Source organism: Helicoverpa armigera, chromosome 10 (genome assembly GCF_030705265.1).
Source record: "Helicoverpa armigera isolate CAAS_96S chromosome 10, ASM3070526v1, whole genome shotgun sequence".
Taxonomy (NCBI): Eukaryota; Metazoa; Arthropoda; class Insecta; order Lepidoptera; family Noctuidae; genus Helicoverpa; species Helicoverpa armigera.
The window spans coordinates 3944089-4185726 of record NC_087129.1 but is presented as its reverse complement, the minus strand read 5'-3'; the positions used below and the strand labels follow the sequence as shown (position 1 = coordinate 4185726).

The following is a 241638-nucleotide window of genomic DNA, read 5'->3' as shown; positions in this document are numbered from 1 at the left end:
TACATTCGACATCCATTTGTTAATCAATTTAGTACGATATGGGTTTTGCTATGTATATTTGAATAGGAGAACTAAACAAACACACCAGCCCCGACATTTTTCCGTAATTCACTATGTTTGACTGTTGGACTAATCTCTTCTTTCGAAAGCATCTCCGTCAAAACAGTATGCTAAATAAGTCATAGTAGATAAGAAATTAATGTTTGGCACTGTGGTGAATATTATACTATGTTTACAGGTAAGACCAAAAACTGAAACAAAAGATGTATCTCCCAAAAATCGCTATTTTGTTACGACCACCCCTAGCGTTACTGTATGTAGTCACTAGTTACTAGTAGGTACGGTACTTTGACTGATGGAATTTTGCATAGCTAATACGGATGGACGGACACATGAATTTCCTAAAACAGTGACTCGCGTGAACAAGTTAAATTGCTGCTGTTGGGTCATGAAATTGAAGATATTAAAATATCTACGATACCAAAAACAAAACATGACATTTTGCTTACTCCGCAATTTTGCAGATTCACTTTTGTAACATTGCTTATCAACTTGATAGACGAGAGTACTGTAAGTGAACGTAGGAACCATTTTTATAAAAATAACAAAGTTCTGAACGTAAACATCCAACTAACAATTTTACCAATACATATTTCAATTTCAAAGACGCTTATGAGCTGTCCGCTAACACATTTCCGCATGCATCTGTCACAAACACGCATATTGTAAATGGACTGAGCTTGACTTCAAAACGTACTGTTAGCCTGTACTTGACCCACTACATACTCTGGGGTTTAACTTTAGATTCTTGGTAAGGTGCTTGACCCGTATTACATCTATTTACAGTTCTAAACGACTCTTCAGCGTAAAATGCGTAAGCCCTTGAATGTCAATGCTCATTTCAAGTAGGTTCAGAAACGGCTTTTAAATGTGCAGGGTTGTCATGCCCTATAAACGTGAGATCTAAATATATAAAACTCAAAGGTGACTGACTGACTGACTGACTGACATAGTGATCTATCAACGCACAGCTGAAACCACTGGACGGATCGGGCTGAAATTTGGCATGCAGGTAGATGTTATGACGTAGGCATCCGCTAAGAAAGGATTTTGATCAATTCTACCCCCAAGGGGATAAAATAGGGGATGAAAGTTTGTATGAAACTTTCATCCCCTATTCAATTTTAAACCGATCGGACTGAGACTTTGCATGCATAAAGCTACTATGGCGTAGGCAACCCTTAAGAAAGGATTTTGATAAATTCCATCCCTAAGGGGATAAAATAGGGGATGAAAGTTTGTATACATCTTCTTAGATTTGTACACGCTAATCTTCCGAACTACTGAACGGATTTCAATGATTTTTTCTTTGTTGTATCAGTATTAAGCCTGGTCAACATATAGGCTATAATTGGACGTAGTTATGCAGAAACGTTCCAACCCACAAGTCACCCGAAATCGAGTTATTGTGATTGAACATTGCCTAAAATTTAGCATATGGTTATCTAAACTCAATATAATTCAACAATAAAACCTCTAGTACCTTTACTAGTTAGAATAAAAAAGAATACAACTGAAACGCGTAAATGCTTATATCTCAAATTCAACTTGAATTTGAGATATAAGCATTTACGCGTACAGTGGGTTGGAACGTTTCTGCATAACTACGTCCAATTTATCTTCGAAACTTGAAGACCTGATGCAGAACTCCTACAGACCAACAAAACTATTAGAGATACAAAAATTGTGCCATAGCAAAAATTGTTTCATGTGATGAGCATTTTCAGCTGAGATAATACATTTTAAGATCTGGAACACCTGATGTGGAACTCCAGGGGCCCAGCTAGACTATAGCATATAGAGGTATGACGTTTTAGCAAAAGTTGTTCAATCTGATAAGCACTCTCTGTTGACTTATAAAAATTGAACCACACCTACACCTGATGTGGAACTCCAGGAGCCCAGCTAGACTATAGCATATGAAGATATGACGTTTTAGCAAAAGTGGTTCAATCTGATGCACTCTCTATTGACGTATAAACATCGAAAATCTGGAACACCTGATGTGGAACTTCAGGAGCAATACTACACTTGAAATGAATAGAAATGAATGTTATGAAATAGGTATGGTGAATCAAAAAAGTAATTAGTCCGTCTTTTAGACACGTATTTTTCTTTTCTCTCTCTCACAAACAAATAATAACGAAGATACAACAACGCTTGAATTCACTGCTTAGTACAAATTTTACATACCTAGACGTGGCGTCACGAGCCCCCACTCTCTGACTTTGTTGCGTTATATCTCATTATTATATTGTATGTCTCTTCCAGACCTCGGGACTATAGAATGCCAAGAATGTTCAATGACAGCCGGAACCTACAGTTTAACATCCCCTCCAAATGACGGTCATTGGTATCCAAAATATACGTAGAAAGTACATATGAACTTAGAAAAGTTGCATTGGCAGGCACTTGCCAGACCTGGAATCAAAGACGCACGCTCATACTTGAGAGATTGGTTCTCTACCCACTAAACCACCACGACTTCCACTAAGTCACCACGACTTTGTCATCTATTTAATGTTTTTTTACGTTATAATACTTGTGTAATATTTTTGCCACACATAATTGCGGACTAATTAGAATCACTACTTTTATCCCTATGGTCACGTCTATTACGGTTCAGTTCTCAGCGTTTTGTTTAGTCTGCTGTGCTTTTGCTGTTAAAGTACAAAAATTAAGTATATAGAACGTTTCTCTTCGGTCCCTTAAAATTCAATATCAGACTATTTAGATCTTTGATTTTGCTGACCCCGTAGTCGCTGGCATAAGGGACAGGATCCGCGTACGAAGTCGCGGGCAACAGCTAGTTTTATATATATTTTTGTACTACGTAAATATCATATACATATATTGTAAAACATAAAAAGAAAATTGAACACGAATAGAAAAAAACTATTCTTGCTACTGTTAACCTTCTCCTTTCTTCTTTGGAATTAGTAAAAAAGCAACTTACAAAACTTCATGTCTTATAGACTTTGTCAAACAACCAAATCATCAAAACCACACAGTGGACCCTAACCAATTTTGCTATGTATTCAACAGTTTCGAGCAACGTAGTTATAAACAGAACGTAAACAACAATATACTTAGTTTAAAAAACAACATAACACACAACATGTATAACAATGAGGCAATAATGACCGACCCGACGCGACTGAGGCGCTCTGAATTTTAAATTACTCTTTGCACAGGCGAATTCGCTGAGCCAGCTCGTAAACAGCCTATGTCGATGACTGCGCAAGGAAACATACCCCGTTTTACTTATTGTCATGTTAAAACGTATTTCAAACTTATTAAATGAATATCTTACGTTCTAGTAGCGAAACACTATTATTCATACACAACGAACTTTTCATTTCAGTACCTCCCTCTGTGACAAAATTTTGAAATTCATTAATTAAAAACTGACTCCGCAATCGTCCCCCGAACTTAAAAACAACCTGAAAGTTGTTGGTTCAAGCTCTGTTAAATTTACATAACTACTGCTAAAGTAACGAGAAAGCTTTTCATATAGCGATTTATGTAGATTCTTCAAAAATGAGTAAAAAAATGTTGCTGCTAACTTTCCAGACGATTGCATTGTAGCTAGTCGAGTTTTGAACCCCGCCAACAAATAGTTGTAAGAACGAAATGAGTTTACAGTGGCCTCACAGTAGCTGCATATAACGTTTTACATTTGTGAAGTTAGCGAAATTGGGCCAGTTAAATCCAAACCAATTTGAAGGGGTTTTAATTATGGCACCCGACTCGAAATACCAACATTGAGGCGGGGAAACAAATTGAACGGGATCGGAAATCAGAATAAGTATGCAATACCCAGTTCGCATTCCATTTCCACTGAAATTGCTACACTATTGTATCCGCGTCAATATCGACAATGACAAAAAGTCCTATATATAGTATGTGTGTAACCTGTAGCTTGGGTTTTACATTAATATGATGGTAGACGAAATCAGTGAACTGGAACCTATAGGTTATAGAATAATTCATCAACGCTCTGCTATCTGATTCATTCAGGACGGGTCGATTCGAGAATATTGTTTAGCGGAAACGGGTGACAGGCATCGGATGTACGGCGAAGCCTACTTTCACGCCTGTCGCGCTGATGAGGCCAATGCCGAGGGCAGGCGCCATGGCCTTTATATTCCTTTAATGTTAGTATTTACTACTTACATATACGATTTAGTTCCTTTCTTAGTTTTCCTTCTGGTTAAACTAGAGTACACGTCTAGAGAATATAATTTCAATACTGAAAAAGGTTTTACAGATTTTTCAGTCTAGTTCTAGTTTTTATTTACATTCTGATTGTAGTAGGACCCATAGCTGCCATTGTACCATTTTTAATCTGAATCGTTATATTTTACTTAAAGCCGCATCTGTTAACATAAAAGCTGAACGCTACTACGCAAATGTCCATACTGTCCACATAATGCATAGTTTGGGCGTGATTGCACAATATTAAACATTGGGGCAGGGACATAGTGCCGCGGACACTCAAACCAATAAGCTCATACCGCACAAACTGCGATATATGTAGCGACATCATATAACATTGCCATGTTGATGCTAACGTGTTGGCTCGTATCGCGGTCTCGATTTATAACCTATTATAATATAGTAGAAATAAATTCATTTTGCCCTTCCCGCCGGAATTTTCCGATCAAACGCTGAGTGTTCGACATTTTAATTGAAATTCTGTTGATGTCGATCCCATCTTTGAAATTAAAAAGTTACGTTTTGGCAATTCTACAAAAAAAAACTCATTTGTATTATACCGCTATTATAATGCAAGATTTTTGGAATCACTTTGTATTTTATTTTAAAGATAGGTATATTATGTGGATCTACACATATAGTATGTTTGTTCAACAAAGCAATGGTAATTGCTACCTTTTCACAAAGCAACGACTCATTAGCTCACAAGCTCTTCGAGCGCTTAATTTGCAGTGTCATTATAACTACAACACAACAATACTCCACATGAAACTGCAAGAATAGACAGTTTTAATTATTTTGAGCTCCAGTTCATTACTTGGCACCGCACACACTTCCATTTTGTTTCCTTACAAAAACCAGGATGCACATATTTTCTTCTCAGTAATAAGTTTTGCTGTAATACGCGTGTAAGCTGCCTAGTCAATCACTGAAAGTATATGACACAACGCTTCCCCCAGCACGATGGAACAAGAAAATTCCGGAAATGTACATATAAATACGGTTGGTTGCGGTACCGTCAATTTTAAATAGGCCAAACAGACTCCTTGGAAATTCCATTCCAATCGTTAAGTTAGAACGATTTTATTATTGGTAAAGATAAGAGGCGTGAAACACGGGTCGCGAGTGTGAGGGAGTGGGAGGCTTGGAGAAATTCTAATTAGCGCTAATGGAACGCGCGTTCACCTGGAACTAGTCTGCGGCGAGTGCTTCGTACCTTGTGAAATTAATGTTAAATATTTTACAATGCACAGGGCCATAATCACACAAAATTATCCAAGTACGACATGCCACGTACCACGCCAAAGTCATAACGGAACAACAACAAACTCAACTAACCCAGTTCTTAAGGGCCGTTCCTAATTATACAACCTATTCCCACGAGGAATCTGGGGTAGAAATAACCAGTTTAATGAGTAGTCACAAATTTGAGAGTTAATCAAAATAATTTGGTTAATAAACGAGTTTTAACAAGAGATTACACAAACACTGAAAGCCACGAAATCTCACCAAGAACGCGAAAGATGATTTCCTTCACTGTTTGTTGATGATTTACTCAACGTGACCCAAGATAATCTAAAAAACACAAAAGACTTAAAGTTACATTAATTTCTTGTAAAAAAATCTCACAATACTTTCTTATATTCCTTTGCTGTGGTTCATTTAGAGCAGTTTTTTTTTTAATATTATTAAACTGAATCTTTATCTGCTTTTTTTCCAGTCCCCAAAACCCATACCCATGTATGTTGTTTCAGCTTAAAATTGGGGATAGTCGAATTTTAAACAAAACTATTTTGTGCCAAATATCCGAAGCGGAAAATGTTTTCATTGACAGCATTGTATAGCTTGCATATTTTTTCCTTTAATATAAAGTTCCAATGCCTTTGGGAAATGAATACATAAAAATAAAGTTTAACAGCGCAGTTTTCAGTTAATTTGATTCGCTAAATCTATGCTTTAGTTTTAGACATCATGAAAATGATTCACATCACATCCCCTTATTTGCTTACCTAACATAAAGGAAGACGAAATATTTTAACTAGCAGTAAACCATTAAAACATTCCCTTTGTGAATACAACATACGAGATTAAAATCTATTGTTATAGTAGCTTAATACGGGCGAGGCGAGATAAGCTACTATTGGTGTTCTGTTCCACAAAGTTATACAAGAACTATTCGAGGCTCTCCAACTGTTTTATAATATGGTATACTGTTAACAGGGCATGCAGCGTACAAGCGAGGTTAGTTACCCCGTATGAGGGAGCCAGGCGGCAATGAATGCCTAAGTGGTGCACACGGCTTATGAGATCCATTCATCCACGAGGTTCAATGCTGGTCAGTAAACAGGGCGCTTTCATCGCATACGTGTCACCTGGTAGCCCAGTGTGCATTTACCAATATCGAACTATTGGAATTATTTCAATGGGAATAGTAAACTCGTTAACATTTGACACTGTAATTCATATCAGAAACACAGGGCATTATTGGTTGGGCTATGCTATATTTAGATTTATCATTGAAAATACGCTGAAATAAAAACTTGATAAATACTTTGCAACTACTTAATCAAACGAAAAAAAAGATGCATTGAGAATTTTAGTAGCACAATACTTAAACGTACAACAAGGTAGCTCAGGAACAATACAACTGATTGTAATCACACCCGAATGGAGGGTTAATGTTAACCTGTGCGATCTGTCGCGATGTAACGAGGCCTGCGTCACGGCGTGTTCACTGAGCTGAAAGCCACTTGCTAGTCACAGACAGACAGCTGCCGACAAGCTGTGGCGACAAGGACGGGCCGTTGTTCGACGAGCGACACCACTCGTGCACATGATGATAAGGGATCGATGTCAATAATATTGTTTTGTTTATAAGGTGATGAGCTGAGATTGTAATAACAAAGAATCTGTGTTAGCTTAAATGTTGTATATAAAAATAAAAAAAAACAAATGTAAGTAAAATTCTGATTTATGTAAAAGAGTTCACAATATTAAACCTTAGCTTTTTCCATCACAATTGATGAAAAAACTTTTAATAGTTCGAGATACAATTTTACTCAATAAATATTGTTGCCATTCTAACTACTTACATATGCCAAAAAAAAAATGATTTTGTAAATGATTTAAAGAAGCCATCACCTTTTGCATTTGTGCTAAAAGGTGCTCTTCATTTTTGCAAATGATTCGAGCTAGCTTTTAAATATAATAAAAGCATACGCCGGCAAAATTTCATTAAAATTCACAATTAAATTAAAAGGAACAAAGCGCTTCAGAAATAGGGACCGACGGGCAATATTATACGCTGGTAATAGTCAAGGAAGCCTGCTAATTTAATTGTTCATTAGCAGGAAAATGTATAGGGAAATCAATTATAGTGCATATCGTACGATCCGCGTACATATCAAATCCGATTAATTGAATCGGGGTGGTTAACTTCAGCTCCAACTTCCACTCGAGAGGTGTCCCGGCGACAGGTAACCATTTAACCAAGTTAGCACGCGTAAGCGTCAGCATTTCGACTGTGCGCTGAATATTCAACGTTTTGCTATAACCATGCAAATTCTCCAAAGAGCTTTCAGTATCAAATGTTTGTTTAGGACAAGGATATTATTGGCCAACAAATAGTTCACTTAAATTTTATAAATTCGCTTTAGTGGCTTGTTAGTGGCGCCGACATTAGTTTAATGACGTGCCTGAAAATGTAAAGACAGAGGCGGGAGCGAAGTAGCCCGTACTACGTATATATGCTTGCCGTGAATGTATTCACGTCAGCGAGCAAACGTACCATGGGTGTGCAATTAGTTCCCTTCCGCACACAGCTACCAAAGGCTTTTATGACTGTCGGAGTTTTAAACGTAAGCGTAACTAAGACTTTCACGAGCACCTGATCTAAATTCAGATTCAGCAGAATTTTTAACAAACGTTTCAAGCTCTGATTTCAATACTCAAAAGGAAGCTATTTTCCTCGATCCTTAATGAATCCATACCGATTTGGACAAGCTGAAAACTGCAGAATGATTCCTTTTAATTGACAAGAATTCAAAATCATAATCCAGTGACTGTTGGTATAAAACCTATTCTAAAAGTTCAATCTTTTATATTCTATTCTACAACGCTTCTTACTGGGATTACTTTCATATTGCATTTTAGATTCAGAACTTGAGTCTCAAATGTGACATGAAACAGCCACTGCTCCGTAACGACGCTGCGGAGAAATTCAAAAGTAAACAAAGCTAAGGAAGTTAGTTCTTATCACTAGAACAAAGAAACAGTGCGGACTCACTAGAGCGACGGAGTTGTTGTTCTGTTGAAGCCACCGCAATATGGCACTGGCGGTAGTGAAGTCCGGCCGAGGGGGTGGCGGCACCGCGTGCTGCAGCGAGCTGGCCAGTTGCTGAGCCAGCTCCAAGGCGCGGGCGCGGGCTGCACGACCTGGCCCTGTGGTGGCCGTGCCTCCCGTACCCGTCCCGCCTGCTTCTGAAACACAAGCCAAAACAAAAATGATAAAATTTGATGCATAAAAGTTAGTGTAAAAGTTAATCAACAAAAGATTATTAAGATCTATAATGCAATATGCGACGAAGAAGAGGGCAACGACATGAGAACAACAGTAAATGCGCAATAAGCAAAAAAAACGATAACTTAACACTATATTCGAACTTGAATATTAGGCTCTTTCATACACTGTAATAGATCATCAAATGCAAATATAACAGCTAACATTACGTGTGCGTTAAACACAAGGAAAACTATGCAACTTAATTGCAGCTTACAGGCTTTCGTGGACGCTTAAGCAGCGCAACAGATGGCGCTGTTTCGTTAAACGCAAAACATGGACCTATGCGAGAAAGAATAAAAAATATTATAAAGGAATGACGCAGATGATAATAATCTTTTAAATGCAATAATTTGTAGAATCATGAGGACTATTGATAATAAAAAAACCGGTATTCTAGCTGCTCTGTGAACCGATCTAAGCTATATATTTCGAATAATATCCTAGATCGCGGTATTGAGATTTTCACAGTCCTTGATATGGAGTCGCGGAACGAAGTTTTATAAGCGGAAGTGTATGTCTTCTGTTGTGTCGGTACTTACTAGACATTGATCGCTGCTCAGTGCAGTCGCATCTGTTTAGTAAGGATACGGCACGCATTTCACGGTATAGTTTAACGATGTTAAACCGGCTGGCTTGTAGCGTGCGCCGACTCCCGTTCGCCCGGACGGCCGGCCGCGACGGTGAGGCTCGCGCACATTCCCTGACCGGCCTTTGCAATACGCTTTGTTAGTCTAGACACCGGGTTTAGAAGTCTTGAACACTTCCACGTGCAGGCACTGACCACGTCAGATGCCAGATTTTTGCATTTTAGTTTAAAATTAACGACACGTTGCTGTTTGCTGATCAGTAACACTATGCCAACTGAGCTACACCTTCGACACAGTTTCGATATCAAGTATTAAATTACGGAAAGGTATACTGTCATTCGATACATGGACTAACGTCAATGTGCATTATTATTATTGTAATTTTGCAGCCATATATGTACGACATCACCTTCAAGAACCTATTTATAAACTTGCTCCTGATAATAAACGCGACCTCCACCGTGTATGCCAAGTTTTGATGCAGAGTTAGTTAACAGTCCGGAGAGAATAACAAAACTTTTGCATTCACCGTAATGTGGAGCTAGAATTTGTTGATTTCGTTTTGTGCAGAATTTTTCATTAAAATTCTTTAAAACTGTAGCGAGATTAAAATGATTATTACGTTTTTAATTTTTTTGCAGCCGGAGCCATTTGGTACTTTGCCTGCTGCTTAGAGGTTTTTTCCCCGGAAGAGATGGCGAGGTGTGGAGACAAAAAGGGAAGGCCTTTGTCCAGCAGTAAACAATCATACAATCTAAGAAAAAAAAAGTATACAGGTAGTGTCTAAGCTTCTTTACCGAAAGAACTCATTAGCACAGCTTTTACGTACCACAACGGTGTAGTACGCGGCAAGCCCGGCCGTTTCACTATATCCCATGTGGTCGTTGCGTCTGTTTGAGTCCTGACCTGGATTAGCTCAGTAAAGTTAATGCTTTAGGAAATCCTCATTGGCTGGCAGCCCGTTGTTTGTAACTATGCCAGCTTTAACAGTCGCCTATTACTATTAGTGAAACCTAACATTTGAACGTTATGAGGATTATAAACGTTAACTGCGTTCACTTAGTGAGTTCTTTTTTTTAATTTTAATTAAAACTGTCATCACACCAGACTGGTAGATCGAGCCTTAACCCCTCTTCACAAGAAGTCTATTCTATCTATCAAGTAAAACGCAAAGTAAATATTCGAACTCATCAAATGTATTACAAAAGAAACTATTCACGTGCTTAAATCGAGCTAAGATTAGAAAATACAATTTTATACGTTCTTATAAATCTCTATTCATTAACCACCGTACAGCCAGCATAAGCGCCACGACACAAATCTCTTCGAAATTACTCCACTCGCGCAAATTGCGCGGGGACCGAGTGAATTGCATCCGCCTAGGAACAATGGCGCTTTTGCTTCGAGCAAAAAAAAATCTTCATCATTTTACCCTTCGTTATAATAGTAGGAACGTTGCGATATCTTCATACTACCACGCCACCACCGCATATAATATGCAGCTCTTTTATTTGCGGATTAAATAACCGGACACGTAATTAGCACATGCGACCCCGCATTCACGCTTGTTTAGAGTAATAATATTGTTGTGGTTTGGTGCAGAGAGCAAATACGTAATTCGCATTATAGAATAGGTATGTGAAATTAGCATACGTTGCGGTATCTGGGAATCCGTAGCATCTGCATCGCCAAACAACCGCTGTGTGCAGACGTCCAGCAGCCACCACCTGGTCACGTGTTCAGGTAAATGCCAACACCCCGGCATTGCAAACACGTCAACCACTCATTTTATTCACATCACTTTAAACCTTCAAAGTCACATACGCATTGTTTTACAGAGAGTTTTGAATTGAAGGAAAACTTATGTTGCCACAGGTGGGTTAATCGCGTCGGAAGCCTTTATAATAATTCCAATATCCCTATACTCAAGGTATCTAAAAGAGATCAGTTTTTGCAAAACATAATAATAACAGAAGGTTTCATTTGGCGTTTGGCGTCGAGGAGAAAATATTCCATAACGAACATATAAATTTCCCAGTGACCCGGTTCGACTCCGCTCGAAAGCAATTTTTACGTTTGACTCGTTTGCTGCACTTTTAGCATGTTTTCCTATTGGACTCGTAAGGGGCAGATTAATGGAATGTATTTTTGAAAAAAGAAATAGTTACTTATTAGTTGTATTTAAATCAAAGATGAAGAACATATATAATTCGAACATATATGTATATTCACAAAAACTCATTGTTGACGGCTACTATCTAGGAAAACAAAAGAATAATAGCAATTCAAGTAACATACATATAATGGAGGAACTTTTTTCCAAGAAGGCTTACTCCGAGATAAGCCGCATCCATTCGGACTTAGCGGACACTGTGAGACGAGAGGGATTTACGGACGCTGATGAAAATGTCGAGGTAAAAGAAAAACTGATAGTTTAACAGTAAAATGTCGGTATCTACAACGTAAATACAAATGAAAATGTTGTTCAAAGCTATAATCATATTATTAAGCTGAAGAGATTTTCTGATCTAATGTCAGGAACTAACGATTTGCATTTATTTTTTTCAATACGGAGGACGGCTATAGGCGACTTTTGTCAAACAAGTGCGCAGATTAGTCCTCACGTCACGCGGGCGAAAACACAAGAGGAAGCTAGTAACAAAATAAACAGTCCTACTGAAGGAACGAAATAAAGCACACCATTTGTTAAGGAGTAAATTGAACTAGACATGTGCTGCTGTATTGGGTAAAGCAGTGGGTGGTCACGGTCGTGTGGAGCGTGACTGGCTATGAAACGTAATGTAATTTAATTTAACCCCTGATAAATCTGTTAAGGGTCGATGAAAAATTACAATAGTTTTGTTATTAAAGGTCAAGTCGGAAGATCCCAATATTAAGAATGACAATGTGTAATACGGTTATTAAAGAAACTTCTAGGATGTCGAACTCGGAAGGGCCAGGGGCAGTGGAGACGAAATTGATAGACCTTTTGCCCAGCAATGGGGTAGTAGTCTACGAAAAAAAATGTGTAAGAGCATATAATTAGACCAATGTTAAATCTTTTCCCAGGAATGGGAAGTAAGTGGTTATTGGAACCAAAATATGATTTACGAGTTCAAAGGATTATCGCGTTCTATAGATTTCATTTTAATTCATAAATCCAAACTTGAAAAAAAAATGCAAACTGATATTAAATTGGTACACAATAGCTTCCTAACAAATATTTGTGAATGTGAAATGACGATGCCAGAGATAAGAAAAACGCCTAAAATTTTTATCTTGACGCTATCCCACTAAGATAAAATTCTCTTGTTGGTCATAGAGGGTCATTCAAGATTTCTTTACGTTAAATTTTTTCATACGTTTTTAAATTTTCTCTATGACGGATGGTTTTCCATCTTAGCATATTTAATTTAGCCGGCTAGAGTTATTATTCAGTGTCAATCACATTACAATGAAGACATCGACGAAGATGGCACAAATAAATCGGAGCCTGCCCTTCTGCTGGCGCCTTGTTTTATAAAAGCGTGAAGAACTACGACTCTCGATAAATAATAACGTATACAAAAATATTGCATTCCAATCAACCGGCTTGGGCTTAAAATTATAATTGGTTTGGTTTTGAAGTTACTGTTGGTAGTAATTATTTTAATGAAATATCTAAAATAAGTAATTAAAGGATTACTCGTTAACAATAGCGAGGGCAATTTGACGCGTGCAGATTAACCGCAAGGACGACGGAGCGTCCGCGGAGGCTGCGTGCGGGCGGCGGACTGGCGCCACGCCACCCTCTGTTCAACAGTTTGCACCCTCTCCCACGAAAACGTCACCCCTATTTCCTGTAAAGCCTACAATCCGCCTGTATACTCGAAGATCTCACAAAATTTACTTCTTACGTATTGTTTAACTAGGTTAGCAATATTCCAACTTGCCAATACAATACATTAGTAATTTTTCCATTAAAATTTTAATTGACAATAAAATTCGTCATATTAAGCAAAATTCGTCATATTGACGATAAGTCTTGGTTGTGATTCGTGATATACTAAAAAATATGTAAAGTGGTGTCATCCAGGATATAAATAGTCTGATAACTTTAAAATAAATTATTGCTCAATTAATAAAAATAATATTTATAAATAAACCGGCCAAGTGCGAGTCGGACTCGCGCACCGAGGGTTCCGTACAAATCCTGTATAGATAAAAAGTGAGTCTCGCGCCAACCGTTCAGTTTAGAACAATCATAGTTATGATTATTTTGTGAGACCAAAATAGTTAATATTTTTTATTTTATAATATAACTAAAATAGTAGGCCAGTACCTTGTAAAAGTTATTTTATTAAAGTTATTTATATACAACATTTTGTAGTCATCGGGACAATAGACCTAGGTATTTGGTATAAATTTCAATTTGATACCTTTATTCGTTTGTGAGAAATAAGGTAGTAAGTTTCATTTTATTAAAATATTTTTTTTTACATTATATAACTAAAAAAATGAGATTTTCGTAATTTTTCCTATATTTGCATTATATGACAATGCTTCATGCCAAATTTCAAGACTCTGAGTTTACGGGAAGTATCCTGTAGGTTTTGATTCCTTTGCGAGTGTCGAAAATTTGGTGAAAATATCGACATAATCGGCTGTATCTTTTGATTGGCTTGGCTTAGAAGTTTGATATTTTCACAGCTTAAAGGGACAATAGACCTGAGTATTTCATGTGAATTTCAGCTTGATACGTCCACGCGTTCTTGAGATAAAGGGTCTTGACAGACAGACAGACAGACAGACAGACGGACAACAAAGTGATCCTATAAGGGTTCCGTTTTTTCCTTTTGAGGTACGGAACCCTAAAAAGAACTAAATTGTTACAAAACTTTATTTTGACTTTGTTGAATCACCTACAGATGTGTCCGTAATTGCTTCAATGGGATCAGTTGAACCTCTTCTAATCTATTATTTTTTTAAAAAAAGTCTTCACAAAACAGGACAGCAAAAAGCATATGATTGATGAGGATGGCTTTTAGCTCATTGCTAAGAAACGAACAGTGAATATTTGGAAACCAGTTGATAAATACTGTAAAAATGCATAGCCCAATAGAGCGATTAAGATAAAAGTATTTGGCGATGGTCTGTATTATTTCTAAAAGTTTAAAATTATATCATCTTCTCATTGTTCAAAGTTTGAACAATTATATTTTTTTACAAAATACAGCTTTGTTTTTAAATTGAATAATCCGGACCAGCTCACAACCATTACTTTCATAGAATAGAATAGATTTATTAATTTATTACAAATTCATGTCATAAAAATTTCTTAATATGATACTTATTGGACTAAAATATTATATGGACACTGATGAATGTCAAGCAGAGCAAGCCAAGAAAGTGACGGTAGAAAGTTGTTACAATTTCAAGAAGTTTTTACTGATATTTATCTAATTATTAATTTCTTAACAAGAAAAAGTAAATTGTCCTGTGATATTTATTGTCAAGTCTAGTAGACTTGAATTTGAGCCTTTTATTTCTTCCAAAAACTATGACCATATGAATACAATGTAAAAGATTAACTTGATTCTTGATTTGCATGGAAGCAGGACTAAATCTAAAACACTTTTCAAACAGTTGTCGTTTACTATTTAGGTACACTAGTATTTTTAGTTGATGGCCAAATCCATAAAGTTATCAGAAGTAGGTAGGTAACTTTTTCTGAGGTTATTCAGTTGACAAGACAACATTCTTCAATATAATATGTACTGATACCATTTCATTCAGAATATAGGAGTTCTAAACTTATTTTAGCTGTGCCAGGTCACATGCACAAATAAGGACCTCAATAATCGTTGAACCGTAAAGTTATCTCAGTGACTAGATACCATTTCTTGTTACTGATACTTATCGAATGAGGCGCAAGGAAACTTTATAGACAGTTTCTTACACATAATTTAACTTCCGTATACTGTACTTACCGGCTATAATGCCATCCATCTGCTGCAAAGCAGCTTCTAGTAACTTTGAAGGATCAGATTCTGGCGAAGTCGGGTTATTATCGCCATCAACTTCTGTAGTTTTTCCCATTACACTTATGTTATTAGTTTTATGAACTTATAGAACTGTTACAATCGATTGAAAATACTTTTACAGATAGTTACTAAGAAGTTTATAAAATTATTGGAAAAGTTAACTTTTTGTCAACAAAACTTTGACTTGACATTTCTTTCTACTTCTGTTTGACATGTCACGACTAACCTTTTTTTTTGCAATGGCATCAGTATATACAGCCTAGTACGAATAAATGATGACGCAGCTACTGCGTGTCTATTAATTTATTTTATCATTTAATAAGTTTCAATTATTGCAGCTAAATCGTACTTTTCGTTTTATTTTAATCATGTTCAATAGAAAGTCACCCGAGGGACAACCCATGGTATACTGGCACTGCGGGCCACAAATTCTTCAAGATGAATAATCCCAAGATTTGTCGGCCAATTTCGTTGCCTTCGATGCAGAAGCCATTTAGCCAGGATGACGTGCTAAGCAAGCTACTTGGTTAAAGTACCTACTAAGTAGTGAGTAGCCTTAAAAAATATAACTTGAAAAACTGGATCTGTGAGGTCGATCTGCGTCTTGGGACCGAGTTGATTTAAACATTTATTTCGTTTTAATATTTCATTTCATATATATGCAAAGCGCATCATAACCGCAATGGCAGTGAAAATTGGCTCTACAAATGTCGGCGCGAGTTCCTGCAAATCTTTTGTATTTGTTCACATTCACAAGTACGGATGTCGCCAATATCAATTTTATTAGGATATTAAACAAAAAAGACACAAGTTAGGTAATGTAGTAAATAGGAGATGACTGACGGCAGATGCGAGAGACGTGACTGTTAGGGCCTGGTAAAGGACACAGGCTACTTATTATATGAGAGACGGATATTATTTTAAGTATTCCCGGGTCACGGTTGAAACCGCAGGGCACAACTGGCCTGTAGCAAAGGCTCTTTTCACTATCTTTGTGGGTACTAGGTAATCAGGTTTTCTATCACTAAAATAATACTCCGCTTGTATGTCATAGTTTATTAATATTTCATTAGACCCTTTACCAAATTATTATAAAGTAAATAAATAGAACTACATATTCGGTAGTAAGTACCATTTGTTTATAACCCTTAATCGTCACACAAAGACGACAAGAGCAATTTTTATCAACTGCAAATAAACTTTTCTAAGAAAACAAGCATAACAGCCACATTAGATGTATATAAATGTATTCTTCTATACATAAATAAATAACATTTGATTCGATTTCCCAGATTCTAATAGGTGTATATTTATAAATAAGTGTCAATGTTTAAAATGCACACTTCTAAATAAAGTCTGACAATATTTATATAATGATAATATTATAATCAATATTAAACTATTGATCTAAGGCACAATCTGCTACAATTTGATATAGTAACTATCACTCATGATTCCAAACTGGTTTCTCGTAAGTAGTAACCCTATTTTATATTATTAGTACAGTTTGATATTATTTCTCTTAATATTGATATCATAAAGTAACAGAAAAATATCAACGACAAAATTCAATCTGCTTACAGTTACTAATTGCTTTCAACCATGTTAATTTTTCTATCTTATATTACATACATAACAACTTAAAATAAAATTATAATGTTGGTAAGCTGTGTTTTGGTATTAAGGTGAGGATCGCTACACTAAATATTCTGCTTTTATTATTACATATTAAATGGTGTATATTATAGTGTTCGTTTAAGATACAACCAAATCTAGTCAAAGTCGTTATTCTAAGTCACGCTGCTCTAGTTTCAAAGTAGGAAACAATTTTTTTTTTCAATGAATGATAATGTTTCATTAGGAAAAAGTTCCCAAAATGTTACTTTTAAAAATACTGTTTGTATCTACACGATTGATGATATAATTTTAATTCAACAATATTCTAAAACAACTTCAAATACTTTTAAGTTTACAATTTGTATTACTACCACACAAAAAATAAAATATTTACTTCAAACCGCAACAATCAACAATGTTATTGCTGCATTGCAAATAAATCAATTAAGAACGCCACAACATGTAGTTGAATTCCTTGGGTTCTATTATGATTTTTTAGCAATGCAAAAATCCATGTAATAGATAGAAGTTAAATAAATACAACTACATCTTTAAACCTCTGCATTCTGAAAACATTTTATATTTAAGATCTGTTCTTAATTACACCTAGAATCTATAAAATATATTACTCTATTAAATATTAAAGGCAATATCTATCATTAGATATGGACGGATTAAGTAAAGGCGCCCAACGGGGGTTACCGATTAATAATATTAATAGCTCTTATAGACTAACCTACACTTGTATTAACACTAAATTGCGGCGCGACGGGACCAAAATATATATAATATAACACTCAAGTTCTACATAACCAACAATTGAAACAGCATAATATAAGAATCTCTATAAATAAATATGTGTTGCTCATTTCAGGTAACTCACTATGTCCATGCAACTCACGGACGGACTACCGCGTGCGCCGACTGCTAACCTAGTACCAATGCAATAACAAAACAAAATAAACTTCGTTGGTAAACATAATTTCAGTTCCATCTAAGTCAATTTAGTAAACTTATCAGGCAAGACCACAACCGATATTAAGTACTTAATCGCTAAAGGAATGTAAATCTCAGGTTAAAACAAAGAATGGAACGGATTCACCGATGTTATGAAATATGAATACGTTGTACAAGGTAAGTACCTAAAAATAAGATAATAACATCTACATTATATGAAACAAAATACGACGCCTATCTTCCTAATTGCGTTAGTGTGGATAGTCTAAAATATTGTATAGATTAAAATCGTTATCCTGATTACGAACAAGTATTTCAATAGGTAAAAGTTAAAAAGATAATTTTGTATTGATTGCTACAAAAAATGTTGATAAAATCGTTTACCACAAAGTTGAGCATTTTTCTTAAAATAAATTATTTACTTATTTTAATTAATCCATAAATAAGTAGCTTAAAACTCAACCACGATTAACCAATCTGCCTGCATGAAATTTGATATAATAATAAATAACGAATCTATATTAAACAGGCACCAATAAAAGCACTTGCAACTTTCTGTGGAGTATATCACCTATGTAATGTCTGTGAACTAATGTTATTATGCTTTTGTGCGAGTACAACACTCATCATGCTCCGTGCTTGAGCTTCATTGAGCAAGGTGTGCTAAGTATAGCCACTTGTTACATGCTATATTCAATTTACAACATTTTAAAATAACTTTCCTACTTACTTTTTTCCAAATAAAACTCGAAACAGAAAGTGCTTTTTGACTACAATACAGTAGATTGACTTTTTAAGTACATAAAGAAATTTATAATTCTAAGAATGTATAATATGTATTTTAGAAAAAATAAATAATAACAACAAAATAATTTAACTTGTACATTAAGTATTAGTCGTGGACTTGCATCACATGCATTTTATAAAAGGAAACATAAATAAAAACGGAATGTAGAATTTATAATTCCTGTCTGTACACAATCACAATAATTAAACCATCACGGATTATCATAGGCTTTGCCTTTCTATAACTTCTCAACAGCGAAATGTAAAAATATATATTAATTTGTACACTCTTCACCATAAGTTTTATTTTAATAAACATTTGTAAAATTCACTATCGCACCAAAATACTCTAAAATTGTTTTTAATCACGGTAATGTACAGTTAAGTACTTCAAGACAAAAATAAATATAAAATATTTAAAAGATAATTTGAGTAGGTAGTTACTATTCCCCACCAAAGAATGAATAATTTCCAACAATCTCACAAACTGGAATGTATACGTCATAATTTGGAATGTCAGTAATTACAAATTACCACTGAACTTATTTAATAAGTCTTATTATAAATCAAATTTATTAGACATGACCTCGTATTTATTTAATTTTTAAATAACCATCTCATATCCCTTTTATTTAAGTACTAAAATATCCATATAAATATCTTCGCACATTTAACTACTTTAACCACTAAATATACCTTGACATAATTTGCACTTTAAAAATAAAAAATAGCTTCGGGGGGACGTTCAGCATATAGCATATTCGAAGCACTTCAACATACAGTGCCTGCATGAATTAGGAATGTAGTAACGCACGAAATAAGGCGAGAGAAACAATCAATTGTATCTAAGAACCATAAAAGTAAATAAGGTGAAGTATCTTCGAAGTGCTTACGGACTATGCACACATAGCATACGAAAAGTGCATCATCAAACCAAAAGTCAGTGATCGAACGGCCCCCCTGCAAACAGTCATTGATGGCTCTTGCTCAGCAGGTGGGAGTTGAACTCGTAAACATTGCAGCACTGCTCGCCGCAAATGTTGCATTTCCACGGGTTGGAGTCGCAGTGGCAGCCCTTGTGAAGGAAGTACAGCGTGGAGTCCGGGAAGGTAATAGAGCAAAACGTACATACGAGTGACGAAGGCAGCATGGCAGCGTCGCCGTGAGTCGACGTGATCACTCCGCCTTCTGACGGCGAAGCACGGGAGGCCTGTAAAAGAAATGCCGAACTTGATGATCACGTAATTGTACATCATTGAGAGAACCACGACTACTCTCCAAGCGAAACTTAAAAGATCAGGTTTATTCTTTATTATTCAACTCGACATAAACGTACGCTAGAGCCCCGAGCGCGTCCACGAGCAGAGATGCGCCGGCGCAAATCTTCTCTTAATAAACTTTTTAGCGGTGACACCTTGATCAGAGATGACAGACTCGAGGAAACACCGCGTTTATCGCCCCCATTAGTCTCGCCTTCCCGCATTTCGTTATTGCCCGATTCCTCTTGAGTGTTGGGTTCCTGAAACAATTAATGACCACATCTTTATTACATCTTTCTTCACACCGTGTTTACAAATAATTGTAGTGACTTTTTTAACATAAAGTTCAAGCATCATTGGCCCATAGATTACTTATTACGGGAACTTACCTGTTTGATAGGTATCAGAGTGATGGACGGAGTAATATTGGTAGGTAGTCCAGCTGACAGGGAGCTGCTAGCGATGGCGCTGTCTCCAGATTGTGGTGAGCTGGGGCCTTCGCCGTTCATGCGGGACTCTATAAAACAGAATTTACCAGTCATTGACCCCTTTTTGATACAAAAGCCATGTATGTTGTCCATCTGGACCTACCGAGTTGCTATTGTTTATTACCAGATGCTGTAACAACTTATAACTTTCAAAAACAGCTGTTGCATCATCTGATACATAATATTGAAAATATTAAAGGAAGTCTTACATCTTTGATTTGATTTTAAAATTTTTAATGTCTAGCTCTATCCCACAAAACAATATACCTAAACTCGTAATACAATCATAAATCAAAACAGTAAGTTTTGAAATCAATATTTTTTCTTAATTACCTGAGTTGCCTAAATGGTTTTGACCAGGAGAAAAAGTTTCGTTATTGTCGGCCATTGAAATCTCAACATGTGGGGTCAAATAATGCATTGGTGGTGTAGCATTGTCGACGGAACGGGCGCCATTGCTATCGCCGCTGTCGGAGTAAGTAGCGGCCACGGACACAGACAGACTGGAACCTAGTGCACCAAGGGCATTGATGGCACTGGGGTCCATTGTACCATCAGAGTACGCGGCGTTGGCAATTCCCGCAGCAAGGAGCGATACTGAAGAGTTATTCCCTGGACCAGGGTTGTCCAAATCGATACCATGTCTGCAAATAAAACATCGGTTGTAAAGGACACCATCATTAGGTACTGACACTTAAGGCACAATATTCTGATAAGCTATCTAAACAAATGAATCAGTAGCAAAGAAAATAATATTAGTTAAACTAATCAGTAACGTCCCAGAACGATTCGCGATATGGAAACGTCACGCCTCTTCAAATAGTAAGTAAAGAAATGAAATTACCTGTTGAAGAAATGAACCCTGAGGCTTTTCATGGTGGGAGCGCGATAACTACACAAGGGGCAAGTTTTAACGAGGTCATGCTGTCCAACGTGTTCGTTTTGGAAATGCGCGCGCATGGCAATTTGGCGCTGGAATCCTCTGTTGCAGATTGGGCAATGATACGGCAAGCTCTTGGTGTGAGTTGTGAAATGTTCTGCTAAGTGATCTTTTCTGAAGAATCTCTTTTGACAAACGCGGCATTCGTACGGCTTTACTCCAGTATGCCGCATTTTATGTCGGCGCATGTTGGCGCCATTTGAAAACTTCATGTTACACACGTCGCATTCAAACAGCTTTCTGTGAGGTCGGGGATCGGCATTTTGTGCAGCTGCCACATTGTTGTTGTCAGGGGAACATTGGGCCATGTGGGTGGTTAATGCTCGACTACTTAATGTACTAAAGGTATTGCATGTGGTACATTTTAGCAATGTACCACCCCTTTTTGGAGTTTCTTTGCTATTCGTGGCCACCTGAAAACGTTAATAAAGAATATAGACTTTATAATAATCAAAGTAAATTTTAATACTTTCACATTTACATTTATGTTTTGGAAGTTGGGCTCAAGCGTTGCCTACAATAACTGCATCGTGTATTATATTATACCATAGGCTTCTTAGGAGTTCCCAGTTACCCAGGAGTCCTGAGAAAAACTGGTTTGACTTACTCAATATTACAGGAAATATTATTCTTATGTACTCGTAACAATTCTACTCTCATTACTTAAATCTTGAAACAATTACTTTTTGGTTTGAAAGCGTTTATTCCCTAAATAGTCCTATTGTCCTAGTCCCGGCTCTAATGATGGGAACTCTGAGAAATAGGAGCTTCGAAAATTGTAGACACACAACGAGCAATTCAGATATTTCAACTTATTGTCTGCCTAACATTCTTCCAGACTAACTTGTATTGTAAAATTAAAACAACATTTGATTGGAGTTAGCACTGGCATAGACAATAATACACTGAGATGAATGGTGTTAAGTCTAAAGATCACAATAGTTCACAGCTATAAGTACTTAGCTATGATTAGTTACATATTATTTTCCTCATTTATTTTACATCAGATCAGAAATCTAAAGATAAGCAGATATTCATGTAATATTTTTTTTATCTTCAGGTTTGCCAGTATGTAATAAAACCTTTTTCTTGCAACTTCTTTTTAAACTCGCTTATCAATAACATGCCAGGAACAAATTAAATAAAAAGATCCCAAAATATTGTTGCATTTAATACTTTAGTTTAAGACTTAACATTTGGTGAAAGTCAACGTGCAAACTTGAACAGGAAAAAGTGATAAATATTTAGGTCATCACATCAAAAGGTGCAAAAATGTCTATAAGTGAATCAGAAAGCACTTTTATCATTGACAGTTTCATAAAAATGACACTACTTTGAAACAAACAGTAAAGTTAGACTGCTGATAGTGTTTTGTTTTCAACATAAAATCCCATATTGGCAAACTTAATTCATGTTAAGCAAGATCTAACCTTTTTTTGGATGGCATTGGTGCAGGTGCGACACACTTTAATAATAAAGCAATATAAAAACATGAAAATAAATAATGTAAATAAGAAAGATAGTGTCCTAATACACCTGTTTCACTACCAACTGTCTTTAATCAAAATTAAGGACAATGGTCAACTATGGTTAACTTGTCCATAACCATCAATAATTTCTTTGGCAAAACTGTCAATATATTGTAGAGTACAATTTTAAAATATTTTTATAAGTTAATCAGCGTGAGGCAGAAATACCTAATGGGACTAATCAGAAAAAGCTATATGTTTTCATAACTTCATTACCTTGGAATTCAATACCTAATTAGTTAAAATGGGTTTATAATGCAATCCCATAATGATAATTAGCATAGCACTATGAGTAATGTCAATTGTTTTGAGAAATCCTACATGGGAAATAAATGTCCACTTGTTTTAAGTGAAGACAATAACATAAAATTGCTATGTGGACCCTTAACATTTAAGACCAATTCCCCATAAATATTTTTTAAAGAAATACTGTTACTCTGTCCTACATAAACAGTGTAAAGAAATATTTAGAATGTTTGAGATTTCATTGATACACTTTCCTAATTTTTGCTATTATTATGTAAAAATATCCATTAAAATAAATAATAAAACAGGTCTAAAACTATGTACCTGTTTTTCTCCAATGCTACTATAGATATTCCCGAAACTAGTGTATATTTTAGTACGACACACTTTTAATCAGCAAACTAGGTAAACCAGACTAGTCCACAACTAAATTACAGTTAACAAATGAGCTTACTAACCGGTTCATTTTTGACTGCAGATAAATTCGGTGACACGGTGCCGGAGTCGGCCTCTGTTTCCCCTTTTGATGACATCACATTACCATGTAGAGGGCTTTCTGATCATCACTCTCCCGCCTTCCAAGACTACGAAAACATAAGCACGTCAAAACAAAAACGAATGGATTGTAAATATACATCTCCTATCACGTTATACACTAAACAATGTCCTAAAATGCTTCAAAACACAGAACAAGTTGTTTCTCGTAAGAATGGCGAGGTGACCCATTTACGAAAACATACGAATTATCTACTCACGTTATATTACTTTTTAACCACTATCTGTCGTATTTAATGTTTAATTCCATATTCCACGTATTGTATAACTAGTAAAGTCGCTAAAACACACGGTAATAAATCACAAACTCACGTTAGCTTGATACGTCGACAACCAGAACAGCGGTATTTTAGGGAGAGATCGCTATGTGGCCTAATTCAATGCTTGAGTTCGATGCACAAAATACGTGTTACGCGTATAACTGTAAATGCATAAATAAGTGGATCCCCGTTGAACTTGCGTTATTTTAGCTTTAATATGCAATGTATGTATTTACTAAGCTCTAAGAAGGAATTTCTTAATGAAATTAAAAACTTTTAACCAAAACCATTTTGATAAAAAACCGAACACCTGTAAAGTGTTTTTTTTTCTTCACTTTGATTATTGAATGTGGCAACAATAAATACTTAATGACGTCATGAAATTTCCGATCTTTCCGATCATTTTTCATTTTTATATTCCTATCTAAAGAAATCCAAATAAAATAAATGAAAAAATTAGAAACTAATGAAATCATGATCATGAACCATCATTGAGTTTATAAAAAAAAAAAAACTGGGTGAGCTAAATAAAACCGTTTAATTACGGCCGACTATCCGCTAAATCTTGTAACTATTTTTAAAGATTTCCGTCCCACGGTTTTAAGTAATTGTTCTGCCATATTTAAATATTATTGGTGCAAAATGATTTATGTTCCGTAGATCTTAATAAGCGTTTGAGTATGTGGACCTCGTCAATCGCTTACTTTGATTTTGTCACAAACAATGGACTCACAAAACGTGAGTGCCAGTGCCAAAAAAAAATTGTGACATCTGAAATGTCAATGTCATTAATCATTGTCACCGTTGTCACCTGCGTCAACTGTCAGTTTGACTGACCTGACGAAACAGAAACAGACAGATCTCCAAACGAAACCCTTCTCCAATCCAATATTTTTTATCATTGTGAAATAGGTAGTGAAGTTATATTCTTCTTCTGCAATAAACAATTCCCTGTTAGAACAGTTTGGTGCCATTTGTAGGGTGATTATTTGGTATATCATAAACTAAGCAGTGAAGAAAGTATTATGTGTGGCACATAAGGGTAAACAATAATTACGTTTTTATAATGTGTTCTTCCACAATTTTATCATTTTTAAAACAATGGAGGCTTTGGATCAGGCCTTTCTTGATCGCACTTTATGTTGTATTAATTATTGTATTAGTACCAATACTCATAGCCCATTCAATAAACAATGGCTTTAAAAAGTCCGATCAAGGGGCTTTGGTAGGTGGAGGATTCGTTCTCCTCGCCGTGCCTATCTCCATATGGCAAATAACACAACATGTTGTTCATTATACAAAGCCAATACTACAAAAACATATTATAAGGTAAGTTATTTGATCTCCTTATCTCATGTATTTCAGAGACTGCTCATACAGCAAATTATCGAAATTATGCTAATGAACTTTACAATAACAATAATCTTGACAAAATAATTACATTACTAGAAATTTGCTTAATGATGATAGTGCATAAGCTGATAATTTAATTACTTGCAGCTTTGTTTGTCTTAATTTTCCTGTTGCCTAATAATTATTTCAGAATTTTGTGGATGGTACCAATATATGCTTTAAATGCCTGGATAGGCTTGGAGTTTCCAGAACAATCAATTTACGTTGATTCTCTAAGAGAATGCTATGAAGCTTATGTAATTTACAACTTTATGAAGTATTTGTTGAACTATCTTAATGAAGATCATGATTTGGAGGCACTACTGGAAACAAAGCCACAGGTTTATCACATATTCCCATTATGTTGCCTCACTCCTTGGGAAATGGGAAGGTAAGACAACTATTATTAGTCCACATTATCGATTAATGTTCATTGATAATTTGTTTATTCAAGTGCTTGTCTGCAACTGCAACTTAACAGTCTTAAAAACAGATTGTATAGGTATGTGTGCTGGTGGAATTACTTTCTATAGTAAACAGTTATGTACATTTAGTTATCCTAAGTCCTAGCATAAAAATGAGGCATAGTACTGCAGGTTTGATGCAATTTGATATAATCATATACTATTCTCAATAAAAATAATGGTATTTGATGCAATACAGTTTAAACATCACAAGTACTGTTCATTAAAGTCACCAACTTAAAAATGTGTAATTAATCACCATATAAGTTGTTGTTAGGTATTTTAGGCATTTAATGATATGACATCACATTGTCAAAGCGTTGCACAAATGATAAAAATAGTTGTTATGGATTAACAACAAAAGTGATAAAAATAATTCAGTGCATAAATACTTGATATTTAATGATGTAATCACAAAATTAATACATAATTTTTGTTTCAGTGAATTTGTTCATAACTGCAAACATGGAATTCTACAATATACAGTAGTGAGGCCCATCACAACAGTTATATCAATGATTTGTGAACTCTGTGGTGTTTATGGCGAGAGTGACTTTAGCCCAAAAGTTGCCTTCCCATACATGATCGCCATCAATAACTTGTCACAATTTGTTGCAATGTACTGCCTTGTCTTGTTCTATAGAGCAAACAAAACTGAATTGAAACCTATGAAACCTATAGGCAAATTTTTGTGCATAAAAGCTGTGGTCTTCTTTTCATTTTTGTAAGTTTTGTATTAAATTTTCTTTAATTTATTCTCATTCTATGAAAAAAGTTCTTAAATAATTAAAAAAAAAAACTTTATATTTTCAGCCAAGGAGTAATAATTAACATACTTGTCTACTGTGGCGTGATATCAACTATATTTGATATATCAGATTCTGATAAAATAAAGATTATGTCTTCAAAGTTGCAGGTAAGTTCCCACAACAATTTAAATATATTCAACATTTCACAGAAATTTTATGACCAGTTGTCCTTGAATTCTTTCTTGTACAGATATACATATTCATAATGTTCCTTCAACATATATAGTTATCAAGTTCCTTTTACTAGTCATAATTTATTTTTACCCAACTGCTTTAGAAAAAATTTTCATTTTTTTACAGGACTTTTTGATATGCATAGAAATGTTCTTAGCAGCCATAGCCCACCACTACAGCTTCTCCTATAAGCCTTATGTGTCTCCACAAAACCCCTCACCGTCGTGCCTCGGATCTTTCCTCGCAATGTGGGATGTGTCTGATGTCAAGAGAGATATATCGGAGCACCTTGGAGTTGTTGGTATGTTGCTACTAGATTCGTTAGTTAAAACCTCTTAAACGTAATATTGTTTCATCATCACACACGTTCCTATACTAATGAGATACAGTGTAGACACGCCGCCGCCGTATCTTTAAAAATATAGAACCTTGAACTTCTCTAATAGCAGGTTTCTGAGCACTGTTATCAGTGGTTTATCTATTAATTTCCCCTAAAAAATGAATAGCCCGATTAAGCTGCTCAGAAACCGGCCTTAAGTGTATTAGTTTAGTTATTTATCGTAATATTATATTTTCCTACAGGGAGCTCATTTAGTCGAAGACTTAGAGGTAAATCGATGTACCACATGGCGCGTGGATATGACGAAAGTACAAGATTGATGAGCGAGCAACCGATCCCGTCTAGTTCAGCGCCGAATCTTTCTGTAGACATGGAACCTCCATCTGTGGAAGTTCGGCCGTCTGCGTACGGGTCTATAGATAACACGGTCACGGCTGTGTCAATGAACTCTGAAACCGAACCTTTACTCGACCTCGATAATAAAACTAAAGACGACCCTAAAGTATAAAAATGTGATACAAATAACATGCATAATATCTCAGTAACAATGTTGACTTAACAATTAGCTTGCTTGCTGAAGACAGTAAGATTGTTGTTTGAATGATAAAGGCGTAATACATTCCCAATAAAAAAGTAATAGCTTTAATTTTGCAAAACAACAAAATGCATTGCTTTAAAATATGATTGACAATTATAGAATAAGGAACATTGAAAGCGATTCTCATTGTGAGTGTATTACGCAACTAAGATGTTGGTGTTAATGAGAAATTGAAGGTAGTAGCTTGGTGCTACTGGAATATTACTTTGTAATATGTAATTTGTTCGAATTCATCACAAATATATTCTTTGAAAAAATATAGGATGATATGACAATAGAGTAATAGGTTGTACATTCCTTGTTTTACAACCAAGTGTTTGTAAGAGCATCCTGAAACTGTTTTTTTTTTGTTGTTTATTTTATGATCTGCGAATATATCTTATAATAGAATTAACTACGAATAATAATATTAGTATAAATTGTGATATTTACGTTAATCTGTAATTGTAACTATACGTTAAGTTTTAGAAATAAAACCTTTGTTTAGTATAACGTGTTGTTCTTACTTTCATACAACAGTCTAATATGTACAGTGCATCAAGGTACTACAAACTGACAAAATTAATAGATGTTCAACTTTATGTCTTAAGTGTAGAGTTCAATGTTGATTGGGAAAATATTACAGACAGGAGTAGCTAGATGTGCTGGCGCCTTTTCTATGTTTTGAACTCTGTGCGACACTAAGCTATCTTCGGAGCACTTTTAATAAAATTGATGGATATTATTATTAGAAAAAAAATTGGGAGAAAGAAAAGGGACATTTTGAAATGATTAAAATATATTATTTTACTATTTTTATTGTATTTTAAAAACACAATAATAACAAATAGTCTTTATTATTATGAATAAATCAATGCATATTTGATATTGAATTTATGTGGACATGGAATGTAAGAATAAGTTAAATATTAATACAATCAGATACTATTCTGAGCAATAAGTGAAAATTTCAGAGATTATGTGAAATATACAGATAACGCTTAAAAGTATAAATTCATAAAGATAGCCTACTTTTAAAAGTAGACATACATTATACATTTAAAAGTAGAGATATTTAAAAATGTGGATATCTAGCTTTGCTATAAATGAAGCTATGAAAGTTAATACTTATTTAATCGTAACGTTCTAGTCTGCATATCTGAAATTTGCCATTTGCGAAGTCCGCGTAAATGCAGAATCACGTTCCAAAGTGTCATATAAAATAAGAAACTTTTTACTAAAACTCTGAGTTTTAAAAACAGAAAAGAAAAAAAGTGCGACGCTCTAGATGTAGCAGCTATGTTTATTTTGCCGGTGATTTCATTAAGTTACGGGCCAGCGAAAAATTTCCTGTCGCGATGGATAATTTTACTACCAAGATTCAGAGCGTCAGCTCAAGGTTGAGAGTAGCGTTCTAGATCTCTGTAAAGTTTCAAATGAAGTTAGATGCTACTAAACAAGCAAGAGCACTATCTGGTCATTCTGAGTGTTCCCTCACCTCTAAACTGAAACCAAGAGACGTGAACCTGAGGTGAAAACTGCAAGCAGTGGAATAAGGGCAGGAGGATGATGAGATTGGTAGAACGAACAAGTACAAAACAAAACGTCGATATACACTTGCTCTGAAGATGTGCAGAAAATTTGTACGTAGATAATGGTACCACGACTCATGTCTATAAAAGGAAAGGTCTTTGGACCGAACCATGCTGTTACTGTGTTTTGTTTATGAGACTGCAATTCCTGCAAAAGGGAAACGGTCTGTGATATTTCAAACCAATGTTTATGAAAAAAAATCTAAAATTAAGAGATTAACACTGAGTGAAGTCGAGATCTCGTCTTGTGGATTTACTCCTAAAGACTGGAATCCTTTTTCTAATCAATTAAGGAAAAGCACATAGCAATTAATTGATAGAAGAACAGAAAGTGTGAAGAAAAACTTGAATGAAATTATATTGAACTCTCTTGCAACCACTTCTGACTGCTGAAGAAGTTAATTCCACGATTAAATCATCTGCATCATGTCATACAATGAAATCTTCAATGCAGCCCTTGTCAAAATCATCGATTCCGTAATCGGTTTTTAACTAATCATTTAAACTTGAGCATACATCCATCCAACGTAAATGAGCGAGAGAGACAAAGAATCGCAACGCCGTACCACGCCTCAGTGCATGCGCTGTAGTTATTTTGTTTGAAATTTGAATGTTGCGCAGTTGTTGCTTTTGTGTTGCCTACCGAACTTCAGATTTGCAGACTAAATTAGTCAAAAATGTACTTCTTATAATTATTCAAATAAGCTAATATTCAAAAAGCCTCATAAAATTCTTAAAAATAATAATAATAGGTAGTGCCATTAATTTAAAATTCATTCCTTATATTGTTATATATCACACTTCGTTGATATGCAATCCGATTCCAGTAAGTACACTTATTTTTCAGTCTGTGCTTTTGATTCAATCCTTGTCCTGCAGAAATTTTCTAAAGCGCTCAGTCCAGCCTTGAGGCTGTTCATTTCCATTTTATTCCATAGAGATCCCATGATGAGGTAGTAGAAGCCAATGCCAGTGATAAATAATTTTAGAATGTCGTAAATAATATTGTTTGGCCAATAACCAACAGTACCAATTAGGAACATCAGTATTAGTCCACCACAAGTTAAGTACAGAGTTGTAGTTTTCGATATGTTGGCCATTGCCTCTTCACAAACTTTAATGGCTTGTGTTGCAGTCTCATCGAAACAGTCGTCAGTAGAGTTTTCTTTCTGCAATGATTTGTCGGCCGGTTTTACATGCAACTGTACAGAAACTGCATTGTGATCCGAATATGAAAAATCTTTGCCAGGCACTTTGTCTGGTAATGGATTGCCGTAATGGATTACTTCAGCCTGTAAATAAAAGTAAACATTAAAATAGCCCAATGTATGCTAGAGCACAGATATACGCGAGACACAAGTGATTTTCTATTGTTTATAATTAGTGGCGTATAAGCAGTTAAATAAGCTTTTGTTGTCAAGAAAAGTATACCATCTGAATAAAGAAGAACATACCTCCCAAGCAGGATTTAGTTTGTACAAAATATGATCAATCCGTTTTCCTTCAGGAGCAATCTTGGCTGTCTTAGGATCTGTGTAGCTGTTATTTGCAGTTTCACTGGTTCCCATAGTATTCGGGTTTGCCGGGTCCTTCAATAATGGATACTTGTCGTAAGGATCCACAAGTGGTGGAAGCTGGGTAATAATCCTGAAAAATCACAAATTATTAAATCTACAGACTGTAGTTCACTGCAGTTCAACGCATGTTTAATCAATTACTTAGTCATTTTTAAATTTTCGTTGATAAAAAAATTATTTATGTCTGTAGAAATATAACAGCCAAAAAAATTTTTACTTGAAGGATAAGTCTCCAGGTGCTGCATTTAGGTCTCCCGCAAGTATAGATATGTCCGCAGGTGCAGTTGTCAAGTTAACAAATCCAGCTGTTGTGTAGGATTGTAACACTCTGTGTGCCAAATATATATCATCCACATGATATTCTGCATGGAGCTGCAAAATTAAAATTACATAATATTTATTACAATTTTTCAATTGGTGTTTTTATTAGATGAGAAATATGGAGAAAGAAAAGAAAGTGAAGATGCCATAAGAAAGGTTGGTCAAGTAACATAATATGGTAGACATGATTGTATTAGCAAAGTGTTTGGGGTTCCTTGTCAAATCAAAACCAATCTGTCAAAGATTGATGATTTATTTTGAAAATAATATGCAAGTTCCATAGAAGGTGAGTAAGGAAGGAACTAGTAACATTCTTAGTCCCCTAACACGCTAACTATAACTTTCTTTGAAGATATTGGAATTTTGTTCTTCATGATTAATACTTTGGTAGACACACATTTCCCTCCCAGAAAGTCATTCACAATACAATATCTTATTTATGCTATATTTTATTACTTTTTACTCATGGCATACGACTATGTTGTTTACAGAAATAGTACATTAGTTACAGCAGCTAAGTGCAATAAAACCAAGTTATATGTAGTGAATCTAACCAGAAACATATTACAATGGAAAACTATGACTCTATCAGTGAAACCAATGATACAATACCCAGTTGAAACACAATTATTGATTTTGAGATAAGTATGTCAGATAACTTGCTCAACTCATCAATTTTATCTTACTCATCTATTTGTTTTTGTTGATAAGGTACTACAATATAAAAAAGTAAGCTGAATGTGATGTATGATACAGAAAAACACTAAATTGCTTTCAAGGAAACTAGAGAACTACTCACATGTGTGCAGTACACATTAATTAGTCTGTTACCATACTTTATACGGCAAAGACCAATGCCTTTACCTCCAAACCAGTCTCCATGGTGTATCTTATGAATGTAGCCGTTTAAGGGCCACTGGTGAAAGAAGACATCTTGGATCAACCATTTCGAGAATACACACAAACCTGACCCAAGTACACCACTGAAACAGAAACATCTAATTTAAACATTCAACTGCATTAAAAGAATTAGTTACCGTCATCAAATAACTAAAATACTCCATTCAAAGAAAATACACATTGTACCTATCAACAGAGAATATGTAATGCAAACTGTTTATTGAATTTAGCTCATAAAAATCGCAAGTGTGACTTGCTATCCATTGTTACCTGTAAAAGTAGTGTGAATATGGAAAATTGATTTTTAAGCTATCTTTCAAATACAAATAATCTTTTTCACTCCAAACTTCTTGCAAACACACTATATTGTGAGAGCTCTCCTGTAAATATTTAGCTATAGCTTCAAAACGTTCATGTCGATTTTTTGACACCACTGGTATTCCCCTGTAACAATATAAACAGAAATGATTAGGAAAGAAAAATATTAATTAACGTGTCTACATACGATAATAATTATTGAACAAATTTGCCCGCGACTACTGGGCACGGCTCAGATTCGATTCCCGGCTTAAGCTGAAATTGCATAGTGTTTCATTCAAGAAACTTTTACAAAGCAGCCCAGAGTCTGCCAGTTGGAGAGCACCTTAGAGGAAAGTAATATATCGGAGAGCACATAAATGCCGACATTAAAGTGCTGCGCCTGATCTCTCTCAGAATTATTCCAAAAAGTTAGTCTAAATAATATCAGCAAGTACTTACCAACAATTAAGAGTAAAAACGTTCAAAGTAAATTCCATATTAAGTATTTTATATTGTTACTTTCAAAAACACATTTATTACTTACTACTTAGATTATAACTTGATTTAATTTCAGTAGCACAATACAATAGTGTGTACTGTGTATCAAACTTATTATCAAATGATTTAGAAAACCGACTGGTCTTTTTGAGCAGCTGTCTGACGTTTTGTTTTGAACTTTTGACACATTGATGACAACAATGACGTCTTTTGACAGTGACACTTTATAAAAAGTTGCCTGAATCTGCTGCGGCCATAGATATAAAATACTAAACAAGATTGCGCACGCTCAAAATATATATTTACGAAAATGAACCAACGCAATAAGGTACTAAATTGGCTGCATAATACACAGAGGCAAATCCGAGCCGAGAGGGATAGTTAGAACGGAGGCCGTTTGTCTCTTTCTAACACCTTGCCAGCATAAAAAAATGTTGTGATCAAAAGTTTTGTCTTCCCAAAAAACAATTGAATCACTTATATTTTTATCTTATTTTAACAATTGTAAGTCAACAAATTAATAACAATCGCATTAATTTATTCGTATTTATTCTTAAAACATAAACAACATAAATTTTATTTTGCTTTTTTTATTTTCTAACGGTAACCCTGAACATTCTTGGCGCGTAATCGCATTTAACAATAACAATATAAACAGAAATGATTAGGAAAGAAAAATATTAATTAACGTGTCTACATACGATAATAATTATTGAACAAATTTGCCCGCGACTACTGGGCACGGCTCAGATTCGATTCCCGGCTTAAGCTGAAATTGCATAGTGTTTCATTCAAGAAACTTTTACAAAGCAGCCCAGAGTCTGCCAGTTGGAGAGCACCTTAGAGGAAAGTAATATATCGGAGAGCACATAAATGCCGACATTAAAGTGCTGCGCCTGATCTCTCTCAGAATTATTCCAAAAAGTTAGTCTAAATAATATCAGCAAGTACTTACCAACAATTAAGAGTAAAAACGTTCAAAGTAAATTCCATATTAAGTATTTTATATTGTTACTTTCAAAAACACATTTATTACTTACTACTTAGATTATAACTTGATTTAATTTCAGTAGCACAATACAATAGTGTGTACTGTGTATCAAACTTATTATCAAATGATTTAGAAAACCGACTGGTCTTTTTGAGCAGCTGTCTGACGTTTTGTTTTGAACTTTGACACATTGATGACAACAATGACGTCTTTTGACAGTGACACTTTATAAAAAGTTGCCTGAATCTGCTGCGGCCATAGATATAAAATACTAAACAAGATTGCGCACGCTCAAAATATATATTTACGAAAATGAACCAACGCAATAAGGTACTAAATTGGCTGCATAATACACAGAGGCAAATCCGAGCCGAGAGGGATAGTTAGAACGGAGGCCGTTTGTCTCTTTCTAACACCTTGCCAGCATAAAAAAATGTTGTGATCAAAAGTTTTGTCTTCCCAAAAAACAATTGAATCACTTATATTTTTATCTTATTTTAACAATTGTAAGTCAACAAATTAATAACAATCGCATTAATTTATTCGTATTTATTCTTAAAACATAAACAACATAAATTTTATTTTGCTTTTTTTATTTTCTAACGGTAACCCTGAACATTCTTGGCGCGTAATCGCATTTAAAATTTTGTTTATATTTTTTTGTATTAAATCAATTTAAACTATTAAAATAGTGAAAAAGTGTTGCGTTTATACTTGTAAAAGTGAATCCTATGGGGATTGCAGTATATCGTTCCACAGGTTAGCTAATATTAACATTTTCGTAAATCAAACAACTAGGGTGCCCATGAATTCTTGTAATGAGTCAAAATATGGGTGATGGATTTTAAAACTGTTGTACTATTGTTATAGTTTCCCAAAAAATGAAGGAAGGCGACATAAATGGCTGTGCAGTCTATATGTGAAGCAAAAATACAAACAAATCAGTCTTCACTTCGAATCTTCCTGCTTTTATACGGCTAATTCCCGCTAATTTTTAAAAGCCTATATAAGTATTTTAAGGTCACAAACTGCGTAAGTTAAAGCTTCAATACCAATCTGTGTTTAATAATCTTAGCAAATTCGGATTTGTCTCACATAGCTTAATCTCATAGTCACCCTATTAGAAAGGGACAAACAGCCTCGGTACTAACTGTTTCACTCGGCTTGTTTTTTGGGTATAGGTGCGCAGTCCTGTTTACTAGTATTATGTCTATGGCTGCGGCAGAAAAAGGGGATCAAAATGGAACTTAATAAGTTTCCCCGAGTATTTATTTAGCTCTCTAGAATCAGATTTGTGGAGGCGTGAGAGGACGTAAATATTGCTTTATCTCTAAGATGATTAACCTCCACATGACTCATATCTGGGTATTGATCAATCTAAAGGTACACCGATTTAAAAAAATGTGTTCCTACGATATGCGGCTGAAATCGATGACAGAAATAAAACTATTACTAACAGAAATATAACTATACGATAGCCGAATTGAGAACCTCCTCCTTTTTGGGAAGTCGGTTAAATAGAATATATGGAAATTCTAGTTCCTCAGTACCTTTAGATTGACTAATACCCACATAGAACAGTCACCGCCATTCCCACAGAGGCTGTGAAAGAGGCAGCCTATGCCCAGCAGTGGGACGAATGAAGACTGTATAACTAACTTTGATTGATTTGTCTTTTTTTTTGGGTGTTTATAAGCATGTGTGACAGAGTAATAAAATGAAAAGCGACGTTAATTGGACTGTACTTTTTATTTTCTAATATCTCACTGATAATATAAAATTGTTTCACACTATTTTTCAGCCCAAAATCACCATGCCAGCATGAATGATATAATATGATTTCTAAAATGTATTTGAAGTCAATTATGAGTTTGGAGATTCTGTCTAAGCCTCTGAATACCTGGTGAAAAAGTTAAAATCAATAATTAAAAATAGGCTTAACAAGGATTTTAACTGCTTACCTAACATAATTTTTGATTAGGTATTTGCTACTACAATGTTTTACAAAGTAAATAAATGTAATATGTTGTATACCTATAATACATGGTATTTTTAAAATATCTGAAGATCTAATATTGTACTTATAATAATAGGAAATGTTGAGTAACATTAAATCTACTTAAAAATAATATATATATGTCTAGTAGGTATATGCTAGTAAAATTGTCATTGTATACATATACATATTTAAATAAATGTTGTTCTATTTAGTTATGTGATCTCTCACTAAAATCATATTTACATGTAACAGGAAACCAGTTTGTATATCTCTGTTTTGTTTTTAACAAAAACAAAGTGATGTATGCCCCATTCAGTAACAAACTAGTTAAGCTTTGATACAAGTGCATATAAAAGTATAGTATAGTAGTAAACTGTATATTTTGTTCAATCTGCACTCATGAACATACTAATGTTGTTGCAATCATCATCAGCGACTTCGATTCTCCTACATTTTTCAATCAGTTTGTTCTTATATGCACACTAGTATCAATGTTAAACTAATCTTTTTATAAAGCACACTATTGGATGCACGTTTACTAGGACTTGTCATTTCAGCTAACTTAAAAAGTTCAAATAAGGACATCAACTTCTACTTCAATGTGTTCAGATTTTACTGACAAATTGATGGGTGATTCCGTAGACTCTGCGGCCGAGTCTGATTCCTCAGGAACATCGTTTAAGCCAGATAGTTTCAGAGCTGTTGAAAATTTGAAACTTCCTTCATCTTTTCTTGGTTTCCTCTCTTTGTTTTTCTCAGTTTTAGGTTTTGCTATTGGTGTTCCGCCTTCTCTGTAGTGTAATTGGACGTGATAATTCAATTTTGCCTGAAACAAACAAGCCATTAAGTTAGTTTGTGAAAAGTGGAAAAACTTCTAAAAATAAATTAATATATTGACTGTATAATACATAAATAAAGAAATATTTACCTTTGTTGACAGCTGTGCATGGCATATCATGCATTCATGAAGGATCTTCATGTGTTTTACTAAAATGTGTTGTTTTAAATTGCTTTTTCTTGAATAAAACCTGCAAAAGACACAAGTAAATTATTTTTTTTAAACAGTAATAATGGATACACAAAGGCTTTTTCATTTTGGTGACTGAATTTCAACAGAATATGGCATGCAATTATCCATATTTTTGATTTCAGAAAGATTTTTCAGCAAATTTTTATCGTGCTGTGTATAATTAGATCTTACCTTGAACAATCATCATAAGGGCATGGGAATGTTTTAGTAATTCTCTTTTGTCCATGTGTTTTGAGGTGCTTCACCATATGACCTTTTTCCTTAAAGGTCTTTTTGCATACATTACAGATAAACACTGAAAAAGAGAGGAAATAAATAAAATATATTAGATCACAACAATATTGTTTGACTACAGAATACAGATGCCAAAAAAATCCCAGTTTTCTTCCTAAAAGTAACATACCTACACTTACTTCTTCAATTTATATGAATTTATTTCATAGAAATCTATATTCAAGTTCATGACACAAAACTACCAAAAGCTCGGTGAATCAATCTTTACCTATACTCCAATTGTTTGTCTTTAGTTACCTACTCAAGTGGAGTATAAGTAACCTATTGTGATAACCAATTATTAATCCCTACTGTTGGTTTTATTACTATCTAAACATACTCTTACCTCCCCACTCAGAGACATTTAATAATTACTTAAGTCACTTGTTAGTGACGGAATGTCATACAAATCCTTCACTAAGGAATGGCTTAAGTAACCATTAAATGATTTTGAGTGGGGAGGTTAGTAAATAAATTAAAGTAAATAAATAATTAAATGATATTTTCACCTTCGGCGTCGTCTTCGGCCGAAGGTGACTGCATTAACCGCAATTCGGCTCCACCTGGGGCCCATAAACTAAATCTTGGTTGGATAACAGTGACATTGCTCTCAATTAACGATTTAAATGACTTTAGATGTCGAGGTGTTGAAGAGTCTAAAACAAAGGAATTAGGATGATTTTATAGTTCTATCAGTAATATTACAAATAGTATTACAAACTAAACTACCCTAGGAAACATATTTTTGTGTTATTTATTTGCTCACTTATTTCTCGACAGTTGATGTCATGTCCTCTTTTTACAAGTAATAACTCGGTCACATTTGTATGTATACTTACAACTTGAAACATGTTCAGTTTTCTTATGTTTCTGGTACTTTGACCAATGATTAAAAACTACATTGCATTCTTCACAAGTGTATGTTTTATGATATCTCATGTGTCTCTTCTTCAAGTATAGACTTATAAATGTATCTGAGCATAGATCACACCTGAAATTTAAATTATTATAAGAATTTTTTTCTTAACTTTGATACTTATTTACCTATTACACAATTAATTCTTCACTATGATATTTATACAAATTCTTACAGTAATGCTTAAATCTAGAAACAATTTATTTTTGGTGTTGTATGGCAGAGCACTGATAAATGCGAAAAATTATTGATTTTTTGTTTGCTTTATAATTATGCCAACATGCAAGCAGTTAATGGTAATAATAACAAATTACTAACTATAATGTTCTAGTGATAATGTTTGTATTTCTAATACATACTTGAAAGCTTTCAGGCCTGTGTGTTCATACATGTGAGCACTCAATTGATTTTTCTTCTTGAAGGCCAATTTGCAAATATCGCAAATAAACTCCACCAAGTGTACTGTGTTCATATGCCTTTTGAGATTCTGACGATTTGCAAATGATTTCAAACATTGTGGACAGCTAAAACATAAACAAAGTAGGTAAATTTTATTAATTTTTAATGTACATTATTTAAAAAATATATTGATTCTGTCAGTACCTGTAAACAACATCATTTTCATGGGGCAAATGTACTGAAGATATGTGTCGATCCAAATGACTTTTACTTGTGTATGCTTTGTTGCAATTAGGTGCCTTACACGGGAATGGTCTCTGCAAGTAATTTCAGACTTTTGTGTAGAGTTACTACCAATTATGAAGTTAACTTAAAAATTAAGACTACAATACTTACAATGTTATTGTGAGCTAGAAAATGTTGTGCCAGTCTATAAGGCCTATCGAAATAAGACGCGCAGCCTTCGTATGAACAATAATACAGTTTCTTTTGTTGTGGTTCTTCCATAGTGCTTAACTCACTTTCAAACTTAGTATCAACTTAAATAATACTTAATTGTAATATTGTCATATCCTGTCGCTTAAAATCTCTATAAAAGCCTTTGTAACTATACGCACAGTAGCCAAGAAGAAATAACTTCTCGAACAGTTTCTTCACTAGTCAACGAAGGTGGAATGGCAAACTCATTATATGAAATACATTAAACCTATTTAAACTACCCTTGCTAGGAACATTCTGCTTTGAAACAATCATTAATTTGAACAGCAGAAAAAAGCAGTGAGTGAAGCAAAGCCAAAGCAAAACATCAAATTCACAACTGTACTGTCATGTCAAAAAGCATAAATGTCACTGTCAAATCACTAATCTTTCAAAATTCGTGTTTAAGGCCAAAAGAAGTTTTTCAGCTATACCACCTAGTCTATCGGATAAAAACCGTAAACCTCAGAAAACCAATTTTTTTGCTGAGCTGAGTGAATATTGCATAAGTTTCAAGATTATAAAAATTGAGTGTAACAAAAATATTCGTTAAAAAAAAAGTGTAAATTCAATAAATAGTTATAGATTTCTTAAATTGACAGCCTCTCTCGTCCCTCTCTACGAGAATTTCGGTTATTCGATCGTTGCACTTGGTGCAACTCTAAATCATTCTATTTTGTCCCGTATTCAACAAATAATGCGACGTAATCCTCGTTTTATTAAAACAATAACTATGATTATCTCGTGAATTGTTCAGATTTCATGTGGCCGTAGTGTATCTTACTGTTGGTTAATATAAATTCAATCGTTTTACAGTGCATCAGTCAAGTCAGCTGACGTACGTAAACAAAGGGCATGTCAATATTTTGTGAAGTGGTGAAACACCTTCAAAGTGATTTGTGATAGAAAACCTGATTAAATTAATTCTAATAAAATGGATATTGACGGTTCTTCGGTAACTGGGGAGATTGACCAAAATTTATTATTACAATTCAGTTGTATGAACACAACAGACAGAGATGAACTTGTTAATCAAATGCAGAGACTCTTGGGTCCTAGTATGAACTATAATACTGCAAGCTTTTTCTTGGATATGAGCAATTGGTAAAATTTTGTACAAATTTATAAGTATTATATCAATCCCTATGTCAATGAGTATTCTAATCAACTATTGTTCATTACAGGAATTTACAAACAGCAATATGTTGTTACCTAGATTATACTTTACCACCAAAGCTACCTTCTATGTCTCTGAAAGCTGCTCAAAACCAGGAGGCTGCAGTGGGGCCAGGTGCTTGGTAAGTATTCATTAATAAACAACTTTGAAAACTGAAAAAACCATAACCAACAAAGAATGGGTCCAATACAAGTAATTATATTTAGATAATAATAAGAGTTTCCAATAATTGAGAATGAGTCATTCTAGAGTGGCACTGAAACTTATTGTGAAACTATATATGTATTATGTTTTCTAACATCTAATATGAACGATAATAAATTGCCATATAAAAAATATGTTACAAAATAAATAATAATGTAACTTTACAGCTTTGAACAAAGTTGGAGTATCGCCAACACAGGGGCTGAAGGTTGGCCGGGCTGCTGTAGATTGATACAAGCAGGTGGTGAGCCTCTCGGCGCCACTCCTGTCTATGTTCCACCATTACCTGCAGGACATTCCACTACAGTTACATTAAAGTTGGTAGCTCCCACTACACCAGGCACGCACAGAGGGTACTTTCATTTGGTGACTGAGAAGGGTGACCAAATAGGGGGTAAGAACTTTAGTTTATTATGTTATCAAAAACAACATATCAATACTTTTATCTATTATTTTTGCCCCTATGAGTCATAATCTCACATTCATTAAAATTCTGTAATAGATCAAAAAAGTATACTACAATATTGCTGCAGTAGTCATGCATTCAACCATTGATTAATGTCAATGTATTTGTAGATACATTATGGGTCGAAGTCACTGTTGAGTCAGAGATGACAATGGCTCTTGTTGAACAACTTGCCGCCTTACCCGTCCCAAGTAGTAATGGCCAGGTATGTTTAATTTTATTTCCTATTTCATAAAGGTAGTACTATTGTTTAAAAAGTTTAATAACTAATACCACTTTATTTTAGTTTCAGCCACCACAAGATGACCAGATGTGTTGATGAACAGCAGTCACAAAATATTTTGTAAAATTTTCATTAATCTAACACTGATTATGTTATTTCTTACTATACTTATGTAGGCAGATAGCTAAAGGACATTACATTGTCCATCTTGTTAAATATGAAATAGCCAAAGAATCACAACATCATTCAGTTCATTTACTATAGAATATCCTACTTATACTATAAATGCGCAAGTTTATGTTTGTTAGTTTTCACGCTAAAACTACTGTATGAATTTTGATGGAACTTGGTAGTAGTGTAGCTTAATATCAGGATAATGAATAGGCTATTTATTCTCACATGAGTGGTTTCTCTCTGGAAGCGGATGGATCCACAGGCGGAAGCTAGATTACCATGAAATAACATGTTTACTCTGCTTACCTATTTGTCATGCAACTTCACCAAACAACATTATTGCTCCAAGAAACTTATGCAAGGCTTTATTCAGAAAATTACTATTGCAAGTTCATCCTATTGATTTATTTTTTAATGTTGGGCATTTTATTACAATCTCTTTTTATCTGAAACATCTTATTTTTCTGACTACACCCTTGGCTAAGATTTCAATGCATGTTTACTCATCACAATACTATGCTATTCAAATCAAAGACTCATATTTGAAGGAAAATAATGTACAAACAAAATACATTATACACTTAAAATGTTGATTAGCTGTAAGACAACAAATTAAGAATTTGTTAGATATTGTTGAATTTTACAAAATGTAATAATGATTTTATTAGGATTAATTATTTTTAGATTGCATTGCCATGAATGTAATAATTATGGGGGATTAATTTTATAGTATAAATAAGCAAGTATAACTATGAAATAATATTGCAGTTTTTATTTTATTGGAATCATACCGATCCTTCACACAATAGGGGTTATAAATAAATACACATATTTTATATCAATACTGTATTTATTTTGAAATATACAATAAATTCTTATCATAAAAGGCACATTTAGTTATTCTATCCTATCAACATTTACTAACTAGCGAATACATAATTAAAAGTTGACATAAACTTTTAGTCTAGAAAACTAACTATTACCTAAATGGATTAATCCTAGTTACGGCTAAATTAAAAACCGGCCAAGTGCGAGTCGGTAGTGCACGAAGGGTTCCGTAAATTACAGTTAAATCAACCTATCTCAAAAACTATAAGAGATACTTTGATCAAACCAAAAATCGTTGAAAGAGTTAATTAGCATGCATCACCTCTATTTTTTTTAGAATTTTATACCCCGTAGTTATAAAAATAGAGGGGGGGGGACATACTTTTTACGACTTTGAGAGCTGATATCTCAAAAACCGTTCACTTTAAGAAAAATGTTTTTTAGAAAACTTTATATCATTTTAAAAGACCTTTCTATTGATACCCCACACGGGTATGTACATCGAAAAAAAAAATTTCATCCCTCAGTTACATGTATGGGGGGCCCCACCCCCAATTCTTTTTTTTACTATTTAGTGTCATATTTTTGTAGCGGTTCATACAACACATATTCCCATCAAATTTCATCACTGTAGTACTTATAGTTTCCGAGTAAATCGGCTGTGACAGACGGACAGACGGACATGACGAAACTATAAGGGTTCCGTTTTTGCCATTTTGGCTACGGAACCCTAAAAACACCCGCCGCCTAGCAAGCCATGTGCGCATTGTCAATGTCGGTGCTTCGGTCTCTGTTCGATTCTCATGGTGAGTTAAATGCCACAGCTCATTGAAGTGGCGGTACATTATTTGATGCACTTCTATTGCTGTAATTATAGGGCACTCATTCTCAGTGCTTCTCAATGATTCAGTAGGTGTGAAAACTAGTCAAGTGGACACTAGCGTGACTGCAGTGCCATAATTACTTTGAAAGTTTAAGAAACACTCAAAGCAGTCCAGAGCCTGGAAGTTGGTTGTGTTATACTCCCGTGCTTAGGAGGATTGTAAAGTGATTAAACGTGCGGCTTAACCTTTTGAACGCCAATGTCGGCTATAGCCGACATGAGCAAGCGTGCCCTGTGCGCCAACGACGGCTATACTCGACAAAAAACAGGTCGCAGAAAAATACAAAATAAACCTATTAAATCATTACTTTTATGTATTTTTTAGTAGATATTTAATTAAGATTTTCGGGCTTGGCGTACAGGGCATAGGAATACCGATATGGCGTGGCGGTGAAAAGGTTAATAAGAAGCAAAAAACGAAATGCAATAATAACACAAAATTAACATCACTGACCAGCCACCATTAAGTGTAACAATATGGTATCTATTTTAAATCAAATATATACAACATATTGTAAAGCATGATAATACTCTTTCAATCTTATAATAGTTTTATCACCTAAGTTCTAAACAGCCATTTCCATATCAATTTTGGGTTGAGGTTTATATCCCTTGATAATGAAGTCTTCATACTTGAAATCATCAATGGAAGTAATCTTTCGAGCAAATTCCAATGTGGGGAATGGAGTAGGTACTCTTTGCAGTTGTACCTTTAAGGGTTCTACATGGTTTAAATACACATGAGTGTCGCCTGTCGTGTGGATGAATTCCCCAGGCTGCAAGAAAGTAAAATTGGATTACAAAATTGCAAAAAATCATCCTTATTTACAGCACAAAGCTGATCAATAATTAATTATAACTGTTGATGATGATATTAAGAACCATTGTAATAGTTACCTCTAATCCTGTGATGTGGGCAATCATGTGAGTGAGGAATGAGTAGCTGGCAATGTTGAAAGGAACACCCAGCCCCATATCCGCACTCCTTTGGTAAAGCAGACAAGACAGCTTGCCACTTGATACATGGAACTGAGCTAAGCAATGACATGGCGGTAGAGCCATCTTGCTTAGATCTGATGGATTCCATGCACATATTAACATTCTTCTGTCAGCTGGCCGGTTCCTAGAAAGATGAAACATGAAATAATGCCCAAATATTTAGCATAAAATGCTGTCAATAAAAAAAAAAGCTAATTCTATTTTTAAAACTTACTTTATAGTTTCAATAACATTTTTTAGCTGATCTATTCCTTTTCCAGTGTAGTCAGTTTTTGCATCTACATACTCAGCTCCACTATGTCTCCACTGAAAGCCATAAACTGGTCCGAGATCTCCTGTTAAAGATAAATGATAATAAGAAGCAATTACATATGAAGAAATAAAATGTTATGATATAATAGATTATATTAATTACCTTCTTCCCTGTCAGTGAATCCTAAGTTGTCTAAAAAGCTTCGAGATCCATTGGCATCCCAAATGTGTACTCCTTTAGCATTAAGAGCCTTCGAATCAGTTGAGCCGGATATCATCCAGAGTAACTCTTCTATGACGCCTCTGGTAAATACGCGCTTAGTAGTAAGTAATGGAAGCGTGTTATTCTTGAGAGAATATCGTTGCATAGCACCAAATATGGATAAAGTGCCGACTCCAGTTCTGTCCACTCTTTTATCACCTGCATGGTAAATAAATTACGTTGTATTTAGTTGAATTCTTCGAGTCAAAAGTAGGTCACGTTATTGTTCATCATATAGCTTACCTGTTTCAATAATTTGTTGCACTAGTCTCAAATATTGGTACTCATCATGATAACCAATTACACCATTTCCATAACCCATCTTTAGGATGTTTTTCTGGAGTGGAGGACACACCAGGGGAAGAAACTTTGCTGCTAAAGTAATCTTAATTGTCACTGATATACACCGATAATGATAAAAAGGCGGGAAAATCTGGCGCGACAGTTGATTCTATTTATTTGACAGTTGACACCTGGTATGCCATGACAGCAACCCTTTTTTTGTTACGGCAACTAATGTTTAGGAATTCGATCTCTCCTCTATACATATAGATACAGCTTTAGCTTCTCTCTATCTATGATATCCGGCCTAACTAAGCTTCCAGTAAGCGGATTCAGCCTAGTCTAGTACCGTTGTTTTACATGATGCGACAGACTGCCTTCCTGAAATTATATATGCAATAAAGATGTTATATCTATAAAGGCTCTTTTATCATTCACCTCCTATGAGGCGCTCTCCAATGAGGTAATGCTGCCAGCGGCCAGCCTCTCGGGTATGCTCCCAGTCGGTTTTGTACTAGAATAGTTTTTATTTTAAAGGTAAATATTTCTATAGACTAAATAAAAACCTCCTTTGTATTATGACTTCTGAAACTGTTGTTGTTGGCAACCATCAAACAGATTACGAGAATATTTGTAGTTTACTATAAAAAATCATCTAATAATTATTGTTTACTTACGAAAAGTCCCTGCTTCTGTTATACTTTTATTTAGTTTTTATATGATCAAAACGATAACTCCGGAATTTAATAAAGGGCCCCACGATAAGTGGTTTCACACGGCTTATTGGGCAGGTAATCATTTTAAGTGGTTAATTTGTTTTAAGATTATCGTTACATTAGCAGGAAGGTATTCTATTTGATTGGCAGATTAATGGTTGCCTCAAAGACTTTACTTGTCCTTACCAGTCTTGGCCTTATGTACATGTACAATGTTGGTATGTCCACAATAATAACCACACAGTGACAATCAAACAAGTTGCACCTTATAAGAAGTTTATAAATAATACTACTTAAATTGCTTGGCACTTGAAAGAGACTTAAAAGTGCTAAGCAAATCTTCCAAAAATGCTATAAGTAAGTTCTCAGTGGCTAGTCAGAAATTTATATATTTTTTAGGTTTTTGAAAAATGCCTGCTTTCGAAGCTCCAAGTGTCGAACTGGGTAGTGCACCTCGGACACCGAGTATAGTCGCGTCACCCTCTCCTTCAGAAATCTCTAGTGCCAGTTCACCTGAACCACCTAATGTACGAGCCACTCCGTTGTTTAGGTGAGATATAATTCGATAACGTAGGTACATTTGAACTTACCCTAGCTATAAAACGGCGCTTTTAGCTTGAGAGAGATGCTCTCCCCCAACGTAAATTTGAACTTACCTATCTAGCTATAAAACGGCGCTTTCAGCTTGCATCTCTTTCCCCCTTCCTGACCAAATACTTCCTTATCACAAAATGAAGCCCCGCAAAATAACCAGTATGTGTCCAAGTTACTTTTATGATTTACTTTTATGAGTATTAGATATTTAAAAGAAATAATGATGAAAAGAAGTCATTTCCTCAGAGCTCTGGCTATGCCACCGCCTGAACCAGAACAACCGCCAGGACAAGATGAGCTGGAGCGCCGTCTTCCTGGCTACAGACGTATCGTCATACCCCGAGAACTAACTTTGATAGAGCTTCTGGTGAGTGGTAGATATTATGTGTAGGTACCTAGATTGTATGGAATTGTCTCCCTTGGCTTTCACTATTTTCTCAAAAGAACAATGAACTAAACAATGTTGATGCAGAAACAAAGCAGCGGGGTAACAACCGATGATGAGGTGCTGCGTATACGAGAAGCTAAGCTACGCGTGGTGGCTGATCGAGTAGGACTGAGACGACTGCACGTTCTCTCCCCACGACTGCGAAACCTGACGTTAGACGGCAGTGCGCTTTCTTCATTGCGTGATCTTGGAATCGGTTTAGTTCATCTCAAAGTAAGAACTAATCTTCTCATGTATTTTGTCCTTATTTCTATGCGTATGTTTCAATTTCTGAATGACAGACATACATCTCGTCTTCTACCATGAAACAGATTTTAAGTATCAATCGATGCGGCTTGTCTACCTTGGACGGCGTCTGGGGTCTTGGAGCTTTGAGGGAACTGTACGCTGCTGGAAACCGCCTTCACGACTTGCAGCCCTTAGCGGCGTTGCAAAAATTACACACATTAAACTTGGCTGAGTATGTTTTATTTATTTTTCGTCGTAAATGCCGTCTCAATTCTTGACTTACCTGTCATTCTTTGAACTGCTGGTATATGTAATTGAAGTCTAGATTGGCCAAATTATTATACACGCAAAATGTATGTTTACGCAAAATGTGTGTATGTTTTCCAGCAATCCTATATCAGATTCGGGTCGTCTGTGGACGTTAGGCGTATGTGGTGCTCTCCGAAAACTTACTCTCACTGGCACTCCGGCAGCTGATGACATCGACTACCGCTCTCGCGTTGCTGCTGCACTTCCAATGCTCCTATATTTGGATGATCGACCTCTACATACAGACATTGAATGTACGTAGTATAAAAATTGGTCCCAATTTTATACGGACCGCCAGAAACTAATGACACGTTCCACGCGGTTTAAAAACTGTCCATGTAACAGTACTTATTGCAAAATGTGATATACTACCGTACGATGTTTTGGATGCTTGCGTGCTCATAAGTGATTCCGTATTATGAATGGTTTTATTGTTAGAAACAGGCTCAATAAATTACGTCACCCGTATGTTGATTACCTCCTGCAATTGCTAGATTGAGTCCACAAATTACAACATTGTAACCGCATAGATAAATGATCATTATCCTCGCAGTAACAAAAAGTGTGTGCTAAGGTAACATCACAGTTTTGTTAATAAGATGCTAAACTTTAGTTTCTCGAGAAGCCTTTGATCTTACAGAGAGTCTTCTAATTACAGTAGGCTAGCTAATTTTTCCGAAACAATTTTACAGACGATTCTGAAGGTATATTTGGAGCCGCATCCTCTTCATCTGACAGTGAAGATGAAGACGTGCCTGACCTTTTGCCCAAAGAAACCGAGCCACCGCCAGCAGAGCCTGAACCGATGCCTTCCACATCCCAAGACGTGAGTTATAACTTATTCCAAAAGAGAAAGTAATAAAACTATAGGAGTAAAAGGTTCATAATTTTAGACATCGAGGTCATTGTCCATACGTCGTACTTAGCACTTAATGATAAATCTTCTTTAACTTATTTCTGAGGTCGTAGGTCCGTTAAATGATACCTATTTATCAATATGGATCTGAAAGGCAGTGAAAGCTGAGCTCGCTTAGTGTCATGATCCAGCTCGAATGCATGTACGTCCTATGTATCGTGTAAACGGAGGTAAAGTTCGAATCGGGCCAAGATGAATAATGATTTTGTGCAAATAATATGTTATAATTTCAGTGAGGTATCTAATTAGTCTAGCAGTACCTACTTACGTAAGATATGATATCAGTAATTAAATAGGTACAACGCATTATAAAATGGCCTCATATGTTACGAAATAAAATGATAATAAGGATGTCGCTAAAGTACCTAATAGGTAGCCCACAAATTATATTAGGCTTACATCCTAATATAATTTCTTTTGTTGCTTTTACATAAAAAATGTATAGGTACATTTAACTTCGTAGAACCGTCAGTCTTTCAAGCAAAAATGTATCATTACGCATGTGAAGCTTGATATTTAGAAATTAAAGTGAAAAAGAGAATTTTGGAATATAAAGTGATAAGCCTAAATGAATTTTCATTTACTACAGGATTTTACACCCCATGATCAAGTCGGTGACGGTAATTTTGGGAGTCCTGAATGCGATTTTTCACGGAGACGTCTGCGGCGTCGGCCAGCGACCACAGAGAATGCTGGTGTGAGACCAACGAGGCCGGACGTACCGCTTAGACCAAAAACAGCACAACACAGGCGCAGCACCACTGCAAATGAACCAAGCAGACTAGAGATACTGAATACTCTAATGGGTAAGGAACAACTTCTTAATTAATTTCCAAATCATTCAATATCATCATATCGTTTGATTGTAATAAAGCAGTTGAGCCTATTGCTCAACTGCTTTACTGTCATAAAGAAGTACCACACATACCTCAGATTTAATGCAATAGTCATAATAAATCTTTACAACATGTTCACCAAAGATGACGAATGGCTATGCAGTGGAAGCAAGTTGACATCTTTGGAGGCAGTCTGCGGAAACTTAGCGAGAGCTTTGCGTCGAACTACTAGCGCAAATCGTCGCTCTAAAGGTAAGTACTTCCATGTTTTTAATATTTTCAAATAGCGGCATTATGGGACCCTTTATTTGTGTTTATTAATTTTATAATTAATTGATTTTTAGCGCTCTCTGAGTGCCAACCACTTACCATAATGATTGCCATAATGAAATAATTGACAGATACTTGCCTACGTGTGAACTTTCACATCATGTTTTGCGCAACTGTGTAGGTAAGCAACGGTTAAAAGACCTCTTTGACAGCATATAGCACAGTGCTAACAAGGCTTTGATTAATTAGGGCTTAGAAAGTCTTTAGTTCTAACTTACGGAGAAGTGGAGAAGAAAGCTATGTACTTCTTAAAATTGATTAATGAATTACGGACTCAATTTTATCACTAGCGACAGAAACTGACAATGAGTCTATCTACTGAAGCATTAAGAGCCCAAACGCGTGGCCTCGACCTATGCGTGGCAGATCCACGAAAGCTGTGAAATTGTCCGAGTTCTTTGTTAACACAGTCAACAACGCATGCTTATGAGATAACAAAGACCTTGTCCCTTATGACAACATTGACATGCATTTTCTCTTTGCGTTTACGCTTAGTCTCTGTGTTTGAAAATAACTTCGCTAATATTTAGAAAGCCAGCCATGAGGATCCTACTTATTAGAGCGTGCTTTCTTGTTATTTTAAAGTAAAACATGACTACTGTTTCAGTTTTAATTACGTAAAACGTTAGATTGTTTATTTTTTCTAATTTTAATATTTCGAGTAGGAGTTTTCTCAATTAAATTAATGAGGAAAATATACTTACCTAAATGTTAGAACATCATCATAGGTAATGGCTTCTTTGGCATATTCAGCAAGTTTGATCATAAATTCATAAGTTTTCATCCTTAATTTGAGTCACGACTAGAAACAATAGCTATTTACATACAACCATACTTGCATACCTACATCAGGGAAATTCAGGTACCTACAATAGAAACCACTTACGATAATAGTGGAAAGTTAAATATCCATAATTTTGTGCATTACAACTTGCAGTAGATGCCGAGAAAGAGTTGGTCGAACAAACGATGGAAGACGCATCACGAGCGATAGCAGCTGAAATACCGCGTGCACCACGACTTGAAGATTGGGTCAAATTCAAAGAAGAAACTGGGTAATTACATTGTACAGTAACTTACTCTAATATTAAGACAAAGTGGACAAAAACCTACAACAATATTTACAAGTCATGTACCTCTTCAATCTTTCCACATATCAATTGTAGATTATTTACTTGTACATGTTTTCTTCTTCAACAGAATTGATATCAATATAGACTTTAATGACAGACCAAAAGACGCCGATCCAGCGAAGGTTCTCGAACGTCTCGAGCAAATAGAGAAAGAAACTCAGAAGAGGGTCAAAGAAGAAGCTTTAAGGGGCAACACCAGCAATACAGACAGAAGTTCGGCTAGCACATCATATTTGCCGAACAGTGCTTTCCATACCTTATCAATTATGAATGACTTTGAAATGTTTCAGAGTTTTCAGACGGATTTGGTTTCTAATGCTTCGAATTATGATCTCGATTCGTATTTTGACGACGTCAATGATTTGCGCTCCGTAAGCAGAGAAAGGGTTAGGTCTCCTCGAAACAATGACTCACTAACGGAGTAAGAACAACTTTCCCTTACGAGGCGGTATTGCATTACCTAGCAGATCTGTACTGGGATATGTTACGTTTACCACAAATGGCGCAATTGCATTTAAATATTCAATACGTAGGAACATAATTATGTTTAATTTACCAGACTACGGAATGATGTGAAACAAAGAATTAATTTGTCAGATCGTGTAAATACATTTAGATTAACCTCAAAAATAGCTGAATTGATCGGAGTGATGTCAGCAGAGAATAAAGGCAATTAGACCTTATTAATACTACTGGAAGTTTCACCATTAACCTAGTATTGGACTAATTAGATTGTGTCATGGAAGTTTTTCGATCAATTTTCCATCAACAGTCAACAACTTGTGTTTGTAATGCAATAAATTCTTAAGAAAGAAAATCCTTTCTTAGGCATAGTTTAGTGATAATTTCGTGACAATATCTGGCACGAGATCACGATGCGTCGAGGCGGTTGGAAGCAACAGAAAGTTGAAAACAACTCACAATGATACACATTGTATTTCTGAAATGTCTGCTACAAACATACATCCCAAAAACTTATTGATTTTTTCCCAAACTAACCTTCTTTTTATAATTTTTTGAAGAGACATTATGTCTGTTTTTAAATAACAACAGAACCTTTTTTTACTTATTTTGTATTGCAAATGTAAGCTACTTTGTTTTTGCTGTTGTGTAGGGATAGGTTCTTCTTTAGAAATGTTCAGCACTTTGAGATTGCTATGGGATGATTAATAGGTACCTGTATTTTTGTTGTCGCTTATCCAGGTTGTTTCTTTACCGTTGTTATTTTAATTCTTCTTACCGGAGAGGTTGTCTTATTATCAATTTGATTTATTGATTTATATAAAATGTTGAGCAATTCAATTTTATACTGTTCATTATGGTTTCTAAAAGTAGGCACAGTCAGCAACAAAATTCCATAAAAACAAAATTAACACAAACAAATTAAAACACTCACTAAAATGCAAAACCTGTGAGGGTAGTTTCCAGGGTCGAAATAATGAAATAATATTTAGTCCGCTTTTTAGATCAGCGGTTCCCGAATTCTTTTGGCTTCGGAACCCTTTTCGTTTCACCATTTTTCGACGGAACCTTAGCTTAAGTAAGAAGTAAACTAAAAACGTAAATACACTTAGGTACGGCTCTTGGCGCGTGGTAGCGCACCAAATGGTTATATATATGGTTAGAGACATATTCAGTATACTCAGGCGTAGCATGGCTATCGGCCACACGGGCCAGAAAACAATTTAGCCGTCCTTGACTTTGTGTAGGTATTATGTGAATAGTTTTCAGTTTGAAGACTGACAAAGTAAACGCAAAAAGAAATAGATTGGGTTTGTACAGGTGCGAACCGAGCACCCGCTAGCCTTGAAAGACAGACAGTGGTAGCCGGTATCGCGAGCGAAGCGAGCGCGATTTTTTTTTTAGTTTAAGTATCTACACAAAATAAACAAAACCACTGTAAATTAATAAGGTCTCAAGAAGTACAATATCCACACAAAAAAGCAAATGCAAATGAATAAGCAGCTAGCCAAGAAAGCGCTATTGCTTTTTCTGAACCAGAGGAATAAAAAATAAATACATATCAAAGGAAACCTCGACGGCAGAGCGCGAAATTTTTTCGGTGTTGGATACTTGAGCAATTAAATGAACATAAAAGTATCACAACATGGAGTCGCGAGCGAAGCGAGCGCGAAATTTTCGGATTCGCGGAGGTGCAAAAATTGGAAATAATGTCACACTTTGATTCATGGTAAAAATAGCCACTGGAAATACTCGTATGCCGTGTCATTTCACGTCTTGTCAAATGTATGAAAACGTATAATCCTGGCGATGAAATAAGCCCAAAAAATGCGGTGATTTTTGGCCGACTCGCTACCTACTTTTGCCGATTGCCGAAGATCTGGAGGTATTAAGTTAATCTACAATTTGTAAAAAACGGAATTATATTATCTGCTGCCGTGGCCTTCCCCCGCCACTTGTCGCGAAAGTACGAGACTTACACTCCCGATTGGTACCCACCTACATGGTGCCTAAATGGAATGGATGTTTTGGAATGCAATATTTAAAACAATTTAATTGAAAATGAATAATATTTAAATATTGTCAAAAGTGAAACGATTTACCATATGGAAATCTTGAATTTTCCACGGAACCCCTGAGGACCTGTCACGGAACACCAGGGTTCCGCGGAACCCCATTTGGGAACGGCTGTTTTAGATAATTAAAAAATATTGGATACGTATTTTTTCTTTTTTTAATTAAACATAAAATGACAAAGATAATACACTTCAAAAATTAGGAGTGGGGGCCTTTTACGTCACAGTGTCCTGAAAATTGTAGCAACTTGTGACGTCACACTCAACTTTAACACGCTATATCTTAACAAGTTCTGATCCAATTTAAAAAAGAAAAAATACGTATCGCTTAATTTTGGCCAATCTACAAGACGGACTAATTATAATTTTTTAGGAAACTAGCCCCGTGCCTACTTTATGGTTTTCCGAGTTTTCGTTAAGTAGGTTTTATTCTTATTGAATTGAGGAAGTTTCGCAATGGTTTTGTTATGTTCGTTATATTGTCTCTAATGAAACTCAGAGACGGGCAATATCTTTAATTACAAGAATCATGGTTACTGCGCGTATTCGTTTGTTTGGAATTTTATGAAATTATTTTATTGTAAGAGTTTCTTGTTATATCAAATAAAATTTATTTACTGTTCGAAAGGCTTTTATTTCTTTCTCTAATTTCGTATAAATGGATGCACAATGAAGGTGGTTACCTAGCAACCAGAAAGCTTTTATAATGAAAAATATTTGATTAGGTATTCGGATATTCTGAAATAGGAATCTTTGCAAACATTGACGAAACAGCAACTGATTGGAACCTAGGTAAGAAGGTACTTATAGTTAACAAACGTTGGAAAATAAAAGTGAAACATCCCAGGTACCAGCCATTTAAACAAAAAAGAATCGTACATTATCTAGATGTTTTCAATAAACAAATCTAGATTTCGGCTTTATTTTTTCGTTTAGTTGAAGAGCACGTAACAGCTTGGCTCATTATTCAATTTAGCCACCCACGATATGTTTGGGTAAAGCTGTGTCCAGATGCAAAATTTTCATAATAGGTAAGACTAAGACTAGTTGGAATTACTGCTTTGATGAAAAACATCTCCCTTCTCCCATAAGGCTCTTGGGCATCATTAGCTAACCTAATTATATAATCATCACCATAAAAACGTTATAAGAAGTCTGTTGAAAATCTGAAAGTACTTACCTACATAGTTTCTACTTTTAACTTCCAGATTAGGTACTTTTAGTAAATTGGCCAATTATTTACAAGATATTTTTTTACGCACCTAAAAGAAGTGATCTTAAAAAAGCGACGCTGATTAAAACACCATGTTTTCGCTGTGAACGAGTCTTTTCAGATAAACTGAAGAGTTTAGATTGCGGGCTCCGTTCCGTGCTGAGAGCTGCCAGTGATCTGTGAGGTGTGGACCGAAACACACGCATTCGACGCCGACCGACAGTAAAAACATACAAAATGAGTGCGTGCCACTACCTACAACGCGTTGTGGTGTCAAACCTATTAACAATATATTACAACATTCAGATGCTCATAATTTTCGCTATAGTTTATTTAAAAAATCCGTTCTCTAATCCCTGGGCTCAGAAACTAAAGTTGGAACCACCGGCACGTCTTACGGACCCTAAATATGGAGTGCACAAGTATATCAAAGTTAATGTAAGTATTCACTTTTATGAAAAATAATAATGATTTAGCTTGTCTATTGTTAATTCAATCTTTATGAACGCAGTTTATGGTTAGCAAGATTTTCCGAATAGCAGCTGCAATTTTCCCGCGTCTATTTAATCTAATATTTATGTAACGACCGGTGTTCAAGACATAAGTTTTCTCACATCAAATCATTGATGACTTTGGCCTTGAATAGTTTATTATGATTGATTGATATTGTTTCAAAAAGTGCAAGAAATAAGATAACGATATTTAATTAATTCGGGACAGAAGCATTGATTGCACAATGTGTAGCTACTCCAGTACAACCAGACTACTGAATCAAAGTGAACGAAAACATCGGCCTATTTTCCTGGTGTTTCAAACCTGCTACCACTGATAAGATAGAACAAGGCAAAATTAGAACTTACTTGTATTTAGGTATAGTTCCTACTGTACATAGGCACAGCGTAGCCTTATTTTATTGACGAGTAATTAAGTTTATAGTAGAGACCTCAGTCTCACCAAAGTCGTGGTGGCCTAGTGGGTAAAGGACCAACCTCTCAAGTATGAGGGCGCGGGTTCGATCCCAGGTCAGGCAAGTACCAATGCAACTTTTCTAAGTTTGTATGTACTTTCTTAGTAAATCTTAGACACCATTGACTGTGTTTCGGATGGCACGTTAAACTGTAGGTCCCGGCTGTCATTGAACATCCTTGACAGTCGTAACGGGTAGTCAGAAGCCAGTAAGTCTGACACCAGTCTAACCAAGGGGTATCGGGTTGCCCGGGTAACTTGGTTGAGGAGGTCAGATAGGCAGTCGCTTCTTGTAAAGCACTGGTACTCAGCTGAATCCGGTTAGACTGGAAGCCGACCCCAACATGATTGGGAAAAGGCTCGGAGGATGATGAGTAGGTAGAGACCTCAGAATTTCTTTGATCTGAGGTAGAAACAAAATGTCACCATGTTTCCGCCACTATAAGATTTTTGAAAGTAACTGAAGTAATTTCTGAAAAAGCCTTAATGGTACATACCTATTTGCAAAGCTTCGAAATTCGATCTCGCACTTTCATGAAAACCTACCGCAACAAAAAAATGAATAAAAATTTCAAATAAGCAACATAGGTTTTTTCTGTGTCCTACTTACCTACGTAAATACTTTTTAATGGATAAGGAACATTCTACGTTTTGTCATGGTGTGCTGTTGCAGTACTTCACTCGATTAACTTCCCTAACGCCTTATAGTACTAAGAAGCATTATAATAAATAAATGCACCGTAGTAGGTATGCCGTATGCGACACCTAGTAGGTATTTCCAAATTAGTCTACCTAGTGGCCGGCCAGACAGTAACAGACGGCCAAGGTCTGCCATGGAATTGATAAAATGTTATCATATAAATGTTACGCGTACAATTGAATGACACTGCTATTCTTCTACGATCTATAATCAAAAATAATTGATTCAATGACGTGCGCAGACGTCTCGGGGCAGAGCCACACCAATTGAATATAAATAAATCGAATACCAATTTAAACAGTTTCATGTTCTTAAAATATAAACGATTTTAAGAAGGAGTAACATAAACATCCATGTATCTGAACTTTCGCATATGTGATGTGGTTAACATTTTCCTCATTGCCAAAACTTGGAATAGCCACTTGGGTCACTCTTATGGTCATGCAACTCTCAAAAGTAGAAAAAATCAAGGCTGAATCACGATTCGTTCGAGGTCGTCGTTCTGGTAATGGGTTCAGGTGTCCCCTCCCATTTTTTTTCAGTACCTATTTTCTTTAGACAGATTTATCACTCTCGGGTTCTTGCAAAACTATATATCTAGGTGAAAAGCTTAACGAGCAGTTTTTCTATCGGTTTCGACAATATTTAATCACTGTCAGGTCATATAACAATAAAATGTCGTGTATCTTATTATGGGAAAAATAATTTTAAATTGACGGTCATAGTCCATAGTCTATTATTTTACTCACGACAACGATTAAATCATTTAGAGCAGTTATATCTTATCTCCATCAATTGCTCTAGTCTAGGTAAACATATATCATACCTTAAGGTAAAGTCTATAAGTATCCGGTATTTCATAATTTTAATCAACACAAATCTTTTTGATATGGGTCATTTAATCAACATACTATTGGCACGTGTACCGATTGATTTCTGGAAGCATACTTTTTTCTGCATATCATCCTGACAAGGTAGTTAAAATACCTCAGAATCATTGCTCTATCTTCTTATCATTTCGTCGTCAACCATCATTGCCCAGCGTGACCAAAATCTTTGGAACAAGGACAACATGGAATCTTAACGAAGTTATCGAAATACTAGCTGTGGCTTCTACAGCTTTTGTGCTGATACTGTTACGGCCAATGATCTCATGGGCTCGACCATGACAAACACCTGACGGCTCTAAGTAGTTGGGCAGTTTATGTAAGGGTCAAGGGCTTGATGAAGAAGGCGATGGATACGGTTCTGCTCCGAATAGATACTATCAGAGATTACATAGAAAGTCTACGTAGTTAGGTTCTGTTGAAACCATATGCTGTATCGAAGTAAATTCCTATAATTTGTTATCATTAGTAGGGGGAATGTGGTAAACAAATGGAAACCATACATATAGGTACTAGGTCCTACTTCATACGGATGAGATTAAAATTTTTTGCTAAGTTCAGAATGTTAAATGAACAGATGTTTAAGTAGGTAATTGATTATAATCAATCATAATTATCACCTGATTTACCATTCTAGGAAATGTAGAAAGCGTTTATATAGGTACGTGGTTGTTCTTAGTTTGCAACAAGCATCGTGGTCAACTCGATGAACATAATTTTATCACACAAATGTAAGTAATTGAGTCTGCAACCCAACTGATGTCTTAACTGGGGCGTGCAAACTCATAAAGTAATGCACGCATGTACAACATATGAATTCAATCGTGTGTGCAATAATACTAAAAGAGAATACACGAAAGCCGTTCCGCTTTCTGTGTTAGCACGTTCTTCCGGCGAGTTGTATAATATAAACCCAACCAACCTGTTTTCGCATGCCTCCTGACCAGCCGGTGGGACGTAGGTAGATCGCATTCTATACAAACCTTGTTCATCAGCTCATAATCCAAATAGGTACTGGTACCAGAGTTCGCGAACCTTTACGGAAACCTCAAACATTTTGGAATAACAACAACCCTCTTCATCGACTTGATCTTTCTTACAGTGATAATGGCAATGTCAAATGTTTCCGAGATGAGTCAGAATAAATAAATTAATAGCTACTACCACTATTTTACAAGAAATACAGAGCGTATAAAATAATGCTCCAAGACGTTACTTTGTTATAAGATAACTTCGCTTAAATGCTGCCCAAATTGTTGTGTATTATTTCAGCTTCCGTCTAAGTATACAATGCATCAATTATAGTCTTCTCGGAAAAAATGAATAATTCAATTCACACACGACTCGCGTTGTATTCAGAGACTGCACATGTCATATAATAGGCCTCTGTTATGTTCATAAAGACCTTAACTTAAGATTTACTTGTAGCTGAAAACGTTATCATGTTCTGATGAGAATCTTGGTCGTGAACTTTCAGAATAATTTCGAAATTACCTTTTACCTACCATGAAATATTTTTGCTAAGATCTCGCTTGAACAAATTCATTATTTGCTTCTGGTACATTTCTACAACAATTTTAGTTGGGACTAGCTTCTGCCAGCGACTTCGTCCGCGTTAGAGTCGGACTTCGTGCAAAGAGAGAAAGAAATAATAAACACCAGCCCCTCCAATTATCTAAATCTATACTACTTTAAGAAATAAAATGTAAACTATTAATAATTTGTAATTTGAACGAATATTTAAACACTACCAAAATAACTAATAGGTACCAACCTATTTTATAATAAACAACAAAAGAAAGTTAAAAATAAATTATTTAAAACCTAAAAGTCGCGCAATAAGGTTGAACACTCTGAACGCCTATTCGCATCAATCGCACCAAGAGCCAAATATTGTATGAAACTCGCGCAGCCACCGCGCCGCGAGCCACGTCGAGCGCGGCGACAGATGCACAAAAATGATCCTTATAGCGTGATTCAGTATTCACGCGCGATGGCTTATCCGTTTTTCGTGTATTACTTTGGTGTTTCTTCACCGATTTATATGAATCTTTTTTTAATGAATAGGTAATACTATTAACTATTTTTAATTCGTGTGAGTGAGAGTGTTATAAACGTAATAGTAGACAAATATAATCAGAAAACTCCGAACTGCTAAGCTACCGAGAGAGTTTTACGTGTTATTGTGAGTCAACCATAAAAGATAGATATATACTGTCATGGGATATTTTTTACATAACTTTATGAAGAACATTTCCGTCATACATGGTTTCTGTTTAGCTGTAACCATTAGGGTTGCAAACGCGACGGAATCTTAAAAAATGGAGTAACTTCTCCCGTTTTCCCAACATTTACCTTCACTGCTCTGCTCCTATTAATCGTAGCGTGATGCAAAGTATCCTATAACCTGCCCAGGAGTATGAAGAATCATTGTACCAAGTTTCATTGAAATCCGTCAAGTAGTTTTTGTTTCCATAACGAATATACAGACTGACAGACAGACAGACAGACAGACAGACAAAAATTTTTCTGATTGCATTTTTGGCATCAGTATCGATCACTAATCACCCCCTAATAGTTATTTTGGAAATATATTCAACTAGCTTTTGCCCGCAACTTCGTTCGCGTGGAATAGTGACTACCAGCAGATTTTTGATTTGACCAATAGATGGCGCTATATGTCCGGAATAATTTTATTTTTATTTTTTAATAAAAACTATCCTATGTCCTTTCTCAAGTTTCAAACTATGTCTGTACCAAATTTGACACAAATCGGTTCAGTAGTTTAGGCGTGAAGAAAAGACAGACAGACAGACAGAAAGACAGACAGACAGACAGAGTTACTTTCGCATTTATAATATTAGTTTGGATGTACAGAATTGACCTCTCTACAGATTTATTATAAGTATAGATATAATAACTATGACAAAAGGCAAGAAGGTGGTAATTAAATATTTGTTTGGCAGATTATTTGCAGTGCCATGTACGTCATCATGACCGTTAGGTACATAGGTACCTACTCCCAAAATGGCCAAACGGTACAAAGTCTTACGTAAGCAACATAAGCCTTTGTAACTTCATTTGGCGCTACGAATTCCACTTCGTCATGGTCCAAAAGGTCATACATTCTGGTACCAAGGCCCAAGATTTGTGACTTGTATTTATTATAGTTAAAAAGATTTAATGGATTCGAGACTAAACTATCTCGGCTCCGTATGAGATGGCAACCGGTATCAGTTTGATAAACAATCAACTAGGGTGCACTGATGATAAACTTTCTATTGTATCTAGTAGGTGTGTTATGGTAATTTTCTTATTTGCCCACAGGGAACAGTTTTACATTATGTTGAGAGTGGTGATCCTTCAAAGCCCCTGATGTTATTCCTCCACGGATTCCCTGAATTTTGGTATTCATGGCGTCATCAAATTGTGGAGTTCCAAAAAGATTATTGGTAAGTTACAATCTAGTACTTTGGTTCTTCAGACTTACTTATAGGATAAGCTTGAGCTATAATCATAGCACCATAGTTTTAAGAAATAATTATTGTTTTTATGATGAACCATTCAATACGCCCGGTGAATTACGTTGCAAAAACAACGCAAGTGTGCATAGTAACAAGTTGCGCACAGCTGGCTCTTAGAAGTAGCGCGCATTACCTACACAGTTAATTTTAGCTGTTTTTGTTTATTTTAACACTTACGTCAGTATCACTCTTTTAAACCAGAGGAAAGTTGTTTGGTCTAAAATATTTACAGGAGAAACGAATATGATGATGACAAGACTCAAATGAGAAAATTAGCGCTTGCAAGCAAATAATACATTCAGAAACCGTTATGACGATGTGGGGTCGTTTTGTGACCATAAACCACGAATGGAAAATAGCTTCGTGATCACGCATAATTCACTGCCTACCCGTGGAAGGAGAATGCATCCGTTTTCTTGTATGTGCCATCATGCCCCACTTACCTGGAACATTCCTTGCAGGTGCATAGCTGTTGACATGAGGGGCTATGGTGATTCAGAAAGGCCCGAAGGCGTGTCTTCATACATAATGGAACTTCTGATTGAGGATGTTCGGGATCTTATTCGGCAATTAGGTAAAGTACGCATCACATGTAATTTTATTATCGTTGGACGAGACTGGTCACGTATTTCAAATTGAGATAAAACCACAAGTTACGTTAGCCAAGTTGCTTTAAAGAGGTGCTTGCTAAAGACATTTAAGTTTGTGGTTGTGAATGCCATTTTATTATAAGTACCAATATCCATGAGGCTTATGAGTACGTTTATCTACCCTACATGGACTTCGTGGAGTTTACTTTCTCTGCATTACCGAATTATTGCTTAAACAGTAAGGTCTATAGATTTTAAATGTTGTCTTGTTTGTTTATTTAAAGAGCGATGGTAAATTCTTGATTGCATATCTCAACCACGATGCGTGGCTTAACCAGAATTTTAAGTAGATAACCTTATTTTTCTTGAATGTGTCTTGCACAAATATCGCATAAGGAGTCGTGCAGTTGTTTGTTGAAATAATGATATCATTGTATGCACTCTGTACTATATAATATATAAGTAATTACATATATGTAGAGGGCATACGTGCGCAAACTGCACGTAGGTTACGAGGTGCATAATGACCGTATAAAAATAGGTACCTAGGTATGCACAAGTAGGTACGAGTAGGTAGGCTACATAGGTAAATATCTATAAGGATTAATAACAATGACTGCTTTCTGAATGATTAAGAAAATAATCGGTATACAATTTAAATAGGTAAGTAGGTACCTACCTAGTAATGAAAATATTCCGGACTTTGTGTTTCAATCAGAGACAGATCTGTTATTTATCAGAGTCCAAAGTTTACCTGCTTGTAGACTTTTAAAATCCTAGCTTTTAGATAAAACCACGGAAAAACGTATTGCATAGTAATCTGTGGTATTGCATTAATTGCATATAGGTGAAATGATTACCTTATCAAGAGAAAACTGATGAATAAGTCTGGTCAGAAGTCTGAAAGTCCAAAGTTCCGAAGTCCACGATAAAGAAGTTGAGATAAAACTTGATTTACCACCATTAGTCATTTAATCTTCAATACATGTTTCACCGATCAAGGCTAAAATTGATTACAGGTAGAGAAAATACCATCTTGATCTCCCACGACTGGGGTGGTCTGATCGCCTGTGAGTTCAGAAACAAGTACCCTGAAGTGTTGAATGGCTTGGTCATGCTCTCAAGTACTTCTAGGACTTCCTGGGCGCGCGAGATTTGGAGCAACCCCGTCCAGAGGAAAGCATCTTGGTGAGTTTTAACTAGACTAAACACCAAATTTACACTGTCTTCTTCAAATAAATCCTGCAATTAAACCAGACGTGCTGGTTTCAAGTCAAGTGTGCTAAGACAGCCCATATGGGACAGCGGCCATCGACTTCTTAATTTAATTTTCTTCGCTTGTGAGATAGATAGCTGGAATGTGTGGAAGAAGGAGACATACTGCGTCGACCCTAAATAATAGTTAATGGGGAGTCCCTCCTTTCCTAGTTAATAACATAATCCTTTTTGGCAGTCAGGTAGGTAAACACTATATACAAAAGCTCTCCTGACAGAAAAGTGATATCTACTTAGCTGTCTCAACACACGTGTTTGGTTCTCTTCGGCTTCTGGCCTAACAAACCTCGGGTTACGGGTAGGTCAGACTCAAGTGGGCGTTGATCAGATTCTATTTAGACTTGATATAAACGTTCAATTGGCTATCATAAAGAAATGTGAATGACGAAGCATGGTAACACATGTAGGTATATCATTAATTTGTGTGATTTATACACATATAATATGCATGGTCACAGTACAAAGATCAAAAGAGAAATCATGACTGTATGAGTGACGTACTGATTTACAAACCGCTCTTTTTGGGGTTCCATAAATTTTGCCCTCTTGTGTTTGCCTCGTCCTTCCTATTGCAAAGTGAACTGGAATTTGCATAGATAGGACGAGGCCTGTCAGACGTTAATACCTACTTACTTCATTTTGATGAAGTCATCCAAAAACTATCAAAGCAGTAAGTAGATACATATTTATCAAACCTACAAGGAAAAACGTCGTAGTTCTACTAAATACGATTATACAAAAGTCTAGAATGCTCTACACTCTACAGAACCCTATCTTGCCCGTAGCTCGGGGTTTTTTTTATACAATTGAAGAACGCAGTAAAGTTATGTGCCTAGCGAAGTCCACATAAAATTATGTTACCTACATCATAATATAGGTAGTAGGTAGGTACTTGAAGTCTTATGTCGAGTCTTGGGTTCGCGTCTATTTGGAGTGGTTCAATAAATGACGCTACGAGGTAGAGGCAGACGAAGAATTTATCTTCCTAGTCGAAAAACCTTTCTTAGACTGAATAAATAATATTTCACCAGTAAGGCTTGCTTGGCTCCTAGGTACATAGTTAATATAACTTTTACTTACATATTTTTTTTAGGACAGGATAGGGTGTTCCCAACATTTTACAGAACGATATTCAACCACTTAGGTCGACTTGTGTACCCACAGTCTTGAGTCCAGTTGTTTCTGTATTTGACCTGGGTTTGCCTTATTTCTATTTTCAGGTATGTATTCTTGTATCGTGCGCCAATGATAGCCGAGAAGATGCTCTCTATGAACGACCTGGGCTTCTACGAAACGTTCATGCTGTTCCCTGAGAAGAAAGCCACTGACTCTGAAGATATCGAGTGTTACAAATACTGGTTCCGCAAGACTTGTAAGTTTATTACTTCATCATCATCATCATCATCAGCCTATCGCAGTCCACTGCTGGACATAGGCCTCTCCAAGTGCACGCCACTGAGATTTTACTTAGTCATGTTTTACCTATTTTAACATTTTCATAGAGCAAGATTAAAAACTATAGACATAAGCCAGATATATTTATGGTTTCATAAAAGATAATGAAGCAAGGCTGACGAAACTTTCATGAACTCGTTGTTCCATGTTCGTGTAATAGCTCGCATTTTTATTACAAAAAGCTTTTACATAAGTGGGGTACTTATAGTTACCTACATACATACATATGCATGACGTACAAAATATGTCTACAGATACACTCCTTACGAAGGAGAAAGAAGTAGGCCTACATGTTTACATAACCGACACGACACACCCGTGATCAATGTAATCACGTTTCTGTAAATTCTTGGGTAACTTCGATCGGAAAACTGACACTACTTATATAAATTTCTACTAAAACTACTAGGGCCAATTATACCTATTTACTTATCTTTTCTTACCTATGTAGGTCATACACCTGTGTCCGTAGGGTACATCAGATGGTTTGCCTCCCTAATACTCCCTATGCTTACATAAGCAGATGTCGGTACCTGTGACTGCTTTTTAAGTCTTGGTCTTCAAATTTAACACCTAGGTGTTAGGCCTTGAAAAAAGTTATAAATTATTTTCCTACTACATATTTTACCTCGTGCATCACCTGCAATACCTCATTGTGTTATAATCTCTTATTATTTTTCAGTTGCACTCACGCCACCTATAAACTACTACCGGGCTAACTTCAGTTACGGCTTGCCGGAGATCGTAGAACACAAGGAGAACGTACCAATGCTAGTAGCACATGCTGGCAACGACCCTTACATTTGTCACAGCTTGCTCGACACCATGAAGAAGGAATACTCTACTATAGAAACCACGATAATCGAAAATACCGGTCATTTTATGCAACAAGAAGATCCAGAGAAAGTTAACAAAGTTATCCGCGACTTTCTATCTAAGAATAATATTTGATTTTTTTGTCGTTTTTTTTCTTTGTCTTGTTGAATCCACCGCTTGTGTAATTTTGTCACTGACTGACTAACAAATCGATTTCTATCGATAGTGACAAGATAAACTTCATTTTCATTCGCAATCTACCAGCTTGGAGCTGCGAATTATTGCCTACCTACTTATGAATAAGTTAGAACCAGCATTCACTCATCTAATGCCCATATGTTTAGATTAATGTTTTGACTTACTAGACATCCTACATAGAATAATAGTTGCCGCAAATATTACGATAAAATAAATGTTATGTGCCTTCGTAGTCAGTGTTTATAAGTACCTATAATATGATTGTTGCTTAGTGTTACTGTTAATAATTTTGTACTCCCAATAAAAGTAAAGTACCAATCTAAGTGTTAATATTTATTTCCTGAATACCTAATTATAAGAAAGCCATGAAAACTATGAAATCACAAATAACAGCCGAATCCAAGCATTCTACTCGATCAGTACCGCTAGTTATTTGATAATGAACATTGAAACACTTTAATAATGGATAACTGAATTTTCCACGTCTCGTAGCACTGACCTAAATTGGCTGTCAAACTTTAGTTGGTCAATTAATCAATTAACAACCACATAGTGCTATGTTGCGGACAGTCGATCTAATCTGTACACTGTACAGTCTGTAGCTTACTAGTATGTAACTTTCCCGGACCGACTGAAGGTATGACTACCGTAGCAATGTATGGGTCACTCATATCAATATCATAAGATCAAAATATGTGGTACCTATTTAGAAATACGAAACCATGGAGGACTCTTTTCCTCTTGAGCATGTCGAGGGTTAAGAACTAGAGTAGCGTAAGGGCAAAAATACAAAAATTTTTTTTTTTCACCATTCGTTTATTTAATCCCCATATTTTTATGTGCCAAAAAACTGGAACGATGTAATGTGTTGATTGCTTAGTACAACAATAACGTATATAAAAAAAAGATATTTGTTTATTGCCAAAATGAAGTGTTTCTACTTACAATAATCTTGACATTATTTTTAAAAAAAATTACGAGCACAACGATCGTAACTCGATTTACAGAGCGAATAAGACACCAAAATATGCCATCAATGTAATCGCTTAAATAACGTATCTTGCCATACGTTTTATTAACGCAGAAAGTTTGATTATGTAGGCTTAGTTTGTTTCGTGCCAAATAAACGTAAAGTACCGCTACTGCTTATGGGTCCTTGTTTCGTAAGCTTCCGTAATTTTTCTTCCTGCCAAAAAAACGTAAGGGTGGGATACGCTACTATGGCACTAATTTATGTAACAGCCAAAATGACGTATGTCAACCAGTTTTTGAAAAAAATTTTTTATTAAAATGAAACCGTATTTTAATTGACCAAAAAGTTACATTATTCTGTAGTCGATAAATAAAGTTTTATTATCAGTAAAAATCAGATATCTAACTACTATAGATTTTGCCACAAAAAGGGCTATAAGATAACAATAGGTAAATTTGAGTTGTTTTCGGGCTCTCCTGAGAAGTTGCCATTTTGGCCTTACGCTACTCTAGTTCTTAACCCATTGTAGACCACAGACTTCGGAACTTTGCAGATATTTTTCACATCACATGTTAAAGACTTCACGAGAGAAATTCACGATTCAGATGTAATATTTTGTTAAATCGTTACTAATGGTTACTAATAATTAACAAGATTTTTTTGCAACACACTATTTAAACATAATATTTAGTTAGTGCAACATTGGGCCTTCTTCGATTCTCTGTGATCAAGGTCATGTCACAATATAGTCGTTCTAATTTGAGAACTGTTGTGAATATGTTCTTTCTCTTTTCTGTAACACGACATTTCCGCGAAACAACCTCAAACAAGTAGTGCTAGCTTGCTCTAGCCCATACCTTTGTATTCGGAAAGTTAATACTCCGCTTCAAATGAAATGAAAGCTAATGGCTGCTGTACTCTAATCACGAAACAGCTGATATGCGTCTTTTAGTTTTACTTAAAAATCGGTGTTTTGTTTAAATTTATCAGTTGAAATTACTTAGATGATACGTTATTCGTGTGACAACTTTGTGTGGATATCAGGGTTAGTGTAGTTCTGTTTTAAAATCGATTTTTGAAGTGGTATGTTGTGAGTTTTCTACAATGCTGGCTTTTTCAGATGTCACTGACCATACAGCAAATAATTTTGGATGCAAAACGACTTGCGGGACGTCTCAAAGAGCGTGAAACTGAAGCTGATGCTTTGCTGACTGAGACTCAGACCGCTTACAGACAAATACATACGATGAAACAGGTAGGTTGTTGCGATGTATGACGAGTACGTAACTGTGACGCTCACTCTCGTTCATTGTCTGAATACGAAATTTATGGGCACAGAACCTACTGAGAATTACGCCCAGATTAAATAAAACCACGTTTCCAATGAATTTAAGGCATATATTTTTATAAATACTTAATTGACCTTGTAGTTTGTTTCTCTCTTAATGTTGTGTAAACATTTGACTTTCTCAATATGATATTATCTAGCTCTTAATTACTAATTGATACCCAAATACCAGAAGGAATTATATTAATGATTGTTGTATACACATGAAAAATAATGTGAAGCCAACCATATTTACTTCAACTAATGGATATACCAAACACATACAAAAATATTATGATTTTATATACACAGGATACATTATTCATTATACTCATCAATGATAAACATAGAATATATTGTTACTGCCAATCTTAACATAACCTTTTTTTATTTTATCATTCTATGTAAGCAATCGAATTTAGAATAAGTGAAAGGAGAATCATAGTACTGCTATAAAAAAAGATGAGCTGGCAATTTGACAATGTGAAATAGTATGTCAGCATGCTGTTTCTTCTTACTGAGTGATACAAAACACACATAACTTACTAAAAATGTTGATGTCACTGCCAGCAAACATTTCTATAATTAATTGTGACCACTGGAATAAGTCAAATAATAATGTTTATGATTGCCAAAGAACGAGAATTATACTAGTTGGGCCATGTATTAGTACTGTAGCTTTTGCTAGTAGCTTCACACGTTCCGTGAGCTACTTGACATACCCCAATCAGTAAATAGAATCTATATAACAGTGAAATAGTACTACTAATTGGACCATGTGTTCCTAATATTAGCTTGAACAACAAGCAAACAAACTCTTCAGTGTTAAAATATTAGTTTACATTATGTTTTCCTAATCATCAGCTTGTGCAGTGAGTTGTAATACAATACAATAAAGAGAAATCTATTAATAGCAAACTGAAACCTTACTACAGCAGGAAATAATCAGATATAACAGCTTATTGATTGTTCTCTACTGCCGATAAATGGTCATAAGTTATTTCTGAACATAGTTTCTACAATAATGGTGTGTTTTTACAGCATTTTGTTTATACGTATACTAGAAAATATACTATTTATAATTATAACGAAGTACTATTACAAGTAAACTTTTTATATTACAGTATAAAGAGGAAGTTGATACTCTGAACGAGGCATCTCGTGAGCGTCCGCGAGGGACTCTTATAGCGAGCATCGAGCGAGAGTCGCGGTTGATGAGAGATGTACAGCGCGAGAACGGTGAGCTGAGGGCAGCCTTGGAAGATCACAGACGAGCACTGGAACTCATCATGTCCAAGTACCGACAGCATACTGAGAAGAGAATATGGGAGTCGAGGATAGACTTCTCAAACGCTATCAATGAAAAACAACAAGAGGTTTGTTAAATACATTTAAATGTCAATAATGTGTTAATCTAGTCAAAATTACAATTAAGACATTCCAAACTTAAATTAATAATATTATTTTATTTTTATATTGTTATTTTACAAAATTATAGTTGATCCAGCAACAAGCAGAGAGGATCAATGAGATGACAAGTATAATGTACAAAGCTGTCAACATGGATGAATTTGATACAAGGAAAGAAGAGGAACTCTACCAAAGGCTCATTACAGAAAATAAGGTATTATTTCTCCTTAAGCTTGTTTTAAGTTGTCTTCTAAATTGATCACCCTTCTAAGCTGATTTTTAGTTGTGTTTAATAAAACTTGGTTGAATTTCAAGATCCTGTCAATTTTGTTGTTTGACAAACTTGGACATAGAATTAAGTTTGTGATTGTAAAATTTCAGGGGTTGAGAGAAATGTTAGATCTGTCAAGGAGATACGGGTCGGATCGTCCTTGCGTGCCGCCCACAGAGGACAAAGACGTGCAGACGGACGGGCCGCCGCTGTCAGGCGCGTGACGGCCCGCAGTCGACCCCTGCCGTCTGTGAACGCGGCTCTCATAGGTAGACTACACACCTCCTGTCCGCACATTTGAAACCCTTAGGCTCAAACCACATCGAGATAGCAACAGCCTCCACAAATAATTCAAAACTTTATCTTCATTTCTAAAATATAATGCATAGTATCGCTTGAGAAACTTGAAAAAGTCGCGCGGCTGCACGCAGTGCCGAGAGTACTCTGGCTTCAAATTATACTTAAACGATACCATGTGTATTGAAATTGAAGATAAAGTTTAAAATTATATGACACTAAAGCTTTGGAGCCGGCCGCTGCCATTTAGGTGTGATTTGACCCTTACAGCACGGACTCTGTACTCAATAGTGTGTACATACTTAAGATAACTACGTAACTCATGTGTCCAAATCCTTCAAAAGTTAGATGCAGTACCAATGGAAATGAAGTGTAGATGTTGACTTTGATATTATATTGTCCAAAAATAAGGTTGCATCTGCTTGTATAGAAGATGGCAGAATGTATACATAGTAATGATAGTCTTTGATGGTATCCTTAATAACTATCGGACACCTTGTCCTAAATTGTATTACAGTTATGCTAATGATTGAACACTGTTTGGCTATGTGATCCAGTTGTGTATGCGACTGTGGCGCACTTGCTGTGATATGACTGGCAGGATATCATCCGCTTACGACTGGTACTTACTGTCCAAGATGTGGTGCATCTATGATTGCAAACGTGACGCTGGAACTATGTCAGATGTGCAGGCAGGGTTGTAATGATTTGCTAACAACAGTCACCGTTCCAGTATACAACTTGTATTTTATTGTTACTCACAGGTTTTGGATCTTAGGTCTTTTGACATTACGTACCTTTCAGATTCACATTTATTTTAAAAATGTGAGTGTTACAAATTAAATACAGCGAAAAACTACAATGTAGCTATTAAATACATATTTGGTTTCACCTTTGGTTGTATTTGATGTTAAATATTATAAATAGGATTATATTTAAACAGTGTTTCCAGTTAGAGCTCATGTTATATCTATTAATGAAATGTATCGTGTTCACATAATGTCTCTAGTAATAATGCCATTTTGTGAAACCAAATCACTTCATATGGCAGAAACTGTGATCTTTTAGTATTGCTCTGTTAATTTGTAGATCGTACCATTTGTTGTGCTTTAGGCTGGCCCTGTAGTGGGCGAGCGCGTTTCTCAACAGCGCGAACTCCGCGCGACCATTGTGGTTTCAGCTTTATGTCTGATGACTCAACAACTTGTTAGAATATTTGATGATAATAATCCTGCACTATTTCATTTGTCTTTGATTCATATAATATTAGAGAAATTACCTTCTTAATATAATTAATCCTATAATGCTTGCTGCATCATCATGTGTGTTTAAATATTGTTCATTTTGATAACAATTATTTTAAAGAGACAGTATTTATCCCAATACATATACTATCATTTAATTGTAATACTCGATGTGTACCTACCATAATTATTATGTTTTAAATTCTAGTAAGTAAATGTACTTTGTTTAGCATGATATTAGTGTTCTCGAATTACATTTAGAATTAAAGAAAGTGTGACTTTTAATTTGTCATTGCAGTACTGTTACAACCTCCCTGACTTCCTGCAGTAGGATACGATGGAAACGGTCGTAACGAGTATTATCATTACCTAATCCATGTTTACTAGTCAATTCACACAAGCAGGTCAAATACTGTATTTACACTGCATAAGATTTTATATTTTATTTCATGTTGTTAAATTGTAGATAAAATAGAAAATACATTGTAACACGCATCTCATCTGTTGATTGTTGTGCGAGCAGATTGCGATATTTTACCTGCATCAGTAAAGTATTTACTTAAATATGCAATATTTTTTCATGTAATTTAGCGGGATCAGCTTTGAATGTTAGCATAACGGTAGAAGTCGTAGGTGATTCTTTGTAGGTAAATTCTTAATAATGCCAGGGGCGTACACAAGCAATACACTATGAACTGTTATTACATTTAAGGAATATTTGTTGACGCGATTCACTTCATGATAATTATTTTAGTGTACAATAGGGTAGCTGTGTTAAAAATGCATTTCATAGAAAAAACACGAAATAATATTTATTGTGATTTACAGAGCAAGTACCTTCGATAAGATGAATAAAATTGGGGTGTGTCAATCTTCGTTTATGAGATTTGAAAATCTTAGTTATTAGTAACATTAATACCTTAATAAACCTTTGCAATGACTTTCCCTTTACCTGATTGTGTGATTAATATCACCAATGAAAATTTTAAATTTAGTGTTGCTTTAAGTTTGTTTTTTCTTTAGTAGTTAATAAGTACCCTTGTTAAGATAAATTTAAGAGTGCTTATTTGTGTTTGTAAAATGTGTTTTATGGTCATAATGGGCCAATACAATACAGTTGCACAAATAGCAAAGTTTAAATAAGCATCTTGTTTTTATTACATTGATTTATGAATTATACAGTAGCCCATTTAACCCAATAATAATGCCCCTACTTATAAAATTTTATGGTATCTATGAAAATATTGGAAGGAAATGGGAGATCTTTGTTGGAAAACTATTTTTACAGTTAATTAGATAATAATTATATTTTAAGGGTCCTCATAATGGTCCCAGAATATTGAAAAGTATAATAATTCATATACCTTATATTGTATGTTTCTTGAATGTACACGCTTGTATGAGGTCTTAAAGTAAAATCACATGTAGTTGAATAATAAAAGCATAGAGTAATATTTCTGCTTAGTTCATATGCATTTATATTATACCTCAATATTGGGAATTATACCTCCTGAGTATTTTGTTAATCCTAGATGGTTTCTTGTAGAACCTAAAATTAATGCTAAAATGTTTAGTTAGAATCAATTCCTACTGTTAAAATGTTTTAGTAATAAATCCAGTCCGCTAGAGACTTGTAATTGTTTTATATCTGGCGATGCTGATCAAATTGGCAAAAGTATTTGAGTAAATATAGATACCTCTATTACAAGCAAAAGTAGAGGTCACTAGTTTTTTCTGCTGTAGAACAACACTGTAGAGCAAAAATAATTAATGTATGTTTAATTAAAAATGTAATTGATAATTATATGATATAAAATCAAATATTTTTTTATTGATATATTCCTATCCTTATTGTGGGTCTTTGTGTCAGAGAAAAAAAAACACTATTAAAGACATAAGATTTTATTATCTAGTTTTCTTAAATAGTAATATAAAAATTGAAATTATGCCATAACACAAATTGAGCTAGGTTGTGATTTCCTGAAGACTTCAGACATTGAGAAGACACTTTACATGGGTCACCAAGAATGCTATCTATACATGTATATTTTTAGAGCCTACTGAAGTTATAGTATTATTATGGTACAATTCTACAGAGTTAACTTGTAATTCAATAAGATATGTAGTATGTACAATGTCAACAGAAAAATAAAACCAATTAATGTGACAAAGCAGTATATTTGACAATCTTAATGTAACACAACTCTATGGGCACCCCAGCTATGCAAAATGCAACATTCATAAGTAACTTATGGATCATACCCTCGTCTGAGTGTAATCTGTGGGGAACTTGAAGGAATGTTGGCCCAGAGCCTGGATGTTTGGCAACAAACCTGCGTTTGGTATGATGTTCCATGATAGAGTGAGAGTTACATTGCTGTGGCCTCTGTAAAAAATAAATAAAGCATCAATTTTGCATCCCAAAAAATATCTTGTTACCCATGGGTTAACATTATATTATGTCAGTTGATTATAGTTTTTGGATTAACCATCTTTATAGATTTAATTATAGGGCCAAATTAGATTAAGACTTTCAGCATTTTCATCAGTTCTTACAGTGTTGTTTTAAATAAAATAAATAACAGTACTCACTTTAAACCATTGCCATCATCCCAGAAATAGTATTTTGTGTTCATGTTTTTGAAATCCAAGAGAGCATTTTCACCTCTGAGGATAATCTTGTCCCAGAGTACAACCTGATTTAATTCATTGTTAGGTGTGATGTACTCGGCAGTCAGGTACAGGAACAGTTGCTTTACGTTCCAGTTGAATAGGTGAGAGAGATCCGTCTTCAGATCAAAAGTAAGGAAGCCAAGATCATTTCTTTCCCTTGATGCTCCATAATCTGGTACGTTTTTACTGTAAGCATACAAGGGATTTAACATTTACGAAACACGCGTAAAGGCACAAAATATGTTTTGTATACTTACACGACTACTTTTACTGTGTTCATTTGGGCAGCAGTTCTGTAATCCACTGTTAATGTGGACAAAAAACACAAAAAGGTTAGACATGCTAGTACGCTTAATGTGTACGTTAGGATCGCATTTCCTCTTGTCAACACGGAGTACATTTTAGGTTTAGGCTTTAGTTAACTTTTATATTAAAAACTATGCAGCGGTGGCACATAAAACCACTGCTGCAATAGGCGTTTTTAAAATGTTGTTTGACGTTGCTGACAGGCCGGACACGTCACTTCTAATGTCAGATGCAGTTTCGTTCATTCGTTCGGATACGCAATGTTTGTACTGAAATCAATATTTTTAAAAGTATGAACTTAATAATATATGGCAAGACTGGTTTAGAAAAAATTGTGTTTGTATTGATGTTCTTCCTAATTTCTCATGGGTATTGGCTATATAGATTAAGTGTGAATACCTATATTAAAAATGTTGTAGTAGGTATCTTCTCAACTGTACGACGTCTATTGTTATCCCAAGTCGAGTCACTCTGTTATCAATGGCGGATCTACCATAGCATAGTGGGCATGCCCTCAAACATGATTAAGTTTCTTATATCACACTTATTTCATTTATACTGTACAGTACTTTGTTATGTGCTCCCAATATAAACTCTCGAATATATATATACGGGGAGTATATATATATTTGAGAGTTTGCGTACTGCCCCTCCTACCTTATGTACTTCGTTATTAATTTTCCTATTTACTCCCTTTTGTACTCCCCTTATGAATTCCTTTTTTACCTCCTAATGTGATAACGGCCAATTGTTTACATGAAAACAAAAAAAAAACTGCAGGTTTTACGAGAGTTACAGATAAATGATCCATTTACGATGTAATTACTTCGTTTATTAAGCAACATTAGAATTAAATATCACAACAATAGCAAACAGAGTGACTAAAACAGTATTTATTTTTGATACAACAGCGTTATTGCAGGGGAATCCTCCTTCCACTGTTTGACAGAAGCAGGCTCTAGTGACGTAACTCCCATTTCTTTGTTCATGACATCCGCTGGTGATGGCCTGCCCATTGGAATCTATCGCTCTCGTGCACAAATATGTCGAATTGTCAACTGTAATGATAATGAAAAAACCCTGTTATCAGTTCCCAATCAACAGTATTAATAATGATAGCAGAAATCTTTTATTTTAGTATCCTGTCTAGAGTTAACTTCCGGTGAAGTCGGAATGATAGGCTAGGTATTTGTTTGTTAATTTGATTATGATAGAAAGGTAATTAAAGTTCGATTGACTATCTAAAGTCATCATTTGTCTGGGCTCTTCTCTTCTTATTGGTCGACTGTCCTTTTTTTAACCTCCTCGTCGCATTACCCATCGGTGAGGTTGAGTTTGACCCTTATTTTGATAAAAAAATGTAGTTAAGAAGGTTCTCACCATGTCCGTCGAAATAATACGTGTATTGGGCGCATACGTCGTTGTTAGCTAGGATGCAAGAAGCATTTCCTAAATGGTTTCTCCAAATATATTCCACGTCTGGCCATGACCCATCATCTGGAAAGAATGTATATGTTTGTATCATATGTATGTAGTATATTGGCAGGCTAATGGGTTCTGCTTTAGAAGGTCTAGAGTGGCCACTTTTTAGGTTTAATGCTCAAAATACCTACAGTCGATATTGCACGTTATTTGTGACCAGTTTTCCCGAAGTCACACGGTAAAAGGGTTTTCCTCAATATATTCGAGTTTGTCCGATTCTATTTTTAATTATTTTACTGGTAAATTAAAGTGCAGGTCTATGGATAATATAAGTTTCTAAGTTTGAACTGTTTCCTTGAATAAAATAATATTGTACCAGTAAGATCTTAATATTTATTAAACTTACACGAGACAACGAGCGGTTCGACGCAAGGCACCCCACTGGCTAGCCGCGTCGCGTCCTGGCACGTAGCGTTCAGGAACACACTGTTGTTATTCCATCTGGGACCCAGCCAAGTGAAATGGAAGCATCGTCGCACAAGCTCTGTGTCTCTGCTCTCGTCGTTTGTGGCTAAGGCCTCGTTGTCTGCAGCTATGTAAACTGCGTCTGAATTTACAGCAGAGTAATTGATTATTATTGAATGTTTCAATTTATTAGAACATAGTAGGTAAGTATATGCTAAATACCTTTGCCTACTTTGTGTACTTATGATCAGAGCTCCGCTCGTTCGCTCCAAAAAATAGAATATCTACGTTCCGACGTGTATGTACGGTAGGCTGCACATCAGTGGTAACTGTCATGCACCTTAACTCAATAGTAATAAGTACGATTTTCCTATAAAACTGTTACCACTGACCTGAAGTTGACTGTACAAGTATTTGCCTTGTAATCAATGAATTCTTCAAAATCATTACATTCTTCGAGTACACAGGTAATATCTATTTATATAGTCTAACTAAATAAATGCAATAAGTAAACTTACAGGAGACTGCAACGCAGACAGAAATAATGAAGTGATATCGAGACATTCTTCGAGATTTTGGTAAGTTCACCTATTAATTTGACAGTCCTTTTGGGCGCACTAGACACTATTTATCAAAATAATTTACTAGTAAAACAAACAATGTGCACTATATTGTCTTCACTATATCAGGTACTTACTGTTTATTGTTTATCGATGACGATCGCTGTACGTAGAATAATTTCTTATCATTATAATTGAATCTTTCTTTATTAATCATTGCCGGCAAAAAGGGGACTGATTTTATAAGATAAGATAATATCGATATATTTAAGTCGCATACTTCACATTATTTCAATAATAAGTGTAAGAAGTAGAATATTTATGCAAAACAGGATTTGTTTTTTACAGACATTGGTTTACAATTATGAATCCCGTTTCTATTTGGTATTCATTTTCTATGAAATTACTTTAATATTTTCCGACAAGCGTACAAAGGGAAAAGCCATGTATCATTTCTCCTGCTACATTTTTGTTAGCATTATGCAGGATAGAAGACTGCACATAGAGGCACATTGTCAATTTGCATGACAGTACGCGAAGCGAGCGCGTTCGCGGCTGGTGCATGCCCAAATGAAATTATTCCTCGGTCCCTCCTGCCATCGGTGGACGATAAGCCGATTTCATCTAACCTCGTTCAATCAGCGAGCAATGAAACCGTATCCACTCGCACAGATTTTCAGCCGGATAGATAGGGTACAATGGGACAACGAACAAGGTTTTTTTCGTGGTGCTCTTTTGCCGGTTATTAGAGTAGTATGATCTTTTGATTATATTAACATTGCCCATATCGACGACGGTATTAAGAAGTCTACATTTACGAGCAACTGGTTCGTATTTGTAAATGTAAACTTCATTTCAGTACTTACCTACAATCTTACGTAAGGTATTATTAGGTGAGACTGTTATTGAAAGACATTAGTCAGTACCTACTTACTAAATATATTAATGTGAATATCCCACATTCTAAACTACATAGTTAAATTGAAACAATAAAATCTTTACTTATCTTCTGTTCTACATTTACTAATTCTTATTTCATCGTGTGTATTTTGTGGTGTGTGTAAAGTCTGTCCGTGTTGGTCTGACACTGGGCGAGAGGTGCAAGCTTTATATTTCCCGCCAACAGCAAAGCACACATGGTCACCAGCGTCTAAAAGGATAAGAAAATATACCGCTAGACAATATTTGCTTTGAAGTTGCTTCAACGCATTTGTTCCTTGCAAAGTTTTTGTAGCTGCGAGTGAATTCAAAATGATGTTAGGGTATGTTTGCTTTTCTACAAAAGATACTCTCACAAATACCTACCTGTCTTCGTTGCTATCTTAATATTTGATTAACAAGCCAAATAAATAGTTTGCAGGCATCAAATACATTTTCAATAAACTTAATGAGGCATCATTAATCAGAAACAACAGACAAAGGTACCTACATACAGATTACTAACAAAGGTAGGTAGGTAGGTATTCGAAACCTGATAACATGACAAGCAGACAATAAGCTTTCATTGGCAGACCCTACATCATATAGTTCCAACCGTAGAATAGAATATTATGAATAGAATTCTGACATGTTTGTCTATAATAGCTATAATAAATGAAACACAAACATTTGAGCAATATTTTAGCATGAATCTCGGCTCTGTTTCATTTTTGATAACCTAGTTGTTTCGAGACTATTTTCGTAGCTTCCATAAAATCTTTTCCATGTGAGTATAATAAAATTGATTAAACGCTTTTGTTACGACTTGCATAACTATCAGTCTCTCGGAATTTATTGCTTGCTATTTGAGCATGGTATGTGAACGCGATTTTTACAGCGTGCTCTCTACATACATTATTATGTCAGAGTTAGATTTTATCCAGATTACACATAGTATCTTATTGAATGGTTTAGGATTCATATAATATTTGGCTATGAGAACTATTTCCACAATATAATTTACAGGGCCCTTTATGGCTTGAGTTTCGTAAAATTCCACCTTAGCTCATGTCCGACTACGACTAGCCTACGACTAGGTATTATGCGTTGATCTGTCATTCAGTTGGTCATTGGTCAGGACCAAGAATGTGGGAATTCTGTGGGGGTGTCAGGATAAAGGTTTTCATCACATAGACCTCAGCTTAAGTAGTTTGACATGGTACAATACGAGTACCTACTTACTTCATTTAGAATACTTACTTTTCTCATATGATTGTTCAAGTCTCCGGATACTTACGCCGCGCCGCGCACTCGTAAGCAATATTTTTATTTATTTTCCCATTCAAAATATGAGAGTTTTACAAATAAAGTGAACTAGCCTCGTCAGTACATGCACTCTACAAAATTAAATTAAATTACAAGAACTCTCTAATAATGAAAAAGTACAATTTCAAATTCTAGGGTTTCTTATTAAGTTAACAAAACAGCTTCCATTAATCTTATTTTCATAACTTAAAGGGTCTTTGTTTCATTCTGCGTAGTATGAAGCGGCCTTAATTAAGATATCATGGGAAATAAAATCTCAAGTCTGAGAAATATTAGGTGCTTGGATTGAAACTCACGTTGTGATGAAAATAGAACGGTATTTCGGATTATTTAGTCCGAAAATTGGTTCCTTGTTTCAGATAATTTTGACCCTTACAGTATCTTGTCTACTTAATTCATTATCTAAGTTATTAGTTATCTCATTATATGAAAGTAGAGGAAATAAGGCAACTAGGTACAGGTTTTAATTATTTAATTGTTTAAAAGTATAGAACCCACTTATTCTATGCAATACATGTACAAAATTTAAAAATACATTTATGAAAGCTATCTACAACTATAGCTATAGGTAGGTATACAGTTATGTACAGAAGTACTATTCATAAATAAAAATTATTTACAAAGCAATTACAGAATACAATGTAATTTGCGTTACATATTATGTCTATTACGTCGGTAAACATTACCTCCACGTAGGGTTACAGCGAACGCATCGTGTAGCGCTGAGCTCACAAAACTTTATAAGAAATACAACTCTAGAGTTTTCATGTTTCCACAAAGGCTATAAATCCCACCGTTCTGCTGCTTTTGCACTGTTTACTTTTCACCTACTCGCAATACAGTTTATCACGTGCACTACAACAACGCATTCACAGTTAAAAGTTTCGTTTCTCGTGCAAAAGTTACGTGTTATCATCACATACACTGCTGAACACAATTTTTAACTTATAGTCCGCACTTATCGATTTTACATAAAATATTTACTGGTCTACTTATCCTACGTATGGGAAAGGTGCGAATGGCGGTTGGTAGTACCCGGGGTACCCGGGGGGTGCGGCGGTCGGTTGTACGGGAATCGATGACGTCACGTACGACGTCAGCACCGTAGGCACAACTTGAGTGGTGAACAGCGTCGTGTAAACTGTCTTCGCACCAAACGTTAATTTTAAAACTTGACTATTAGTAGCTGTAACTTCTGTGTTCACGACTACTGGCGTCGATATGACAGAGAATTGTTGTGGGAACAGTGGGTTGATCGTTTGTAAAGGCAGTGCTGGAAGACTGCTGGTTCCAATCTCGTATTCCGTTTTGGTAATGGTGGCCACAGGTCTAGAAATAGTACTTTGAATAGTAGTTTTACCATCATACACGGGAATGACATGGGATTCATAAATAGTTTCGTACTTGAGAACAGGTTTAGACGTGGTAACAACGTCAGGAATTTGAGCTGCGGCTGCTGGGTTCAGTAGTCTCAATAGAGCTAATTGTTGAGCCTGTTCTGGTGTCAAAGCGGGAGTGGGTGGGTTCGGTGATTCGGTTACATGGTTTCCTTTGTTTTGACCGTGGGCTTTCTTTAATCTCAGGTGATTTTCGTGCATTCTGTATTTGTCAACTTCTGTAAGATCAAAGTCTGACCCGATATTGGCGAGGTCTAGGTCTGGTGGGAATACGCGTCTTGGAACGCCATCTTCATCTTCATTGCTGTCACCAAAGTCCAACTCCAGATGTAATTCGGAACCAGCCTCGTCCAGGCGGCTATTGAATTCCTTGAGAGTTTTGCTTGGTATGAATTGGAAGAAGTCCATGGGAGGCAACGTTTTAGTTGCTGTTACAAATCTGGTGACTTCATAAGTTTGGATGAAAGTTAAACTACTAGTCAAATTAACGTCTTTCACTACAGGTAGAATATGCGTTTTCAACATGTGCTGAGTTGTGCTAAATGTTTCGGTAACGGTTTCTAGGGGCGGAGTTTCCATGTCTGAAGATAATGTTATGGCAGGAAGGGTAGCAATACTTGAGTCTAAGAGGTTGTGATCCTTTTCATAAGGTGATGCTGTCGCTAATATGTTTTCTGTCAACGGTTCGTTGAGAGAACTTTGCGAGTTGATTGCCAACGTGGGTTCTATACGCTTTTCTATAGTAGATGTGACTGTGATTATACGAGTGTTTTTGACACGTCCAACCTGGAAAAATAAAAATTAAAGCATTATATGCAAAATTCTTTAAAAATAAATAAATAAAAATGTAAACCAAGATTACCTGGAATGTGTAAGGAGACTTGATCGTAGCAATTTCATAATAAACATCTCGGAAATCAGCGGGAGTAGATATTTCAACTTTCAAAGTTTCCACTGGCGGCGGTTTCTCAATAGAGTTGTCCTCGGTGTCATTTTCAAGAAGAGTACCAGGACCACTCTGTGAACCTGATAGTTCTAAATCATTATCAGACCTTGCTTGTGGCGAGATATCATTGCTTTGCGTATCATCAAGAAGCGGATTTGAATTAGGCGTTGTTTGTTGTTCGTCGTCAGCGTTAAGCTTGCGTATGGTCACTTTAGGCTTTGGGCTTGTTTTGTATTGCCAGCGGCCGGATCCCGGTGCGCGATTCAACTTAAATTTATACACACTGGTTGAAGCGGCTGGAGTCACTTGTTCAACAGGGGTGGGTTGAACCCGAGGTTTGAATCCGCGTTTGGACTGGCTGTCGTTGTTGCTCGACGGCGTTACGGTAGTCTTATGTCCTGAGTTACGGTTGCTTTTCCTTCTATTAGAAAAGGATGAGGTTGTTGTTTCACTGAAAACAGAGACGGTTGCCAGTTGAGGCGTATTCACGGGTCGACCAAACCGTGTACTGAAAATAAAATATTTACAATTGCCGATGATCACAATCATTTCCTTTTTATTTAATCAAAAAAATTATGGCGGTAAGCTAGAGTTTCATGCAGTGATAGTTTTTGTTTAGATATGATTGTCGGCAATAGTACGACGTTTGGTTTGGACATGGAAGTTTAGTTGACGCTATATGCTCTAACTACAGAATTAATACATGCTTCAAATGTTTTTCAACTGAGATATCTTTAAAGATTAGAAAGTCATGCACAGAAATAGCAAAAACATAGTTATGTTATGAATTATGTTTCACTGATATTATTAAGTTCCAAAAGATTAAAGTAAAATATTAATTCCTGTGTTACCTTTGCGAATTCCGTTGAGAATTATTGTTTCTGTTTTTGAACTTTTTGCTCTGAACCGGAGGTGGGCTGCTATGGCTTTCACTTTCAGCATTGTTTTGTTGTCTGTGGCGATTTTTAAATGAACCTCCACCATTGTTTTGTCTACGTGTTGTCTTGCTGAAGCTGCTGTCGTCGTCACTAATTGATGGAGTTGGTTCTAAGTGCTGTCTGTGGTTTTTAGATATGGACGGTCCAACAGTCTTTAATATTCTATGTGTTGGACTGGGAGAAATTTTTCCTCGATGACCGGATTGTGGGAGTACTTTTGAGTTGCTGTTCAGCACTTGAGCATATTTTCCAGATATAAACGTACCAATAACACTAGTTTCATGAACTGTTGTAAGACCATCTTTAACGATAGTGCCTCCGAGTGTTGTCACCAATCCAAGAGGATGATCGTCGTCATCTTCAGGTGGCGGAGTTGGCTGGTGCCTGTTTTTGTGCCCGTGTTTTGGTTTTTGGCCAGGCACCTTTGACGGACGGATGTTAATAACCTTGTAAGTTTCTTCAACAAACTCAGAAGGCTGACGTGATAGGAAGTCGTACTCAGGCTCGCCAATGTTATTGTTAGTAATTAAAATTGCAGGTTCCTCTATAACTTTGCTGGATTTAACTGAAACAACGCTACTGACTTTAGAACTGACTATCGATGGTGGAGGTCCTTGTTTTACTTCAACTTTGCTGCTCACGACACTAGTGATAGATTTTACTCCCTCATTTTTCTTGTTCTTTGCATTATTCGATTGTGAGTTTTGTTTGTTTGACTTTTGGCCAGATTGCTTAGGTGAGCTACTTTCAACTATTTTTGAAGGTCCTGCTACTACTTCAACTTTTGTTATGATCTGTTTTTGTTCTTTTACAGCAGATTTAGGCACGTTTGGAGATTTGCTTTCTTTTTTCGGTGGGGATGATACTACGTTAACGGCACTGGATACAACTACAGGAGCGGCGGGCTTGTTGGTTTTATCTTTATCGGAAATTTTGCTTGGTTTGATTGCTTCAGGCTTGACGCTCGTAACTGATGGTGGAGGTGGTTTAGTTTCGATTATGTTTTCTTGCACAGATTTTTCGGTTTTCGGTGGTTCTGAAAGTTAAAGAAAAAGTTTGTGAGTTCACTGTCATAAAATTTTCAAAAGTATTAAAAATTCTTATATTTAGCACTTTAACGTAAGTGTATTAACATAACAGAAAATACATGTATTAAGTAAGACAAAGAAACGACCTGGTGGTGGCGCAGATTGAGGCGAGAAGACCATGACAGTGTTGCCTATCGTAGTGGTGAAGTCCAAAAATCCATAAACAGTTTGTGTGAGGAAGTTGCCAGCAGGCGCGGGGTTGATCGGCTTTCCTTGTCCATCGTAGACGGGTCCATCGGCTAATACTACACTACCTGTAATTTAAATAAAAAATATTTGTAGTGGATAGCATTTGTTTGCAATTCAATTTGTCTCTTAAACGGGAGGGTTAAAAGACTTTTATGTATCTTCCTACAATATGGCAATATGGCAATGCATAAAAACAAACACCCTAAGTTGGTGTACTCCAGCATACGAAGATCACTTACAAGAGTTTTTATGTTGAAAACTCAGAGCAGAATGTATTGATAAAGGCTAAAAGTCAGTAACGGCGTTACTTCGGTGCCATTGGCTGGCAAATGATCTGTGATACTACCTTCATATGGCTTAAAAAAGAGCGAGTGTTTACAAACAAAGTCATTGTCGAGATACGGCCATAGTTAAGCTAATGATGTGTGAACGAAAAAAAGTTGTTCATATGAAAATAAATTCGCTTCATCTTGAATGGGGACCCTGTCTAATGACATGGGTGGGATTGGATTGTAGCTTTACCGTTTTTCTCTAAGTAAATAAACTTACTCTAGTCAAAGCTTAACATACCTATGGTATTGGAATATATGTGATGTGTCGTAGAAGGATTAGATTGATGGATTGGTAGAAAACAAAAGCAGTCATTTGTTTCAGCAAAACAAACACCACCAAAGACAGTTGTTACTTAACATAGATTCAACGCTACAAAAAGGGACTTCTAAAAGTCTAAACTATGTTCCGAACCCAAATCTGCCACAAATAATTAAATGAGTTCCGCGAACCCATTTGTCTGTGGCAGGTTAACCGTTTACCGAAAAGAGCGTGACCATGTATCTAAAATGTTTGAAATGCAAATAGTCTTTAACACTGTCGTTTCAACTTTTACAACGTGATGTAAAATAAAATATATGGGAATATGATAGTTTGAATGTTGGCACGCAATTTGAACTGAACGTACAAAACTGACTCCTATTCGTATGCTCGTAACAATATAAAATTTCAGTAGTGACTCTGGCATTGGAAAGTGAGTAACAAATTCAAGGATCGTGTCGCTATATCCTTGTTACTTCCGCGCCATTTGCTGGCAAGTGGGCTGAGATAGTCCACCTTAGATACGGATCGCGGCCCTCTCCCGCCCTCCACTATTCCAATCTATGTACTTTCAATTACTTTACCCGAAACCTTTCTGTATTTTTTGTCCTTCAAAAACACGTTCACACATATTCTCACGAGCTTTTAGTCGGTAATCCTTATTCATGAGTTTTCGCATTGACATGTTTACTCTATTTACGCATTCTGTAAGTTCCATTCAAACTTTTAGAAATATATTTACTAGAGTAATATGAATTTATTGGAATATTTTCGTCATCGAAAATATTTGTGGGGAAATATTTTCTAAACAAATTCTACAGAATTCACGCTTATGGTACCCTGCCAAAGGAATTTATGATATTAGTTTGGATATTGGAGTAGTTTTACCTATTTCCCTTTGAATACTACGAAACTGAATACACGAAATCTCCTTTCAAATCTTTTGCCTGCCAATATAATAATACAATATTCTTTATGACCTTATATTTACATTAATTTTGTGTTTTAACATAAGAAAGAACTTTTACGCTAATTCTAATTTAATTCTGTTCCATGGGTTTCGTGTTGGCAATATTACGATCAAGTTAAATGTTACTCTGATCCTCATTTAATTTTGTAGGTGATGTTTTCACAGTCGTTGGTCGTACCGATATTTTATTAAACCAAAGTTCCAATACTGAAGCTCACTTACATAAATGGGCGGTAACCGCCAAAACAGCAATTAGTCTTCGATCCATGGCGGCTGAGTCGATACTGTCCGCAAATTAGATGGATGCCTGCTAGAGTATTCTCATTTCGTAGGACAACCTCATTCTGTGTTGAAAGCTGAAACAATAGAAATACGCTGTTAAGAATTTATTTAAACAAAAATAAAATTCACTTTTATTTCCCTACAAAAATCTTACGCATATAATGTGCTACAACAGACGAGGAAAGGAAATTGCATATAAAAAGGTTTTTTATATCTAGTAATTCATAAAATCGACTTTAAAATGATATCTGTGATTTTAGTAGATTAACTGAGCTTCATTGCTCTATTCATTTAGCTAGGAGCAAAAACTAGATCTAATCGCTCTTCAAGTCAGGAGCATCCGCTCCCTAAAAAAGAATGGACTGGAAATACACATTCCCATTCATGTACACATAAGACAGTAGGTACATATGAAGTAGGGGTAGGTATTACATAGGGAAGTTAGTATGGGTAGTATTTGAGGGAGAATATAGGTGGAGTATATAACAGATGAAATTTAAATAAGTTATTGAAAATAATAGCCCTGTTTTCGATGTGTACTTATTGTTATGCCATAAAATTTGACTACCAAACAAATAACATGAATATTACACAGAGACAGCAATATGAAACTGTACACGTAGATTCTCATATTTATTATGTTAATGTTCATATGAATGAATACGAAATCAACCTGTGAACCGCAACGCATCGACGGACAAAATAATCAGTCGATATGCAAAACGTCGAGCCGCGGTCGCTCGTCTCATTTCGGCGGCCGACCGATTTCATTGCACAAAACCAATACAAATTTTAATATAAACATGTTTGGCCGATTGCTCATTGCCTCCGTAATTATTATGGCATCCCAACACATTAAAACATTGTTATTTTAATTCAATTCGGAAATATATTAACGGCATTCATTTATTCGGGCGATAAGTAATTTTACATTGATTTCGGTTGGAACGTATTGACTATTTAAGAATCGGAATCATATTCGGCTTGATGTTCCATAATCATTTTATTAAAACAACAGTTATTGTTTAAGGAATTCCTTCAGATTTAAATAAGGTAGCTACTTGAGGCATTATTTCATATTATCTTTATTAAGCAGTAGCTCCCTCCAGTCATAAAACGTTGTAGTACATTTCAGTGTCGGCTGTTTATAAAGCTGTATAATTTACGATGTTCCCAATGATTGCGGCTGGCAATTCACGATTGGCATCCTTTGTGGGGTTTTGGCATTTGAAGGCGCAGTTCGAGGGACTAATCTTAAGGCCGCTAACATTAGTGAGAGAATTCTCAGAAATATGGGCGTCCTCGGTTGAACTCTTGACTCTTTGTTCGAATAATTTGAAATGGAAATCCTATTAAATGTATGGTTTAATTGGTTTTTGACGTGTATACCATATCACGGATGGCACGAACTTCGAGTGAGGACTTGAGACCAGTACATGTAATTAAGTGCATACCACACCTCTCAACGTGACATCTCTAGGGACGAAGCTCTACGTGTATAGGTGGATGCGTCCAAGCCAAATTCCCGGGCAGATTGGCATCCATTGTGCCTACCACGAGCACAGACGGGCCTGCATAGCGGAACGTATTGAAACCATTTGAATGCTTAGTGAGTTCCGATTGTTGGCACCGAGTGCATTGCAATGGGTAAGAGAATTTATAGAGTAATATTATGTACCGACTTGCACTAAATGCCTTCACTGGTGCGATTGTATTCAATCAGTTGAACGTATTTGAACTATCGGGCTATCCAGATTATGATATTCAGGCTTTAGAGTTAAATTATAAAATAAATATTATATTCTCTATGAAAATAATTCTAGATACTTTATTAAAAGCTCTAACAATTTCAAGACCGGTCTATGCCCTAAAAATGACAGATTATCCGTCCATTATGTAAGTCGTCGCGTACTTTCAGTGGTGAATAAGCAGCTATTACGTACTCGATCATAAGACAGGAGTGCGCGTTGAAAGACCCTGTTCCTTTATGGTCGCGTGGAGGGTTTAGTGTGGGCGTGTATGTGTGCGTGCGTGAATGGCCGACGCCCGACGGTATGCAAGTGTTTGCTCGCGAGATGGCGCGGTGATGGAGCGGTGATGTTTGTGGCTCCCTCTCGTCTGGAACTATTCAGCCGATGCTCCTATACTGGGTACGGTCGGCATTTTCAGGTTTCAGTATGTAATATTTTCGGATTTAATGCCAAAATGTATGAGGCTTTGTAAGATGCCAGTTAAATAGAGTTTTCTTCTCGCCCAATTTGCATGAGTGCGTAGTGTCATAACCAGGTTAACCTGTTACATTTTTAGTAGGAATAAGATACACATCTACCTACATGGACACTTAACGTTGCCATAACTTAGTTTTTATGTCTTCCTCAGACTAAAATACGGAACTTGAACCTTGTCTCACAAAGTGCAACATGTCCACTTGTGCAGTCGTAACAAAAACCGGTGTAACTTGTGAGTGTTTAATTCTATTGTATTGTCACAACGTGAAGGATGAAACTAAACGCTTTCCGGAATTAGTGGTGAGCTAGCGTGGAGGTCGTTTTGTGTTACATCGTTTTTGAAGACAATCCTAAGCTATTAAGGTACTTAAATGTAAAGGTTACCAGAAGTAAATTATTTTGGTATGATATGTAGGCATTGATGCGACACTCTTTGTCTCGAAAAACTGAACGATGTTTTTGGGTGTATGGCACGGTCCCTTTAATGTCAGTTTACAAATTGGTATACCTTGCCTTGATGACACAGAATTATTATAGTTGAAAAAATCCATAAATTGTTTAGTCGTAACTACTGTTTTGCTGTAAGTAGTATATTTACAGTAATTTAAAGTTTTATTTTAAAATTCAGACAATTGAAGCTATTTTTGCTGGCAGTACAACCTGTATCTGACCAAGTAGGCAGCCGGTCGGTTCATCCCTCTATTCAAACAAAATTTAATGAGGCGTACAACCATACGCGAGTGTGCGCAACTCCTACACGACCCCGCATGATCCATGATAATTAATTATACGCACTATACACACCAAAACCGTAATGATAGCCAACATAAATAATACATTAGCCACTATATTATATTATCATATGCCAACACACAGAATATTATCACGCGATTTTCTGAACATTCATTGAAATTAAATTATACACAATAGTCATTGCTCACAGAAATATTTTTGTTTCAGAATGCCGATCGCAGCGACTGCATGTTTTATTAAAGATATTAATTAAATTGTACAATTATTTATGCGAGTTTCATTATTCGCAGCCTTAAAATTGCACAAAAGAGCGGAAGGCAACGTAATGGACGGGAGGTAACGAGTATGAATATTTTTGCAGACTTTCTCACAAAAGTTTACCTAACAAGCAATCGCTAATGAGGTTTAATTGAATCACGAGATATGCAGCTCTAAGCATCATTAACATTGCAAGGTTGCGTTTAAAATTAAGGTAAACACAAAAGTTTGTAATAAAAATATGATGAGGTATGATTGTGATCGTCAGAAATCACTTGTTATGGTTATAGCAAGTCATCTCCGCCAATTCCGAGTTGAAGAAATCATTAAGATTGGCGATCACCATTTCCCATTCTCATTCGGCATTAGGAAGATATGTGTGAATGTGCATTACGTTCCATAACAGTGATCCGAGATGGATCAGCTTTACGCAATATTTAGATGCTTCCCTTTCTTAAGAAAGAGATTCAAGTACAAAGGAATATTATGACGATCAATTGCATTTGCGTTATTATACGCACAACCAATAATATAAGTCGAGATAAAACGATCTTGAAAGACTAATGACATCATTACAGCATTAGCGGCGGTGGGTGGAATTTATAACCCTTAAGTGAGCCCTTAGAGTTTATAGCCCTGTTCTAGAATTTGCACAGCAATAGTCTAGTAAATAAATAAACTAGTAAAGTAGTCAAGTATTTCACTCAGGTGTGTGTAGTATTATGGGAACGTAAATCGGGATTTTCCAGAATGTTTTACGAGTTTCTATTCAGTACCGAAAGCGTAAGCCTCTTTTCAGATTTCCAGACGTCTTATAAAGGCTATAATCCTCGCCTTGGAAATGTACAGATGCGCGACAATGCATCATTTTCTTCACTTTGCTTATAAGGAAAAATATCTTCAATCCTATTACTCACTCTATGAATAAGTTTCTGTATAGACACCCCACCTAACAGCGCATTGTTATTTGTTCAGAAAACCGAATGGAGAAAGAATATTTCGTTACAAACTATCAGTATATTGTACCAGCAAGGTATGTAAATATTTGGCGATCGTTGTCGGTAAACTAGAGACGAATGTTGTCCGATAATTTATGTTGGCAACCGTGCCTATTGTCGGACAAACAACGCGCAGGCTCGGGGCCAAATTTATATTCCAAGTTTGGGCGAACAAGGGCTGCCCACAGAAATGCCCTCCCGACTGAAACCGATAAAGAACTTGCTAAGCAAAACTGATACAAATGACCGTAAATAATGCAAAAGCTCAATGTTTATTCTTTGTTTGGATAAAACTTGCGAAGGGAGGTGGGGAAAGTTCGCAATATAGTGTGGAGAGTCTGAATTAGATGCATTTGTAGCGAAGGTTTTTGATTCAATAAAACGCAAGGATACGAGTGAATTCGTAGTCTGCGCAGAATATTATGTTAAGTAAACAAGCTCTCGAGGACGGGCACTGACGCGCCGGGTTACCCACTCGGCACTTTCTTATTGGGGAAATTATTTTCAGCTACTGTTTTTAAGTTTGATAAGATAGTATTTTTGTAAGATACTGTTTTTAAAATAGTATTTTGCATAAGACGTGCTATAGATTTTTAATCTTCCTTATTGGTTACCACCTCATGTAGTAGACTAAACGTAAATTGACTAACGGTGCACAGAATCTTAACTACAAAATTAACAGTTGTGTCTCATTATTAGCATAGTAAACGATTTAGCAAAAAATGTCTAGCCCATTGGTATTCTCTTTGAACATGTCATTTAATTCGATGAAGGTAATTTCCATTGTTGTTTTTATTATTATAGAAGTGCAATGTTGCAGTGAGGAAGTTGGCAGGGCATAGATTACACTCTCATTCATTCTAAATCAGCAGTTAAGTTGATTTCCGTGTTATAATCTGCGCTGGATGCGAGGCTGCGGCAACTAGTTGGTAATAAATAACGGTTTAGTTGGGAAAGCACAATTTTCCAGATGAGAAGGGGCCGAGACTAGCGCGGAGCCGTTTTGGCTGCATCCCAGACACGTTTTGCATTTTATTCAAAACGTTGACGTGAAGGATAAAGTTTTATTATTTTACTACTTTGACGTGATCTGACTGTACCTGAGTGATGGCGTACCTGCTGATGTGATCATATTCAAATCGGAAACCTGTGAACATTTTGCGAATTCTTTGCGGTTCCGTTTTGCACTTAAATTGAAATTTCCTTTTCTTCAAATTGTGTGAGAATAGGTCTTGCTACTAGAAAATAGCTCGTTATGTGTGGGTCGGGTTAAATAACTGGAGGTGATTTGTCCTTGTACGATGTGATACTATCATTTTACTCAGGTACCAAAATAGATGCTAGGGACAGATTCGACTATTGAGCCGATTTTGTCCGTAGGCATCTCTTTTAAAAAATGTCCCATTTGAAAATATGCACGGCCATAATACTTTTATTTATGTCCTTTTGAGACAATATACCTAGGTATTTTAGTAGTAAAGAAATTAAAACCAGACCAAAATAATCTATTAATACAGATACTCAGACAAGCGCATAATTATCTCATTGTCTCGTTTACATTGCATGCAAATTACAAGCATGTGGAACGAAAGGTTCATACGAGAACATGCTTAACATACCTAATGACTAATAAATCGTGTTCGAATGCCGATGTCTAATAGCTGAAACTGATCATTATATTATGTATGTGCGGTATACCTCTGACCTTTAATTCCCTTCACCTTGGCCGTAGATTCGTTCTTGTCATTCACTTTGAAAGGATATAATGTTATGATTATTTATTTGAAAGCTTAAAAACCCTTTAAAAAAGTGACGGTTGGTAAGATCAAATAAAAATGTAAGAATTACGCAAAAATAAAATGTTTATTACAGTATTTTATAAACAATCATAAATGCGTGGAAAACAGCATTTAAAACATAAACAGAGTTAGGTTGGCAGCAATGATCCCGGTCACACATTAAACTATTTTTTTTCTTTTTGTTCATGACGTGACGATAAATAAGTTTCATTTTGTCAAATATTCTATCTTCTTTTAGTTAAAGGTTTTGCTAAGAACGGCAACCTTTAATTTGATCGGAAGCGGAGCCATTGACACGTACTTTATCTATGCTTAAGACATGATGTTCCAATTATGAAAACGAAAAATAATTCCTGTGGCTAAACCACAGAATGGATAAAAAATCGTTATAGAATACCTAAAAGTATATGTGATAGGATTTAATGTAATTAGGTATTACACACTTCATATACAAATTGAATTTATAATAAAATGTTATAGGAAAAATAACTTCAGAGAATAAAAAAACACCAAAGCCATTTACCATTTCGGAGAGATTAAAAATGCTTTCCCGGTTTTAAATGAAATACCTGTACGAAATTCATAATGGGAAATCAAATTGTTTGCTACGCGCGCTACGACTTTGCTACGCGGCAATACACAGCGGAAAAACAGGTCATGAATCGTAGCATAGTTACTCAAGGACTACGGGAGTTATGATTTTCCAATACAATCACACTATCAATAATTTCTGGTTACACGGTCCATAGTTCTACGATACTACGGCGCTACGTACATAGATATGGACTAACAACGCGAACCGTGAGTTGTGCAATAAATTTAACTTTACGAGCCCTAAAATTCACTTCTCGCCTATTTGCCACTAATGCCGTATTAACAGCAACCCGTCAGGCATTGTTGCACTAATGAGACGTAACTATGTTCGTAGTGTAACTATTCCTAATTATGCAACGTTCGCATGACGCATATTTCGCTTGACTCATCAATCTCCTAGATATTACCCAAATAGGTTGAGGTCGGTTTCAAATCATTTTCAGTTTGAACTGAGTTAACAAGTTTTTATACCATTATCTAGAGGTATATATATAGAACATATACATGATCTACAGCAGAGAAGGCTATTTGAGCTACACTCAAAAGTTCAAAATCTCAAGAAAAGTACACATCATCACAAAAAGTTAAGCAGTAAAATTTCTACACTGTCCTGACTAACTGATATGTCTGGGAATCCTACAAGCTTAAGTACAATAGTTCAAATGCTAAGCATGCATCAGTTAAATGTGATATTGCGAAACGAAACCGTGAGTAACTTCCTCAACAAGCGCAGATAATATGGTGTTCCTTGGAAGTTTCGTAAGTCGAGCCCACAGACCGAGGCACTTCGATCAGCATCGCCGTGAGTCACGGGCGCGAGGCACGAGGCACGAGGGCGCGCCAACACTGCTTACAAACAGTATAAAGAACAATAGCTTCTAACTACCGCCACTATTCGTTGTAACACCCGCCCACCACAAAAATTCATACTATTCAAAAAATACACTTGATGGACGTGACCTCACATAAGGTTAGCGGAGGTCAGATTAGTCACAATATTATAATACGTTGGGCGGGTGCGGTACCTAATACGTCTCAGTAGCAGCCAATTATACGGCTTAGCTGAGTACCTACACTACACGCCATTTCGGATTACAATGTGAAAATACAAAGCTATTATATAAAACTCATTTGTTTTCCCATTTATTTGAACTCCCAATATAAGCTTACATATATATTTAGAAACATGAGAGAAATACAACTTAATTTGTAGTAATAGCTTTTGTATTTACGCACCCGTCTAAAAGGACCAAACAATACGAAGCAAACAAATATTTTAGCCAAAATTAATTCAGTAGTTGTTTACGGGCGCCAGCATATTAGGACAAATAGGTAGCTATCCCGAACAATTGTAAGGCTGTTTACAGGTTTCCTAATAAAAGCGGTTGAATACGTCCTCCTTGTTTATGTATTGTGAGTTAGAAAACAGAAGCACCTAGAGCGAGGTCTGGGAGGTATTGTACCCTCTAACAATGCGATCGATGCCGTCCGCGGCCACACCAGACAAAGGACAGGGGAATATTGTTTGTCACAAAATTTATTATGGCGGTAGACAGAGTGGGACGCGGCGCGCCCAACATATCCAATATATCAGCGGCAACTGTAACGCGCCCCAACGCAAACATATTTACGTGCCGCGCTGCGCCCGATTGTCGCCTGCCTTACTCCGCGTGAGCATCACTATAATGCACAAATACCAACTATGTCAGCAATCAGCAGTATTTTCTACATTGCGTCATTTTAGTAAATCACAAATAATGGCGGTTGTTTGACTTATTATAGGCACCGTAGCATACCTATGTGCAATTACTGTGCACATTGTCTTGTAAGTTGGCTATAATGAAGTAAAGACCATGAACGGAGTGTGAATTATCCGCCGTGGGTAAGGGGCAGACTAGGCGGCGTCGCGGCCGCCACATTCCTTTCACACCTCACAGACATGGCGATAATGAGCAAGCTTAGGTGTTAAATATTACTGAAGTATTAACCGATAATAACACGTTAAACGATATTTATTAGCGTTCAGTCACGAGTAAGGATATTAAAAACAGGATGTATTTGAATTATACCTTCTGTTGTCTGATATTTGCAATTATTATTGACTCTAGATGTGATAATGAAATATAATGGCGTTTAATCATGAACTTATAATTTATATTGTACGTAGCTTAATCAACGTATTGATCATTGATTTTAAGTATGGTTGATTGATTGTTTTTTGTGATTATGTTAAACGTTTTGTACCTTATGTTTGGGTTAATTAATATAACGACTAGTGAATCTGAAAAGACATATTGAACGCATAAATTACAATTTTTTACACAAGATACTTATCAGACAAGTACCGTTGTGTTGTCTAAGCTATTCCAGTACAGCGCAATAGTACACGCAATTTAGTTTGTTTGAATGAATGCGTGTAAAACGATCGTTCACCCCTCGGACAAACATGGGGTCTTCGCTTCGTTTACTGTTCCCTTTATAAGTCAATTCCATCGGAATGGCGACTACGCGACTTGTTTACACCATGCTTCCATGTTTCTTTGCTATTCTCAATTGGCATGCGCATTGCTTTGTTCTTCTTTGTACTTAATGAATCCGCCCATTGGCCAAATCATTTTTTATTTGGCAACAATAACCATAAAATTAAATTCTTTTTTTTTATAGAATTGTGGGCTTCAACATTAACTTTTATTAATCCAACCTTGATGATAATTTGGAAGTGTTAATTTGTTTTCGTCAAATGGCTTTATTGTGCCTACTAAGATAATTCTTCAAATGATTTCTTAGAAATATCGTCTTTGTTGTAGATTCTATTTTTAAATACGCGTAGGTGCTTGCTTAATTCGAACAAGCTTATTGTCTTGGAGCTTAGTTTTTAACTATAAATATTACATGCTAAAACAGTAGAACATTCTTTAATTCGATTTTCCCGTGCATCGGAGAGCACGTAAATGTCGGTCCTGCGAATGATCGCTCTCCGGTCGTGTCGCATTGCCGTCCCATCCGGCTATGAGAGTGAAGGAATAGGGAGTGCACCTGTGTCTGCGCCAATGCTTGTGCACTATATTATGTCCTGCGCAGTTGGCTAATCTCCTTACATGAGAACAGCCGCTGTAGCCGATAATCGGCTAGGAGGACATCATCATCATCACATTCTCTAAACAAACCCAGATGCCGAAAAATGCGAAAAAAAAATCGCACGGGCTGAACTTTGTTTCACAATCGGTGAGAACCGCCATTAAGACAACGGAGAGGATGGGATGAATTGTCGTAAAAAATAATTAATTAAGTCCCCAAATCTGGGCTACGAGGAAGGCTGGCATTCTTTTCCACATTAACATTCTTTTAGTGAATTATTCATGTGCATTTAATTGAATAGCATTTAAATTCATTAGTCTTGCTCCACTCTTATCTAAGAAGAGTTTGGCCATTATCATTTAGGTGTTCATTTTTCACGAAAACGTGATACACAGTGTCTTGCTCTGAAAGATTGTAGCGACCTTCTTTCTTAAAATTCTCTAGGTACGGTAAAAATGCTAGACCTATAATTTCTTATTTACTTACGAACTTTTTCTGAACGTTGCCGATGCCGATAGCAAGACACTTATTGCAAATATCTTACAAAGCAAAATGTGGCTCACTCGTGGTATGCAGAATAACCTGAAGCGGCCATTATTCAGCTTTCATACAATTTACGAGAGCAGTAATAACCTGGTACCGTCTTCTCTTCATATACAAGGGATAAGTCGCTTTGCATCGTTAAAACTGCCCACGTGCCTCACTAGATGTCGCTACTCGTAAATATATCTCCTAATACCACGATATTATCCTAATAAACGTCAGGACCGAGCACTTATAACGTCACTTTACGATGACTGTACCTGAATTTTGACACCAACATACTCGTAAGGGAGATCTATCGCTTTATCATTTCAAATAAATTCGTCAAGTGTTTGCTGTCAGCTCTTAACGAGGATATTCCTTCCATTTATCTGTTTCAACAAAAATTTTGAATTTTAGATCAGCGAGTGGTACGTCGCGGCTTTTAATGGATGAATAATAGCATTGTCTCTAGCGGTATCCCGTAATGGATTCTCGAATATATTCCTGCATTATTTTGAAAGTGAGTGCTGAGCGACAGCTCTTCAAGGAAACTTAGATTTCAATGAAGCTTTCACAACAATAATCGAAGTTACCTGTGGGTAAATACTGACTAAAGTAATAAACTTTGCGATGAATAACAGCCAGGGTAGGTATGAAAACATTCAAGTTATATCGCCCATCATCGCAAGTTTGTAACTTAACAAACGAAAGTTGTCGGCGAACTGAGAACAGATGTAACAATTCTATTGATCTTCTAGACTGGCAAGGTTATCGAAATAGTTAGTTATTTGTTTTAATATCGCTTTGTAAGCGGCTTTCTGAAGGGTTGTTTGTATAAACTAGATGTTTAATTAATGGACCTTAGACGAATAATTTATCTTTAATAAATAACACTCGATTAAGAGATTCGTAGGTACCTGCGATGAATATCAAAACATGCCTGAGGAATGAATTTCACTATTCCATACATATTTAAAACGTAGGAACAGCAAAGGATGGCAATAACAAAAACAAAATAAGGCCTGACATACATTATGCTGTTAAGGCAGGTACTCAAATAAAACAATATACAAATGATACTTGTTTATTCAAAAAATGACCCTTTTATTTTCCCTTATCTATTACAAGTTGTTTGATCTCTTTATCAGATAAATTGTTTTGTTTTGTTGGCAGTACCTTTGTACGTACTTTTATATGTATATAGAAAATGGAAACTGGAATATTCACTATTACTGTAAATGAATAGTTATTCTGATTAACCGTTGCTATTTCATTTGCAAGGTAAACAAGCTTCCAAGTTCTTCTTTACTATAAGTATAGTTTATGAAGGAAAACTTGTATCATTTCTAAGTAAGAATCAATGCTCAATAGTAACATATAAGAAATGTTAATTTGTTTAATGAAGTCATGCCCGTTAATTGTCGGTTTCTGATGACCTTTATCAGAGCTTTATCTATTCATTTTCCCTTTAAAATGATTAACCAAAAATCAACTAAGTTAATGTAAATTAAACGTAATCTTCAATCATTTTTGTCTGATTTAAAGCTGTATAAATGTGATCCTCTAGTCAAACTTGGTAATAGACTTATTATTTTAGGGTCATTAGCTACTGATCGAGTCCCCTATAAAAGCTCCGAAGATATTCATAAATCTCAAACTATCTTCGTCACTTTAACGGTATTGAGATGTCAGAACTACTTCTATAATAAGTATCATACGATATAAACTCCAGTGACGTTTGCACTGACGTATGTCAGCCATGTAATGAGAACTTGACCTTTCAGAACAATAAAATTATAGACACGTCATGTCTATGGTCGTCCTTGACCCTCATTGAGGCTGCGGAAACAGTTACCAAAAAACCAGATAAGAAATGTTAAAGTCGTGATAAATCTGCCGTTTTCTTGTTTATTTGATCGACGAACTATTGTTTGTTTATCTAGACTCGAAGATCGCGTGAAATAGAGGGCAATGATGTTCAGTTTGAAGTCATCTTTCATTTAATTTTGTTCAAGGTGTGAGAAGATGTTATTTTATTGCGAGATTCCTTTTTTATTGTCATTGGTCAGTCACTACATCCAAGAGTTATTTTTCTGTCCTATCGAAATAATTACGTACTATGAAATTCACTAAGAAGTTCAAAATCACCGACAGTTACACCTCTTTGCTTTTTCCAGCAATTTAAAAAGAAAATTAGATTCTTTTTAACCCCCGACGCAAAAACGACGGGGTGTTATAAGTTTGACGTGTCTGTGTGTGTGTGTGTGTGTGTGTGTGTGTATGTGGCATCGTAGCTCCCAAACGGATGATCCGATTGTAATGCGGTTTTTTTTGTTTAAAAGGTATGTCAGTCGGGAGTGTTCTTAGCTATGTTTGGTGGAAATCGGTTCAGGTCTTCAAGGTCATCAGCTCGTTTGCTAGATGTGATAGGAATGTTACACGCTCAGTTTACTTGCAAGTATATGTGGGATCTGAAATTTGAAACACTAATGTCTTTTGGAACCACTGAGCTGGTCTGCTGTTAGGGCACGAAGGTAGGAGACGTAACCCTGAACTGCCTTTTAGTAAACCCATCGAGTTTGGGCTTGTTGAATTTGTCTTGACGAGTTCTCTTCATGTTTCTGATTGACGAGAACCTGATGCTGGAAATGGGATGTGGCGGATGAAACCCTGGAATGTCGGAATGAAACGGATAAACCGATTTATATTTTTGCTGAAAATCTAGAATGTCCAAAGGTTAATCTGTATTGTTTCTCAATCTGTGCAATTCTCCCAGAGCCAGTTTGTCATGAGGATTGTTAAACAGCTTCCTTTGGCCGAGATCGCATATAGCGACCCCATCTTAAGATAAAATAAATTAAATGAAAGAAGGAAAAATTAAGGAGCTCCTTTAAAAAGCATGAAATAAAATTAAATTATAAATTTAAAAACCCCGACCAAAAAAGTACGCAATAATTATGACAAAAGGTTAAAAACTAAACCCTATAAAAGCAAAAATAACTTTTAACACTACGTAAACTAAATTTTGACGTGTCGGGGGACCGCTTTTTACCTTCATAAATACTTACATAAATCAAATGATACCTACCTAATAACAAAATTCGTTTAAAAAAAAAACACGTAGGTATCTAAAGTCATGAATTAGAGCGGTCCCCCGACACGACAAAATTTAGTTTACGTAGTGTTAAAAGTTATTTTTTGCTTTTTATAGGGTTTAGCGTTTTTAACCTTTTGTCATAATTATTGCGTACTTTTTTTGGGTCGGGGGTTTTTTTAAATTTATAATTTAATTTTATTTTGAAAAAAAATATCGGTTCAGATACATTTACAAAGAGTGAATAATTGAAGAACACCTCTGTTGCGTTCATTGCAGTTTCAGGCCCTGGTTCGATTTTAACTTTCGTATTTATAGTTCAATGGATATTCACGGACTGATATTTCCACAGCCAAACAAGGATATGTGTTATTCACGTTGTACCCCGCCTGTATTTATGAAGAGATTGTACATATTCTATTTAGTCATTTTGTAACATACAACGTAACATTTCTAGATTATCCTAATGACATGTGAGATGATTAGGTTTTCTCATTTAAAAGATGTGGGAAACGGTAGCAATAGCTCTCGCTAATTTCCTGAGATGTGTATGCAAACATGCACAGGTAGGTACCTATTCGGGTCAAAGATTGCACCAATGCATCTTGCTTACCACTCGTGATGAGCATGGCAATCTATACAGCAGTAGATTCCATTAATTCGTGGGAAGATTACCAGCTGAATGGAAGGAAAACATTTTATGTTATTTTTTCATCCCTTGTTCGGATGAACGACCTTTGAAAACGTCTCCCCATTCGACGGTAAATTATAATTTGTTATCTTTGAAGGTTGTCTATTAATGTTTTTTAACTGTGTTGATTGTAGCTCCGTAGTATTTCGAAGTTTCTTGAGAAAGATGACTTAAATGTGGGCGTTAGGAAGCTTATTACAAAAATATTTACTTTATTGTTACCTGAATGTTAAAGTCATACACTTTTATTAATATTAAAACATGATAAGGTATATGGTTTTATCCCTAGGGATACGGATATCCCGAAAAGAACCTTTATCATCTTTCTTTTCGCTCTATGAACTATCTTTTTGCTAAATTATCTTGATGTAGGTAATATTTTACAAAAACAACTTGATATCTTAGTTTTTTTACTAAGCACCATTGACGTTTTCTGAGTAAGGATCATATATTAACTTAATTTTATTACGTCCTGTATAACTTATTTTTTTTAAATGAAAGAATCTCTCACATTCTAATTCCATAATAGAAATATTTGTATAAATCGGTTCCATTTAAATAACATAAATGCGTAAGTATGTTCAAATAATCGCGTCACGCTGATGAATCAAGCCAGCTCTAATATGACAATGACGAGATAAACGTTTCTATGACATTTAATTTAATTGTGATGGGCGCAATTAGTTTAGCTGATTAATTACGAATATATATTCGTTAATTTGAGTCAAGGCATAGACTTGACCTTCGTAAATAAATCCTTCGAGGTGTAATCATTTGACATTCACGACTTTTTATTGTCTTTGAAAACGACATGTGATTGTTTCGCGGGTTTTAAGTGTAGGCGGGATTAATTGTCTGTTTCCTCTGATAGTAATTAAACACTATTAGAAGCTTTTGATAGGAAGTTTGGATGACGGTTTTGGGTATCTAATCGTTACGAACCAAGTTTTCTGGTCACCAAGTCAATCTCTTAGAAACCATTGTGTTAAGTGCCTATCTCTATGCCTACTCAACGTGAATTTTGAAACTGTGTGAAGTATGCGTACTAGTTTGTACTGTTCAAATGCTGTGTGAGGACGCCAACAAATCTGTATGTCACATTCACATGTTTAATGCATGCGTGCACATTTAGCTAACATTAGCTCGGCCGAGATTACAATTGAACATGCTAATATGCATTAGCCCCAGACGCCGTGTAACATGATATGCTTTCAGCTGTAAATTGTGTAAACAATCCGTGTAATGATAACTGAATTTGATGAGTTGCGTGATGCGATTAAATTGTATGGATAATTGGAACTGTTGCTATACAGCTTGTTCCTATGGGTTTATACGTATTGAATCTCCAATTTTAGTAGCGATTGAAGTCAAAAGGAAACTTTGTGAAGTAATTTTCAACATTAATTTACGACTAAAATTGTTATTGTATTAGTCTAAACTCGAATCCCTTGTTACACTTAATTTACAATAAATCCTAGCCACTATATTACCCATCTCAGTCAGCTCTTTGCATCCAAAAATATTGCCTTCAATTATGGAAAGCGATAAATCCATACACGAGTGCAGTGGAATAGTAGGCACGTCTCCCTTTCATTTGCGGTAGATACGTATTGGCCTATTGGCTTCGCTCCCGGTCAGCCGTTCTCGTTACTCGCTCAGCGTTTTGCGGTCCGACCAGCACTCATTCAAATAAGCTAGCTTATCTGCATTGAGGGTGACCGTGAGTCTGTGGGACGTGTGCTTAAAGTAATGATACCCAATAGTTACCCCATCGTTACCTGATCGTTACCCGAGCATTCAATTCGATTGAGTTTCAAAGGCGCACAACTGTGACCACCCGTTGAAGTTTCAACGACTATCTTCTTGCAATTAAGGGCTGCTGCTAATGTTTAAAGTTATGACTTATGATACTTTAGACTTACTTGAGACGGTTGATCTTTATCATGTTTATCGAACTGTATTCAAGTAGTATTATTCAATTTACGAGTGCTTAGTTTGGGCTCAACTATACTAGACGGTGACATTAACATTGTCAGTGACCGGAATGTCTCGAGTAGTTTCATGATAATCTTATAAAGGTATCTTTGTGCTCTGTAGGTCAGAGGTTATTTATATATAAAATTAAATAATATAATATAAAATTAACTATCTTTTGATAATTTGGTCCAATTTTTATTAGAACATTTACGAGGCTTTGAAGCTTAAAGTATTTGGGACTGGTTGGGATCTTGGGCTTTCTGTCAATACCAGTCACAGATCTCTGTAGATAGATAGATCCGATAACGAAACCCCGGCCGCCTTCTTCCCCTTTTTTATGCAAGTCCACGATCCGCGGCTCCGATATGGTCACCCTACACTTTATCTACCTGTAGTGATTTGCTCCCATTTTATAGAGTGAAAATCAATATTAGGAATGGAGTAAGTTAATCTCATATTGCTGCGGATGTATAGCTCTTTGCTCGAAAAATCGTTTCTCCATAAAATAACGCCAGTTAAAAAAATGCAATTTCAGATCTGACTCCATTTTTACCCCCTAATCTGTGGCTACTTAGTCGTAATTGAAAAACGTGGCGGCAAGGAAATTCTTTTTGCTTATGTGAGCATAACGAAACGTTTCTAATTTGTATAATAATCACGCTTCCCCAAATAAAATGATGTTTTATTCTTATTCGCGAGGAGAGTAACAGTACCTCTGGCATTAATAACAAAAGCTATAGCTGGCCGTTAAGGAAATTTCGTTTAGATTATAATCAAATGGCGACGTAAACAAACTTTTGGTGCCACGTGACGAGCATCAGAACTGCTCGGGACGATTCTAATTTCACGGCGTGACGAAGAGGTCTACTCATTTTCCTGACGGTTGCGGATATTTTCAATTTTCCCGACGGTGGCTCCTTTTTATTAGTTGTTGTTTCGCCTTGAATACTAATCGCTGAAGAATTAACATTCACGTGACATCTCCTTTGCTTATCCGAGACGTTGTGGCCGAGCCGGGGTTCCTATCTATTCTAAACACTGCACCATTAATTTGTTGTTGTTCGTTGTTGTTTCTGACACTTTTCCTTTTGTATCTGGAATTATTTTTATTTTCCCCTTCTCTATCTATGTATATTTCAAGTATTTTTATTCAAATCACGTTCACAAATATCAAAGCCTCCGCAATCTATCCACATTTGATAAACATCATTCGAGTTAATCTAAAGACGGATGAGAAACCACTTCATTACGAGAGTATCAACATGACGTAAACTGCGGGTTTCGATATAATAGTTTATCCATCGACAAGCGTTTTAATTAAGCTGGAGGTTATTACGGGCGATGTCACTTGCCTTCACAGTTAACACGTATAGATATTCTGACGCTGCATCCAGTTATTAGCTTCCTTGCCAAGTTATTATGATATTCACTTTGCTCGCTTTAACTTCAGCCGAGCATGTAAAGCTAGGGGTTAATTACAGCGTATTTATGTCGCTACTTTATAAGATGTTCATAGGTTGATGATAGTTTTACTACTAAGTAGTAACTTCAATTAGGAGCTCGTAGTATTGCAAATATGTTTTAATGGATGTGTTACTTAAGCATTTCGATATGAAATAAAGCTCTGCATTTGATGAAGAAAAAAGTATTTTACATAGATAAGTCGCACATTCAGCTGTAAATTGAGTGTACCTAAGTGCGGAAATAAGGTGACGGTTAGTTCGTGCGGGGCGCTTCGTTAGACAGCACACTCGCCTAGCGCCACGCTAGTAAAGTAGCAAGTTCACTGGAATAGTGCTGGCGGCGTAATTAAAGCTGAACTTAATCTCCTGTCACCGTTTCACGAGCTGAAGCCCCGCGCCCACTGACTTAATTAGATTTTTGATGAATTGTTCCACCCGATGAAGCCCACGCGCGGACCGCAGCTAACAAACACGTCTGACTGTTTCGAATTAAAGGCAAAACCAAAATAAATCAAAACACAATTTACTTCTTATGACTTAAGAGGATAAAGTCCCTAATAAAGTGAACGCTGTTTTCTAAAAATCTAATGCTCGTGTAAAAGGAAAATATAGCTCTAAATCGAATCGTATTTGCACGATATAAACAAGCGCTCAACATCTGGATCCTTATTCAATGTTCAATCGACCATGACTCCGATGGTATTCGAAGCAACGATAAGTGGATCGAGTACTTTTGACGTCGGCAAGTAGGAGCCATCACAATGGCTGGGGATCTCTAGCGGCCCGGGGAGCTTCACAGATAACCTTTGCCCCAATATTTTGATTGAACCGATGTAATATACCAAGGTCGACGTCATTGTACCTCCATTGTGTATATCGAAGGCTCACTCGACGATCCTATTCAGAACAACCAATTATACAGACCGGATCATTTTGAAACCAATCCATCATTTCAATATAATAAATACTAGTAAACAAAGGGTCGCCATTGTGAAATCAATTTCAACTCGACATAATAGGTTTCGTGTACGTGAAAATAGAAAGGCCTAATTCTGTTTGCCATCAAACAATGCGAAAACCTTCTGTGTAAGTTAAGTTGAGGCGAAGTCCTTAATTTTATAACATTATTTACGAGTAAGTACTGGTGGGTAATATTTTTTGCAGAATGAAATACGTTAGGGTCACTTATCGGAGCTTGAGTTACGATGTCAAGGAAACAAAATAAATTATTTATGAGACGCTTTATTATAACGTACATTTAAGGTTAAAATGTAGTATATTAAATTAATGTGTATCAGGCTTGGTTGTCATGGATAAGTACCGCACACAGTGATTCAATCACGTTAATCTTTCATGATTGACTTATTGATTCATCGTGTGGGGTATTTTGTTCAGAAACATAAAATAAATCATTAAATTGATAGATATTGTGTTAAAAACCGATGACATTGATTTATGGTGATGTTTGACCTATGTCTTGATTACAGTAACATATTGATAACGATTAATGAATCGTTGAATGAACATCATGTTTTTATGATTGTAAATGCATTAACCATTGGTTCGTGTCAGTGACGTGTTCAGTAAGTGACATCTTTGATAAATGTTTGAGTTGGCAAAGCAATGAGTTAGACAGCTAATTGTAGCGTTTAATTATTGCTGGCAATCTGTAGTGTCAGCTCGCGTTATCGTGTGCATCAGTTAACGACAATGTGACCTTTTGTTTCACATTAAATTTCATGTCGTCTTCAGTTCAAATTAACTGAGAAGGACACGTCATGTAAAAGTAGTTACATTGTATTTTTTTTCAAATGTGTGAATGGCATGAATGAGTCATAAATAGCATATTATTTAGACGCATGTCTGCATGTTCCAGACACACAATCAATTGTTTAGTGAATCTACAAGCTTGTATCAAATAAATTATTGAATTTTCTAAAGGTGATATCATACAGAGTCTGACTGAACTGCCTTTACGGATTTCTTTATACAGATATAGTAAGTATTCAAAGGTTGCTTTTGTAAATAAATATCATTACCTACATATGCATACACTATGAAGAAATATATAACGCCCTTATCAATCAGTGAGCAGCAGCTTGCAGCATACTAATTGAATACGAAAAGCCACCTTCGTCCGGTCAACAATTGAATTCAGAATCTTTAGTCCACTAAGGTTGATATCGCATAGATGGTAAGCCAGTTACTATTAAAGGTTTTGAAAACCACAATCGGGGTCGTATGCACCAGCCTTCACTAAGATTCTATATCTATCTAAGATGAACATGCTTATCAATGAAACCCTCATTACGTATACTAATCTCTTCCTTAAATTCCTTTCAAAACAGTTGAATAATATAGTCATTATTGTATAACCTCGGCTTTAGTACCAAAAAGTCAAGGGCGATAGTACATTTTATTGTTTACTAAATGGTGTTCGTCGTTTTGTGTTCGAACATCATTTCAATAGCAGAGCAATCAATCATTTTAGTGTCAATAATTGGACGCCTCGTGTTGTTACTGGAAAGTCAATATTTTGTTTGTAGGCAATAATAAACTTGTCAGAATTTTAAATTGAACATTTTAGTAACATTATTGATAGTTCAAAAGGAAATGGAATTGAGTTAATATTTTTTGTAATCATAATACAATTTCAACAGGTCAATAGCACACGTGTTATTTAATTAAACGATTTATCGATTGAACTTTGCTCTTGACACGAATTCGATTATTTGATTATCGAGATAGCACTTTATATCATACCAAAGTCCTTAGACAAATAACAGTGACCTATTATCTCATGGAGGTTAAAACTGGTTTTATTTTTAATTCGTGACTAACACATGTGAATGCATAGGGCTTAAGTTCCGTCGATCACCCTGAATCGTGCACAACCTCGTACCTGAGATATGACACGTTAATCCATTCACGACTTTCAACCAATCAAACATTATTATTGATGCGAATAGATTGTCTGAATGGTTAATGCAATTATGTATTATCCAATTGTTGAGGACACCTAGCGATTATCCCAGATAGCTTCATTAGATTAATCGCTTTAAAAGATATGTGACTGAATACCAATTTCCTTTCCTTGATGGTGATTTCAGAATTAGGGTGGACACTGTCTAGACTTAATTGCTCAATTTAATATGGTAAGAGCCTAGACTAAACGAGGCGTGTGTTTATTATGGAAATTGTGTCGTTAATATTTAATATGCATATGCAGAGAATTTGATTTTCGAAACAATATTGCAGGCGATGTGGATGAACTTAATTTTACTGTCAGTTTATGACGAGGAAATTCAAAGACTATGCTGTACTATGATCCCAAATAATACCTTAATCATTGCATACAATGTAATGAACGTTTACTATTCTCTTACATCACAAAAGTAGCAGAATAATGTTCAAAATGGAATAAAATTTTCAATATTCACAGCGACATCTTGACTCATTAACACGATTTTTCTAACTTTACCCTTCTCTTACGTACTGTGGACTAAATTAAAAGTACATAGAGAAACTATTATTAGACTTTTAATTGCTCAATTCAGTGCTACGATAAAGGGGTCGTTTGGTGCTGCTTTGCATACTTTGTGAAATAAGCACGGAGCGAGAACCCGACTGTATTTTTCATCTTTCTTAGCTAATAGATTTTTTCATCCAACTTACGGCACCGAGAATAAATGGGGGAATTTTGAATTAAAATTTACATAAAGAAATTTCTATTAAGATGAGAGTTAACTTGAAACTTGGCTCCGGAGAATTAGTATTTAGCTTAACTGCATTTATGTGTAACTGTGCGTTATTAAACGCGACTTAATGAATTTTATATTCAGCCATTAACAGCACATGGTGTTCCAGAGTTTAATATATAATTTGTATAAAGTCAGTGTAGCATACAGCATGAAACGTAATGATAGGATAAAATGTAAAATTGTAGCAAAAAATTCATGCAGCGTAATTTTCTGAGCTCTAACTTGACATACATACTCTTGCTTTTAACTTAGTAACTGCCCAATGTAATAGATATTTTGAATGTTAGTCAAAAAGTTACTGCATCATCAAGTTTTAAAAATATTGACGTGTTAATATACTTTTTTTCCACCAACATAAACTCTAACTCTAAAAGAAAATAAAGAGCAAAACTAGACATACGTGTACCAAATAAGCTTCTTACATAAACATTATTTACATTTCCTTTTACGTAATTATATTTCCTGTACATAGAAGTACAAAGGTCTTCCGCCAAAGCTTTTCGCCTTTTCGTTATCTTGTATCCAAGTTAGTCCTACTGTACGAACGAAACCTATTCATAAGTTCATCCTTGTACCTTTACATATGTATAGTAAATAAAGGTTTGCATGTATGTGTATAACTTTGAGAGGGACTAACGAGGAACTCAGTTATCGACTTCAGTATATTTGCATACGCAGAGCCCCGGAATGTAAAACGGCATTACAAGTTTACAGAAAGAAAAGCCGATGCAAATGTTTGTAGTGGACTTTGACTTTGACTGGACTTGTTATTGGTGGGTTTGTTTATGGTTGACATAATAAGCTTAAGTTTTTATGTTGTTTTCTTTCTAAATTCAAATTCAAAACTGGGGAATGGACTGGAGTCAAATTGGGGATCCGAGTTCGGAGTCCGTAGAGGTCATAGTTTGGAAATCGCTTTATCATTTTTCATTATTGATTAATAATAAAAAAAGTACAGTAACTAAACTTATTACTCAGATGTCCATGAAAACACCACACTTATTTTACTACATAAACATAAACTCTAGTTAACAAAGAATGCTGCCTAGTTGGACGTTCTAGTAATTATTACGGCGGCACTTAAGGTCGAAAGTAAGGGCTCTATTAGTTTGTTCCACGTAATGCTAGCACATCATTACTCGAACGAGCGAGCCTTGCACGTGAACTAGGAAGAGTTACACGCGGTTTATTACCAGACACCCTATTGACGAAGAAATAGGACCAACATACCTTCGATGTTTTACACCTGCCAGATTCATTTGTTTTTCAGCTTGTTTTTCTTTTATTTCAGTGTTTGTGTATAGGTTACCAACGCAACGCAACTCTCTACGGGATAATGATGCTTCATATTTATTTTGATATCGTGATTTTCCGTACCATGAATTTATCTCTCAACTAAATATTGTAATATTTTATTTTTTTTCCATAAAAATAATGATGAGGTGTGTGTTTTTGTGTAAAGGCGGGGTACAAATGTACGATTTTACGACTGTAAAGTTGTGTTTTATTGAAAAGAACTCGTCTAAATTAAATTACGATAGTTGCGATGCAAGCTTCGTCGGTATTTGATATTGGAAAACATGCAAATGAAAGGATATACTCGGTTTGTAGCGCTCGGCCCCGGGGCAAGTACCTACTACAGCGCTAGAATAAAACAATATTTTAAGCTCTTCCCATTCATGCATGAATATACGTTAGGTAATAGAATGCTTTCAATGCAGGCACTTGAGCATCGTTCAAGCGGTGCGTGAAATACTTACTTGGAAATTATGAAATAGTACTTGAATCTTTAAGGACGTAGTCAGACAGTTCAGCAAAAATAATGAGCGTATTTTCAAACATAATATTATTAAGTATATTAATTATACAACAACTCAGAGTCTTTATAATTTATATACTGGAGTTATACAATAAGATTAAGGCACGTGTATCTGTGATCCAAATGAAACGGGCGCTTTGTTCTGAGAGCGATGTGCTGTTGAGAAATGACAGTGATATTTACAATTAATTAAAGGAAAAGTCTTTAATGAATTTGTTATTAGTTAGCAATATAAGCAAATGTATTTGGATATAGGGGTCGTGCATTAGGAGATAATGCTAGAACTGGGTTATGGAGCGGGCGGTAATCTAGGCGTTTATTCACCGTCACGCGTGACAGCAGTGTCGCATCATTATTCGTAGACATGCATGTTTCAAGAGAGCATGCTTTACATCATGTGGCTGTGTATACCCAGTGTGCCTGTCGGCTGCGCTAAGGGCCCTTAAGGCTTCGCAATTTACGTTCGCGACACGCATATGCAAGATTTGCGATGCTTTTATTAAGTGCACTCTGCATATTTTCTGACATACTTCCATAGCTGGATATCCCTATTTATGAGCGCAAGGTTCTAGAGCTAAGTAAACGTACAAACATTAAGTCATTGCATTCATTTGCACTGAATGAGTTATTGAACTATTGTAAGTATGCTAAGTTGCTGAATAAGTTTGTCTTGAGATGGTAACAAGACGTGTCTTCTAGTACATACGTGCCAGCTTGTCAAACTATTACGAAAGCTGACATGTGGCACTCCAAACGTGGTGAATCTTTTGTGATTGGTACGAGGGTCATCGTAATGTACACACAAAATGTTACGAGCATTTTAAAAGCTACGATTTTTCGATCGTTTGTGCGGCTGATGGCTGACAGAGTAATTCCAGGTTGGCGGCAACAACGCAGCCTGTCGCTCATACTTGATCCGCATCGATTATCCAGGTTCAATAGCGGCGAGCTATTCTAGCCCGACTGCCCTTTGTTGCATTCCATTGTTGGTCTGTGAAGCCACGCGGCCGTATAAGAGACACTCTAACTTGTATTGGAATCACAGTATATTGCGAGCGGTGAATGCGCTCCCTTTGTTCGGCGAACAATCGAGCCGCGATCGTCAACTCGTTTGATCTGAGATTAGGTGTTGTGATATGTCTTGACTTAACAAGGTTGAAACGAGATTGCAGATTTTGAACCATAATTTGTTTTGATTAGATTCAGGTTATTTTGGTTCGAATTACTGTCTAATTTATTATGAATCGACCGTTTTATGTCTGTCAATTTTCGATAATTTCGATTTCAAGTTATAGTTATTACAGAGTTACTAATTTGCATAATTCTACTAAAATCGTATTTAATTATGCAGCACGTAATGCCTATAATTAGTGATGGGGTTGGGATCAAAATTCGGTAGCATAATGTTTGATTCAGACAATACGGCATGCAGATGAAACAAGACGGCGCAATCAATCCAATAATTCACAGCGGGACTGCGCGGTGCAATCGCATCATAGTGTTGGGATTCGCATCAGTCCCCGGTTCATTTGGCGGTCATTATTCTGGGGCACGTCTCGGCGTCACGTCCGTCGACACCCATGTCACTCATTGCTCAGTTGTTCGCAGCCATTTGTAAAGCAGTCGCGTTAATTACTCGTGTGGAACGCGTCATTATTACTATTCCAATTTTGAATAGTAGTTTCATCCTGAATTACCAGCACTAAGCAATGTTTTAGAATTACGATTCCGTTTGTTTGTAAGTAAACATGATAAATATTATATTCGCGAAGGATTTCTCTTTTTATCTCTGATCATATCTACTTGATTATTTATTACTTCAGTATCTCTCTATGTGCTCGAGTTTTCGCATGATGTATTAAAAGTAATAAACATTTATTAGAAAAGATATTCCAAGATTCAATGTCTTGTTAACCGAAGCTCGAATGCCATTAGAAGGAGCGGTATTATAATTAATACTAAAATAATTAAGCCCAGATTAAATCAAATTACTATTCACAATACAAAGGCTTATTGGAAAATCTATTGTGGAGCCTTCACTAGTTGAAACTGTGATGAAACATTTGACATATATCACGTAGGCATACTTCGTTCGGGTAATTAATCAGTAGTCCATTCACGAATACGAATTCGCAATGTAGGTGCACTCATAATTCTGTTAGTGAGTATTTCAATACTGAATTTGTTCATACTTCGTTCGACTAGTTCGAAGTATCTTGTTTGCTTGAGTAAGCGCAAAATAAACGATGAACGAAATGCTGATGAGTTGATAAATACACAACTGTATGCCAGTTTAATTTGGCTCGTTTGTGGAAAAATCTAGAAAACGCTGGAAATTCTTCGTATGTTATATTTTCTTTTTTACAGTCAGGCGTACAGTTTCCAGAACTAAATAACAAACATTATGTGTTACATTACGTATGCAAAGGATGCAAATCATATTTCATAGAGCGGGATGTTGAATGCGTACCATCCCTTATTCCTATTTATGCGACGTTTGTCAGTCGCCATTGCGTGATACAACTATAAATTGGAAGTGTTATCGAATTGAGTTTTGATTGTGTTTCCGTAGCAGCCGTATCGAAATGTAGGTCGTAGTTACACATTCGCCACACGCCACCGGCGGCCCTTTACACTCGTCCGCACGTCAGAAATCATCCACTTACCCTTTATGCGGATTAGAATTCGGCGTGGAAAATATACCTCGTTTGTTATGAAACGAATATAAATATGTTTATTCCGATAGTCGTATTTCAAAATATGCGTTCTTCGCATCCAATCACATGTGAAATATGAATTATTGTGACGCCTCGAGTAATTCATCAGATTTCTATTTGAATTGCTTATGTTCCAGATTGAATTTTCTTCGCGTCGCCGTCGTCTGTTTGCAATCAGCAATTTGAAAGAGTAAAATAAATAAGGCATGTTTGCGACTAATCAATTGATCTCAAGTAAAATAATGTAGGTATAACATTTTGTTATTTTCTCATATTTGTTTTTGATTTGTTTCTTTATGGTCTCGTAGATAATGCCTACGCTCGAAGGTCTATAAAATAACCTTAGGGAATTATTGAGATTGCTAGTTATTATTTATATGACAATTATAAAATAGGTTTTAGGGTCGTGTAGAAAATAAATAGCACTCAGAAAAGTCTCAGATTATCTTACTTGGCAGATAATTTTCAAAGAGATCAACACCATAATATTTATCAAAACTCAATAACATAGTTACAGCGGACATCTTCACAATGATTTAATATGACAACATCCCAAATGTCCGCGCAATCCTTCAATAATAATCCCTATGATTACTGCGCGTCTGATTGCATATACTGGAGATAATTTGCACCTGCGAGTGTGATAGGCACTACACTTATGGAAATGAGCTTATAAGCTGAATGCAAACGTGCCATGATTTGCTTTCCATTTTGTATATAGGTCGCGATGATTGAACCGGACCGCGTCATTCTGAAACGCATCTAGCCGGCATTTCGGTGTCATTCGTTCGATGCCACTCAAACCAATACTAGATTTTTGTATTTTTTTCTCCTCTCAACTCTTATTTTTGTGATGCATAAAGCTGACTGTATGTTTGGAAGAGTATTTCAGTTAGAGTTTGTTATTTTGATTTGAAGATTCTGTGCTATTTGATGTGGGTATGTAAAATCCTTGCCAAATGAATTGGATCAAAACCTAAGCCAAAATTCTGATCGGGTTTGGGATTTCTTTAAGGGGAAATATTATAGTAAAACCATATTGCTATTTGTGGTGTACGTGCTAAATTCTACTATATTTTGTAAATCAATTTTGATATGCGCTTGTGGTTAGAGCATAAATCCACAAAATACATTACAGAAGCGCTTACACAGGAACAAGCAGTTGCATAAAATAATATAATAGTTATAGTTACAATCATTGCACATAAATAAAACAAAGTTGAAGTAGTGAATTCTTCTTCTAAGCATCATCGATAAACGATAAGTAAGTTAGCAGTAGGTAATCGAACTCAAAAGACGTATGAAGCAATTAAGATTTCAGCAACACGAAGCGCTCTGTTAACGTTATAATCTAGCACGATATCAGAGTAAGTACACTAAGCAGGTATTTAGACATAATCTATGGAGGTTTCCCACAATCATCGGACTCAGATCGGGGCGTGGCCAAATTTATAACCGCATAAAGTTCCAACGAAAAAGGCTAAAGCTTGCGTTATATTAAACTACTCGGCTTTAGTGCGCCGTAAATCTAACCGCGAAACGGTAAAAAACTTGCTACAGATGATATCATTGTAGAACCTTGCAATATACTGTTTCAGCAACTACTATAGTTTGGCTCGTGGCCCGTTGTTACAGGGCAACAAAAAACTAAATGTAAAGTGTTACCTATGACCTATATAACTGCAAGTTATTTTATAATGAATATGGTTGAGTAGAAGGTACCCTAGACATTCGAAAAAAAAGTGAACATGTGCCTAAGAATTGGTTGTATGGAGTCTAAAGACTTTCTAATATGACAAATTGCTGGGTATCAAAATACCTAATGTAAACAAACAATACATAACAAAAACGTTGCAAAGGAACGAGTAGCGTGAAAGAGCTTAAAGCGCCTAACTGAATTTAAAATGTTTCCTTGAAAGTCAATAGGCGAGTTAATAGATCGGGCTCGGAAGCCTACTAGCGTCATTACACCCACCGAGTGTCAGGTAAAGTTCGCTAATTAATTTCATTACAACCTTTCGTAATTGGATGCAAAGGGCAGAGGGGCTGTCACATTTTAAAAGGGCACGTCTGTCGATACAGTTCCAACAGTCATTACCTTTTACTATGCAATATTCCGTCAATACCAATCTATTTTCTGGCGACTTTGTTGTAAAAGACTGTATGTAAAATGCACCCTTACCTGAAACAAAAAAAAAACAAAATTAATCAAAGAGAACATCACTCTTCTTAATAAGTCTAATGAGCAATTCCCCTATTCATGAGATGCATAATAAACTTACACCTGAGTGCAATAAAACAAATTTTACGTAAGTAAGTTAAAACAAAAATAAATAAATTGCGGTGCCGGCCACACACAGACGGAACACTGGGAATAAAACTCAATTAGAGATTATAGCGTTTCGCAGTTTTACTCCATTTTAATGCACTCCAGTGTTTTTGTTACGAAATCGAGTTTTATTCCGAATTCAAATGTTTTTAAACAGTATCGGTTTATTTTATTGACTTTATGGCGTTGTTTGTTACTGTTGGTTTTAAGTTACATTACCGTTTAATACAATTGCATGGCCTGATGCGGTTTTAATTTAATCGTTAAATAAACTGGCTTATTCTATTCTAGAACTATGTACGTACATACATTGAGCTATTAAGGTCTTAACGGTGATTATTATTTGGGATGTTTTTGCTACTTGATGATTTTATTATACACGAATTTATGGAATTTGTATAAACTTTAGCAAAGCATACGTTGGGAAGATATAAAATTAGCTAGCGTAAAGTAAAGTTTATTCGCAAAAGTAATTAAACACAGCACCGTTTTCATGCTTTTTACTGCAGTCACAAATGTATCAGTACTAAACCGTCATCTGGATTATTTTGTGAGCTCGCTCGTTTGCACATTTGGGCTCTTAAAACTGAGAACATTATTGTTACTGAGGTTGTTAGTGTTAACTCTATGAGCTCGTTAAATTCTGCTCAATAAGCTTCACGGATGAACTCGGAGCGTCGAATGGAAGTCGGATTACGGACCACAGGTAATCTAATGTGTAAAAATGTACGGGATTTTAATGTTGTTTTAACTAACTGCCACTTTGGTTTAATTGCAGTATTGTTGCATTGCTTTGGTGCAGCATCCTATCAGTGCAGTATGACAAAAAAATTAAGTTCATAAAAACAACAGGTCCTACATATTTCTGAATTCATAATAGTTCTACTTCGAACAGAAGAGCGAAAATGGATGTTAGAATTTAGGATTTTTTAAATGAACCTTTTAAGTCGGTCCATAAACGAGTTAAATAGATAAAATAGAATGACAATGACCTGATTCCTCATTTCAGAGTGACATTATTCGATAAACTTTCCACCCCTGTTTTCGTAGTGATCACACAACGAAAATAGGGAAGGAAAGTCAAACCCGGTAGGAAACTACCATAATTTATCATGACCGAACAAAATTCCCTCCCATTTTTAGAAATTTTCGATTTTCAACCTTAATCGATGCTAGTGGTCGGTTTAAAAAAGAACACCCGGGTACACGTGCTCTGTTGACGTTGCCCGGTTAAAACCGGGTTTAATCGGATTACAGAATTCTTTCACGGGAACCGATCGTGATCCCCGGCTTAACTGTCAATAATCAACTGTAAAGCGAAAGTAGTAATTAGTGTCGAATCAGCAAGGCACAAAGGCCGGCTTCCATTCCGTATTTGTTCTGCGCGATTGATTTCATCTGCCTCTGTAGATTGCTTTACAAAGTGATGTAAAGAATTTTTACTACACGTAGCACGAATCGCAAACAGAATATTGATTTCATAGTAGTGTTTGTAATTCAAATGTTATGATTACCCTTTTCATTGCAAACCTCATAAATATGTTGATTAATTTTGAAGGAGAAACGTCTATTCACTATTTTAACAACGTATTAATTTAAGGCGAGTCACGTTTCGCGACTCATTATTTCACCATTGTTTCTGAAGGCGAGTTAAAGCTTTGGCAGTATGAAATGGCATCTTTATTGCCAATGCAATAGGTAATAGGGCGTCTATCAGAACCGTCGAAGCCAAAGAAATTACTTTGAACGTTAACACCGACTTGATTGCTTTCAAAGCGTAGTTTCCGGGATTCCCTTCAAAAGGACCCGGTGGTGCCGCTTGAAAACATTTCGCTGGATGTAGGCGACTAAACGTGACTACGTACACGGACTAAATTATTCAGATTCCCTCTAGTGAATTACGAGCAGTGGCTCAGCTCACTAGTTATCCGTCTTATTTTAGCAATTTACTGCTGCTTGTAGAATTTGTGTAAAAAGTTGCCGCTTTACTGAGCCTCACTGGGGGAAACAGAATAGTAGCCCAGTGACCCAGAATGTTAAGTGATAGTTTTATGGTATTGTTTGTGCCGACTTCACAGAATACCTACTTAAATAATATTTGGTATGCCAAAAGAAAAGCTTACATGATTAATTAATACTTATGAGAAATCCGGCGATTATTCAATTAAGCTACACGGAATGTAATTTAATACCGTAACTGCTGAAATAACGGAACGGAAAATGGAATGAAATTCAGGTTACCTTGTCATTGATTGAGTCGATGCTGCTGTTTTTAAAACCAACACAATTAAATCATTGAAGCTCATTTTCGCGTTAATTATTTTCGGATTACTGAATATTTATTGAGTAATCGCACACACCGCTGTAGTTGGTGTCTACATTGTTACCGCAAGCGGTGCGGTGCGGGCGCGGGAGAATTAACACAATTTATGCGAAAACAACGTTCATAGCATTCAAATGTGAAATTGAAAACTGGCGAGCTTCGCGCAATTCGTAGTGAGATTAACTTAACTAAATTATACAATCAAGTGTGCATTCACTCCGAGCCGAGCGCCGCCGCGAGGCAAAAAATATCGCCCGCAGTCTCCCAGGCCATTCAAATAAGCACACAACCATCCTTCTCGACTTAGATATTTCATATGAGAAAAATGCAGCTTTATCCCCCTTCTGCGAACCTTTACTGCACCCTGTGGACACGTTCGCCGATAAAATAAACACTAAAACAGCGTTAGTTTACAGATTCCTCTCATACAGTATCATATGCAGCCACATTATACAGCACATTTTCTAAACAAATTGTTTTATCTCTACTTCTTAAGTGGATACGCTCCGTCGCACACGTAATTCTTCTCAGTCCGCATACAAACAGGCCCTAAGGATGCGACAATCCTCACCGCAAACAATAAAAATATGAATAAAAATAAATTTGATAGTTCCAAACCGCGCCGTGGACCGTGAGCACTATGCAATGGCCGGGTTCTTAAAGATATTTCGTAAAGACGTCACTGTACTTGTGAACTTGTGTTTCGAGACGAATGCATCAATTCAGTTGTCAATAGTCTCATTCATGTGACGAATGGCGTCATCTTTGTGTCGTTCCGCGAAGATGAAAACGGGTTGTGCTGGAGAAATACGGGACGCATGTTGAAACGTCTCGCCTAGCAAATTGCATTGTGCCGCGACGCAGGCGCCGACACGAAATTGGATTGCACACTATCCAATAATTTCGATCGTGATTTTCGATGATGATGGTCGTGACAGCTATATTTGCAATCACGGCGACTAATAGCATAACTACATTTCTCCAATGCGGCACGTATTAGTAAATCCTATGATTATGTGTGGCGAATAGTGCTGCAGATTTGCTTATTATAGAAAAGTGTTTGAAATTATTATCAATAAGTTATTCAATATAGTCAGGTTAATTATATTTTAATTTATACTGAGAGTTTAGTAGGCTCTCAGGTATTAAATACACATACATATTTATAAAGGTAGATTATAAGTCGTCCTAAATGCATGGCACCTTCAGGCTTGAATAAGATTAGCATGCGCATAAGCAAGAACAATGAGTTATGATACTGCGCATACATCAGTCACTGATATTACAGATTACCATAACAAATTGAGTCATTCAACAACTGTCGTAAGTATAACAAGTCGATCAGTCTCCTGGGCGACAGGAGTGCGCGCTGACAAATTATGGTCAAATTATGAAACTTTAATCTGCATGATGAAGTTGTGAATTCGGAATTATCTCGTCGCACAGTGATATATCGTTTTTAAAATGGAGCGATTTATGTTTTTTCTTAATACAAGCGTGGCAAGGTGCAAATAGTTGGCTAACGACTAATTATTATCTCCCGCAGCACGTGGGAAGATCCCACGAGTTACATAGCTGTGTCTTTGATCGAGTTCACTTTTTAGCGATAAGGTACTCTGCTCGCGCATTCACTAAAGACAATGAGCGCTCGTATTGTTTCATTTACTTTGGCGTATGTATTCAACTTAGTTTTGATTAATGGGTTTACAAAGTGCAATGTACTGTGAATAGTAGAAGGGTTCGTAAGTTTCCAAATAATATTGCTACACTAGTTAGCAAACGCCCTGCCGCTGTGAAAAAATGGAAATCACTGTTCTCAAGGAGAATTAGCCTTTTCGTTACACCTCTGTGAGCACAGATTAATGTTAAGATTGCTGTTACAATTATACCGATTATCTGGTTAATTTCCTGTTTAACGTGATTAAGGATACGTTCGTCATGATTACGAGCGAGTCTGTGCTAGTGCAGTTTGCTAGATATCTTGAGCCTTAATGGTTTAATAGCTCTCAGATGTTTGTGTTGCTTCACCGAATTACAGTACTTTGTTGTGTTGTACTTGAAGATTGTTAGAGCGTGGCCTACTAACACTAATTTGCGATCAATCTGAGTTTCTTGTATACTAGGTAAATGCCTGTTGCGTATAGAGTAAGTAATCTCATAATGTCTGCATTCATTGTTGCAACAATTTATTGTTAATGCAGAGCACTTACGATTAACAGTATTTAGCATACAATAACGCATTAAGCGCAGGCACATACGCCGGTATATCGTTTATATTTGGCAACAGGTTATTACAAGCAGTTAGTAAACAATTAATATTGTTTAACGAGTCGCTTAATTGCGATATCGAGCCGAGCTTTGGCATTGACGTTTAAATTGTCATCATGTGAAACTGTGGCTTGTTTTCGAATTTTCTATGCATATCTACAATGTAACGCATATTGGAAATTTTAACAAGCACGATTCACGATCTAGACGTACATACTAATTGATTGATACAAACGAGATAACGTTAAGATATAAGCTAGTCTTGCAGTTCAAAGACGATGTAATAGAGTCATTTATCTGCATTAAAGCAAGATCTTAGTTGAAGACCTCATAAAGGCTCTCATTTATTTTATATAAACTCTTTGGCCTTTAACACTTTTATAAGTACCTACTCATCATTTTTATAAGATTAAAGTATCCTCTTTATCCAACGTTAGATCTTCACAGATGGCAATGACTAAAAGGCTTCAGAACATACATCTTCCTACTTCAAGTTTCCAAGTTTGATCAAGCAAACTAACCCTGAAACGGCATAGGAAGAGATTCGTATTTCGACAAATGTTTAGACTTACGAACAAGCCGAACAAATAGCGTCGCAACCCTAAAATCCTTTTGTTACGTCGTGTATTTGTTTACCAAGTTTTTGAGCCAAGGATGCGGTGCCGTGCGCCGAACATAAATCACTGTTGACAACTTGCCTATTTTCACAACGTCGTCCTCGGCACTCGGCAGTGTCTCGGCAAATGCCGAACATTCGGTATGCATCGCTATGCACAATAAACAATGGGACTGTTGCTAAACATCATTTGTTTACTTCGCATGCACGATCAGCTTATTTATGTCCGAAGGGACCAAGGACTCACGAATCCCGCAAACTAATCGCCTGTCGTCTTCATTAATTAATTACACAATGCACCGGTGGTTTTCTTATAGCTACGTCAGTTTGTAACTTCAAACAAAAGACGTGCTCTAGTGTTAAATACGCGATTGTTGTGCGAGCACATCGGATTAGATGCGTTATACAAGGTTAAAATTCAATTAATCTGAATTTATGCTGGTCGCACACTGGTTATTATAAAATTTTATTATCTATTTATCTAATTATATTCACATAATGCTTAGTAACTTGCATGACTGCACATAATTACTTATGTAGTAACTTGCTTAGAACATTGAGATGCTCTGTAAATAACACAAACTATCTTCTGTGGCGAGTGCATTCTGCTCAGGTATCGTGGTAAACCAGACAAAGATTTAAGTTATGCAGACCTTCTGAAACTCCAACTAGCATGTCAAGTCTGTAACTTCAATAAAGCCTTGAAATGTTGTGGACAGTTCAGGAGCCAGGGTCGTCTAATCAGGGGTCGGGCCCGCATACTACGCTAAGTCCGGGACAAAACACGACTGCAAACGGCAATGGAGTTACATCTATTATTCCAAGCGACATCTGTTTTTGAAGAAGAGTACACAATGGATTCAGAGGAAACTATTGTCGGAGCTACACGCTCGCTTGACTTATTTACACGTTTCACCGTACGAGCATTACTTTGCTTTGAGCCTAGGTGAACGTCTGCTAAGTTTGTTTACTTATTAAATTGTAGCTCCGTTTGTGTCTAGAGTTTGTGGCAACCACGGGGTGTTGTTCTAGCATTTGTTTATTAGAAGATTTACTTGCTTCTGCCATCTGTTAATTCTAGTTATTTCAACCAAAGATTTTTTTAAACGATGTTGAATAATGTGACAGCAGTATAATGAGAGCTGCCAATTATGTACATATTGTATGTATTACATAAATGCTCGAATAAATTGCTTGATGCACGTGATTCGGATCAGATGTCAGGTCAGATTATTATAATTTGACCTGGCTTCTTACTCGTTACGTTCACATGAATGGATTACACACAATTAATGGTGTAACGATGGTAGCTGATTTCCCTTGAAGATAAATACGTAGTGGGTTGTACGTATTGCGAATATTTTAATACATTATTATAATGGGTCATAAAGTGAAGGTAGACTATTATGTTAGTAGTCTAGTATGTTCGTATTCTAGAGGAATGCGAAAAAAGAAATTAACGAAATAAATCATTGTACGATTATCTAAATCTTGGTTTAGATAACAAACAAAGCTTTGAATTTGATGATTCCAATAGAACGGAAAGTTATCAACTATTGTATAACGCGTTCTTCCGGATTGTATAACTTTGTTATAACAAGTTTCGATTAAGATAACAAAATTGGGACGATACGACGCACAATTAAACTTCATACAAATCAATGCTTAGGTACAATAAAGATTAACATCTATAGAGACAAGGGCGATTCGAAAATTGTTCGATAGTATCGTAACAGGCCTTTTTGCTTGACATTTCTTGCACCAAAGAGTAAGTATAGGTACAGATTGCATCTGGCAACTAACACATTAATGTATTAAAGTCAGCGAAGATGAGGTAATATTTACTTTGAAGTACGTAATGCTTGCCATCGGACAATTTTGTTTGACTTCAGCAAATACTAGACTCTGCAGAACGTGCTAACTGACTAAAATGTTTCCTATTTTAAATAGGAAGGAGTTTCATGTACATTAAGATAATAATGTATTATTATAATTATGTTTGAGTAATGTATATTCAGCTAACCACTTTGTACTATGAATATTATCAATGGAATATACATATGAATGAATAAACTTACTCCATTATTCAATTTTCATGATTATCTAGTCATTGTTGTTCGCAGTATCTTACTAACAGAAATTATTGTATCCAGATAGCCTTTGATTATGTATTTTATATTATGTACGTATGTTTCTTTTTCATTACAAATAATGGCATGACACGTAAATTTTGATATAGGTATAGCAGTGTACATTAGTAACATTGCTGCTTATTCCGCAAGGAGGAAAAGGGATTATGACGACCCTCCGAGAAATACCAGATAATATGTTAATCTAAGATCCCCTTATTCAAAAGTAGGTATTATTATTTAGTACGTAGCATATCCACGGCCCTATCCCTTTCAGGATTAGCCAGCATTCATGTGTCTAATCTATTGAATGCGTATGTCTAGGAGCGCTACTAAATGCGGTCTTAATATTCCTACATTTAGATCTCGTTCCTAATTTATGGGTTTGCTAATAATGTTTGCTATTATCGTTTAACGGTGCTAATAAATCAATTTTGTGTGCGTGAGTGGCAGCTCTGGGAATCGTTGTGTGTTTGATGTCGCATGAATCAAGGTTTCGCGTGTAACTATCCGAAACATATAATTTAGTTACTAGAACTTATGTAATGTATTCTAAGTTGGTAACTACCTATATATTTACAGCAGGTGTGTGTGTATTAAAATAATCTACGTAATGAGTGATCTTCTTGTACTTAAAACTGTCTTTCTAAATACAAAACTAAAGATTTCGACTGAGACAATTTATTGCCAAATCTGCATCGTTTTTTCTCCAACTTTCCTTCAAGGTGAAGCCGCAGGCGTAACTCGGTAGGTAGATAAAAAGCACGTAAATTAAACTTTAATTTATCAAGCGTCTGTATCTTGACGAAAAATCCCATTTGCATTCTATTACGTGAGACTGACAGAGCGATTTACTTGATTTAGAAAAAAAAGCATTTATTATGCTGTCTAAGTTCAATTACGAATAACGTATGTTTTTTACGTACTTATATTTTATTTAGGCACTAGTTTAAAAATAGATGCCGTTACTGTGAATACGAATCGGACCGTTAATTTTATCGTGTTCAATAACAATATGCATTAAAGGATAGTACGGAAAATCGCGTTTAACGTTATAAACGAATGGAAATCGTAAGTACGCGGGCTCGCCGTGCTCTCCCCTGTTATTTGACTCGTTATGAAAATTGGACCCGTGATGCGACCGTATAATTTTATGTCACGTTATCCAATAATTCTGCTATTGCCGCATACGTGAATTATCTGTCGTGTTACCTATAAATGTGTTTCATAATTTGTTGAGGCGACTGCGCCATAATGGAACACAGTGTTATTGTTTCTGGAAATTGGATTAAAGTCTTGGTAATATTTTAATATTTCCACAACACAAAGTTTGGTTTGGCGGCATCTTCGACAGCCGTTGCGAGTATAATTAATGGGTTAGCTAATAATGGTTTTTAGAAGGGACGACGGCTTCACGATCTTATGTAATTGTTTGAGATTATTCAAGGGAATTCGGCAGAGTGCCAATGCCACTGGTAATGGTACTCAACGTCGATGGACTGACAATATGTCTATAACTGTTGCACTATATCAATCACAAATAATTACGGGTTATTTCTTCGCGCCGAACGTGCTTTTGTTGCTCAACGACCTTACGTTATTTATCAAAGACACATTGTTATTTTAATAAGAGGCCCAGTGAGCTTTTAATGTCATTCATAGTGCTACGTAGCTACCACCTCACGTCATTTCGAAGATGTACTATTTATCTGATCCATATATCATAAATCGGAAGCTTAAAATAATAATGAAGTCGTTGGGTATAAACGCTCTGGGTTCCCAGCATCGGCGGCAGACGGCACCGATCGTATGCGTGTCAACCGGAGGCTGAATAATGACATCGGTTGACATTTAATTTTGGATACAAAAGGCTCTTTATACAGTTTACCCTAATCCGTTTAGCCCCCTTCGCCCCTATATTGACAAGCAACCTTTTAACTCCTCCCGCTTAATTACACTGACGGGATTATCATTGGGACCTTATTCGTATCGATATGTTCGGGTATTAGTTGACGGTTTCATTGCGGCCAAACGTTTTTAATGGAAGGGACATCATGTCTCTATGTTTATGTTAATCTGTGACGCCCCTTCTGTGTTTGGGATTTTAAATTTATGCATATAGTGATTGCTTGATCCCGGATTGGTTTTATTAAACTTGATGGAATATTTCCGGGAACATATTTCCTTACGTAATTCAATATGGAAATAAGGATATACAATTTTCAATAACAGTTTATATGAAATGCTAAACTGTTTCAAATTAAAATGCCTTCTTACAATTTAATGACATAATTAAATTTCAGAAGTAAATAAGAGTATTGTTAATTATTAATTGGCACGACTCGGTGGAATTCTCTTGTAGAATTTGTACCATAGATTGAATGTTACATGAATTAAATTAATTACTGAGATCAAAAGCGTTGCTGATTTGAATTAATGCCGTGTCTTGGTTAAACTTTAATTAATAAATTATGAATTTTGCTATAAACATGTAAGGATTTGTGCACGTTCAAAATATCTAGCTGATTCTATGTAGGTATTACATTAGGTACTTAAATGTTATTTATAACGATTGAAATTACGTTTCGAGATAAGAAATAAAATTGTCTACAATCAATTTATCTTAATAAAGGCTTGTGAATAGGCGTACAAAACGGTTTGGTCTAGATAACTTCTTAACATTTTGATATTCATCGAAGCTAAAAGTTCTAAATCTATAAGCTTATCGAAACTTCAGTCGTGAGTTCAGTGAACTCGTGAATATAAAAAAAGAATTAGAAGTTGTTGTATGAAAACTGTAGATACGTATTTTCGATAACATTTTTGTAATCATACCTGCAAAATAATTCCCGCCGCTGGCTTCAGTAAATTGAAATCAGAAATCTGATCCCTGAAGATATTCACTCCACCCTATATTATTTAGATATTTTATAAATTCGCGAACATTGCTAAGGATATATAAGTAATATCGTTATTTAGAAATTAATTTAAACACTTACCTTTATGAAGTATACTTCAGTCAGGAACTTCTTCGTAGAAACTGAAAAAATAAAAAAAAATATTATGTTAATCGTTGGGTAAAATATACAAGAATATTTATTTGTCAGGTCGGAGTGGATCAAGGGAGTTTTTTTGCTCAATTAATATTCTGACTTCAGGCACCGTTTGGGTACACTCAGATTTTTATTTTTAGAGCGTACGGAAATTAATTTTCATACCCGTGGTTGGCTTGATTGGATTTTAAAGACGGATGCTATTCGTACCCACTTAAATTGGGTCTTCGTTTTCAGAGAAGACGTACTTGAGACATTTTGATACTTTTGTGGATTAAATGTTTTATTATATTGAAGCTGTGTTTTTGAGATTAAGTACTTATAACTAAAAACAATTACGAGCTTGAATAAATAAATGTATTTTATTAAAATTAATTTGTTTATTTCGCACCATTAAAAGGTTGTCAACCCTAAATATTTTACGTTTCAAAAAATTTGATACTTGGATTCATTCGATTCAATCAGATGAATCACGTGACGATAGAATAGGGGCGGGCTGCGAGTGTCACAATATCGAATAATTCATGAGCAAGGTGTGCTAGTGATGGGCAAGCTATTAGATGGTACCTAAGTATTTTTTTGCAATGAGTTTTAAGTTTCAGGCAAAATCAACAATTAATTTCATTTCAACTCTATAGCAAAATTGTTCGGAAGTTATAAAAAAATTGTTAGGCATTGTAGACTATGTGCCGAGGAAACCCAACAGTTGCCGCCTTAATTCCAGACATTACGGCAGGTTTGAAAACCAGAAACCTAGCCTAGAACTACACTTCTTATACCTGTTTGCTATTGAAAGTTGGAACTGGTTGTTACCGCATAACTCGACATAGGACATTCGATATGTCAGAAAACGGCGCGGTATTTAGGAGTATGATTAATCGATTTCCGATTTACGAATCTAGAGAGGTGTAACATCACTAGCGACGCGGTTAGGGTGGCGCTACCAAGGAGGTGTTTCTTTCGTTTTGTAACAACGTTTCGTACCACTCAAACCATTGTGCTATTATTATGCAAAACTGTGACGACTGCCGATCGCAACAAATGTTTCTAGCGAACACTGAACTACATTTCTTTGTGTTAAAAGGTTATTAGAATGTAGGTCTCGATGTAAACATTTTCAAGGTTATGTTGGTGTTTTCGAAAATTGATTGCTCATGTATTTTCTTGGCGGCCAGAATTACAATGTGAGACTAGTTAGATATACAACCTCTTCTGAATAATACATGTTTATTCACTTGGGGTTTTCGTCATATTAGAAGCTTGTTAATAGGAATAAGTTATTACTAATACCCGTCACTATTGTTAATAGCTGCCAGTTATCAATTTTAAACAACTAACCATAAATAAATGCGTATAATGTCAAAATTATGCAACCGACGCTTAACATTTACGGATGTGAAAAGACTTGCATTTTTTTTTGAAGCTCTGGACTGTTTTTCTTTGATGACGCAGTTGTAAGCAAGTGTGGCTTAGTTTTCAATTTGGGAGAAGCAGAGCTTGCATAGCACAGACTTACTGCAAGGCTTGTTGATGGCGTGTTCTTACAAAAGATGTCACGAAAACGGAGCGCCACACTCGAAAATGGGACGACGTTTTGTTTTACTTAGAAACGTGAGTTAACTATATAACTTTAGGTAGGTATTTAAAGTGTTATTTTGTGCATATAGTTCAGAAGGCATGCAAAAATAGACAGGACAACTGGGCTGTCTGTTACTGCGACAAGTCCCAACGTGCAAAATTTTGAAATACTTATGTATTTTTTTCTCTAAATTATAAAAATAAACATTTTACGAAAGTCCTAAAATGGTTTGTAAATAATACACGCTACACTGCAATAGTGCAAATAAAATATCGTAGAAAATTACATATAAATGTTGCGAGAAAACTGGCACGTTGCCTAAGAATGTCGAGCCATTTCTTTCAGTTGACAAGTGCAAAATGCGTGCATGCAAGCAAGCAGATTTGTCCTATGTTTCACATGAAAATGGAATTAAATTGCAATACAAGATTTTATTTTGTTGGATGCATTTGTTAGTTTTTTGCTTACATATCTGATCTTAAGAGACAAATGATTTTCATCATCATTAATTTAAGAGCCCAGCTCTTGTCGGTGCAGCTCCTTCCATTTACACCTACCTAGTGCCAACTCCTGAACTTTCTTATACACGTCACAACCTTCACCTTTTCTTTTTATATAAGTTAATTCATTAAAGTGTGCAAAATAGACAAAATCCATATTTTTGACAGAGGCTGTGGACAAAAAGCTATTGCATGTAAACATGAAATGAATACAGGTTAATCCTTCAATCGATCATTTCATTCATATTCGAATGATTGAAAATCAGACTCTGTCTCTTTTGGGTTCAATAAATCAATTCGTTCAAAGTCTTTGGTTAAAGTATAAGGGTATTAGTTCAATAGGTCTCAAGTCAAGAGCTGTGGTTGAAACTAATTCAACATAGTTTTGTCTTCAAAACGCATGCCTAATATTGAATATGTACTAAAAAGGGACTCCAATTTCATATCCAATATGAACTCGATCAAGCTTCCAATTACAATTGAGAGCAACTAATATTAGGCCAGTCATATGCGTATTTTATATATCTTTATATAATAATAATAATCTCATTCATTTTAATGGTTTTTCTCTTATTGTACTCATTAGTAAAGGCAAATTTTTAAAGATTATACATATTATATCTTTGTCTTTAGACTGATTCGAATTAGCTGTCCTTAAGTATAATACGAATTTTGTAATAGTAACTTAAAATTAGAATACTGGGGATTAATAAAGGACCTTTGGCTACAAGAATAGTGTAAAGTGCTATCTGATCGGCCTCCAGGCATACGAACATCGTGACTTTGTGTATAAGTGTAGGTATAATAACGACACCTAAGAGTAGCCGCATACTACAAACTTTTAGTCGGCCGACAGTTTGTTCATGCTCATAAATCGGTATGGAAATATATGACAGTACAGTACGCATATAACAACGATCAGATATTTAGTCAGTATCAGACCGACTGAAAAGTTTAATTGGTGTCAAGATTTTCTCTAAAAAAATTTGTTTGCCAATTGTCGGCCGATTGTTTAGTCTGCGTGTGTGGGTGCTCTAATAACGACACCTAAGTCTAGAGATTGTTATAGGGGAAGGGCATAAGAGTGGCAGTTTGTGTTGTCAGTTATGTAAGCGTTTACTGCATTCTTTGTGGTCAAAGGGTCATAAGTTACTGTGCTACATTTATGATGTGGCGTTTTGAAGTTATTTATAACTTTACGCGGTATAAGCGGTGTTGTGTATGAATATAAAGGATAGATACATCACTAAATAGTCGTGATAGCCAATATCAACGTCTTTAAAAAAATCATGCGTGTTTGATTCCTCTATTCGATGTACCTTATATTAAAATAACAAAAGATAAAGCAGCTCAAAATAATTGATTGCAGACAAGTTTGTGCAGTAAAACTATTCAAAAACAAACAGCAAAAAGATTAAATACTGATATACCAACTTTTTACTCAAACCACAATCCAAGATAATTAATTTGCCGTAAAAACGGTATCTAGCATCAAAATCCAACTGAAATTAATTTGTCTGATTACTCGGAATTGTAATTACATTGTCTTTGAACTAGCATTTCCAAACATTGTTTATATTTGATGTGAACCAACCGCGAGATTGATTACGTCACGCAGATTATGAATAACACAGTTAGTACGCGCTACGTTAGTTTCACTAGCTGAATTACAGTCTACGTAAATTGTAATTGTATTGTTAATTTATAATCCTAGTAACACATGTTAATATCTCATAAGTTTGTTGTCTGTGTTCGGTGCGCGGAATAGCGTTAATATTACTAATGAACTATGAATAAATTAGTTGCGTGACATTTGAAGGGAATGTCACCTACGTTTAGCCTTTGTTTGTTTTGTTAGCAAAATTGCGAATTGTCTTATTGCATTTGATAAACACATGTGTTAAATACGTAAAACACAAATATATTATCTGATTAGTTATATTTAGTACTACGAATAAAGTTAATTATGTCCAAGGTCCACAAAAACAGCGATAAATCCTTTTAGCGATCCGAGATTTCAGTTTAAAATCCAGCAAACCACCATTAACCCTCGTACATCACGGGTACAACCGAAGCTTGAAAAATGAATTGGTACGTAGAGATAATTAAATCAGCAGGCACACAGTTAAGCGTGCCGGGGCCAAATGCCCGGGGACGCGGGATCAGGCGTGCCAATCAAACAAACTGAGACAGATTGATGTCCGGGACTGCGCCGAAAATAACGGGACATGCATTAACCATGACTACGCATTTATTGCGCGAATTTGGAAAACTGGACGCCGAGGATCAAAGGACTAGGGATGCAAATATTGTGTTTAGGCACGGTGTGATATCGTCGTTCGAAAATCTTTGAACGTTGCAACTTTTTGATAGATATGTGTTTTTAACCTAGGATGTAGTTTTTGTAAGGTATCTAGTTAATTAAGCATTAAATAAGCTAATGCGGGCGCTTACATCAAAGTGGGTTTGGTTGGTAGTTTTTGTTAACCCTTCAAAAAAACTACACGATTCCCCATGCCTTTTTAATGATTATTATCCTTATTGCGTAATCGATTTTTAATAAACCGTTATTAATCATGAGTCTATGTCAAATAATTTAGTGTTTTTTGGTTTGATTCATACAATTTGTGTAAAAAACTGCTAACCGTGTTGTTTACCAATGTTTCGCAAGAATGATCTAATGTGATGTTATCTGGGATTTCGTAGAATTGCATGTATGCAATCATCCGAGTCATTAATTATAATCAAAGGGAAAAGTTTGATATTTATACCTAGAGTTTGAAATATGTTGTTTTAGAAGCTTAGGATATTGTGTTAAATACGAAAAATACTTTACAAATAACGGGTGCTGTTTTCATTTTAGCTTTTGCCTCCAGCTAATAAATGAAACCCACTGCAATATGAGGTACATACAATTAAGAATTTTCGCCCCGTTCTTATTAGTTCTCGTGTATAACACCCAGTCGTGAACCTAAGTTGTTAATAAAAGGACCGTCATAAAAGACTGGAGCAGACTTGCCTTGCCAAAGACAAAGCTAAAAGAGACGAGAAAACTTTGAAAATGGGAAATGCTTTGACGAATAAAGGACCATGGGCAAAAATGTATGAAGCCTGGGCTCACCCACCAACAGAGATGAGACCACTTTGAATATACTTGTAAAGCACTAAATATAAAGATTTAAACTCATTTTTGAGAAGAATCCATGGGGTTATTTTGCTATAAATATTTTTCTCCGACCATAAATAAACTAATATTCTGCAAAAAGTTGTGCTGTTATGGCATTGTAGGTTTTGTTATTGAACGCCTTTAACTAGTTTTAATTCCAGGTTTAATGTATATATGAAAAAAAAACAGCTGCTATCAGTTAAAAATATTTTTTTTAACATTTCAATCAATATCAATAATAATGTCATCTAAATATCCTGCCGGTGGATTAAATTGTGTGTGCCTGCCTAACCCTAGATATCATATTATTGAAATGATATGAGCACAACTTCCTACTGTGCGTCTACCTATTAGACACGAGCAGTAATACTGAGCGATGGCATCTCGACACATTTCGTTTCTGTTAACCAGAATGTATACGTAATATGAACGTGCACGAACATGTCTTGACTATATCCTTCCTCTTAATAGCCAAATCGGTCTAGGAGTCTCCGAGTAATCGGTGAACATACAAAAAAAAGAAAAAAAAAAGATCTTGACGAATTGAGAACCTCCTCCTTTTTAAGAAGTCGGTTAATAATATAAATCCTGCGAATTAAGCGCACTACGACTCCTAACAATCGTCTTTTTCTACAAAACCTATTTAGGTGCATATCTTTTTTTTGCCATGGAATTGAAGGTAGTGCCCATAGTAACAATTTTAGTACAAACAAAAACCTTCACAACGGCATATGCTATAACTCTGTTGGACAATGAGCCCAATTTGTCTCATGGTCCTAAGTAAAGATGACGTAGCCGGCACGTCATTTTTTTCATATTTACAGCTAACATTTTCATTAAAGAAGTGAACAATAAACATTATTACACTATTTTTCATAACTCGATATTCAAATTTCTCAACGTCTTTATTTGAAACTGGCATTACATCGTCGGAAATCGATTCATTGGAAAGTGACTTACTCGAAATTGAATTCGATTGTTCATTCTTATTATAATGTACCCTTGGAGGTTTAATCAAAAGATTTGTAATGTGTTTTATTCACAGTCCCACAGCCCAGTTATTATTGCGGTGTTATTTTGTAACTTTATTAGAGTAATGTATTATGAGTTGTAATTAATGTTGTGTTTAACAATGGCGGGCAGTGTCGAGCTTTTAAACAATGTCAGGTCACGACAGATGGACAAACCTTCATGGCACTGCGACTTCAAGGTTTATGTCAAATGTCATGACTGGAATGCCGGATCAACAGGTACAGTCGCGAATAAATTTAAATAGATCGGATTAGAAGTAACTAAAGATATTTTTAGTCATACTTATTTGCTCATTGCTTTGGATTGTCCGTCTAGAGATTTATTCCATGTTACTGCTGAGTGATAAATGAAGGCGTTTAAAAGGTATTAAGACCATTTTAAAAGCTATTTAAGTTATTATTCTAGCATTGTGAATCATAGCGGATGTTATTAAAAATGAAAGTCGTTTTGTACTGACTTGACATTTAGAATTCAATATTAGATAGCAGACTATTAGGTAGTTACAATGTTTTGCTATTTTGTTAAACAATGTTAGCACCTTATGTGATTTGCTGTGCATTCTAAGCAATATACTTAATAATTTATTAAGCCCAACCAAAAGTCTATTTCAATCAGTGAATACGAACCAATCTCAATGAATAAACTAACGCTAAGTTATCGAATCGGCGCCAAAAGTTTAATGAACCAAACAGAGCAATAAGATAGCTACTTTATTGTATTGTTGAAGCATTTAATTGTTGTACAGTAAGTCATTAAGATAACAGATTAATATACGGCTGAGATTTCGCGGCTGATACGCGTTGCTATGACAACTATAAACACGATTTTGATACTAATGTTCGATATTATCGAGGTGGACGCTAATTTTTAATCACGGTGTGGTTACCGAAGGCTGTTTTGACTTCAATGGGCATTGCTTACTTTTGTTTTGAAAGATTGTGATAGCATCTATTATTTCGTGAATGAATGTTACGAAGACGAACATTTGTGAATTGATTTCCAACTATTCGAAGACTTTGTACTTGATTGTTCTATTTTTCTTCTTGTCTCATCAACAGTGTACCCTGGTAAATAAATAAAACATTTTGATGACAGAGTAACAAGTAATGTACTTATTGTAAAGCCAATTTAGATCAATCAACTTTGCAAGACAATCAATTGCTTGCAAAACACTGACTAAAAATAATAAATTGATTTCTAAAAAGACTGTTATTGAAAGGTTTAAAACTATCAGCTGCTTACAAAAGATGTAATTAGAGTAAATGTCTAGAGCACTGTAGTTGCTCCTTAGCACAATAGGTGGTATTTAGCGCAATCGAACATTTAATATATTTAGAGAGAGCTACTAGAAGTGGGTTAAAGTTCAAATGAAGCAATCTTATATGGAACACTAATAAGTTTAGTGTTGTATCAGTTTGTGTGAGCTTTGTGTCTGTTAAAGCTCTCTTGAAACGTGTTTAATTTTAGCACTTACAACTTGAGTCTTTATTTTGAAAGAGTTGCTGTAAGAGGTTTATTAGAACAAAAACGTCATTTATTGGGTGCCAGTATGGGCATTAATATTGAAAACAGCAATCAAAAGATAACTGGAAGATGTTCCATACCTTAAAAGACTATGCGTATACGACGATGTGACCTTTACAAAATATTGTTTTATAGGCTTTGCCCACGCCTGCCTTGAAACATGCGTACATGAAAAATAAATAACTGTGAGTAAACAATGCATTTTATTGTTATGCAATTCGTTACATCAATTATGATGTACGTTTATATTTAATTGTTTAACATTGACCTCAGCGACGTGGGCCATGCGAGAGCGAATGCAGCGTATGCAGGTACGCCCCTATTCGCATACAGTGTGGCAAGCCATGTGGGTAGATGTACTATTGTTCTATCTGTGACAATATAAGCATTGCATGTTTAAGGCAATTGCGAAAAGGTTTTTTTATTTGCCGAATTACGACATGCTCAGAATCGTAGATACGACATTACCATTTCTTCATAACAGGATATATTAAAGGTACCTACTATATTTTAAAATCAAATGGTGCTTTTATGATAACCATTTCAAATCCTACCTTAAATAGCTCTCTAGAGGCGGGGAGAAAATCGAGGCCCAGCAACACACGCATTCAAAGCTCGCTCAATTTACACAATTTACGACCGTCAATAAAATATAATTGTATTTCACAATGAACCCTTGATTTTTACGTTATCAGATATCATTTGGTTACCATGACTAAATGGTCGTGTGCCCTTTGTAATAACAACAGTACAAGTTCAAACAAAGCGGTATTTATCAAACACGTATCGAAATTAATGACAAGAACTGGCTACCGGACCGTTCGTATCTAAATTAAATTCATGAATCAATTGTCCCTGTGACAGGTCATTTGCTAAACGTACTTCGCGTTCATAGCCTATCAGTTGCTATCGTGATTATGTTTAATAACTGGCCTGAATACTTTGGCACTAAGTGTCGGAGGGTCATTCGTTGACAATGAACTCAAACTGTCTAATAACAGTTATAATTGATCGCGGTACTTGTCAATCGGACGTGATTGTATTGTGGTTTGTTTATACTTGTTTAATTACGGTGTTAGTAGGTGATCTAATGGTATAATTACGACATAGCTTTGAAGCATCATATGAAAGCGAACTACTCATTATTTTTAATTGATTCCAAGTCAATCATATCATTTTTCTTTCGCAAAGCTTTATAGAACCCACTGCCATCATTATTATTAAATAGCCTTATTTTTGTAATAACAAGTTATACAACGAATGAAGCAAAATTTTCTTAAACTAAATTAAGGCTTGGTTTCATTAAAGTTAGGCAACAGTTTTGAAGTTTACGCCTATTTCAATGTTAACTAAGATATCAAGTTATTGTTTTGAAATATTGGTACTCTGATATTCTTTTGTTTATTATGAAGTAAAAGGTTATTAAAAGCGAACACATAGATGAAGCAAAATATCAAGGTGATACAATGTGATATTTATGATATTTGCTGAGTGGTGCGTTTGATAGTCCCGCCAAAAGATAGTTATTTTGATAAACATGCAGTGTAAATTTGCGATTGTTATCGAACAATATAAATCAATTGGATATCGGAATGTATCAGCGCTTCAAATATTCTGAATGTAGATTGGACTATAGAGATCTATTGACGCGTATTTGATTTCGTATTATTCTATATTAGTTAGTTTTGTTACACACGCCAACTATTTCATATTCCAATATCGTTAATGTATTTCTCTTTTTCATAAATTCGACGTACCAACGTACTTACTGTCTTTTTGATACTAAAAAGATTAAAAATAACTATATTTTTTAATTAAGCTCGTATAATCGTCCATCTTTAATTAGTAAACAAACCTATTGCTAACTGCAATAGGTCGAAACTGACATGGTATCGTGTGTTACTTCAAAATAACGTGCGAGTCACGACTGTATTAATTTATGGGATCCAATCTATGTTGTTGACTAATTACTTGTTTTGTTTCGTGTTCAATGTTTGTAGTTATTTTAATTTAAGTAGGCACAGCTGGATTTGTGAATTGTAACTATTTTTTCCTCCACACTCCAAACAGATGTTTTTCGGGGAAATTTAAGCAACTACCTAAAATGTAAATTAATTAGGGCTCCGATTTACATTATAACCACTAAAAATATACAGAATTTTGTAGATAAACTACAGTGGTGTAAGGTCGGTGGTTAAATTCATTACTTCCTAAACCAAACGTGTTGCATTGTCAGTCTATACTACTTACTAATATTTTTGGAAGTGAGTCGAGTGCCTTAGTCACGATGCTATTGTGAAAAATTTATGCAAGTTACCGCCTAACAGTTTTCAAACTATTTATGGAATAAGTATTTGAAGGTTGACACTTAAATGGCAAGAATAGTGAATGGTTTTTCTATAACAAAAGAGGAATTGTAAAATTTTGGTTAATTTTGAAATAATATTTCTAAATATTTGTGTGCGATTTGCGAACAATAGATACTTTGTGGTGTTGGCTGAATTACGTATAATTTATTACCTAATTTTGAATGTATATTAAGAGTTTTTTTAATCTTATGTGCCTCGAAATGGTTACATTTATTTGTTATACTAGCATTTTTTGTTTTTTTTTTATACCCACGCAGTATTATGAACGCAAAAAGTAAACAAACAGTTGAATGACTTATTCGATTCGCTGGTTCAGTGAAAACGAGTTGTTTATTTTTTCGATTCTCTATTGTGATGTCGATCAATCGATCAAAAAGTGTCGGTTAACAATGTAGTCGAGTAGGTATCGATATAGTATCGATTATAGACGCGAAATGTTTGAAGAATTATGTAACGGTAGACCTTGAAGCTTGACCCTAATCGTGATCTGCGGCGGTGACCGCGCGTGGTACAAGTGTGAGAGGCAGCGATTGTAACTGCTATTTTAATTATTATTTTTCCTTATGACCTTCACGGTGGAATGTTTTAGTAACTGTAAAGGTAAAATGTGGAGAAATATGACTAATATTACTATACTAAAAAATAGCACGAGAAAGACGACATTATGCGTTAGCTTTGCATTTTTATTTTTGCTTTTCATTTAAGTAATTAATCACCTCTTTTTACTATCACTTGGACCAAACAAACAGCAACAAGGAGCAGTCGTGATCGTATGCATTTGGAGTCATAACTTACGTCCATGTTCGAGCACTTCAAAGCCAAGAGCGCAGTGACAGACAACTGAAAGTGTTACGAAGGGCACACCCCAAGACATGACATAATAAATTGTCGCAGCCCACGGAAATACAAACACCTTGAACTATTTGTTACAGAGACAAATAGCCCGTTTTGTCTAAAACACATACGTATGTGTATTTCTATTGAAAGTTTCGTTAATAATTTGACAGGTCCTTTGTGAGTTTTGACATTTACAAATGATACGTTTACGTGTGTATATTTCCTCATTGTTGGTTTACGGATAATAATTGGGCTTAGATATTAATTGCTGGTTGTTTTAGAAGGTTGATAATAAGGTTTATTCTCAACTAATGCGGTTGTTATGAAAGATTAATGATTGTTTTTAATATAACTTATCCCATGAGTTGTATTTTAATAGGCGTCGTAGGGTTTGAATGTGTACTAATGGTGTTTTGACAATGTCAATGCTTAATGACTCATTACATTAACGAGGTGCGTAACCTTTGCTGTCCAAATTAATGATTACGATGAATGCTTGAGTGTCTGTTTGTAAAGGATTCACTTTTAGCTAGGTAAATAGTATAGTATATACTTATCTATTCGATTTTTAGCAGCGAGAGGTGCTATTTATTTTTCAAGTCCGTTTTCCTTAACAAGGACAAGGTGAAGACAAAAAATACCTAGATTTTAATTGGCTAAAATAGTAGTAGGTAAATCTTTTAGTAAGCAAAAGCATTTTAGTCCTTCTTATGCAGTCTGCATGCATGATTGAAGTTCCATGCAGCTTTCTGCAGTGGAAACGTAAAACTCCATGAAAGTTGCATATTGCATACGAGAACTTCGTTTGTTGTGACGTCAAACTTTGTTGCAAGTCTTATACAATAGAAAAGCAGCTTAATAAACATCTGTAGCAAAAGTCAAGTCGCTTACATGTCGCTGACTGTGTACCTACTCTGCATGATCGAATAACGAATGGAAACCTTGTACCTAACAAGCTATCTATTGTAAACCTATACAGCAAAGTCATCCACAACTTGTGCACCATAAGTCTTATGCAACATTGAACTTTAAAGTTACGACAATAAAGTTGACAATGTATTCCACAAGCTTCTAGATAGTGAAACAAGTAATGCACGTAGTTACAGTCACAACATTTTCTCACGAAGATGTAGGACAAAAACAGAAATAAAAACTCCAGTCGATAAAAAATATCAGTGATTTGCTGTTTTTACTGTTTCCGAAGTTTTAGCTAATTTAATTACAGCATTTCCTGGTTTTGAAAGAAAAGCTATTTTTGTATTGGTAGAAAAAATCTTTGTTAAAATGTGGTGGTACAGTCAGCAGACAAAGATGTTCTCTCTTAAATAAAATATTTAGGTATATTTGGTTTTGTACAAAAAATGGATCTGCTATATTTATCTTTTTCAATCGCCTTAAAAAGTCAATAGGCATGTGAAAGCAAAAGTCTTTACAATCTTCACTTTTACTGCTCGTTCATTTTTGATTGTCTCTGAATATTTTTTTCTTTATTAACTAGTTTCTAGTTTTATACTTTTTCTATGGCAATAGATTACTTTCCAATATTTGAGATTTCTTTAAGATGTTATCAATTAAGTTACGCTTTTACCAGGCGATACCGCATCACACCTTTTTTTGGATATTGTCAAATGACAGACTCTTACTAACTAAAACCCGTCATGTTCCTACTTACGCCCTTTATGTACCAGGGCCGCGGTAACTCCTTCGAACAATCCCGCAGCCCAACTGCTAAACGTCTTAAGCAAAATTTATTTGCACCTACTTACTAAAGTACCTTCATAATAGGCTAGTTTCCTAAAAAATAATAATTAGTCCGTCTTGTAGATTGTCCAAAATTAAGCGATACGTATTTTTTCTTTTTTAAATTGGATCAGAACTTGTTAAGATATAGCGTGTTAAAGTTGAGTGTGACGTCACAAGTTGCTACAATTTTCTGGACACTGTGACGTAAAAGGCTCCCACTCCTAATTTTTGAAGTGTATTATCTTTGTCATTTTATGTTTAATTAAAAAAAGAAAAAATACGTATCCAATATTTTTTGATTATCTAAAAAGCGGACTAAATATTATTTCATTATTTCGACCCTGGACACTACCCTATTATTATTATGCATACTTGAACGTAAATGTTTTGGCGTTTCAAGCGTCGTTTAGCTCACGAGTTTGACACGAGGCGACACGCACGTGTCTTACTCAGGGTTCACAGGTTATCGGTGTACGTTTGGTAATGTTAATTCTGCCTTCACACCTCTATCGTAATTAGGAATGTGATACCCACGCCTCTTAATTACGTATTAAAAAAAAAGGATAGTAGGTATTGCTTGTCTGAGCTGAAATAAAAGCCAGTACCACATTCTAAGTGCACCGTGCACCGAAAATGACATATTGGGGTACGTAATTTCAGCGTAGACAAATAAACGTATGCAATGTAGGTATGTATTATTTCACGGTACAAAAGACATGGAAACTCTAGCTTGTTAAACCTATTTTTTGGTCTAATACAAAACGTACAAAAGAACCTTGAAAAGTAAACGTAAATGAAAACCAAATTCTGGAAAAGTAACAGTTAGTTTTATGCAGGTAACGTAGAAATGTAGGTAGCTAGATAAATAGGCAAGTAGTTCAAGTAAAACAATTAAAGTATAACATGACCCTTTCGTTGTATCAAGGAAACTTTAGGGTTTTCCCGGTTTTCCATTATAGTTTTCTACTTTAGTTTCTTTAAGATACATTAGATAGCTACATTAGATGTATTTTACAATGGACCACTCTTTCGACTTTCGAAGAATTAAAAGCTGAAAAAAACTATTTTCATATGTTTTAACTTATTACTTAATCATCTGCCTGCATAATGGCCGAGCCTTTTCCTTATGTTCGGTGGACTACCAGTTTCGTGAGCAGCAGCTGAGTACCAAGTAAGTGTTCAACGTATAGTGACTACCTATACGACCCCCTCATCCGAGTTAACTGGACTATACTATACTCCTTTATATGTCTGGTTGTCACACTAACTCTTCAGAATTACTTAGCTGGCTACATAATACATTTCATTTATAATAGGGTTCGCGAACCGAGACGGGGACATTAATTAACACTGCAACTAACGTGCAGCTTTGTTTAACAAACGCATTACACGATTTAGTCTTCGCTTTGGTAACGTACAGAACAAGGAAGAAGGAAATATGGAAGTGACACACAGTTTGATAAAATGTACGAAGGAAGAAATTGATCGTTAAAAAAGTATAATAAATGTCGTCTAAATATTTAAACATTAGACTCTACAGCTTTAATATTCTTATACCTACAGTTTTTTTTGTTCACATTGGATGGATTTTATATATGGATTGCAATTTCTTTTGGTTTTACATGGGTTTTCAGCCTTTTCTTATTTCAATATTTTTATTAAGGTTAACAGTCATATTGTACTAATAGGAAGTATACATACACTGAAATCTTTTACACTGAAATATTTTATTTATATGACATAAAATTTTATTAAAATAAAACGTTACCAGTTAATACGTTTTTTATTAATTTATAAACCCGATAATAAAACATCAGTTGTAATAGTGAGATGTTACATGATTCTCACTTTCTATTTCATCTGTTTCCTTATATGCTATTCTACGCATTTCTTGTAATAAATATCTTTATTGCTAAGATTAGTACATAGGAAGAAAACTACAGTAATACATATAACTATTTATGTTAAGCTTAACAAACTACGCACACTTCTTCATATTTTTCTATTTTACAGCATGACTATTTGAAGGTTTGTATAAGAATTTCCTGTTATTAAAATTTTACTTTTACTAGGAGACCTCGGTCTAACAAAAAATAATAATGCAGACAAACTGCCAGTTTCTTTAAATCTAGTCTTTTCTGGCATATAACGTGGCCTTAATAATTTTGCTACACGTTCAATTTTCACATACACTGCCATTAAGTAGCACATAACAAAAGACATCAAATATATAACCATATTTTGCTAAACAAAATTTATTTTCCTTAAGAGAAAAAAGTGCAAAAGATTCAAAAGCCAGAAACACATCTAGGAAAGATTTTATAGTTCGGATGTAGAGGAGCGAATTAAAGTATTTGTAGTGCGCTCGCTGTGTACCAGCGGTGATACCTAGCTTTGACTGCAAGCAACGCATCTCACGGCGCTCAAACTCATCGGGGTAAAGCCGAGTTTACGAAGGCATTATTTAAGGAACAAATGTGTAAGTTTTGGCCAGTTTCTGAGGAATTTTGTACGCAGTTTATCATGGGATAAGAAAAATATCCACTGCTTCTAGAATGCAGTGGAATAAGTTGAAGCGGTGGATGCAGGTTGCTGAAGATAGAGTTAAAAGGCGAAACTTGAGGGAGGCCTTTGTCAGTGCTCAATATAAGAGTAGGTATTCAGAAGCTGGTTGTAAATAAATCAATTTTCTACCAAATGGGTTAAAGATACCCAGATTATGAATTAAAAAACCTTACAAGGATTATTAAGACATACTTTTCGATGTCAATAGAGTTGCCTATTCTCCTATGATTTCAGTAAGAAAATTCACGATGCTAATTTTGTTTTCTCAAACCGTATTCTATTATTTATTCCACCTAATTCCCAAACGAAGTTAGCTTCTTACCGCAACAATTATAAAGTTATCGATCCTGTCTGGCTTTTAGTAGGTACTTAGTATTTGTTGCTATTTTAGTTCGTGTGATTAGCCGCAATTAGCTTCGCGCCAGTAAGCAAGCTTCGTAAGAATAGCTGTGAAAGGGGAACGGAAAATACTAGGGCCACGAATAGTGCTATCAGATTGGAAATTATTTGTTGCAATGTCCTTACAACCGTGTTATATCGATGAAGACACGCAAGGATAAGTAACTATATAAATAAATAAATACCGTACGGGTCGAGCTAAATAAAACCGTTTCATAAAAACGGCGAATTTCAGTATCACAAAACTAAACTTGTAGTATGTACACAATATTACGATTTTATAAACGAAGCAGTATTCAATTATTCATTTAATATGGATTAATTGAGTTATGATCATAAACAATAGACTATTTTAAATTCGAATTTAGAATTTTCATTCACGAAAATAGAACCCATACCAATTTAATTTCGATTGTGAATGAATGAATGAAATATTTCTACCTCTGTAATAAAATATTCGTATAATATTTTTATTTGACATTTTATGCTGCTTTTCACATTTTGTTTTAAAAATAATAAAATTATTATAGACACCTATTTTCTGCGCGTGTATTTTTAAAGGTATATTTAAAAGTGAAATAAGTTATATTCTAAAAAATAAAATTAAATATATTACATCCGAATTTCTGCCCACTGTGCAGAAACCCTTAGTGATCCGCTTCCAAGTGCACTGTGTGTAAATACGTTTGTTTACTGGATTAATCAGGAAACTGTTTTGTCCTCCGCCTGGTGTTACTTTACAATTCGACTTAGTAAACTTTGATTGCATCAGATTACCGCGGGTTCCGTATGTGCTGGGTAAGATTTATGTTGATTTGATCGTGCGGTTTTGGATAGAGTGGTTTTATGTAAGATAATTAAGTATTGGGAAAGTTTAGAGATGTTTTGTGTTGGATAAAAGTGGTTGAAAGTTTCGTATGAAAATTGTTTTGTATTACGCGGTTTTATGTCTATAATGATACAATTAAGTATATTTAATAATCATCACAAGGAACAAAAAGTTTGATCGAATCAACTATCGATAACTAAAGTTTGATCGATTATAAAAATAACGTGCAAACAAATTGTGTAAGTAAAATCGAAGTAAATACTTGTCGTAAAATGGCCTGTAATTTTCAAATAAAAACCCACGTTAAGTAATAAAAATAATTGCATTATTTCAAAAGAGAAAGCAGTAAGCGCCGTACTCATAAATACATTGAATCAATGTATTCTGCCCACCGCTTGTTACTTTCTGTAATTAAATTGAAATCACGCTCATTATTTTCCGTTCTTCGTACTTTTTACTTATGATACGAATTTAAATCATGTTAATTGTATTTTGATTAAGATGTTTTCTATGATATCTTACTTTTATTTTAATTACATTTGAGTAAATAATAAATATTTCACGCTAAGCGATGGAATATTAGCAAAAATGACAACATCAAGTGACAAACGCTACAACAAAAAAAATGAGTCAGGTATGTCTACGGAACCCTAAATTGTTTTCAAAATATGACGGTAATGTTTGGTTACTTGAATTGTCATTCCAAATTATGAGTTCGTAGTATGAATGAGAAATAAAAAATCTGGAATAATTTACGCTTGAGTAGTTTTGTCGCCGACCGTATAATTAAAGTGTATTACTGTTCTAGAGTCTAGTACTATTATTTAACCTACACTATTAATTACTTAAAGTGTAATCAAAAGGTCAACACCTTTGGCAACCGTAATTAAATATGCGATAACAGTAGTTTTATTATCCTCACACGCCATAAAAGTGTCAAATAAATCATTCGTTGTGAAAACTTTGTAACTTTAGTACCGCTCGTACTAAGTTGCAATTGCGCTTAAACCTTGAATAATAGAGATAGTTAACGTCCTAAACGACCATTAAAAAATAAATATAAAATACTAAAGTTAAATTGCGAAAAAAAAACTACAATTAAGGTTCATATAATTTGTATGTGGAGCATACAAATTATATGAACCTTAAGTGTAGTTTTTTTTTTTATTAAATAATAACCTACCATAATTTACGTTGTAATTAAGTTCGTTTTAACTTTAATGTATTCCAAAATAGTGTAAACACAACCACATTATATCAGCAAACGAAAGTTAAACTATTCGTTTTAGTTTCGGTTTTATAATGTAAAGCATTCCGAGCGAGCCACAACGTACGTTCTGTTACAAGTTATTGCACTCGGATACTTAGATTTACGTATGCGGTAAGCTCTCGGAATGGCCTTTATCTTTCTAATTGCACATATGAATTACGGTCCAAAAGGGAACACATTTGACTAATTAGTCGCGCAGTTAGCTCAAAGATTAGCCCGTCTTTTATAATAAAATTTACTTTTCCCTTTACAATTTCGGTTTTAAAGAGAAATTTAGCGTTATTGTGTCAAGGATCAACAAAACATGCTTTTGGTGAAAGTCTCTCACATACAAACACGAAAGAAAGTTAAAACCTTCCCAATTTATCGTATTCATCTGAGATTTGACAACATCATGCTTTCCGTACACAACAATGATTGATAACTCGGCATTTGCTTATTACGTTATCGAATGGACACTTGGCCATGACTCGGAATGCATCGGAAAGTTATTGACTTTTGATAATGAACGAAACCAGTTTGCGGCGAGCTGACCGAGAGCCCACGGCCTCGTTCAATACCAGATGCACATACCACGAAACTGTCCCTAAAACCGAAACATCCCTAAGGCAAGTATACATTAACATTTCTCTTAAAGCTCGCTGGCGGTCACTGCGTTACGGACGCGAAGTGTAAAGCGCTATGTCCATACAACCATCTACCATCGAAACTCGCTGCTACGTTGGTAAAAGGCAAGTTTATAGTAAGCGACAGGTCTCAAGTTTGCCGGCAGAATTTTGCCGTAACCTCTTTGAGCAAGTAAAAACTGATAATAGGGAAAATTATAAAGTCAATTTTACTTGATAAACCGCCCGCCCAAGAATTTTATGGTCAGGAATTAACTATAACAGTTAAATTTTATGGCCTCGTTACCTTAAATAGGTACTATCTTGGTGCTTTTATTTGTGCCATCCTATACAGTGTTATTAATTTTTGCTGTAATGAACATTCATTAAGCTACAGTGAATTATTTTGTTGTCACCACAAAGCTGGATTAAAGCTTTTATAAGTAGAAAGTTTCTGAGTTATGGCTGTGGCGTAAACGGCTAGAACATAGTGCGGTGCCATATCGGGCTTAACATCGTCACGTATGCACTAACCCAGCATGTAATAAGCATTTGAAATATCAGCCAGTAAGTGGGCGCGTATAAATAATAAAATTACTCGACGCGGAAAGTTGTGGTTAAGCGATCACGACTAGTTTCGTAAAGTGTTCGCTTGTCTTTGACTACGCAGATCTGTTGAGCAAGGCGCTGGAAACGTTTTTGTCACTTTTTAATTTTCCCTTTTCTATGTACGCAACAGGTCACGTCCGAATTCGATGTGGCGGTTTTATTGCGATAAGTACTTTATAAATTAAGCAAGAATGAACCCAGACCATGCTATGCGTAGCACTAATTTTCGTTTAGCGCCGTCGGCAACCACGTGTAAATGAGTTGTCTTTGCTTATTCACTGTTTATTTTCTCTTGGAAATGCAATTAACACTTGAAATTGTGTTTGCAATTACGAGAGAGAAAACAGAAAAGAGACGTAAACAATCATCGCTGTTTTCTCAGATTTTATTTTGTTTTTGAATCTACGAACTTGATTATATTTTTTTTTGTTGTTAAAACTTTTCTGAACAGTTCTATCGTGAATCAAAGATGGATATCAATCCAATTTGCAGCGTTGTTTATAGTCGGATTTTTAAACAATTCGATCTTCCTCATTATCACACAAAAAGAACATCAATAAGTGTTGTCGGTTGCAATAAAGTAACTCTCACACTAATGTGACGTTAGTAGCGTATGCGCATTTCAAATGGCGATGCTCCGAGAAGATTATGTTATTTATATAGCGAGGGGAACACAACGCGTCACTTTCTCGCCGCTCCAGGAAGGAACCTATTGTTCTTCGCGCCGGAGGTGTCCATGCCGGTTTTATTATAAGACATCAGTCAACACGTACACATAACAGCCGCATTTACATACCTACCTGCACAATTTTAGCCAACGATGAACATAACAAGTTTGTTATTCAAATTCACGTTATCACAAACGCTCAAGTCCAGTACACAATGCACGAAAGCTGTACTAATGTATTCATAAAGGAAACTGTATTTCGTTAATGACAGTATTTGAGTTAACACCGCCGGACGGACGCTTTCATCGCGTACCGTGTAATTTTCTTCGAGCGGACAACTTGAAAATTGTCTAGTTTGGTTGAAAAAGGTATTTCTCGCTGAGAATTTCTCGTCTAGCAATAAACTGTTACTTGTTTAACGTGGATGAAATGAGAGGATGCGAGACGCGTCTAAAGACTAGAGATAGTTTTCTTAAAGTTGGTTAGGTCGCCGGCGTCGGGGACGGGCGTGCATTAATAAAGAGATCTCCACCTCCGGGCGGGCAATCTCAGGATCCGCTTCCAGCGCCATCTCGCGCCGACCTAAGGATACTTGTATGTCTCACAAGATACATTCACACTGGACAATGCGTACTTAATGTAATTCTGGCATCATTACGATGATTGATTGACCACACATTCTTTGTACATCATTTAAATATAAACGACATCAAAACGAACATTCAAAGTGAAAGTGGTTCCACTTGTCGGTAAAATAAACGATTATCCGAGGTATTTAATAATAAGAATTATCGGATGTGGGACGGTTTCAAAGTCGCCACTCTGTTCCGCATAACTTCAATTAAGAGAATATTGTAAGTGACAGCGGTGCGTAACGCTTGTTTGCTGAATGTCTTACGAGTAATAAACACTTGCTAACTGTCACGTATTGCGTAAGATAGAGTATCAAAGTTGCTTTAGAGCAATTATTTACGTTGACAGATGTAGGCATTCACATAAGCGCTGTTACGTTACATACTGAAATTCATTCTCAGCAGATCCTCGAAGTACTTCTATATTCTTTATTCATAATATGATTTTTATTCCTTGTCTCCACAACGTGTCGTATTTCCCGGCCAGTGTGGACTCCCCCGCATTAAACTGGGACTTAACGAGCTGTGTTCCGTTAAGCAGCCTCTAAACTCCACTCACCCCTTACAAAGTTAGACAAATAGATTGTGCAGGAAATACTCGTGTTCCCTTTTTACCTTTACGAGACATTTAAAGTAATTATCGTCTCTCTTTGTGAAAGAGAATTACGTACGTTGCGGTTTGGATTTTCATTCGATATTTATTGAGACTTAGCGTTAGAAATTGTGTTAGAAATCAGTTGACATTTGTAATTGCGGGAGCGCTGCTAGAAAATACGCCATCTTCGACTTCTCTTAAGAGAATTTTGGTTTCAATTTGTAGTAAAATAAAAGTAAAAAAATATTTCTAACAAGCCAAACAATCTTCCAATCTTCCAATCTCCAATCTTCCATTAATTCATTACAGCACGAGCATCGCATCACAAGAGGCAGATCAATCAATCTCACTCCATATTCCTTCCCCATGAAATAATAATCCCGTACGTCATTATACCTCCACGGATGAAATCATTCGGATTTCTCATAAAGAAATCGGAAGTCCGATTAACAATGAAGTCCTCTTAATATTCACGTCAATTGTGATTACATATAGGCACGTATATATTGAAGGCTTGATTGGGCGCCGGGTGGTGGAGGGAAATGCTCCACTTTCCTGAGTACATTCATGCTGAAAAGGAAATTGAATGGTCGTTATGAACGACTACGAAGCCTTCATAAATTCGCCAATTGATAGATGATTAGTACGTATTTATAGAATGTTGGCCCATTTTGGATGAGCCTCTTTTGTGTTTCTCTAAAGAATCAATGTGGCTTTGTTATTTCAATCAGTTATGATTTTGCATGGAAATTTTGAAATTGTTCCTACCTAAAATACACGTGAACGAATTCGAATTGCAAAACGAATGGGTTTTCGAAAGGCATTTAGGTTTGACCACCATTAACCTAGTTTTCTACCATGGGTAATTGTTATGTTTAGGTGTCAATAACTCGCACGTGATAACCGCCCATACACAATAGACGTAGTACTCTAATTATTTTCGAAATATTGATTGTCTAGAATTACTAGAGTGTAGTTCCAAATTTCTATCGGTTGGCATTGACTTTCGAGTGTTTTTTTAATCTTTTGCAATTATTTAGTTTTAGGCGTAATTGGGGGTAGTCACGGAAGCGTGAATTTATACGTGCGGCGCGTGCGCTTAAGAAACCGTTGACGAAACGTTAGAAATTCGAAGATAAGACAACAAGCTATGGGCTACTATTTTGTGCGTAAATGGCTAACACACGCTTACAAGGCTCTTTTCTTGTACACAACATAATTTAAATATTTCTATGTTACATCATGAACATTTCATACGTATTCACATAAGTAGCTTGTTTACTTAAACACCGTTTTGCTTTATAAGATTACATATTGTACTTTATTAGACATTTCTCAACTATTACATAGCTTGTTTTGTTCAGTTTACTGATTGTTAAAGACTCGGTTAGTGACAAAGTAGACAGTTAACTAACACTAAGCTTGACAAGAACTTAATTAAGTGTATAATTTATAATTTAAATAGTAAAAGAGTTAGCCTTGACACAGACTGAAATAATATAATTATACAAGTAAATTATTACATAGTTTAGTGCATATACGCTTCTGCTTGCTTCCTTGAGAGCTATATTATAATGAAACGGGTACGTGACCCAGTTTTGGTAACAGATAAGAATTAATTCGTTCTGTCAAGGTAACCGTGACTATTAGTCTACTAATAAAGCAAAAAAATTGTATTGATACCTACTTAATTTTCAGTTTTTGTGGCAAAATATGTTTTTATTTGAGTAAGCGTTAAATAGCTGTAAGCTATATCGGCAAATCAGTTTTTGCTCTGATCGAAACGAAAACGAATTTAACAGTTCCTTTTTAAAATATTTAAGAAGTATTTACTGTAAGATCTCACATTTTAAAATTGAAACTCACTTCTATTAGCAGTACAAATAGCTGGGTAATCAATTGTTTATTTCTGAGAAAAAAATAAAAAACCAAGATGTCTGTGACCTTAAAACCACCAATGCCTTGAAATTAAAGCAAATCAACGTACCATAGCTAAATAATTACTAGATGTACCCCACTGTTCGAGTTCCTTTAGAAATAGCTCTACTAAGTACTTAATTTTAAAGTATAATAGCAAAACAAAGGAATGCCTAATAAAGCATTTTCACTAACAAGATTTGTATGATCCGACACCTTGAAAGGAACTGCGTTCGTCACTTCCCTTTCCTGCGTACTATGTAATCATACTATTAAATAGACGAAAGAGTGTAATCAGAATCATTATTAGACGCCGTGAAGGCTGACTTTTCCATTTTTTGTAGTTCCAGAATATTTGCTACGAACATAAAAACGTAATTTGAAATGCAATTATCCGTTGTAGCAATACTGTTTCAGTGTTTATGAACTGTTTAGCTACTGTACCGTGAAATGTACCTATACTTATGGTGTCGATTCTCGACTCTCAATTTTAAAGTCGTTTCAAAGAAATTTTAAGAAAATGAAAATATAAATCATGAAAGTCTAATTAAATGCTAATGATGATTGATTTCATTGAAGATGGTAAATGAAAGTCTTATGTCATTAATAAGAGCTCAACATAATTACTTGAAACTTGATTACTTGAAAATCTTATATGCAACAAGCTTTCATACCATCTGCATCGTCTTGTCACTCGCATACAATCTTCTTGTAACGCAAGCTTTCCTTTGTCAAAAGTGAAATGGCTCACCACTACTCGCGTTTAATATGAGATTTATATCCATCAAAGTGTTTGTGTATGAGTGAGTCAAACATGTCGAAACAGCGGTTTCACGCCATTAGTATACAGCATATACCATTCTGACCAAAAATACGTGGGCTGTTTATTAACGCCGCCGCGCCGTGGACACTTGTTCTCGAATTGTTTTTTATATCATCTTCCAGAATCATAATAAAACTAGAAATTCTGAAAAGATTTTTTGAAAAAATCCTAGGAGTCCTATGTTTAAAGTGTGGCCAGATCCAGATGCAGTTTCGATATATTTTTGTACAGAACATGATGCACTATTTACTGAGTAACCAATTATTGTTGACGAATTGTTTCTTGCCATCGAATTCTAGAGGGATTCTGAATGTGAAAATTTAAAAGCAACTAAAACTATTTACTATTGATTAAGGAGAAAGAAAACGGGTTGCGTTTTGTATTAAGTCATTTGAAAATATACCTAGTTTAACTATGTGACAACATTTTTCAACAAAATGACTGAATGCGGTTATTAAGCAATTTTGAAATTGCTTCACAGAACAATGATTCATTTTTATCAGCTAATCTATTCCCATAGAGTGCGTACGAGTTGTCAACACTTACATCATTAGTTCGAGTAACAAGTTTTACTACTCTATAAAAAAAATGTGCTTGTCGATGTTATGATATAAAAAAATCGTTTTGTAATATCAATGTGTTGATTAATTATTAACAAGATTTATTTAATAAAGAATAAGCAGTTTTTTTTGTGTTTCTAGCGAGCTAATTATGAGCATTTAATAAACAAAAGATATCATACTTCTTTTGTTTCTTTAAAGCAGTTGTACGTAAATTAAATATACAGATAGATAGATAAATTCTACATAATTTTGGCGATGCATCTCACTGAGCAGACCTCAATTCACATCAGTAAGGTTCATCATTTTTGCACAAGGATTTCAGTAAGTGGTCGTGCGTAAATGGTACATGATCACAACGATAAAAGGGGTCAAGTCGGTAATTCGTCACCCATGTGTCTAAGACATTGACCCAGTATGTCCTCTGAATATTAATTATACATTTTTGAGGAAACTTTTATGGATTTTTGTTGAAAAATTGCAAAGAGCACTTCTGTTTGGACGTGTGTGTACTTACCTATGTTGTTAAGCAATTTTTCAGTTATGAAATGAGTGCCGTGTTTAGTTATATTCTACTCATGTGGTATGGTACCTGTTTATTACATAAAACAATGCACGCACTAGTTTCGAAAATTTTGCGAATTCATAAATAAACATGCTTGTTTTTCTTGATTTTGTTTTTTACATAAGTGTATATAATTTTAATTCGCAAACTGCAGCTGCTTTGTAATATAATTGGCAGACAGGAAATTATTAACTGATCTCTTAATAATGTTTTATTGTTTTTTGTTTATAGTTACAATATCTTTATAGCATTTAATTTTATTGTTAAGCATTGAAAAGCATAATCTGATTTGTCTTTAACAGTCTCGAAGTTTTGCAACATTTTTTTTTATTTTTCTGGCTAGCATTATGACTTATTTAACTTAGTTTCCTAAGTTAACATTATTTTTTATTATGCTATTATATGCAATGATTTGTGTAATGTGTTAAGTGTTCTCATTCAACTAATGGAACTAGTTTCGTGACACTTTTACTTTTAAAATTCCAGTGTTCGACATATTTAGCTTGCGTTGCATCTTATAATCCCACGATTGTTGCTTCATACTCGGGCGTGTCTTCACGCTAAGTACATTATAAAGTTCAGTCTTAGGTCAAATATCCCTTTGTTTCTTCAGTTACCTTTAAACAGTATTGCAAATTAACCATTTAGAAAGAACCGCGTACAAAAGCTGTAAATTCAAAAGTTGTTCCACAACGTAAGCTAAATCTGTTAGCTCGGGATGTCAACGTGTATAGGAGAAAGCGTTCGCTTGTCTCTCGTCATTCCGCTAAAGCAGAACATAATGACATTTGCGTACGAATTTGTCACATTCATGATTACGTACGAACGCTTCACTTTCGCTCCAACATAAAAACGTTTCTAACAACGTATTTGTTCTCGTTTCTTTGTAACTTACACCAGTTTTTATATTTATGCTAAATGTTTTTTTTTTGTTTAGGCAAAATTACGTGTTGTTTGAAGAATGTTTAAGTCGTCATTATGCAAGTTAACGGCGCGTGACTTTAATGACAAAACATTTACGCGATGTGTGAAAGAAAAGTAAAACTTTAGAGGTTACTATGTATACTTAGATAATAATTGTAGAAAATAAGCCTAGTTCCATAAGATAGTAATAGGATCGTCTGGGAGACAGACTAAAAGCTACCTACTGTTTACAGAATGATGTTTTGTTTGCTTTATGGCTGCACTAAGGCCTAGAGCATTGAGGGAGCGTGTTTATTAAAGCCCTTTCAGGAAAAAGGGTGATGGTGTTTGAAGAAAATTCAAAGGCCCACCCGCAAGGAAACGCTTTCATAAAGAATAGGTTAGTAAGGAATAATTGTCCAGAAAAAGTTTATTTTTCCTTACTTAATTAAACAAAGAACCTTATAAGACATGAGTCATTGATTTAAAAACAAACTGTCAATCACAAGATCAACACTTAATTGGAGCTAAATTAATTAGCGCCTAACCACTCCATTTGAAATCAACGTGTGTGGCCATCATAGTTCCATATTCAGACAAAAAACTTCAATCAATTCAGTTCTCAGCATTCTACGGCTTATTAATTGGCGGAATTTCAAGGCATTCTTCACTTCGTCACACTCCACTTGTAGATGCAACTACATTTTTGCCGGTATATTGCACGTGAAACAAATAATTGGAGGATTTTCGACACTACGTCAGTCTATTGTAAGTCGTGGTGGCCTAGTGGGTAAAGAACCAACCTCTCGAGTATGAGGGTGTTGGTTAGATTCCAGGTCTGGCAAGTACCAATGCAACTTTCTAAGTAATCTTAGACACCAATGGCTGATAAAAAAGGTGAAGTAAAACATCTTGAGGAAACCTGGACTATAAAGTCTGAAATCACCAACCCGCATTGAGCAAGCGTGGTGATTAATTATCAATCCTTCTCCGCGTGAGAGGAGGCCTGTGCCCAGCAGTGGGACGATAAAAAGGCTGTAACAGTAACGGTCAGTATATTTAATATTTGTATACTTGTATATTGAAACAATGCTGTTTTGTTTGGCAATTATCAATATTGTTTTGTCAATTGTGCGGTGCGATGGCTCTATGTTAGGTAATGAATATTGGTTATTTAATTAGACAATACAATAGCGGTATTAATTGATCAATTGCTGTGTTATCCAATGTTGCGTTTGTTTACTATAAAATGCGTTTTGTTTTTGAATGAAACATTTTCGGTGTATGTTATAAAATGTACAAATTTATTGGAATGGGATTATTAAAAGCTTTATCCAGAGTACTTTGTGTAATTAATTCTATAACGCTTCTTACTAAAAGCGCGTGATGTTAAAGTAAATTTTTAAAACAACACTCAATGTTCACAATGTAGACTCAAAAGCATTTCACTACAGATATAAAGAGATACAGAGGCGCCAACTTTTTGTCGTCGAAAAAGTTTCCCGAGAACCGTAAAAGCCCAACTATTATAATGACGTGACGCAAAGAGGCCTTTTGCAAAGGAAAGACGGTATTTTTAGTTAATGTTTAACTTCTATGCAACAATATACGTAGTCGTTTGAAACTATATTAAAATTTTGTAACTCGCCCCTCGTTTGTTTCTAGGGTTCCTTTTTAAGGAGAAAGTTTTAAAACATAGTTATACAAAAACACGTTATATTTAATTACCATGTGTATTAGTTAAATTAAAGTTTTAGCTAACTATGTGATCCAAGAACTCAAACTTCGTATCATCTTACATTACACAAAAGAAGGGACGATTCAAGTGGCAGTTCTTGGACAAGCCTTCATTTATCGGATGCAAATCACACACAAAACAGTTTGTAAAACAGCATTAGTCAGGGGGAAAAAACAGACAAAGAAAGAGTTTATCACTAAAATATTGATTCAACTGCAGAACATACATACATATGTATTTAGGTCCATAGCACTCGCGAAAATGCGTCGTCCATATTCGGATTGTCACATGCAATTTCCGTGTATGGTATTGAGACGGAACCCTCAAACGGACTGGACCATCTCGTGCGACCTCGCCTTAAGCGCTCAAGTTTTAAATGGACACACTCGTGCCCACAACATTATATTTATTTTGAAGCCATATGGCGTCGATGAAATATTTTACCAAAAATATGGCCGTATGATTTACGTGACTATATATTTATCTTCTTACAGTAAAACAATGTTAATAAAATTCGCATCAGAAGCTAAAATTTATATCGCCGCTTTTTAATCTTCTTCAGGTCAAAAAAAGAACATAAAATACAATTGTAATGTACTTAAGAGCGGCGAAAACATTTAAAACGTTGTCAAGTTAGCGCTAATGCAATATTAAGTACGTTTACACGGATGTTCAAACATAATAAATCATTTTTGTTCTGTGCCCGTAATACCTGCACGATGAAAAAAATACATTTTCCTCCTTTCAACCCTTGTTGACTTGCGCGTGATGTGAAAGCCACTGCCCGGGATTTGGGGGAACAACATTAATTTATGAATTGAGCATAAAATATGTGATGATTATGCAACATTTTGTAACTCAGTGTTTCGATTCTTTTCAAATTCTAATTTGGGCTCGATTTTCCTTAAGCCGGCCCGGGCGTTTGCATGCGCATGTAGACTGGGCGGATTATGTATTAAGAAATTAAATTAAAGCCGAAATTTTCCCTAAAAGTGATGAAGTTTTACGAGTAATTATGAAAAACCTTGCTTATGAAGACGTTGACTATTTATTTATAACATTAATTTCAAGCTACTGTAAATTAAAAAATAAACAATTTACATATTTCATTCTGACAGCAGCGAGTACTTCATCGCTGCCTTTATTTACATAACCCTTTATTATGAATGAATAAGAATTCTTTTATAAGTAATTTTTATTTTTACCTTGATCCGAGTTGTGAATAAAATGCTTGGGCCATACAAGTATCGTCTTAATTTAATATCAACACAGTTGGCAGATTACAATCGGCCTTTTTAACGAGAAGGTTTTAATACAATAATATTTAATTTTCAAGAATTAATTTCAGGGACAAAAACAACAGGTGGATTGTGTATTGTTTGTCGACTGCATATAAATGCTTATGGATAAACCTATTGTTGGGAGAATTTTTTGAATATTTCTACTTGCTACAAATAAAGTAGGTACATGAAGTTCAAAACGAATTTTACTGAACATATGTAAATTTTGGCTTTTATTATAATCCTCAGAATATAATAATATGCTTGGTGACATTTTTGACCTCAGTTTACAGTAAATAGTTAAGTTCTAGAATGACCGAGTTTCGAAGTTGGAATGACCAGACTTTAGTCACTCGGGAGCTGTCCTAGTACCATAGACTCCTCTTACACATAGACTAAGTTGAAAAGTCTATTTGCTGGTCCCTATTTAAACCTGTCTTAATATTGTCTGCCTAATACTGGGAAAAAATGCCTACAAAAAAAAAATATAGGTATACAAAGAAATAGGTAGGTGATTTAACGATTCTTCTGATAAACACAATGTTTCAAATTGGTTGCGGTTATTTTTACCAAAAAGCAACATTACAGATTGCCGGTAAGTATCTATAAGTATTACCAACTTTCTTAGCTCACATAAATTGTTCATACAATTCTAGTTTAAAACAGTTAGGCCCAACTTTATTATTTTGTAGATATGTTTTCTACAAGTTTTGCAGGATGTGGTTGGCCGCGACACTTCGAATATTTATGTTAGTCTACCGATCATAAAACGTGTTTTAAATTGTACCAGGAGCGCAGTGACTTGTAGGAGCAGTTAGTTCAGGGCAGCCATCGAATTTTGTACGTAGAATTAACAGATGGCACGGTTTAGTCTTCTGGCTGCAGATAGACGTGAACCATCGACAGGGTTCACCCCTTCATTATTTAGTCTAATCCATGAATCTATTGGGGAATCCCTCTAGGAATTGATCCATTTCCTTGACTCTATCGATGGTTGGGTGCGGATTACGTGATCTAATTCAACAAAGACTCATTGGAACAACAAAGTATTCGTGTAGCAATATTCCAAAAATAAACGCAACCACTGAAAAGTTTTTAGACAGCCATGTAGTTCTCCGTGCGGTTGTTGGGTGCTATAAAAATGATAAACGAATGAAGTTGGACCACACCGTCACATTTCACTAGATGATGTATGCTAGCAGTAAAAGCGATAACACAACATTATAAATGATATGCAACGCATTATGCGCATACTATGTGAAATATGCAGTGACAGATAAAATTGATAAGTGAATGCGAACCTCCTTAGAATGTTGTGCTTACTTGGCGATGGTGTTTTGGAACGTAATAAAAATATTTAATAGGGACTTTATTAGGCCGTATTTTTTTGTATTATTTTTTATGTGAATAATTGGCCTTTATGATGTAATAGTGATTTATTACTCATTTTAGCAGCCACTTATTTTTAGGCAGCTTGTTTAAACCTTATCGGTGACAGATTATTCGTCAGAATTTTTGGTAATAACTACCGGGTACGCTACGTCCGCTACGTCGTTTTAAATCAATCATGTTACCATTTTGTAGGAACTAGTGTTTACGCGGTCCAAGTTGTGGTACATTTGTCTTCAGTGCACACGCGGCTTAAAAGATAAAATACGACTAATAGCACTATTATGTTTAGCCGATTTAGTGCACAACAGAACCACGGCCATTATCACGGTCAGTGATTACAATAAAAACCACTATATTACAGCATTGTTGAGATATTTTGCGCACACATTAATTCGAGTGTAATGGAAAACATTTTTGTTGATAATTATTAAATGTTTTGCCTTACTCGGCTTGTGGCGAGCACGTCAGCTTTTACAAGATTTACAGAATAAGTACAAATGGAATATCTGGGCCTTTTGATAATATAAATAACATTCCCATTTTATTTTAATGTAAAAAAGCAAAATGGTTTTGGTTTTTGTGATTAACGTGCCTGACTGTCAAAATGTGGGATTAAGTAAAAAATACTCTAGAAAGTCGCTGTATTTGGATTTTAATATTCATAGTTTGAATGTCAGAAATAATTCATGATTAAGTAGTTCTAAATTATTATTTAAATCACTTTCAGATTACGGTGCGCAATGAAAAATATTTTCGTTTCTGTACTTTGCTTTAATCCAAAGTTCAAAGATTTTTTAGCTACGAGGGACAAAAAATATAGGTACTATATTTTACTCCCTAGCTACCTAAGTCCTAGATTCCTTACAAAACTGTAAACCAAAACCTCTAAAGCAGACGAGCCATATAAAGAACATTCAAGATCCCATGACAAATAATTCGGGCCAATAATTGAAAATAAACGGGAACAGTCACATAGGTACGACCACGACGCGGAGACGTGGTCAGTGCCAATATCTTGTTTCTTAATTTCCCAAGGGAGACTGCGTTGCTTTCTCGACAAATCGAAGTGTTCTTATATAGGTACATGTCATACAGGGACTTCTTATCGAATTAGCTTTGTAAACTAGTGATTCCATATGTTATGGTAGTCTTACGGTACGTTAGAATACCTATGTTGTGGTACCGTGTGATTCAGACATGTTTATGTGCTACCTTTTATAAGAATCTCTGTTTTCTTGTTAAATATTTTATTAACCTCAAAAACACGAACATTTTTGTGCACGAGGTTTTTCGAAGTAAAAATAACACTGCAATTTATTTTCAAGATTATTTCTGCTCTTTCATTGTTTGACACTAACAAGAAATTTAATCATTGTCTTATAATTGGATATTTATATTTCACTTAAGTACACAAAAGCCGGGCTTGTGCTATGATGAAAATATTATGCAAAAAGGTCACAAAATATAAATTAAATTTTCAATACTTTTTACGGTTTAGGAACTTGTCAATCAAATTGTAGGTCATATTGTAATGGGTGAAAATATAAATTAGATTACGTTATAGAACTTTTTATGTGGGTGTTATCCATTGAAGTTGCAAATTGATTCATGGGGCAAAAAATAGTGCAGCCATTATATAGTAGAAAAAACTTCCTTCGGACACGCAACTTAGGCTGTCAATGCAAAGTCTAAGTTGGCACTTGAACAGCACAGCGGGGCTTGTTAAGTTTTTCTATCGAGACAAATTACAGTTTTTTGGATCAGCTAGATTCACGCACTATTTACGTTTTGTTGAGCAAAATACGCAATTTACAAAGCTTTGGATAATCTGTCAGACTTAAAGAAAAACAGTACCAATAAGTAACTTTTCTTTTAACGTTTAAATATTGAGATAAATAGTAAAACAATTATTATTATTGATACCTACATTATTTATGTTTATAAATACTTCAAGGTCTTATTGAATGCCTATAAAATTGAAACCGAATTATTTTAAGGCGACTCGGTACCACGTCCGATAGTTACGTGCTAGGTTAAAGATCATGCACAGTTTCTAAGAATTAACCGCACTAAATTCGATTTCAATACAAATCTGTTTCTAAGCCACAAAATCTATTTACATTTGAGTTATCTAAAGCTGATTATTATTGTTAAAAAATATGCTTTGGATTAAGGCTTGAGTATTTTTTTTTAATTGTAATATGTAACAATAAATTATTTTTATGCATACAATAATAAACTCCGTAAGTAGCCATTCCCACAATAAGCACTCACGATTAAATGTAACTGAAAATAAATATTTATTAGCATAACTTAATAAAACGAAAACCGTAGTTCTCCACAGCCATTAACGTGAAAATTAACAGAATAATTTATGAAAACCAATTCGGCCGAAGCTGAAACGAGTTCGCCGTGTAATAATGAAGTCGTAGAAACAGGGTTAATATTAAAAAAAAACGGTTATCCGAGTCTCGAATAGCCGAACACGTGTCGTGCTTAGCTGAAATCCGTTATCGAGAACGACTCTCAAAGGATTTAATTTCCTGTCGGCGAAATGAAAATCGATTAGTTTGATTTCCGCCGGCCGCCGGCGCCGGAGGGTCGATAGTTTCCGATGTAGCCCGTGCCAAATTAAATAAGACACGCTAGTTCTAACTGGGACACCTACCTCGCTGCCATTAATTATGTGGACTCAATGTTGGTTTTGTATCTCCAACGTTTCATTTGGCGGCTTTTAGATTGGTTTGCACGTGCACTGATAAAGACAACGTTTTTTTCAGTCGTGTTTATTTGACTTAAGGGGATTTTCTTTTGGATGAGCTTTGCAAGGTGGGCTGCCAAAATTATAGATATTCGTGAATGCCATTATTGACACATATTCGGTAAGATGACCTATGTGGTATGAGTTTAAAGTACATACATTTTTTAATTAATTTGCTACTCTAGATATGCTATAACTGTATAGTGGTAAACTTAATGTAATCAACTTACCAAGTACAGGCTGTGATGGCACTTCAGTCTACCTGAAATGAATAATATTGTAATTAGAAATATACTTTTGACACTAATGAACGTCTTATTACTAAAGAGTACTTAGACATATTGTACACTTGATGTAATATGGGAAAGTAAATTATCACATTAATTACATAGAAATTATTTATCTCGTAGCTAAATTATCTTCATTTACTTAAACACCGAAATCTAAAGCAACACACTAATTGTACATGTAATAAAATACTCTACATATTACGTACTTCCCACAAAATTGCGCTATGTTCCACTAAACATTTTCGCTTCACATAAACGTTGATAATTAACTTTGTCACTTTACCAAAATTATCTTTGCATGTCACAGTCTCAGAGTAGGAACTAATTGGAGGCGCCAGTACGGTGTTGTCTTCTCTACTAAGAGTACTATGACACTGCCGATCATACTCGTGTGTACATTTGGGTGAGTCAAGTTTATGATTGTGTTTGTCAATTCTGTTGCGTGTGTACGTTATGTTGTGGGCATGAATGTGTTATTACTATTAGTTGCGTCGCCTCGCTAACCACCCTCAAATCTATGGACTCATGGCAAAATCAGCATCATCGTCCTCTTCCGAGCCTTTTCCCAACTATGTTGGGGTCGGCTTCCAGTCTAACCGCATGTAGCTGTGTACCTGCACAATCCAGTTACCCGGGAAACCCAATACCCGTTGGTTAGACTGGTTTCAGACTTACTGGCTTCTAACTACTGGTAACGACTGCCTATTTGTTCGTGGTGGATCCTGCTGGTTATGTGATCTAAGACCGCAGTATATCACGGTTCACGGGAAAGTTAATATTCAGTTTAACCTGACAGGGCCTCAGGGCGTTTGTGACTTTAACGATTAACTAGCGAAGATACCACCGGTGATATTATTATGCCTCAACTATTGTGTAATAAAGGGAAAGGTTAATGATGGCATTTGCTCAATAAAACTGAGTTGAAAGTGGCGGTAATGATTGTGTGAGAGTGTAGATTGTTAAGAACATCGATATAGCGGATGTATTTACTTTATCAGATAAATAATCATTTCCTCTGTCTTTCTATAGTCGGCTTATAAATATTTTTTAATGATTGAACATACGTTTATATAAACGTAGTTGATATCAAGACGAATAATTCTAAATATTTTTCACTAAAAGCTCACGATTTGAAAGTGACCCAAAAATAATTGCGTCTAGTAAGCCCCCATTTATAATTTACACTGTTTCGTATAATATCTTCATTTCAGAAACTAGACTAGAAATCCCTAATCGTATTTCTTATCCCTGCAGCTCTTTTATCAAGGCTTAAAAATTCATTTCGACAGTTGAAAGAAACCCTTAATCCCTTTGAGGGTGGATAGATAAATCTGTTTCTTTATAGATTTATTCATTAATCACCCTAAACCGATTACGTTGAAATTTTAACTGACATTGTTAAAGAACCCCTTTTATATTCAGTGTTATTGAGTTTTATTGTATCATTACGAAGTACGTAAAGGTTTGATGAAACTAATAAAATTAATAATGGTGTTTTTAAATCAATCCTTATGGATCTATATTCACTAAAAAGTCTCATTTTAAGTGAAAAAATCGTAAATGTTTTTATTTATTTTACTTTTTGTCATAAATCTTGATTAGTATTTTATACTTTTGTTTGAAGGGAAGTGTATTCTAAAGCTTATTCGGAAGCTTTATCGATTGCTAACCTTAATTAGATAACAATTAAACAATTTTCTAAAATGAGGAAACAGTCTTTACGTTTCTGAGAATTAAAGACCAAGTTCTTTCATCATAAAGAAACAAGACTACCTATAATAATAGCATAGATGAACACATAATAGAAAAAGAATGATGTTAATAGGGAAGAGGGGTGTCGTGTGTACAGTAGGGTGCATTTTAAAGTGATATTCCACCAAGGTAAGTGTCGCACTTCCAACCCCAGGGACTAGAAAGGTTAACGTTCCCTCAAAGTTGTAAATAAAATAATATCGCATTATACGTAAGTGTGTCACACTATTAGACGAACATATATCTCTTTTGCTTAAGCCAATAAAGCGATTTTCGTAGAATAGTCGGCGTGGATTGGAAACTACTAAAACGCAGTGGCAATTAATGGTAATAGGAAAGGGTTATGAGTATGTCTAGCAATGAATTAACTTGGGAAAACCATGGTACATGTTATTACACTAGTATCAGAAGACACTGATCCTGGCAGTATAGTTTTATATTAACATACATATAGCGCCAATAATTCATGAAATAAAAAAATAAATTTTCTCATTGAAACCGATTGGATAAATTACAAAATGCTACATAAAAAGAATATAAATAAAAAGTGTAAATTATGCCACTCGACCGTTTCAATACTATGTCCCTTCTAAGCTTGATTACGAGTAATTTACTCTGAGAATAATTTTCTAGTATTTCAATAAAATGTCCGACACTCAATTACTGTGTCAGAAGGGAAATAATTCACTGACATCGGGTAATGGAGACATTTTAATGAAACTAAAGTAGACATTAAAGCAATGGCTTTAATTGGAACAATATGGCGTAATCTTAACACCGTTGCATGTGAATGTACTTCATTTTCATGTGAGTCAATAAATATGTGTGTGACTGTACCTGTATACTTTATTGTAGGTATGTACTTCTTTGGCATTCACAATATGTATAAAAATTAAAGTATTTATTCTGCAGTAAATATTGGTACTTTTAAAGATTTTACCAGCTTACCATAATGGTAACTTTAGTTTAAGAAGTCATCAAAAAGCACGGAAGATCTGTTCATCCGTTCATAATGTGCTAACCATGATAATTTGCATTAAAACAAGTTTAAAAGGTGTTCTGCAAAGTTTTCACGTAATAATGTTTTAAACTCTCAAATATCTGACTCGCATACGAATTACCATTTTCTAGAAACCAGAAATATAACTTTTTGGAAGTTACGTTATTTTTTAAATAAACAACTGTTTTTAGTTTTAATGATCCATATCTTATCTGGTTAGTTTTCTCTATAGCTAAAGTTTGCTGAAGATAGAGAGAGTTTCACGGTATGAAACGCATAACTCTATTTAACAATTTATTTTTTCGCCTTTCCATTGGTGACAATCTAATCAGCTCAGTAGCCCATGATAAAGCCGCAATTAGATACATAAACTTTCGCTTTTACGCGCAACGATTAAATAATCAAATCTTTTTTCATAACGATAATCTTTTGTTATTCTAAGAGTACCTACAGCACACTGAAGATTAAACAGTCAGCCGACAGTTGACCCGATGGATAGCAAAATTATTTTAAAAGAAAGTCTTGATCCCATCAAAAACATTAAATGTAAAAAAAGCCAATCCTCTACGCAGTTCCTCCACCGTAAAAAGTTTTGAGATCGCATAGAAGCCAAGTCCTGTTCAACTTTAATTGTAATAATAAATCAACATTTTGTGACTATATCAATTAAATAGTTTTGTTCACATTACAATAATATTGACTTGGCCATGAGCACAATAAACTACAAATATAATACAGCATATCTTGGAGAGGTGAAAGTCAAACATGGAGTTTAATATCACAGAATTAAATACATTTAGTTTATTCAATCGTTACTAAATGACAGTCAGTATCATCCATCACTGAACTGCACATGTACTATGGCGGATGTTTAGTCCATGGTGATCTCAAATTCTAAGTCTTTTCAGTCCTTGTCTAAGTTCTTCAGTGCATAATCAGTCCAATCGTAAAATCATGTCCATATAGAATTTATCAATTCAATGGTATTAACACATTATTACAAGGAGCGACTTTTAACTTGTGCTCATGGCCAAGACAATATTATTGTAATATGAACAAAACTATTTAATTGATATAGTCACAAAATGTTGATTTATTATTACAATTAAAGTTGAACAGGACTTGGCTTCTATGCGATCTCAAAACTTTTTACGGTGGAGGAACTGCGTAGAGGATTGGCTTTTTTTACATTTAATGTTTTTGATGGGATCTAATTTATTTTTTGTAGGTCTCTTTCTTCTCTAAGTATCTCTTTCTTCTATAGTATATAACAAATTAAATTAACTTACATGCAACTAACTAAATATATAACAAACTAAATATGTACACCTAAAGTAGCACGTAAACAACATTTTTTTTAAATAAACTAATAATTTACGAAATTGACGAATTTTTGAATCAAATATCTTTTAGAACAAAAGAGATTTATTTCAGAGGTAGATGGCGCTATCACATGTAATTATTTGATTTTTTTTAAAGTACTACTTATACTAAGCTATGTAACGAAACCATAGCGCGATTTAGACCAGGACAACGCCATCTATCGAGCGAGCATGCAGTATGTATCGCACTGCATTAATATGAAAGATTTTATCATTGTTCATTTCATTTTAACCTAGCTTTTTTATTCATATGTATGTATATTTAATACATAATAACAATATACCACACTACGTAACAATAAAACAAATAGTAACATTTTGTACATAAATAAATAACAAAGTTATCAATGCAGTCAAAATTCATACACAATGTTCTTGAAAAACCGCAAATATTAATTTGTTTCCTATTTTTTTATTAAGTTTTAAGGTTTTTATAATTTTCCCTTTATATGTAGCTAGTAACCTATCTTGGTGCCAAATTTGAAGGTTCTAAGTTTGCTAGAAGTACCTTAGACTTTTGATGATCGGTCAGTGAGTGAGTCAGTGACAAAATGGTGTAACTTTGATCGCTCATAACTCGTAAACTATTTATGCAAATGTCTTGTAATTTTGAGACTGAGCTTGTTCTAATACTTACTCTTGGTCATCGAAAACCTAAACTCATAGCTTTGTTCACATGGAAGTTACAGGGGGCTGAAATAGCCGCGAAACGCTTCGAGAAAAGATGGTACGGCCGTGCCCGCTTTGCTCGAGTCTTGGCTGGGGCACTGCCGTGCCCTCAGATTCCAATCAAACTTCTCAGTCCGCCTCATACTGATACTAAATACCTGAATTTTGTAATGTGCGTAAAACCATTCATCTTCATATTTATTTACTAGTTTCTGCAAGCGGTTTTACCTGTGGGAACTCCTGCACGAACCCGGATAAAAAGCAACTGATAACCTTCCTCGATAATTGGGCTATCTAATACTGATTTTTTTTTCAAAACTAACCAGTAGTTCCTGAGCAAACATACAAACAAACTCTTCATCTTTATATTGAGTATAGATGAGCTCAAACATAAAATCGGGCGACTAAAAGTTCCCAGTGTGTTCAACTCTAAACAAACAAAATGATATCTTTCCGCGTTATCACCGTTATGCATCAATACGTAATAGTTGCGTAACTGGTGATTCTCAGGAGTTATGGAGTCAGAGGTCGTGGAGAGAGTGGTGATTGACTCTGTCGCGTGGTGACGTCACAAAACCCGTTGGGCTGGTGGTGATGCGATATGGGATTGTACCACTTGGCTTCGAGAAAGTTGCTGATGCTTATTTATTGTATGACATTTTGTGCTGGTATTGGAATATTGAATTTCTGTTAAAAAATATCTGTTGTTTGTATTACCTATATGTATAGGAATTAAAGGGTGAAGATGTAGTACAGAACAGTAGCCGCGATCGTTTTATACCTTTGTATCTTCTACAAAGTGAAGAAAGGATTTTGCAATCGACTATTTTGTTTTGTATTTTGATAGTGGTTATTTAACGTACTGTAACAATTTGATGGAGGAACGAATAGTTGATTATCACACTAATGTAGGTAGCTTATAATGATGTGTTTTTATTTACTGTAGGTTTTTTAAGATCCGTCAGCATTGAGGCGTTTAGTATACGGAAATATTACTAGGTAGCCACTTAGACTTCTATAGTTCCGTTAAACATTCAATTAATTAAATTACCACATTTTTTTCCAAACAGGTAATTACTTCAATAGGATATGTCTTTACAATAGAATTCAATTAGATTCTAATAGATAGAAAAAAACAAATCCTTGATAAATAAAATTAGTAAAATAATAAAATCTTTATGCAATAAGCGGCAACTTACGAATAACTTAAAATGACTTGAATATTTTTTTGTTTGTCAATTTGTCAGTACATATTGCTTGACCTAATTGTTACTAGGTAATTAGTTGGTAATTAAAATTTCGACAATGGCCTAATAATGGAGGCGTAGATTGTGAATAGAAAGGTCATTAGTTGTTTCTAATTAAATGTAAGGACTCGGTATCATGAAAATATTTATATTGACTTTGAAGTAAATGGATGTTAAAATGATAGTTACGCTTTTTAAAGGGAAGTTTTGAGAAAATTATGAATACTCATTTCAGTTTTACTTAAAACTTTAAAAGTAAGTCCTTTTCCTAGTTCATAAATAATTATATTCCCATCGACTAAGTTAAGTACAAACTTTAGCCTTCCTATATCAAATATTTGTAAGGGAAGACTCCCCAGTAAGTCGGAACATGACTAAACTCAAACAGTTATAATACTTATGCGAAGAGCCGACACTGAACTTGTTAATTAAACTTGTTTCATTCAATGTTACTGAGAATGACTTCCAAAAATTAATCACCGACTGCCTATTTGAATAAGTCTGTGAAAAAGAAACTTCTAAACGGACGGACTTTGCGGAGAAATTAAATTTCATTCTATTCGCAAAGTGAGGCTGATTAGCATAATACAAGGCGAGATGAAAACGAAAGATTCACCTGACGCTCCGAGAACAAACCGACGCGGCGACTGAGAGGCGACGCCCGCGCCACCATTTGCACCTCTTTTATATACCTGACAATCGTATGAATGTGAATAATAGGAATTACGAGCGCACAGATGAGCTTTATGCCAATGTACGGCGCATACGTAACTTTGTATCAATTTCTCCATTTCGTGAATTTAGTTAATTCTTACACAACTCCATAAGTGTTAGTTGGAACAAAAAGTCAAATAGGATATTAACCTATGATGTAACTCGATATATATAACCAAATTCATTTTATTATACCATTCAGCGTAAAGATCAAATAATATTGCGGAAATGCGAAAGAGTTTTTACTGACTGAATATACATAATGCAATCCTAATCTATTATTAATAAATTCAGAGTTATTCTTAAATATTCAAATATTCATCAAAATTGGATTTTAGTGGTCTACAAAAACACACAAAGAAATGTAATCAGCAACAAGCGAAAGATAAAATTTTATAGATTTTCTTTAGAGAGGCAGACTGTGGGAACATTTGGATAAGACAGTCGGGTGCTTTGTTGAACTTCCAAAGAACATTGCTTTAGCTGTAAATAAAAAATAAAACTGGAAATGGTATATCCAGAAAACAGTGCACCTGTTACACAAAGCTTTCAAACCATAATCCGGTATCGAAATAATTTGTTCCATCGTGCGTGCAATTAAATCTATTGAGGCTACAATTTAATATCGAACGTGTGTGGTTGAGGGACACACATGTCGGAATACTATTATAGTTTGGCGGCAGTCCCTTCCGGGCTATTGTGCCACTTCCATAACTCATGTCATCGACATACGCGCCTGATCGAACCCTTTTAATTAGTCGATCCCCATGTTATATAAAATGCCTTATTGTCAAAGTAATTCGTTAAAACTTGTGATTTAGTTTCAAAAGGCGGAATTGAATGGAGCACCGGGAATCCGACTTCCAGTCTGAAAATTTTAATGAGAAATTCGTATCTCATTGCTTTAGAAACAGCTATGGAGGGCGGCAATCTCTCGCGTCAATTATTCTGTCTCGACCGAAGTTTCAACTGTTTCAATGAAATTCCTTTCGGCAACATCTTATTTGTCTGTCGGGGTCCAAATTAAAAGATAATGTGTTGAAGTTTGGCCGTTTTGAAGTTGTACGGATGGTGCAGATTGGAATTATTACCTGGCCGTTAGGGCCGGCCGGCCCAGGGCCGCGACTTAATGTTAAAACTCTGCGATTTATTTCTCCGCCCAGATGCCGACAACAATCACTATGATAAATTGTTTTTGTGCGTGACTCTAAATTTTTGCAACCGCTTCTTTGAAAAAAGTTTGTTTTAATGTTCATTTGTAAATAAATGGTCCAAAAGTTTCCATCTCTAATTCAGCTACAAAAATATTTCTCAAGTTGCGTAATTACACCGTTCGGATACTTTTACTTCGAAATATTCTTTTTGAAATTCTCCAGATAAATTCAAGTAATTTTATTATAATTGTCCGTATAGATGTCAGTTGAGCGAATTTGCAAAGGGAAATTGGAAGGACTTCTTAAGCTTTGATATAAAATTGAAGGTAAGGAGATTTTGGTGATATTGATTTGTGAGTAAAAATATGTAAACTATAAAATTGGTGCTAGATTACGTCAATCAATTTTAATACGCTCAAAAATGACCAGTTGTACTACTACACAAAATAACATATCCATCATCCATCCATCATTACCACAAAAACACTACGGAAGTTGCAACACCGCGTATAAACAAATGCACTACAGCACATTGATTTTGACAGCCACCAGTGATAAATACACTCCAATCATTACTAAACCACAAAAGGTTTATAACTCAATAAACAAAGAGATGGCAAATAAATTAAATTAATTGTTTAGACTAGGAAGCGGTGTCATGTCAAATAAGAGCGTTGGCCAACGTTGTCTTATTCGTGACATAACCTCACGTTTGCACCTCAGTTTTTGTAACTAATACATAGCTATATAAATAAATATATAGTAGTATGTTTTGGCAACTCAAGGAACCACATGACTGTCTAATGTATAACCATTTCCATGTGTAAGGTCCCTCGTGCCTTCCGTATTTTTAATTGGTATCTTTAAGAGCTAATTGCATGTATGGTTTGTGTTCTATAATTATATAGGACGTAATGATTTTTTTTTATACCATTAATGTTTAAAATATATAATTATATATGAAAGCCTACGTTAATTTGCAGTTATGAATAAAACTGTTCGTGTTGCACTTAACAGTTTTTTGAATCAGTTAATCAATGTGCATACTAATTCTAAGCGTTCGACTGATTAGAATAGGCAACCGACGTGAGAATTTGTATCATATGTATTAAGTAATTCTAAAACTACGAGGATTTTAGGGTAGAATAATTCTAAAAGGCCTGTTTCTAGTATCCATGAAGGTGTACACAAAACGTCTGAGAGAGCTATTTTCAACGTGTGCAGTACTATATCTCGCATCGCTAAGCACTGCGGTTAGTCCACGACTAACGCTCTCATTGTGGCCGTACTACAACCATTACACTTCTTTCTCTCTAAAAATAAACACGGAAACATCACAGACCAACTTTCTATACCTTTACTTCCCATATTTGTACAAGACAAATTCATTAATTAACTTTATTTTAATACATTTTCTACGCACACAGCAGATCCGTTTGTGATTCATAGAATTTCATTGTTACGAATTTGTAATGTTAATTTTATAGTAAATATTCTGCGTACATGATATGTACGTGTTGTGGAAAAATACGGGAAATATAAAATGCAGTAAGTTTGGAGGATGTCTGTGACTTATTAGCCATTGTGCACAAAGCCACAGGTCAACAGTAAAGTTCGCTTAGTGTTAGTCATCGCTAGTTTTAGGGCTCACGGACATTTGTTGTATTGAACACACAATGATTTGCTGTTTGATGGCTAAACCACACAAATTCGGTATTACCTAGTGCTAACAATGTGGTGTTTTGTACTGTTTACACGGTGAATGGATCAACGGGTAAATATTGTCAGCGATTTGGAGAATTGATTTCTTGGTACTTTTTGTGTTTACAAGAAAAAAAATTGCAAAGATAACTATATACTCGCAGTTTTATAAATAAAGCTTTATCGTGTTTTAGAGTGCTTTTATTTTTCTGGTATGTTTTTTTTTCTGTAGGATGGTATATTAAACTGTAGGTCCCGGCTATCAGTGAACATCTTCGGCAGTCGTTACGGTTAGTCGGAAGCCACTAAGTCTTACAACCAGACTTAACTTGTAAAACACTAGTACTCAGCTGCATCCGTTTAGACTAGAAGCCGGCCTCAATATGGTTGGGAAAAGGTTAGGAAGATGATGAAGATGATTTTTTTTGTTAAAGATATCATGCATAGAAAGTCCCATATCAACCGCAAAAAAATGACCTGATCTATTACTCTATATTGATTTGCCAAGCTATGGTTCATAAATATAAGTTAAAGGATACGTAGACTAATGATCGCATGGTCTACATAATATTATCATACATATACCGGATACATCGTGCCAGTTAACAACACTATCCGTGACTCAAGGCTTCTCATATGTCTTTATAATTGTAACATGAATCAGTTTAAACTATTAGCTATGCCTTTTTATAATGTCTGCAAGATAATCATAGTTTGTACGAGATTTATTATTTAGTATTCGCACATTTTTTAAGTTGCAAATTTTATACATATTCATATGTAGGTTTAACTGCAATTTTATAAACTATTCGTCTGGAAACTTATTCAACAATTGGAGTTATCTGCATGGTTCTAAACTGTATATAACATTCTTGTGCATAATGAATGTGAACCCATAAGATGAATATAGTGAAGAGATAACATAGACGCAAAAGATAGACAGCTGTAGGTGGCGGAAACAAGACTAAAATTTTCAAGGTCGAATGTCATTGTAGTTGCAACTGAAAACTGTAGGTTTACTTTCAAAATTAGGACGACCTTGACATTTTTTCTGAATTATTTGTGTTCCTGCCTTTTTTGTATGTAAACCACAGATTGAAGTCATGCAAAAAGTTTGCACTAATGTCCTTCTTTCAAATTGACTTTCTGCCAAAAAAACGAGAATAATTTCCGAAATACAATACGTATAAGTGCTCTATGTACAGAAATAGTCTCGGTACCTATCGGTCTACATTGCATAGCCGTATTCTAAACTTAGACAGATTAAGCAATTTACAAAATAGGAAAAGGGTCTTGTCACAAAAAATATAACAACTTAAAAACATGCTATACCCTAAGCATTAACTGTCATTTACCTGCTTTATTGGTCCTAATGTTTAACTAGCTGTCAATCGCAATACATTTATAAATCGTTTAACTAATGCTTTCGATTTAAACGTTTAAAACATTCGCCTATTAGAGTCCCGCAGACTGCAAAATTTTTAGTCGGCCGACGGTTTGATCGGGCACTTGATAACTATGGAGATGTATGGGAATACATCAGGCATGCACTCACGCACATAACAACGATCAGGTATTTGACCAGTATCAGAACGACTGAAAACTTCGATTACAATAAAGATATTCTTTCAAAAGAAATTGCTAACGATCAAGTCAATTGTTGGCCGACTGTTTAGTCTGCAGTGTGCAATTAGAGACAGATATAAACGTTTGAAACATTCGCCTATTAATTAGACAACATATAACAGTTATGTGGAATTTAATACAAGAGTTCATAGCGTGAGTTCAACAATTATCATTACGTTCGACAAGCTTATTAATGATTACAATAACATTATTGCATGTTATGCAGCTCTTCCTAATGTAATTAGTTAGTCACTTTCAATGTGGTTTCATTGGTGGATCACACAATAACACGTGTGATGTGAAGCGACACTGATGCAATCAGAAACAAATGGCTATCAATGCATGCGTTTTCGGTGGGTTATATGACGCAATTTTTATGATATAATTTATTTGCATAGTCATTTAATACTTAAATTTCGCCCGCGACCATATTTGTATCTAATAGGACCTAAGTGCCGTAGAAAGAAAAAAAATTGCATATATAATAAGCGTCTCTATTTTCTATGACATCACTTATTTCTATACCAAAATTTATTTAAATTGATTTTAGCGTGCCAGGGAAATAAATAGACCAACTTATTTTCTTGTTTAAAAGTTGGTCTACTACTTAACAACTTTCTTTTTTAATCCTAGTTTTCAACTGAACTAAACCCAAATCATCCATTACCTACATTGAAGCGTGTTGGTTCGTGTGTGATCCGCCATAGGAAGTGATATCGTGAACGAGGTAGCTGGTTATGGACATTCCCATGCTCCTTAGATATCTAAACTCTTGCGTAAGGTATGATATGTGTGTGTGCTCGGTACTTCGAACATTAATAACATACTCGTAATAATGTTATATTGTCATTTCTCATATTACGTAAATAAAAATGCACATGGGCATTCCTTCTATGACAGTCAGTTCTAAAAGTGAAAGAATTTATCCCATAAATAAAGTGGCCTAATGCCATTTCTAAACTTCTATCTCCAGGCAGTTATAGTCTCGATCTATTCAGCAGTTTTAGCATAAAAGCACATCAAATAATGGCACTTTCACATTTTATAATATTAGTAAACATAGTAAGTAAACATTTTAACATGAAGCTAAGACAAAGACATTTTTTTTCTTAGGTATATTACGCATCATATTCAGCATCGACTATCATCTTTTTTGCAGTAGGTAGCTATAGGTAACATGAGGGTATTATTATACGCAATACTTAAAATAAGATACGTCTTCTTACGGAAGAAAGCTGCGACCACTAATCGGAGAGAGCTGCAAGTGACACTGTTTATCTAACGCCAACTTCATACCTGATCGCCTGCATTACGACTTACGAGAGCATTCGGTTCCGGTTACGTCATACGTGGACTCGTATCATGGTTTTTTATACTCTATATAAGTAGGTAATACTTATGTGCACAAGTAATGCCAGACTCATAGTACTTAAAGCTAATGCCCAACTCCTATAAAAAAAAGGATCGTTTCGTTTTGCTCACGGGTGGTAGGTTTTTGATATATGCCTCAAAGAAGCAGGCAGAAGTTATAGTTTTTTCTTTATTTGATTAAATACTGTTTGCTCAATGTACAACGGCAAACGAAAGCCTTAGGCGTTTCCTGCCAGTAGTGTCAGTCTGTCTTTGGGTGATCCAAGCCAAGCCAAGTTCATATATGAAAAAAGCATATTTTTTAAATTACTTAAATCCTGGAAAATATTATTTTCCTTTGTCCACGGGTTTTTTGTTTTATCATTTATTTACAAAGAGTTTATTTTAAGAATAACTACTTGTATGTCATTGATGAGCAATTCATTGGACAATTTGTATTCATGTAAATTCATAGTGTAATTGAATTGACCTAGTAGTTGTAGCTATTAAGGATAAGTAATAACAATAAAATAAATTGTTTATCTTATTTTTATTCAAAATATTACACCTTACTTGTAGTTTTATGTAGGTACTTGTTTTATCAACACATAGTGCAAAACCAAGTTCTTTACCATAATATTATTATCGATCTTTCTTTTTTTGCTGATACTCAAAAAATTCTGAACCGATTTTCATGTCATTTCTACCGATGTACCTACAAGAGTCATGTTAATATATGTATACCTGTGTGTATTTCTTTACCCAAAAACACATAGGACGGGCCTCTACTATTCCTACACAAAAATAATAACAATACTTCAAATCACACACTAACACTCCAGGAATGTAGGTACGAAAGCTAATTGAGAACCACGATGCGTGCGCCCGCGCAGCGCGTGCGTTGAACTCTTTTCCACTAGAGCGAGCGATCTAGATCAATTCGCTCGGATCGCTCGATTCGCTTTACTATGCAACTATTAACGCAAGTTACGCAAGTGTCATTGCCGTGATTTGCATCAGTACTGAGTAATCAGTAGCGCAATTATTGTATAACTGTATAACGCTTTGGAATATTCCTTGACTTGAAATGTTAACGGGTTGTGCCTACAGGATGTGACGGTTGGTTTGTAGTACGGGAGCCTTGGTTGCTATATGATTTTTTAATTATTAATTATTTTACAATATTTAAAAAAAATCGATCTCAGTGGCGTGCACTTGGCCTATGTCCAGCAGTGGACTGCGATAGGCTGATGATGATGATTAAAAAAAAATCTAAAAACTCATAATTAGAATTCTATATGTAGAATATGTGTAATTTCCAGACCTACTGACTAAAATATCCATGAAAAAATAAATATCATGTTAAAAAAAATGAAAACTAGGGTCAGTCAACAGTTTGTTTTATTACCTAGCCAATGAAATACAATAAACAAATCCTATTTTCTGTTACCCGCCAGGAAATGAAATCACCAATTTAATAAATTTATTTTACGACTGCAACAGCCCGTTCTAATGAATCCTGCCCTTTATTGGACTATTGCCTCCAATGACTTCACAATTGCTGCACTTAGACCTAAGTAGGCATAATATTGGTAATGCACCTTAATCAACATAAAAAACAATAAGTATGGTGTTCGCAAACTACTCACAATATACAAAGGATTCGTATTAAGCATTTGGGTCAAGGAACCATTAAGGATTATATGGTTTTTGTCAAGCGTAATCAAATAATTTTATTTGTTTAAGTGTTTTTTATGGGTTTCGAGTAATCTTGTGGTAATATAATTTAACATAATTCCAATATTATATTCTAGCATTATTAAGTGTTTTATGATTTCAAGGAACATAATATTAACAGTAAAGTAATAGTTTTCATGATTTGAATCAACTTCTTAACAAATGCTGCACACTTATTTGGCATATTTTGTGCTAACAAATGTTAGGACAAAATATTTGCCATACTTTTGGTACCTTATCTTATCACAATGATATTTAAATTAAACATATACAAAACATAAAACGCGAAATATTATTATATATTATGCTAATATTTAAAGACAAGTAATAAATATTTTTCTTCAATTATGCACAGACTGACTATAATAGCCGAATAAAATTCATTTTATTATAAAAGTGCCCATTAATTTCTGTCGTGTAGTTAACATTAAAAGAGAGAGTAGCAACCTAGATGATTGATTGGTTTTACCAGTCATAATCCTATCAATAACTATTATACTAAGAGTATGCGCACACTACAAACTTTTAGTCGCCCGATACTTTGTTTGGGCTCATAAATAAGTATGAAAAGGAATGGATTTAAGCACATTACAAAGAAAGAGTATTTATCCGGTATCACATAGTTGGGAAAAGGCTCGGAGGATGACAACGACTGAAAAAATTGTTCGGAATCAAGATTTTCTTTCTGTTACAGCCTTTTTATCGTCCCACTGCTAGGCACAGGCCTCCTCTCACACGGGGAAGATTTTCTTTATAAAAAAATGACCATCGGGCCAACTGTCGCCCGACTCTTTAGTTTGCAGTATGCGGGAACTCTAAAAGAGATAAATTACGACCGTCTAAATATATAATTTTAAAGCGATTACTTCTGCTTTCGTGAGCATTAAATATCGTTTTTTTTTCTACGAGCAATAATAACGGTTGTCAAAATAATTAAACTGGCTTCTGCACTGCGTGATTGATAATATGCAATCAATAATTTATTGATTACTAGCTTCTGTTAGGCATGATATACATACGTATATATTTTATATGTAAGTATAGAATGGTTTTCAATTAGGGGATACCGAGTTTATGAATAGAGTATTTTTACTCATTAATTACGTAGAGAAAGTGCGATTTTTATACATAAATAAATATAGTTTTTTTTATTATTGAATGGTTTTGGTTTGCAGTTTTTCTATAGTTCCAATTAACAGAGATAATATTTTGACAGAATTAAACAGAATATCTATCGTATCCTCTGCCATCCTTTCCGAACGTTCACATTTTCTTTTTAATTTTATTGAAAAAATATCAGGAAATTTAGAAGTGAACTCCCAGACTATTCGAATGGTCGTGTTGTTTCTATGAATATTGAAAAAGTTTATTATGCAACAAGTGTTAATAATATCATTTTATTTCATTTCAATAATATTTTATGAGTGATTGGTATCCGTTCAGTGCATTTATAGTCAATTTTGAATTTATTAAGTATAATAATAAGCACTATCTTTTAGGTATATTTAATACTCAATACTCAATACTCAATACGTTTATTGCACTCCATATGTTTAAAAGGTGTTACATAATAATATAGTACAGTATGGACCCTGTAGGGCACGGCAACGTAGAAGAGAGTTAACAACATGTGCCTATTTACGTTAATGAACATAATTTTATCATGTATTAGCATTACACAAAAATACCATTATGTACGAATTTAATATTATAATATTATTCTGGTTTATATTCAAACTGAGAACTAACTGGAGTTTTAAAGCACTTAGATTATTTAATTGCTTTTTTAGTAATAGTTAACAACATGTGCCTATTTACGTTAATGAACATAATTTTATCATGTATTAGCATTACACAAAAATACCATTATGTACGAATTTAATATTATAATATTATTCTGGTTTATATTCAAACTGAGAACTAACTGGAGTTTTAAAGCACTTAGATTATTTAATTGCTTTTTTACATAATTATTATTTATTGTTGTGTTATTTGTTCGCCGTCACATTAAATAGAGAGCATATTGCTTTAAAATTAATTGAAATTAGTCCTTTTACTCGAAACCAGCCAGTACCTCTATTTGAACGCCACCTTTATAAAGTACAGAAAGACCAGTTTACACCACATTTGTGGCGCTCCCAGTGTAAACACTGGCCAAAAAGAAAAAGATTAAACGGCTCAAACATGGCTAATACGAAAACAAAACTTAATAGACGTGTTGCAGCTGCTAAAAGGGGTGGTTTGTTGAAATAAGTGGCCAGTTTGCTTCGTCCCGGCTGCCAGTTTTAATCAACTCGGTTACGAGGCAGAAACATCCAGCTAAGAGCTCGCACGGACCTCGAGTGCACTTTGAAAGCGGCTGATTAAGTTCACGACGCACTGGGACTCTCGCGACGTTCCAAACCCGCTTTTTGTTTTGATCGAGACTTAAGATACGGACTTAAATAAGTTTCCTGCGCTCAACCAATTACAAGCGATTGTCCTTTTGTTTATATACTGGGAGATGTAGTGACGATACCCATGTAAGGAGCTACTCATATTACTTTGACAACGTTTAATATGTAATTACAAGTAGCCAACATAAACTGGCATGTTAATTGAAATTCTCTTCATCATAAAATGCTGTAGCAGACTGTTCATTAAAACAGCTAGTCTTTATTACGAGAAAGGCTTGCCAAAACAACGTAGTTGTAAGGAAAATCTAGTTCAGTCCGGCTGTAAGTACGACGTGACGTGCCAAGCAGCCGGTCTATAATTACCTTAGTTCGGGTGTGTTTGGAGATCGGGCTCGCCTCCTTAGAGTGGAACCATTCCAGTTAATCACTTGGAGTTCGGGTGAAATATGCCGTTTTAGATGGAACACTGACCGGTTCAGATAACTAGATTGTTGTTTAGTATTTTCGAGGAAGGCTGTAGTTTTAAATTGCTTAGTATACAAGTGTAAGCTGGGTTTACCTTTAGATTTGGTAAGATGTTTAACGGAAGAGAACCGTCTTACTGCCTAATACAACAGTTTTCAAAATATCGATCGATATTATTGTAAGAACCATAAGGCGAAAATATAGCCGCTGATGGAATTCAAGCCTTGTTTTAGAGAAAGTAGCCACATTATACCATACAAGTTTTCAAACGATGTTTTCCGTTACCTGTTTTGTAGTAATTGTTTTGGGATATCGCTGCATGCATCTATTGATGTGTATGTAAAGCTTACCTGAAACAAAAGCAAGGAAAGATTAATATGTAGTTCATTCAGAAGGTGTTAAAATGTATATAAGGTTCCAAAGTAGATCGTAATCCTAGTATGTATACTAATAGTTTATTACACCTTTTTGTCTTGAAGCTGAAGTGCATATAAACAAATTAAAGATCTACTTATCTAGAGAAAATAAGTATAATATAAGCATAGGTATAGTATAACTATAGTTATTTAATTTGATAGTCTTGTTTTGTAAACTAGCTTTATCTCAAACAATAAAATCAGTGAGGTAAGAAATCACCAATCACATGCAAGTAGCGCATCACATGTAACATGCTTGCGCATGAGCATTCAACATCGTTATGGTGTTTGCTCTTAGATCTAGGTATGTAGTCTAGATATAGGTACCTACACCAATTTCCTTGTTCTGCAGGTAAAATAAACATTCTAATCATAAGTAACGATATAAATATGAAACATTTTTTGTTGATTTGGTTTGTACTCTAAACGCTCCGAAACTACTATTTTTTCTATCAATCTGTGTTGGGAAGCTGCAATATCTATAGATAACAATATTTTGATACTAGTGAATAGCTAGTGATAAAATAAAATAAAATTTTAAGGTTAGTGTTTAGCAAAAATACGCGCAAAAAGATAACCTTCTTGACAGTTGTAAAATGTATGAGTAAGTAACCGTTTTTGAAGTTCAAAAACGTCCAAAACCTTGAGGCATCTTCTTCATTTTCCTTAAATGACGCATATGCAAGCGAGTATTATACAAGTGTATGTAACTTGTATTGAATATTGATTCAGTGAGAGTCGCCCACAAGCTCCTTGATCGTATCGAGTGTTTCCAAACAATTTGCTTGTTATTATAAATAGCTGAAATTTTATGTAGTAGAAGCTTCTTTTAGAGATTGATCTTTTGAATTTTGTATTATAAATTGTAGCAGGTGATACGTTTGCTTATGTTAGAAGTAAAAGTACTGAACAATGAACCTTTTAAGAGACAGAGAAAATCATAATTAAATTAAATTATATTTCAGCTTTGTTACCACTGTCGTAAATTTACCTAATCTAACAAAAGTGATAGGTAGTATAAAGAAGTAATATAACTTATTGCAAGTCACATATGAAGATCCAATAGATGAAGTATGCATTTAGGGCAGTAGCTAAGTCAGAAAATTCAAAAATCATTTACGTAGAGTAACACGATTAAAATTCGTTTTTTTATGCATTCATACTCATATCATTAACGTCATTACCCCAGTAATTATAAACACAGATGAGTATTGGATAAATTCCCTAAAGGCGTGTTCCGTGAAGCGTTTGTCGCTTTCACTGGAAAGTCGCGGACTCCGGAACTGGACGAGTCGCGTGCGCACGCGCTGGTCTTAACGCAACGCATTCATCTTAAGAGCAGTTGTGATTATATTTGTACTTCATTAGAGTCAATTTTTTTTAACAGAATGTCGGTAAAATAAGACGAAGTTTGTTCTGTGAAATAACTGATGTTCTCTAAGTAAAGGCAACTCTAATGTACTGTAATTAAAACATTACTAAAAACAATAGTGAGATTAGTTAACTTATCTAAATCACTACCTGACCTATGTTTCTGTGCAGCAGTAGTACCTACTATTGATTACTTTTGATAATAGTAAGATACGAATGTTTTATTTTAGTTTTGACTCTGTATTCATAATATGTATATTTTTTCCCTTCTTCGATTTTACACAAACAATCGAAGTTTTTGACGTAACATTCACAGACGGAACGTTGAAAATATTGCACTCAGAAAATATACAGCGTTGCACTGGGGACGGCTACGAATTACTCTATTTGTATTCATAAGAAACCGTATGTTAGATTTCTTGTTATTATTATTTCAATGTTGAAACAAGTTTTCGAAATTGGATCTCTCTTTTTATTTCTTAAAATAACATAAAACAAGTTTGATTTTCATTTGTTTCTTTCAATTATCATCAATTAACTATGTATCAATTACCAAAGGGCCTTGATAAGCGATTAAGCCACACAGTTACGCCACAAGCATACATTGTATCAAAACCAGGGTAATATTGTTCATTCAATTAAACTTTAATCGTTTTAACGGAACGAAATATCTTCACGGAGCACGCGAACTCATAAACCGTGCCACAACAGAGTAAAGTGCATCGAGTGAAAAATATTCTCACAATATCAAAGTATTAAAGTTGCTGTTCATCAAATTTAAAAGTTATAGTGGAGGTGCTTCTGGCTCATTTTGTTCTAGTATAAAACTGCATGGTTCAGGTCCAACCGTCGAACTTGTTAAGTAACGGAATGGACAGACTATGTCGTGTGTACACACGGTGCAAGAGTTAAGTATACCGACAAAGGAAAACTTGGAAAGTTTTGTATACTCTAAGATTTTGTCGTGATTTGAGTTAAGCATATGCTGTGTGGAACATTTTAGTGAAGTAAGTCTCAATTAATTTCGTTTCTTTTTTGTAAATTAATTAATTCTTAGCAATTGACGTCAGTAGGCTGACCTACCAATTAGTGCATGTTCAAAAAATAACCAAAAAGATGGAGTATGTTTATGTGATTTGTGTGTCGTTCTGTTTGTCCGTATGTACAAGATAGTTCGCTGGCTCCCAGTAATCTCGACTCGAGATTAAGTCTCGAACTTTACTAGGTATCGACTATCGACTCGCCATTATTTTGTGTTATCCGCTGTACAAATTGGACGCAATTTGTAAGTTATTCCGATAGTCGGTTCTCGAATATGCCTTTTGTATTTTAGATGAAGCTCTCTTTGTTTAAGAAAGACTTAGGGAATTTATCTTCTTGATTACATCTTTACCGATAAATTCCGTACAAAGATATGTCTAGACGTGTTACGTATACGTTGGCGTTAATAAATAGTTGACTACCGTGTTCAGTTTTTGTTTATAGTTTTTGTTTCGCGAATCAATGTTCGAAACGTGATGTTGAATTTTATTCCAACTATAAACACAAAAACCTACATACATGTTAATTCACTCTGCAGTCCGATAGCCAACTATCAAATGGGTTTGAACAACGATTTCGAAAGTTATGCAAATTATAATGAATGTTTATGATACGTTGTCCATCTTATGTGCATTTTTGTAGGTCAGTGACGTCTGTAAGTAAACATAGTACGGTGACTAACAAACCCGTTTTTACTCCTTGATCTTGACATAGATTCTGTGTAGAATAAATCCTTCTGCGCAAAACCTGTTCAGTCGCGCGTATTTGCAATTGCCTATAATATTGATGGCGACTGCTGAGGGACTAGTTAGTGTATGCATGTATTATTACACGATAAATGTGTTACTTGAAGTCTTTATTGTATCCTGTCTTTGTGTAGTAATTGAATGGTACGACACCTCGTTAGAGTTTCGCTAGGAGTCATGGTTTGTTTGCGAGAGTTGACAGAATCGAAAAATTGCAGAGGAAGTACGGAGGTAGTTACGGCTTCTTTTTATATTCATATACTATCAATTTAATTAATATAAACATGCAAAAACACTCTTGAACTTCGTGTTTCAACAAACAATTTTTCTTTATCGGAAAACGTGATTCTGTTGACTTTGATCAAATTAATTGAAGGGAGTCGGGTTATGGCTTCAACCTTCAAGTCTTCACTTAGTTTACACGTCGATTTTCCTCTTATTTCATCGTTAGAAGCTTTTAATTTATTTAATTTTAATGTTCGAGCTCGGTCAAAGACCCTTGTGCTATTTGCATGAATAGAACATAAATTAAATTATATGATTTATCATCTTTACGATTTCGGCCGATGTAAAGAGATTTATTTTAAAAGTAAACATTTGTCGTTAATAAATTTACAATAATGAATTGCGTAGGATAGGCGAGTTGATTTAACAAAACTAAAGCATAATTTCAAGGGGAAAATCCCATTGAAATGTAGGTCAGTTTGCTCTTCACTTAACCAAATAACAAATTATATTTCCCTATAAATTAACTGTAGATATTACTTGAGTACGTACTCGACGGCAGGCGTAGCCAATTTTCTGCCAGTAGATTAATTGCGGAATCGCAATCAAGACTTTTTAGTATTTTTGTATATTTTTTCCGACGTCGAGAGAGATGAGAAACTTTCACTGGCTGTGTCCAGACTAAAAAGTACAGCTTTTTAATGAGGAACTTCAAAAATAAAAGAAATGCGGTCGGACGATGTCGCGGGGAAGAGCTATTGAAGGCTCGCTCTTAAGTTTTTTGTTGGTCCACGAAAGTAGGCGTATGACAAATTCCTTCAGGTTTGGCTGGTGGGAAATAGCTGTTTTAAGTCAGATTTTCGTTCTTTTTACAAGGAAGGTTTTTTGCGAAGTATGCTAATAAGAATGTTTATTAATTCGTAAAGACGTATATTTGCATCGCTGTTAACCTCATTTCAAGCAACTCTATTGAGCACACTCATATTGTATCAAAAGTTTATGTGTAATTATGGATCGAAATCTAAAGAGTGATTTACACCCGATAATTTCCATCGAAGAATGAACTGTAGCTCCATAAACTACCTAATATCATTCAAACTAATTTACTACTAATATAATTACATGCGTAATGTCCACTTTATATACAAATTCGACGCTAAACGATATTGATGAGTCACGTTACTCACGAAGGTGTATACTAGCAGACGGAGTTACGATTTGTTATTAGGTAACACGTCATATGTAAGCAAATTGTATGGGCTGAGTTAATTTTATGAAGAGCCATCACGATGAGCATCAATTAGTGAGGTTTGTTGTGTAAACATGCTGTAATTCACTGTAATAGTAGAAATGATATTGATTTAATGTTTGAGCGAGTTTGGCGGTTTGATGGTAACCATTTTATGGGGATATAAATTTTGTGGTCATTTCTTCATTGATCGTGATTTATCATTGCTTAAGCCTATTGCTGATATTATTTATAAATATTACAAATAGCGTCCGTTTCAATAAAACTTTCCAAATAACGAGCATCATAATAAATTAATAAAGGTTTTAGACCATCATGATATATTATTTTTGTAAAATGCATGAGGAGCTTGGAACATTTTGCTAAACTGTTGGCTCCTTGTAAATTTTCAATTAGTCGCCTCGTTACTAGGATATCAAGATGGCTCCGACGCTACTCAATTTCCTTAAATTAGTTTGGCAGTTTTTAATTTAAATTATAATTTTGAGACGTTTAGACTCTTCAGCAAGTAATATGAAGCAGGAAATTAATTTAAGGTTTCAATAAAATTTTATTATGAGTACAAAGGAAGTATATAGTCGAAAAATATGTTGTTTCTCATAGTTTCCCCAAATAGTCATAATTTGTAAGTCTAGTAAGATTCTACTTCAAGATAAACATTTTTTTATTGCTTTATTGCGAATTTTAGTTGAAAACCAGTTGTCACAACGCTTAGGGTTTCACACATAATCTTTATTTGCATCTTAATCACTATTCAGGCGAGACTTAGCCATAACCATTTTTTCATACTTTTTTAAGTGTTCATGTAATGTTAGCGTAAAAATTGTACAAGTGTTGGTATTTACTGTTACACAATATTGCTAGATAACTGTGCTTTTGTATCCAAATAGGCATGAAGTGCATTGAACGACTCAGTGATCACTGGCAATTGAATACAATTACGATTTATTTTTATTTTTGTTCAAGATGTCTTTCTTGGTGGCCTAGTGGAAGTCGTGGTGGCTTAGTGGATGTCGTGGTGGCCAAGTGGAAGTCGTGGTGGCCAAGTGGATAAGTCGCTCTCCGAGAATAAATAGTTAAATTTCAATTTCAGTTCAGTAGTGACAGTGGACAGTATTTTTATTTAAAACATATTTTAATAAGTCGCGTTACGCCATAGACGGCATTTAATTATAATGCGGCATAGGACAAGCTTTTCTCTACGTAATAACAGACAACCCAAGGCTATGGTCACTAATGAGGGGTTTAGAAAGAAAGCTCGTCGTAATAACTATTCATGTGAGTTATAAAATAATGGCAAAACCTTCGTATTTCTCATAGCTTTCATAAAATAATAAAGTGTTGTTTTGCATATTATTTAGTTTGGCTATTTGTTGCATAACTTTTCTACTGGAAGCTGGCAGAATTTATTCGAATTTATATGGAGAAATTCTTTTACTGACACAATATTGCATATTTCATTGCGCTTAGTTTTACCAGTAAATCATAATTGAATTAGCATTTAGTTCTAATATTAACTTCCCCACTCAGAGACATTTAATGATTACTTAAGCCATTCCTTAGTGAAGGATTTGTATGACATTCTGTCACTAAGGAGCGACTTAAGTAATCATTAAATGTCTCTGAGTGGGGAGGTTTGTATACTCAAATAGTGTCGATAAAATTTTATCGGCATTTTTTTGACAGATGTCAAGTAACGTGTCAAAAGAGGTGTCCTATCTGAATATGACAAGATAAATCAAATAGTAGGGCGACATGAACATCAGCGGGTCCCGAACAGAATTATCGTGTGGGAACAACCCGTTCATTGAATGCGTCGAGCTAATGTGAGCGTCGCTTTGCTGCGCTTGTTAAAAACGTTTATTTATGTTAATGTTCCGCGTAAAGAATGGCAATGTAAGGCACGGGGTGCACGCGATTTCTCTTACAATGTATTTCACGTTGCATTTTACGTGAAGTTAGTTTACGTACAAAGGGCTTTTTATTTTTTTATTTGTAAGTACAGCTAAGAGTACTCACACACTGTAAACTCTTTAGTCGGCCGATATTTTTGTTTGGGCTCATCAATCAGTATGAAGATGAATGGGAGTACATATGTAACAACGATCAGGTATTTGTCCGGTATCATACCGACCGAAAACTGATTGAATTCACGATTTTCATTTCTTTTTCAACCGTTGGCCGACTGTTTAATTTGCAGTGTGCGCGTAGGCTGAAGGGCGTTTATTTTTTGTTACTAAAATAGATTTGAGTTAGAAAATTACTATATCGTGATATTTACTTCGTCTAACGTGTTAATAATGCGTTACGCACGCATTTATAAACACTGTAATAGAACATAATTGGTTAGCTCATCGTTTGATAGCATAACAATAACCTGCTTTGATGAATTGATTTTTGTGAGACTCATTAATTGGTGCGACTTTGATGAGATGATTATGCCTTGCGGGCAAACTATCGGACGGTATCTTAATATAATAATGAATAATTGTTAACCATCTTTGGAGGTGTTCTTACTGGCTAATAAAAATAAATAAATTATTTTACGTACCTAGAATGAATAAGTTAGTAGGTCTGACTGATATCCATGTCTGACTTTTTGTAACGCATTAGGGCTGCAGCGAATTACATCAATTGGTATGTATTTTTTAAAGATGTAGAAGTGAAGTATTTATTTAATAGGCTCTAATTTAATTTTACTCTTGGAAAGCTTTATTCCTATGAAGGAAAAAAATCCTAGATAGACATAGCTACATTATTATTTTATAGGTATAAGGAAGTATCTTTGACGTACATAAACTATACATAATTTTCAGTTTGGATCCGATTAATCACAGCGGCAGTGTATATTTAATTCATACATGATGAGTTAAAAACACATTATCACATGCTGATCCTCAATCACAGTACATTTTAGTCAATTAATTATTAATTGAATTAATGTTTTAATTGCATTAACGTAATTGATTGCGACCCACTTGATGGATGGATTTGCACAATTTAAATTGATTCGTTGCTGTTTGCAATTGTTGGCTAAAGCTTGTCTGTCGCTTTTAGACCAGAAACTGGTTTTTAGTTACCGATTTAATGCCTAAATCTACGATTTACGATCTTTTTTATAGGTGTAATAGATAATTTACCATGATAGGATGCTCTGGTTTTTAATCATTGTTGTAATACGCAACTGTGATGCTGCGATTTTGTAATCAGTTTGGCAATGTAATTGTTTAGTGGTGTTGACGTTTTCAGTTGTTTTCGATTGTAAAATATTCCTTTGATTACCTGTTTGTTTACATGTTAAGAATATGGGCATATGTACTTATTTCATTTTGGAGTCATGTCCCAACGATCCCACCAAAAAGAAGATATAAGATATTTATTCTTATCCGACCAACGAACCTTACTTATTTGCAAAAAAAATAAGTATGTTCAAGTATCCCAATACTGGAGTGAATGCACTCTTGCTGTTTTATTTAGTACCTAAGCCGCGTATACCCACCTCACTTCTTAAAAACTGGTTGCCAAAGATTCCCTTCGCCTTACGTCATCATTGTTACCGACGATTGCCTTTCCGCCAAAAAAGAAACACGACGAAAACGCAGATAAAAAGGTGCTAAGCCTATAATTATATCGATTAACTAAACACCGATTATGTATTATTCGGCGTAATCGTTATAGAAATAATGATCCAAACCGTACCTACCTCGTTCCAAATTCCTTGGTAGGTAATTGAGGTGGAGTTTGGGCGAATAATTTTAGTGCTTTTATGCTAAACATAAATAATCGCCGAACTAGGTTCGCATGGTAATCAGCCCTTGTGCCTTTCTGTTTACTCGTTATGTCAATAGATATTTTATGGAGGAAGTATCCGTCAGACTGAGAAAATGCGTAATAATATAATACCTACAGCTATCATAAATACCAGTAGTATTGTAAAGTGTCGGCAATCGGGTTATAACTAATCAATTTACCACGCCTTTTGATTAAAATATCATTGCCACATTAAAACATTATGGAAAGTGGATATTGTGTTCGTTAATCTGAAATGTCAATGAACGCGAACCGACTCTCGCTGCGAACTTCGTTAGACTTACTTTACAAAATAATAGAAGTTAACGAAAGAACGAAACTTTCTAATAAAGTGTAATAGAGAATTCTATGGACATCGAAACTGTATAAATCTTTTGAGAAAGTGAGAAACTTTAACCCCTATAAATCGCGAAGGCAAACGTTTGACTCCTAGACGACCTAGAGGTTCGTTAGGTTAAGTCGGGTTACCCATTCCGAACTACATCCACGCCAATTCTGTTAATCCGTTTGTGTGAGCAACTATTCTTACTGTAATATGAATGAAAATGTTCATAATTTAGCGTATCTTATATTCTCAGACTTGCGGTTTGCCGCTTTTGGAATCAAAATATTTGTCCTAAATTAAGACAACTTTATGGTTTGCTTAAATTTACTTAGACTAGAAGTTGTATTTTACTCCGGGCAGATATTAACATTTTCGATACAGACGCGAATTGTTACAAATAAACAAATCAGCAGACAGTACTGTAAACAATAACTAGAACTTAAAATGTTATTTATATTTCTCCAGGTTACTCCGAATTGAAACTCGATGATTTAGTAAGTTTTTATATTACAAATAAGTAGAATACAGTATTATTTATTGATCGAATTATTTATTAATCAAAATATTATTTAATCGTGTTGGTTTCAAATCGACCTTCTCAAACTGTGCAAATGGTCTTAGCACTCCGTAGTGAAATTGTACATCATACCGAACTTACGACCGATGAGCTTAAGTCTTTTACACGATCGTTCCCCAGTCGCAAACTCCGGCTAGATTTCTCCGGAGTGTCCTCACATGACTTATGAAGGCAATCGTGAATATGCAAGATAACTGCATCTTGTTATACCATAGATGTTGCGTGGATAAACTTGCGTGTAGCGAAGATGTTCTTATTGCTGTTATTAATATAAGAATTATAATAAAAGATGTGTAAATTCAATCCGTTTAGATAATCTGATAATCTGTGTATTACACTTCCGCTTTTACCATAGCAGATTAGGTGGCTTGCCAAAATTATTGCCGCGTGGTTTGAGGTGTCATCGTGTAGCAAGGAGAACAAAATTCCTTCCTCCGTGATAAGTGGGTACCTACTGGTAGTTGTCAATTGTTTTGACATATATTCGCTATACTACCCATATGACATCATAGAGGTACAATGAATCTTCTTAGGTGTATTGTATGGTCTTATAAAAACCTGACCAAGTGCGAGTCGGAATCGCACGCGAAGGGTTCCGTACCATTATTTAGAAAATGAGCAGAAGAATTACGTTTGTTGTTTGAGAGCCCCCGAAAATATTTATTGTATTCTAGTTTTCAGTATTTGTTGTTATAGCGGCAAAGAAAATACATCATCTGTGAAACTCTCTAACTATCAAGGTTCAGATGGTGATAGACGGACGGACGGACAGAGGAGCGAAAACAATAGGGTCCCGTTTTACCCTTTGGGTACGGAACCCTAAAAAGCAACACGATTTTAAGTATTGTCAAAGCTGAGATAAACAAAAAGCAATCGCTCTATTAGTTAGTAGGACGATAAACACATCATTTATTCAATTTAATATAGTGTTGCAATCATACTAATCATAATAAATATTTATTTACGTACATATCTCAGTATCGGATATGATGTAATACTCTCGAGTCTACTGGTCGTCTCTTAATATAATAGGCTGTATTATGAAGATATATTATTTAGTTTCCACCTAGTTTTACGATAGGGAAGTTGAGAAAGACAGAATTTTGAGATTTTCTTCGAACAAAGAATTAGCATTACCATACAATGTGGTAATGCACCCAGTCTCCTTCAAACGGGTTCCCGAAGGAATTTGATGGGGAGGAGTATTTCAATGCCTAATAATACTCATGTTTTTTATACGTTTTTATTTAAGTTAATAGTATTAGAAAATAAAGGAATACAGCCTTTTAATTGTTGAAAAAATGTCAACTTAATTTTGTCATATCCTCAAGTGCAAAAATGCCATATAAATAATTATTAATAGGTGTTACACCTCGTTATGGTAGGTGTAAATATAATCCGTTATACTTAAAACTACATTGTTTACTTTAGATCCCCGCGGATTGTATGACATTTTAAGTTGCTAACATTATAATAAACTTTTATGTGCAAGCTCATATTTAACAAGACAAACATGGTATTATCCCAGAATTATATGAATTTAAGAAATAAAGATCTTCACATTACACACTCCATAAAGAAGTTAAGTACACAGACATTAAAATTCTTAGTATTTTTGTACCAAACTGACCGCTGTCTTTGATGTCAAGACCACTATTCATAAAATAGGTAAGCTAAATATCTCAAGACGAATAAGTACCTATTGTTCCTACAACTTCGCATTCCAGAAATTAGGCATAAAATATAAGTAGGATGTTATTTAGTATTTCATTGATATCCGCCAGCTAAACTCTGCCAATTTGCTGCCATCCCTGTCAAGGAATAACGCAATGCACTTGCAGTTAGCTAATCAGCACACGTATGACACACATGCTGCATCTTCTTCAACATACATGATCGATGAGCTCCGTGACCTACAGTGCCCTTAAAGTACTCACCTATTACGTACACACACTTTTTGTCCACGCTATTATGTAGCTATTTTACCAAGGTGGAATGTCAAGAGCAACTGAGGAATGCATCCGTCGACTTGACCGACTTTGGACCTCGTTCCTTCTTTATACACGCATAGAACACCAGCCTTGCGCCTTATAAGTGACTTACAGCTAATAATATTGCCGGTTTATGACGAGACTACAGATTATATCTTCATTTAGTTATTACTGGAACGGTAGTAACTGCAGATTAAACGGTTTAGACCTTCGCTGTCCTTGCCTTTAAAGATCTTGGTTATTGTATACGCATGCTAATACACGTGTTTAAAATACTTTAAATAGGATTAGGTATATTATACATGTAGTTGTACAGCCTAAGCCTTTTAGCCTTGAAGGGTTCACAAAGTAATATCAAAACACGAAGTGTGTTCGTACGGCTTGAGGCGAAATAGTCCTAAGAAACTTGCAAAGTTTCTGGTCCATCGCCTAAGAGCACGTATTGCTTTTAAGGGTTCATTTGACTTCTAAACTATAAAGGGATTATGTGAAACACATTATTGGCAGGTAGTGTTACTAACAGCGTTTTTGCTCCCGCGATGAGTTCACTGGTTACGTCACTTGGCACGCAAAAAGCCTCAGAGTTAAATAACCTTGGTCCCTAAAACCAGACACTAAACACTTTAGTTGTGTGTTATTTCAGTAGCGTGTAGGTATTCTTTCGCTTGGTTGGAGAAATATGTCAATAATGTTTTCCCTCTTCGTGTTCCAACTCTGCTCTTAACACACTCTAGTTGATAATAATAAGTACAGTCACACAAAAGTAAAGTGACAAACATTTATGACAAATATTTTCGAAACGAAAATTTTCAACGAGTTGAATATGGGAAAAATATATGGTCGGAGTGCTTGCTTGGCCCCGATTCGTCTTTAGAACTCCAATTCCAAATATATTTCTGGAGTGAATTCAAAAGTTGTTCGGTAAAACCTCAACTGTCAATACATTTACGCGATATATAAGTTTTAACATTCAGCACGTGTCTAGAATATCTTGAGAGGAGCACTGAACTTCGTTGTGGGTGCATTGACTCCCTCAACCCGTACCTCAGCGTCCTCGAGGACATTATACAATTTATGTCAACGCTAACAGCGACGAGTGTCCCCAACAATTTTTGTTTCTCCTCTGTTTAACTGCGTTATAAAAAGATTAAAACAATTACTCTATAAACAAACTACATAATTGGATGCAAGAGATGTAGGTACTTTTATTTCATTCAGATCTTGTTTCGCTGCCCTTATTTACATAACAAGAAATGTTCTATCGAAACTGTACCAAGAACTATATTAAAATGGAAGTTCGATTTGCAAAGCTTGTCTGAATATTAATTTGTTTGGTAAATAAATACGGTGCAATGCGGTGCACGCTGGTTGACATTTTCTTTTATTTATTTATCTTGAGTTGTAATGAAATGGAAAATGTATTTACCAATATATCTACAGCTTTGTTATAAATACAAATCATTTATTGATTACCAGAAATAAGCAGTGCAAGTGATTAAAGATTAAGATTTAGCCGAAATACACATTTTCACTTAAAAATATAGCCGTCACTTTTTGTTTTGTGTCATTTGATTACACACTACATTTATTTTTAAGTATCGTTTACACATTTCTTTCTTTCCAGCCTATTGTCTAAAACAGAACTCTAATCCCAAACAAAACACCGATTCTTAAGCTTCAAAAAGAATCGCGTGTGCTAAGTATTACGTGTGACTTTCGCTTCGCTTTGTCGATCGCCAGGTCGATCCGTCTATTGAGGCGTTATGTATAATTAGTTGCGTCAGTCCGCTACGTGATCTACCGGTCCCATATTCTCGCGTGCCGTGAATATGTTATGATTGCTACTTTCACATACCGGTACGAATCTTCGGCTGTCGGTGGATAGATTCCGATGTCTGATGATGGCTTAGTAGTGTTGGTAGAATGGTGTTGATGTACGGTAGTAGTAAAAATAAATAATGAATTTACTACTACCGTACATCAGTACGGTAGTAGTAAATTCATTATTTATTTATTCATTCCTTATTTTTAAAAGGTAGGGAGAACGGTTGAATGAAAAAAAAAACCTTGAAAAAAGGTCGATAAACAATCGCTATTTATAAAATACTGGTACCAAAACCCAACAGATTTGGGAAAACCTAGGAAGATGATGGTGACTTAAAAAATGTGTAATACTTGCCCATGTTGTGGAACAGGGCAGGAGAAAGAAGAAGACTTGCCCAAGTTTTTTTTTGTTTAAAAATTAAACAAACGTACAAATAACGCAAAAATAACGTTTGCCTTGTAATATAATAACCTAGTTTTGTTTTTCCACTTAATCGTTATAATTGTGTCATTGAATCAATAACTCATATCAATTAAATTTTGGTAAAGCACACCGTTATTGACCTGTCCTCAATTTGCACACCATAACAGTCAGTGAATTTTAAGCTTTTCCTTAATATTTTTGACTATAGATTAACATGCCACGTACTAACTGTGTTAATAACTTCAAGTTTCCACGGAATACCAAAATTATTTCCTTCTAAAAATACTCTCAAAGTCACAAATATAAAAGGTAAAAATACAAAATTACTTCGAAAGCGCCATTAGCCATATTTTAAGAGCCTGTAGGAAATAGGTACAAAAAGGTTTTACTCATTATCTGTTTAGAATCAGGAAAAACATTTTCCTGTTTCCCAAGAGTTTCAAAGTGATTATTTGGAGTATACCTTTTAAATTATTTCTTAAAAGTGTACAATAGTTATTTATATTCGTAGTTATTAAGCTAACTGTAACACTAAGAGTACCTTCACACTGCAAACCGGCCGATAGATTGTTTGGGTTCATAAATTATAATGAAAATGAATGGTTCTACGCACATTACAAAGATCAGGTATTTAGTCAGTATATATATATATATAGAAAAAAAAAATGGCAACTATCGGCCGACTATTTAGTCTGCAGTGTGATGGTACTCTAACTCTACAAATTAGAACAAACGATGAGCTCAAGACATATTTGTCACTGTCACACATATTTATTTAGGTTATGCAACGAGGAACGAGTAACGTAACTATATGTAATCGTTATAATAACTGTTATATCTGCTATAATTGTTACTGGCATGTTTTGATAGCTTCGTTGTTTGTTTAGTTTAGTTAATGGCTGGTGGATAAGCTGTTGAGTAACCATGTATGTAGTAGTATGCTCGGGTAACGTTGCCGCGGATTCTGCCGCATATACAACCTTTTTGTTTTCTTGATGCGAAATGTTTAAATAATTGAGTCTTTTTCCAGTCTGTTGATAAGAAAAGATGATGTCATTGACCTGTTAATCTATAAACAGATTTTTCTGCCGGTTTTTGTTATTTTGTTTCAGGAGTAGGTTTCAGATTTTTTCCCAGAGGGATCATCACAGGTTTGATAAATCGTTGTAGCCTTCCAGTATAACCAGTGATGCTCGCGGTTATGATTAGTGGTCAAGGTAGAGTATATTTACTTTTTTAAGCTATTGCATAGTTTTTGTAAAGAATCGGCTCGAATTATTGCAACGTTTAAAAAAAATTACCATTGGGGTGATTCATTATCCTTGAGAAACACAGGCCGTATCTTATTCAGGTAAGGGCAGCAGTTACCTCAAAACGCAGGTGAAACCGTAAGAAGCACCTAGTTACTTACATTGCAAAAAAAGATGCTATCTCAGTTCTTCGGCTCCTCTTTGATAAGACACAGCACATAATGGACTGTAAGATTGTATTATTGCTAAAATGACGTAGTTACGACCCACGCAGAGGTTCTTCACTCGCTTACTGTGTGGGCGAAGTCCCTGTTATGCGATGGATTTCTAAGATATGGTAGGTCCTTTTGTGTATTCCTGTATTTGCTATATCGAGCTATCCAAGTAACAATATAAGAGTTGTGAGTTTATTTTTACTAAGTCTAAATCTATTTATTAAATCTCAATGCTAATGCAGTTTAAATATGATTGCTTCCGATGTGAGGAACATAATTTTGGTTCCACCATAGTCTTAAACAAAACGAAGGCATAATTATGCGGAAAGAACCGTAATACAGAAGCTAATCAAAACTAGTGCTATTTAAGATCAATTTTAACTTATTGAAGAACCTTTAAAAGGATTCTTTATATTATTTTGTTACGTTTAACACAATATTTACTCAACATCGTTCTAATAAAGGAATCAGTGTTTGTTGTTGTTTCTTAGCATTCTATTTTTAAATTACAAAAAGAAAAAAAAGAAAACAATTGAATGTGACTGTGTCGTCGGATCACGTACAGACTTTTTTCTTTTTAAGTTTAACAAAGAGGTTGGTATCAGTGATGCTGTCAAAATTGAAGCCACAGTGTATTGTCCTAGTTTAAATGTAGTGCAACATGTCACTGAATCTTGAACATTTCCTATTGTTATCGAACTACGTAATCTGTGTTATCGGTTTGGACACACAGATCATCGATTCGCTGTTGAAACCCCTGTTTCATCCGATTCGACTGTCGCAACGGATTCAAACGGCTTTTGCATGCCAACGATGCTAAATGTTGCTGAATTTTATCTACTTTTATGTAAAACGGCCGTTGCTTGCTTTTGTTTTATTTTTAGTACAGTTTTTTAATTACTTACCATTGTTTCAGCTATTGCCTGTATTTAATGCTGTAATTCTTTCTGAACTATTTGTTTAAGTCTGGTTTAATATTTATAAGAAAGGTTTATGCACATCCATAGAAGGATTTAAATTCCTTTCGAACACCTGTCCTGGACGAACTGCTTAACGCATTAATCTTTATTGATAATCTTAATTTTATAAAAGCTTATTTGATAAAACAAAATAAAATAAAATAATTAAGTTTAAATTGAATTACATTGCTTAGTTAATGGTTGTTGGTAATGACTTTAAGTGCATGTAAGACGAATTTTAACAATGCATTCATTTACATTTGAATAATATCGATCAATTTCATTATGTAATTAAGGCCGTAATGCGGCTTTTTACTTTCTTCCAGCCATACTTAATTATGGGCATATTCATTATTTTGTCAATAAACTAATGATACGTTAATACGTTAATTCAACAGTAATATGCAAAGTTACTATAAATATATGCATGAATCATAATTCTCTTAAACTATGATTATATCACTAATATGAGCAGGTTACTTACGTATGTATATAATAGTAGCATGTAGAAGCTACCTATAACAAATTTATCAGACACTTATAAATATGTTCGATCATCTCCAGTTACGTGTTCAAATAAATTATTGATCGTAACCATCAATTTATCATAGATGATAAAGTAGGTATATTTTTTGTCCATTATATTATTGTTCTTAGAAAAAATTATAACGTAAGCTCCATTCGTCATCTTTGAGTTTACTAAGCTTTTTTGGTTTTGAGTTACAGGTAAACAAATGAATGATAAAACGTTCTTAATTTGTTTGTTCTTTTTTAGCATTTATGAGACAAGTATCGGGAGGAGTTCAATGGCCAAAGGCGTATTTTATTTTTGGGATCAAGATAAATATTTTTCGTGGCTTTTGTATTAAAATTGGTGAGGTCAAAAATCTGCGATCACTTATTTTTATTAAAGGCAAAATATATCCTTAGATACATACTAATTGAGATATACTCAAATATTTGTTATTAATAATAATTAGTGATACAAAAGTGTCTAGCACCCTTTGTTATTAACTCTTCCGTTTGCCGTATTTTCTTCAGATCCTTAGTTTACCCGACACTGCTCTACTTACACAATAACTCGCACAATAAAATAGAAAACCAGTTCAATTTCAACGTTACGTCTCATATATCACGTTGGCAACATACAAAGGTAACAAAGATTTGCCAAAAGACAACATAAAGTACACCAAAAACATTGTGAAAATCAGTTACCCTCCTTTAAGCACGCACTCAACCAAAAACACAAGGTCTCGATATACTACAATTAGTTCACTGATTAAATAATTAAAACAAAAAAATTGTGTCATCGTTGCTAAACAGCACATGTGAAGTTTAGAAATCTGTTTTACTAAGTTACGTTTTACCTTCGTCACTGGCCTTTGTAGTAACTCGTGTATGAAATATTCATAAAATTGTAATTAAACAATTTGCAATGCCATACTGGTATAAAGTATAAAGATACTAGTTTTTTGAACTAATAGGTATGTAATGTAAGCCGTTTGCAGTTTGTCTATTATTTAGAACATGCACCGTATTACGTGGATGATTTATGCGCGATGTCAGCGAGCAGAAAATGAACGACTAAATAAACATGGTATAAGTTTTTAGGCATGGTTTAAGGTATTAAAACAGAAGTTTGTTTGATTTTGTTTAATACTATTTCTAATTGGAATGCGAAAAAAATATTATTACTAATCACCTATTTAAAAAAATCGCGAAAGTGTAAAAAGCTATTTAAATTCTAGAATTACTTAATTTTTTTATAGACGTTTAAATTAATCACTAATTAAACCAAACAAAGAAAATATAGTCAGTTTTTGAATTGTATTACCTGTTTTAATTTTATTGCGGGCTTTAGCGATTTTAGAAAGAAATTCAAAAAAAATCTACCTATTTATGTTGATGTTTTTTTTGTGATATTTTATTTTGAAATAAAAATAAAAATATTTGTTTGTAATCGTTGCCATGGAAACGGAACAAATAACAGTTTTTTTTATAAAGTGTAAATAAATAGTAATTGGTCACGTTGCATAAGGCGATTCTTCGGTTGTCGTGACAGTGAGAGTATTTCTATGTTTTGTAGGTCGCGATCATTGTATTGAGTAAAACATCGAGCTCCAAGCGTGGGACATTCGGAGCAAGTGAAAACTAGACACACTTTGTTTTTGTCTAATTATAGATTAACCTGTTTAATTACCGAGATTTTTATGCAAAATTATTCCAATGTATTTTTTTATAATTTAAGAAAAACTTTTTTTTATTTTTTTATTTATTTTATGGCAATAATATTCCATTGTGTAAATTATATTCAAGTAACTATTATGAAGATTTTTAATAATTTGGAAATAATTACGCATATTATAACGTTAATTATGGCGGACCCAGATCTTACACAAAGGGTAATTTTCACAAGTCGGTAATTTTCACCCAAACTAGAAACTTGCTAATAGTTTTCAACGGTTATGGCTCAACGATGTTACACATTTAGTTCGGACCGTATCGAAGTTATGAAATGAAGGAAAAAATTCATTGACTACCGATTGTTACAAGCTCATGCTAATTCGAACGAAGTAACGCAACTGCTTTGTTAACGGTAACGGTTTGAAATATTTTCGCGAATTTCTGTCTCTTGATTTTAATTTAAATTGTAAGAAGTTTTAATTCTTGTTTGCTTTTTTGTTTTTTTTTTTACACATACAACAGACATTTCAAAAATATTTTAGTTTTTCTTTATTTCAAAAATAGAATATTTTATCAATTTTTAAATTTAGTATAAGCTATGGAGCTAAGAAAATTTAGTTCATGATATCTATTATAATACATACCGATATGTTTTTTTTTAATAACTTTGGTTCGTTTTTTAATATCTTATTTTTTTGGGAATATTGGTGTTGCATTTTTATTATGAGAGGATGTCGCATGATAAATGACACTATATTTTTTTTTTGTAGAGAGGCTTTTTGTGTGATGGATAAGAATATGTTCTTCTCAAATTTTTAATTACCTATGGATTATAATAAAAACTATATTTATATGACTCATCTTAACATTAAAATAATTTATCAGCCGATACCGGCTCGCCTAATCACTACTTTCTTCGTCTGTCACAGGAGAGAGCGCACCGCTATTTTGTTCTAAAGAAAGTTTATATTACCTACATTTACTTGACATCATTAAAAAAATACGACTTACCGTGTATATGCGAAACAAAACACAATCACAATATAATCGGCACAAGAAAGTCCGCAAGTTCACAGTTCACAGGTGTTGTGGCGCGCGATCTTGACGCGGTCTACGATTCGAGGTTCTAAGTTCGTTCTCGGCCAGTGTCGTAGTTGCACTGAGCGTTCTTAACGGAAGACCAGTGCGTGGTTGCGCTCGCGCACGCTCACCTAAAAGTAAAACCAAATAAGCGCGCGTAGGTCCGCCGCACCGTGTAAATCAGTGAGATATCACAGTCGATCTAACACCCTACACTATGCGTCGTATGCGCCCGATTTATTAAGGTTAAGGATAGAAAAGTACCAGCGATAGTTATGGGCAACATTTTTGCGTAAATCGATTCAATGTACCGTGCCTAAATAGCGTGACTCGATTTTAATGCTAATTGAGTTTCAGTAAGATACAATTGGAGCGTGAGAGTATATCTCGATAGTTAGTCTTAATTAGTAAGTAGATGTTCGAAGTTGAGTGCTTACGTGTGCTTGTGAAAGATGCTTTTGTGTTATAATTATTAAAATATAAATCGCACAGAATGTGGTACAGATCACAGTGCCTGTAATATAAAAGTTTATATTGTAAAATAGTGTGGTAAGTATGTTGAAGGACCTGTGAGAGTTAGCAGGTGACCAATTGTGTTGCGAGGAGAAAACATTCTCGTATCCTTTGAGTTCGTCCAAAGCTGTTGAGTGACAATAAATTCCAGTGAGGTATATTGCAGCTGGTGACTGGCCGCGAGGATACGTGCACTGTCAGAGCGCTCGGGTAAAGTACTGGGCGGTTGGGGTAAACATAGTGTCAAGACCGCTGCAGAGGCGTTTGCAGTCGTGCATCTAAGGAAATCGTAACAAAGAACCGTAATAAGTATGCAGTTATATGTATTACACATACCTATATTTACTACTAGATCATAGATTGTCTCGTGACTCATCCAAGATCGAAATCGTTTAATCGTAACTGTAGATTTCTTGAACCAATAAACAAGACGTGGTTTGCATTTTCAATATCAGCTTGTATTGTAAAATTCTAGCAAACATATTTTGATTTCAGCTTGAAATGAAAGTTTTTGATTAATAATACAAAACGTTGATCTAGAAAAGATATTTATAATGTGGCACTATATTACAGATCTGTAAGTTGTACGTAATTTAGCGTTGCAAACTTTACAATAATGGGCACTTATCTCGTTTGTGTAAGAAGTAGAACATATAGGTCTGTAACTAGTGTAGTGTGATGAAAAATTACTTGATATATAAGTACCTGGGAAATATTGTCACCGCATCAAAGTGCTATACTGTGGTAACGTTAAGCTTACGACATCAAAACCGATTTTGAATCGCGTGTGAAGAAATTCTAACCAGTTCGTTTTAATATCGATTACTTAAACGATTTTGGCTGTTATAAACTATGTACGTGCACATATTTCACTACGTAATCGATTGATTGCGCAAAATTGGTGCGTACACAAAATATGCGTTTACTGTTGTCGATTGTTGTAAATTGTAATGATCAATGAAACTTGGGTATACAACTAAGCTAATAAATATTATTTTCGAAATTAGAACTTTTAAATTATTTTAGTAAAATTCCATGCATAATGTAGGTAGAATGTCTGTATAAAAAAAGAGCAGCCCATTTATGTTTCCAAATATTAATTTGCATATTTTCATTTGACAACTCGTTGAAAAACCGTGAGAAGGTTTATTTCCATTTCAGCTAGATTTTAATTGAAAATAGAATGTTGAAAAAAAACCTAAGAACGAACTGATATTCTTCGTAGAAAATGATTTTAGACCTTTGAAAGCTGCAAAAATAGGACTAGAACTTAGAAGTTTCTACTATGCATAATGCTTAATTAACTAGTTTGACCTGGAAAATAGGGCCGTTGTAAGGGAGTTTAGTTCAGCCCAAATTTAAGTGCTTTACTCGTAATAGTTTCGGTGAGGCCACGATTCCACTCTCCAGAGAGTGTAGTTATTATTGCTCACATAGAAAAAAGGTGTCTAAAAATTTCCTTGCGTATTAGGGTAAAAATAAAACACAGCTAGTATGATGCAGTTGTAATTCAAATTAAATAAAAATATATATCAGGTTTTAGCATGATTTTTATAGATGGGCTGGGTGGTCGATCTTAAATCAATCATAATAAATCGTTATAATGGCTTTGAAGTCTTGGAATCTTCCCTTACAATATGGTCGTCGATAAGATCATGTGATAACTAGCTAACTGACTATAATATAATATTTGATTTATCCACGCTTCAAGTAGGTATTTATACACATTTGTTAGGTAAGTTACTTTGATTCCGATTATTTTACAATACGATTAATTCAGTTGCAGATGAGTCTGAATTGGTCCATGGTTGTTGACGATTTTCTAATATGTACTACATTCATTCGTGCGTTCATAATAAAGAAATGTACAATATTGACACTAATAAGAGACAGTTCTTATCTCAGTTATCTATGTATTTAAAAGAAAGCTCGTGTTACCAGTGATGTTAGATACAACTGCTTTTCAAACCAGTAAAATGATAAGCGGGTTACACGGTTGACATCACAAATGACTTGTCTATCTGTTGATTCAATCTCAAATCATAAGAGTTTATTTAATGTCGAGCTTTGGTTTGATCTTACTAGCTAGTCCTGACATAGCTCTCTAATTTAACTAAAATTGATTTATGTTTTATTTCATAAATTGAAGACATCAAAAGTCATCGACTGCTTTTTAAACTCGAAAGGTGAAACGTTATTGATATCAAAGTTATATCTAAAGTTAACAAAAACTTCAGGGCTTTCTTAATCACAGGATGGGTTCGAATTCAAAACACAAAATAAACAGAACATTTTCATGGCCGAAAAGTTTGTCAAAAGAGCTGGAAGTTGGTCATGATTTATCACTCCAAATTGATTTAATGACTAACAGACGACAAGGCGGTGGCACCAACAGTGTCTCGACGGGAGTTTCGAAACTTTTACCTTACCGATAATAAATGAAGCAAGTTATGACAGTTGGGATGGAATCGTGACCATTTGTGCGTGCTGTCAACGACTGCGGCTACTGCGCCGACGCTGCCGTCGGAACAAAGAACAAAGCAATTAGCCGCGAGTGTTATTCATATCTGACGAGTGGCTTAAGTTGATGCTATCGGTGTAAGCAGTACCGGGCTCAATTGATAAAATATATTGATGTGAAATATTTTCGGATAATCTTTATATTAAGGGCTTTTTAAGTTCAGTCTCCATCGCACGAAGCTTTTGTTAAACAAATAATAGAGAGTGGGTGCTTTGTCTCTATGCTGTAGGTAAGTAGTATGTACTCATTTATTACAAAGAGTTCCAAAGTTTCCCGTTACGTATTCACTCATAAACTATAGTCCGTTTTCCGCGGCTTATTTTACCTACGTAAGCCAAATAAGGCAAACTTGACGTTTTGTTTATAAAACATTAATTCGTAGTAGGTATTGAAAAAAAAACCAATACGCGTAGAAAACCACTCATGAACGACTTGATCCCTATATTAAATTGTATAAAACACTAGTATGTTGCATATTATGACGATAGATGTCGCCACTTGTCGTCAGACTGACATCGATAAACGACGATGGTCGAGAGGATGGTGATTTGAATTTAATTTCCTTAATAAATGGAATGTCCAGTAGGGAAAATTAAAAACAATATGTATTTAATTTATGTTTGGTTTACCCGTTGTAGACAAAAGTACTAGTTGAACGAATCATTTTTGGCTGAATTCAATAAGAAGTATTTAATTTCATACTGCATACGTGATGAAAGAAGTATTTCTTTCATTTTGGAAGTCAAAGAGCAATTTCTAGGACTGCGCATGATTTTTAGACAGTAATATTCTGACAACAGCAAACTCTGGAATATTTTTATATAAGAATTTTGAATAAACAGAAAAGTACCTAGAAATAATAAGAAGACTTTCTACATGTCTACTGGGTATTTCACGCCCATTCTTTTTCTACCCTTACAGGATATAATGAATACTTCGAACTGATGTATAAAAATATAGTAGGTTTATAGCAGATATTAATTTTTTGGCTACTTATTATCAGATGTACACAATCAATTAGATATAATAAATATATATTTTTTTTGTTTGTTTGTAGTCTAAATGCCCAAGTAATATTGGCAATATTTTATCTCGATACGGGTTGCAGTTACTGCATTACGCCGGTAAAATTTCGGGAAAACAGTTATCAATATGACTAATTGTGAGTAAAACCAGAATATGATTAAATAGGGATAATATTCTATTTATATTTATTTTCCTTATTATTATGGTTTATGGATAGATGGTAGGTTTATGGATATTTAATATTGATTTAACTATTGCTTTTAATTGCATGTAACTCTTTGATTACCATGTTATTTTAATACGAATTATTTGCCAATTACAAGACGAATTAGAAAATCACCTACTAAGAATAGGTGAAACGAAATCTAAATTAAATAAGTTTGTATTATCTTCTTACCTACTGAAAATTATAATGCGGGATCATATAAGGGCGGACCTTTTTCCTCTTCCAGGATTAACGAAAGAGGGGTTATAGGGTACAGTTCTTTCTAACCAGCCAGTAGTGTTGGCGGCCATGCCCTCGATGACAGAAAAGATTCATACGTTAATATTGTAGGTACGGTAGACTGCACATCAGTGGTAACTGTCATGCACCTTAGCTCAATAGTAATAAGTACGATTTTCCTATAAAACTGTTACCGCTGACCAGAGTCGACTGTACTAATAAAATATCATCATTTTGAAAAAAAAATATATATATACCTACTATATAATTTGAGTTATATCCTATATTACATAGAAATGGAGAACACAATGGAACACCTTTATTGTTAACTAGTTTCTGCCAGCGGTTTCACCCGCATCCCGTGGGAACCTTGGCACGAACCCGGATAAAATAGTAGTCTATAGCCTTCCTCAGTAAATGGGCTATCTAACACTGAAATAATTTTTCTAATCGGGCCAGTAGTTAGACATTAGCGCGTTCAAACAAACAAACAAACTCTTCAGCTTTATAAGATTAGTAAAGATAAACATAATCAAAACTCTTATTGTTAATAAAAATAATTCACTAATTCAGTGTCTCCATTATGATCTGGTGGTGCTTCGGTGAAGTGCTTTCGGTGAAGTGAGAACAATTAATTATTACTTTTTGTCATTACATTAGTAATCGTCATCGATGATATGTGGACAATGACCTTCCTTTGTGCGATATTTACCACTAGGACATAGAGGCGATCCAATAACCGGCCCTCCTTCTCTGTTACGATCAGTGAGCATGTGCGGCGTGAGCACGACGTCGTAGAGGTACAGCAGTATGTCTGCGGGCGCGGCGCCGGCTAATGTCAAGGGGATGTCGTCCGACGCGCCGCCGACGCACATGTCGCACGCTGCGATGCTCAGCGCCAGTAATATCATTACCAATTTCATCGTGTGCCGCTGTTGGAAAAATGATACAATTTTGTACCTTAGTTAATTCGAATGCTATGTTTTTATATCAACTGTATTATAAGAAATCTGGTCATGTAGGATTACCGTCCCATCTGGCTATGAAGGAATGAAAGTACGTTTAATGCTTGTGCACTAAAATATCTCCTACGCAGTTGGCTAATCTCCTTACATGAGAACAGCCGCGGTGGCCGATAAACGGCTAGGAGGACATCAACATTATTATCATCATCATCGATATACCAAAATATTAAAACAAACAAAAACAGCATGGCGATCCAACGAGGTAATGCTGCCAGCCTTTTGGGCAGGCTCCCAGTCGAATGATGAATTTATTGATGCTTTTTAGTTTCAGTGTTTAGTTTTTTTTTTTGTTCTTACTAGAATAGTTTTTATATTTTTGTGTTGTCAATAAAATGTAAATACCTATATTAAAAATTTGATAAAGTAATAATAAAAAAAAAACTATCATATATTAAAAGTTACAATGATCATTCTGCTGGGTTAAAAACTTTTTCACAACAAGATAGTTAACTTTATAGAGGTATATCACCTTGCTTAAGCTACACTAAAATGTAGACATAACTTATAACATAAATCACGTACCTAAAATATTGCAGTTCTTAATTAATCCACTGATTTTACAAATTCAAATCAAATTTAAGAGGTCACTTTTCACTGAAACAATATTTACCTCAGAAGTAGTCTTTCGGTATACACAAACAGATGATGGTTTAAAAAAAATTAATAAATCTGTACACCACGACGTCGTTTTCAGATGTCAATTAGAATTATAATAAATTACAATAGTTGCCAGCCAGGGCTCATATAGGTAGTCATTACAGGAAAATGTTCAGCTCATTCTTGTATCACAATAATTAAATGATTTACTTATTATTATTGTTTACATTGATTGACATTACTTCAGACATTAATTCTGAATTATAATTGGGTTTATTTTTATTTACTTTGGGAACTTTTGTTAAACTTTGCTTAGCATTGTTTCTTTATGGCTTGCTAGTGACTGCAGCACTTCTTACATGTTCTTCTTGAATAGCAGCAAGCACGTCATGCTTACTTAGACGGTATGGCCAGCGGTAGCGTTGGGGGTCGGGTTGTCCCCTTCCCTCAAAAATGTGCGAAGGGGTCGATGGCTGATCCTCGCGTTATACTCGTGGTCGTGAGGTCGTGTTGATGGCTATTGACACTTTATAAATATAGTATGATTTTCTATTAGCGTTTTTTTATAAGGAAAATAATAATACTGTAGTCCTAGCAGGTACACCTTGTTTGTGTTGTACAGCTAAAACATAAACATCTGCGCATGTAGGTGGGCACGCCGATTTTATGCTTATATTAAAAATACATTTTTATTTTATTAACAGGAGGCTTTAGATACATTTAATTGACTATAAGTAATGCTTGAGTACCTAGTCTTTATAGGTGTAAATCTGTGTGCTAGCCTACTTGTGTTCAGTTTGTTTTTTTTTCTTAATTTTATATAATAGTTATCATGTGATAATGATATTTTTATTTGACTTGTTTGATATACATTCTGGTTCTTCAAACCTTACAGACAGACATGTGTTGCTGGGGAGTTTGTTGCGCCACTTCTTCTTCCCAGCAAAAACACATAGGAAGTGGTGAAGGGCGGGCGTTTTGGGGGCTGTCTTTTGTTTTTGACATTTGAAAAGTGCTGATTTATCAGCCTAATTTGAATAAACGATTTTGAGTTTGAGTTTGAGTTCACAGACCTTCAGGTAAATTATAAAACAAACTAGTTACACACCATTCGGATAGTTTAATTTGTATCATATATTCAAAATAGTATAAATTTTAGTGTAAAAATCTTAAGAGGCTGAATGCACCGAAAACATACACAGAGAAGCAGGTTGACGCGACGTTCGTAACGTTCATAACATACATATAAATTAATAGCTTTAAAATGAGTAGAGTAATCAAAAATAAAAATTAACCAAGTTCTGTACCTATTTACATGGACTCGTTAATGTTATAATGATGTGTAATACAGATATTTTTGTTTGAAGATCATTTTCCAGTCAAGGACACAGTCAAAAACCTAGGTGTACTCATTGACAAACATCTTTCCTGGGGCCCTCAACTACAAGAGGTTAGTCGCAAGGTGTTTGCATTTGTCCAGTCCCTGAGACGACTGAGGAACTTTCTCCCGATTGCCACCAAAACTGCGCTTGCACAATCCCTCCTGCTTCCCATCCTTGATTGTGCAAAATGTTTGTATTAGATTCATATTTGGCTTGCGCAAATATGATCATATTTCTGAATTTCGTTCAAAGCTCAAGTGGCTTCCTATACGTCTTCGCCGGAATACTCATATCCTATCTTTACTATACAACATATTGTTTAATCCCACTAACCCCCCTTATCTTAAAGAACGTTTCAAGTTCCTTTATGACACACATACAAAATATCTAAGGTCATCAGAAAATTTGAGGCTCGAGATGGCGATGCATTCCACTAGCTTCTTCGACAAATCTTTTACGGTTCTGGCTGTTCGGCTATGGAATGCATTGCCCGTTACGATAAGACAGTATCAATCATTAGCCCTTTTCAAGAGTATGTTAAAAAACCACTACCTTTCCTCCTAACGGTAGGTTAATAATACTATTTGTATTTCCAAAAATCTATATTTAGCATTGACATTATATATAGGTTTATATGTATTTATTGTAATTATTATATATATTTAGTTTATAGTTTGTGTAGTTTATGTATTTATGACAATATTATTATAGGTACACAAGTTGCAGGAGCAAGTGTACACTTTGCCTTACTGCCTACCATATAATCTTTTCCATCTCGTCTCAATCACATAAGGTTGTCTTGTCTGGAAGAGATCGCTCTTAGCGATAAGACCGCCCATTATGTCACCTACTTGAACTACCTAGTTTAAGATCAAAAATGTAAAATTGGTGTAGCTAATAAAGAATATCTATCTATTTTATAGGTAAGTTTACAATTTTACAAAACTTTTCGAAAACGTGTTTTCAAATTAACAGGGTTCTCAGAAATATGTTCAAGATCAATATATATTTTTTTCACCGCCAAAAACTATAGATTTGGCCGAAGAATTGTTTGAGGCAAGCCAATTTCGGCATGCAGCCCCTTAAGGCTACATTGGGTTCAAGTTTTCCAGGAGTTTAAGGTATCCAAAATAGTGTAATTACCTACAAAACGTACGTAATGAACATTCGATTTCTAAATCAACTACTGTCCCACTTAAAGTTGGACCTGCAGGAGATGTTTTTGGGTAGAAATCTTACAGTTTCTTAGGACTAACGTAAGCGAATAATAAAGCACAGTATTCCCAATTACCCAGAAGTACATACAGACAGCCATATCCTCGATAAATCAGTAATGCCTACCGAAAAGGTTCTCTCTTGAAATAAGACATTATGATTTCTTTTATAAATTTAATTTTATTTCTGAAATAAAAACTTCAATGACTTTTGAAAAAATTCCAGGTCCATCATTTTCCATAGAAAAAGGCGTCAAACAGGGAGACCCGCTGTCTCCTAATCTGTTCACCTGCACATTGGAGGAGGTTTTCAAGAAACTCAGTGTGCCGTGGACATCTAAGGGTATCGTCATCGGAAACAAAAGGCTGACCAATCTGCGGTTTGCTGACGATATAGTTCTTTTTGCGTCTACATCAGCAGAGCTAGAAGAAATGCTCCAAGATCTGAGCAGGGCAAGCCAAGAGGTTGGACTTCAAATGAACATGAGCAAGACACACACAATGACCAACAGCACGAAACGTAGGGTCGAGGTAGATGGGCAAGCTCTACACTATGTCGACGAGTACATCTACTTGGGCCAGTTAGTTTCTTTCGACAACAGGCAGGAAAAGGAGATCGATCGCCGCATAGAGAACGCCTGGAAAAGCTACTGGTCCATGAAGCAGTACATGAAAGGAGACCTTCCCCTTTCACTCAAGCGAAAATTAGTCGACATGTGTATCTTGCCCGTCCTAACCTACGGTGCACAAACTTGGTCTCTCACTGAGTGTCAGAAGTCCAAACTCAAGGTTTGCCAGAGAGCAATGGAGCGTAGCCTTTTAGGCATTAAACGGACGGATCGCATCCGGAATACCGTTATACGTTCCCAAACAGGAGTCGCTGATGTGGGCCGAAAGGCGGCAACACTGAAATGGAACTGGGCCGGACACGTCAGCCGTATGCATCCGGAAAGATGGGCCACTATTGTCACCCAGTGGATACCCCAGGATGGACACCGCAGGCGGGGTAGACCCCGGAAGAGATGGCGTGACGAACTGGACGCCTACTGTCGAGACTGGTGGACTCTATCGAAGGATCGAAAAGTGTGGAAGCGGGATGGGGAGGCCTTTGCCCAGCAGTGGGACACTATAGGCTAGTAGTAGTAATAGTAGTAGACTTTTGAAAAACTCAAATTACATGCAATCTATACAATAATAATTATTTATAAGCCAAATAACTTCCCTCTGCAGTTCCATACCATAGAATACATTTTATATTATTGAAGTTTTTTTTTTTTAAATAATACGTAGTATTTTTAATTGCTGTGTGCGCCTTTAATGTGCATAAATGACTGTAAAGTGTTATTTTAATAGATTTATTTTGAATAAATGAAGTACACATGGAAGGTATTTGTTATTATTTTTAAATATTGGTAATACTTTGTCAAAAATAATTCTTTAATCTTCTTAAAGATTCTTATTCTTCTTCTTCTTCTTCTTCGTCTGGATATATAATATAGTCGTTTTGTGGACAATGACCAAATTTTGTGCCAGGTTTACCACCAGGACAAAGACGCGATTCAAAAACCCCTCCTTCTCTGTTACGATCAGTGAGCATGTGGGGAGTGAGCACGACGTCGTAGAGGTACAGCAGTATGTCTGCGGGCGCGGCGCCGGCTAATGTCACGGGGATGTCGTCCGACGCGCCGCCGACGCGCATGTCGCACGCTGCGATGCTCAGCGCCAATAATATCATCACAGTTCTCATCTTGTGCCGCAGCTGGAAAAATACTGGAAATTAGTTACCTATTGTGTGCCCATTTATTAGGTTTAAGGATCTAATGTGATGGAGAACTGATGTACTAGTAGGAGCAACTCGTGGCTCGTGGATCGATCACAAAGTTAAGCCACGCTTGGCGCGATCGGTTCGGGGATGGTTGACTATCTTGTCTTCTTTGTTTCGGAGAGCACGATAAACTGTAGATCCCGGTTGCCGTTTGAACATCTTTGGCAGTCGTTACGTGTAGTCAGAAGTCACAAAGTCGTTGTTACAATAAGATACGCTTGGCTTGCGTCAATACGCACTAAACACATCATGTCATGTTGAATAGTTTACAGGTATCAAAATGTTGAACAAACAAATGTGCATTAAAAACATGGCAACATATTTAATACCAACATACATTTAAGCTTCTATACCTACTATCAATTTTTGGTAAATTGGCAGTAGGTATATACTAATATTATGCTTCAGTGTTTCGTTCTCGAGATTAGATTAAAACACATGTAGTCACACACACAATGTCGCCACTATGCACTCAGTTTAAAGAAAAAAATAATAAAAAAATAAAATATTGTGGGTAGACTGCACTTCCCTATAGAATATTCCGTTCGGTTCGTCATTCACATTTCAGTGCTCCGCCACTTTGCATTATTAATCGTGTCAGTGTTATTTTTATCGGCAGTTTTAGGTTTTTTGTGTTCAAAATGCCGAAAAGAAAGCGTGGTGATTCAATAAGTTATATAAGAAAGAAAATTAAGAAGCTAGAAAAGAAGTTATTAAAAGGATGCCGCAGATCTTCGTCCAGTTCCGAGCAGTCGTCGTCAGAACCACAAGGTAAGGTTTATTCTGCAAATTTTACATGGATAAACGTTACAACGTATGAGTTGCAACTTATCCGTTTTAAACTCGGGTTCACGATGCAACGTTTAGAGTTCATCTTACCCGCTGTATCCGTACTTGTGTACATACACATTAAATTGGTTACCTGTTTAGGTATTTACCTAATTGTAGTTACATATTTTATCAAACTATGTTTCTTACTTAAATTGGGTTCACGATGTAACGTCTACGAGTTCATCTTACCCACGTTTTGTGTTTTTTCGTCCAAGTACCTCTCATGACGAATAAAACATTACCTGTTCAGGTACTTACCTACCTACCGTTAATTAATTATGATAATCGGAAGTTCCTTCCATTACTATCTACTTATTTAGTGCGTTATTTTTTGCACTACAAATAAGCTACCTAATTAGTTTTCCTTACGGGAATGATAATTATAGCAAGTTATAAAATCTGATTACAGATGACAAATTTATGGATTTGGAGAATCCTGCATATCCAGTAGTAGATCTAGATGAGCCGGTACCATCAACCAGCGCATCAAATATACCTGAGGTTACACAAGAACCTCCTCCCCAATCGACGGCTGTTGAAGCCGGAATAATTGAGATTGAGGATCATCAACCGGATTTAGATGAAACTGTCCTGCAAATATTAGGAACAGATCCGTTAACCACTACGAGTTTTGGTAAGGATATCCAGAAGGACCTAGCCACTCGTTATGAACACATAGCCACTTCTGGTTTGACGAAAGAACTCCGCAAGGAGCTTTTAGAATCTCACTTACCTCCAGCTAACTGTAAGCTGATTGACGCACCGTCTCTTAATCCTGAGATTAAAGCTGCTGTCACGGACGTCATAGTGAAGCGGGACAAAGCTATGCAGGCGAAACAGAAACAGTTAGGCAGTGCTATCGCATGTCTAAGTGAAGCTATTACTATTCTTTTATCAAAAGAAACAAAAGATCCTAATATACTAAAATTACTCGTGGACGCAGGGCGCATTTTGTGCGACTGCCAACATAATGATTCTATCACTAGACGTAACTTCATTCTTGCTGTCTTGAAGAAAGAATTAAAAGATCAGATGCAACTGACCAAAATTGACAATCTTTGTTTTTGGACAAGAGCTAGCCGACACATTAAAAACTGCCAAGGCAATAAATAGGTCAGGGCTGAGCTGAAGTCTGTTCCGTTACCCAAACCTTCGAGCAAACCGAGACCTCCGCCTTCTACCAGGAATTTAAACTGGAAGGCTCCAGCCCCGAACCGCAGACCGACGGGGCCTCGGATAGCGAAGGAGTCTGCACCTTCAACGAAGCAACAGCACGCGCACTCGTCCAGAGGGTCGCGTCCGAGCAGCAGCCGCAGCCGCCAGTAGATACTACGGTAAATTTTGCCGGTAGGCTATGTCACTTTTTTAATCAATGGTCACAAATTACATCTGACCAAACAGTGCTGTCATGGATAAAAGGTTATGAAATTCCATTTGCACAAACTCCTTATCAATATAATATACCACCATCTAGAAGTTATTCACATGCAGAAGTACGTGAATTTGATCAAGCCATAGATAATTTATTATCTATAGGGCCGTTTCAAAATGTCAACCTAGTACCGGCCAATTTATTTCAAGCATATTTTTAGTACCGAAACCAAACGGAAAAACACGTCTTATTCTAAATTTAAAAAATTTAAACAAATTTATTAATACAAAACATTTTAAATTAGAAGATCTTCGAACAATTATAAAGCTTATATCGAAAGATTGTTTTATGTCAACAATTGATCTTAAAGACGCATATTTTTTAATAAAAATTCACGACAATTCTAAAAAGTATTTAAGGTTTCAATGGAAAGACAACTTATACAAATTCAATGTTTTACCGTTTGGTCTCAATACTGCGCCGTATGTTTTTACTAAAATTATGAAACCAGTTGTCAAATTACTGCGTTGTGCTGGTTATTTGTCAACAATATATTTAGACGATCTATGTCTTATATCACATTCGTATAACGATTGTTATGATAATGTGACTACTACAAAACAATTACTTTGTTCTTTGGGCTTTATTATTAACGAATCAAAAAGTTGTATGATTCCAAGTAACGCCTGTAGATTTTTAGGATTTGTTATAAATTCAAACACAATGGAAATCTGTTTACCTCCTGAAAAACGTCAGAAGATAAAAAATGAATTACTAAGATTTAAAAACATCAAAAGATGTAAAATTAGAGATTTTGCTCGTTTAGTAGGTCTTTTAACATCTGCTTGTCCAGCCATTGAATATGGCTGGCTATATACCAAGGAGTTTGAGAGATGTAAATTTCTAAGTCTAGAAGGCGATAATAATTATGAGAAGTTCATGACTGTATCACCTTCTTTAGGTCCAGATTTCAATTGGTGGATAAATTCTATCGATAACTCCGTCTGTAAAATTAAATTTGATGAACATAAATTAGAAATTCAGTCTGACGCCTCAACTACGGGATGGGGTGTAGCCTGTGCGGGAGAAACGGCAAGCGGTAGTTGGAGCCAGGAAGAAAGAAATGAACATATTAATTATTTAGAATTAATGGCTGCATTCATTGGGCTTAAAATTTTGCTAAAAATTATTCGGCTGTCAAATCATTCTACGAATTGACAATACTACAGCGATTTCATATATTAATCGCATGGGAGGCGTGCAGTTTCCGCATTTAACCAAACTTACCAAAGAAATATGGCAATGGTGTGAGGCTCGTAATCTGTTCATTTCTGCTTTATATATCCCATCAGTTGAGAACAGCATTGCCGATGCTGAATCGCGACGAGTCCACCCCGACATTGAATGGGAACTAGCAGACAGTGCCTTTCAAAAAATTGTAGAATGCTTTGGTCAGCCTAATATAGATATGTTTGCCAGCCGTATAAATAAAAAATGCCCTAATTACGTGTCATGGCACAAAGACCCTGACGCATATAGCATTAACGCATTTTCTTTATGTTGGTCTAAATGGTATTTTTACGGTTTTCCCCCATTCTCAATCATTCTCAAAACATTGAGAAAGATCATTAGTGATAAAGCTAGAGGAATACTAGTCGTCCCTGCGTGGCCATCACAGCCGTGGTATCCCTTATTTAATAAGCTCCTAGAGAGCCAACCTTTGACATTTCATGCTTCTCAAGGATTGATAATTTCTCATTCCAGCAACCGTCAGATACACCAGCAGATTACCCTGGTTGCCGGAGTCTTGTGCGGGAATCTCTACTGAGAAGAAGTATTCCTCCTGCATCTGTTCACATCATGTTGGCATCACTATCGGAAAATTCCATCAAACAATATGACACTTGTTTGAAGAAATGGCATTTATTTTGTAAAGCCAACAATGTTAATATTTATGAGGCCTCTATCCCAAAAATTATTTATTTTTTTACTGAGCTTTTTCAATCCGGTGCTCAATATGGTACTCTGAACAGTTGCAGATCGGCTTTGTCTTTAATCATTGGTCATCAAATCAGTGAAGATGATCGGGTAAAGAGATTCTTCAAAGGGTTATTTAGACTTCGGCCACCCTTACCCAAATACGATTCGACCTGGGATACCTCATTAGTTATAGAAGCATTGGCTAGCTGGGTGCCTAACGATAATTTACCTTTAGATAAAATTACAAGGAAATTGATTACTATATTGGCACTTGTTACAGCTCACAGAGTTCAAACCCGAAGTATGTCCTGCTAAGTTACTAATTGATTACTTACATGTAACTGAACAATTACGTCATAATCATACCTTTCTCTTTATTAGCACCAAAAAACCACATGGTAAAGTTGGTGCTCAAACATTAAGTAGGTGGATAAAGAGTACTTTAGAGACCTGTGGAATTGACGTTTCCATTTTTTCTGCTCATAGTACCAGGCACGCCAGTACTTCCCGAGCTCATATTATGGGCGTCAATTTAGATTTAATAAGGAAAACTGCCGGATGGTCTGGCACATCTTCAACTTTTGGAAAATTTTATAATAGATCAGTTTCAAATGCTCCCAGAGAAACATTTGCTAGGAGTATCCTAATTGAGGATAATTCATAAATTATTCCCTATTTTTTGATTGTATAATTAAATAATCTATCTTTAAAACGATATTAAGTTGCGATATGAATAAATCGTTGTTAATTGTGTACCTTTCATTGTTAATAAAAAGATTAGACAATGAATCGGTTTTTTGGTTCTTCCAATAAAATTATGGATTCACCTGTCTTCCTATCCATTTCACAATTTCTTCTTTCTCTCAATATCTACATGTGTTTTAATCTAATCTCGAGAACGAAACACTGAAGCATAATTAATGATTAAACGAACTTACCTGTGAGTGAAGTTCTATCATAATTATGTGAGGTGTTTCGTTCGAAGAGATTAGAGTCCCGCCCTCCCTAAATTTACCCTCAAAATTGTGAAATCGATAGCATATTGTCTTATCTCTGAACTAAATGACGAACCGAACGGAATATTCTATAGGGAAGTGCAGTCTACCCACAATATTTTATTTTTTTATTATTTTTTTCTTTAAACTGAGTGCATAGTGGCGACATTGTGTGTGTGACTACATGTGTTTTAATCTAATCTCTTCGAACGAAACACCTCACATAATTATGATAGAACTTCACTCACAGGTAAGTTCGTTTAATCATTAATTATATAGGTAAATGTGAAAGTTTGTGAGAATGTATGCATATTTGTTATTCTGTCACGTAAAAATGGCTGGACCGATTTAGTTGAAAGGTATGTAGATAGGCGATGACCTGGATTAACACATAGGCTACTTTTTATCAACACACACGCGGGCGAAGCCGCGAGCAGAAGCTAGTATAATCTATAGGCCAATGCAGCTTGAGAATAAAGGTATTTTGCATTTTTTTATTTTGATATAGGTACTTACTGAATTCCTAAACACAATTATGCCAAACGCTACTGCTCAATGACTTATAAAGTTATGATTACGGGATCTATGTATTTACGAGTACTAAAGTAATATCATGTCGATGTAAACTTATAGAAAATTAAATATTAATACCAATACATTACCTGGAAATGTAGGTTTCCGTATAACACCAACTATTTACTTGATTGCAAATTAAATAGACGTCTTCGTCGCACGACACACAGATTTTTAATGATATGTCAGTGAAGCAACAAACATGGTGATCTCTGCAGGAAATTGTTATCGAATTTATTAAGGGTAAATATACTGATTTTGTGGTCAGGAAAAGACTTAAAAATACCTTCTACGTACATAATATGCATACCTACTTAGAAATGTGGTGCTTGTATATTAGAATACCATTTAAGGACTTCAGAAACATATGTACATTACACACAATGTTATTTATGTTTTACGACTTAGTTAATATATATGTAGGAGGCCATTTTATTTTTAAACCCGCGAAATCAATAAGTGCCACTCCCGCTGTGGGTTGACAACGTGAGGGAGTGTCAGACTCTTACTGACTCAACCCCATCATGTTTCTTCCGAAGCACTTTATGTACCAGGGCCGGGGTAACTCTTTCGAACAATCCCACTGCCCCAGAACAGTCCCACAGCTCCGAATGTATACGGCCACTCAAAACAAAATCAGAACGTTCGCTGTAACTCAGACTGGCGAGACCATCATAAAAAATGTTGTACGACGATTAATGGAGTAGTTACCCTTTGGGAAAAATGCTGATGCTGACAAGGTATTTGGAGATTCAAATATAAATTAATTAATGCAAATATTCACTATACAGTTTATTTCAATATACATATTTAAAAATCGTTATACATCTAAAACTTATCTTATATAGATACAACTTATAACCAAAGACATTAAAAATTGCTGGACAGTTGTCTACAAACCACTAACATGTAATTGTAATCTAATATCTACTTAATATCAACTGATAAAGAACTTCTTAAAATCAAGTTTTACAGCATAACGTTGAAGAACTTATTGTAAAGTAAAATAGTCATCGTAATCATCTCTAGGAGGTGGGCAGCGGTCACGTACGCGGTTCATACCGCCGGGACATTTAAACGATATGATGAGCTCCCTCTTTTTTCTTTTACCATTCCTGAGTTTGGGTTTCATCATAAAAATATCATGGAGGTACATAAGTTTGTCTTCAGTAGCTTTTCTATCTAATACTGCGGTTGTTTCATCTTCCATGACAGTCGGGTCGGTGAAAGCCGTAGTGACTGCGATCAGTAAGATGAATGCAACTGTCATCGTTTGCAGTTTCTGAAAAATTACAATAATCCTTTAATTTTTTTTTTTCAGTATACACCTATTACTTTTGGGGTTGCTAAATTTTTATTTCCTCCTTTATTCAATTATTTCTTTATAGTTTAAACACGTTTTAACATATCTGGTATATTGGCCAAACCATATGAGTAGAAATTAAAATAATTACACGCAATTACATACCTTTTATAATAGCCCTATTGGACACACCCTTTGAACCACATGGTTAACTCCAATCTTTTGAAAACACTATTTGTTTATTTTGATAATAGAACTTTTGTTGAACCTGAACTTTAGTCTAAAACACTTTGACACTAATTTATCATAAACAAAATGACCGACGCAGATTCGTGGCAAATCCATCGGATGATTACATTGTACTAGCAAATAAATAATACAGGAAAAGGTTCGCATGTTGTTGATGACCACATTTTAAACATAGCAATAGGCACATAAGTGAACCATATTTAGTCTTTTGTAAAACATGACTAACAATCGCCTAAATTAGAGTATTTGTTACAGTTTTACCTAAGTTCGCCGAAGTACCAAACTGTCAGAATTCTTGTTCTCCTTAAATCTGTTCTTATTAAATGGCACTATATTCTACTTACTATTTACCTTAATGTATAAAATAATTTATTTAAGTAAGTCAAAGTTTTAGTCATCATACAAATAATCCTTGTCTTGTAGCGGGCACTGCCCGGATTTTGTTCGAGGTGTACCACCGGGACATAAAGACGATCCAACAAGCGGCCCTCCTTCTCTGTTACGATCAGTGAGCAAGTGGGGAGTGAGCACGACGTCGTAGAGGTACAGCAGTATGTCTGCGGGCGCGGCGCCGGCTAATGTCACGGGGATGTCGTCCGACGCGCTGCCGACGCACATGTCGCACGCTGCGATGCTCAGCGCCAGTAATATCATCACAGCTCTCATCGCGACCAGCTGCGAAAGAAATCCACTCAATTAGTTGTAGCCGTCGGAAATGCTGCTTTTTTGTCTGAATGTACCTATGCATATTTTTTTTATTTTAGCTGACGATAATATGATACTACCTAGCAAACGGATTTTAATATAACTAGCTGTTTGGCCGCGGTTTTACCCAAATTAAATTCTGTAAACGGATAAAATATAGCCTTTATTACTCGAGAATAGTGCAGCTTCCTAACAGCGAAATATGTTTTCAAATCGGTTCAGTAGGTAGTTTCGGACCCTCTAGGATAGAACAAACAAAAAAGTTTCTTCTTTATTGCCATAGACAGATAATAAAGTTTTATTTGAAACAGGCCCCCATTTGCGTCGTCGGTGTACCTATAAGTATACTTTTTTATACTATTCAATGAGTTTTTATCAAACATTTAATCGTGCTTTTACTAAAATTAATGAATACTTACATTTCCAGGGACTGCACTTCTTTTAATCACCAATACAATATTAAAATGATTGTTTTATTTATATTATTAAAACGCGTAGACGTTGTCATCACACGCCACTCACTTTCCTTATAAGTAACAATAGTTGTAACAGCCCAAGTCAATAGACGCTGGGAAACTACACATAATTAACAATTATGCGGTCAAGATAAGTTTATCCTTAACAATAAATACTTTTGAGTTTTTTATACATACTGTTCTGTATTTAATTCCTGTACTTAGATGTGTTTTAGCGACGGATCCTCAGGAAATAAGACATAGGTACGATTTTTTATTTTCTAACTTAATTAGTGAAATTGGCAAGCCGTTATTTGGAATCCGTTTTAGCTATGTTTATTAAAAAATAAAAGTGGTTACACTACTCCAAATAATGTTATTTTAAATAATTTGTATTATGCCGAGATACATAACCATTTCGAGTAAGTACAGAAAACCCACTTCGTCTTTAAACTAGTTAATATATAGGTATTTGGATTGAAACAAATTAACCAGGCTTTTAAATAGTAAATAATAAAAAAAAATATTTATGTTGTTTACTGTTAATTAAAATTATTTACTGAATAATTTAAATAAATTAGCTATCGGAATTTTGTGGGGGTGGACACTGCCCGCTTTTCGTTCGGGGCATACCACCAGGACATTGTGGTGATGGTATAGTCCCTCCTTCTGTATTGGTATCAGTGAGCATGTGCGGCGTGAGCACGACGTCGTAGAGGTACAGCAGTATGTCTGCGGGCGCGGCGCCGGCTAATGTCACGGGGATGTCGTCCGACGTGCTGCCGACGCACATGTCGCACGCTGCGATGCTCAGCGCCAGTAATATCATAACCAATCTCATCTTGTGCCTCTAGTCAATTTATTAAAAAAAAAAACAAATACTTTAATCAGATTCAACATTGTTAGATTAGTTTATTTCGCATTTTTAGAAATATTGACAATACTTTACCTAGGCTCGAAACCTGTTGATCACGGAGATAAAATTTAAGATATTATTTTTAATCAAACTAAATTCTTCATTTCGTCTTGAGTTATGCCGACGTTGTCACCAATCGATGGTCAGATTTATAAATGAATATAAAATTGATAAAAACCACCGAAGCAAATCAGGAAATAGTTTGCTGATAAATATGTGGTTAGGAAAAAAACATGCGAATGTCGGCAGACATCAAGTGCTGAATTATAATTTGTTATTTTAACAGCAATGGAAGCCGACCCCAACATAGTTGGGAAAAGGCTCGGAGGATGACTATTGATGATTTTAACAGCAATGGACTGTTGAAGCCTATTGGTATTCGCAGGCAAAGAAGGACGAAGATCTTTTTTTATATTCTACGGAATTAGGGGCTTCGATTACAAATATGAAGAGAGAACTATGAACAGTGTTTAAACCTATAAGTGCCAGTTTTTTTTTAAGTTTAATTCACTGTACTTTTTGCGCCCTTTCTCATGATCTCATCCTTCTTTTTCTTTCTCTTATTAACAGGGCAGGACATTTATAGGTATTTAGCTAGCAGCATTCAGGTGTGTGTAGAATTAAAAACATTATCTGTATAGAATATTTTTACTAGTAAACAAAACATTTAAAAAAAATACTATTATTATCCTAATGTTACTTTTACATTTTTTATAAAAGTATTTGATTATAATTTCACTTAATCTAATAAACATCCAAAGGTCTTTTTGCGAGCAATGGCCAAGTTCTGTGGAAGAATCAGGATATGTAGGCGATCCAATAAACCCCGTCGATAGTCATCATACCCCTTAACTAGGATGTGTGGACAAATGCCACTGTCTGTGGGAGATTTACCACCAGGACATTGTGGTGATGGTGTAGCTCCTCCTTCTCCATTAGCATCAGTGAGTACATCAGTGTTGGTGGCCATGTACTCGATGACAGAAAATATTCATGGGTTAAAATTGTAGGTACTAATATGATACCATCATCATAATGTACATTATATTGCAAAAAAAAAAATTATACCTCTACTACAGAATTCAAGTTACATCCTATATTTTATGGAGAACACGATGGAACACCTTTATTGTTAAAAATAATCAACCTTTTATTGTTAATAAATAATATTCACTATTTCAGTGTATCTATTATGATTTGGTGGTGCTTCGGTGAAGTGAGTACAATTATTCCTTTTAGTCATTACTTTCATAATCGTAATAATAATCTGGGATGTCTGGACAATGACCACCTTTTGTGGGAGGTTTACCGTGAGGACAATAAGGCGATGGTAAAGCCCCTCCTCCTTCTGTATTGGTATCAGTGAGCATGTGCGGCGTGAGCACGACGTCGTAGAGGTACAGCAGTATGTCTGCGGGCGCGGCGCCGGCTAATGTCAAGGGGATGTCGTCCGACGCGCCGCCGACGCACATGTCGCACGCTGCGATGCTCAGCGCCAGTAATATCATTACCAATTTCATCGTGTGCCGCTGTTGGAAAGATGATTTTATTTTAGTAATAATGTCGTGTATGTCAAAAACCCACATCTTAAGTATGAGTTCGGATTGTAAGGTTGGGTGTTTAAAGAGAGGAATGAAACGACTGAGATCCGAGAATACACTGAATATATTGAATAATAGAACCCTAATATATACCTTACAACTACTACATCACACCTTCCCCTTTAATAAAAAAATAATAACAATATAATATGATTATTATTTTGGGATATATAGAGATATAGTCTACAGTTACCTATACTAGATTATATGCCTAGATAATATGCTTACAATATATGCTTAGATAATATTCTTACAACATATGCCTGCGCAGGGTATATTAAGTTGATTATTATATACTAATTGGTTACATTGAAAATAATATTATATGACAATACCATATAAGTGATTACATTATAAACAATAACACATGACACATGATATGAAAGTACATAGGATATGACAATATGTAACAAGTGACAAAAATAGAATTAATCAGTTTTAAAAGGTTTAGTCCTATTTTTATGCACAACGTCCTCCTTTCCATTTTTCAGAATTTTCACATTACAATCTAAGTCATCAAGTACTTCATAAGGTCCTAAATATATAGGATCCATTTTGTTATCCGATACATTCCTTAATAATAACAAATCACCCTTCTTATAATACACTGGGTTTATATTAGAATCATAATTATGTTTTCTCTTACATTTACTTTTAATTATATTACTATGTGCATCCTTTTGTGCTAGTTGGAGTCTATATTTCAGCTCGAGAGCATAATTATCATGCGTATATAAAGGATCTACGACGTGTCCTTCTAAGTTTGTGGGTAATACACAGCGCTTTCCAAATACTAGCTCATGTGGTGTATACTTTGTCTCTGTATGTACCGTATTATTATAACTGAAGCACCAATATGGCAACCAAGTACTCCACGCACTTGGCTGATTTTCACAATGAATCCTTAAATACGCACCCATTGTCTTATGGTTGTTTTCTAGCGCGCCAATGCTCTGGTGATGGTAAGCTGTAGATGAAGTTTTATTGATTTTTAAGATTTGGCATACTTCTTTCATAGTACTTGATATAAATTCTGACCCACGATCGGTCGCTATTTCCCGAGGTATGCCATATCTTAAAATAAAATTATCTACAAACGCACGGGCTACACTTACCGTATCTTTGTTGCACAAAGGGTACGCCTCTGTGAATTTTGATAACTCGCACTGTAAGGTCAAAATGTACTTGTAACCATTCATGTCAAGTGGTAATGGACCTACAATGTCTAAGTATACCTTTTCCAATGCTGAATTTGCAGTCGTTGTGACTTGCATCGGTTGTTTAACATTTGCAGAATACTTTTGTTTCTTGCATTGCTGACATTTAGAGACATAATCAATAACGTCTTTTTCCAAACTTGGCCAGAAGTAATACTTCTTGATGTTATTTGTCATCCGCCTAATGCCTGCGTGGCCACTTGTGGGCAATAGGTGGTAGTCGTTTAATATCACGCGCCTGTTATCTAAATTATCTATCCTTTGAACATTACCAACTACACAAATACGTGGTCCAGACCATATTTTGTAGCTCTTTATCTCATTTATAAGCCCACTAATAAAATCTTTATTATTATCATTTCTTAATATGCATATATCATTTATCAAAAACTTCTTACATAGACATAACAAGTCTCTCACCAATTCGACTCGCGTAACTGGAGATCGAGACATTGTTTGTAAATAAATTATAGAGCTACTGGGCACATACATAAAATATTTAAACCTTTCCACAATTACACCTTTCTTTAGTAAATAGTTTGCTTGTCTAGGGTTTATCAAAGAAAGTTCGATAATATTCCTGGGTTTTTTAATTATTTCCACCACTCTTGGATGATCAGGCCTCGAGTGTGTGTCAATATTATCCACCGACAGACTACTATTATCGCTCTTATTATCATTGATATTCAATCGCCGCAATTGCCCTCTGGTCATTACAGTAACTATTTGCTGATTCATTAATTTTAAATCGCTAGACGTAATTATTATTCGCGAAAGTGCATCTGCCACAGAGTTTGATTGTCCTTTTAAGTATTCAATTTCAAAATTAAATTCTTCTAATTGCAGTCTAAATTTTAATAACCTACTAGATGGGTCCCTCATAGAAAATAAATAAACTAAAGGTCGATGGTCGGTCTGTATCTTAAACCGTCTTCCGTATAAATAAGGTCGAAAATATTTAACACTCCACACTATTGCTAAGAGTTCCTTTTCAATAGTGGGGTAATTTATTTCGGCTTTATTTAACCCACGACTGGCATAAGCCACAGGCCGTCCATCTCCGTTGCATAGGACCGATCCGATTGCTTTGCCTGATGCGTCGGTCTGTAATATAAATTCATTGCTATCTGAGAAATTTGGATATTGCAACACAGGCGGGCTTATTAAAGCTGATTTTAGCGCTTGGAAGGAATGCTCACATTCTTTCGTCCAGTCAAATTTAACATTTTTGCGACACAACTTATTTAAAGGAAATGCAAACTCCGCGAAATTCTTTATAAACTTTCTGTAGTAATTCGCAAACGCTACGAATCGCTTTAATTCATCAATGTTCTGTGGCCTTGGATAACTTTCTACTAGCTTAATTTTTTCTGGATCTGGTAATATACCTCCTCTAGAGACTACATGACCTAAATACAGAATTTCTTTTTGTAAAAATGTACACTTAGCAGGATTTAATTTTAAATTCACTTTACGTAGCCTCGAAAACACATCCATTAAGTTTTGGTTATGAATACTCAAATTTCTACCCATAACTACCAAATCATCTTGATAAATTAAACATTTATCATAATTAAGGCCAGACATCGCAATAGTCATCATTCTGCTAAAACTGCTGGGACTAGATTTAAGCCCCATTGGCATTCTGGTCATTTGGTACTGATTATTACCAGTGGTAAATGCCGTATAAGGTCTGCAGTTTTCCTTTAATGAAATTTGGAAAAATCCTTGATAAAGGTCTAAGTGAGTGAAGTACATTGCTCCTGACAAAGAGTCTAGTATCTCGGTGATGTTTGGCAAAGGGAATTTGTCGTCCTGTATATTGTTATTTAGCTTACGATAATCAATTACGACACGCCACTTTTTATTGCCAGACGCATCGCACTTTTTGGGAACCAACAGCAATGGACTTGACCATGCACTCCGAGATGGCTCGATTATGCCGTCATCTAACATATTTTTAATTTGTTTCTCTAATTCAGGTTTTTGAGCATAAGGCAGTCGATAAGGTTTTGTATAAATAGGACTCGTATGTGGTTTCATATCAATTGTTTGTTCATATACGGGAGTAGTAGATAATTTATCCCCCGGTAAATGGAAAATATCAGGAAATTTTGCACAAACTTGCTCTACTGATTTCTGTTCCTCAATATTCAATCCCTTTAAGTTTAATAAGGAGAATAAAGTTTTAACCCTTTCCGAATGAACCGTAGTTTTATTAAATTGACAAATAAAGTATTCTTTTAAATAACTTGCTCTTACTGGAAAATAATTTAATTTTACATCTGTGTCACGAGTATTCAAAATACGAATCGGCATTTTTCCGTTTACTGGTTTATTTATGCTGCTAGCTAAATAAACACCCTCACATAATTGTTGATTTTCTACTACACACTCCTCGTTTAATTCTGTATTAATATAATGCGTGGACTCGCTGCGCCCTGGTATGATCAGATAGTGACTATTGCGATTTGGCTGATTATTCTCAAATGTTAATGTTACATATTGGTTGTCATTAGAAACTAATTGTAAAGTATTGAGTTCAAAGTTTAAAATAGCTTTATAATGCGATAAAAAATCTTGACCAACAATTCCATCCGCCATACATGGTAATTTTTTAAAAACTGTGAACCTATGAGGAAAGTTATATTCGTTATAATTAAGAGTTAAATACACAAAACCCTTAGAATACAAAGATCCACCTAAACCTCTAACGCTAACTCTCTTTATGGTAAGGAATGTGTAAACGCTCTAAACACTCTAGACTTATTCCCGATATAGATGCACCGGTGTCTATTAATAAGCTATGCTTATAATTACAAATATTAAATGACACGTTATTTAAATCGTTACAAGAAAGAATTACATCATCAGTCACGAAAAAAATGATTCAATGATTCAGCATTCGAAGTGTCTGCTGTTGCTATCGGACTATTCTGTGTTACGATATTGATATTCCTTTGCGACCTGACACCTCGGCCGCGGTTACTATGCGATGGCCTGTGCGCTCCACGAAAACGATTTTGATAAGTATTACGGTAATAAGTATTATTATAAGCATACGGTACCTGTTGTTGATGATAGCGATGCTCGCGTGGATTTCGTGCACCTCTTGCACCAAATCTACGCTGTCCGCGAAAACTCCTATGAGCTCTCCGCACCGGATGCTGCGTCTGTCTGTACATACCTACTATTTCTGATGATCCGCTTGGACCAGGCGTCTCTTCGTCCTGGGCTGCCTGGATTGCCTCTGTCAATGAAGTAAAGTTACGCGCGGCAATTATAGTACTAAGACGACGGTCTCTCAAACCATCAGCAAATCGCTTGATAGCTAACTTCTCATTCATGGGTCTAAGTAACTCATATTTGTTGGTATCGCCGTCACCTTGAGATACCGTTAAGTTTACAAAGAGGTCTGATATTTCTTTACCATAATCTATAACCGTCTTATTATTTTGTTTGCAGTTTTGCAACTTTGTTTGAATAGCGATAAAACTTTTTGGCGGCAGTAACAATTTACGCATATCCTTTACGAGCTCATCGACAGTCTCGTATTTTGATGACAATAATAATTTTGCACGCTGAGATAGCCTGCTCTTTAGAACAAACTGAATCAATTTATTTTTACATGTTGCTTTTTCCAGCACAGAATTATAGTATTCGATACCTTCGATCAGCTGTTTTGTGCCATCTATACTATCATCCATGACGGATAACAGCTGCAATGCAGTCTTTAACTCAAATGAATCAGCCATGGTTTCTAATGAGGGGTTGTCCGTCTCCGTTACGCTACAAAGGGAAATTACTTCTAAAAATAATCTATCAAACTCCCCACAAATCTTGGTAATTAATGCAACTTCTGAACTTGCAAGAGATTTTAAGTTTTCCTTAGATATTTCTAAAAACCTATTATACTTTACTAAAATATTATCTGCCTCTTCTCTTTTTATCTCTAAAATTCTTCCTTGTCGACGGCTGGGACCAATTTTTATTAAGTAATTTCTTACGACTTTTAACTCTTTTAAAATGATACTTAACTCCTCAGCCATCAGCTAACAAGATACCGCAAGCTGCGCTCAACGAACACTCAAAAGGAATGCACACAATAATAATATTTCATAATTTATGGTACCTTTATGGAAAAAAAATATGTACTAACATTATATAGCTCTTAACACTAAACATTATTTTCCTACCTACTTACTAGTATTCCACTGACATAGGGTCGTTCACTTCACTGCTCACATCACTAAACCGATTTTTCACACACACTTCTGGTTACACCGTCGAATAATACGCCATCGTGAAGATACCATCTGCTATCCGTGCTACGTAGCGCTCGCCGTCGCTATATGTCAAATTCCTTGGCCTTGTCAGCTTGTGGTGCTGCACCTGGATAAGCCTGCTGTCTGCGTAATATGCTGGAGTACCGCTTAAGCGTCATTTCATTTACACAACGCTGTATCTTTTTCTTATGACAATGGTTATACAGCTTATATATCACCGCCAGCAATCCGATCATCAAAACGGTACAAATAACCACGAGGATAACGTTAGTGGTTTCTTGAAGCTGCTGCGTGCGTGCTGTATTGCTACCAGCTCCAGCTGTTTGGGCAATCACTACCTCTTCTTTCGAACTAGAACCGCCCATTTTTACAAACAATAACGTGACAAATTAACGTAATGATCAGACGTGTTACACGCGTCCCGTATTCCAATGCTGTCCTCTTCATTTTAGAGATCACTGTAATTTTCCACGGATTGTTTTGAAATACCGTACCGTATATGGAGCACACGCGCTCGGCCCCGTGCCGTCTTAAGCTTTAGGCAGGGTCGCCATGTAAGGTTGGGTGTTTAAAGAGAGGAATGAAACGACTGAGATCCGAGAATACACTGAATATATTGAATAATAGAACCCTAATATATACCTTACAACTACTACATCACAGGATTCGATTCAAAAAATTCGAAAATAACATACTAAAACCAACTTATTTAAATTATTTTGAAAAAACACATAACGTATATCTCTGAATATATCAATCTCTGTCATATCTATCTAACTGAATCAATAGTTCTATGTATATTTGAAATTTAACAACGAAATGCGCTGAGCACGTTATGACGTGTTTTGTTTTTTAACATTTACCAGTCCACATTGGTAAAACCTAGCATGTTTTGAATTGAAATGGTAGAAGTCCGAATAAATCGTCTTTATAATTAATTTTTACATTTACCAACTCATGTCGGTAAATCTTAGGTTTTACTGAAAAAACTTAGGATTTACCATAGTTCGGGATTTTACAGTAACACATACACAATAAAAAAAAAATCAAAAAAGTCACGACTGGCTCTTTCGTGCACTTAATAAATTCGGGCGATTGACTACTAATCCGGTAAACAGTGAGCGGGCAAAAAATAATACCTGGTATTGTATTCCTCTTGATCACAATTAAATGAATAATTAGTAATTAAATTAATTCAGTAAAAATATTATAACACGTTGTTTTCGGACAGCAAACTAGACAGTAATGAGTGCCAAAATGCCTCATTGCTTAACTAGATTTAAAAAAAAGGGAAAACCACTATGATAACCGAAATTTGAGGAATCTATATTTTTAAATTATCATTATCCGTATATGCTTATTTATCATTTTAGGACTAGGCACAGAAGGTCAAAAGATTTTTGGCAAATCTACGTCGAAATATTTACAATTTATTATTTCTTTAATTCTTCTTAGGATTAACTTGAATCAGTTCTACTATTAAAAATGTATCTACGGTAAATGAAATATTTTAATCAGAGAACATAATGTACTTTTTTACATGCTATTCTGAAGCTCAGTAAAAGTTCGATTTGGCCTTTTTAACGGCATAGAAGCCTTTTTTCTGAAAAGAAGGAAATTATTGAATGTTGTTTCTGCCGAGAAAAGTAATAAGTTTTTCAATTTTTTACTGATTTCCCTATGAACCTTTTTTGTTCCTTTTGCAGTTCTTTCTCTCTTTCTAACAATTCTGCAGTTTCCTCGATTAATAAATATATCGGCTGCATTTCGTGTTTACTTACAGAACTTGGATAAGGTTTTAGTAAACAAAAAATACCTGATTTTAATAACTCTGCAAATACTATGCTAAGTGCTGGGTTTCTAGATAAAAATCCAATTTGAGTTACAAAAAGTCCTTGTGTGAGGACACAAATAATTGGTCGATAATCTGAGTTGATAAGCGTATGTAATGACAGCAATTACAACATACTGATCTCAGGAAGTAAGAAACGAAATGATTATAGAAATACTTCATCAAATAGGGGCGTTATCGGGTCGTCCTCCAATTATTGAGATAATTAGATCCTTGTCATATGGTTGTTATCAATTCTCGATACTATTTAAACACCGTGTCACTAGAGAGCTTCACATTACATTTCTTGATTTAGAGAAAATATGGAGAAGTTAACAGTCTACTTATTTTTATTACTAGCATTTAGTTGCAAAGGTATTTTTTTCAATCAATTATTTTTAAATTATGGTTAAGTTTTGTTTTGAACATCCTTGACAGTCATTACGGGTAGTCAGAAGCCAGTAAGTCTGACACCAGTTTAACCAAGGGGTATCGGGTTGCCCGGGTAACTGGGTTGAGGAGGTCAGATAGGCAGTCGCTTCTTGTAAAGCACTGGTACTCAGCTGAATCTGGTTAGACTGGAAGCCGACCCCAACATGATTGGGAAAAGGCTCGGAGGATGGGATGGGATGGTTTAGTTTTGTTTTAACCAAATGATTCAAGGGTAATATGCGTCATGCTTGTAGGTACATAAAGTCAAAATCTTAAAGTTTTGCTGGCATAGACCAGCTGCTGATAAGGGAATAACTGTTTTGGTGCACCTTGCAATTTGGTTACAGGACCAGAAATTGGCTATGTTTGGCGTTGTTAATTTATTCAAAGTGCAATTTATAATGATTTTTTTGCTGAATTTTAATGTGTCCAAGTTCTTTGTATATTTTCCATTTTATACTGTTTTTGTCTTCAGATGTGCTATGTAATAAAAGACGTGAACATAAACAACAAAAAGAAGATGGAGGAAAGATAGTTGGAGGTACAGAAACTACTATACAAGAATATCCTTATCAAGCCTACTTGTTGCTTTACAATGGCAGTGACTACTTCCAGTGTGGTGGATCCATCGTCAATGCGTACTATGTGGTGACTGCTGCCCATTGTCTTGAAGGGTATGTTAATCTTGCTATCTGCCTAGCCTTTTCCTGAGTTGAGGTCAGCTTCCAGTCTAGCTGGATGCAGCTGACATCCAGTGTTTGTACGAAGTCGTCTCAAACTGTCGGCTGATTAAAACATCTTACTATTTACTATTTAATAGTTATTTATTTTAGTCAATATTTTTTTTTACAGAATCCAAACAGTTTACGTCCGTATTGGAAGCACAATTTCTAACAGTGGGGGCATTCAGTACGAAACTTCTACGTTCAGTTCCCATCCATTTTACAACCCCAGTACGTTTGATTATGATGTTGGAATTGTCAGTATTAACCAAGGCATGCAATTAGATGGTACCAATGCCAAGGCTATCGAACTGGTTAGAACATTCCATGACATAGCCAATGGCACAAATATTACTCTCACTGGCTGGGGAGCTACTGGGGTTAGTATTACATATAATTATTTTATTCCAGCAGTTTCACCAGCATCTCTTATCTATGTCTTTTTCTATTCTACTCCAATTTCTATTCTCTGTCTAGGGACCTTCTTCCTTCAACACCAGGAACATAGTCTTTTACCAATTATGTTTAGGTCGAATTTCAGCTTTTAACCGGTTTTTTAGCCATACTGCCATTCGTGAGGATTAGATATTATTCAAGGGCTGGACGCAGTCAAAGTTGCCACGTTAGAATTGTATAATTAATCGCGCTTACATCATCCTCCGAGCCTTTTTTCCCAATCATATTGGGGTCGGCTTCCAGTCTAACCGGCTTCAGCTGAGTACCAGTGCTTTACAAGAAGCGACTGCCTATCTGACCTCCTCAACCCAGTTACCCGGGCAACCCGATACCCCTTGGTTAGACTGGTGTCAGACTTACTGGCTTCTGACTACTCGTTACGACTGCCAAGGATGTTCAATGACAGCCGGGACCTACAGTTTAACGTGCCATCCGAAACACAGTCAATTGTGTCTAAGATATACTTAGAAAGTACATACAAACTTAGAAAAGTTGCATTGGTACTTGCCTGACCTGGGATCGAACCCGCGCCCTCATACTTGAGGTTGGTCCTTTACCCACTAGGCCACCACGACGCACGACGAATTAATCGCGCTTACATAAGTGTTTATTTTTCAGGAAGGTGAAGCTGTTACAAGTACGTTAAGGGTTGTGAGTGTACCTGGTGTGGATAGAGAGACCTGCAACAACCAACTTAGTGGTACAATTACGAGTAGAATGTTCTGTGCCGGCTATCCTGAAGGTGGAAAGGATACTTGCCAGGTATGCACGATAGGTTTGGCAGTTTCGGTAAACTTAGTGTAGGGCATCCTGCACGGTGGACCGACGATTTGAATAGTGGTGGGCAGTGGATGGATGCGGCCTGCCCAAGTCCAAGATGGTTGGCGTTCCTTGAAGGAGGCCTACGTTCAGCAGTGGACGGCAATTGGCTAATATGAGGACACGTGACACTCAAAAATAAAAAGAAGCTAGTTTTGGAATAGTAGCTATTAAATATTATATACAAATATATTACATACTAGCTGATGCCGCGAACTTCGTATCGTTTCAACCTTCCCTGGACCTCTACAAACAATTTAAAACCAAAATAAGCCAAATCGGTCCAGCCATTCTGGAGTTTTAGTCAGACTAACGAACAGCAATTCATTTTTATATATAAGAAGATTATATATTTGTATTTATTGCTTTGGTCAAATTATTTTTTAATTGTAGGGAGATTCCGGTGGTCCAGCGGTAGTTAGAAGTACCGGCAGGTTGGCTGGTATTGTGTCCTTCGGGTATGGGTGCGCTCGCCCAGACTCACCAGGAGTTTACACCCGCATAGGAAACTTCAATATAAGAAATTACATTCGTATGATGACAGGGGCTTAAATTGTATAGCAAATGTAATTGTCAGTTTTATTTTGTTTCATTTATCTATACAGTAGCTTTGCCTAAGCAGTGGCTGATTATTATTTAATTTCTGTTTGTTTTTGTGTAATTTTAATCAATTTAGCTTATGCTTAATAATAAAGACACTGTTTTCTTAAATCGTATTTTTATTGGCTGTGAATTTTATCAGTATTTTTATTTTGACTTTTTTCTTCATAATTGTTACTAGCTTAAGGAAGAGATTTCTTCCTGTTTTTATTAAATGATTATGGAGACTCGCTTTAACATAGATCTTAATATTGACACTACAACTCAAAACAGATTTTATTATTTAAAAAAATAATATAATATTACAGTTACGTTATAAATATATTCAGTACCTTACTTTATGCAAAATGAAAACTGTGTTTAGGTAGTCATCATCATCCTCCGAGCCTTTTCCCAATCATGTTGGGGTCGGCTTCCAGTCTAACCGGATTCAGCTGAGTACCAGTGCTTTACAAGAAGCGACTGCCTATCTGACCTCCTCAACCCAGTAACCCGGGCAACCCGATACCCCTTGGTTAGACTGGTGTCAGACTTACTGGCTTCTGACTACCCGTAACGACTGCCAAGGATGTTCAATGACAGCCGGGACCTACAGTTTAACGTGCCATCCGAAACACAGCCAATGGTGTCTAAGATATACTTAGAAAGTACATACAAACTTAGAAAAGTTGCATTGGTACTTGCCTGACCTGGGATCGAACCCGCGCCCTCGTACTTGAGGTTGGTCCTTTACCCACTAGGCCACCACGACTTCAACTGTGTTTAGGTAGTAAATATTTATTTTACAGTTTTCATCTTTGCTGAAAATATTTTGACATAGTTTCGGAGCCTTTAGGTTACAGAAAAAAAAAGGTTTTCCTCTATTTAATAATAGTTCAGATTGTGAGAATAACAAATGAATGTTTTGATAAAATGTATGTGGTATCCGCAAATATTCCAGCAATACAGCTAGTGGTAATAATAAGCTATTATTTGATTTATTTTCCTCTCACTAAATTATCCATACAATTTCACAGAAAAATACTTGAACAACTAAAATATTATGTATTACACCCAAAAAGTATCAATGACCTTAAAAAATCAGGACGAATGTTGTCCAAAACAATCACTACAAAAAAATGCAAATTCCGAACGAACGCGAAGTGAAACTGGTAAAAAGCAAAACTTTTCTCTGAATGACAAAACTCGCAATGAATACTAACACAAAATCCCTTAGCATTTAAATGAACGAGACCTACGGAGTTCCCGTGTTGCTGAAACTTTTTTAATTTCGTCGAAAGGAACCAGGTGGCTAGCTCACGTCAGTTTCAATTCGACAGACAATCCCCCCCCCCACTCGCTGAATTCTTGTGATAAGACCCGCCACTTCGGCAATAGTCGGGGACGTTCGTCGTTCTTAATTGAGATTTCGTTTTTAATTGCGATTATATCAGGGCTTAAAAGTTGACTTTTGAATCGTCATTTCCATGTTCGTTTATGAAGTTTGATTTCGGTATACCATTATTTTATATATTTATTGTACCATACCCTAGCAATCAATTGTCCGTGGAGTGCCTAAAACAAAAGTCCGAACTCAGGTAAGGTATTTCACCATTTAAGATATTATAATTTTCGAAATTGTTAATGGAAATGACAGCCAGCATTCGACTTTGCATCGTCTCCTACATATCATAAAGATTGAAGAGTGATACAAACATTTGCCCCCACGTGAACCCAAGTCCAGAAATATACTCTTTTAACTTCAGAAAGTTCCACTAAACACTTTTAATAAGCATAATGGCAAAGTTTGAGAGTTCATAATGTATTATTAAATAGGCAAAGTGCTTGCGTAGCACAGTAGGCCGTGTTTAGTCACTCCAAACTGGACGAGACGAAAGATAAATGAAAACGTAATTAAGCGCAAGGAAAACTTTTAGGAGAGCGTTAAAAAGTTCTTTAGATTCAGCTGCATTATTTATTTCTCTCTCAGGGTAATCTTGTTATTTGTTTGTTTTGTATTTTTTTATTTTTTATTTAAAGTATGCCTTGTCTTATGCAGCGTGGGTGTTGTTAACTCCTTGTTGGGCGATTTCATTTGCAGATTCTTATTTAGTTTGGATTCGTTTGTTATGCAAGTTTACATTTTAGGTTTTAAGTGCAGGATTGTTGTATTTTTCAGAAAATTCATTCCGATAAAAGATGTGACATGTATGTTGTGTGAAATGACGATAGACAGATCAACAGTAGGTATGTGATGCGTAGGATAACGGAGGCTTTCAACCAACAGTCAGCATCTTTTAAAAGCCATTGGATCAAAAGGACACATACGACCTATGACAATGCTCCAAAAACCAATGCACCTATTTAATCAATAGAGTTATTTAAAAAGATATCGCATTCCCTCACCTATTTGCGGGGTCCAAAATAATCTGAACAAAACAAGAAAAAGGTGGGATTTAATTGCAAAACAAAATAACTGTGTTAGTAGAAAACCCGGAGTTACCGGGGAAAATAAATGCCGCCGCAGTTAGACCTAACCCTTTTTTATTTACAGTTAACCGCTTCACATTTCTATTAGGTACCTTTACTAGTATTTTTAACGTATTGGTTGGAAATGTAAACAAAGCTTTGAGGTAGTACTGGATATGTAGATAGTTTTTACGGTTTTGTACCCAAAAGTATGGGTAATACGGGACCTTTTTACTGAGACTATTTCTTCTGGCCGTTTGTCTGTCATAACGATGCATCTAGTAGGATAGTTGTTTTTAGTAGATCTGTTTACGTTATAACAAAAAATGTGACAGTTATAACATAATAAATATTTTGGGGAGCTTCCATACATTATTGGCTGCCTCGATTTATAGATGATTATAATATTGATTGGCTCATTTTGTAGATGTTCATTATAGTCCGACTTGCACTTGGCCTTTTTGTTTTTATTTTGGAAATGGAGACGTTCAAAAGGTCAACTGGGTGTTATTTGATACACCTGTTAAAAGAAAGACAGCTCGGTATAAACTTTGATACTGAATTGTACACTTATAGTTCGGCCGTTCAGAGAATGCGTTCCTGACACCTATCAGTTAGTCAGGACTAGTGATGGGCACAACATAACACTGAGTTCGTTACCGTTCCCCCAAAATAAACCGCCGCATTATTTTAAGATTATTTTCGTTTTAAATTGGCGGAATCATTTAAAATTTATATTTTAGTTATTTAAGTGGAAACCAAAAAAAGGTAATATTCATATAATAAAATCGTTTTATTTATTCTTTGTTACAAAGTTACAATCTGTATTTCTATGCAATAAAGTAAATACATTGACTTGAATGTGCGTACAGAATGTTAATCAGACTCCGATTCGCTTGAGGAGGTGGTGTCTTCATCATAATCTTCGCCTACGTGTATATTACGTGTATATTAGGTATTATCAATAACAGAATCAATCCTGATATCTCGGTCAAAATCTTCCAAAATCAGGTTTTTAGAGCTCTACCTCACTGGGACGCCATGGCGACGTCGCCAGCGGCACAGGTCTGGCTACTTCTGGCATCCAAATGTCGCCAAGTAGAGTGGCCATGGCCTCTCGACAGTCAATTGTTTACGTCGTTGCTCAAGAAATTGTAAGCTGACTGGCGACCACATTGGCGACTGTGTGAGGGAGGTGCGCTTTACTGTGTACATTATAGTGGCTACTGTGGCCACGTCGCCAAGTTGCCACGGTAGCCAGAAGCCACATAGGGAACTGTAGCTCGTGGCCACGCCTCCAATTTGGCGACGTTACCAAACCGTCGCCAAGTGAGTTAGGTTCCATACATTTCAATACTAACTGCTTGGATACGTAGCCGGCGACGTCGCCATTGGCGTCCTAATGAGGCAGGGCACTTAGTCTAAGCGCACGAAACGACAACAAATGACTATTTAGCGTCACAAAATGACGGCCCATGATGCCATTTGGGGTTACCATTTTCAACCTAAATATAAAAATGCTACTTTCTTTCGCGCGTTCAGTTTGATCATAGTTTTATTTTTATATTTCATAAAAGTTATCCTATAGTCCATTATTTTCAAATTCTTAAAAAGAAAAACAAAACGTATTATTTTATATTATAAGTATAACTGTATAAGAACCATCAACCAGATCAGATGCTAGATACTTGCCTGTTATTTTTAGCACAGCACTACAAATATAAAGCGCTGACATAACCTTGTAATAGCGCAGTATAGATTTAGAAAAATATTGTTTACCAAGTTATTTGACACTCAATTTGGCACAAAATTACAACATTCATTGATTATTATTGATATAATAATGTTGTTTTAATGCTCAACAATTGTTAAAACGATAAACAACCAGCAAAAATATTTTTATCGTACTGCAACGCCATTACAAAGTTACGTCGTCAGTTCAATCGCGATGTGTCAGAAACGCATTCTCTGAGCGGCCGAACTATAGTTCCACTAGTTGGTAGTAACTTTTTCACTAGAGTTTATATTGGATTTCTGTAATGAAACATTGCTAGCAGTATTTATCATAAATTTTTACTCTTTTTTCCTTAATCACCAGTGTGCCGAATTGTTCCTCAAATTTTAATTTAAAAAACATATAAAGTCGTCAACATTTCGTACATGTTTTTCAAAGATTGTCGTGAACGTTACATCAGCAGTCATAGGCCTTTGCCCTCACAACACAATACAATATTCATAAGTTACTTAATCTGTCATTTATCATGCAAGACACCGAATAAATACAACAAATTCGATACAATGGCTACAACCAATCTTGTTCATTTCCGAAAACACTCACTTTTATATAAATTGTTTAATAGCTTGCTTTTAGATACTACAAATTGCATGACTTATTTATCGAGTCGAATTTCAATTGTTTCAGTTTCCGTGTAATGTATATAAAAATTACAGTTTTTAAGGAAAATAGATGTTAAAATCGAATGTAAATCTATGGTTTCCGGGATTGCTCGTTGTTATAAAAATTAAAATTCCTGGTAGCACTTATACTGTTTACTGGAAATGTAACACGAGGAAAATTTTAATTGATTAGAGTTATTGAAATTTTGATAAATTAACTGTTTCCGTGTAAATTGGAATTTCAAAAACGTGACGCGATTTTACGATCAAATATCGTTAAAACAAATCTATAGAAGCCTTATTTCAACTATTTTATATCTCTCTTAAATAAATTTTCAAAAACTTATATAACACAAAAAAGTTTGAACATGAAACTCCTTTCTTACGTCTGAATAATATTAATTGTTTACGTAATCACTCAATGCATTAACAAAGCTGCTTTGTATAGAACCTTTGATCTTACAACAATAACTTCTAACTTCGCAACGTGCAGCCCATTAATGTTTTCGCATATTCTAATGTTTATACCAAGAAGACTTCCCACGCGGCTAGTTAATACCTACTTGTAATGACAAGAGATTACTGAATTGAACATAATTTTGCTATATGTTTGTACCTTTCAAATGAAGGTAAAGTTATGGATTTCCATTGCTTAACGCTGAGCCCACTTAGTATGTAAAATTAACATAGTTATGACGTAACATGTCTTCAGCAGTTTTTCAAGAAAACTGTACCCATTATTAGGGTCACCAGTTATGAAATAAAATGGTGAGTGTACAAATTCATACAGTAATGGCGCTACTAAAAGAATTTAGGTATTAATTGTTGCAAAAACCATTCGCTTTCAAATACACAAACTTTTCGAAACATAAAACAAATGAACTGCGTTGTTTCATGTCGAAAGTGTTATCAAAATAAAAGCATTCTCATTACGAGTGTATCTCGGTCGAAACAGTATTCTAACAGAATTTATGAATGGAATATTCAAAAATAAAACCATTCATTCTTGTTATTATTCTCTTAGGTTAAAGTACCTAATTCAGAGCATAATTACGTACCCACTTTGAAATATTTCTTTTCTTTCCACTTTCTTTCTTTAGCGTTCTCGTAATTAGCTCCCCTAACAAAGTACGTATATCTTTTGAAAGGAAAAAATCTTTTCTTAAATTCTACGATGGGTCCGACTGGCCGTAATCAATGTCTCTAATGATTACAAGACATCATTTAACTTTTAATGTACCACTAAGATGGTGAGGAATAAAAACCCTTAAAAAGTGGTTGTAAAGAGGTCGAACAGAAAGTACATTGATGAGTTGAAGTTCAGGTTGCTTTTAGTAGCCTAATAATGTTGTCCTGCAGCTTAACGTACGTACGTAATTAATTTTGACAGTGAGTGACCTTTTATGAATATAATTTGGAAATGAAGCATTTTCAATATTATTGTAGAGTTAGCGCGGTGGTCAGTATTTTTCGGGTTCGTGTACTGATCGACCGTTTGCAATCTAAAATTTATGTTAGTGAAGTCATCATCACTTGTAAGATAAGGAGAGACAATGAATTGCTACATTATAAATAAGATATACCATCTCATATATTATACTCAACTTTACTTAATTCATTACACCCGTGAGTTATTGAGTCAAAACATTATTGCGAGAATCTATGTAGAGGTAATTTACGAAAATATAAATTTAGATTTCTTCCTCAACAATATCAATTTATCCCTAATCCATGCGGGATAACAATTTATGATAAAATGTCAAATAAGGAAAAAGAGCTATTTTAACAGTTTAGGAATATTTGTCTTCTAATCTGACTTTGAATCTGTGACTGAGATTTGATAAAAAAGAAAGTAACACAACGTTAACAAATTTAACTATTAGCATTTGTACCAACGTTACTCTAAGTATTTACGGAAACTATCTTATACGAGTAGCTGAAAACCAAAAGTCAAACATCGTTCCGATTTTTTTACTTATTGAATGTATTTTTGTCCACGACAATTTTACGTATCAAGATCTTAAGTAATTTTCCAGCTCGAATCACAAATAGTATCAATAACAATTGATTTTGGTTCACATCCGCCATTTTGTGCCAAACTTTTAACAAGACAATGCCGCTGACTTGAATTCGGATCCTAGTTGGACCGAGACTGTCTGGAGAAAACTAAACTTACATAGTTTTGAAGTATATTTTATTTTAGATCTTATCTTTATTGATATAAAAGATCCAAAAATTCGATGAAGTCTCTGACTCTCTAGTGACTCTCTCTGAGTCTCTGACTGTCAGTGTAAGTATAAATATATTTTGAACAATTTACAGTTTGGCATACCAATAGTCAAACGATAAGGTAAATAACACGATTTTGTACATAATATTATGATTTTTATTTCCTTATCATGAAATTCGTACATTAATAAGAATATTGTTTTGATAATTTTGTCATCACTAATGTAAGAATAATAGAAAGGATATGGTTTGACAAAAGAGTCCTTTTAACAGAGTATTTATATACATAGGAGGTACAGAATTGTGTGTTAAACAATATATTATGTGACGTTAGCTTATAACACATAAGCCAGTATAAAAAATCTGCCTCAAGTGAGGCAGCAATTACCTGATACCAAACAAAACTTTTAATTACAATGTCATAGTAAGGCTAAAATAGTGTGCATTCATTATTCGCTAAGCCTCACGGAAAGTTCGAGGGAGGTGAAATAGAAGCCGCGATCTCATTATCTATGTTGCATAATTTGCGCTACAGTTTGCTGGATTAGTGCCCTGAACGTTCAACTAATACTAGACAATTATTTGGAGGAATAAGCAAGAATTTTAGAGGAGAATTTACATTTCTCATCATTCAGTAACATGCTAGCTGTGCCTACATATAAAGCATTAATTTTATTTGCAAAACGTAAAGATTAGAGAAGTCAAAGCTATGTATTTCACTACATGTAAGCACTGGCTTACATAAGGTAATGTATACAAAATAACAAAAATAGTTCAAGCTTACCAAACTACTGCGTTATTGTGCACAGAACCTTATAAGGCGTTTGCAAATTGAAATGACAGAGTAACTTGACTATAATGTACTGTAATCAAAATCTGATTTGCCTAGAAGATTAATTTATGTGGAGCAGTGAGCTTTGCATTGTGCTTTCTACAGTAACTTACCACCACAAGTCATGATTATTCACCTGCGTAACTAAATCTTGTCCATAATATTGTACTAGACGGGTTATAATGAAATTTTCGTTAATTCATCAATTAGAAGAATGATCATGCATGCCACCATCTGATAAACATATTTATAACTTTTCGTTTTCAAATATAGTCTTCGTTACACGGGAAGAGTACAACTTTACAAGTGTGATTTTTCAAATCGGAACTTTTAATGAGTAAAGAAACAAACAAGAAAACATTTCTTCTTTATTATTTTAAGTATAGATGACAGTTATCAAACCTTTTATTATTGTCGATTTCTGCAACAAAATTCCCTGTATCTTACTCCCCTATAGTCTGACATTTTTATATCCATCTCGAGTCTATCAAGGAGGCTGCTGTGAAAAAGGTGAGCGACTTTATCTCAGCTGATAAGATATTTAATTTCCTCTCCCAGCTAGACAGATGATGTAAGAAAATGACATTCCATTTAAAACATGAAGGAATAAGCCGAGTTAAACATAGGCTTATTTCAGGCACGTTTTAAGAAAAATACTGTTTGGTGTTTATACTTTTTTTGTTGTTGTTGTATTCATGTATTCATTTTGCGTAAATAACGACAGATGCATTCGACAAATGGATATGTGGTAAATCATATCATAAGTCTACGTATTTGGCAGTTGTATTGCTTAACTTTAACCTAACTAAACTTGCACTTTTTGCTCATATGTGAACAAATTAGAGTATTCAAATCCAGATTACAGTAAATGCCCGGACCAGACACTTCTATAAAAGGCTAAAAGGATTTGAGTGTGAGAATACTTTACTCTCACACAAAGAGATGCAATTTGCATAATAATAAATTTTTATTGAAAGCCTTCGGGCACCGAGATCGGTTTGAAAAGCGCGATCCTCAATAGCTTAATATTTCTCACAGAATTATTGTTCGTGTTAAGTCTTCCACGTTTTATGCTTCATTCTAAATGGTAAGTTTTATTGTTATGATTTTATTATCAGATGAGAAATGTACGTGAAGAAATGTTATATCATGAAGGTACGAATTTTTTTGCATGAAATTGAATTTTGATCATGACCCTTGCCTTGGTATGTGTATAAGGACTGCCACAAAGTGCGTTGAAATAAACTTAAACCACCCGAACATTAAGTTATGCAAATCTTCACCAAGATGTGAAAAGACAGAGAAAAATAAAGTGGCTGCGGCAATCATGTTCGAAGATATCGAGTCTATCGTAGCGCGACTCTCGTCCGTGGCAGTTATGAATGACCAGCTCGAAGCGTTGCCTAAAAGTCACATTACGAATGAAAAACCGCAGGATTGCCGTAATTGAAAATTCCCTGTGTAATATACGACTTGCAATTTCAGAGTGGAGCCGCTCTCGCTCCGTCCTACAGGGCGGCGCACATTTTTCTTCGCTCTTAACGATATTATTTAACGCCACAAATTTTACCATTTTTCTTATGGCCCCCCAGAACTGCTAGCAATTTCATTATGATAATCGCGCATAACCTGCGCTATTTTATACAATAACCGTTCGAGACGGTGTTTTGAATAGAAATTTTAAGTTGCCGCTCTTAATAAATTTTTACGAATCTTTTTAGCTTGCGCAGAAAGGAGAGGACTCATTAAGGTAAACATCACGGAATGGCGTTTGCTAAGAAGTCAAAATGTAATAGCTTTTTCCTTGAGAAAACTCAAGTAGTAGGTTCCAAGGGAGTCGAATAAATTGTAGGCAACTTTATCTGTTTAGAAAGAAAAAGTAATCTGGTGCGGGAAGAGAAAGGTGGGTTCCGTAATGTAAATTTCTGAATAACTAGAAATCGAAATCAAGCAGACGCAATAAAAAGAACCGCTGTCAACCCTTCTTTTTTGTTTCCTGTACAGGTGAAGGGGAAAGTTCAACAAACAATCCAGTGGGGCTGATCGGAATGCTATAAGTTTAATCACATTAAAATAAACACCAATGAAATTGATGAAACTTTTTAAGATTGTTTTATAACTGTACTAACTTGGAGACAAATTAAATATTCCCCTTCAACTGCTCTACGCGTTGACAATAGGCAAGTATTTTTCTTTTAGAAATATTTCAGAATCCCATATGGCATTTACTGAAATGCATTGAAATGCATTGAAATCCTTTGTATAATCATATACAGGAATTTTGCTTGGTAGTATCATTAGATCATTACATTCTCAAAACAAACCGAAATCCAATTTCGAAAAACCTAATTTCCTTAATCAAAAACTTCAAAGCACCATCTCTGTAATTTCGACTCAAGATGGTGTAAGTGTAGCTAAAATTTAGAGTTAATAAGGATACGATAATTGCACTACACTACGTAGTTACGTTGCCGCTGCATCGTAAAACCCAACGTTAGTTGAATTAACTTACCTAATGGAACTGAGCATTGCTCGTTTTATGTTGGGAGAACACTAAACCTAAACTTTGATATAGTTTATTGTAATAGAAAACTTAGTTAATGTCTGATTATGATTTTGTAATGCATGGCTTCAAGTTAGATTTTTGTGCGGTAAAGAAATAAGCTCAGGCCGGCATTACACGGACCACTTGAAGCAGTCAGGGGCGACAGCTTCAAATTGTCGACCGCCCGAATCAGTTGCAACTCCTTGATCGGTTCGTGCATGTGCGTCCATGGAACTCTGCAGTTCACTGTGCAGTCGACTGCTTCAAGCGGTCCGTGTATTGCCGGCCTTACTTCAATTTTGCCAAAAATTGCCCTCAATGAATATAAACTCGATCTAATTTGTAGCATGTTGTATGTGTAAACGTGTTTGATAGCATGCCTCATATAGGCCCGGTTCTATGATGTATCTCAATTTTCTCACTTCTGTGTTCATATACAATTAAGTATGTTCTTTGTTGCACCATGATAACCCTGTCTTAAGTAAGATCAATGGACTCTCTCGTAATTACGTTCTCTCTAAATATATTCGCTATTGCCGGGTTGAACTCGCCTTAATTATTTCTTTCAATAAAAACACGATTTAATTTTATGCTGATGTTATACAGAAGCTGAGTAGGTAGTCTCTCTTCACGCAAGCGACCGGTAGCGATAAAAATTGTTTCATGTCTTAAAACTCATCACTAGCAGGCTAATTACACAGGCTAGCTGTTGCTATGCCCTGAGATAAAATAGATGACAGAGGGGAGCCAGAATTAACCGTAATTAAGCTGAACGAAACTCTTTCAGGAGAAAGGAAAAAACCGTTCTTAATTAAAACGGGAGACTCCAGAAAAATGCCTTATGTTTTTAATTATTACCGTTTTTTTACTCTGTAGCTTTTTGGAGTGTCTAATAAAATAGAAACACATTAATGGCACCTATAATTCTTGGACATGCTTTTAATTAAATATCAAATCTTTCAAAGTTTATTGGCACCGAGAAAACCGTTGGAAACCTCACTAAAGAATTTGTGATACAAAGTTTTCAAAAGAAGTATAATACTGAAATATTTTCGCCGATTCTCGTTAAATCTCTAGAAAAAAGCAATTTTGAAAGTTTAGTACTTTTTGTTTGGTCTCAGTGATTTGAAATCCAATGTCTTCATTTAAAAAAAATACTGCAGAGATTTCACTTCAAAATACTTTTAAAACTTCTAGTGTACTGATTTCTTAAAAATAAATTAAAGTAAGTACTAAGTTGATTTTAACATTTTCTAGCTTCGTTGTAACAATAATAAAAACACATAATAAATTAAAACTTTTAATTTTCACTTCATAGGAATTTCGTTTTGGCTCTTAAAGTCATTCGTTCTCGGTTACAAATGAGCATTTCGTGACCGGGAGCTAAGGGGGATTACAAGACTTTTTAGGGTACATTAACATTTTTAAGACGATTTAAAATGTTTGCCAACATATACCAACGTATAAGCCTCGTATTGTAAAATAAAGGGACTGTATTTATAATGTAGACTATGAATAAAGTATCACTAGAAAATCCTCTTAAGCAACCATAGCAATGACATTTCTAAAGGAATATTTCCAATTCCAATTTATTCCTATCGACGTACCACCTTTTCCTTGTCTTTTCCAAATCAGTATTTCTTTAACCCCTTTCAAAAGTCCTACCCTCATAATATGCGAGGTCGCTAAAACTAAGTTAAGCCTTTATTGAGATTCACTTCTGAGGCAATTCTACCGCCTCCCTTTATTACTTTTTTACTATGGGAAATTGCTCATCGGCGCCAGAAAGTGGTGAATTGAAAAGTCTCTTTGAAATCCTCTATTTATTCTGAGATTTAATTTTTAAGGGCAGCTCTTAGAACGATTGTTTATACTGAATTGGATTATGGATGTTCCTTTTTGTTTGGCTGTTGTGAATGAAAATAGTGGTGTTTTTATTGGCAAAGGTCAGAGGCCGCCAAAATGGGGAAAGGTGGATATGTAAACGGACTCTTTTGTTTTTGTTTTATCCGATCAAAAATGTATTCTAAAGTTGTTCATGGGATTTTTCGTGATTAAGGAATCAACTTGCTAGGGGCTTAGTTCTTGTCTCATGTATAGATTCGATAGACTCAGTACAAAGTACTTGCTAACTAAATGTGACTTTACCTCAATTCCATTGTTATCGAAAACGCAATGACAAATAACTTTATTTAGAAAATGTCGCAACATTCACTTCAACCAGTACGACGATTAATATTTAGTATCTAGACCTTGGCGAGTCGAAACCGAATTTCGCAACCCGTGAATTTGTCAGAAGCCATAGATCGGCAGTAAAATATAGCTGTCAATTATCACGATATCGGTTAATGGCATGACCGATTCGTTAATACTCGATAGTGTCCGAGAGCACAAATACATTTCTATCCAGTGTACAAGAACAAAGTCTTAGACAAGACAGTCGTCTGCCGTTCAGTTTCGCGTCAAAAGTTCAAAACTTTTAATTGACATCTTCATTGCACTTGTTAAGATTATACTTGTTTTGTTATGCAATTTATCGACAGTTTAAGTTAGAGTCACATTTGTAGAGATTTCAAGTTACATGATTTGTGGATTACAGTACCTTTGATTATATGTATTTTATTCATAATAAGTATTAAGAGATTATTGACAGAACAAAATATGAACTAGGTTAAACTAGAACAAATTGTTAGGTAGGCACAATTAATGAATTCACAGAACTTAAAATGCAATATGAGTTATTGCTAAATCCAAATTCGGAGATACATAATAACACAAGTTCATCAATATTTCATATCAGTACAAAAATAGCCTGTCTGTTGGTTGCATTATCTATGTAGCTTGCCTAAATTGAATAGTTGTTGCTACCTGGTTTAATAGGAACAACTTTATGAGGGCCACTAGTGAAACTATTCCACTAAATATTGAAACCCTACAATGCACGATTTTGTGCAAGGTATGCAAAAACAACGTTATTTTATGGTTTCAGTTTGAAAAAGGAAAATAGAATTGTAAACATGCAGTTTTCGCCCTACAAATAAAAATGATGAATATCATTGAGGCGAAATTAGTGCTCAGTGCTGTGTGTATTTGAAATAAGGTAAGTGTTAACGAATAAGCGTTTTATGTTCTATGTGTGTTGTGTTTATTATGTGTGTAAGTATGAACTATTTAGGGTAATTATTATTGTAGTGTAAAAATATGTTCATCATCATCTTTGTTCATTATATGAGCCGACTGCCATCCACTGTTGAACGCAGGCCTCCCCCAAACTGGACTGAAGCCAACTAAATAGGTATGTACTTGAATAATTAAAGATATATTACGAAGTATATGTATGTATTTTGAGGCAACCTAAAGTTACGTATATAGTTTATACGTAAATATAACATTTATGGTAGATATCCTAGAATCAATGAACTATTTTATGATCAACGTTTATCCTTGAGTGACGGAGTTTGTTTCATGTGAAAATAACTAAAGCCTCAAACCCTGACAACCATGTGAATTAAATTGACGTAAAAACAGGGGTTTTCCGAACAAAACCTAGCACATGCTCGCTACTTATTTAGCAGTTGTTGAACATTGTTGCCCATTTAAAGTAATGTTTAACACGAATGTACTTTTTAATGTCCTGTTTTAAGTTGACGTAAAATGATTTATTACCGGTTGAAATATATCATGCCATAATCGAGTTTCAGACATAAATGAGCGTATAAATTAATATTTTTTTTCTAAATGATTGAATATAAATTCGTTTTAATTATCACTTATAGTGTTGTTTGTAGATCAGATATAGTAATAAATGCTTACGGAAGAATTTTGTTGCACTAATTACTGGTCGACGTTTGGTTCGACTTGGAAGATTAATTGGTTCGTTTAAAGTGTATGTGGTTGAGATTAGATCTATATGAATTATATAACAGAAAGTTCCTTGTAGTTCACATTAGACACGGAAATAGAATACTTAAAACATTAAATAAACATAGATTTTGTATTAGTTCTATCTAAAACAGGACTGTTAACTACATATAGGGCGTATCTATCGCCATTATTCTTCAAACTTCTAACAAACTAGTTACTAAATTGAAATACAATCCCTATATGCTCTCAGCCCAAAGAAACCATGACCTCAAGCTTGATTTATTTCATTATAAATAGATTTGAAGCCATACCTTCAGTGTACCGATGGCAAAGGACTTGCATACTAGATTAATGTATTCAGACATCAATGAATTATTCATTCTAAAATTGCATCCAAAGCTTCATTGAATACTCTATAATAAACAGGTTTTTGAAATACTGAGCGGAATTCTAATCCTGAATAAGCGATTCCGTTTTAGTATTTCGTAACTGAATGATTTGAGGTTTTGGGTTACAAATAGTTGCTTGGTTCTTTAGGCAATTTATATAGGTAGCTTGTTGTTCTGTTTTGGTGAAATCGAAGAGATAAGGGGTTTCCTAAAATATACTTTTAGGTTTCAACTGTTATGGAAATCGTGTTTTGCAAATCGCAAGCTTTATGCTGGCTTGCGAGCTTTGAGACTTTGATACATAATAATGGGCGCTACCTTACATGTCTTTCGAGTAAACATATTGTCAGTTGAGTTTAATGTATAAGAATACATAAGAAACGATTTACAAAATAACATTATAATGCACACCCATACTTATGCCTTGAGCTTGAAACTGCAACACTAATTGCACGTTAAGTTTAAAGGTTGCACAAATGCGGGTGACCGATCGCTATCTTAACGTGCAATTATCATACTCGCATGCGCACAAAATCATAAACCTCGTTTATCTCTTAATCAGACACTAAATACCCGTTTTTTCTCTAATCAACCAATTAAAGACGTCGTGTACGATCCGAACATAGAATTAGAAACTCAGTATTTCAATGTTTTTACCTTGTTGGCATTAAGTATTTGAAATAAGTATCAATTAAGTTCGTAGTGAGACTATAAATCATTTTAAAAGACCACAGAAGCTGTAATTTTATAGGGAAGCCTAATCAAGGGGGTAATGCTTTGTAATAAAACCTTTATGATCATGTTCAAGTTTTGTAGCCTTGGTTCTTAATGATGTATGAATACCTGCGTTGAAATATATGTACCTAAGTTCTATAAAAATGGTATGCCCACGTAATACAAGAGGGTAAAAAACCGAACTAAAAATTTACTGGTGTGAAAGCACTATTACCTACCATTTACAGCCTGTTTAAAAACAGACTTATAACAGGAACTGGGAGAGTCTAAACAGATTTTTGTTGCTTGCTGCTCAATTACAAGAAGATATTGCAAGCCAATTATTTTCTTAATGACATATGTTGAAATTGACTGTTAATTCTTGAGAACAAGCTGCTAATTTTATATCAGAGCATGAAAGTGTTCTGATACTTATAATTATGTAGTAATATGGTGAACAAAGCCATTCAGGCTTTGTTTTAAATTAATGTGGTTGTAAAGTTGTTATACGTTTTAAATTATGTAGCGTTCTCTGCATCCTTACATTATTTCCTAAGGTTAAGCTTCTATTTGATAATATGTTATTACATGTTAATAGACTTCATATGATTTTAATTAGGTCAATTGTTATTCATGTGTGTACTCATTTTGCATGGTATCTACCTCTAAGTATGTTGCCGACTTCTTGTTTTCAATTGAGATTATCATTGGCAATGTTTCAATGAAAATAATTATTATTTCATTAGTCTAATGGTCCTTATTAACCAGTAATTGACTGTCACTGGTGCTGTCCAATTCATTAGGTAGGGATTTTATTTCACCAAACTGTAAAAGTTTGAAAAGTGACATACTTTCTTCGGATTTTATAATATCTTCATAAAATAGACATTGATATAGATCTTTCTACGAAAACCATGATGTACTTCTAATGCAGTAAGTTCAATAACATTAATCAAAGCGAGGACTTCCGCGATTCGATACCAGTGAAGGTAAATATTACTATGTAAGTGCTAATCAATTGTGGGTGGTCATTGATGCCGTATAGCCGAACGTTCACTTAATGCACTATTCGTGTATTCATACAATAGCCAGTAATTCACGGCGAAAGGATTTTTTCTTATATACGCGGTTTTATTATATCAATATTAAAGATATTGATTTCCGATGAATACGTGTGAATGTTGGTTTAATTTTATATTTACGTGATGACTTAATTTTTATGCTCATGATTCAACCTTTTTTATGATCTGTATGTTTGATATCCATTCAATGCAAAAAGTTCCATTGTCGTCACATGATTTATGGAACTTTTTGCTCGCTTTTGCTTTAAAAAAGTCTTATGCGATTGATTATTGGTTTGTTTAATTATAAGATATGTGATCTAGATCTCGTAATTGTTATGCCAATTATATTACACTTCCTGGTTATAAACCACATGATTATGTTCAACTGGATTTTTCCGGACTTTACACGAGTGAGCAATTTATTTCTGCAGACTGTTTGCCTACACAATACAAGAACTAAATAAATAGAACAGCGAAATTCTAAAGTTATAACGACTCTTGACAATGTACGCGCACTACAGGTAAATCCCTGTAGTTCTGAACCCTGTATTACAGTACATGACGGTGTCGAACTTATATTATTTTCTCCAGTAAACTTGTGTAGTTTATTCAAAGTTTTGAGTGCAAAGATA

General features: G+C 35.2%; 15 protein-coding genes and 2 long non-coding RNA genes across 26 annotated transcripts; 7 read left to right on the top strand and 10 right to left on the bottom strand.

Annotated features, from left to right (window-relative positions):
• Positions 1–4933: 4933 nt before the first annotated feature.
• On the bottom strand, positions 4934–13212 carry LOC135117440 (uncharacterized). Its single transcript, XM_064036724.1, has 4 exons — positions 13112–13212; positions 11080–11360; positions 8564–8757; positions 4934–5853 (listed from the first exon to the last, which is right to left on the bottom strand). Exons 2-4 carry the CDS (start codon positions 11189–11191, stop codon positions 5830–5832), a joined length of 330 nt encoding a protein of 109 aa, XP_063892794.1. The 5' UTR covers positions 11192–11360; positions 13112–13212; the 3' UTR covers positions 4934–5829.
• A 3278-nt stretch (positions 13213–16490) lies between these two features.
• On the bottom strand, positions 16491–24434 carry LOC110371793 (zinc finger protein ztf-16). 4 transcript variants are annotated; one of them, XM_021328182.3, is made up of 7 exons: positions 24027–24434; positions 23730–23855; positions 21401–21909; positions 20890–21200; positions 20458–20585; positions 20146–20328; positions 16491–20019 (listed from the first exon to the last, which is right to left on the bottom strand). In XM_021328182.3, exons 2-7 carry the CDS (start codon positions 23802–23804, stop codon positions 19780–19782), a joined length of 1446 nt encoding a protein of 481 aa, XP_021183857.2. In that variant the 5' UTR covers positions 23805–23855; positions 24027–24434; the 3' UTR covers positions 16491–19779. The 4 variants fall into 4 exon arrangements, with proteins under 4 accessions (XP_021183857.2, XP_021183858.2, XP_021183856.2 ...); XM_021328183.3 differs by having other exon boundaries at positions 20224–20328; positions 24139–24434; XM_021328181.3 differs by having other exon boundaries at positions 24139–24433.
• Positions 24435–24909: 475 nt separating this feature from the next.
• On the top strand, positions 24910–28355 carry LOC110371812 (transmembrane protein 184C). The gene is made up of 6 exons (XM_021328212.3): positions 24910–25415; positions 25630–25869; positions 26385–26666; positions 26756–26858; positions 27052–27226; positions 27508–28355. Exons 1-6 carry the CDS (start codon positions 25153–25155, stop codon positions 27771–27773), a joined length of 1329 nt encoding a protein of 442 aa, XP_021183887.3. The 5' UTR covers positions 24910–25152; the 3' UTR covers positions 27774–28355.
• Positions 28356–29080: 725 nt separating this feature from the next.
• Positions 29081–33218, bottom strand: LOC110371806 (putative neutral sphingomyelinase). Its single transcript, XM_021328199.3, has 6 exons — positions 32992–33218; positions 32503–32676; positions 32132–32315; positions 31229–31383; positions 30889–31081; positions 29081–30726 (listed from the first exon to the last, which is right to left on the bottom strand). The coding sequence occupies exons 1-6, from the start codon at positions 33027–33029 to the stop codon at positions 30271–30273; spliced, it is 1200 nt and encodes a 399-aa protein (XP_021183874.3). The 5' UTR covers positions 33030–33218; the 3' UTR covers positions 29081–30270.
• A 2533-nt stretch (positions 33219–35751) lies between these two features.
• Positions 35752–39466, bottom strand: LOC110371769 (oocyte zinc finger protein XlCOF26). Of its 3 annotated transcripts, XM_021328147.3 has the most exons (9): positions 39035–39466; positions 38843–38955; positions 38599–38763; positions 38163–38314; positions 37833–37979; positions 37222–37345; positions 36949–37048; positions 36641–36846; positions 35752–35921 (listed from the first exon to the last, which is right to left on the bottom strand). In XM_021328147.3, exons 1-9 carry the CDS (start codon positions 39143–39145, stop codon positions 35906–35908), a joined length of 1134 nt encoding a protein of 377 aa, XP_021183822.1. In that variant the 5' UTR covers positions 39146–39466; the 3' UTR covers positions 35752–35905. The 3 variants fall into 3 exon arrangements, with proteins under 3 accessions (XP_021183822.1, XP_021183821.1, XP_021183823.1); XM_021328146.3 differs by having other exon boundaries at positions 35752–36846; XM_021328148.3 differs by lacking the exon at positions 37833–37979 and having other exon boundaries at positions 35752–36846; positions 39035–39465.
• A 275-nt stretch (positions 39467–39741) lies between these two features.
• Positions 39742–42121, top strand: LOC110371771 (protein ILRUN). Its single transcript, XM_021328151.3, has 5 exons — positions 39742–40219; positions 40300–40413; positions 40664–40890; positions 41073–41167; positions 41249–42121. The coding sequence occupies exons 1-5, from the start codon at positions 40050–40052 to the stop codon at positions 41279–41281; spliced, it is 639 nt and encodes a 212-aa protein (XP_021183826.1). The 5' UTR covers positions 39742–40049; the 3' UTR covers positions 41282–42121.
• Positions 42122–42190: 69 nt separating this feature from the next.
• On the bottom strand, positions 42191–45031 carry LOC110371770 (thymidylate synthase). Its single transcript, XM_021328149.3, has 5 exons — positions 44827–45031; positions 44485–44742; positions 44284–44404; positions 43968–44193; positions 42191–43846 (listed from the first exon to the last, which is right to left on the bottom strand). The coding sequence occupies exons 1-5, from the start codon at positions 44903–44905 to the stop codon at positions 43637–43639; spliced, it is 894 nt and encodes a 297-aa protein (XP_021183824.1). The 5' UTR covers positions 44906–45031; the 3' UTR covers positions 42191–43636.
• Positions 45032–45448: 417 nt separating this feature from the next.
• Positions 45449–51648, top strand: LOC110371768 (uncharacterized). 2 transcript variants are annotated; one of them, XM_021328145.3, is made up of 11 exons: positions 45449–45656; positions 45981–46131; positions 46422–46542; positions 46648–46836; positions 46935–47083; positions 47239–47414; positions 47853–47986; positions 48666–48882; positions 49057–49164; positions 50183–50297; positions 50443–51648. In XM_021328145.3, the coding sequence occupies exons 2-11, from the start codon at positions 45992–45994 to the stop codon at positions 50798–50800; spliced, it is 1707 nt and encodes a 568-aa protein (XP_021183820.3). In that variant the 5' UTR covers positions 45449–45656; positions 45981–45991; the 3' UTR covers positions 50801–51648. The 2 variants fall into 2 exon arrangements, with proteins under 2 accessions (XP_021183820.3, XP_021183819.3); XM_021328144.3 differs by having other exon boundaries at positions 45450–45656; positions 50180–50297.
• Positions 51649–54280: 2632 nt separating this feature from the next.
• LOC110371828 (epoxide hydrolase 3) lies at positions 54281–64859 on the top strand. The gene is made up of 6 exons (XM_021328230.3): positions 54281–54563; positions 60006–60130; positions 60664–60776; positions 61812–61980; positions 63288–63439; positions 64205–64859. The coding sequence occupies exons 1-6, from the start codon at positions 54363–54365 to the stop codon at positions 64471–64473; spliced, it is 1029 nt and encodes a 342-aa protein (XP_021183905.3). The 5' UTR covers positions 54281–54362; the 3' UTR covers positions 64474–64859.
• Positions 64860–66382: 1523 nt separating this feature from the next.
• Positions 66383–71879, top strand: LOC110371763 (FGFR1 oncogene partner 2 homolog). Its single transcript, XM_021328136.3, has 5 exons — positions 66383–66554; positions 66630–66764; positions 67961–68212; positions 68335–68460; positions 68628–71879. Exons 2-5 carry the CDS (start codon positions 66630–66632, stop codon positions 68739–68741), a joined length of 627 nt encoding a protein of 208 aa, XP_021183811.1. The 5' UTR covers positions 66383–66554; the 3' UTR covers positions 68742–71879.
• Positions 71880–72220: 341 nt separating this feature from the next.
• Positions 72221–73252, bottom strand: LOC135117364 (signal peptidase complex subunit 3). The gene is made up of 3 exons (XM_064036470.1): positions 72989–73252; positions 72651–72917; positions 72221–72444 (listed from the first exon to the last, which is right to left on the bottom strand). Exons 1-3 carry the CDS (start codon positions 73129–73131, stop codon positions 72315–72317), a joined length of 540 nt encoding a protein of 179 aa, XP_063892540.1. The 5' UTR covers positions 73132–73252; the 3' UTR covers positions 72221–72314.
• A 595-nt stretch (positions 73253–73847) lies between these two features.
• Positions 73848–75615, bottom strand: LOC110371764 (uncharacterized). The gene is made up of 4 exons (XM_049841012.2): positions 75443–75615; positions 74866–75066; positions 74418–74534; positions 73848–74095 (listed from the first exon to the last, which is right to left on the bottom strand). The coding sequence occupies exons 1-4, from the start codon at positions 75486–75488 to the stop codon at positions 73872–73874; spliced, it is 588 nt and encodes a 195-aa protein (XP_049696969.2). The 5' UTR covers positions 75489–75615; the 3' UTR covers positions 73848–73871.
• Positions 75616–78183: 2568 nt separating this feature from the next.
• LOC110371808 (uncharacterized) lies at positions 78184–193361 on the bottom strand. Of its 4 annotated transcripts, none has more exons than XM_021328204.3 (9): positions 193201–193361; positions 192565–192764; positions 155694–155725; positions 122549–122589; positions 84070–84203; positions 82184–82351; positions 80923–82045; positions 79988–80579; positions 78184–79911 (listed from the first exon to the last, which is right to left on the bottom strand). In XM_021328204.3, exons 5-9 carry the CDS (start codon positions 84113–84115, stop codon positions 78721–78723), a joined length of 3120 nt encoding a protein of 1039 aa, XP_021183879.1. In that variant the 5' UTR covers positions 84116–84203; positions 122549–122589; positions 155694–155725; positions 192565–192764; positions 193201–193361; the 3' UTR covers positions 78184–78720. The 4 variants fall into 4 exon arrangements, with proteins under 4 accessions (XP_021183879.1, XP_021183882.1, XP_021183880.1 ...); XM_021328207.3 differs by lacking the exon at positions 193201–193361 and having other exon boundaries at positions 79988–80151; positions 80356–80579; positions 192565–192816; XM_021328205.3 differs by lacking the exon at positions 192565–192764.
• A 1275-nt stretch (positions 193362–194636) lies between these two features.
• On the bottom strand, positions 194637–199124 carry LOC126054655 (uncharacterized). Its single transcript, XR_007511043.2, has 2 exons — positions 198686–199124; positions 194637–198070 (listed from the first exon to the last, which is right to left on the bottom strand). It is a non-coding gene; the product is annotated as an uncharacterized LOC126054655 (long non-coding RNA).
• Positions 199125–203597: 4473 nt separating this feature from the next.
• LOC110378450 (uncharacterized) lies at positions 203598–205125 on the top strand. Its single transcript, XM_049839267.2, has 2 exons — positions 203598–203952; positions 204422–205125. The coding sequence occupies exons 1-2, from the start codon at positions 203823–203825 to the stop codon at positions 205123–205125; spliced, it is 834 nt and encodes a 277-aa protein (XP_049695224.2). The 5' UTR covers positions 203598–203822.
• A 4018-nt stretch (positions 205126–209143) lies between these two features.
• LOC126054654 (uncharacterized) lies at positions 209144–211738 on the bottom strand. The gene is made up of 3 exons (XR_010276840.1): positions 211609–211738; positions 210401–211159; positions 209144–210214 (listed from the first exon to the last, which is right to left on the bottom strand). It is a non-coding gene; the product is annotated as an uncharacterized LOC126054654 (long non-coding RNA).
• Positions 211739–221787: 10049 nt separating this feature from the next.
• Positions 221788–224579, top strand: LOC110371851 (trypsin-7). Its single transcript, XM_021328268.3, has 5 exons — positions 221788–221870; positions 222403–222601; positions 222780–223029; positions 223724–223867; positions 224318–224579. The coding sequence occupies exons 1-5, from the start codon at positions 221819–221821 to the stop codon at positions 224474–224476; spliced, it is 804 nt and encodes a 267-aa protein (XP_021183943.3). The 5' UTR covers positions 221788–221818; the 3' UTR covers positions 224477–224579.
• Positions 224580–241638: the final 17059 nt, after the last annotated feature.

Bases quoted from the DNA above. Each gene is read 5' to 3' on its own strand.
- LOC110371770 (XM_021328149.3), bottom strand. From the start codon at position 44,905: ATGGGTTATGGAAATGGTGTAATTGGTTATCATGATGAGTACCAATAT. The intron at 44,743-44,826 runs GTAAGCTATATG...TTTACCATGCAG, and splicing joins GCAACAAATTATTGAAACAG to GTGATAAAAGAGTGGACAGA. The intron at 44,194-44,283 runs GTAAGTTTTAAA...TCATCTTTCTAG, and splicing joins AATGTTATTGAAACTATAAA to GAACCGGCCAGCTGACAGAA.
- LOC110371763 (XM_021328136.3), top strand. From the start codon at position 66,630: ATGTCACTGACCATACAGCAAATAATTTTGGATGCAAAACGACTTGCG. The intron at 68,213-68,334 runs GTTTGTTAAATA...ACAAAATTATAG, and splicing joins TCAATGAAAAACAACAAGAG to TTGATCCAGCAACAAGCAGA. The intron at 68,461-68,627 runs GTATTATTTCTC...GTAAAATTTCAG, and splicing joins GGCTCATTACAGAAAATAAG to GGGTTGAGAGAAATGTTAGA.
- LOC110378450 (XM_049839267.2), top strand. From the start codon at position 203,823: ATGCCGAAAAGAAAGCGTGGTGATTCAATAAGTTATATAAGAAAGAAA. The intron at 203,953-204,421 runs GTAAGGTTTATT...ATCTGATTACAG, and splicing joins GTCGTCGTCAGAACCACAAG to ATGACAAATTTATGGATTTG.
- LOC110371851 (XM_021328268.3), top strand. From the start codon at position 221,819: ATGGAGAAGTTAACAGTCTACTTATTTTTATTACTAGCATTTAGTTGC. The intron at 221,871-222,402 runs GTATTTTTTTCA...TTTTGTCTTCAG, and splicing joins ACTAGCATTTAGTTGCAAAG to ATGTGCTATGTAATAAAAGA. The intron at 223,030-223,723 runs GTTAGTATTACA...TTTATTTTTCAG, and splicing joins CTGGCTGGGGAGCTACTGGG to GAAGGTGAAGCTGTTACAAG.
- LOC110371771 (XM_021328151.3), top strand. From the start codon at position 40,050: ATGGATATTGACGGTTCTTCGGTAACTGGGGAGATTGACCAAAATTTA. The intron at 40,220-40,299 runs GTAAAATTTTGT...TGTTCATTACAG, and splicing joins TTCTTGGATATGAGCAATTG to GAATTTACAAACAGCAATAT. The intron at 41,168-41,248 runs GTATGTTTAATT...ACTTTATTTTAG, and splicing joins TCCCAAGTAGTAATGGCCAG to TTTCAGCCACCACAAGATGA.
- LOC110371828 (XM_021328230.3), top strand. From the start codon at position 54,363: ATGAGTGCGTGCCACTACCTACAACGCGTTGTGGTGTCAAACCTATTA. The intron at 60,131-60,663 runs GTAAGTTACAAT...CATTCCTTGCAG, and splicing joins GAGTTCCAAAAAGATTATTG to GTGCATAGCTGTTGACATGA. The intron at 61,981-63,287 runs GTGAGTTTTAAC...TTCTATTTTCAG, and splicing joins GTCCAGAGGAAAGCATCTTG to GTATGTATTCTTGTATCGTG.
- LOC135117440 (XM_064036724.1), bottom strand. From the start codon at position 11,191: ATGCCGGGGTGTTGGCATTTACCTGAACACGTGACCAGGTGGTGGCTG. The intron at 8,758-11,079 runs GTATGCTAATTT...CTTGTGTTTCAG, and splicing joins GGATTCCCAGATACCGCAAC to AAGCAGGCGGGACGGGTACG. The intron at 5,854-8,563 runs GTGAGTCCGCAC...TGTGTTTTTTAG, and splicing joins ACAACAACTCCGTCGCTCTA to ATTATCTTGGGTCACGTTGA.
- LOC110371764 (XM_049841012.2), bottom strand. From the start codon at position 75,488: ATGTCTCGATATCACTTCATTATTTCTGTCTGCGTTGCAGTCTCCT. The intron at 74,535-74,865 runs GTAAGTTTAATA...CATTCTTTCCAG, and splicing joins CGAACCGCTCGTTGTCTCGT to ATGATGGGTCATGGCCAGAC. The intron at 74,096-74,417 runs GTGAGAACCTTC...TTATCATTACAG, and splicing joins GTATTATTTCGACGGACATG to TTGACAATTCGACATATTTG.
- LOC110371768 (XM_021328144.3), top strand. From the start codon at position 45,992: ATGCCTGCTTTCGAAGCTCCAAGTGTCGAACTGGGTAGTGCACCTCGG. The intron at 48,883-49,056 runs GTAAGGAACAAC...TGTTCACCAAAG, and splicing joins GATACTGAATACTCTAATGG to ATGACGAATGGCTATGCAGT. The intron at 50,298-50,442 runs GTAATTACATTG...CTTCTTCAACAG, and splicing joins AAATTCAAAGAAGAAACTGG to AATTGATATCAATATAGACT.
- LOC110371769 (XM_021328146.3), bottom strand. From the start codon at position 39,145: ATGGAAGAACCACAACAAAAGAAACTGTATTATTGTTCATACGAAGGC. The intron at 38,956-39,034 runs GTAAGTATTGTA...AATTACTTGCAG, and splicing joins TTCTAGCTCACAATAACATT to AGACCATTCCCGTGTAAGGC. The intron at 37,980-38,162 runs GTAAGTATACAT...CCTTTGTTTTAG, and splicing joins AACTGAACATGTTTCAAGTT to ACTCTTCAACACCTCGACAT.
- LOC110371793 (XM_021328182.3), bottom strand. From the start codon at position 23,804: ATGTCATCAAAAGGGGAAACAGAGGCCGACTCCGGCACCGTGTCACCG. The intron at 21,910-23,729 runs GTTAGTAAGCTC...TAACGTTTTCAG, and splicing joins CTGCAGTCAAAAATGAACCG to GTGGCCACGAATAGCAAAGA. The intron at 20,020-20,145 runs GTACGTTTATGT...TTTCTTTTACAG, and splicing joins GACGCGCTCGGGGCTCTAGC to GCCTCCCGTGCTTCGCCGTC.
- LOC110371812 (XM_021328212.3), top strand. From the start codon at position 25,153: ATGTGTTCTTCCACAATTTTATCATTTTTAAAACAATGGAGGCTTTGG. The intron at 25,416-25,629 runs GTAAGTTATTTG...TAATTATTTCAG, and splicing joins CTACAAAAACATATTATAAG to AATTTTGTGGATGGTACCAA. The intron at 25,870-26,384 runs GTAAGACAACTA...TTTTTGTTTCAG, and splicing joins ACTCCTTGGGAAATGGGAAG to TGAATTTGTTCATAACTGCA.
- LOC110371808 (XM_021328204.3), bottom strand. From the start codon at position 84,115: ATGGATCGAAGACTAATTGCTGTTTTGGCGGTTACCGCCCATTTAT. The intron at 82,046-82,183 runs GTCGTTTCTTTG...TTTAACTTTCAG, and splicing joins TCAATCTGCGCCACCACCAG to AACCACCGAAAACCGAAAAA. The intron at 80,580-80,922 runs GTAACACAGGAA...TTTTATTTTCAG, and splicing joins TCTCAACGGAATTCGCAAAG to TACACGGTTTGGTCGACCCG.
- LOC135117364 (XM_064036470.1), bottom strand. From the start codon at position 73,131: ATGTACTCCGTGTTGACAAGAGGAAATGCGATCCTAACGTACACATTA. The intron at 72,918-72,988 runs GTAAGTATACAA...GTATGCTTACAG, and splicing joins AACACAGTAAAAGTAGTCGT to TAAAAACGTACCAGATTATG. The intron at 72,445-72,650 runs GTGAGTACTGTT...TATTTTTTACAG, and splicing joins GATGATGGCAATGGTTTAAA to AGGCCACAGCAATGTAACTC.
- LOC110371806 (XM_021328199.3), bottom strand. From the start codon at position 33,029: ATGGAATTTACTTTGAACGTTTTTACTCTTAATTGTTG. The intron at 31,384-32,131 runs GTGAGTAGTTCT...TTAATTTTGCAG, and splicing joins TTAATGTGTACTGCACACAT to CTCCATGCAGAATATCATGT. The intron at 30,727-30,888 runs GTATGTTCTTCT...TTTTATTTACAG, and splicing joins AACTAAATCCTGCTTGGGAG to GCTGAAGTAATCCATTACGG.